The 219,179-nt window shown below is 27.1% G+C and overlaps 57 protein-coding genes across 59 annotated transcripts in view; 17 read left to right on the forward strand and 40 right to left on the reverse strand.

Annotated features, from left to right (window-relative positions):
• Positions 1-720: 720 nt before the first annotated feature.
• Positions 721-2,328, reverse strand: OCT59_013636 (uncharacterized protein). 2 transcript variants are annotated; one of them, XM_025314675.2, is made up of 4 exons: positions 1,706-2,328; positions 1,432-1,621; positions 1,119-1,366; positions 723-954 (listed from the first exon to the last, which is right to left on the reverse strand). In XM_025314675.2, the coding sequence occupies exons 1-4, from the start codon at positions 2,291-2,293 to the stop codon at positions 919-921; spliced, it is 1,062 nt and encodes a 353-aa protein (XP_025184694.1). In that variant the 5' UTR covers positions 2,294-2,328; the 3' UTR covers positions 723-918. The 2 variants fall into 2 exon arrangements, with proteins under 2 accessions (XP_066001767.1, XP_025184694.1); XM_066141647.1 differs by having other exon boundaries at positions 721-954; positions 1,119-1,621.
• A 438-nt stretch (positions 2,329-2,766) lies between these two features.
• Positions 2,767-4,068, reverse strand: OCT59_013637 (uncharacterized protein; the record flags this gene model as incomplete). Its single annotated transcript, XM_025314674.2, has 4 exons — positions 2,767-2,799; positions 2,873-3,099; positions 3,180-3,381; positions 3,481-4,068. The coding sequence occupies 4 exons, from the start codon at positions 4,066-4,068 to the stop codon at positions 2,767-2,769; spliced, it is 1,050 nt and encodes a 349-aa protein (XP_025184693.2).
• Positions 4,069-5,410: 1,342 nt separating this feature from the next.
• OCT59_013638 (uncharacterized protein) lies at positions 5,411-6,369 on the reverse strand (the record flags this gene model as incomplete). Its single annotated transcript, XM_025330101.2, has 4 exons — positions 5,411-5,449; positions 5,523-5,788; positions 5,858-6,065; positions 6,139-6,369. The coding sequence occupies 4 exons, from the start codon at positions 6,367-6,369 to the stop codon at positions 5,411-5,413; spliced, it is 744 nt and encodes a 247-aa protein (XP_025184692.2).
• Positions 6,370-6,583: 214 nt separating this feature from the next.
• On the reverse strand, positions 6,584-7,890 carry OCT59_013639 (uncharacterized protein; the record flags this gene model as incomplete). Its single annotated transcript, XM_066141648.1, has 4 exons — positions 6,584-6,622; positions 6,693-6,955; positions 7,019-7,226; positions 7,312-7,890. The coding sequence occupies 4 exons, from the start codon at positions 7,888-7,890 to the stop codon at positions 6,584-6,586; spliced, it is 1,089 nt and encodes a 362-aa protein (XP_066001768.1).
• A 5,225-nt stretch (positions 7,891-13,115) lies between these two features.
• OCT59_013640 (uncharacterized protein) lies at positions 13,116-14,361 on the reverse strand (the record flags this gene model as incomplete). The annotated part of the gene is made up of 4 exons (XM_066141649.1): positions 13,116-13,142; positions 13,212-13,444; positions 13,513-13,705; positions 13,783-14,361. 4 exons carry the CDS (start codon positions 14,359-14,361, stop codon positions 13,116-13,118), a joined length of 1,032 nt encoding a protein of 343 aa, XP_066001769.1.
• Positions 14,362-16,746: 2,385 nt separating this feature from the next.
• OCT59_013641 (uncharacterized protein) lies at positions 16,747-18,133 on the reverse strand (the record flags this gene model as incomplete). Its single annotated transcript, XM_025324735.2, has 4 exons — positions 16,747-16,887; positions 16,956-17,221; positions 17,292-17,484; positions 17,558-18,133. 4 exons carry the CDS (start codon positions 18,131-18,133, stop codon positions 16,858-16,860), a joined length of 1,065 nt encoding a protein of 354 aa, XP_025184690.1. The 3' UTR covers positions 16,747-16,857.
• Positions 18,134-19,478: 1,345 nt separating this feature from the next.
• Positions 19,479-20,784, reverse strand: OCT59_013642 (uncharacterized protein; the record flags this gene model as incomplete). The annotated part of the gene is made up of 4 exons (XM_025330100.2): positions 19,479-19,517; positions 19,586-19,833; positions 19,898-20,114; positions 20,179-20,784. 4 exons carry the CDS (start codon positions 20,782-20,784, stop codon positions 19,479-19,481), a joined length of 1,110 nt encoding a protein of 369 aa, XP_025184689.1.
• A 2,677-nt stretch (positions 20,785-23,461) lies between these two features.
• OCT59_013643 (uncharacterized protein) lies at positions 23,462-24,750 on the reverse strand (the record flags this gene model as incomplete). The annotated part of the gene is made up of 4 exons (XM_025324734.1): positions 23,462-23,500; positions 23,567-23,829; positions 23,898-24,099; positions 24,172-24,750. The coding sequence occupies 4 exons, from the start codon at positions 24,748-24,750 to the stop codon at positions 23,462-23,464; spliced, it is 1,083 nt and encodes a 360-aa protein (XP_025184688.1).
• Positions 24,751-26,409: 1,659 nt separating this feature from the next.
• Positions 26,410-27,752, reverse strand: OCT59_013644 (uncharacterized protein; the record flags this gene model as incomplete). The annotated part of the gene is made up of 4 exons (XM_066141651.1): positions 26,410-26,538; positions 26,610-26,839; positions 26,908-27,091; positions 27,162-27,752. 4 exons carry the CDS (start codon positions 27,750-27,752, stop codon positions 26,500-26,502), a joined length of 1,044 nt encoding a protein of 347 aa, XP_066001770.1. The 3' UTR covers positions 26,410-26,499.
• A 1,450-nt stretch (positions 27,753-29,202) lies between these two features.
• On the reverse strand, positions 29,203-30,459 carry OCT59_013645 (uncharacterized protein; the record flags this gene model as incomplete). The annotated part of the gene is made up of 4 exons (XM_066141652.1): positions 29,203-29,241; positions 29,307-29,539; positions 29,606-29,798; positions 29,872-30,459. 4 exons carry the CDS (start codon positions 30,457-30,459, stop codon positions 29,203-29,205), a joined length of 1,053 nt encoding a protein of 350 aa, XP_066001771.1.
• A 1,548-nt stretch (positions 30,460-32,007) lies between these two features.
• Positions 32,008-35,195, forward strand: OCT59_013646 (uncharacterized protein; the record flags this gene model as incomplete). The annotated part of the gene is made up of 4 exons (XM_025331627.2): positions 32,008-33,327; positions 33,400-33,599; positions 33,660-33,726; positions 33,807-35,195. The coding sequence occupies exons 1-4, from the start codon at positions 32,146-32,148 to the stop codon at positions 35,193-35,195; spliced, it is 2,838 nt and encodes a 945-aa protein (XP_025184684.1). The 5' UTR covers positions 32,008-32,145.
• A 301-nt stretch (positions 35,196-35,496) lies between these two features.
• OCT59_013647 (uncharacterized protein) lies at positions 35,497-37,763 on the forward strand. The gene is made up of 7 exons (XM_025314671.2): positions 35,497-35,848; positions 35,933-35,944; positions 36,033-36,063; positions 36,130-36,375; positions 36,453-36,652; positions 36,721-37,448; positions 37,531-37,763. Exons 1-7 carry the CDS (start codon positions 35,537-35,539, stop codon positions 37,673-37,675), a joined length of 1,674 nt encoding a protein of 557 aa, XP_025184683.1. The 5' UTR covers positions 35,497-35,536; the 3' UTR covers positions 37,676-37,763.
• A 1,486-nt stretch (positions 37,764-39,249) lies between these two features.
• On the forward strand, positions 39,250-40,406 carry OCT59_013648 (uncharacterized protein). The gene is made up of 5 exons (XM_025314670.2): positions 39,250-39,560; positions 39,642-39,734; positions 39,808-39,880; positions 39,959-39,990; positions 40,074-40,406. Exons 1-5 carry the CDS (start codon positions 39,470-39,472, stop codon positions 40,343-40,345), a joined length of 561 nt encoding a protein of 186 aa, XP_025184681.1. The 5' UTR covers positions 39,250-39,469; the 3' UTR covers positions 40,346-40,406.
• Positions 40,407-40,673: 267 nt separating this feature from the next.
• Positions 40,674-42,307, forward strand: OCT59_013649 (uncharacterized protein). Its single transcript, XM_025314669.2, has 6 exons — positions 40,674-40,890; positions 40,972-41,035; positions 41,111-41,139; positions 41,233-41,299; positions 41,397-41,428; positions 41,518-42,307. Exons 1-6 carry the CDS (start codon positions 40,782-40,784, stop codon positions 42,009-42,011), a joined length of 795 nt encoding a protein of 264 aa, XP_025184680.2. The 5' UTR covers positions 40,674-40,781; the 3' UTR covers positions 42,012-42,307.
• Positions 42,308-43,206: 899 nt separating this feature from the next.
• On the forward strand, positions 43,207-44,234 carry OCT59_013650 (uncharacterized protein; the record flags this gene model as incomplete). The annotated part of the gene is made up of 3 exons (XM_025309091.2): positions 43,207-43,409; positions 43,503-43,849; positions 43,924-44,234. The coding sequence occupies 3 exons, from the start codon at positions 43,207-43,209 to the stop codon at positions 44,232-44,234; spliced, it is 861 nt and encodes a 286-aa protein (XP_025184679.2).
• A 339-nt stretch (positions 44,235-44,573) lies between these two features.
• On the reverse strand, positions 44,574-45,597 carry OCT59_013651 (uncharacterized protein). The gene is made up of 3 exons (XM_025314668.2): positions 45,265-45,597; positions 45,109-45,181; positions 44,574-44,990 (listed from the first exon to the last, which is right to left on the reverse strand). The coding sequence occupies exons 1-3, from the start codon at positions 45,505-45,507 to the stop codon at positions 44,656-44,658; spliced, it is 651 nt and encodes a 216-aa protein (XP_025184678.1). The 5' UTR covers positions 45,508-45,597; the 3' UTR covers positions 44,574-44,655.
• Positions 45,598-48,648: 3,051 nt separating this feature from the next.
• Positions 48,649-56,638, forward strand: OCT59_013652 (uncharacterized protein; the record flags this gene model as incomplete). The annotated part of the gene is made up of 26 exons (XM_025314667.2): positions 48,649-49,432; positions 49,570-49,674; positions 49,756-49,887; positions 49,982-50,239; positions 50,307-50,618; positions 50,700-50,974; positions 51,050-51,366; positions 51,428-51,545; positions 51,617-51,730; positions 51,822-52,256; positions 52,334-52,582; positions 52,655-52,740; positions 52,814-53,127; positions 53,202-53,236; positions 53,317-53,450; positions 53,516-53,657; positions 53,731-53,827; positions 53,886-54,016; positions 54,108-54,287; positions 54,364-54,446; positions 54,543-54,664; positions 54,737-54,920; positions 55,047-55,169; positions 55,243-55,386; positions 55,493-56,129; positions 56,213-56,638. 26 exons carry the CDS (start codon positions 48,649-48,651, stop codon positions 56,636-56,638), a joined length of 5,937 nt encoding a protein of 1,978 aa, XP_025184677.2.
• Positions 56,639-56,824: 186 nt separating this feature from the next.
• Positions 56,825-58,938, reverse strand: OCT59_013653 (uncharacterized protein). The gene is made up of 8 exons (XM_025324732.2): positions 58,763-58,938; positions 58,639-58,688; positions 58,441-58,556; positions 58,285-58,365; positions 58,084-58,217; positions 57,778-57,988; positions 57,588-57,707; positions 56,825-57,512 (listed from the first exon to the last, which is right to left on the reverse strand). Exons 1-8 carry the CDS (start codon positions 58,910-58,912, stop codon positions 57,046-57,048), a joined length of 1,329 nt encoding a protein of 442 aa, XP_025184676.1. The 5' UTR covers positions 58,913-58,938; the 3' UTR covers positions 56,825-57,045.
• A 799-nt stretch (positions 58,939-59,737) lies between these two features.
• OCT59_013654 (uncharacterized protein) lies at positions 59,738-63,542 on the reverse strand (the record flags this gene model as incomplete). The annotated part of the gene is made up of 8 exons (XM_066141654.1): positions 59,738-61,305; positions 61,376-61,710; positions 61,791-61,942; positions 62,037-62,116; positions 62,190-62,361; positions 62,441-62,899; positions 62,977-63,063; positions 63,144-63,542. The coding sequence occupies 8 exons, from the start codon at positions 63,540-63,542 to the stop codon at positions 59,738-59,740; spliced, it is 3,252 nt and encodes a 1,083-aa protein (XP_066001772.1).
• Positions 63,543-63,948: 406 nt separating this feature from the next.
• Positions 63,949-66,049, reverse strand: OCT59_013655 (uncharacterized protein; the record flags this gene model as incomplete). Its single annotated transcript, XM_025314664.2, has 8 exons — positions 63,949-64,404; positions 64,490-64,550; positions 64,632-64,657; positions 64,746-64,878; positions 64,950-65,375; positions 65,465-65,536; positions 65,620-65,850; positions 66,011-66,049. The coding sequence occupies 8 exons, from the start codon at positions 66,047-66,049 to the stop codon at positions 64,301-64,303; spliced, it is 1,092 nt and encodes a 363-aa protein (XP_025184673.1). The 3' UTR covers positions 63,949-64,300.
• A 2,580-nt stretch (positions 66,050-68,629) lies between these two features.
• OCT59_013656 (uncharacterized protein) lies at positions 68,630-74,817 on the forward strand (the record flags this gene model as incomplete). The annotated part of the gene is made up of 15 exons (XM_066141655.1): positions 68,630-69,197; positions 69,276-69,415; positions 69,485-69,527; positions 69,647-69,753; positions 69,824-72,433; positions 72,509-72,616; positions 72,687-72,887; positions 72,970-73,045; positions 73,721-73,763; positions 73,847-73,932; positions 74,076-74,092; positions 74,163-74,173; positions 74,255-74,362; positions 74,613-74,654; positions 74,754-74,817. The coding sequence occupies exons 1-15, from the start codon at positions 68,813-68,815 to the stop codon at positions 74,815-74,817; spliced, it is 4,041 nt and encodes a 1,346-aa protein (XP_066001773.1). The 5' UTR covers positions 68,630-68,812.
• A 1,816-nt stretch (positions 74,818-76,633) lies between these two features.
• Positions 76,634-77,524, forward strand: OCT59_013657 (uncharacterized protein; the record flags this gene model as incomplete). Its single annotated transcript, XM_025333977.2, has 5 exons — positions 76,634-76,706; positions 76,828-76,895; positions 76,975-77,019; positions 77,230-77,276; positions 77,389-77,524. The coding sequence occupies 5 exons, from the start codon at positions 76,634-76,636 to the stop codon at positions 77,522-77,524; spliced, it is 369 nt and encodes a 122-aa protein (XP_025184670.2).
• A 314-nt stretch (positions 77,525-77,838) lies between these two features.
• OCT59_013658 (uncharacterized protein) lies at positions 77,839-78,105 on the reverse strand (the record flags this gene model as incomplete). The annotated part of the gene is made up of 1 exon (XM_025324731.2): positions 77,839-78,105. The coding sequence occupies one exon, from the start codon at positions 78,103-78,105 to the stop codon at positions 77,839-77,841; it is 267 nt and encodes an 88-aa protein (XP_025184669.2).
• Positions 78,106-79,916: 1,811 nt separating this feature from the next.
• OCT59_013659 (uncharacterized protein) lies at positions 79,917-81,043 on the reverse strand (the record flags this gene model as incomplete). Its single annotated transcript, XM_025314662.2, has 5 exons — positions 79,917-80,389; positions 80,481-80,509; positions 80,607-80,735; positions 80,823-80,868; positions 80,959-81,043. 5 exons carry the CDS (start codon positions 81,041-81,043, stop codon positions 79,917-79,919), a joined length of 762 nt encoding a protein of 253 aa, XP_025184668.1.
• Positions 81,044-84,841: 3,798 nt separating this feature from the next.
• Positions 84,842-85,063, reverse strand: OCT59_013660 (uncharacterized protein; the record flags this gene model as incomplete). Its single annotated transcript, XM_066141656.1, has 1 exon — positions 84,842-85,063. One exon carries the CDS (start codon positions 85,061-85,063, stop codon positions 84,842-84,844), a length of 222 nt encoding a protein of 73 aa, XP_066001774.1.
• A 1,916-nt stretch (positions 85,064-86,979) lies between these two features.
• OCT59_013661 (uncharacterized protein) lies at positions 86,980-87,412 on the forward strand (the record flags this gene model as incomplete). The annotated part of the gene is made up of 2 exons (XM_066141657.1): positions 86,980-87,160; positions 87,327-87,412. 2 exons carry the CDS (start codon positions 86,980-86,982, stop codon positions 87,410-87,412), a joined length of 267 nt encoding a protein of 88 aa, XP_066001775.1.
• A 3,439-nt stretch (positions 87,413-90,851) lies between these two features.
• On the reverse strand, positions 90,852-92,132 carry OCT59_013662 (uncharacterized protein; the record flags this gene model as incomplete). Its single annotated transcript, XM_025310221.1, has 4 exons — positions 90,852-90,899; positions 90,964-91,199; positions 91,275-91,479; positions 91,548-92,132. 4 exons carry the CDS (start codon positions 92,130-92,132, stop codon positions 90,852-90,854), a joined length of 1,074 nt encoding a protein of 357 aa, XP_025184666.1.
• Positions 92,133-93,417: 1,285 nt separating this feature from the next.
• OCT59_013663 (uncharacterized protein) lies at positions 93,418-93,864 on the forward strand (the record flags this gene model as incomplete). Its single annotated transcript, XM_066141659.1, has 3 exons — positions 93,418-93,499; positions 93,600-93,632; positions 93,692-93,864. 3 exons carry the CDS (start codon positions 93,418-93,420, stop codon positions 93,862-93,864), a joined length of 288 nt encoding a protein of 95 aa, XP_066001776.1.
• Positions 93,865-98,446: 4,582 nt separating this feature from the next.
• OCT59_013664 (uncharacterized protein) lies at positions 98,447-99,090 on the reverse strand (the record flags this gene model as incomplete). The annotated part of the gene is made up of 3 exons (XM_025331626.2): positions 98,447-98,877; positions 98,950-98,985; positions 99,057-99,090. The coding sequence occupies 3 exons, from the start codon at positions 99,088-99,090 to the stop codon at positions 98,447-98,449; spliced, it is 501 nt and encodes a 166-aa protein (XP_025184665.2).
• A 1,823-nt stretch (positions 99,091-100,913) lies between these two features.
• On the reverse strand, positions 100,914-102,373 carry OCT59_013665 (uncharacterized protein). Its single transcript, XM_025314661.2, has 4 exons — positions 101,783-102,373; positions 101,515-101,707; positions 101,197-101,444; positions 100,914-101,116 (listed from the first exon to the last, which is right to left on the reverse strand). The coding sequence occupies exons 1-4, from the start codon at positions 102,365-102,367 to the stop codon at positions 101,084-101,086; spliced, it is 1,059 nt and encodes a 352-aa protein (XP_025184664.1). The 5' UTR covers positions 102,368-102,373; the 3' UTR covers positions 100,914-101,083.
• A 986-nt stretch (positions 102,374-103,359) lies between these two features.
• Positions 103,360-104,774, reverse strand: OCT59_013666 (uncharacterized protein; the record flags this gene model as incomplete). Its single annotated transcript, XM_025329524.2, has 4 exons — positions 103,360-103,533; positions 103,614-103,855; positions 103,930-104,122; positions 104,196-104,774. The coding sequence occupies 4 exons, from the start codon at positions 104,772-104,774 to the stop codon at positions 103,477-103,479; spliced, it is 1,071 nt and encodes a 356-aa protein (XP_025184663.1). The 3' UTR covers positions 103,360-103,476.
• Positions 104,775-111,065: 6,291 nt separating this feature from the next.
• OCT59_013667 (uncharacterized protein) lies at positions 111,066-111,460 on the reverse strand (the record flags this gene model as incomplete). Its single annotated transcript, XM_066141660.1, has 2 exons — positions 111,066-111,271; positions 111,439-111,460. 2 exons carry the CDS (start codon positions 111,458-111,460, stop codon positions 111,066-111,068), a joined length of 228 nt encoding a protein of 75 aa, XP_066001777.1.
• A 1,228-nt stretch (positions 111,461-112,688) lies between these two features.
• Positions 112,689-114,144, reverse strand: OCT59_013668 (uncharacterized protein; the record flags this gene model as incomplete). Its single annotated transcript, XM_025314660.2, has 4 exons — positions 112,689-112,884; positions 112,963-113,234; positions 113,313-113,484; positions 113,554-114,144. 4 exons carry the CDS (start codon positions 114,142-114,144, stop codon positions 112,837-112,839), a joined length of 1,083 nt encoding a protein of 360 aa, XP_025184662.2. The 3' UTR covers positions 112,689-112,836.
• A 527-nt stretch (positions 114,145-114,671) lies between these two features.
• On the reverse strand, positions 114,672-116,117 carry OCT59_013669 (uncharacterized protein). Its single transcript, XM_025324729.2, has 4 exons — positions 115,499-116,117; positions 115,225-115,417; positions 114,894-115,153; positions 114,672-114,821 (listed from the first exon to the last, which is right to left on the reverse strand). Exons 1-4 carry the CDS (start codon positions 116,075-116,077, stop codon positions 114,765-114,767), a joined length of 1,089 nt encoding a protein of 362 aa, XP_025184661.1. The 5' UTR covers positions 116,078-116,117; the 3' UTR covers positions 114,672-114,764.
• A 1,235-nt stretch (positions 116,118-117,352) lies between these two features.
• OCT59_013670 (uncharacterized protein) lies at positions 117,353-118,637 on the reverse strand (the record flags this gene model as incomplete). The annotated part of the gene is made up of 4 exons (XM_025314659.2): positions 117,353-117,409; positions 117,481-117,731; positions 117,802-117,982; positions 118,059-118,637. The coding sequence occupies 4 exons, from the start codon at positions 118,635-118,637 to the stop codon at positions 117,353-117,355; spliced, it is 1,068 nt and encodes a 355-aa protein (XP_025184660.1).
• Positions 118,638-120,491: 1,854 nt separating this feature from the next.
• OCT59_013671 (uncharacterized protein) lies at positions 120,492-121,772 on the reverse strand (the record flags this gene model as incomplete). The annotated part of the gene is made up of 4 exons (XM_066141661.1): positions 120,492-120,539; positions 120,618-120,880; positions 120,948-121,119; positions 121,194-121,772. The coding sequence occupies 4 exons, from the start codon at positions 121,770-121,772 to the stop codon at positions 120,492-120,494; spliced, it is 1,062 nt and encodes a 353-aa protein (XP_066001778.1).
• A 1,901-nt stretch (positions 121,773-123,673) lies between these two features.
• OCT59_013672 (uncharacterized protein) lies at positions 123,674-124,950 on the reverse strand (the record flags this gene model as incomplete). The annotated part of the gene is made up of 4 exons (XM_025314658.2): positions 123,674-123,721; positions 123,800-124,050; positions 124,122-124,299; positions 124,372-124,950. The coding sequence occupies 4 exons, from the start codon at positions 124,948-124,950 to the stop codon at positions 123,674-123,676; spliced, it is 1,056 nt and encodes a 351-aa protein (XP_025184659.1).
• Positions 124,951-129,812: 4,862 nt separating this feature from the next.
• Positions 129,813-131,232, reverse strand: OCT59_013673 (uncharacterized protein). The gene is made up of 4 exons (XM_025314657.2): positions 130,644-131,232; positions 130,373-130,571; positions 130,030-130,304; positions 129,813-129,956 (listed from the first exon to the last, which is right to left on the reverse strand). The coding sequence occupies exons 1-4, from the start codon at positions 131,226-131,228 to the stop codon at positions 129,906-129,908; spliced, it is 1,110 nt and encodes a 369-aa protein (XP_025184658.2). The 5' UTR covers positions 131,229-131,232; the 3' UTR covers positions 129,813-129,905.
• A 5,120-nt stretch (positions 131,233-136,352) lies between these two features.
• On the reverse strand, positions 136,353-137,645 carry OCT59_013674 (uncharacterized protein; the record flags this gene model as incomplete). The annotated part of the gene is made up of 4 exons (XM_066141663.1): positions 136,353-136,409; positions 136,475-136,713; positions 136,780-136,975; positions 137,058-137,645. The coding sequence occupies 4 exons, from the start codon at positions 137,643-137,645 to the stop codon at positions 136,353-136,355; spliced, it is 1,080 nt and encodes a 359-aa protein (XP_066001779.1).
• A 1,371-nt stretch (positions 137,646-139,016) lies between these two features.
• On the reverse strand, positions 139,017-140,317 carry OCT59_013675 (uncharacterized protein; the record flags this gene model as incomplete). Its single annotated transcript, XM_066141664.1, has 4 exons — positions 139,017-139,064; positions 139,138-139,391; positions 139,461-139,650; positions 139,724-140,317. The coding sequence occupies 4 exons, from the start codon at positions 140,315-140,317 to the stop codon at positions 139,017-139,019; spliced, it is 1,086 nt and encodes a 361-aa protein (XP_066001780.1).
• Positions 140,318-144,609: 4,292 nt separating this feature from the next.
• Positions 144,610-145,839, reverse strand: OCT59_013676 (uncharacterized protein; the record flags this gene model as incomplete). Its single annotated transcript, XM_066141665.1, has 6 exons — positions 144,610-144,636; positions 144,713-144,972; positions 145,036-145,209; positions 145,306-145,347; positions 145,565-145,748; positions 145,813-145,839. 6 exons carry the CDS (start codon positions 145,837-145,839, stop codon positions 144,610-144,612), a joined length of 714 nt encoding a protein of 237 aa, XP_066001781.1.
• Positions 145,840-146,555: 716 nt separating this feature from the next.
• OCT59_013677 (uncharacterized protein) lies at positions 146,556-147,805 on the reverse strand (the record flags this gene model as incomplete). The annotated part of the gene is made up of 3 exons (XM_025314655.2): positions 146,556-146,830; positions 146,911-147,139; positions 147,221-147,805. 3 exons carry the CDS (start codon positions 147,803-147,805, stop codon positions 146,556-146,558), a joined length of 1,089 nt encoding a protein of 362 aa, XP_025184654.2.
• Positions 147,806-149,827: 2,022 nt separating this feature from the next.
• OCT59_013678 (uncharacterized protein) lies at positions 149,828-150,625 on the forward strand (the record flags this gene model as incomplete). Of its 2 annotated transcripts, none has more annotated exons than XM_025324728.1 (1): positions 149,828-150,625. In XM_025324728.1, one exon carries the CDS (start codon positions 149,828-149,830, stop codon positions 150,623-150,625), a length of 798 nt encoding a protein of 265 aa, XP_025184653.1. The 2 variants fall into 2 exon arrangements, with proteins under 2 accessions (XP_025184653.1, XP_066001782.1); XM_066141666.1 differs by having other exon boundaries at positions 150,344-150,625.
• A 3,494-nt stretch (positions 150,626-154,119) lies between these two features.
• On the reverse strand, positions 154,120-154,642 carry OCT59_013679 (uncharacterized protein; the record flags this gene model as incomplete). The annotated part of the gene is made up of 4 exons (XM_066141667.1): positions 154,120-154,124; positions 154,192-154,430; positions 154,515-154,527; positions 154,621-154,642. The coding sequence occupies 4 exons, from the start codon at positions 154,640-154,642 to the stop codon at positions 154,120-154,122; spliced, it is 279 nt and encodes a 92-aa protein (XP_066001783.1).
• A 3,591-nt stretch (positions 154,643-158,233) lies between these two features.
• OCT59_013680 (uncharacterized protein) lies at positions 158,234-159,528 on the forward strand (the record flags this gene model as incomplete). The annotated part of the gene is made up of 3 exons (XM_025310219.2): positions 158,234-158,275; positions 158,339-159,347; positions 159,410-159,528. 3 exons carry the CDS (start codon positions 158,234-158,236, stop codon positions 159,526-159,528), a joined length of 1,170 nt encoding a protein of 389 aa, XP_025184651.2.
• Positions 159,529-164,735: 5,207 nt separating this feature from the next.
• On the reverse strand, positions 164,736-166,250 carry OCT59_013681 (uncharacterized protein; the record flags this gene model as incomplete). Its single annotated transcript, XM_025314654.2, has 6 exons — positions 164,736-164,833; positions 164,923-165,181; positions 165,269-165,468; positions 165,536-165,588; positions 165,657-165,892; positions 165,966-166,250. The coding sequence occupies 6 exons, from the start codon at positions 166,248-166,250 to the stop codon at positions 164,736-164,738; spliced, it is 1,131 nt and encodes a 376-aa protein (XP_025184650.1).
• A 1,760-nt stretch (positions 166,251-168,010) lies between these two features.
• Positions 168,011-168,223, forward strand: OCT59_013682 (uncharacterized protein; the record flags this gene model as incomplete). Its single annotated transcript, XM_066141669.1, has 1 exon — positions 168,011-168,223. One exon carries the CDS (start codon positions 168,011-168,013, stop codon positions 168,221-168,223), a length of 213 nt encoding a protein of 70 aa, XP_066001784.1.
• A 5,574-nt stretch (positions 168,224-173,797) lies between these two features.
• Positions 173,798-174,240, forward strand: OCT59_013683 (uncharacterized protein; the record flags this gene model as incomplete). Its single annotated transcript, XM_066141670.1, has 2 exons — positions 173,798-173,896; positions 173,971-174,240. The coding sequence occupies 2 exons, from the start codon at positions 173,798-173,800 to the stop codon at positions 174,238-174,240; spliced, it is 369 nt and encodes a 122-aa protein (XP_066001785.1).
• A 3,026-nt stretch (positions 174,241-177,266) lies between these two features.
• On the reverse strand, positions 177,267-179,039 carry OCT59_013684 (uncharacterized protein). The gene has a single exon (XM_025314653.2). It carries the CDS (start codon positions 178,995-178,997, stop codon positions 177,408-177,410), a length of 1,590 nt encoding a protein of 529 aa, XP_025184649.1. The 5' UTR covers positions 178,998-179,039; the 3' UTR covers positions 177,267-177,407.
• Positions 179,040-185,882: 6,843 nt separating this feature from the next.
• Positions 185,883-186,809, reverse strand: OCT59_013685 (uncharacterized protein; the record flags this gene model as incomplete). Its single annotated transcript, XM_025331625.1, has 1 exon — positions 185,883-186,809. The coding sequence occupies one exon, from the start codon at positions 186,807-186,809 to the stop codon at positions 185,883-185,885; it is 927 nt and encodes a 308-aa protein (XP_025184648.1).
• A 498-nt stretch (positions 186,810-187,307) lies between these two features.
• On the forward strand, positions 187,308-189,371 carry OCT59_013686 (uncharacterized protein; the record flags this gene model as incomplete). The annotated part of the gene is made up of 4 exons (XM_025314652.2): positions 187,308-187,326; positions 187,460-187,927; positions 188,012-188,041; positions 188,143-189,371. 4 exons carry the CDS (start codon positions 187,308-187,310, stop codon positions 189,369-189,371), a joined length of 1,746 nt encoding a protein of 581 aa, XP_025184647.1.
• A 5,128-nt stretch (positions 189,372-194,499) lies between these two features.
• On the forward strand, positions 194,500-195,572 carry OCT59_013687 (uncharacterized protein; the record flags this gene model as incomplete). The annotated part of the gene is made up of 5 exons (XM_066141671.1): positions 194,500-194,598; positions 194,670-194,762; positions 194,831-194,915; positions 194,985-195,146; positions 195,214-195,572. 5 exons carry the CDS (start codon positions 194,500-194,502, stop codon positions 195,570-195,572), a joined length of 798 nt encoding a protein of 265 aa, XP_066001786.1.
• Positions 195,573-199,544: 3,972 nt separating this feature from the next.
• OCT59_013688 (uncharacterized protein) lies at positions 199,545-201,134 on the reverse strand (the record flags this gene model as incomplete). Its single annotated transcript, XM_066141672.1, has 1 exon — positions 199,545-201,134. The coding sequence occupies one exon, from the start codon at positions 201,132-201,134 to the stop codon at positions 199,545-199,547; it is 1,590 nt and encodes a 529-aa protein (XP_066001787.1).
• A 3,834-nt stretch (positions 201,135-204,968) lies between these two features.
• OCT59_013689 (uncharacterized protein) lies at positions 204,969-205,960 on the reverse strand (the record flags this gene model as incomplete). The annotated part of the gene is made up of 6 exons (XM_025314649.2): positions 204,969-205,222; positions 205,302-205,330; positions 205,414-205,483; positions 205,559-205,617; positions 205,694-205,787; positions 205,888-205,960. The coding sequence occupies 6 exons, from the start codon at positions 205,958-205,960 to the stop codon at positions 204,969-204,971; spliced, it is 579 nt and encodes a 192-aa protein (XP_025184640.1).
• Positions 205,961-207,880: 1,920 nt separating this feature from the next.
• OCT59_013690 (uncharacterized protein) lies at positions 207,881-209,477 on the reverse strand. The gene is made up of 6 exons (XM_025314648.2): positions 209,270-209,477; positions 209,063-209,189; positions 208,890-208,948; positions 208,749-208,809; positions 208,628-208,656; positions 207,881-208,539 (listed from the first exon to the last, which is right to left on the reverse strand). Exons 1-6 carry the CDS (start codon positions 209,337-209,339, stop codon positions 208,241-208,243), a joined length of 645 nt encoding a protein of 214 aa, XP_025184639.1. The 5' UTR covers positions 209,340-209,477; the 3' UTR covers positions 207,881-208,240.
• A 594-nt stretch (positions 209,478-210,071) lies between these two features.
• OCT59_013691 (uncharacterized protein) lies at positions 210,072-211,239 on the reverse strand. Its single transcript, XM_025314647.2, has 6 exons — positions 211,097-211,239; positions 210,918-211,014; positions 210,795-210,832; positions 210,641-210,710; positions 210,517-210,548; positions 210,072-210,429 (listed from the first exon to the last, which is right to left on the reverse strand). Exons 1-6 carry the CDS (start codon positions 211,155-211,157, stop codon positions 210,149-210,151), a joined length of 579 nt encoding a protein of 192 aa, XP_025184638.1. The 5' UTR covers positions 211,158-211,239; the 3' UTR covers positions 210,072-210,148.
• A 6,870-nt stretch (positions 211,240-218,109) lies between these two features.
• Positions 218,110-219,179, forward strand: part of OCT59_013692 (uncharacterized protein) — a gene marked incomplete at both ends in the record, with an annotated part of 1,278 nt that continues 208 nt past the window's right edge. The window contains 3 exons of the mRNA XM_066141674.1: positions 218,110-218,661; positions 218,745-218,805; positions 218,957-219,179. The exon at positions 218,957-219,179 is cut by the window's right edge and continues 208 nt beyond it. Of these exons, the coding sequence (XP_066001788.1) occupies positions 218,110-218,661; positions 218,745-218,805; positions 218,957-219,179 (836 nt within the window). The remainder of the gene's footprint in view (positions 218,662-218,744; positions 218,806-218,956) is intronic.

Genomic DNA, 219,179 nt, shown 5'->3' on the forward strand with positions numbered 1-219,179 from the left:
TACAAGAATAAGATACTAAAGATGTTTTATAATATGAGTTTTTACAAAAGAAAAAAATCGCTCTTATTTATAATAATGAAATCATTATCATAATCATTCGCCGATCAACGCAGACAAGACAATATTAAATCAAGGAGACGTGTTACATACATACATGTGTATCACATAAAATAATTCGGGGGATTTTTTATATATTATTTTAGTTTAGTCAATATCTAATTTGAGATTTTTTCATTTAGCCGAAATTTATATATATCACAATAGCATTATCTTTGTTCTTTTGATTGATATTATCTTCGTTGTAATTATCATGCTAAATTAAGAATTTTAAAACTAATCTATAAATACTTCATTCTTTTGAAAGAACAAATACTACAGACTTACACGTAAATTAATAAGAACTTACAAAAAATAATAAGTATTCAACATCTCGATCCGGTTCACGGTCTGTACAGGACTCTTTATTTCCTAAAAATAAACAATAAAATATTCAAATATGAAAATATAGTCAGAACTCGACATAACGAACCCTCCGGTTCACTGAAAAAAATCGCTATATCGAAATTTATAAGTTCAATATAACGAATTTTATATGTTTATATATAAAAATCGCTTTATCGTGAAATTCATTATATCGACTGTATATATGAAGCTCACTGTTCACGACATTGCAACTTGATCGGTTAGTTAATTTTATCGACAGAAGTCATATAGTTCTTTTTATGTTGTTAATTTATTATAATTTATTCAATTCGATATTAATATATTCAATGATTAACAGAACAAGCGTACTAGAATAAATTTTTATAGATTATATACTAAATAATTTTCAATGAAATTTATCAATTCACCCTACGTAAAATAAATTCGTGTCCACCCTGTAAACTAGAGAGATTTTTCCATGCGGTCCAATTCAATTCAAATTTTAACTTCGTGAATAAGTTCGATACACCACTAAAAAAGAAAGATTAAAAAAATATTAATACTCATCATTTCGATTATTTTATATAATAAAGCGGAAATTCAAGTCTCTTATTTGACTCTCTTAAAGCAATATTCTAATGAGTGTACCTAAACATTAAACTTCAATAAAGATAAAATTAAATAAAGTTACTTACTTCATCATTTCCTCCTAATCTTTCATTATGACAAACTACCTCTTGAAAAGCATCGTTTCCAATAGTAAATTGAATATCATGACTACGTAAAAATTCAACTTGATCATCTTGAATATTACCATTGTTATCACATTTCTTAATACTAAGGTTAATAATATCATTTGAATTTAAATATCCTTGATGATTTTCTAATTTACTGTGCTTGACGTACCACATATTAACATTATAATTAGATTTTATACAAAATACTAAAATAATAAATATTAGTTATCAAAGTAAATAAATAAGATAAACAAAAATATTAGTTTATTACCTTCCGTGTGATTAGTTGATGGAGATTTATTACAAATATAATAATAACCACCCCAGTAATATATTCCAAGAAAAACATTGGATTTTGCGTGTTGTAGGGTTATTGGAGTATCAGTACAAGTTGCTATTTCTTTACTAAATTGAATCTTCCACCAAGAATCTGGATCAGGTTCTAAGCTTTGTACAGAAATCTAAATTGTTTAAAATATTAAATTTACATATATTAAAATTTATTAAAAAAACAATTTTTTGAAGCGTGCAAAATAAAAATATACCAGTTGATTTTTGCTACCAGTCTCGTAATTTAAACCTTCAAATGTACCTAAATATTTTCCTGTAGCGACATGTTTTAACGCTACAATAGATCCATTTCTAATTAAATTTGATTCTTCTAAAACAATATTTTCAAATTCTCTGACTAATTCGTTGATAGAATTTATATTTTTCATTCTCTTATAAAATTCATTTGAAATATAATCAAAATGATTGCTCGGAAGTGATTTATAAAGGTATTTCTTTTGTTCTTCAATATCATTAATTTCTCCATTATAACATAATTTACGAAAAGTTGAAATGAATTTTGAAGTATCACCACCTTTTCTTTCAGGAATATATTTTAATGATAATAATTTTCTTTTATTTGTATTCTTAAATATTATAAAAGAAATATCTTCTTTAAGTGCATTACGAAGCTTTTCATAATTATCAATTCCAGTTGGTAATTTTATTATAGGATCTATTAATGACACAGCAGTATTAAAATATTCTATACCGTATCTGGCTTTCCAAAAAGAATCGTATTTTTGAATATCATTTATCCATTCGTCTGGATGAATATTTCCATCATATTTTGGAAAATCCATTTTTTTCTTCGACGAACAATAACCGCAAAAATGATAGAACAATAACCGCTAAAATCGCATTCATTTATATACCCAATTTGTAAATCTCATGCCAATTTTGGACAAATTTCATATGACAGATTAATTGTATATCAGATATGTATGTAAACGTGATTACTGTATTGGAATAAATATTTATCATATTTATCGCCACGTGACAGTCGTGACATCCCGATAACTATACATCACATCATATATCTCGTTTAGTACGTTAGTACGATAAAGATTCAAATTATGTCTAAAATGATCTATTCATCTTAGACTAAAAAAGCGTTGTTATGACTTGTAAAACATGTAACCTGATTCAATTATTAATAAATATCTCAACTTCAACAAATAATACATAAAATATTATATTATAAATAACAATTTAAAAAGTGTATTAATATCTCTAAATCAAATAAATATTTTATGTACATATACCGAAAAAAAATTTAACTTCCTCCGTGAATAAGTTCAATGCACCACTAAATGGAAAGAAAAGATTTTAAATATTTATGCGAACCTCAATTAAAACAAAAATCAAATAAAATCACTCACTTCTTCATTTCTTCCCAATCTATCACTAAGACAAACCACTTCTTGAAAAGTATAATTCCCTATAGAACAATGTATATCATGACTAGATAAAAATTCTTCTTTGTCATTAATAACTTTCGTTTTCTTAATGCTAAGATTAATGGTATCATTTGATTTTAAAGATCCATCATAATTTTCGAATTTGCTATGCCTAAATATCCAATCTTTATCATTTCCATTACAACTTACTAAAAATAATAATAATAATAAATTAACATTAATTATTTTAATTACTCTTATAGATAGATATATATATAAAGGATATTACCTTCCGTATATTTAGTACAAGGAGACCTGAGATAATAATAATTATGAGGATAATGAGTATTTCGATTAAAACTTAATCCAAGAAACATTTCAGATTTGATATGTTGTAAATTTATAGGAGTATCAGGATAAGTGGCTAATTCCTTATCAAATTTAATTTTCCATAAAGAATTTGGAACAGGTTCTGTACTTCCTACAAAAACCTATTAATATAAAATTTTTAATTAAATATTTAAATATTCCCGTCATTTTTTTTTAAAAAAAATAAAATAATAAATAAAAAAGATATTAAAATATCAAACCATTTGAGACTTGCTTCCAGTTATATAACTTAAATTTTTAATTGAACTTAAATATTTTCCTGTTGCAACATGTTTTAATGCTACAATAGATTCATTCCTAATTAAATTTGATTCTTCAAAAACAATATCTTCAAATCTTTTAACTAATTCATTTATTGAATCTACATCTTTCATTTTTTTATAAAATTCATTTGAAATATAATCAAAATGATTATTAGGAAGTGTTTTATAAAGATATTTTTTTTGTTCTTCTATATCATCAATTTCTGCATTATAACATAATTTACGAAATGTTGAAACGAATTTTGAAGTATCACCACCATTTCTTTCAAGGTTATATTTTAATGATTGTAATTTTCTTTTATTTGTATTCTTAAATATTGTAAAAGAAATATCTTCTTTAAGCGCATTACGAAGTTCTTCTCCGGTAAAAATATCATCTGGAAGTTTAATAGTAGCATCCACTAATGATATGGCAATATCCAAATATCCTAAACCATATTTAGCCCTCCAATAATAATCAAATTTTTGAATATTACATATCCATTCGTCTGGGTGAATATTTCCCTCATATCTTGGAAGATCCATTTTCTTTTTTTTTTTAAAAAAAAAACAAATATGATTATTCTTTTAAAGAAAAATAAATATTGTACTTTATTTATATATATTAAAAAATTTTTATAAACTACGGCAAAATCGGCAAAAATATTATTTTCTATTTTGTTTTATAAATTACAAATAATAAATTTTTTTTTTTTACGAATTTTTTTAAAAAAAATAAAAATAAATAAAAAAATAAATAAGTGTACAAGTGTAAGTGACCTTCATGTATATGCCAAATATATAAAAGTCACAATTAAACCCAACATGATGATCGGATTCTACATATTAATTTAGTTTAGTGGCTTAAATAGGTTTAAACATTTACGAGTTAATAAAAAAAAACAATGCTGCGCCTTCAATAACAGCAAAAATAGAGATGTTATTGTCAACAAATAAAAAATAAATATGCTTATCAATTGTAAACTTCATAATAATTTATTTAAGTCTCTGGTTCCTCAAATGATAGAATAGGAAACAAGCAATTTTCAAAATGAGAGTCAAAATCATGGATATTTTAATAATAACTGTGCCACAATAAAGTCAGCTTTATTTACTTTATTTGGGAGATTTTCCCGTGAATGCTTGGTGAGTGATAATAAAAATACAATGGTGAAATTTATACTAAATTCCAAAAAATAAATTTGGTCTTGAGTTTTTTTTAAAAAAAAAATTTATAATTACTTATTGTCATTTCATAAAAAAAACTAAATTTTTGGGTTTCGCAAACATTCGTAATTTCTGCGTCATTCGATATTCGATGATAGACTATTAAATATGAATTTACCATAAAGATTCTTCTTTTATTATATATAAATAAACGAATAAAAGATAATTAACTATATAGAAATAATTCTTTTTTTATAATAAACATATATTAATTTTTTCGTGTAAATAAGACTATATTGATACTGTATTAAGCTTCGATTTCCCTTCAAGACGTGAAGGTTGCTCATAATTGGTTATAAATGGGAAGTGAGCTATAAGATTTTTTTTCTTTGAAAGTTGTGAACTAATTATTTAAGTTTGAATGCTATTATGAGTTCGGCTCCGACATAAATTATCGTGAAAATTTGCATGAAATATTTGAAGTTCACGTCATGAAATTTGTGTTAGCGTAATAAATATACTAAATGAAAAGTTTAAAATAAATTATTCATAAATTTATTCAAAATTTGATATTATACAAATTCGATGTTCAAAGAATCCCTAATTAACTTTGTATAAATCATTCATATAACAATAATAACGATAGCGATTCTTTTATTTAATTCACTTATATAGCAAAATAAGAAAATACAAATTCGACTGATAATTGTTTTATGCCAGCTCAGAAAATTTTAACCTCGTGAATAAGTTCAATGCACCACTAAATAAACAAAAAAAAAAAGATTTAATATTTGTACTAACATAAATAAAATAAAATAAAAAAAATTGCTCACTTCATCATTTCCTCCCAATCTTTCATCATGACAAACAACCTCTTGAAAAGTATCGTTTCCAATAGCAAATTGGATATCATGACTACGTAAAAATTCAACTTGATTATCTTGAAACCTACCGTCGTTTATATTACATTTCGTAATACTAAGGTTAACAATATCATTTGACTTTAAATATCCTTGATGATCTACGACTTTACTATAGTTAAACTTCCAATTATTAAGCCAATATCCATTACGATAATCATTGGAATTATCACAACTCACTATATAAATAATAAATATTAATTTATAATTGTAAACAAACAAAATAAATAAAAATACCAGTTTATTACCTTCTGTGTGATTATTTGATGGAGATTTGCTATAACAAAAACCATAATAACCATAATCATTAATATATCCATGATTTATTCCAAGAAACATATTATTTGTTTTAACATGTTGTAGAGTTATAAAAGTATCAGTGTAAGTAGCTAACTCACTGCCAAAACTAATTTTCCATAAAGAATTTGGATCAGGCTCTGAACTTCCTACAAAAACCTAGTAATTGAATTATAAATTATATTAAAATTAATTAAAAAAATTTTTTGAAGTTGCGACATAAAAAATATACCAATTGAGACTTGCTTCCGGTCGTATAACGTAAATTCGAAATTGAACTTAAATATTTTCCTGTAGCGATATGTTTTAACGCTACAATGGATTCCTTTCTAATTAAATTTGATTCTTCTAAAACGATATCTTCAAATTCTTTAGCTAATTCGTTAATTGAATTTACATTTTTCATTCTCTTATAAAATTCATTTGAAATATAATCAAAATGATTAGTTATAGGGTTAGTCATTTTATGTCAAGCTCTAAGTATTTTAAACTAATTATGTAAATTTTTGTAAATTTTAAATAATTAATAAAATGCGTTACTATTAAAAAAAAAAAAAAAAAAAAAATTAAATCACGTTATAAAAGTATAATACTAAAATTAATTTCATATTTGTAGAAATTGCCTTTTTAAAGGATATTTAAACAACTTATAGGAAAATACATATCAGAAACGTTGCTTAGAAAATTTTTACTTCGTGAATAAGTTCAATACACCACTAAAGGGAAAGAAAAGATTTGATATTTTATACGAATCTAAATAAAATAAAATCAAATAAAATTACTTACTTCATCATTTCCTCCTAATCTTTCATTATGACAAACAACTTCTTGAAAAGTATCATTTTCAACAGTAAATTGAATATCGTGACTACGTAAAAATTCATATTGACCATTTTGAATATAATTACCATTAACATCACATACTCTCATAATATTAAGATTAATAATATCATTTGATTTTAAATATCCTTGATAATTTTTTAATTTACTATGATTAAATTTCCAATTTCCATTCCAGTAGTATCCATCATTACCACTTCTGCAGCTCACTAAAAATAATAAATATTAATATTATCTTTTTAAATATATACAAAAATATATTAATTTATTACCTTCTGTATGATTAGTTGACGGAGACTTGTAATAATCACGAATACTTCTACCGCTAATATTGTCATAATAACAATAAAGTATTCCAAGAAATGTATCGGATTTGACATGTCGCAACCTTATAGAATTATCTGTATAAGCAGCTAATTCGCCACTAAATTCAATTTTCCATAAAGAATTTGGAATAGGCTCTGAACTTCCTATAAAAACCTAATTTGTTTATTTATAACATTAATTATATACAGTAAAAATCGATTTTTTTAAAAAAAACTGATGTTACAATTATAAAACTTACTAATTGGGACCTGCTTCCGGTTATATAACATAAATTTTTAACAGAACTTAAATATTTTCCTGTGGCAACATGTTTTAAAGCTACAATAGATCCATTTCTAATTAAATTCGATTCTTCTAAAACAATTTCTTCAAATCTTTTAATTAATTCATTAATTGAATTTACATTCTTCATTTTCTCATAAAATTCATTTGAAATATAATCAAAATGATTATTTGGGAGTGATTTATAAAGAAACTTTTTTTGTTCTTCAACATCATTAATCTCAGCGTTATAACATAATTTACGAAAGTTTGAAATAAAATTTGATGTATTACCACCTTTTCTTTCAGGGTTATATTTTAATGATTGTAATATTCTTTTATTCGTATTCTTAAATACTGTAAAAGAAATATCTTCTTTAAGTGCATTACGAAGTTTTTCAATATTATCAATTCCAGTTGGTAATTTAATAGTAGAATCTACTAATGATATAACAATATCAATATTTATTAAGTTTTGTTTTATATTAAAATAAGTTTGAAGATCATTTATCCATTCGTCTGGATGAATATTTCCATTATATTTTGGGAGATCCATTTTTTTAAAATGGTCGAAAAGAATGGCGAGTTTTTTTTTGAGAATTTCGTTTATTTATATTTAGAACCTAAATCTACTGACATGTGACAATGATGTAATCAGTGTCACATTAACGTTAAAGTCATAATGTTCATATGACAGATCAATCTTATCATCAAATATTAACTATAAAAAATAAAAAAAAAAAGTTTTAAAGTTGCAATATAAAAAACTATAACGGTCTTCCATTTGCATGACATAAATTTTTAAATGAACTTGAACTAATGTTAAAATAAATGACATAGAATTAAAAAAGAATTATCTTTATAATAATCTTTTTGATTGTAAGTTTGAAGGTCGTTATATTTTGAAAATCTTTTTTTTAAGGCAGATGGAAAATTTTTATAGGTAATCGATCACATCAATTTTGCCTAATACGGCTAAATTTACTTCAATTTTTTTATGTGTTATATAACTTCGTGGACTTTCCCACATCACCATAAAAAAGCTCGGGCACGTGATTATAGTGAAATATATATGTTCTGGTTTGGAATTTGGGTTATGTTTAGGAGATATTATTGGTTGAATATCACGTGGCTGAGCTTTATTATCACCCCTATAAAAATTTTATCCGTTGTTTCTGTAAAAACTCCGTGCCTTTAACGGAAAATGTAAATAATTCGATAAATTCCATGATATAAGGTTATTAATTCCAGAAATATGAGCCTTTTACGGAAAAAAAGATGGAACATTAGAAATCTATTATTAGTCATAACTATAAGCTATTATTTCATTATTATCAATCATTATAAAAGATATTGGTGTAACTATAAACACAATATGATTAAAAAAAATGTGTAACTATCTATGTATGAGTAATAATGAAAAATATAGAAAGATCATATAAAATCAATATGAGTCATATTTATTAATTTTTTGTAAGATTTTTTGTTTTCTTTTTTTGGTAAAAAAAAAAAATTGACATTATATGAATTTTTATTATTATTTCTAAATTAAGCTACATTCTTGTGATATCAATGCATAATTATTAAAAGATGGAATATCAATAAAGATGATGCAATATTATTCATGCATGCAAAGACAGTTTTTTTTTTTATTTAAAGACCTGCAATTTGCAATTTACTTTTTCCAATTTACTTTTCCAATTTACTTTTTCTTCAAACCAATATCAATATTTTTTTGCAATTTATTTTTCAAATCCAATATTTTTTACAATTTATTTTTCAATTTACCAAAATTATTTTTTTGCACAATATTTTTTGTAATTTATTTTTTTTTTTGTGATTCATTTTTTTGAAAATCCAACATTTTTTGCAATTTTTGGAAAATTAATATCTATACCTTGGATATCATTATTGCTTCTTCTTCATACTTTTTTGGTCTAAGAAACTGGGCTGGATTTAAAGAAAAAGGTGTGTATTTTTTATTTTGCAAACTTAGGGGGCTTAGGACTTTAGGCATCAGTGGTATCCTGAAGGACCATGACAGTAGGGACCATATATTAGGTAGCATGGTATTATCTTTCTGTAACAGTGGTATCCTGAAGGACCATGACAGTAGGGACCACTTAGGTAGCATGGTATCATTTTGTGACAGTAAGAACCACTTGGATAGATTGGTATAATTTCTTTCTTTCTGAGGTGTCCTAAGTTTGACTTAAGTTTGTAGTTGGTAAAGGTCTGTTGGTTCTAATATGAAGAATCAGCTATGTACCTTCCTTTATCCTAAATAAAATGTTCACACTACTAACTAATATCTTATATTCTTAGGTGTCATACATCATGTGATGTAATATAACTATTACACCAATTATTAACCATCGAATTGCGAAAATTAATCAAAATTTTGAATCAAATTGCATTACAAGGATTATCAAACTACATGTATTAAGCGTTTATTTTTTAATAAATTATAATAGAATATTAATTATCAATTAAGTTGAATATTGGATAAACACGTATTTTTGTTTGTATTTTTAAAATTAATTTACTCATAGTAATAAATGGATTCACAAATATAAGAGCTCGCAGTAGCGTTTCATATTTAAAATGCCACATACAAAATCAGAAATGATAATATTTTCAATCTTGGTTAAAGAAATAATATTCGAAAGTATGAAAATTATAGGAATTTCAATAATTGATGTGTAGTATACTATAAGTAATTATTATATTTGACTATAATTTCATAAATACAATCGATATTAAATTATATTAAACTATATTTGCTGATATTGATTAGCTAATTAAATTATTAATCGCATTAGTAAGTATATAATTTCTATTAATATCACTTTCATATTTTGATGGAAATTGCCTTTTTAGAACAACTTAAAGGTAAAACATTTATCAGAAACGTTGCTTAGAAAATTTTAACTTCGTGAATAAGTTCAAAACCATTTTCTCCTATTCTTGATTATGACGAACAACTTCTTAAAAAGTATCGTTTTCAATAGTAAATTGAATATCATGACTACGTAAAAATTCACCTTTTCTTAATACTAAGATTAATAATATCATCAGACTTTAATGATTTTCTAATTTACTATCCAACCTCTCCATCAATTAACATTTTTGTAACTCACTAAAAAACTAACTAATATACAAAAATATATTTAATTTTATATTACCTTTTGTATGAATAGTTGACGGAAAATTGTAATTTGTAATAATCACGAATATATATACTGTCAATATTGTCATAATGATAATAAAATATTAATTTACATTCTTCATTTTCTCAATAAAATTCATTTGGAATATAATCAAAATGATTACTCAGGAGTGATTTATAAATTTATTTCGAGGTGAAAAGATTCTTCACGTCCACTTGATTCGCATATGTAACATCTTATTATCACTACATGCTATCTTTTTCCGAAAATTTTAATAATTTAATGCAAAATGTTCCCTCTTTTGATCTTTATATGTGGTAAATTAAGAAGCTGCAAATTATATAAAAGGGTAAAGGATTAGTTAGTAAATCCTTTATTCGACTTGTACAAGTAAGTGAAACTTTCTGTGAAATATTGTAGTAAATTAAATATTTGGGTCCTGTTAAATAATGAGCTTAGTTACCTCCAACTCTTAAATAACAGGCCAGTTCATAACCGTTTGATCAACATTTTTGCGCAAATATACAACGAAAAAATTTTTCATCAGATCAATTCAGCAGTTATATTTTTTATAGAGTTTATGTAATTTCTATAAATTATATTTACTATGTAAAGTTTATACAGATATAAAATTATTATATATGATATATAGTCAAATCAATATTTACGCAAATATTTTATGTAAAGCTATGCAGAGATAGAATTATTTAAAAATAAATTGATGTAGTTAAATAATAATTATATAAATATATAATTTAATCCATATTATATATAAAATTTCTATATACTGTAAATTTGTGTAAGTTTAAGAATATTAATAAAATTTGTATTAACCAAAATATATTTTATAATAAAATTACTTTACAATCATGAATACAGTATAAATAATATGAAATCACATAACTACAAATCTTTTTAATCTAAATAAAAGATTCAAAACGAAAAGATCCATCAAAATTAAAATCAAATAAGAAGGAATAAAAAATTAAAAATTTTAATTGCTACAGGCATAAAATACTTTACAATTATACGAAAGGAGAATTTATCCTAGACTCCAGGTTATTACCCTAGACCCATGTATAAAAAGTATCTGACACGTGATAGTTCGATTTATAAATTCCTCCCATATTATCAAGTCATGTCATAATAACATATTAGTAATAAGATCAATCTTGTAAGTTACTAATTTTTTATTAAATTGAGAATCTGGATCAGGCTTTAGATTTCCTATAAAAACCCAAGTTTTCTCAAAAAATAACCAAAAAAAATTTCCAGCTGCGTAACGTAAATTTTTGACGTGTTATAATGCTAAAATAATGACATAGAAGAATAAAGAAATATATTTTGTAAATCACTTCCGAATAATCATTTTAGTTATATCTCAAGTGAATTTTATGAGAAAATGAAGAGTGTAAACTTAATTAGTAAATTAATCAAAAAATTCGAAGAAATTATTTTAGGAAATTCAAATTTAATTAAAATAATCTATTGTTAGAAAGATTATCACTATTTTTCAGAACTGTTCTACTGTAACAGTGTAACTGCAATAAAATAAAATATGATTCGTTACCACCTTTTTTTTGGGAATATATTTCAATGTTTGCAACATTTTTGTATTCTTGAAGAAATATATTCTTTAATTGCTTGTAATTATCAATTCCCGATTGAAAGTTTGATGGTGAAGCTCACTAATAATGTAGGATTATTTATATTTGTCAATTTGTGATTAATATTAAAATAAAAATCATTCATCTATTCGTATCTTCATCATAATTTGGAAGATCCATTTTTTTATCTAAATAGGAAAATTCGTTCAAAAAATAAAAAAAAACGAGTTTTTATAATTGATATAAAAATTGTCATCAATTTTGCCTAATACGAAATTTACTTCGAACGACTCGCTTATAAAAAAGGATGATCTTCATTAGGCAACTATTGTAGAGCAAACGTTTGATATTTTTGAATTATGTTTTGATCAAATTATGAGAATGATAGATAAAACTCAACGTCCAAACTATCAGAAAACCCAACAAATGCAAGTTCTAGAAAAATCAGAAACGAGATGATTTCAATTTAAAATCAAGTAGTGCCAAAAATCAAAATATTACGGCACTATTACACCACACCGTCACAGTGTACTAGTGTCGAATCGAATTGAATTATACTACATTATGATTTATGATTTATGACAGTTTACGATAATTTGATGTGGATTAAGAATGATATATAACGTGTAATATGATATTTTATTATATATAATAAATATTGTTTAAATGCAATATAAGAGCGCTACGCTATATATGTAAAATACATAAAAAAGTCAGAAATAATATTCTCAACTTTAGCCTAGAGAAATAATAATGTGAATATCAATAATTGATGCGTAGTCTACTATAAGTAATTATAATTGACTATAATTTCATAAGTAAACGTAAACTTGTATATTAATAGTGAACCATGTATCGCAGATAATGTTATCTTAAAATTTTGTCATAATTAAACATTAAATTTTCGATCTTAACGTACTTTCATATTTGTGAAAATTGCCTTTTAAAGATATATATTATTCATTTGAACAACTTAAAGGCAAAATATGTATCGGAAACGTTGCTTAGAAACGAATTAGTTCAATGCACCACTAAAAGGAAAGTAAAGATTTAATATTTTATACGAACCCAATAAAGATAAAACAAATAAAATTACATACTTCATCATTCCCTCCTAATCTTTCATTATGACAAGCAACTTCTTGAAAAGAATCGTTTCCAATAGTAAATTGAATATCATGGCTACGTAAAAATTCAACTCGACCATCTTGAGTACGATAAATACTAAGATTAATAGTATCATTTGATTTTAAATATCCTTGATGATTTTTTAATTTACTATGATTAAATTTCCAATTTCTAGTAAAATAACCTTCGTTGCCACGACAGCCCACTAAAAAAATAATATTAATATCTGATATTATCTCAGTTTACAATAAAAATATATTTTAAATTTATTACCTTCTGTATAATTATTTAACGGAGATTTGCAATAATCATATCCATAGCTATTATAAACACAATATATTCCCAGAAATCTCTCAGATTTAACATGTTGTAGCATCATAGAATTATCTGTATAAGTGGCTAATTCATCATCGAATATTGCTTTCCATAAAGAATTTGGAACAGGCTCTGGGCTTCCCGCAAAAACCTTTATATCATATTAGAATTATATAAAATCGATTAAAAAAAAAAAAAATTTTGAAGTTACAATTATAAAACACATACTAATTGAAACTTGCTTCCAGTTGTATAACATAAATTTTTAATAGAACTTAAATATTTCCCTGTTGCAACATGTTTTAAAGCTACAATAGATCCCTTTCTAATTAAATTTGATTCTTCTAAAACAAGTTCTTCAAATCTTTTAATTAGCTCATCAATTGAATTTAAATTCTTCATTTTCTCAAAAAATTCGTTTGAAACATAATCAAAATAGTCATTCGGGAGCGATTTATATAGATATTTCTTTTGTTCTTCTACATCATTAATCTCGGCGTTATAACATAATTTACGAAAGGTTAAAATAAAATTTGATGTATCACCACCCTTTCTTTCAGGATTATATTTTAATGATTGTAACTTTCTTTTATTCGTGTTCTTAAAAATTGTAAAGGAAATATCTTCTTTAAGTGCATTACGAAGTTTTTCAATATTATTAATTCCAGTTGGAAGTTTAATAGTGGAATCTACTAAGGATATTATAGCAAAATTAATAAAACCATTTTGTTTTATACTAAAATAAGCTTGAATATCATTTATCCATTCGTCCGGATGAATATTTCCATTATATTTTTGGAGGTCCATTTTTTTTTAATGGTGAATTAAGCGAATCTCACTTATTTATATAGAAATCTTTACACCAATATTTCTTAATTCGTCAAATTTATCATTTTCATGTGACAATGATGTAATAATATGATCGGTTACATTATATTAGTCTACTTCAGCCAACCAAAATTTGCGATTAAAGTTCAATTTTGAGCAGATGATTGATTGATCGTGATAAACTATTAACCAACCAATTAGTTAGTGTTTTGTTGTTTTTGTTTATTTCCGTCAGTATGTTTTATCTACTCGATCAAAACGACCTACGTTTTTGGTGGTTCACGTTGAACGGTCAGTTGATCATTCTACAGTTAAAATTTATTGGTCATAATTTTCAGTGTAACCGATCAAAAATCACGATCAATAAATTCTGAAGTAGACTATTATTAAATTAACCCATTTTATCACGTTGGTTCGTTCCATAATCATAATAACATATTATAATGAGATCTAATCTTGTAAGTTACTAATTAAATTGAATTTTTCTATTTTGATTTTCCATAAATAATACCAAGTTTGCTCAAAAAACAACCAAAAAATTTTATATAAATTATACTACTTTCTTCCGGTTGCGTAAATTTTTGACGTGTTATAATACTAAAATAAATGATATAGATGAACAAAACAACCATTGAATCATTGAATATCAACTCCCTATAGTATCTCAAGTGAATTTTATGGGAAATGAAGAGTAGTGTATAAATTAAATCTAATTAGAAATGAATCTCTTGTAGCATTAGAAGGTTAAAATAAAACATAATGCGTTACCACCTTTTTTTTTATATTCTTAAAGAAATATCTTTAATTATTCATAATCACCAATTCTCGGTTAGAAGTTTTGATGGTAGAATCTACTAATGATGTAACATTATTTACATTTATTAATTTGTAATCGTCTATTCGTCCAAATGAGTATTTCAATTTTGTCCATTATGGCAAATTTACTCCAATTTTTGTATGTGACAGGAGATATCATTCTGAAAAATCTGGTAGCCGGATCTTAATCCTCCACCAAACATAATAAAAGAATTGTTACACACATGATCCGGATGATTATTTGATTATTTTCGGTAATTATAAACTTTTTATTGATCTGACCGATCCTTCTTATTTTTATTTTTATTTTCTAAAAAATTGTTGACGTGTCATATGACTCATATCAACTACAAAATAAGGTTTGTAAAGGATTAATAATAATTTTTATTCTCTCTATTACATCTCAAGACTAAAGAATTAAATAATAAGCCAAAATATCATCTATGGTTAAAAAATATTCGCCCAAATTATAAATTATTGGAAAATGATATTAGAGTACTAAAAAATCGCCAAACTACAAAGAACTTGGAGAGATTTGAATAAAGATGGTCATCGGTCCTACAGGTCCTACTCGGTCCCAGGACTTGTAGGACCGGACCGCGGTCTTTCATTTTTTCTTGGCGCAGTAGGACCGGTCCTGAGACTGACCTGGTCTTTGTATCGGTCTTTATATATAATTTATTAAATGCATATTGAAACTTCTAGAAAAGACTGTCTCCCTGCCTCCAAGGAAAAAAAGAAAATTAACGTTAATAAAGTATAATAAATCCGTCTTTATACATGTTATTTGCTTATAATATACGTCTGGAATGGTTCCTATAAATTTATACAATTAATGTTCATTTATAAAGGAAGACTGTTCCTAGTAAAGTAATAGAAAAATTTTTTATTTGAAAAAAGAAAAAAGACTGATCGGTCTTAAAAAGACTGCAGTCCTTAAAAAGACCGTCGGTCTTATTGTACGTGTTACAGGATCGAAAGACCGCGGTCCTACATCAAGACGGACCGGTCCGTCTTTTTAAGGTGCAGGACCGCGAGACCGTGGTCTTTAGGACCGATGACCATCTTTAGATTTGAACCATAATACAATGTATTGGGAATATTATTGTGGCATGTTTAATGGTATTTGTAAAGTATCAAAATAATTTAAGAACAAAATCTACCAACAATTATAATATTGACAAATAAAATACGCAATCTATTAGCAAAAGAGAAAGTAAAATATAGTACCTTGGTAGTTTATTATAATAAATTAAAAATGCATAAAATAAGTTTTTTTTTTAAACATTTATTTTGCCGATGATACATACAAATTGTTTTGCGATCGAAATATCCGTATCATGTGCACAGGTCATGTGCAACCCAGAAACAAATCCAGGCTACTATTTTTTTCATGGTCACATGCTTATAAATATAATACAAGTGTTTGCTGATATTAAATTTTATATTGCAGATAATGTTATATTTTTTTGATCTAACCAAACATTAAATTTCACTGTTAAACGTACTTTTTGTTAACTAATAAATTATTAATCGCATCCGTAAGTATATAATCTCAAAATTTTAAATTTTATTAATATTATCAGTTCATATTTGTAGAAATTGCCTTTTTTGAATAATTTAAAGATAAATATGTATCGGAAGCGTTGCTTAGAAAATTTAACTTTCATGAATAAGTTCAATACACCACTAAATGGAAAGAAAAGATTTAATATTTATACGAAACTAAATAAAATAAATCAAACAAAATCACTTACTTCATCATTTCCTCCTAATCTTTCATTATGACAAACAACTTCTTGAAAAGCATCGTTCCCAATAGTAAATTGAATATCATGACTACGTAAAACTTCAACTTGTCCGTGGCGAATAGTATAACTACGGTTATCATAGGATTTCTTAATATTAAGATTAATAATATCATTTGATTTTAAATATCCTTGATGATTTTTTAATTTACTAAATTTACTATGATTAAATTTCCAATTTCTAGTAAAATAACGATCGTTACCGTAACAGCTCACTAAAAAAAATAATATTAATATCTGGTATTATCTTAATTTACAAATAAAAACATATTTTAAATTTATTACCTTCCGTATAATTATTTAACGGAGATTTGCAATAATCATATCCATAGCCAGTGTTAACACAATACATACCAAGAAATATCTCAGATTTAACATGTTGTAGCACGATAGAATTATCTGTATAAGCAGCTAATTCGTCACCAAATTCAATTTTCCATAAAGAATTTGGAATAGGCTCTGAGCTTCCTACAAAAACCTTTAAATTATGTTAAAATTATATTAAAATCGATTAAAGAAATTTTTTTGAAGTTGCGATGTAAAAATTATACCAATTGTTTCCGACTTCCAGTTGTATAACATAAATTTTTAGTGGAACTTAAATATTTTCCTGTTGCAACATGTTTTAAAGCTACAATAGATCCATCTCTAATTAAATTCGATTCTTCTAAAACAAGTTCTTCAAATCTTTTAATTAATTCATCAATTGAATTTACATTCTTCATTTTCTCAAAAAATTCGTTTGAAACATACTTAAAATAGTTATCCGGAAGCGAATTATAAAGATATCTCGTTTGTTCTTTTACATCATTAATCTCGGCGTTATAACATAATTTACAAAAAGTTGAAATAAAATATGAAGTATCACCACCTTTTCTTTCAGGATTATATTTTAACGATTGTAATTTTCTTTTATTTGTATTCTTAAATATTGTAAAGAAAATATTTTCTTTAAGTGCATTACGAAGTTTTTCAATATTATCAATTCCAGTTGGAAGTTTAATAATGGAATCTACTAAGGATATAGCAAAATTAACATTTATCTTTTGTTTTATACTAAAATAAGCTTGAAGATCGTTTATCCATTCGTCTGGATGAATATTTCCATTATATTTTTGGAGTTCCATTTTTTTTTTAAAATGGTCAAAAGAATGCAATTTAAGGAATCTCACTTATTTATATATTTTTTTCATGTGACAATGATGTAACAATATGATCGGTGTTACATTATTATGAAGCGCCGTACTACCCGGGATTTTTGATCAGTACGGCGCTTCATACATAAATAAATAACATACATTATATTATTAAATTAACCCACTTTGTCTCCAATAATCGCATTCTCACCGACAGACGTTTCGCCGACAGGGTTATTTTGCAGATAAATGTTTCGCCGACAATAATACATCTCGACAATTAGAGTTGGGTTAGCAAGTTAGGTAAGGAAATTAGGGTTAAGGTTAGGGTTAGGATAATATTAGGATAAGATTTCAAAACTGTCAGTGAAATGATTGTTGGTGAAATGAACTAGTTCCCACTTTTTTTCAGAATTACATCTCAATGTTTGCAACATTTTTGTATATATCTCCTTTTAAGTGCACATAATCATCAACTCCCGTTTGGAAGTTTTATTAATTAGCATCATTTATATTTGTAAGTTGTATTTAATACTAAAATAGAAAAATCGTTCATCTATTCGTCTTAATGAGTATTTCCAACTATTTTGGAGGATCCATTGATTTTAACTAGTAAATGGTAAGTTCGCTCAGAAAAAAACCGAATTTTTTACAAGTAATCGATATTAAAACTGTTATATCAATTTTACCTGTTATGACAAATTTATTTATAGCTACTGTACGTGACAGGGTTGAATACTGGCTGAATTAAAATCAAGTTCGGCAGTGTAAAATAACTAGTATTACGCCAATTACACCACCATATTTCGAATTGCCGAATTGTTAAATTGTAAAATCAAATTGCTTTACGACAATTCGATGGTGTACTAATTCATTTCGACATGGCTATTTGGATCAAGAATGGTATAATGTAAAACGCGTCATAAATTTTATTACATATAATAAATATTGCTTGAATACAGTAAAAGTCTTGCGGGCGCTACATATGTAAAATACATATAAAAGTCAGAAATGACATTCTCAACTTTAGCCTAGAGAAATAATATTTTTGAGAATATCAATAACTGACGCGTATTCACTATAAGTAATTATATTGACTATAATTTCATAAGTAATATATTATAATAAATATAAATAATATTGAACTATGTATTGCGGACAATGTTGTCTTGAATTTTTTGTTATAATTAAACATTAAATTTTCGGTCTTAACGTACTTTGTTATATAATGTCGAAATTCATTATCAATTTCATATTTGTGGAAAGTGCCTTTTTTAAAAGATATGTACTATCCATTTGAACAACTTAAAGGCAAAATATGTATCGGAAACGTTGCTTAGAAAATTTTAACTTCGTGAATAAGTTCAATACACCACTAAAGGGAAAGAAAAGATTTAATACTCATATGAATCTAAATAAATAAAATCAAATAAAATTACTTACTTCATCATTTCCTCCTAATCTTTCATTATGACAAACAACTTCTTGGAAAACATCGTTCCCAATAGTAAATTGAATATCATGACTACGTAAAAATTCAACTTCATTGTTAGCATAAATTTTCTTAATATTAAGATTAATAATATCATTTGATTTTAAAAACCCTTGATGATTTTCTAATTTACTATGATTAAACATCCAATCTCCGTTCCAATATCTATGACTGTGATCAGTGTTATTATAACAACTCACTAAAAATAACAAATATTAATATTAACTAATAAATAAAAGTAAAAGTATATTTTAATTTATTACCTTCTGTATAATTGGTTGACGGAGATTTGGAATATTCTCCAATATAGTAACGACTGGTATTGTCATAATAATAATAATATATTCCAAGAAATTTATGAGACAAGACATGTTGTAACTTTATAGAATTATTCGCATAAGTAGCCAATTCATTACCAAATTCAATTTTCCATAAAGAATTTGGAACTGGCTCTGAACTTCCTACAAAAAGCTTTATATCCTATTAAAATTATATTAAAATCGATTAAAGAAATTTTTTTGAAGTTGCGATGTAAAAATTATACCAATTGTTTCCGACTTCCAGTTGTATAACATAAATTTTTAATGGAACTTAAATATTTTCCTGTTGCAACATGTTTTAAAGCTACAACAGATCCATTTCTAATTAAATTCGATTCTTCTAAAACAATTTCTTCAAATCTTTTAACTAATTCATTAATCGAATTTACATTCTTCATTTTCTCAAAAAATTCATTTGAAACATAGTAATTGAAATGATTATTAGGAAGTGATTTATAAAGAAATTTTTTTTGTTCTTCTATATCATTAATCTCAGCGTTATAACATAATTTACGAAAAGTTGAAATAAAATTTGAAGTATCACCACCTTTTCTTTCAGGATTATATTTTAATGATTGTAATTTTCTTTTATTTGTATTCTTAAATACCGTAAAGGTAATATCTTCTTTAAGTGCATTACGAAGTTTTTCAATATTATCAATTCCAGTTGGAAGTTTAATGGTGGAATCTACTAAGGATATAACAATATTTATATTAACAGCATTTATATTTATCAAGTCTTGTAAGTTTTGTTTTATATTAAAATAAGTTTGAAGATCGCTTATCCATTCGTCTGGATGAATATTTCCATTATATTTTTGAGGGTCCATTTTTTTAAACGGTCAAAAGAAAGCAATTTAGGGGATCTCACTTATTTATATAGAAATTGTTATACCAACATTTCTTAATTCGTCAAATTCTACCATTTTTTCATGTGACAATGATGTAACAAATATATAATCGGTGTTACATTATAATTAAGTTTATCTCGTTGATTTGGAGATTTCCCATAATCATAATATCATATAAAAATCTTGTAATGAGATCAATCTTGTAAGTTACTAATTCTTTAAACTTTCCATAAAGAATCTAGATCTTTTAGATTCCTTATAAAACCCAAGTTTGCTCAAAAAATAACAAAAAAAAAAATTTGGAGTTGCAGTATATAAATTATACCACTTGAGACAGTTGCATAACAAATTTTTAACGTGATGTAATGCTGAAATAAATGATATAGAAGAATAAAAGAAAATCACTTCCGAATAATCATTTTGATTACTTTATATCTCAAGTGTATTTTATGGAAAAATGAAGAATGTAAATTCAATTGGTGAATTAATCAAAAGAGTCAGAAAAAATTATTTTAGGAGATTCGAATTTAATTAGAAATGGATCTCTTGTAGGATTAGAAAGTTTAAAATAAAATATGATGCGTTACCGCCTTTTTTCCAGGATTATATTTAAATGTTTATAAACATTTTTGTAATCTTAAAGAAATACCTTCTTTAATTGCAATCATCAATTCCGTCCCGGTTGGAAGTTTGATGGCGGAACCTACCAATTATGTAGCATTATTTATATTTATTAAGTTGTATTTAATATTAAAAATACATCTACCAAATTCGTCTGCATGAGTATTTCCACCATATTTTGGAAGATCATCCTTTTTTTTTAACCGAGTTCGTTCAAAAAAATGCGAGTTTTTATAAGTAATTGGTGTAAATTTATCATCAATTTTACTTAATATGGTAAATTCAATTTTTTTAAAACTACTGTACGATTACAGGAAGTTGAATTAAATTCAAGTGGTGCCATATTACGGTGGTGTAAAATAATTATTACACCAATTACACCACCATAATGTCATGGTCACATACCGTCGGTACATTCGGTAAAGTTTAGAATAAGATAAAAACTATATTATTAGATTCGGAACACTGGTCCGAGCACAGTGGTGTAGTTTTTATTTTATTCGAATCTTATCGAGTTTCTCTCGACATGAAGTAAAAATGATGAGTGTCCCGTATATTATGAAATCAGCTGTAATACTAAATCAATTGTTAATTTTTAAAATCAAATCGCACAGCATTGGTGACATTACATTATGACAATTCATTTCGACATATTATATATAATAAATATTGCTTAAATACATTGCAGAAACTTAATTTCCTTAATATGCAGTAACTGCGTATTTACAATATTCTCACTATGTAGTTACTATTACACTATGTAGTTACTGTATGACTACGATGCAGTTACAATACAGTTACTGCATATTAAGGAAAACAGGTTTCTGTAATGTACAATAAAGGGCTCGCACTCAGTATTTTAAAAAAAGAATAGAAAATATGCAAACTAATACAAAACATAAGACGCGAACATCCCTTATATCTTTTATAAAAAAACACATCCTACGATAAATCTCGTTACAATTAAAAAATTTTGGTATAAAAAAATTCATTATAATGCGATTCATTTTATATATATAGTAATTTATACAGTTTATTTCGTTTGTAAAATATATATAAAGTTAGAAATGATATTCTCAACTTTAGAGAAATAATATTTTTGAGAGTATCAATAATTGACGCGTGGTCTACTATAATTAATTGGTGATCCGCGAGTTAAGTAGCGAAAACGATAATAAAATTCGACGGAAATTTATTAATTAAAAGCCGCATTTCCGATGTGGAGTTGTTCATGAATTTCTCTAGCCAAATGTTTAAATAACGCCATTTTGCTTTAATGAAATGGTTTTCCACAGTTTTCCCACCAATCTCATGCAAAAAAACCATAATGTGACGTTCGAAAAAAGTCCAATTTCTAAGAGATCTGAGATTCGAAAGACAAAAACTAGTTTTATCATACCATATCACTTGTATAATGAGTGCGAAAAAGTCTTGAATTTGTCAGGTTAGAAGTTATTACAGCATAGTTTACTAATAAAATATATCAAAAATAAAGCAAATATGCATGAAAGTTTAGTGAAATATAAAAAAATTTCCATAATTTGTACTTTTAAACCCTTAGTTTATCTAATAACATAGTAAATGCCGCGTGCTTCCAAGGTAAACTTCGTCAAAAAAAAGTTTTACGCTTGGTAGCTTTGAAAAATAAAAGTGAGACATTTACTTTATTGTTTGTGCTATTTTTAGTAAACTATGCTTATAGTTTTTGTTACATCAGAAATCATTAAAGTCAGCGTATTACGACAAATTAGTATATGATCTGCGTCAAATTTTATATGTAATTTCTCTAGTTGACTCGCGGATCGTCAATTAATTATAATTTACTATAACTTAAGTAAAATTATAATACAATAAATATAGTAATATAGTTAATATTGAACTATGTATTGCGGATAATATTATCCTAAATTTTTTGTTATAATTGAACATTAAATTTTCGGTCTTAACGTACTTTCGTTACATAATCCCAATTTCAATTTCATATTTGTGGAAACTATTCATTTGAAAAAGGCAAAATATGTATCGGAAACGTTGCTTAGATAATTTTAACTTCGTGAATAAGTTCAATGCACCACTAAAAGGAAAGAAAAGATTTAATATTTTATACGAATCTAAATAAAATAAAATAAAATAAAATTACTTCGTCGTTTCCTCCTAATCTTTCATTATGACAAACAACTTCTTGAAAAGTATCGTTCCCAATAGTAAATTGAATATCATGACTACGCAAAAATTCAACTTGTCCGTTTTGAATAATATTACCATAGTTAACGAGATAGGATTTCCTAATACTAAGATTAATAACATCGTTTGATTTTAAATATCCTTGATGATTATCTAATTTACTATGATTAAATTTCCAATCCAAAATCCTATAACTTATATTTTTATCGTAACAACTCACTAAAAATTTTAAATATTAATATTAATATTACCATACTAATAAATAAAAATATATTTTAATCTATTACCTTCTGTATGATCAGTTGACGGAGATTTGGAATAATCATAAATCCAATTACCGTTGTCATTATAATAATAGCATATTCCAATTAATCTCTCAGATTTAACGTGTTGTAGCTTTATAGAATTATTTGCATAAGTAGCTAATTCGTCACCAAATTCAATTTTCCATAAAGAATTTGGAATATGCTCTGAGCTTCCTACAAAAACCTTTAAATTATGTTAAAATTATATTAAAATCGATTAAAGAATTTTTTTGAAGTTGTGATGTAAAAACTATACCAATTGGTTCCGACTTCCAGTTGTATAACATAAATTTTTAATGGAACTTAAATATTTTCCTGTAGCAACATGTTTTAAAGCTACAATAGATCCATTTCTAATTAAATTCGATTCTTCTAAAACAATTTCTTCAAATCTTTCAATTAACTCATTATTCGAATTTACATCCTTCATTTTCTCAAAAAATTCATTTGAGACATAATCAAAATGATTATTAGGAAGTGATTTAAAAAGATATTTTTTTTGTTCTTCTATATCATTAATCTCAGCGTTATAACAAAATTTACGAAAGGTTGATATAAAATTTGAAGTATCACCACCCTTTCTTTCAGGATTATATTTTAATGATTGTAATATTCTTTTATTAGTATTCTTAAATACTGTAAAGGAAATATCTTCTTTGAGTGCATCACGAAGTTTTTCAATATTATCAATTCCAGTTGGTAATTTAATAGTGGAATCTACTAAGGATATAACAATATTTATATCTATTGAGTCTTTTTTAATACTAAAATAAGTTTGAAGATCATTTATCCATTCGTTTGGATGAATATTTCCATTATATTTTGGGAGATCCATTTTTTTATAATGGCCAAAAAGAATGTGAGTTTTTTTGGGGGAATTTCGCTTATTTATATTTAGAAATTGTTATTATCAAATTCTACTGGCATGTGACAATGATGTAAAAATAAATAATCAATAGTACATATGGGCGTATCCACATGGAAGAGTCATTATACGTTAAAGTTCTACATGTCATAATTGTCATATGATATATCAATCTTAAATTGAACTTTCTATATCATCCTACCAAAACCTAAGTTGTTCAAAAATATTAACTGTATAAAAAATAAAACAATTAACAAAAAAAAACATTTTTTAAAGTTGCAATGTAAAAAATTATAACGGTCTTCCATTTGCATGATATGAATAAAAAAAGAATTATCTTTATAGTAATCATTTTAATTGTAAGTTTGAAGGTCGTTTATATTTTGAAAATCCTTTTTTTAAGGCAAATGGAAAATTTTTATAGGTAATAATCGATCACATCAATTTTGCCTAATACGAAAAAATTTACTTCAATTTCGTGTTATATAGCTTCGCAAAAAAAGCTCGGACACGTGATTATGGTGAAATATTTGTTGGAGACATGTCACGTAGCCGAGCTTTTTACTGGTCCGATAGGCCTAGTCGTGTTTTAAATACTAGTTTCATAAATTACTTCTGACTTTAGTATATAGAGTTCTTGTAATTTTACTGTATTTTGGTTATTTAGAAATAAAAAATTTTTAAAAAAAATATCACGGTGATGTAATACAACGTCCGAGAAGCAGAAAAGGAAGTAAGGCCTCACGATCTAAGATCTTAGCGGAAATTTTAGAAGCGTTACGTAAATAAGTTTAATTTTCCCCACTGGGGTTTTTATTTTATTTCAGAATATGTTTTTTTTTTATTTTAGCTCTTCGATGATCGAAGAAAAAAAAATGATCAACGAAATTTTTTTTTTACAAGTTACAATTAAACTTTAACAGTAAGAGTACCACAGGAGTGATGTATTTTTTCCTTTTACTTTTTAGTTTGTTAAGTCCGTCTGTGGAGTTGCTTCGCACACCTTATTTTTACCACCAAGGAAGCATCGCCATTTCGTGATTTATTTGTCAGTTTTATCAGAATTACTTTTGTCTTATTTGTATAGACTTTTATGTACTTCCCACCGTCAAATTGTTTGCCTTGTTAATAAAAATAAAAATTAGAATAAACTGTGATGTGATACAACTATTACACCAATTATTAACCATCAAATTGCGAAAATTAACCAAAATCTTGAAATCAAATCGCATTACAAGGATTATCAAACTACCGTGATGCAATTGACGAAATGTCTATTCTATGTATTACGCGTAATAAATTTTACTATATAAAACAAATACAGTATATGATTAAATTAGTTAAATACAAATATAAGAGCTCGCAAAGAGCGTTGCATATTTAAGATGTCACATACAAAAGTCAAAAATGATATTCTTAACCTCAATTAAAGAAATAATATTCGAAAGTATGAAAATTATGGGAATTTCAATAATTGACGCGTACTATAAGTAATTATTATATTTGACTATAATTTCATAAATGCAATCGATATTAAATTATATTAAACTATATTTGCTGATACTAACGTACAGTATTTTTGTTAGCTAATGAAATTATTAATCGCATCTGTAAGTATATAATTTCAAAATTTTAAATTTTATTAATATCACTTTCATATTTGATGGAAATTGCCTTTTTAGAACAACTTAAAGGTAAAACATATATCGGAAACGTTGCTTAGAAAATTTTAACTTCGTGAATAAGTTCAATGCACCACTAAAAGGAAAGAAAAATTTAATATTTTTTATACGAATCTAAATAAAATAAAATCAAATAAAATTACTTACTTCATCATTTCCTCCTAATCTTTCATTATGGCAAACAACTTCTTGAAAAGTATCGTTCCCAATAGTAAATTGAATATCATGACTACGTAAAAATTCAACTTGGCCATCTGATTTATTAATACTAAGATTAATAATATCATTTGATTTTAAATACCCTTGATGATTTTTTAATTTACTATGATTAAATTTCCAATTTTTAGTAAAATAACTTTCGTTACCACGACAGCCCACTAAAAAAATAATATTAATATCTGATATTAACTCAATTTACAACAAAAATATATTTTAAATTTATTACCTTCTGTATAATTATTTAACGGAGATTTGTAATAATCACGTCTATAGTTAAAATATATTCCAAGAAATTTCTCAGATTCAACGTGTCGTAACTTTATAGAATTATCCGTATAATTAGCTAATTCATCACTAAATTCAATACTCCATAAAGAATTTGGAATAGGCTCCGAGCTTCCTACAAAAACCTTTAAATTATGTTAAAATTATATTAGAATCAATTAAAAAAAAAATTCGGAATTACAATATTAAACATACCAATTGTTTCTGACTTCCAGTTGTATAACATAAATTTTTAATGGAACTTAAATATTTTCCTGTAGCAACATGTTTTAAAGCTACAATAGATCCATTTCTAATTAAATTCGATTCTTCTAAAACAATTTCTTCAAATCTTTTAATTAATTCATTAATCGAATTTACATTCTTCATTTTCTCATAAAATTCATTTGATATATAATCAAAATGATTATTAGGAAGTGATTTATAAAGATATCTTTTTTGTTCTTCTATATTATTAATCTCAGCGTTATAACATAATTTACGAAAGGTTGAAATAAAATATGAAGTATCACCACCTTTTCTTTCAGGATCATATTTTAATGATTGTAATTTTCTTTTATTCGTATTCTTAAATACTGTAAAAGAAATGTCTTCTTTAAGTGCATTACGAAGTTTTTCAATATTATCAATTCCAGTTGGAAGTTTAATAGTAGAATCTACTAATGATATAATATTTACATTAACGTTATTTATATTTATCAAGTTTTGTTTTATATTATAATAAGCTTGAAGGTCATTTATCCATTCGTCTGGATGAATATTTCCATTATATTTTGGGTGATTCATTTTTTTAAAATGGTCAAAAAGAATGCGAGTTTTTTTTTGGGAATTTCGCTTATTTATATAGTTTAGAAATTGTTATACCATATACCAATATCGTCAATTTTTTCACATGACAATGATGTAACAATATATAATCGGTGTTACATTATATTGTAAATTAACAAATTTATCGGAGATTTCCCCATAATCATAACAACATATAAAAAATCTGGATCAGGCCTATAAAAACCTAAGTTTTCTCAAAAATAACTAAAGCTGCAGTATATAAATTATACCACTTGAGACAGTTGCATACTTGCATAACAAATTTAACGTGTTATAATGCTGAAATAAATGATATAGAAGAATAAAAGAAAGATCACTTCCGAATAATCATTTTGATTACTGTATATCTCAAGTTATTTTATGGGAAAATTAAGAATGTAAATTCAATTAGCGAATTAATCAAAAAATTCGAATTTCTATTTTAGGGGATTCGAATTTAATTTAGAAATGAATCTCTTGTAAGATTAGAAAGGTTAAAATAAAATATGATGAGTTACCACCTTTTTTTCAGGATTATTTTTAAGTGTTTGTAACATTTTTGCATTCTTAGAGGAAATATTTTCTTAATTGCTCGTAATCATCAATTCCACCCCGGTTGCAAAACCTACTAATCATGTGGCATTATTATATTTATTAAGTTGTATTTAATATTAAAATACATCTATTCGTCCGAATGAATATTTTTTTAACTCAATGGGTAAGTTTATTCAAAAAAAAGCGTATAAAAATTGACATCAAATTTGCCTAATATGGTAAACTCAATTTTTTTATAACTACTGTACGATACAAAGAGTTGAATTAAATTCAAGTGATGCCAAAAATCAAATTATTATGGCGGTGTAAATAACTATTACACCAATTACACCACGTACCATAATGTCGAATGGCCGAATTACCGAATTGAATCACATTACCTTAATGCTAAATCAATTGTTAATTTTTAAAATCAAATCGCACAGCATTATGACATTATGACATTACATTATGACAATTCAATGGTGTAATTCGACATATTATATATAATAAATATTGCTTAAATACAATAAAAGGGCTCGCAGGGGGCGCTACATACAGTATATAAAATACATATAAAAGTTAGAAATGATATTCTCAACTTTAGAGAAATAATATTTTTGAGAGTATCACAATAATTGACGCGTGGTCTACTATAATTAATTATAATTTCATAAATAAAATTATAATACAATAAATATAGTCAATATTGAACTATGTATGTTATCCTAAATTTTTGTTATAATTGAACATTAAATTATCGGTCTTAACGTACTTTCGTTACATAATCCCAAAATTTCATTAATTTCAATTTCATATTTGTGGAAAGTGCATGTTTAAAAGATACTATATACTATTCATTTGAAAAAGGCAAGATATGTATCGGAAACGTTACTTAGAAAATTTTAACTTCGTGAATAAGTTCGATGCACCACTAAAAGGAAAGAAAAGATTTAATATTTTATACGAATCTAAATAAAATAAAATAAAATTACTTGCTTCGTCATTTCCTCCTAATCTTTCATTATGACAAACAACTTCTTGAAAAGTATCGTTCCCAATAGTAAATTGAATATCATGACTACGTAAAAATTCAACTTTGTTATTATCATATCTTTTCTCAATATTAAGATTAATAATATCATTTGATTTTAAATATCCTTGATGATTTTTTAATTTACTATGATTAAATTTCCAATCTCCATTCAAATATCCATCGTTGCTGCAGCTCACTAAAATAATAAATATTAATATTATCTTATATATAACAATATACAAAAATATATTTAATTTATTACCTTCTGTATGATTAGTTGACGGAGATTTGCAATAATCATATCCATAGCGAATCTGTATACAATATATTCCAAGTAATCTCTCAGATTTAACGTGTTGTAGCTTTATAGAATTATTTGCATAAGTAGCTAATTCGCCACCAAATTCAATTTTCCATAAAGAATTTGGAACTGGTTCTGAGCTTCCTACAAAAAGCTTTATTTCATATTAAAATTATATTAAAATCGATTAAAAAAAAAAAAAATTGGAGCTATAATATAAAACATACTATTTGAGTCTTGCTTCCAGTTGTATAACATAAATTATTAATAGAACTTAAATATTTTCCTGTGGCAATATGTTTTAAAGCTACAACAGACCCATTTCTAATTAAATTCGATTCTTCTAAAACAATTTCTTCAAATCTTTTAATTAACTCATTAATCGAATTTACATTCTTCATTTTCTCATAAAATTCATTTGATATATAATCAAAATGATTATTAGGAAGTGATTTATAAAGATATCTTTTTTGTTCTTCAATATCATTAATCTCAGCGTTATAACATAATTTACGAAAGGTTGAAATAAAATATGAAGTATCACCACCTTTTCTTTCAGGATTATATTTTAATGATTGTAATTTTCTTTTATTCGTATTCTTAAATACTGTAAAAGAAATATCTTCTTTGAGTGCATTACGAAGTTTTTCAATATTATCAATTCCAGTTGGTAATTTAATAATGGAATCTATTAATGATAGTGCAATATATACAATATATTCTTCACTTTTGCCCTGACGAACACAAAAATATTTTTGAGCATCGTCCAACCATTCATCTGGATGTTTACTTCCATCATATTTTGGAAAATCCATTTTTTTTAATAACAGTTAAAGGAAGAAAAAAAAAATGATTTTTTTTAGGTTTTTTTTCATTCATATTGACAATCATACCGGTTTTAACAAGATTTATCGTTCATTTACTAGTCTAAATTAGACTACATACATAAATAGCATTTAAAATGGAATATAATAAACATCACCAACAATTAAATAACTTGATTAAAAATGTCAAAGGAAGAATTGAAAGAAAAAAATATATTATTATATGTTTAACCAAGAAAGACATCATACATTTGATTTATATCAGATTTTTAGGAACCATATAAAATAATGAACTTCACAAAGTTTACGGAATCAAATTTCTTTTTATTCATATAAAATAATACAGGCTGGATTTATATCCATTAGAGTAAATGTTTCGATAATCATCGATCGTAAATTTACAAGACTACTTATTAGTGATTCTTTACTATCTTTCTTGAGGTTAAATCCAGTGACATAATAATATATATATGACTCAGTCAGCAAAAAATACAATATAAAAAAAAATCGGTATTTTTTATATAAAAGTGTAATAATTTAAATAATTTACGACTTTACGTGATAAAAACTTTACTAATACTATTATTTATTTATTAGAACATTTCATCCTACGATTTTTCTATAACTAAAGATTTATATTAAAAAATCGGGAAAGTACAACGTAGTCTTTAAATGCGTAAAAACATGAAAATAATAAGAACAGTAAAAAAAAAAATGAAATAAATTTGGATACGGAAACATTCCTCTAGGTTAAATGTACATTGTACAGCATGATAAATCTATTGACCGCAGTAAATTGATTATATGCATAAATTTTATATTATTATAAAATATATGACAAAAAAAATTACATAATAGACATTAAAATTAAAATGAAAGGGATGCACAAAAAAAATGTTATTCTTTATTTTGCAACTCGGACTTTCCATCTTTCTTTCCAGGAAAAGATTTAACGCTTTGCCCTTTAAATTTTGCATCATTACGCAATGACGCGTTTATCTTATACAAAGAATTAGATTTCCAAATTTAGGATGTACCGGATTGTACCCTGTGCAGCAACATTTGACAAGGATGTTAAAAAAGAAAAAGTGATTTCCAATCCTTCCAATCTCTCTTTTATTACATTGAAAATAATTTTTTGAGGAGAAACATAAACTAACCAAATTAACAACTTATTGGTGTGTTTAAGATTAATTATTAATAATTTATTTTATCATAAATCATGCAATTTATCCATTTTCCTATTATCTATTTTCATTACCCCGAAATTTTCCCTTTTAGGTAAATGCAAAATGTCTAGTCTTTGTATCCTTGTGACACTTTTTATTTGTATAATTGGTGTTAATCGTAACTTTTTTATAAACCAATGACATAAACAATATATCACTCGGCATAAAAATTAAACCATATAAATCGTCCTTATTGAAAAGTATCTCTTTTTTTCTAAAAAAAAAATTATAAATATTCTCTGAATTTTATTGAATTTTATTGGAATGTTTTATCAAGATCTACTTAATAAAAATTCCTTTTTTTTTTTTATTTCGTAAATAAACATTAATATAAAAAAAATTATTATTATTATTATTATTATTATTTTATTATTATTATTATAATTATTATTATTATTATTTTATTGTATATATGTTTATATATATATATTTATATTGACAATTTAACATGATGGCTCATGAATATTATCATAAAGATAAATTTCGTTTAAATGCAAAACCTAAAATAAGTAAATTGATCTTGACAGAAAAACAACGAAATCAATTAAATTATTTATTCACTTTATCCGATTTACCTGGTAAAGAAATTTTTACTACAGAAATTTGGAGTGAATCAATTGATGATCAAAAAAATGCAAGAAATTTTTTAATTTATCAAGGACTTCCTGTTGATTTGGATGACCCAACAAATTCTACACATAGAGAACATAAAGATCCTACGAATAGGTGGAAAATACGTTGGAGTGATAAAAAAAATGGTGCTACCCTTTATCAATGTAGTTGTGGTTCTGATATGCAAGCTGCTAGTAAGACCCCTGTACAAAAACAAAGACCTATTAGACAATTATATGAATTTGATGGTTGTTTGGCTTTTTTAAGATTAGAAATTGATGTTGATAAAAAAATTTTTAGAAGAGCTCATGGTTATTTGAATCATTCAGAAGCATGTCATCGTGCATTACCAAAGAAAAATTATCCTATATTATCAATTAATATTAATATTAGAGATATGACTGAATTATTAGTAAGAACTTATGCTTCAACTAATGATATTTTATCACTTAATTTACAATTTATAAAGGATCAATTGGGTGGAAGATTAGTTTTAAGAAATAAATTAAAATGTAAAGATGAACATTTCTTGATAACTGCTTTTGATATAAAAGATGCTAGGCGTTGGATCAAAAATCATCCTCAACCTCAATGGAATGTTAATGTTGAACGATCCGTACATCATAATTTACAAGAATTATTTGGTCCAAATTCTTCCGATGTAGAATTAAGAGACGCAATTATTTATTATAAACCAAGAGATCATCATTATGATTATACATTTTTAATATTAGCAACAGAAGAACAACGTTTACAAGCATGGAAATATGGTCATCAAAATTATATAATATTAAATGGAACTTTTCAAACTGATAACAAAAAATTACAAATGTATGTTTTAATGGTTATAGATGAATACAAAAGAGGTGTACCAATTGGATACCTTTTATTTTTAAGACCTGGTAATACTGATTTAATAGGAGCTTCAAATCATGAATATGGAATATTGAGACATTTATTGGAAATGTATAAAAATAAATTAAGTCATGAAACTGGTGATAATTTATTTAACCCAAAGGTAATAAATTATAATGAACGTTCAATCATTTGATAATAAAATAATATTATATATATTAAATTATTTTATCAGGTTGCGATAATTGATTTTGGTTTTAAGGAACGTCTTGCGTGTTCTGAAGTCTGGTCTTCTATATATCTCGTGTATTCTCCTTTTCAAGTATATCAATGCTGGATGAATAAAATAAATCAATTGTTAGGAACTGATGGGGATAATGAAATTATGAGTTATCGTCAAAAAATTAAAAAAGAACTAATTGATATGATAGACGAGTAAGTAATATGTTATTGTATATATATTTGGACTGTAATTAATTGTTGTTCTTTTCGTAGATTACAAAAATACGCGAATGAAAATGAAATTCGTTCTAAAATTAAATCAATGGAAAAAATCATAAAGGTAATAAAAATTAAAAATTATATCTCTTTATTTATATATATATTGAAAAAAAAAAAATTAATAATATTTTGAAATTATAGAATAATTATGATGAAATTCTTAGAAAGAATTTAAATGTAAAAATTTTAGCGTTATATGATGGACAATTAGAATTCATTAATTATTTACAAAAAGATTGGGTAAATGAATTGATGCATATGTGGACTTTTTATGGAAGAAAAAATGCGGCAAATATATTAAGAATTGATGTTGACTCTATTCCATGGACCCCAGAATGCTTGGAAGGTTTCAGAAGACAATTTAATCCAAAACGTATACTAAGATTTCAGCGAAAAGGTCACGTCTTACGATTAGATGTTTTGGCTATCATGTTAGTAAAATGTATTACACCTATTTGTAATATTCAACGTGATCTTTGGAATAATATACATGATATATTGAAAAATAAAAAATCAATATTAGAAGAATTAGCCGAAGATGAAGAATTTGCAGAAGGTACTACAAGAGCTTTATTAGATAATCATATTAACACCATTGCATTTGAAGATTTTGATCCACGAAAAAAGGAGGAAGCAAATTTGTTAAAAATTAAATTTATCGAATTTAATGGACATTATCTTTTTGTTAGAGTTCAATGTAATGTAATAAATCCTGAATATGTTCCAGATAAAGAAAATATGGACTATTATATGGTTTGTCTTACTCCATTCATAAGTTGTCATTGTTTTAATTTCCTATTTCGTGGAGGTGCTTGCTCTCATATACGAGCATCCATCAATATCGTTAATTGGATGCGACTACAACCAAAAGATCTTACTTTTTTTGATAATTTGGAACATTGGGAAATGCCTTTTATTCAATTAAATTCACGTCAAGAAGCATTCAAAAAGTTACATGACCAGAAATTTAAGAAACATAGAAAAGTATTTCCTTTACAAAATTATTCTATGGAAAATATGGACGATGAGAGTGATTCAGATAGTGAAATTGAGGATAATGTAGATTTTTTTGATCCTTATGTAAATATGCCAACGAGACTTGATAAATGGTCATTTGGAGTGGGAACAAATTCAATTTCAAGTTCAACATTAACCGAAGGATCTTTGGTACAAAATTCGATCGTTATCGGCGAATCAAGTTCAACACAGCAACCTTCATCTTTTACAAATTCTTTAATGGGTTCAACAATAAGAGATAAAGTGACTCAATCTTGGAATAATGAATTATCATTTGCTACAAATAGGTTGATAGCTAACATGAATGATTTAGTAACGGTCTTTGAGAAACTTACTCAAAATCAAGTAAACATTCCTGACAGTGTATCCGAAGAGTTGAAAATTCTTGACAAAGAGTTAAATACACGATTGAATACGTTGGTAAATTGTGATAAATCAAAAGAATTAATGATGACTTTGTGGCAAATGAGACAAAAACTTGATTCTATTACAAATAGTAGACTTAATATATAAAAAATGACGCGTGAAATATTTATTAGGGACATTTAGTGTTTTTTTTTAATTCTGATGTAAATTAAATATATGATAAATTAATATGATAAATATTTATGGTATGATATTTCTTAATTAATTTAAGCTACTACAGAAAAGGGTTTTCCCTAAATTTCTGCGCCTCGATTTTATGGTACCAATCATAAATGGAAATTGTACTGTACAATGCATAAATAAAGAATCCAAAACTTGCATAAATTATCCTTTTTTGGCATTTTATTTCTTGTATTAAATATAAAAATGTTGCATTTTTATCATTTTTATAAAAATTTTCTTTATTCTTTTTTTTTTTAAATTAGAAAATGAATTCTAAAAAAAATTTTCGTTCGTCTGAAGAAAATATACGAATTTCGGAGGAGGAACGAGAACGTTTTCTTGTACCATCAAGTCCAGATAATATTATTACTAAAAGGAATTCTTTTTCGGATGATGATGATAATGCGGATATTATAATACGTGAAGAAAATGATGATATTGATTCTAATTTATTGGCAGATATTGAAATTGTAAAAGATCAATACGAAGAATTGGATAATATTATTTCAAGCATCGGAATGGGAAATTTTCAAAAACGATTATTGGTACTTTGTGGATTTGGTTGGTTATCAGATGCTGTATGTGTTTCAATTTTTAGATTCTTTATTGTTAAATTGCCTTTGTAAGATTTACTGATTTTAAAATTATATCTTTTTTTTTAGTTGTGGATGATGGTACATTAATATTTAGGATTTAGTGCGTTATTTATATATTGTTTCTTTAATGTTTTACTTTCAAATTCAAATATTTAATAATTTTCAGTGCGTAGCAATAATATTACCTCGAGTTCAAGGTATTTAATTATTTTAATTTTAATAAAGTCTAACGCTTCCTCAATATCTACTCACAACCTTTTTAGTTCACTTTCAAGTACCAAATTCAATTATTGGATTACTTTCAAGTTCACAATATTTTGGAATGATGTTTGGAGCCGTGTTTTGGGGAATAATTTCAGATACATATGGACGCAAACAGGCGTTCAGCTGGACACTAGGATTGTCCGTATTTTTTGGTTATATTGCAAGTCTTTCTCAAAGCTTTGAACAATTATGTTTTCTATTTTTCATGTTAGGATTTGGTGTTGGAGGAAATTTACCAGTAGATGGTATGTTATATTAAAGGATTTACGTAAAAAAAAAATTTATTTATTAAAAAATCTTATTTTATTTACCGACTGATTAGGAGCGATATTTTTGGAATTTGTACCAAAAGAGAATCAATATCTTCTTACTTTGTTATCAGTTTTCTTTGAATTTGGAGCTGCATTCACAGCTTTAGTTGGATATTTAATTTTACCTTCATATAGTTGTTTTAAAGAAGGTTGTGATGTTTATAAAGAAAATAATGGTTGGAGATACGTAATAATGATTCTTGGAACTTGCGTAGGTTATATATTTATTAATTAATAATATTAATAGATGAATCTAACCAAATTATCTTTTTTTTTTAGACGTTAATTATGTTGATCATCAGAATTCTTTTCTTTAGACTTTTAGAATCACCTAAATTTTTATTATCACATAATCGAAAACAAGAAGCAATTTTTGTATTTCAAGAAATTGCAAGAATTAATGGAAATGAAATTGAAATTCATCTTGATAATTTATCATCACCTAAACATTCAAACGTATCACCAGAATCAAATAGAAATTTCAATAAATCTAGCATTCTTTCAACACAAAAATTTAGTTCATTATTTAATGATTTGAAATATTTATTTAAGAAGCAATGGATAACAACAACAATGATTGTATGGAGTATGTGGGGAGTAATATCATTTGGAAGTGTAATGTTTAATCTTTATCTTCCTAAATATCTTGAAACTGTGAGTAAAGAAGAAAATAAAGAACATAGTGAAGGTGGCGAAGCTATTAGGAAAGGGTTGAAGGGTTTTATGATTTTTTCAATATGGGGAGCTCCGGGTGCTATAATTGCATCATATTTAATTGAAACGATTTTAGGTAGAAAAGGTGCAATGATTATAGCGGCAACCGGAGTTTCTTTATCAACATTTTTATTTGCGAATTTTCATCATCATTATAGTGTAGTTCTATTTTCAATGATTATTGGTATTTTAAAATCTGTTAATTGGTCCGTAATTTATTGTTATACTCCTGAAGTTTTTGAGACTAAAATAAGGGGAACTGCTTGTGGAATCTCTTCTGTTTTTGCTAGAATGTAAGTATAAATATCAGATTCTACAGAAAAAAAGTATTTAAATATATATTAACTTTAATTATCATCATTTTAATTTTTATAGTACCGGTATGATTTCGCCTATTATTACCGGAACTTTAATTTCTCTGAGTGTTTCTGCACCATTATATGTAACCTCATTTGTTTTTGGTATATTGGCAATTTTAGTATTTATGTTACCAATAGAAACAAGAGGAAGGCAGGCATAACGTTTATTTGTTTATAATAATGAAAATTTTATAGAGATTGTTATTAATTAAAGCTATAGATTCTTTTTTTTTACGTCGATAGATCGAAAAAAAAAAGATTTACTTATATAATATAATCCTTAATCAACTCAACGAGATGATTTACTTGTATACATAAAAATGATACATTTAATTACACAAATTAGGAAAGGATTTTTTTTTTTAAAAAAAAAGTCCGCAGTATTCGACATTATTCCGGACGGGCTTATAAAAAAAATAAATAAAATTAACGTGTCATATAAATTTATTTTATATGTGGCGAAACTTCAGTTGAAAAAAAAATAAAAAAGAATTAACGATGCCAAATCATAATACACATCATCAAAAAAAAAAACTTCAAACGAATCATCAATGAAACAAATATAATATGTGTGTATATATAATAAGCATAATGAAATAATTGACTACTTTTACTCGAGTTCTTTCTTCTTTTCTTTAATTACCCTAGAATTCTTTACAAATCATGAAAGATTTAAAAAAATTTTATCGTACAATAATCGATAATTGGACGCCTTTTTGTCTAATACAGTGCATATTATTCATTACCTGTCCAATTCTCGGTAAAATTGGAAATATTAATTTTTTAAAAAATATTATAAAGATATTATTAAATTATTTAACTCATTTTAAACTATAGAATATACAAAGATCATATTATATTATGAATATAAACTTCCACTTGAATACACGATTGAATTCTTGTAAGTGGTGTTCTCATAATATAATAATAATAAAAATAATTTATTTATTTAAATTTATAAATTATATATTAGGTATCTTTTCCTTATAATTTTTCAATTAGGTAAGGAATTTGACAGATATAACATTCATGTCACTTAAATTACTTAATATATATTTTTACTTTTTAAATAGTTTTGATAACAAGTTCTCTTTTCTGTTGCTGCTGCATTCCAGATGTAGCGTTAACAAATTTCTTTCTAAGGTATTTAGAATCACTTTTTTAATAATTTATTGATTGCAATATGTGTATATATATACATGTATATAAATATTTCTGTTATTTAGTATCTCAGCGATCTTGTGGATAATTATTCCAAGTAAGAATTAACGTATCTATAAAATCACTATTTTTTCTTAAAAAAGATATTTTTAACGTATATATATATATATACACATACATATACACAATTTAACAACTCAATTTTTTTTTATCCTTCACAAAAAAATGTAATAATTAAATAGTTATTTATTCAGTAAAAACAGTTCATGATTTAGGTGAAATCCCATTTTTTTGTCCTTCAAATTACGATTATAAATTCTCTCGACTTCGTTTTATATGTCAAATAAGAACATCAAATTTCATTTTGATGTGGATAGCTTCAATTTCTGTTCTATTTTCATGGATATATTCATTAATTTCTGAAATATTTCGTGATGTCCATGTCAATGATGATGTCGATTTTGAGTCTAATAATGATGATAATTGAATGGTAAAAAAAAAAAATTGTAGTGTTTTTTTTTATAGAATTGTATTATAGAATGTCCTTAAATTTTGACGAATAACATTTTTTTTTTTTTGATAAGCGCTTTTTATCAGTTTTTTTTTTCTGGTTATTATAATTCACGTGATAAACACGCAGTAAAAGAAGTAAAAGTAAAAGGAGATCATGGCTTATATTACACGTATCTTTTAATAGTGTGGCATTTTACGAATCGTTTACGTTTCAACTTTCCAAAAAGTTATTCTAAAAAACGAATGCTTTATAGAAAGGAGTTTTTGAAAAACAAAAAAAAATGGATTACACTCCAACAATTTTTTATGCATGTTGTACGAGTTGTTTATACTTAGTCCAGGTCCCTACAGTCATCCTTTGTACACTTTTTGGTAATTAGATTATCTAGATATCTAATAACAAATAATGTTTTATCGCAATAACTTATACATACATTTTTTTTTAAAAAACAGAAATCATGAAAATTAATTTGTTTCATAAACATAAACTTCCTCTTAACGAACCTATTGAATATATTTATCTTGCTCTAGTTATCTTTACACTTGGTAAAGTACAAAAATATATATATATGTATATATGCGTTATTTTTTTTATCTAATCGATTTTAATCATCGTTAGTTTCAACTGCATTGACTGTATACATTCAAAATTGTTTTGATAATTGGCAAAAAGTAGTAAAATGGATAAACAGGTTAGTCATTAAACATTTAATGTATTTCTTGAACTTTTCGTTATCAATATTTAATATTTGTTATTTCTAATAACAAAGAATCTCATCATTATTATGGGTGTTAATTCCAGGCAAGTTTTTCATTAATTTCATCCTTATAAAAAGTGTTATATATCAGATTCCTAATTACGCATTTACACCACTTTTATAAAAGTTTTATATACATCTTTTACGATTAATGAATTGAGTCCAATTCCTTTTTCTTGTCCAAAAGATTATTCTTATCCTAATCCTTCAAAAAGTTATTATAATGCTTGTTTGATTAGATTTTTAAATTTAATGCTTATGTGGATAATGTTTTTGACTACATTCTTTTTTACTGTGCTTGCTCTTATTCCTGAACGTAAGATTAATGATTTGTTTGGTGTCAAATCGAACATAAAAAATGATGACGAGAGAAAAGAAAGTGACGTGTATGACGTGTAGTTTACTGTATTTTTATTAGATTTAAATAAAATAAACTAAAATTTTAACAATTGTGATTGTCAAAAAATTGTCAAACAGGGGTAATATAAAACAGTAAAACGGGCATGATAAACAGCCCAATATTATCTGATACATCATTGATATATAGTAATCAAGTATAGTATAGTGTTACAACCGTAGTCACACTATACACACTATAACATGCATTATCTATCAGGTAAGGATAGGTAAGACAAATACGAGTACCAATACCTATTGTGGTAATATACTGATTTTGGCGTGATCAATCAATCTTAAATCGGAAGTTTAATTACAAAAGAGATCATCAAATTAATATTCTTAACTAAAACTTTTTATTGTTTACTCTTAAGTTTTATATTACTCATCAATCTTTATGATCCTTTTTCACCTTTTTTCCTAAAGAAAAAAAAATTACATGTATAATAAAATGGCTTTAAAAGATATTTTAGCTTGTCCCATCATATGTAGTATTTTTTGTTTAATGTTTGCTGAACTTCCTTTAATTTTTATTTGTCCTATTCTAGGTACAAAGAAACTTTTTTTTTTATTTTATTTTGTTTTATTTGATCTTTATTTATTAAATTTGTTGCTCCTTTTTTTTATAGAAATACAAAAATTAAGATTATTTGATGAGTATAGTATCCCTTATAGTAAATATATTGAATATACGTAAGTATTTTAAATTAAAAAAAGCTTGACTTCATTCTTCTAATAATAATAACGAAAGTATACTCAATATTTTAGATATTTATCTCTTACTTTATTTCAACTTTGTGAGTTATATATATTAAGGGTTCATTTAATACAATTTTTTGGATTGATACGATTGATACTAAATTAAAATTTTATTTTTTATATTATTATAGTATTAGCGTTCCTCATTTTTTGTTGTTGCTGCTATTTTGCTAGAGAAGATTTGAGCAAGGAATTTATGTATGAAAAAAAAAGAAAAATATGATTAAGATTTATTTTTTTTAAAAAAAATAAAACATTGACATAATATATTTTTTTCCTATTTTTATTTATTTAGTTTAACGACAGTATTATGGTTAGTTATTCCAAGTAAGTTTACTACTATTTATATGTTCCTCTTTCTCTTTTTTTTAAAAAAAGATTTTCAAATCTAATACCTTTTCGTTTATTTTTAACAGTCATTTATACGATCTTTACAATAAATGAGTTAGGTGATATTCCATTTTATTGTCCAACAAATTATGATTATGGGGAACCAGGATTACGATATGTTTGCCAAACTCGGTTAGCGAATTTAATTTGTATGTGGGTCATGTTCATGGGAATACTCTTGACTGGTATTACAATGATCATTCCAAAAGAAATTTTAATTGATATATTTAATGATGATGGCGACGAAGAATATCAAGCATTTAATAGCGGAGGAGGTAATCGTGATGGATATCAAAGTGTTAAACAGAATGATCTTAATTATAAACAAATTCAAATCGTTCGACAAGATGAAACAGATGGATCTTCAAGTAATGGAATAGATGGAATGGGAAGAAACGAAAGTGAACCTTCTAAACATGATAAACCTAAAGGAAAAGAGGAAACCTTTGGATTTAATAATGATGATTTACAAAAATTTATTGATCCTGACGATAATGATAAATTAAAACATATTGTTTGATTATAGATAAAAAAAAAGTGTTATGTAATATTATTTACACATTTTATTTATATATTATTCATATTATTTTATAGCATTTTTTTTTTTTTAGTTTTTTTTCTTTCGGGATTTTTTTTTTATAACCTAAAAAAGTTTCATACACATATATTGAGAAATATAATAAAATTAGATTTCATTCATTATTATTATTTTACTCATAAAAAAAAAAAATAATTAAATCATTATAATATAGGAAATTGTATTATTTTATTTACAATATATAAGAAAATGTAATAAATCATTATTCTTTGAACTACATTCGAGTCGAATAATTTTTTTGAAATTTGTATATATATAATTATAATTTAAGATTATTTAGATTATTTATAATGCTCATAATGTAAATTATTTTAATTATTTTGATAATCCGAGTTACCAAGTGATTCAGATGTTTCAGATATTCGATTTTTTTTTTTTTAACGCATATGATCAAATATAAAATTCAATGATGGTACATAATATGATAAAATGAAGATTGTTAGCGTTCGATTCCGGTATAATTAAAAGATTCCTGGTTTGGAAGAAAGATCGATCAAAGTTTATTTATCGAGAATTCATTATAATAATCGTGAAACAAAAAATTCATTCCCTGCTATTATTAGAATAGAGACAAATTCCGATTTCCCGTTCTTCCCGACTGATTTATAATGATAACTTTAATGGTAATGATCTTTTTATTTTTAATTATTTGTTTATTTACAGACTTAAATAGATATGAATTTTTTTTAAAAAAAAAATGCGATATTCGATTTTCACAATTAGTAATTTTTAAATGAAAAGAATTGGATTTAATCGACAATGATTTTCGTATGAATACCTAAAGTCAAATTCAAAAATAAAATAAGATTCACGAAAATCCACGAAAATCTATAAATTAAAATTGACATAAAAAAGGAAAAGAATAAATTAATATCAACCATTATTTTAGGTTTTATATATAAAAATAATGATTTTAAGTTTTATATATAAAAATTCATTTTTCATGTCATTGACTAAAAATTTCAAAAAAAAAAATCATTACGACTTTTGTAATAGATAAAAATCCTAACATACATGGCTTGCTTTTTAGTCTATTACCTTAAAATTCAAACCGACCAAAAGCCTTAAATATATACTCATTTTTTTTTTTTAAAAAAAAAATAATAATAATAATAAAATGAAATTATTAAAATCAACCATACCAAAGCTTAGCATTTTTCATATTTTTCGTAGTAGTACCAAAAGATTATTAAATCTAGATGAATTAGAAATAGATAGATTACAATATTCTCATGATGTGTATCGAACGATATTTGATGGAAATTTTTCTTCTCCCGTAACTGAATGTTTACAAAAAGGTGCTAAAGTTTTAGACTTCAGGTACATGGCCTATTAATGACCTATTAATGTGTTCTTTTATATTTTTTTTCCTTAATTTGTCTCAATCTAATTGTATTTTGATTTTTTTTAAAGATGTGGCCCGGGAACTTGGGCTTGTGAAATGTCAAGCGACTTCAAAAATTCCATATTCTATGGAGTAGAATCAATATCATGTTTTCCATTACAAAAACCTTTAAACGTTGAATTTATTAAATCAAAAACGTTAAATGATAAAATACCTTTTGAAAATAATTTTTTTGATTTTATATTTGTACATTCCGCTATACTATGGTATTCTAGTTCTCAATGGAAAGAAATTATTATACCTGAATTAATTCGTATACTTAAACCTGGTGGTTACTTGGAAATTATGGAAGCTGAAATAAAATTATATGGTGAAGGTCCTGAAACTCCCATATTGACCAAACATATCGAAAAATGTATGTACATCAATATTATCTTTTTTTTTTTTTGATTAAATTTGTGAATATTAATTTCTTCTTTTTCTGTATAGTTCGTGCATCATTGAGATCTCATAAAGTAAATCCTTACTTGGTATTGGAATTACCAAAGATATTAAATTCAACGAATCAAGTGAAGGATATTCAAAAAGATATACGTAAATGTCCAGTTGGTGTTTGGGATTATAAATTAGGTAACTGGGGTGCAGAATTAGTTATTTCTTTAATTTTAAGAACCTTAATAACTAAAAAATCAATAAGAAAAAAAGATTATGAAGATATAGCTAAAAAAATGATGATTGAGGTAAATAAGGTTGAATCTTATTTTTGCAAACATAGGATATGGGCAAAGAAAGTAGGCTAAAAAAAAAATATCTAATAATTCTAATTATAAAGCTTAATAATAATAATATTAATATTTTATTCTAATTTATATAATAATGTTTAAACAATTTAATTATTTATATCTTAAACCAGGGGGATATTTAAATTCTCTCTAATAACCTACTCTAATAAATTAGCAATATTATATAAAGGTGACAAATAGGATTAAAGGTGAAGGATATGATAAATAGATGAAGAGATATCCCCCGGTGCAACTATCTATTTTATTTTATAATTTATCTATGGTGAATAAAATTAATTTATAGTAATTTGAATTAATTTAAAATTCAGATTTCCGAACACCGTTATTATTGAATTTGCTGTATCACAGATATATTTCTTATTTATTAAAAAGCAAGTGACCGGAATTTAATTTCTTTGGAGAGTTAGATGCTAAGTATTTATTCAAAGGAATTACCGTAAGATATTCTCGAATTACGTTCCTGCAAATTACTAAACAAATCCCAGAAAGTTAACCACCACTCATTGAGAAATCCACCCGGAACATCCAATGGTAATGGTATACTAGGAAGTTCATTATTTGAAAACGCATTAAAAGGTGGTAATAGAGTTGTATCAGTTGAAGTTGACTTCATGAATTCATTAGAACAATGATAATTATGTCTGGTGGCATCGCCTGTTGTTGTATCGTCTTCTACGTGTTCTTCTACATCCTTGAAATTTGTATCTTTCCGAATTTCTTCATTATTTTCTTTCTGAGATTCTCCCGTACTCACTGTAAGTTCAAAATTCTTTTGTTACTTTTTAACAATCTTCAAACTTACAAATCCTTGTATTTTTAAAAAAATTTGATTTAAAAAATTATTTTATTGACATCATTTTTACTATGTCACCTTCAATATGCTCTTCATTTTCTTCTTTCTTATTTCCATCATCATCGTTAGCATGTTCTCCTTTATTTCCCCTCTTCATAAATTTCATTATTAGATGAACTTTTTTTTGTACATCTTTTACTTTTTACAACATCACTATATACTTGATAAACTTACGTGATGCATTTGGACTTTTTTCTTTCTTTCTTTTATGACTTCATTTTCTTGTTTTTTTGTTATAATTTCATTTCTAATTACATTAATTAACCATTCAGGAGGCCAATTATCAAGGCCAACTTCTTCGAAATATGTTCTAGCTGTATCAGTACATCCAGATTTTCTCAAATAATCATAAACGAACGCTTCAAGTAATCGTTTGGCTCTTTTACGAAATTCTTCAGAGCTTATTGGTTGTGCCATCTTTAATTTATACTATATAAAAAGAAATAAAATGGATAAAAAAAAAGCTATAAATTATGAAAGAAAAAAAAAATTTTTTTTCAGATCGATGGTAAGTTTATTTCAAGTTTTTACTCCATTTATACATACATTTATAAAAGTATTTCGTCATACTATACTAACTGCGGTCAATTTAGTCTAGTCAAGTTTACAAACAAATTATATGTAAACGCGTGCACGAATGTTACACAAGTTCCGACACGACAACCTACAACTAGATCGGCGGATCGACCGGATCGTTACCTACAAAAACAAAACCCGTGTTTCTATAACTATTACAATCACAGATAATAGAAAAATGATCAGAAAAGGACTTACCGCTTTGATTATGAGGTAGAAACAGACTCATGATTAAAAGAATGCAAGTTGAAAGGAAGCTTTGAGGAATTGTTTCATATATACTGTATATATATATATATATATATATATATATATTGCTCTTGGTTTCGTTATCAGAATCATACTTTTTTATCAGATGTTAATCCATCGTTGAAGTTATCTAAATGGTAAGATCCGGATAAAATATTTTGATCTATTACAATTGATAGTGGATAAAGCATCTCTGTGGCTATCTTCATATTTTATGAAGCATAATAAATAATAATTATAAACTTTTTCGGAACTTACAATAATATTGAGAACTTCGTTTGACGGAAAAGTGAGATGGAATCATGATATTCACTAAATATTTTGAATTTACTTTCAGTGAAAATAAGAACTTAACATTCACTCAACTTTATATCATTTACAATTCAAATTCTGATATTTTGAAAGATGTAAAAGCCAAAATAATGTTCATTACCAAGTTGTTAGGACTTAGGACGATTTGTAATTATAATTATTTAATTTACTTTGTCATTATATCTCTCGTGTATTATTCTTTTTTGAGGAATATCAAGTTAAAAACAGTTACAATAAAATGTAGATTTAATAATATTGAAATTTGCAACGTTAATTCACCTTCTTTTATTATGTAATATATAGAGAGGAACAAAAACATGATTTTTAATACACAATTTTTTCTATCCTAGTAAAATGAATATAACAACTAAGTATAAAATTTCCCAACTATTTGTAGTTATTTCCAATAACATATTATGTAGTATTTTGAATGTAGTCAGGGTCAAACAATTACTAGTTTCTCCTAATTGTATGGTCTTGTAAGCGTAACAGCGTAACACATATTATTCGACATTTTCCCTTCGCCTCCTTATTTATTGAAAAAGTTACAAAATATTGTTTTTTTATCTAAAAGTAATAATTTTTATTTAAAAGAATAAGCAATATATATATATTTCCTTGTTTAAATACCCTCTTATGCCTCTTTGATTCTGCTGCTTAAACTCTATCGTAATTTTTCAAAACTTTTTAAATCTTCCCCCTCAATCACTGAATAAGTGTTTATTAAATAAACAATTAAGTTGAAATGACTTATTTAATTTATAACGGCTATACAGGTTAAAAGATCTAGTTTAGCTCATTTATTACTAAGCTATTTTAAAAAATAAATTTGTATTATATCATTAGAATCTAATTTACTATTTTATCTTATATTGCATTTAACTATAAATTGATAATGAGCGTGTATTAATAATGATATTATATATAACACAAATAATTTGTATATTCACCCTATATTTATCATTAGATCATTTTTAAAAATTTACTCAGCTAGGATTGGGTTCAGTCTTTTACCATGGACGAGGATCAGATCAGCCTTAATTTACTTAATAAATGCTTTAAATGAAGTTTGTACCAACGTTAGTGACAATTACTTTATACGTGTACAAAAATAGACATATTTTTATCGATTACCGATCCTTTTTTAGCATATCATTCTTATTTATGGGCGGTGTGATATATTCTTCGGTGAAATTTAAGGCATTAATTCATAGATGAAGCATACGTTCATCTTTACTAAAACTCGACCAAATAAATTTTATGAAATGATATTTAAATCGGCTAATTAATATCAGATTGCATTTCAAAGACTTTTTTGGGAAGTTAATACAGCCGAGGATTTTCTAGAGTATGAGAAAAAAAGAAATATAGATTGTTACAAATTTTACTGTAAATGGACAAGTATAAACATTGATTATCTGATCTATAATAGAAATGAATAGCCTATTTAATTAATCGGAATTAACAAAATTAAACATGGTATATAGTTTTTCTTGTCATTTATATGGACTTAGCAGGGGGTATTAATTATGGGAGATGCGCCGTATCCATTTCAAGAATTATGGAGAAAAGCAAGGAAGGATTACTCTTTAATCTCCTTGTAGGATAGTCACATTAAGAAAATAATGCTGATGAAACAAAAAAAGTTATTATAGAAAGTTAGAAAGTGAATAATCTGAATTTTTTTTTTAGTAAAGGAACCAAATTATTATGTAATTTACGGTACGACCGGTTCTAGAACTCGTTTAGTTCGTACAATCTCATTAATATCGTTAAGTTGATTAGATTTTTGAGCACTTTAATTTAGCATGCGAAAAGGTTAGATTAATGTTTTATTTGCATAAATTACTTCCAAAAGTACAAGTTTGATCATTATTTTTTCTTGTTTAAATTTCTGTATCACGTGATTAAATAGATCAAGAACGCGTCTACCTTCCCTGACTACTCCTGTTAAGTCCTGTATGCGATATTGATAAACTTGGAGCAATTAACATATTGAACATATAATTTTATCTTCAATCTATTTAATGTGATCTATTGTTACCTGTTATGATTTGAAAAATTGACAAAAAGTTTGTGGTCTCCGTGAAAATCGTACACTATTAATAATTAACTCCCTGGATTGTCTTAATACTAGATATAATTACTTCTCAAAGTTCCCTGGGAAACGTTTTCAGGAAATCTGGTCGCACGTTTTACTACAGATTTTCACCATGTATCTTGATTTATCATATTTTGAAGTGTATGCTATTGTGCTTTATTAATCAGATAGGAATCTAAAATTTTTCCGTGTAACCGTGTAAAATATCGTGAATTCATGTTCATGATTTGTATTAATTCATGTGACACAGCAGAAATTAAACCTGATTACCACAAAAATAGGTAAGTGACACGACCGTTTTCTAACAAAATAACAAACGGATGGATCCTGACGAAATAATTAATAGTAATAGCGATAATGTTAAGGAAAGTTCTACAAATAATGAACAGCGGGAACGATCTAAAGTACAAAAAACAGTGTCTCTTGCTAGAAAACGAAGAGGTACTCACAGTAATGGAGATGGCTCCAGTAGTTCAACAAAACAGACATTCGCCACTGCTATAAATCAAATCTTACATAGACGTGCTTCGGTTTCTTCACAAAGACCAAAGGATTTAATAGCTGAAATAAATACAAATAGATTAGAAACTACTAATAATATACAAAACGCTTCTCCTCCAAGTCCAGTTGCCGTTAATGCTCCAATTAAACAGCAGCCTCAAAATCAACCTTCTCAAAATCAATCCTCGCATTCAACACAACAACCACCTTTTCAGCGATTATTACGAAAGAAAAGTATACGTACTTCTAATAACGGACAGTATTCTCCGGTTTCCCCCTCGCAGTCCTCTCCTTTATCGCCAACAGTTGAAGAAGACTTTAGTGATAGTTTGTCTGATATTGATTCAAATAATAATTTAAATAACAAGCGAATGCAACATGGGACAAATTCTTCTTCAAATCATTCAGTTAATTCTAGTGCTTCGTCAATTTCTTCTCCAAGAAAACAATTTCTATTTGAGATTAGTAGTAGAGAACAAAAATTATTAATATCATCTCAAACATCTCAAACAAAAGATGAAAAGTTATTAAAAAAAGCAAAGATATTTTTAGATGCAAAGCAAAGGCCAAAAGCTAGGATCGCATCATTATGGAGTTTTACAGGTAAGTTTATTTTTTAAATTTATATGTATTAAAATATGAAAATATTTCAAATTTCTAATAATAAATTGTTTTTTTTATTTTTTATTTCCGGATTTTTCAATTTATTTTGTTCAAAAAAATTATCTTTCATGTGTAAGATTTCACAAGTGAATTTGATCAGGCTCAGTTTTTTCAACAAAATGCTGAAGATGTATTCGATGTAATTTATAAATCATTTATGAATCAAGTGGATAAAATAAAACGTGAGAATTTAAAATTTTGTTTTCAACAATTAATTCGAATAAATAAATTAAAAAAGTATTGATCTTATAATTTATAAACAGAGAAAACAGATCGTCCGTCGTCATTTACATCAAAGGAATTTTTGAATTTAAATAAGATCTTACTTTTATTACGTAAAATATTTTTATTTATACCTGACAGAATAAGGCTTGGATGGCAAAAAAAACAAATAGGTATATAGGTTTTATTTTTTTCTATAAAAGAAATTTTTATTCAATTTTTTTGGTTATAATATATTTACATTTGAATTATTTTTAATACAATAAGCCAATATATTATCAATTTTGCTCGATCATGGAAATCATCCCCGAGTTCGAATACAAGGATTTCAACTTTTGATATTATGGTTAAATGATCAAACAATGGAATTAGACGAATGCCTACATTTATATTCAAATGCTATTTCGTTAGATATATTTTTTTTCGATCAAATAAAAAGTATGGATGAAAAAACGTATCATACAAAAGACAAAGGATGGAGAAAAAGTTATATTCCTCTTGCTCTAGGCCAAGAATTAATTCGAGGTAAGAAGAATACAGAATGAGAATTTTTTTTTTTTTTTTAAAAAAAAATAACCCCTTTTTTTACCAGGTGATCCTCGAGGAGCTTTATTTCCCAATCCACATCAACCAACATTTACTGATGCGGTAAATTTAATTCAAATAGATTTAGGCAGTATAGTTAGATTAGCACATGTAGCAGCTGGATCAATACCACCATCAGAAAATTATGAATTTCCTGCAATAGAAAGTATTGAACCTGATAACGGTATTGCTATAGGAATGGGAATTGACGCAGCATTTGCTTCTGCCAAATTTCATTTTGAATTAATTAAAAAGCAATATCTTGTAAAACTTTTTCCTCAATGCGCCAAATTTCTTGGATTGTTACCTGAAGATCAAGGTATTCAAATTTTATCACTTTCATTTTAAATTATATTTTTAATATACTAATTTTCTGTTAAAAAAAAAACACCTATTAAAGAATATGGTTTTCAAAGATGTCCACCGACAATTTTGAGAGCTTTAATTACATTCTTCATACATCATTGCCTCGATAACTATAGTGCATCGGATACAATTTCTTCATATCCTTCACCTGCAACACCTATTTTAAAGTCCATAGTGTTGGCTCCAGAGAATCGTGAATTTGCACATGAAATAGTAAGGCAGTCATTAATGTTGCCAGCTGGTAGTCCACTTTATAAAGATATCGTTAGAGGTGCAGTTCATATAGTAGGAGTATGGATTCTAAGTGGGGTTAGTTTTTAATTAGAGTTTTAGATTAAGTAATTCCCACTTTCTATCAAACTCATAAAATTCTTTAATTTGTAGGAAGAAGAAAGACCAGCCTTTTTACGTAAATCTCATCAAAATTTGCCTCTTTCATCCCCTTCGACAAGTCAAAGTGATGTATCCACAACTCCAAATCTGACGCCGACATCAGCTATGTCTTATTCAGATGCAAATATTTATCTTAGAAGATATATAAAGTTACTAAATCTCGTGTTCGATGATCATTCATTCCTAACTATTGATGGAGGAATGACAAATATTGAGGTGGAGGCACAAGTTTCTATTTATAGAGATGTTTTGTCCTTATATCGTTCGATGACGACTGAAAGTTCTATTGAATTGGAGTTAGGAACTTGGTACGCGTTGAATTTATAATTATATCTTTTTATGTTAAATATTGACTTTTTTGTATATTAGGGAAACTTTACTGAGGTCACTTTTAGATGTTCAGAGAAAGATTATGAATCAAAGTGACAAGTATGCTTCAATACCTTCTGTAATGTTGGCTGATGATTTGGCCGATTATTTGATTGAAGTAAGTGAAAAATTCTTAATAATATCAATTAATAACAATAAGTATATTCAATTTTTTTTTTATTATTTAAGACTACATTATACGCGTTTACTCGGTCAGAATTTCAAGATCCAGAGTTATGGAATAAATTGGCAATTCAACTGAGTTTTAGTGTAAGATGGTATCAAACAATTTCACAGTGGACTGTAAGTATCTAATACTTTTTTCCTATACTATTTAATTATTTTTAGTCATGCAAATTCAATCTATAAATTCAATCAAATTCTTCTTTTTTAGAAAATCATGTTGCGTTTGACAAAGATTCTTTCAAAGCATGTTTATCAAGTAGATCTTAATCAAGTAGAGTTACAACGACGTCTTTTAGAATTTTCAACATTGGAACGCCATCAACATCGTCGAAAACCTTCCAAGAATCGTGCAAAACAATTTTCATTAAAACATAAATCTTCAGGCAGCACTTCTTCACGTGAAGATTTCGATTTATCATCGCCAGGGTCATCTAAGAACTTTATTGAGCATGGTAAACCCGGAAGACGAACTTTGAGCATGCATTCAGATACGAACCAGTTTGATACAAAATTGTTAGGTGTTGGAAATCATGGACCTACTGCTTCCTCTTTGCATTCTGGTAGCATTTCGTCAGATGAAGACGAAAATGATGATGATGATGATTTTTTTGACGCTCGTAGTGACATTGGTAATGAAGCCAAGGTAATATTTTCTTTGATTATTTTGCTATGGCTATTTGAAATCTTGTTTCGCAAAATTAAATTTTTTTTTTTAATTAGTCAAACCGAACCTCGGCCGTATTTTTCACTCAACCGAATTTCAGTAACGAAAAACTATCAATGTCTTTGGCTAATTTTAGAAGTCCAGAATTTGTTCATCTTGATGTATTATCATGGACTGCTGAAAGTTCATTATTAGTATGGAAAAGCATGCTTTATTCTTTGGGTAATTTGAATTGTATTCAAATTATTCCATATCACACTGATGCTATCAAGTGTTTAATAGATATGTTAGATATGTTTGAATTGGTAATTTTTATATCATTTTTTGGTCCTTTTTTGAATTTTACTTATTGATAAATATTTATGTGATATTAATAGGTTTGCTATAATCAATTTGGGAATGTTCCTCTTCCTCCGATTTATGAATTTGCTCCTTGGCTTCTCGAAGCTTGCAACTTGCCACTGTAAGTCTCTCACATTCGCGCATTTTAATTTTTTTTAAAAAAAATTGTATCCATTATTTTTTTTTTTTTGTAGAGCCTTTGCACCCGGGCGAGCATTAGCATATGGTGGACTTTGCAAAATTATGTCTCGTCGGCATCATGAATCTAACAAATCTTATCCTGATTTCTATCGTACTATGATGAAGGGGCTAACTGATTCTGATAGAACTATAACTTATGCAATAATAAATAATTCCACAAAGCTATTTTCTCAAGGTCTTCCAGGAATTAATATTCTTTATCGTCCTTTTATTGAATCAATAAGAAATTTATTATCTGAACATGATTCGAAGAGGATTCCTGATTCTACAAGACAAAATGCTATCACCGTACTTTGTTCACTCATACGTAAGTAAATCTGTAAAAATTCCTATTCCGCAAAAAATTTAAATAACTTAAACAATTCAATTTGGATGAACCAGGTTTCGGTATGTTGGATAGTCAAAAATGTGCTGAGGTAAGTGTGAAATGAAAAATCAATGTTTATTATTTGGTTAACTGTTATTTAATAACTGATCGTCACTTTTTGAACTTTAGGAAAGATTAATGTTGAAAGAAGCATTGATCAACTCATTGTCGACAGAAGATTCGATAAAAAATCATGACATGCATAATATGTTGTTGTACGGCATTTGTACACTTGCATTTGATGAACTTACTGCAATAATTTGGTTGGTATTTGTCTATTTCCCGTATTTTTATACAATTACATCCATAAACTAATCAATATTTGTAGGCCACATAAGACTGTCGTTAAAGAATGTTTTCGAACAATGTTGGATCAGTTATATTGGAGTCAATTGTCAGTAGTTTCAGCAGCCGCAGATTGCTTAGTTGCATTTGCACAAAATTTTTCAATGTGGTCCGATAATGAAGAGGTAACTATTTTTTTTATCTGATTTGGAATTGGTTTCTTAATTATAATACAACTTGTGTATTATCATTTTATAGATATATATCATGGTTCTCCAAGATGTTTTTGCTAATTTAATTGGAGCTCTGGATGAACATATTACGATACAAAAAGCAACTGTGAGAAATGGAAGAGGTATATTTATACTAAATTTGATTAGAAAGGACAATACTAACTTCTTTTTTAAATTTAGGATTCATAATAGCCAAGCTGTTTTATTGTCTACTTGAGTGGTTGATGGTGATTCCTTCATCCATTTTCACAGACACTGATTTATGTCAGCTAGTTCTTGATGTGATCGACTTGGCATTTGAAGATCGTGGAGTATGAGAAAAATTATACCTTAAAAGTTTATTTGTTTATTTTAATTTGTATTTATTATTGAGTTTGAATTTCTTGTTTTATTTTCTATTAGGCGGAATCACTAAATTATTACAAGAAAGTGTATCCTGCTCCATTTAGAAATCGAGGAAAGAAAACAAAATTGAGATTCAAAAAATCGGCGCGCAGAATTTCATTAGGAATAAATTTCAGTAGCGAAACTTATGTTCAAATTGGCATTGAAAATGATATTGAGGATGAAAATTTTGTTAAGGTATATTAATATCATAATATCATATTTATTATTCTTTTGAATAGTTATATTAAATGAATTATTTTATTATTTATAGGAAGTTGCTGAGTGTGTATTATTGCATTTGACACATCATTTTGACAATTTTGCTCCTTTTTATGGTCCTGCAACAATAAACAGGTTTGTAATTTGGATTATTCGATAATTCAGAATCAGGAAAAAACCATGAAATTAATTGTTAATACTTTGATACTTTAAACAAATTCTTTCATACAGCACTTTAACTGGCCCAATAGGATCCGACACTAAAGATGATGAATGTGCCGAACATTACCAATATTTTTCTTTTAATGATAGGACTATTATCACTGTGATTGAAATGCCAGATGAAAGTTCAAGTATGTACAATTCTTTTATATTCATAATTTGGAAGGATTCTTATCTAAAATATATTCCGAATCTTTGTTTAGGATCGCGTTTGATAATTCGTGATATGACTGGCCGTTATACTTGGGATACTAAGTTGTTTTACAAAGGATATTTTGTTCCTAATTCAAAACAAAGTAGTGACTCGGAACATTCTGAAATTACAAAATGTATGACATTGAGACCTAATATCAAAGTTGAACCAACATCATCGAAATCAAAATTATCGTACGTTTTATTAATCTTGTTTTTTTATTTGTATTGCCTTTTTTTTTAACAATCATTTAAATTAACAATTAATACCACGTCCTTTGTACTTATATATATATATATATATTGTATTTACTAATATAGAAATTCAAAGACAAAATCACGTAATCGAACAAGTAATTTTTACAAAGATAAAAATGGAATACCTGTTTGGGCCGAAAATTGTAATAACGAACAATCTGATATGTTGAGTAATTTGTTATATTAGTAAGTATGGGAATTTATTTTTCAAAATAATTTTGTCCTTTAACGAAATTAATGTAAACATTGTTATTTAAAGCGTGAGCGAGAACACATCGTTATCAGAGACTTTATTAGATTCATCGGAAACGATAACAGATGGCTTCCAGACTGAATTTGAGGAAGAATTGGATAGGCACATTCAGGAAGAAATACTTTATGTTAATTCTACAGACAGTCAAGCGTAAGTTATAAGCCTTATTATTGAATCGAATAATGTTTTATTATTGTACAGGTTTTTTTCGAACCGATAAATATAATTAATTAATTATAATTTTTTTATTTTTTAGATCATCTTGGTACGAAAATATTATGTCGCTACGAAATAACATGAACCAAGTGACCGAAAATAAAAGTAATAGAAATAATAGAAATAAAATTTCCGAACAACTTTCAAGAAATCCATTGTATTCAAGGTCTACGTCACATTTATCACTTGGTGCAGACTTTTCATTATCAAAAGCATTTTTACCAGTTATACCTCCAGAAGCTGAAAAACCACTGGAACCTTATCAGCAATGTCGATTATTCTTAAGTCATATTGGATGGTTAAATCCTGATACATTTAAAGATGGATCAATAAGTATGCTTGATAAAGGTCCAGCATTATACCGAGATATCCGATTACTTGATAAAAAATATTCACGTGAATGTATAAAGGTTGCTTTATTATATGTTGGATCAGGACAAGAAGATGAACAGTCTATTTTACATAACACGAATGGAAGTAATGAATATGACGAATTCGTTACAAGTCTTGGGTGGGAAATTGATTTAGCCACTCATCCAGGATATCTTGGTGGACTAGAAAGAAATTCCACAAATGGAACAACTTCAATTTATTATTGTAATTCAACTTTGGAAATAATATTTCATGATGTAACAAGAATGCCAACAGATCCTACAGATTTAAAACAACTTCGAAAGGTATTATAAAGTGTCTTTAATTGTTATTTTAAAAGTACTTTGTTAGTTAATTTTATCAATAATTTTTTTTTTCTTTTAATTAGAAACGGCACATAGGAAATGATCATGTGCATATAATATGGAATGAACATTATAGGGAATATCGAAAATCTACAATAGGAGGAGATTTTGGTAACGTTCAAATAATCATATCACCATTATCTACGAATACCGGTAGCCAAAATATAGAGTTATACAATGTAGAAGTTTATCGGGATAATAAAATCCCGCCATTTGGGCCTTTATTAAATGGCATGGTGGTTACAAAAAATTTATTAGGGCCATTAGTGAGAATGACTGCCATAAATGCATTTCGTGCAAGCATTAATACAACTTATCAGCATCCTTATTTGCAGAGATCATCAGATATTAATATGATAATGAGTAAATATAAAAAGAGTTCAAAAAATAATAATTCTTATGAAAGTTTTATTAGTAAAAATTTTTTTACTAATGATTTACCTATATAGATTTTCTTTTTCCATGTTAGATTATTTTATTTATTTAATCTTTTTACTAACAAAATTCAAAATTAATATAATTTTCTCTTAATTTTTTAATTTCTCTCATTTAGTTTAGTATTCTTTATATTTTAATCCTAATATTTTACAAATAATATCAGTAATTTTGAATATTTTAAAGATTTTGTAATATCTAGACAGCAAAGGAAACTCGTAAAATTTGAACTTTTTATTATTACTAGAAATAGTTATTACATTTAATAATTACATTAAATTCTAATCTTAATACAAAATTTAAATAAAATAAAATACAATCCTACAATTTATAATTGAAATTCAATTAAATGTTCATTTTTTACTATATCACGGTATTAATTTCTACTTATATATGTTCCATTTTTTTTTTGCTAAATATTTTATAATTCATCTTTTTTATGTTCCTTTTTCTCATCGTCTTTATTTAAAGTAACATTAAAATTGTATCCATAACTTTTTACTTTACCCTTAACTACATCTTTTAAAAACTTTTCAATACCTTCTTCGTCAAATGGTCCAAGGTAGGGTTTATATACCTTTCTATTTGGATTTAATACCATTAAAGCTGGAAAAACGTCTGCCAACTTAAAATCCTGAATTAATTTTTTTGAACCGCGATCTATAGAATTAAACCATAAAAATCGTAAATAAATCGAATTTCCGAATTCTTGGTGAAGTTTTTCTTTAACCGTTTTTAATATTTGAATATTTGATTCGTGTTCTTTAATGGATTCTTCAAATTCTGATTCCAGTGGTAAAAATGTAAAAATGCACAGTCCTGTTGGCTTTGACAAACATTCTTTATCAAATATTTCCTGTGAATTTGCGTTTATTATTTCAGGATTGTCTATAAAAAAAAAAATTTAAAATCAGTTTTAGATTTGATTCAAGCTTTTCCTAAACGAATAAAAAATAGAATTACATGGTTCAATTTCTATTTCAGGCTCTTTCTTTTTCTCCTTTTTCTCTTCAGAATAAGGTTTTGTTTTGGGCAAAGCAAATTTATTTAAAAACTTGGCCAAGTTGTCGTAATTAAATTTCTCTAAATAATCAAAATATTTAATATTAATATATATTTACAACATAAAAAAAAAAAATTTAACATATTTTACCTGCTGTGTATTCTGTGGATTCACCGGTCTGTTTATCAATTGCGATTAATGTTGGAAATTTTTTTATATTAAATCTTTCAATAACTTCAGATTCTTTTTGTCTAACTTCTCCTAAAAGTAAACGGTTATGAAATTCTACTGATAATGCTTTATATAAATGGGTCGTTTTTTCTTTATTTGTGAACAATATAATTTTTGATAATGTTTTATTCTAATAAATAATTAAATAAATTAAAATTAGTACGTTATAATTGATTCTTTAAAAACAGAATTTTCTATATATAAAATATGGTTAACGGTACATACATCTTTGGCTAAGAATTCATCCATAGTCAACGTTTTCTTTGTCGGGTTTTTATCGGAAATTGGCTGTACAAAGGAAGGTATTTCAGAAAGTGCAAATTCTACAATCGCTTTTACTGTTCTTGCTCCATTATAATCTAAAGAAATTTAAATGCTAATATTAATATATATTATTTTATTTATTTTATTTATTTATTTGCGTACCTTTGGGTTTTTTAAGGAATGAACCGGGATTCTTTTTATCTGGTACTGCTTGACTTGGGAACAATTTTATCGTTGGAAATCCTAAAACAATATATATATATATATTTTATTCAAATAGGTAAATAAATGAAATAAATGAAGCATCGTTTAATTTACCTTTAACATCGTAAGCAGAACAAACATTTCGATTTGATTGATCATCACAATCTATAGCTGCCACTTTTACGAGACCTTTAAGATTCTCCGCAGCTTTCTTATATTCTGGTGCAAGGCTGTAATAAAAAATCAAAAAATTTCACGTTAACTTAATTTGCTTAACAATAGAAATTAAAGTACTTTTCATAAATACTATACTTTTTACAGTGTCCACACCAAGGCGCGAAAAATTCCACTAAAACAACTTGCTAAAATTACATATAAATAAATAAAACACGTTAAATTGGACAATTTAGAACAAACAATATATGTATATATTTACCTCTGTTAATAAAACTTCGTCGCGAAAGTTTTTTTCTGTTACTAATGTAACTGGACCGTTTGGGTCATATAATGCCAGAATACATGGTAAACTAACAAATAATAATAAAAAAGTTACAGTTAAAAGCGTTTTCATTGAGTAATGTATCATTTTTAATCAATATTTACTAAAAATTAGGATTTGTAAAGAAAAAGGCGAATGAATATCTAACATAATTTTATACTTTTTTCGCCTTGTTTCGTGGCATATTTTAATTGGATGAAAATAAAAAAATTTATATGATAACCACGATTAACGCGTTTTGTCCACTTGTCAAATTCTCATTTCAAGCTTTTTGTCACGTTGAACAAAAGACTCATTTTTCATGTTTTTTTTCATGTAGAAAAACAATTTTTTTCCGTAGAAACGCAGTGGGATAACATGACGATCGCAAAAATAGGCGGAAATAAAATAGATTCTCTTAGAACTCGAACTTAATTAGTTTGAGAAAGTTATAACTTTGCGTGGGGCTTAGCGAGATATTGCTTAGATGTTAGTCTCCCAATTTACTTAATTCATATTGTTTTCAATACTCAACTCTCCTATTTTCACAATTTTCTTAAATTATAATCCTAATATTTCTATTTCTCATAATATAATTAATATTACTAATTCGCGAGCATAGTAGGGATAATTATACTTAAATGCGCGATTTATAAATCTGGATTTGCCCGAAATATATAAAATATTATACATAAGCTGCAGAAATTTATTTTATCTACTTCAATAAATTATACAAATAAATAATTTAAATAAATGTATGACGAATTGAATTTTACAAAAAATTTTTTTTTTTCTATTTTACTTATAATAATTTTAGAGAAAGGATTTAAATAAATAAATTGAAAAAAAAGTCTGGATTTAAATAAATGTAAAAAAGTCTTGATTTAAATAAATAAATAAATTGTAAAAAAGTCTTTCAAAAGAAAGGTTAACCTATTTGTTCTCTATAGAAATTCCTAAACCATCTTCATTTTCATTCTCATTTAAACCGTCTGATAGTCCACTACCATCTATTAAAGGTGAATTTCCAAGATGATTATTATTCTCATTATGTAATACGTGCCAAAATCCATCATCTGTGATATCATCTAAAGAAGTTTCAGATAAAAAATCTGATGGAGGCGTTAACAATGTATTTACTCCAGAATTTAATAATGACGAAGAGTTAATATTATCATCATGATTATTATTGGATTGATTCCATTCAGATGGAGGTGTCCAAGCCAAATTATTGTTATCATTATTGGAATTTAAAATATTTTTATTATCAATCTGATCATAAAATTGCTCTGGCGACATCATGATTGTATGTTTTAAATCAAATTCCTCATGTGGTAAAAGTGGTGACTGTTGCAATGGTGTGCTATGTTGTTGATCTTGTACTTGTGGCGAGTGATATTGTTGTGGGAGAAGTTGTGGTGAATTATACTGCGATGAATCTTGTAAATGTGGAGAACCAAAATGGTTCAACTGAGAAGAATTGCCATAGTCTTCTGGTTGTAACTGAGGTGATTGTTGATAAGGAGAATTATAATCTTGAGGATTAAGCTGTGGTGAAAGATTAAGTGGCGTATAAAAATCTGAAGCATGAAGTTGTGGAGATTGTTGAGATTGTTGAGATTGTTGAGGTGGTGAATGATAAGGTGAATTAAATTGTTGTGGTTGTAATTGAGGTGATTGTTGTAGAGGTGTGTGATATTGTGAACCTCCACCAAATTGTTTATGATCAAATTGTTCTGGTTCTTCAACAAGTACACCATCTAATGTCACTCGAGGTAAATTAAAATTTTGATCTGATGGTTGCGAAAATGCTGAAAAATCAAAACTTTTGTCCGTTTTAAATATAAAATTAAGATCATCCATATTTTGACTTGAATTCATATAATCATACCCCGAATTTAATCTAACACCTTTCATATAAATTGAAGAATTACTACTCATACTCATTGCTCTTGAATAACTTGATGTTTTCCTTCTGGGCATAAAAGGTCCGCCAGATTGTTTCCTGGCAATCAAACTATATTGTCTTCTCAAATTTCTATCATCATCGGCAATGAAAACTTCCCATTCTCTTGGAATAATTACTTCACCATTTATCTTATTTCGAGGAGTTGGAATTCCTAACCATTCTGTTAAACCTTCATTCATTCCTTCCTCACCATCAACTCTACCACGATCATAACCTTTAGAAACTATGGCGATTCTATTTTTTAAAAGTTCAAGTCGCTTAAGCATTTCCCCAGCTTTTTTATTTTCAGAATATTTTGCTTGCCAAGAAAATACTCGCTTTGCTGGATTAATTGCAAATGGACCATATACCGCAAAAGCAAAAAAGTCTGGGTGTTTTTCTAGTAATATTTCAAGGCAATGAACTATAATCGTAGCAGATTGTATACAAATTGTGTGCGAATTTGATGCAGTTATATCACATTCCTCTGGAGGGTTTAAATATTTGCTATGTAAAAGAATCAAAATTGCATAGTAAAAGATATATAAATCACCTAAAAAGAAAATATACATAATTTATATTAATAATTACCAAAATAAATTGATTTAAAATTGTAAGCTAACCTCCAATTCCATTTAATAAGACTCCATTTGAATCTTTATTAATTTCATTAAACCTTAACCATTCTGGTAAGGAATGGAACCAACTTGCAAGTGCGGCATCTAAGACTCTAAATTTATTTTCATCTTCTTGCATTAAAAATCTTTGTCTTGACGCTGCATGCACATACTTGCGTACTCTTGCACAGATCCTACTAAGATTAATTAAATGAATATAAGCTATTTCAAGTCTAGTCTTTTCATCCATTGGATATAGATTTGATGGCATATCAGGCACATCAACATCACAATCTGACTCATCAATCATATTAGGACGTCCATATGTGGCCGAAACAAAGCTAAAATAAGAAAAAATTAAAATTAAAAATTAATGTATATATAAATAACGCTTTTTTTAATAAAGATAAGAATGCTTTACTTTTCAGAAATAAAACACATCCAAAATGCTTCATTTCTTGATTGTAACACTTCTTTATGTATCTTAATCTTTGAATTCTTGAGCTTGCGATGTAAACCAAGTTCAAATAACATTTTTGTTGCAATACCGCTGTACATCCAACTTGCTCCGATCTATATTTTAATACGGTTGTTGTGAAAGGATACGGAGTATATAATTCGGGACGATCATCATGTGCGTCCTTAAAAATAATGAAAAATCAAATACCTGTTTATTGTGACGTCCCAGTATAATTATAGACATCACAGTAAGAGCGTGTGGCTGTGTACAATATTCGTAAAGCAAAGCTTGTGAAGCAATAAAAAATATTAATTTTGGAATAACTAAGCCGATTTTTTTTTTAAAAAAAAAAATAATTACATTCGGCCCTAAGAAAATATATTCTTCCATCTCTCTTGTTTGGATCTTCATGAAAAGGTGAAGCCGTAAAAAAAATACAATTCAACAAGAGCAAATGTTGCGGTTTATTAAAGTCTCGAACAGAATTCCACACAGTCTGTTGTTTTAATGCGGGAAAATATCGATGAACATGCTAAAAAAGGAAGAAAGAAAAAAATTCATAAGTTAATACTCAATACTTATTTCAATTTTAATTTTAATTAAATAAATACCTTAAAATATAAATCTATCAACTCTTCAATAGTATCTTCATTTGGTAAAATTTTTAATGAATTATCGACTTGTGATAAATCCGGTTGCATCTGAGGTATGATCAACTCTCCATCATTTCCTCCTTCAAACATTAGTAATGAACCTTCTCCAATATATCTGGTTGATTCATAAAGTTTTAAATTCTCGACGTCAGAAGCAAGCTCATCCATAATTGTATCATCAAAGCTCATTCCTTGATCTGTGTATTGTATCTGTTGATTTTGTTGTTGATTTTGTTGTTGATTTTGTTGTTGATTTTGTTGATTTTGTTGATATTGTTGATTTTGTTGGGTTTGTTGAGTTTGTTGCGATTGAATTGGTTGAATTAGCTCAGTTGATTGATTTTGATATAAATTTTGTTGTTGCTCCTGTGTAAATGTGGAATAATCGACATAATTTGAAAAATATGTAGGATCGTACTATCGACGAATTTAAAAATATTAAATTAATGATGGATTATTATTTTAAAGTAGAGCAAAGATAACTAAACGCATACTTGACATTGTTCAACATTCCTCTGAATTGATGATGCAACATTTGAAGAATTTTGCAAAACTTCGGATGTAATTAATGATGTTGCATCCTATTTATTTTTAAAAAAAAAGATTAATTATTATTTTTTTTTTAAAAAAAATAAATAAATAAAAAAGCAGAATAACATACAAAACTATTGTAATCATTAGCATTCGTTGTTGAAGTCATTGGCATCGATAATATTCCAGTAATATTATTATCATTAATTTCACCGAAACCTCTTGAAGCCATCGATAAATAACCCGATTCTTCATATAATTGTCCAAATTGTATATTTTGTAAATTATTTAATTGGGTTTGAAGAAAATTAAAATCAGATTGTGACCTAAAACCACCACTCTGTTTTTCTCTTATTGACTCTGTAAGAGCCGCATAAGTATAACTACATTTTCGATTAGTTTTTTTACAAGTTCCACATTCTGGTCGCTCTTTATCACATTTAACTTTACGGTTTTTACAAACGTCACAGGTTGATACTAGTTTGACCCGTTTTGGGTTTGTCAAAGGACGTAAATAAGTCGTTGCCATAACCTTTTTTATATTTTATACTACAAAACAAAAATTCGACAGTTTGTCATATTTGACATTCAACTAGTATTAAGTATTTATAGTTTTTTCTTCATTTCTGAATTCATATAAAATGATTTACACGATCGATTTCCAATTAAAGAATAATGTGTATTATAATACAAGTAACCGAGAAAAAGTATTCATGAATAAGGAAATCGATTGACAAAATAAGTTTTTTAATGATTACCAAAAGTGGTTGCACAAAAGGAAATAATCTTTTTGGGTAAAATAAGATTTATTTACTAAACAGTCAGAAAACTCTTCGGGCATTGGGTTTTCATGGCATAAAACTTATTCAATATTTCTTAATTAGAGATTTAGAAATACAAATTAAGAAATTCGTGATATACATACATACAGTAAATCAGTTGATCGAAGACCGATATCACCTCTGATCAAGTGATCAACGCCAAAAACATTTTTTATTTTTTTTATTTTATTAATTTTTCATCGAACATCAAATTATAATTATATATGTATTTCGATTAAATAGAAAATTATAAGTTAAAAAAGAATGTCTATATTATTATTACATATATATGAAATATATATTTTGTAGCACATCTTGATCGTGTCCTTTGCATTTCTCAAAGATATATCCAAAAGTGGTTCTTAGAACTTCTAAGAACTCAACGTTGTGGATGATAGATTTAACACGTGACGATGATAAATTTGACGAGGTTTAATAAAAATATCGACCTTCGAGTTTTTTTTTTTTAATCTTCAATTGTAAATCTTTTTCCACCATTACCACTTACTTGAGTACTGCTACCAATTTCAGGATCATTATTAGTATTAACTGCCTTTTTGTTTTTGCTAACTATAAAATTATAAGAACAAGTATTAATGAAAAAGAATTTTAAAGTTTTTAAAGTGAACATTCAACAAAAGTGAATTCAACTCACGAACTGTTTTTAAGCCTTTATCAAAATTTCTGTATACAAGTATGGCATATACCCATGTTGCCTGTATTAAAATTAAATATTATAAATAAAATATACAATAATTTAAAGACAATAGTGATTGTAATAGTAATAATAATAATACCGTGCATAATATAATAGAAACGCTCACTGAAAAGTTAAAATAAAAAATAATTAATTGATATTTTTCAATGTATTAAAACTCAAAATTTTATAAAGGAATGTTAATATTACTTACAGAAAACGATAAAGAAATACCAACTATTACTAACTGTACTTGTAGCACTCTTTAAAATCATTATAAAGTCGATAATAGTAACCGTTGATAGTATTATGTAAATTTTCATTCCTGTTTTCCATTCTTTTTGTAACTAAGGAAAATAGGTCATTGTTATTTTCTTTCTCTCCTTAGAAGAAAAACTTTTTTAAAAAAAGAACTTACAGATCGATATGCGAGAACTTCCAAGAAAAATATCATAATTGTTACACCTAAATGAAAGTAGTAAAGACTTCTTGAAAGTGTAAAAGTAAATTGAATTTTTCCTATTCCTTTATCCTCACTAAAGGCAAAGAATACTTCAATGGAGACGAGTAATAAGAAGAATAAATCAAGTTTCAATAACATCACAAAGAGAAGCATGGTCTTGTATAATTTTTGCATTTTAATATCTGCACCAATTTTCTTATAAATATTCCACCCAAATTGTTGATATAATTTGAAACTAATTAAAGACATAATTAATGCAAATATAATTAAAGTTACTACTAATGGAAAATCAACTCTGAAAAATTCTTTTTGAATTTCAGCCACGGCTCCACATGCGCTTTTTAAATCATTTGCCCATTTATATATTTCAACGATTTGAACCTAAAAAATTATCATAACTATTAAAAAAATTCTCTTTTTTTTTTAAAAAAAAAAGTAAAATAAATAAAACAAAATATTGAAAAATTTACAATGCCATAAAGTGCACACAAGAAGTTTATGACGGTAAGTGTAATAATTTGAATCGTGTTTTGTTTGATAACCTAAAAACATTAAAAATTATTAAATATTTAAAAGTAAATAAAATAAATAAATAATATAATGATAATAATAATAATAAATTTACCGCATTGAGGCAAAACCAAAGTTGAAATAATTGAAAAATCATGAAAATAACATTTTCTTGTATGATAAGTAACATACGATCTTTTGATGGTCTAGCGCAGTCATTTTCTATGCCACTAACTATTTCTCGAAATTTTGTATTTCTAACAAGTACTCGACTTTCTAATGCAACTACCGCAAGTAATTGTAATATGGATGTTAGAATGAAAAGTCTTGTCCAATTTGACTTGAACTATATTATATCCATTTATCGAGGAAGAAAAATAAAGAAAAAATTTGATTTGTTAACAAAAAAAAAACCTCGACTTTTAACCGAGTCTAAATTCCGTGGAATCTTTGCAATATATACATGTAATAAATATGTACTGTATATATGTATGCCAATTGCATACCTTTGTTCTAGCCCATTCTGATATGGTCGATATAGTCATAATCGCAAACGTTTTAAAAAAAAATGAAAAATGAAATTTTTTTTTTTTTTTTGAAAACAAGAGAAAAATATGTTCAGCTTCTCAATCAAGAATAATTTTATTATTATTTACAATTATGCCCAAAATGTTGTAACCGTTACCGTGTTATTTGTGATATGTAGTACTCAGTATATTTTAGTAATTTATATAAGATTTATTTTTTATTTTATTTTAATTTCTTTAAATAATCGAGGTAATTTTTTAAGATGAAAAAGCAAAAAAAATTTTTTTGTAGCATTTTTAAGTATTATATAATTTTATCAAAAACACTTTCGCAGTCAACCATGTGATTTACCAAACGTCCATATGCTCCCATACTCTAACGCAATAAAGTTATGTAGAAGTGTGTACGACAACATAATATACAAATGAAAGAACCAAAATAATTACAATAGGTGTTATAAGTGTTTCAAAATTTCTGAGCCCACATTTGGATTGGATAACTAATTCCGACTTCAGAATAATTCGTATAAATTACTTTAATAGTATTATTCTTTGAATGTTTAGTATCGGAATTCAATGAACAAAAATCCTTTGTCATGATCATTTTTGAGGTAACACGCAACGCTTTAAATGAATTACTGAATTAGATGTTTGTAGATGACGACAATGAGTTATGCATTATACTGCATTAATTAAAAAAAAAAAACTTCTTTCTTCCAAATATGGTCAGACTTTTTTGCTGGAAAAAAAATTTTTTCTTAGCCGATAACCAATCAAAATTTTTTTTTCATTTAAAAAAAATCGAAAGGTTAAACAAACATTTATTGTTAGAAATCTCGGCAAATTGGGCGCCTGATTAAGATTAGATTACCTGGTTAACAAATGAGAAATTGAGAATACAATCTTGCATACTGTTATTAATATGGAAATTATCTGCTTTTGGAGTTTATTTTTATATTCTTCGTTTGCTATATTAGTTATAACAATGAGCCTTGCTGTGACGTAAATCACTTAAATCATATGATGTTTGTAATTTATATAAAGAATAAATTCTTTTTATACCAGTACAACATCTTCTTGCATTATATTCAATCTAAGGAAATTGTAAATTTTCAATTAAATTACCTAATTCTACACATTGGTTCCGTAGCATCACTTGAAAGAGGGAGTTGCGTACAAAAATACGACCGAAAAAGTGATACAGACATACAGCATAATTAATTTGTAGTAACAACCGTCATCAATTTTCAAATTTTTGGGAATAAAAACTTCTAATTAGAAATCAAAGTACAATTTGGTATTTATATCTAAAATCTTCAAATCAAACGGAAATAATGAAGATAGAAAAGTCTAAATAAAAAAAAAGGTCAATCATTAGTAATAAACGGTTTCAAAGTTGTGAATGAAAACTTATCCATCACAAGCAGGATATTGTCAAATTTTTTCGTGAATTATAAAAAAGTTTTTCCAAAATTCTTATTATTGATCATACCAATGGAGATCCACTTAAGATCCACTAATTCTGAAGATCAAATTTTATTAAAAGCTAATGCTCAGTTTTTGTAAAGTATAATTTGAATAACATTAAAAAATTCCACCAGCTTTCGCTCACCGAGTTCCATTAAGCAAAAAGTATTGGTGCACTAACCAAAATCTAAACTATCAGTCCCCTCTATAATCTTATGTATAAATTTGTAATTATACAAAGTATTGGAATACCATTTTTAACTCTCATTTCTTTTTACTCTAATTAGTTTATAAATATATATACCCTATTGTATTCAGTATTATATTCTCAAGTATTTGTATCCCCAAGTAATGTATTCTCCAAGTATCCCCAAATATTCTCGCAATTGACGCAGTAGTGAATTCGTGTGAAATTATTTAACGAATGAAAACCAAACAAATACTGTTTTTTTAACCAAATTTCTAATTATAGGAGCCCCTTAAGAGAGAAATAATCAATTATTTCAAATTCTCTGTGGTATTTAATAATCAAATCTAATATTTCTTGAAGGAATGACTATATAAAAATTTTTACTTCATGAATAATTATTGTAGTTCCTTCTATGGCTTTTACCTGACTGTTATGGGATGGGTGCTTATTTTCTTTTTAGTATTGGTTTGGTAATGTTTACTCTTATCAATGTTATGTATATTCTATTATTTTCCATAATTTAGTTCCTTGGTTATTTCAAAACAACAAGGATAAAAGTGTTTAAGAAGGTTCTTTAAAATTTAAAAGTTCAATTAATTCTCTTTGCTCAATTTTAAACTTAAACCCGAAAAAGAATAAGCGTAAAACAACAAAAAATAACATACATATTAAGAGCATATTGTTGATTGTAAAACTAGCCTCCACGAGTTTAACTCCAAAAAAATACAAATACGCGTCAAAATTAGACAGTAGCAAGTTTAAATAAGAAAAAAAATTTAATGTGGCTTAATTATCAAATTTGGAGGCTTAAAATCAAATGATTCGCAAAGCCATATGCCAAGAACCGTATCATTTCTACCTATAATAAGAATTGTAACATTAAAAAGCAGGTTCAAATTTATACTCAGTAACACAAAAAATAATCCTAGTATGGATTGATGGAAAATATTCTGACCCGCCTGACTCGCGGGAAATTTATAAATTCTCGATTCCTTATTTATAACAAACGAAGAATATTTTTTACAACTGCAAATCATACTATTCAACCTAATTACTTTTATTTAAGACATACCATTATAGTTTCTTTGTCACGTTTTGCTTTAAATAATAGTTTAGATAATATAATGTTTTCTAATTTTAAGGATCGAATTAATAACGGTTTACATAATATGAAAGAAAAACAACTTAATAATGGTGTCGATAATGTAGATGAAGAAAATATAGAAGTTATACCTTCAAGTAGTAATAATAGTAGTAATAGCTCCATTGGTGGACTTTTTCCTTCAGTACGTCGTTCTTTACAATCTACTAGGCTACAAAATTCTTCTTCTTCGATAAAAAGTGAAGATAGTAGTAGTAGAGTGGACGTTACTTTATTTGGGAGCGAAGACGACACAGAAATAATTGAAGGTTTTTCAAATGAGAAAGAAAAAGAAGAAACGGAGAATCTTTCGGAAGAAATAAAAGAAAAATTAGTAAAACTAAAAAAATATGAGACAAAATTTCCAGGTGAGGATTTTTAAATCTTTTATCCGGTGATGAAAATGAGAGGATTGAACATTAACAATAAAATATTGTTTTTTTTAGAAATCTTAAGATTATATAAGAAACTCTTAAATGAAAAAAAAGCAATTGAAACTGTATTAAGAGAGAACACACATCTAGATGGACTTTCCGATGTGGAATCATTTGAAGCACATTTAAGAAACTTAAATATTAAGAATGAAGTATATATCATTATTTTAATTATTATTTTTGGAAATTTTTGGTATTTAATAAATTTTTTTTTTTCTTAGATGTCTATGGAAGAAATTAAAAGATTAACCCAAATTCAAGATGGTAAATAAAAATGATCTAGGATGTATTTATTATATTAAAGAAAGGAATATTGCAAAAAAAAAAAATTTTTTTGATCTTAATGAATACTCCTTATATACAAATAATTTTTTTTTTTGTAGAATCCAAAAAACAAATTGAAGAAATTAAGGAAGCTCATAATATGCAATCTAAATCACAGACAGATTTAATTGAGAATTTACAAGAGAAATTTAAAGAACAAGAGAAGGTTCGCTTTTAAATTCTTCACTTATTTTTAATTTTCAATATTTTATTTTACCGATATTTATAATTTATAGGAAGTTGTAGAGTTGCGTAAGCAATTATTAGAAAAATCTTCTCCACCATCTACATTACAAGAAATTAATAATCACAAAGATGATATAACGAATTTAGATAAACCTTCAGAAAATGAAAATGAAAATTCTTTAGATGAAGTTGCTATAGAAGCATTGTCACCTCCTTCATCAATAGATTCACAAACATTAAAAAATGTTGAAGAGATTAATTCCATAAGATCACAGTATGAAACAAAAATAGTTTCTTTACAAAAACAATTGGATGATATTAAACCAACAAATTCTTCGTTAAATTTAAAAATTGAAGAATTAAATAATGAATTAAGTAATTTTCATAAGAAAGTAGAAAATCTTGAATCATCAAATTTAGAATTAAAAAGAAAACTTGAAGATTCATCTAATAATTTAAATGAAAGTATTAAAAAATTGGATTTGTATAATCAAAAAATACAGGAATTAGAATCTGATAAGTCTCTATTAAAAGAAAATGAAACAAAATTATCTAATGAAATTTCTCAATTATGTGAAAAGATTGAAACTTTAACAAATACTCAAATAAATAATGAAAAAAATTTAAGAATAGAATTTGAACAAAAAATAACTCAACTTAAAAATAATTCTTCAGCTAAAAAATCAAGTTTAGAAAAAACGATTGAAGAACTAAATAAAGAAAATGAAAATGTTAGAAAAGAATTAGAACAACATCATATGGCGTTAAATACAAAAATTAAGGAATTCGAAGAAGAAAAAGATTTGATAACAAAACAATTTGATAAAAAATTAGATGATGCAAAAATTGCAAAAGAAAAGGCTCTTAATGATGCTATTGCCGAAAATGAAGCATTAGATATTGAAGCATGGGAAACAGAAAGGCATCAATTGGAAGCACAGATAAAATTATTGCAACAAGAGATTGAACAATTGAAACAAGAAAATGTCCCTTCAAGTAAACCTTCCTCTCCTCCAACAGGAATTATTCAAGAACGTGATGCTTTACAAATTCAAGTTGAAGAGATGCGTTCGGCTCTTTCCTCATTAACACAAAATAATAATGTAGATGAGAACCAACCCGATAAAGCACCTATAGAATCAGATTCTGTGACAGAAGAGATTCATGAATTGAAAAATGAATTAAATACTGTTAGGAAACAAGTTGATGAACAGCAAACAAAAATTCAAGAATCAGAAGAACAAATCACTACGCTCAAAAATAATGTTAGCGAAAAAGATGAACAATTAAGCACAGTTCGATCACAATTGGATTCAACAAAGGAATCAATCGTAAAACTTGAACAAACGATAAATGAGTATCGTGATAAAGTCTCCGAAATTGAAAAGGCTAAAGATAATTTACAAAAAAATTTAGATTCTATAATTATAGAGCGAGATAATTTATTGAAGGAGCGGGACGAGCTCAAATTGACACACGTTGAAATAAACAAACAAAATGATTCGTTGAAATCTGATTTAACTAGCACTCGGGGAAAACTCACAGAACTAGAGAACCAAATTGGAGAATTAATGAAAGAACGTGATGATCTCAATTCATCTAAAAAAGATTTAATCAAAGATTTAGAAATTGTTCAAAAGAAAGCAAATGATTCCCGCGCCAGAATGGATGATGAAATGGAAGCGTTGAGAAATAAACTAGCAGCTACTGAAAAGAATTATGCTTTACTTGAATCTGATGTTTCTAGACTTCATGTAGCTAAAACGGATGCTCTCGAAAAATTATCCGACGTTGAATCTAGGTTAAAATCCTTAACACAACGTGAGCGAGAACTTCAAGAATCATTCAATGAAGCGAAATCGACGGTTCAAAAACGTGATAATGAACTTGATAATTTGAAAAAGCAGCAAGCAGACGATGAAGAAAAGCGCAAACAATCTTTAAATTTACTTAAGAAGACACAACAAAAAATCAACACTTTAGAAAAAGAGAAGAAAGACCTAAGTGAAGAGGTTGAACGTCTTCAAGATACTGCTCGAACAGCTGAACAAAGTGCTAATAAAGAATTAACTGCAAAATCAACACAAATTTCACAACTTGAAGCTCTTAACGAAAAATTAACTGCAGAAAAAGAAGGATTATTTGATCAACTACAAATGAAGGAAGCAGAATTTGAATCTTCACAGTCTTTAATGGAAAATTCACAACATCGTTCTACTGAACTTACTCATCAATTAAAAGAAATTGAAGAGAAATCTTTAGCTTTAGAAGAAGAATTAACCTTATTAAACCGACTTTATAAAGAGAAGAGTCGTGAAAATGAAGCATTAACCATTAGAGTTGAGGAGTTAGATAAAGGAACCACGGAAAGAGTTGACTCTTTGAGGAAGCAAGTTGAAACTCATAAGCAAGTGAAAGAAAAGGCAGAATTTGAATTAAGAGAAGTAAAACGGACAATTGATGATCGAATACAAGAAATGGTTAATAAATTAAGTGTAAAGGATCAAGAGGTAAAAAGGCTTGAAACAAAGTTGGAGGAAAAAGACAATTCTATTAAGTTAGTTAAAGAAGAAAATCAATCGCTTAAGCAACAAATGTTAGATATTGAAGCAAAGATGAATAAGCTAAACGCTGAAGTCGCAAATGCGGACGAAAAATCTGTAAGGAAAACTTTAATTTATTTATAAACTGAACTGATTCATAAGAACAGTTATATTAAGTATTTATTTTTTTAGGCCAATTACCATGAATTAGAACATTCAAAAGAAAGAATTAAAGAAGAATACGAGAAAATGTTAGAAGAATCTCGTTTACGTGAAAGCACTTTTAGAACAATGAATAAGGTATGTAATAAAATTACTTAAAATTAATTCTTTCTCTAATACTAAATATTACCATTTTATTTTCTATTAGACTTTACAGGAAGAAGTTCGAAAACTTCAAAAGATGGTGGATCGAAGTGCACCAAACTCACCGCAACCTATATCTCCTGGTTATTCACGAAATCCATTAACTCCAACTTCATCGATTATTAATAATCCAATGGATGATGATACGAGAATACTTTATATCAGAGATGTTGTATTGAAATTTTTGGAATATAAGGATCGTAGAGTAAGTATTATTATAAGAACTATATGTATTTTTTAATTAATGATATTATCATTATAATTAATTAAATTTATATTATTATTAGAAATTTTTACTTCCAGTTTTAACGACGGTACTTCAAATGTCGGACAAAGAGAAAACAAAACTTGAATCAATGTATGGTAAATGATTTGTTAACAAATCCAAATCATAACTAATTTATTCAAATATTACTATTACATCCTTTATGTACAGTATAATAATTTCAGAGTAATTCAAATTTAAACAAAAGATTAATTCATTTAATTTTCACTTGTAATAGTGCATTTTTAATGCTAATTTAGACAAATTAATTTAATAAACAAAATTTTATAATTGATTCATTTTAATAATAACGAAATTACTTCATAATTCACCCACCGCCAAGAGAAAGTTTTTCGATTGATTAATAAAAAGCATCAAGCCGTATAATGTTGATAAATGAATAGATTGCACATTTGATGTGCAATAAAATCGCTTATTATGGCAGCACAAGATTTGCACGTGATCTTTAAAAATTATAGAAATTTTGTTAGGTACAGTATCTGGTACAGTAGCTTTTGGTTAATTAGAAGCTTTGAAGTCTTAGTGGGACTTCTTGGCTTTAATTTTTCCATTTAAGTGAAGTGATCTTAGGGCGACTTAGTTATCAGTTTATTTTATGTACTACTTTTGATTCTTGTATAAAGTTCCTATGTAGTCTTTGCTGATGCTGTTTTCACTTTAGTAATAAAAATAAAAATAAACTTTGGTTAATTAGAAATAATCCGCCATTATGTAGAATAGTCATTAAAGAAAGCCTTACGTTTCGAATTTAGTAGCTAATCAAAACTTAACCATTGGCGGGCATAGCTTACATAGGTCTGAAACGTCTAATGTTTCTAGTTTCTACTATCCGTGTTAAAAAACTTTAATTGTTCAAGACGCTTTTCGACAAACTGCAGTGAAGAGAAAATCGAGCCGTCACTACCAATAAACAAAGCCATCTTTCTTATAATAGTTAGACACCCCGCTTACGTTATTATCATGGGTAAGTGGCTTATATCTTGTGTCTTGACTAAAATTATTTTGTTATTTGATATATGTCAATATGCAAGCGATTTTCTAAACATGATGATTCAATATTTTGCAATTAGGTTCAGAGGCATAAGTTTGATATCTTCGTCTTTTTAGGCGTATATTTACGTACAGTATGTATACATTAATCAAAATTTATATTAAATATATCAGTTTGTTTACAGTATATATAATTTATTATAGTATACAAGCGGGTATATTTCCGGGTATAATACTCGAGTACTGTAGAGCAGGTGCATTTCTTAATCAAAATTGGAAGCAACTCTCCAGTTCAGATTGGGTAGTGGTTATTTTTTTGAATCTGTTACAATTAGCTTTTCTCCGATCACAGATGAAGTGGACTATATGAGCAAGTTAATATTTCTTGATGTTGTACTCAGCGAGTAAAGATCTTTCTATACGATTGTGGAATCTCAAGACCATGAAGACTGTCACCATCTTTGTCGGAATGCGAGAGAATGCGGCCATCGTGGTGAAGGTTCCGTTAATGGGCTCTTTATACTCTGATGTTAAAATAAAAGGACCAAATCTTTTATAATAATTTATAGATTGGAACTAATGAAACAAATCTTTAGTCAAATAACTGGTTAGATTTCTACATATTTCAATTTCTTACGATTCATTATATATAAGATGCAAAAATTCAAATTTTGAAAATATAAGACAAACTAAGAGGTATTAATTTATCTTTTTATTGATTTGAAGATATTGCGTTCCTTTTCGGTAAAATTTTTCATATTAAAATTGTTTATATTAAATATTGACTTATAATAGGAGATTATGGGCGTCAAAATACTCAAGAGTCAAGAGTCAAGAATTTACGAGATGTCTGTTATGAGCCAAAGCATTTGTCGATTTTACGACGACGATACTTCAGTAAATGTTGATTATCAGTATAAAGTATTTCTTACTTTTTAGTAGAAAATATTTGTTCTGAATGCGAGGAGTTAAAAACAAAAGCTATAATATATAACCTGAATTATTGTTGGCTCATATAATTATTATTAGGGTAGCCTTTAACAAATTCATGCAAAAACAATCATTTAATAAAACCATGGAAAAACTGTAGATTCTATAGTAAACTTAGATTAGTATTATTAGGGTTAGGGTTAGGATCAGGATTAGGGTTAGGATTATTTTTTAATGGATTAGTTAATTAAACCCGAAGAGCATGGTGATAAATAATTATTTGCCACATGAATAGCAGAACCTATATATATATTATTTTAATAATTAAAACTTAATATCGCATGATTCAAAACTTGGTAAATCACAGGTCTTGAATATTAAGAATTCTTGTTAATTACAACGAAAAATGTATATCCCGTTGAAAAGATAACTAATTTAGTATTAAGGAAATTATATGGGAAAAATAAGGAAATTGTAGAGTCCTTGGGCATCTCCAGTAATATTAGCTGGAAAGAAGAGTGATTTTGTATCGATAAGTATGAGATATAATGATTCCTGTTTTGAAAAAAAAAATAAAATACGAACTTGAAAAGAGAACTAGTTTAATCATTGTTTAAGTCAAAATTAAATTTCTTGTGAATTTGTATGTTTTTAGTAATTAATATTAATATTTAAATAAAAATACTTTGTTGTTTTGAGTATAAAGATTTTTGAGTATAAAGATTGTATTATTGTTATTGTAAAATATATCATTCCATAATATTAACCATGTTTTAGCGCGACTAAAAATAATTTGTATATTTATTATTCCATGATGTGATAATGGAACGGTCAAAGACTTGAATCTCTGCTAAATTACGTTAGACTTAAAAAAAAATTAAGCAAATTTAGTAGAGAGTTTAGATCCTCTAGTGATCGCATTTTTTGATTACAAAGTTACACCTGAAAATTAGGAACAAGCTATCAGAACTGACAGATCTCTTATTACAGTATTTTCGCGAAATAAAATATTTTTACGCTTACAATATTTCCTCAACTTGAAGTTGTTGAAGAAAATACAGGTCAAAATCAAGACGCTCGAGGAACAATAACTTTATGTTAGGGTTATCACACTGCTCTATAATTGGAGCTAAGCATATCAACAGCCTCCTTAGGAGTAATAACTTGAATTTCTCCTCAATGTCGTGATACTTTGGTTTTAAGCTCGGGAATTCTCAGCAGCAGTATCTGATCCAACTCCTAGATTCGATGCTGACTCCTGCTAAGTTTCATATTCTCAACAATCTCGGATTGCATATTAGTATAATAATTTTATACAAGAATGGAGACAATTCAAAAGTTCGACGACACAGATTGAAATTGCATTTTCTATAATAATGTCTGCAGTTTTTCGTTTGTACACATTATCTCCGATCCGGTTTCATTTATCCCACAGTTACCTTAGTAAAGCCCCGCAGAAAATTTATGCTAGTAAGGTCCTCAAAAAATCTGTACTAAAAATGGTCATTGACTGAAAAAAAATCTCTTATTTGCGTAATGAGAATGTCTTATTCGGAATCTTCGACTCTAATATTAAATATTTTCGCCAACATTTCTTCATACTATGATACTATGATATGTTAAGTGAGTCATATTATGAAAAAATCACGAGAATAGCATCAAAAATGACTAATAATATACTTAGTCACGGTATAAGTAAGTATATATAACTCTTCAGTTTCGATTTTTTATCATTAAAAAGAATCATGCTTAGACACACACAAAGAATTTTACCCACGGTTAGACAATCGATTAGAAAATGTTCTACAATTAGTAGTAGTAAGGGATAATAGTGTTATAGTAAATTTTTATTAAGGATATAAATAACATAAATTTTTTTTAATAAAATAAAAATTAGATATAAACTCGAATGAAACATTTCGAAATTTTTTATTTATAGGTGTTGGTGTTCTTTATGGGCTCAGTACATGGCAGGCAGACTATACTTCAAACAGACCAATTCATGAGGTATAAGAAAGAATATTTAATGATTATTTACCTAATTAAATGCAGAATTACTAAATTTAAGCATTTTCATTTAAACTAGAAACTTGAAGAACTTGATGAAAAGATCTCTAAACTCGAAGAGAAGGTATATTAAAAGTAGATCTCTAAATTCATCAGTTATATTAAAAGTTTTTCTTAAAAATTTCAGAAATAAACGAAAGCAGACCAGTCGAAAAAAAAAATAAGGGATAAAATTGAACGTACCTTCTAATATGCGCAAATATGCGCAAGAAACGTTAAAATTCAACAAAATTTTTTCATTTCTTAATTTGCTAAAATTATTTTAAAATTGTAGAATAAAAATAAAGCTTTATTTTTCATTAAACTTGCATATACTCTTATGTGAGTATAGTAGATTTTTGAATCCATAATCTTGATAATTTCTATTAGTTAAAATAAAACGTAAATATGAAATTTTTTTTAAAAAAAATTAGTAACGCGTTTATTTATTCAGGAATCCTTCTTCATCAAGAGAGAATCCCATAAATCTCAAAACACTTAGAAAACAGATTAAAAATAATCTGCCCTCTATAACTAAAGTATTCGCACAAAGGTTTAAAAACTACGCTACTAAACAATACAAACTGTAGAAAAGTCAAATAAATATCTTACACGAATCTTCACTCAGAAAAAAAAAACAAAAAAGAAAAACTAAACTAATACTCAAGATAAGACCTACATTACATATCTGATATAATATGATAATATAAAGAAAATACGATCATTCCCACCAATGAGCACTTGTAATAATAATCTATATATTGAATCTAATTATTAATATGGAAGTTTTCATAAAATTAATATAAAGGCCAACGTCAAAATATTAATATTTCTAACTTCTATTAATCTTCTTCTTTCTTCACCAATTTTTCTTGAAAATTTTGATTTTACATGAGCGCAGCCTTCAGAGTCCAGAATTAGAATTTGTTAAAATTAATTCATCAAAAATTCCTTGTATACCAGAACCTTGAAGTGGAAATTCATTAAAAAGATAATTTAATGTTTTCATTGATACCCAAGTATTTAAATTAAAAGTTCCATTTAATAATTTAATAGCATCATGATGATAATTTGTTATTATATGAAATGTTGTTGATTGTGCTTTATTCTCACCTACATTTATTAAAGGATAATCTGTCGCTAAATAAATATTAAATGAATCAAAATCCATTTTTAATTCATGGGCATTTTTGGTTTTGTGATTTCCATTCTCCAATGAATTGCGATAAAAGGTCTTAATTGATCTGAAGCATGATTCGTTGATGATTTGCATAAGGTAATTTTTTTAGCACTTCCTTTTGATGGAAATAAAGGTACTGGAAGTAAATGTCTAATTAATAAAACTTCTTCTTTAACATTTAATAATTTCATTAAATTATCAATCATTAAAATATTATTAGAATATTTTCTCCAAACATCTTTTGGACCTAAATTAATTGTTGTCTTATTATTAATTATAAAATCATCATTATTATTAAATTGATCTAAACATTCTTTTTTTTAATTCTAAATGATTGGTATTAAGTATTAAAGGATTTCCTACTTGTTTTATATATTTATGAATTGTAATTGGTTTATTATAACGTTCTTTAGTCCAATTAAGAAAATCTTGTTGTGTAATTAACATTTGGAAACATTTTTTTTTAATTTCATTAACATTATAATAAAAGATTGAAAGGAAAATTTATTTACAAGAACTTAATCTAGAATGTTGTACGTTAACCAAAATTATGGTACGATTTAATAATTTTCAGCTAATTGTATAAAATGAATAAAAATGAAAATTTGCTGAAAGTTTCTTGTTCTGGTACATGATAAGCGAATAAGAATTTACATTCTTCATTATTAAAGCGGCCGTTAAACCTCCACTTAGATGTATTATTATTAATTCCACAATATTTTTTGATTGATTTCATTATCAATTAATTTTAAAGATTTTGAATTTATTTCATTTATTATTATTTTTTCATTAAAATGAATTAAATAAATAGATAATATTCCATAAAAAGGTGATTAATATGAAAAATTTTTATGAATTTTATGAATTTTATGAATTTTTTCATTCTTTTTTTTTTAAGAAAATCGAGAAAAAAATGAAAAATTATGAAAAATTATGAATCAAAGAAATCAAAAACTTTTCCTTTATTAAATAAAATAATAACATTTTAGTTTTTTGATTCATGTTTAATTATTTTATTACTTTTTTACCTAATTTACCTAGTTAATATTTAAATATTTAAATTATAATACTACGTAACAAATTTTCATTATTTCATTGAAAATTACTTATTTGGCCAAACAAAAAATTTTAAATAATTTCTATAAATGTGAATTAAAAATGAATTCAATATTTTAAATTAATTTTTAAATTTGGTTCTTTTTGACCTGTCACAGAGAATACAGTTACATAGTTTTTATATGTTATTTATATTAATTAAAAATCAAACCAGTAAATATAAAGATTTAGATAAACAGTCGTCACACATAACGATTATGTGGCGCGTTTAAAAGTAATGTACTACAGATAACTCGGTGAAAAGTAATTCATGAAATCTTTCTTGATTTTAAATATCTTTTTAAACAAATCGAAAAGAATATGCATTTTTATTTAAAGAAATAAAATTGAAATTTATGAAATGTGCACATGAAATAATATAAAATTCCAAACAAGAAAAATAAAAAAAATAAATTCAAAATGGTTATAAAAATAATATTGAAAGTGATAATAATAGTAAATTAAAAAGAAGAATCACTTTTTATGAAAATACTATTGATTGCAATTGATTGGTTGATTGATTAATATATTTACTAATTTACTAAAGTTATTGTTAAATAATAAAATGTTCGTTTGCACACTTTTTCACAGCTAAAATATACTGTATATGAGGTATATATATGAGGTTATTATATAATCTATTCAATTAATTAATTAATTATACACATATTAAAAATAATAATAAAAAAAAAACCATCATAAATATTTTAAACCTCAGATACATCTTTATCATGAAGGTAAATACTAGTTTTAGAAGTGTTAGCGTGATGTGTAAAACCATGTAAATTATTTGATGAAGCATTATGAGAACTAGTAGGTGAAACATTTCCACTTGCACCACCTCTAGATACATTTGTTGTAGAATTATTTTTTTGAGCCGTAAAGAATAAAGCTGGTTGACCATCTGCCAAGACACCCTTTTGCACAACATAAGTTTCAGGTTTATGTATTACGATTGGAGGCTCAACGAATTTAGTTGATTTGGCTTCAATTGGACGTTTACGCCATTTCATTATTGATACATATGAAGAAATTACATAAGTAGCTGCAACTATCCAACTTAATGACATACTTGAAATGAATAATTGACAACGTGTTGTGCGAGCGTAATAATTTATATCTTGTGGATAATCACATACTATTTTTGTTCCGGTAAATTCTGATGAAATATTTATTAATGCTGAAAAAGAAAAGGAAGAAAAAGTTAGTTTAATAAATTAATTATACATGATTTCTTTTTTTTTAAAAAAAAATTATTTTAAAGGACTTACATATAATAAACCATAAGTGCGCTAAAAATCTATAAAATGAAAAATAATTTAAATTAAACAATTTTAGTAAAAAAAAAAATAATATAATTTATAAGAAATTTATGAAACTTTTAAGTTTTAACATACAAATCGCTATAAATTTCACTCAAGTATGGTCCGGTTATCCATCGATATGAGAAACTCGTTAAATAATATAACAACAATATATAAGTAATAAAAATTATTAGCCAATAATATGACGCGTTTCCATGTGATCTAAAAAAAAAAATGACAACCACGTGATTAACAACTTTCTTATAAAAATTAAAATATATTTACGAATTAAAATATTAAAATACTTACGGTTCTTCATAGTACCATGGTTTAAAACCTTGTATTTGTGCAAATTCTAAAAATAAAAATTTTAACAATTTAATATAAATTATCTGTTATATAAATTGATTAATATACTATTAACTTTTCACCCTTCATTACTTACCTAAACTAAAAATTGCTGTTAGCAATAATATTTGAAATAGTCTCAAAAACAGTGATGTTGGTTTTTTTAATATAAAACTCGTCATTTTATTATTAGATACAGATTTTCTAATTTTTTGTTTAATATACGTTCTTATCTTTGTTTCGTACGTTTACTTAAAAGATTTTTTTTTTTAAAATAATAATAAATTACGTTAACGATTAAAATATATATATTTCTTCGAATAATTTGATAAAATTGATTTAAAACGAATAAATTTTCTTCTTTAAAAAAATCGAAATTCTGGAACTAGAAATAGCCGCAAGTAATAAGTAAACTGAATCCAGTTAAGGATAGTTTTATTTTTTCTTAAGAGCTTTCTTTGTAAGTTTAGGAGGGTACAATACGGCCAATATAGCTCCAAAACTTGGATCATATTTTGCTGACTTGAGGTGTATTTATATTTTTTTTTATTTTTTATAAATGATTGTTTTTTGATTCGTACACAATAATGGTGCGTGTAAAATACTATACTATAAACAGTAAAAGAATATGTAACGCAATTAAAAATTACATATTTAGTCAAAGAAGAAAATGCAATTTGAAACCCGTTAAAATTTTCGAATATATATATTATATATATATTAAAATAACAACGTCATTCATTTAATCTAAATAAAGATAAAAGAAAATGATTTGTTAAATAATATTTTTATTTTTAATGAACAAATAAACAGATAATTTTAAAAAATATGTAAGCTCATGTTTCAGTGGAATCAATCAAACCATGTTGTTTTCCAAATCAATAATTTAGTGTATTTATTGTAAGTTTAGATAAAGAATTAACTGCGTAAAACCAACAAATAATTTTTTAAATTAAACATTGCTTCTAATTACATTGAATTTTCCGAATCACAAAGTCCGATTGCTCATTTGTATGCAAGTACAAAGTTAATTATTATCGATATTTATTAGTCTAGATAACCTTTTTGTTGTTAGTATTACTTTTATTTATATCTTAGTTCATGCAGTTTACTCTTGTTAATTCGTACAACAAATTGTGTAACATTAAATTTGTCCCTTTTTGGTTTAATTCTTTATTTTTTTTTCTTACACAAAGAAATTTTAAAAGTGATTTTAAAACATGTTTTAGTAAAAAAGCATCTTTCAAATCTTTCAAATCCGAAAAAAATCTGGTTTTATTGTCCACACAAAGTAAAAAAAATTTTTGGTTATATATTTTTGAATGTGAGGGTTTGAGTATAAATTCCGATTAATCAGATGATGAAATAATACATGCCGTGTTACGTGGCATTTTGAATTAGCCGTCGTAAGATGTTCGGACCGATTTTATTGATACTATATTAACGATCAAATCATATTTGATAGATTTCATATGATTTATAAAAAGTTAATAAATCGGGTTAGTATAAACAAGCCATATAAAATTTTTTTTTAAAAATTTTTTTTTAAAAAAAATTATTTTCTAGATAAAGTATTGACCTACACGGCAACTCGCGAGTAGCATGGTCAAATCGTATAATCTTTTTTTTTCTTTATTAAATCACATGATTGATAAACTAAGTAATATATCTAAATCTAGTAATAACTATTTGCCGGACGAACAGATCAACTTTTTATAATTAACCGAGGATATTTTAATTTACCTTCAAATAAGATAAAATGACAAAGGATATATTAATTTATGCAAAAATATTATTACATCTAGATAAAGCTTAAGTTAGATATTACATCTTTGATAAAGCTTAAGTAGCTTAAGTAGTAATTTACGTCGCTTACCACTAGGACATGCAGTGTTCATCATATAGATAAAGCTTAAGTAGTAACCCTAATAAGTTATATTACACGGCGTTTATGTTACTTGTGTCACATTATGTAACCCTAAGCTCTTATAAGGCGTAGTTATATTATACTTATTATACTTTGAGAACGGAATAATTTTTTGGGGGTGGAATTACTTATCAATGAAAAAAATGAGTTTCTTTGAAAGAATTGACGTAAATGTTAAGGGGCTGAACATTCCTATCTAAATGATTTATTATTATTATTTTTTTTTTAGAGAAAAAAAAAAATTTCCAATTCTATTCTATATTCAGGCTTCTTATTGGATCTGACAATTTCTTTTATAAAATGTAAATTTGGAAGAATTCAATGATTTCTTAAAAATTATTGTAACATTACAAATGAATTTCTTATAATAAATAAATAAAAAATAAAAAATTTCTTTTTAGAATTAAATTTGTACACAAATTTTATATTTATTTATTTATCTTTTTAATGTTTGTTGATCATAATGTACAACAATGTGGTAATTTTTTTTTATATGAATGTTTATTTTGTATGATAACTCAATTTAGTAAAAAAAAATTATGGTCAGAAATTTGTTTTTTTTAATAATAATGAAATAAATTTAGAATTTGAATGACGTAATACTAAGTTCTAACTTCTAACCCCCCTTTTTTCTAAAATGTTTCTTTTAATGGAAGATTCATATTATGAATTTCGATAAATTATAATAAGTTTTCTTTCTTTCTTATCATAAAAGATTTTCAAGCTATTTTCATATGATTATAGTGACATTAAAAAATACTACATTGCTAATATTACTTAACGTGTACAATCAGCAGAAAACGTAGAAAACGTTGAAAAAACGCCCTTCTAACCAGCAAATAATGTCGATTTAACTTTAATCATTTTTAGTGTTGTGATTGCATTATATTATTGTAAATCCAAAAAAATTTGTATAAGTATTATCTAATATTTTAACGTTTTTTACATAATACAAATCTGTATGGTTTGGTTTAAATCTACCGATGCAATATTTTGAACCACAGCATACAGCTTAATTAAATCAGTTCAAATTAAAAAGGTTTAATAATCCTATATTGGAACTCCACCGATAAAAAATATATCTGATATGGATGTAATTTAAAAAGGTTATATTGCTTTAAAAGTAAATTAAGGGTTAACTTGTTCCCATAAATTATTTAATCTAAGATAAAGATGCAAGAATAGAATTTTAAATTTAAAGTTCAAACTGAAAAACTTAAATCTTGATTTTAAGTGATAAGTCTAAAGTGTTACTCGTTTATTTTATATTAACGTTGACGGAAATAATTGTATTTGCATGTGATACATGTTCAAAATCAAAGGCGAATCTTCAGTCAACGCTTTAATATCATAAGCATGCATGTGAGTTAAACTATCCATACTGTATGATTAAATTTGATTGATTTTTTATACCTTTGCGCCAAATTTCTCTCATGATGCTTGGAAGATGTTTAAGATTTCCAATTTAGGGTTATGATACATTTCAATCGAGATCCATTTCACCGAAACTCATTTCGCCGAAGCCATTTCGCCGAAGGGGTGTTTCACCGAAGGGACGTTTCATCGAGAGGACGTTTCGGTGAAACGGACTTCGGCGAAAAGTTCGGATACCATGAATTTGAACTATACTTCATAAATACTTTGACAAGATGATCCTATTGTGCAGATGAGCGGGTCGAACTTTAGAATCTTTAAGAGAAAATACAATTACAATTTCAGCCAGAATTACAATGGAAAGACTGATAATATAACAGATTTTAGATAATTAGATTTTGATCCAATTGTTTTTGTAGATATCCGGACTTTTCGTTATTTAATTGCAAAATTAATGAATTTTCCTCTTAACGCTGACAAACTAATTAATTAATCATATTAATCATGTGAAGTATTTATGATCCATTAGCACATACTGTTCTTTTAGTTACTAATTTGCTTTAAGATAAAAATTATTTATTTTATACAGAATCTTAATTAATGAGAATAAAATTAAATAAAAATAAATTGAAAATTATATTTCTTATTGTAAATAAAAATAATAAAAATACAATATTCATTAGGTATTGCTAAACATCACCAGTGGTGATGGAATTTGACTGTCTGGTGACAACAAATCTTGTACGAATTCGGTAGCTAAAGCTCGTTCGTTCGCATCATTTATAGTTGGTGGGGTGGTCTCTACGTTTGTCTCTATCTCCGGACAAAAGATGGTCGGAGTATTGGCAATGGTTTCTCTCTCATATGATGATTCCAAATTTTCGGAAAACCTGTTATCCATTGTTAGGATGTTAACAGTTTCTGATACATAAGCAGTATCGGAGATGCTGTCCTGGTTAGCTGATTCACGCTGCTTGCCTTAATAAATAAATAAGTAATAGTTTACCATTCAACTATACGGTAACCCTTTCAACTCCAAGAAGTTGGTGTCCCTATAATAAAAGAAAATAGAAATGTTAGAAAACGTTTCTTAAAAATAAATTAAAAAAAAAATAACACTCCACTTTACCTCGACATGATAAAGTCCAAGTCCGGCGTCCTACAAAAAAGAAAGGTATCTAAAAAAATTTCGGTTTAAAAATCGAAAAAGAATGATAAAAGGTTTCGGTTCGGTGATTTCGGTCATTAGGAATACTGCGGTGACCAATAGAAATTGATGCTACTAAATGAACAATATTTTTATTCCGAACAATAACATGGCTTATTTGTATAAGCATACTTAATATATTTGAACTATTATTATATAATAACAGTATAATTAATTATAGGCTGCGCCGTAAAAATCATGACTCATAGCAAGCTTTTTCATGAGTCATAACTTATATTTATTCTAGAAAATTTACAATGACTCATTACACTACCACACTACCAATATAGTTCTGATTAAATATATCAATATTCATGACTCACAGCAAGCTTTTTCAATAATTGTTGTCGCGTCGCGTAACAATTTTTACTTTTACGCGAAAATTTTTGCACAAACTTTTACATCATAAGATCATAAGATACAAACTCAGTCACAGTTACTAATAACAATAAGAGAAAAGTCTATATTGTTATCTTGTACAACTAAAAATATTATAAAAAGACCCATTCTTTATTAAACTTTCGCAATAATTTTTTTATCCCTTTCGCTAATTTTTTTATCCCTTTCGCTACTTTTACCTTTTACGCGAAAATTTTTGCACAAACTTTTACATCATAAGATCATAAGATACAAACTCAGTCACAGTTACTAATAACAATAAGAGAAAAGTCTATATTGTTATCTTGTACAACTAAAAATATTATAAAAAGACCCATTCTTTTATTAAACTTTCGCAATAATTTTTTTATCCCTTTCGCTACTTTTACCTTTTACGCGAAAATTTTTGCACAAACTTTTATATCATACATCATAAGATCATAAGATAAAATCGCAATAATATTTTTTTATCCCTTTCGCAATAATTTTTTTATCCCTTTCGTATTTTTTTTATCCCTTTCGCAATAATTTTTTTATCCCTTTCGTATTTTTTTTATCCCTTTCGCAATAATTTTTTTATCCCTTTCGTATTTTTTATCCCTTCTCTAAACTTTCACAATAATTACCCCCGGCTACTCCCACACTCCCACTCCCACTCAACCCACACGAAGAAAAAAGTGAGAGACGAGAAGTGAGAGGTACGTTGAACCGTTTTCGTAAAGCTAAAGAGTGGCAATGCGTTACCCTCGTTTCTGGTGAAGGTGAACAAGTGGATGCAATGATCAAGGAAGTTACGGCAACCTTGTGAGCTGGCAGGTCTAACTATGATGACTCTGTTAACTGACGGACCTGGCTGAGATACGAATAAGATCTTCTCAGTGTTGAGGTCTACTATTCCGCAATGAGGAATAGTTATGCATCTTCCTCAACTTTGACATCATGCAATTGATTTGTTCTCATTGAGGACTTTTGGATTCAGAGAACTGGAAGCGCTTCGTGGCCACAGTTTTACTGTGAACGTCCTTCTCTGTTTTCAGAATTTCTGGATGATAACATATCATCTGTGTGTCCAGGAGAGATGTCAGTGAAAGAACACAATAACCTAAAGCTGTGTTTTTGTAAGTTCTTTCAAACAGATACTCGTAGCTATACCTTTTATTGTGCAGTTTTCAGGAACGGACGGTGAAAATATCGACACTAATATATAGGAAGAAGATTCGTACTGCTTCGTTATGTTACCTGATACTTTAGAAGGATACTGCCTCACGTCACCTTACCAGATGGCAGTACGAAATTCTGAAGTAGAGTATTTAGCAAAAGCTAACTCTCTTTTACTTTTATTTCTACAGCAAATTTTTCGTGCTTCTACCACTTCTCCTGTATTTAAAGTGATAAAGGTGAAAGTAGAACAAGGTAAGAGACCTGTTCCTTACTGATAACACACGCGTCATCTCAAGATACCAAATCATTATAATTTAATGGTTAAATTATAATGAGGGTGCCGCAAAATCTTCTCTTACTTCCGGCTCTTACCATAATTTTTGGTTGAAAATTTCGTTCTATTCTCTATTCTGCTTAGAAAAATCACCAAGTCACCAAATGTTAATCAATTTTCCAATGCTTCCTACCCAAAGAAAGATTGAAAAAGAGAAAAGTCATAAGTAATAACCAGGAAAATCCAAGTTAAAACTGCGAAGAGATGTCTGCTTGGTGTCTTTTCCCTACTCAAGCAAGAAAATGAAAATTTTACTAGTCCAAAACTAATGACAACTAGTCAATCTTTTTTCAAAACTCAAAAATATACTTTTAGTGTTTTTCGTAAGCTTAAAAAATAAAAGGAAAGAAGCTACTTCAAATAAAGGATAAAAAATGTATGTCTTCAAGAGTATATAAGTGGAAAGGAGACGCAGATGCTGCAGGAATATTTAAACGTGACGCAAGTGCGCCAGTTTGTGAACGTGAAGCGGATGCAGGAAGGTGGAAAAGTGACGCAGATGCAAGAAACGTAACGCGGATGCAGGTCATTCTGTAAAAAGTTAAACGTGCGGTGATATTTTTCTTTATTATGGTAAAGTTTTCAACTGCGCAACTTAGATAATTGTTCCCTTATAAGGATGCCATAGAATTATTTGTTTTTTAGTAATTTTTAATTTTTATTTTTGTTTTTCGTTACAATTTTTAAAAATTATGGCAATTCAGTTTCTTTATCATAATTAATCATTTACATACTATTTACATTTTAATTAATTTTCATGATCCTTATTTGAAATTTGAGATATACGAAAAACGTGAAACATGTATACAAAAAAAAAGATTATTTTTCAAAAATATGTAGGCTTCGTTGAGTAATCCATGTTCTAAGAATAAGAATCAGCAATCGTATGAACTGATCCAAAACTTAGTGAAAATTTATAATAAACGCAAATATTAATAAAACAGTTATTTGTTGCACTGTGAAATTAGCCTTTTATACATAGAGGGGCCTAAATAAATAAATAAAAAAATAAAAAAAATTCACAGAATTTCTAATTCCTCTAATTCATGATGCAATTTTTCAACCGTACCATAAAGTTTCACAAACTTGTCAATTGTCATATTGTTATACAACCCGTTAGCATACTTCAGAAAATAAATATTTCACTCGTACATCAAGATTCATAAGAATATCAGATTTCGGTCTAAGCAGACGCATTAAAAACAAAAACAATATTTCATAGGTCTTGATGACAATAACTTGGAGATAATTAAATAATCGATAATGATCTATAAATAGAAATAAAGAAGAGGTCAGATGTCATTTGTTAATTGATTTTAAATCAATTTTCATGTTTTCAATATCTTTAATTTTTTCTATTGAAGTTTTATCTTCACACATCATTACCTATATTTTTAAAATTTTCAATTCTCGCTTTAATATTATCATCATCATATTTCCAAATTGAAAATTCATCATAATTTCTTTCCCTAAAAATACGTTGCATAAATACTCAATCATCGTAAATAGCACCTTCATCTCTTTTTTTTTATTCAGATTTTTGTGAGTTTATAATTTTTAATGTTATATTCTTATCATTTTTAGAAAATAAACCTCCAAGGTTTATAGACATGACTGACAAATTTTTTTATAAAAAAAAAAAAATTTTGTCCGTTAACAACTTTTATGTATTACATGTATTACGTATTAAAAGCGTTTTTTATGCTATATACCATTCTTCAAAATTTTTAGGTTGGCCAAGATGATAAATATATATTGGTTCAGCTTCAGGATTCGAAAAATGAATGTGATGTAATGCTTCACTATGAAATTTGCTCGATATTTTAATAATTCTTCATATAATCCACTAAAAAGATAAGCAATCAAGTTAAAGAGAATATTAAATACCAAATTGTCAAAACAGAAAAGCTTACCTCATATAAGCAATCAACATATTTTGTAAAACGATTACAAGGAATATACTAGCAATAACAGTATATAAATCAACAGCCCAAAAATCAAATTCATCCCTTCTGAACCCCAATTATCACTAATCCAAAAATATGTAACCATTATTGCTCTAGAAAAAGTTTTAAATGAATGTAGAATCAAAATCTGACTTAAATTTAATATCGTGTTTCATTTTATCATTATTTTTAGACAAAATTCTTGAGCCTAAATAGCATGTTCATTTAATATTTGGATATTAATGTCCAATAGTTATTTGGACCTATAATATTATCAGAATCTTGATACCATCTCATCTCATCAATCTTCCGAAAGTTTTATGCATGATTTAAACAATTGAATCTAAATATAATATTAATTGAATGTTTTCACCAAAAATGAAATTACTTAATAGAATTATGAAGTTATATTAAGTGATTTATTGATTGGATCGGACAGTTTTTTAAAAAATATAACATTCCTTGAACGTCATGACTGCGTAAAAATTCAACTGTACTTAATTATAATTTATTACCTAATGTATAATTAGTTGAAGGAGTCTTATAATAGTTACAATTGCCATAATATACTTCAAGAAACTTTTTAGATTTGATAGAAACTGTGTAAGTAGATAATTCTTAATTTTCCATAAAAAAAATTTGGATCGGGTACTGGACATAAATGCAAAAATTCGAAATTTTTTAAAATATTAATTATACGTTCATATTATTAAAAAGTTACAATATAAAAGATTATATAGTGTTCCCGGTGGTATAACATAAATTTTCAACTGAGCTTAAAATATTTTCCTATAGAAAAATGGTTGAAGGCCACAATAGATTCATTTGTAGTCAAATTTGATTCATTAGTTGAGTTTACATTTTTCACTATTGTATAATTCATTAGAAATGATTTACTAAGACATTTCATTTGTTCTTTTTTTTGCATTATAAAATAATCGATATAAGAAAATTGAGCAATGATGGGGATGTTCTATTAGTGATTGAACAGATTGCACAACTTAACTAATACAAATTTTGTATTTCCTTTTCCTTTAACTGTAATCACTCCCTTTCACCACTTCAATTTTTACATCCACCATAACAATGTTGCGATGTACAAGAGAGGCTTGTCGTTGGGACATTTTAAATGTAATTGTGGTATTTAAATACTCTTGAAAGAAATATGCTCTTTAAGTGCTTTGCAAAGATTTTAAAAACTATCGATTGGGAGTAAAATACTAATAAAGCAAAGATTCATTCCAAAGATTCATTCGTACAATCGTACTATGTTCACCACCAAAAATTTTAAGCTTCCAAGATTATCCATTAATATTTTTGAAAAATCTATTTTTTTTATAAAATTATGTGAAAGTTAGAAAAGAATATAAAATTGAAATTAAAAAAAAAGTACAAGAATTATCTACCATCACTGCTAAATAACAAGTTTATTATGTCATGATAAGCGTTACATACTATTAGTCTGTTCAATAATTAACTTATTAAGTCACGGTGTTTAAAAGTTTGAGAAATAAATTAAAGATAATTATCATTTCTGATAATAATATGATATCACATAAAGTTGAAATCTTTGATCCATCCATTAATCTATTATATAATCCAGTTACCAAATTTATAAATGAATCAATTTTCTTAACAGTTAATTGATTATAAAATAATTTAATCACATATCTACAGTCCAAACATGTTGTTTAATAAGTTCAATACACCACTGGAAAAGAAAAGAAAAATTTAATAATTTAAATAATAAAGTTATATAAAATAAGTTTACTTACGTCATCATCATTTCCTAATCTTTCATTATGGCAAATAACTTCTTGAAAAGTATCATCTCCAATAGTAAATTGAACATCACGACTACGTAGGAATTCAACTAAACTACTTTGAGTAGATTTTTTAACGCTAAGATTAATAATATCATTTGACATTAAATAACCTTGTTCTAATTTACTATGATATAATTTCCAATCCTCAAACCAATATTTATCATCCTTAGGATTATTACAACTCACTGAAATTAATAAATATAATAATTAATTATAGAATTAATAAACAAGATGAAGCAAAATATAACTTAATTTATTACCTTCTGTATGATTTGTTGAGGGAGATAAATGATAATCATCAACATATCTACCATTATTATCATATTCATAATAATATATTCCAAGAAATTTATTGGATTTGACGTGTTGTAACTTTATAGGAGTATCAGCATAAGAGGCTAATTCTTTGTCAAATTTAATTTTCCATAATGAATTTGGATTAGGTACTGGACTTCCTGCAAAAGTCTAATAAAAGTTCTAAATAATTAATTAAAAGTATATTATTTAAAAAATTATAATATAAAAAATTATACCAATTGACTTGTGCTTCCAGTTGTATAACGTAAATCATTAATTGAACTTAAATAATTTCCTGTAGAAACATGTTTTAATGCTACAATAGATTCACTTTTAATCATTATTGATTCTTCTGCAACAATATTTTCAAATTCTCCAATTAATTCATTAGTTGAATTTACATATTTCACTCTTTCATAAAATTCTTCTGAAAAATATTCATTCATTGGAAGTGATTTATTAAGATATTTCTTTTGTTCTTCTATATCATTAATTTCTGCATTATAACATAATTTACGAAAAGTAGAAATGAATTTTGAAGTATCGCCAGAACTACTTTCAGGTATATATTTTAATGATTGTAACTTTCTTTTATTGGTATTCTTAAATATTGTAAAAGAAATATCTTCTCTAAGTGCTTTACGTAGTTTACCAAAACTATCGATTCCTGGTGGAAGTGATATTGAAGAATCTATTAATAATATAGCAATCTCTAAATGTTCATTATATTTATTACTAATATTCTTAAGTCTCAAATATTTTTGAATATCGTTTATCCATTCATTTGGATTAACATTTCCATCATACTTTGGAAAATCCATTTTTTAAGATAATGTAAAAATTAGAAAGAAAATATAAAAAGCAAACTTGGTGGTTACACGATTTATATTATTAATTATTAAATTTATTTTTCTGATCTTCGTCATGCTTAAATCAAGACCAGATTAACCACTCATTTACGATTCGGAATTACATAATACTTAATGTAACTACCCAAAAAGGAAGGATCTACATTCTCTATTATATAAAGGATATGATAGAAATTAAACTTACTACTATAAATAGTAAAAATATGGAAAGGTGATTTGCAATTCTCTGCGCTGGTTTATACTTTGTTGATATCTCGTTGATATACTTTCGGTCAATTAGATCAATCAAGACCCGCAATAAGTTATAAGGTATAAGATATTGGAGATATTGGTAGCTAGTTCTTTATTAGAATTTTTTGGGTAAATAGTAAATCAGCGTAGTATGATTGTCTAAATATGATCGGCATAATTACCATACTTATCGCTATCATACTAACGTAATATAGTGACATAATGGGTTGTGGCTTAAATATTACATACAATACTATAGACGCGTAAAATTGTATTGTATTATATAAGAGGCTGCCGGAAGAATGTGAGAATTTATTAATAAATTTTATAAAAAATAATTATTATAAAAAATTTTTTTTTTTTTGCAATTATTTTAGATTCAATATTCTTTAGGAGTGGAGACCAAAGTTCAACTCAAAGTAGTCCAGATCGACCACGTAAACATTGCGAATTTGTTGAACCAAAAATATAATCTAAGCGACTAAGCCATAGTGCAGATTCTGAATACTGGAAAGAAATTTGTAATAATGAACAGGCCGAAACAGCAGAAAGTCAAAGAACTATACGTATGTATAAATTTATAATCCTTTTTTAAAAATAAATTACTTTAACTGATTTATTTGTATTTAGACTTTATCCTGTGAAGCATAGAATCTCATAGAAATGGATTCCATGTTCTGGAAAACCTAAACTGATCATGGCTTAAGATATTCATGGCAGTGCTATAATGGTAAATTTTAATTTTTTAAATAAACAAGCTTAAAGTTTAAAGGGATAATAACCGTATTCTTCAATATAATAGGAGAACAAAACTCATTAAAACATTGTACAATAATTGCTTCACGAAGTTCTCACTAGAAATTATGTGTAAATATGTTAATATGTTTATCGTTTGAGATTATTTACTATTTATTTCAATTATTTTATTTTAATTAATTTTTTTTAAAAATTATTATTTTTTTTTTTAGAAAAACACGTATTAAATATATAAATATATATATATACAATGATGGTCATATTGTTCGACAAATTAGTGAAAAAATGCGGTGTACTTTTTACACCTTTAGTTCCACATTATTACAACAATAGTAATTATTTGCAAGGGTGTGTATAACCATTCACCACCTCCTCCTGAAAGAACTGCTAATGGATCTTCAGACGCTTAATAAAAAAATGAAATTGAACAAGATAATTCTGTGCAAGCTGGATCTATTACTTCTGGTAAAAATTTTTCAAATGCATTTATTTAATTTTTAGTTCTAAAAGACAATCAAATTTAGGAAAATTATTGAAAGCCACAGAGATTTTATCAGATATTCATATGTCAGTAAACAATATTGGTCGATTACGATATCTTGTTGGAAAAATGAGAATATTTATCCACTTGGCCAAGGAATACTTAGGTGTTATTCATTGTGTTCAAACAAACCATGATCTCAAAATTAATTCATGAACTCGAGCCAATCCAAATTGATTTATCATTCAAAAGAGTTAAAGGCAATATAAATGAATTTGAAGTCAATTCTTATAGTCCTAAGCATAAATTAAGTTCTTATTTTTTATTTTTATTTTTTTAATTACAAAATCTTATTTTTATAGTAATATTTATAACAATTATATAGTTCTACATTATGTACGAGTATATACCAATGTTACTACAGCTACAAACTTTTTGTCAATGTTTAACAGGGCAATCAGTTAAATTTAAACACATAGATGAAGAAGGTTTAGGTGTATCATGGAGATTTAGATGCTGCACAGGCAAAAGGATTAGGGATTTTTTTGTACAGTAAATCTCAGATATGGATTGGGAAACTCATCTAACTTATATTTTTAAATCATGTATTATTTATTTTAAATGACAAGATTCTAAAATTAGAAACTTCTCTCTCTCTCTCTCTCTTTTATCATTAAAAACAAGTGCTGTAAGAACTAGCTAAACCTAATAAAAAAAATTATTATTAATTAAGAAAAGATGTATTAGCTGTTAAAAAGCGTGACAAAATTTTTTTTTTGAATACATCGTGACTAATAATAAAATGGACTCCCAATTTCATTAATTTCATTCTAAAAGTATGCTTACCCATTTAAACGCATTCTGCTACATATTAGTGAAAGCTCGAATAAACGTATGAGTAAATTTAAAAAAATCTAAAAATCTATGATGGTCATTTTTCGTTCGTGATCATCATCTAATCCGCAAGAATTAACAAATTAAACCAGAAATACTTTAGTAGTTTCAAATAAAGAAGCTCGTGTTTATTATAAAGCATTTAAATAATATGGCTATTGAAAATTTCTTTTCGCCATGTGTTTCTGCTTTTGTCCAGATCTCGATATAAATATTCTTTTCTTGAATATTGGACATTTGAAGAATTTTCCGTGTCAGAAACGAATTTTTTTTTTTGCTGTTATTATTTTACGTATAGGCTTTGGCAAAACTTTTAAAACTTTGGTAGTAGCTTTGATAAGAGCTGCCATGATTTAGATGAGATCCTTTACCGCTATGATATTCTGTGTATAATATTAATTTTATTTTTTTTTTAATTAAAGAGTTTACAATTTTTCAGTACTTATAATATAATTTTTACTGGAACTTTTTCGGCTTATAATCAATTTCTTTTTACAACAAGAATTTTATAGCCTTTTGATGAGGTTGAAAATTTTGATTATAGTATCAATTAAACAACAAATATTTTATTTTCTGGAAGTATCTTAAAATGTGTGATACATCAACTGATTCACCAAAATATACCAAAATATACAAAAAATCACGAACTCAAATGCTAATCATGGAATTGCCCAATTTATTGAAATTCAGGAGAATTAAAATATTTTGGATGGAAGAATAATATAGATGACGATGAATTTATATATGACCTTGACGGGAAAATTTTTATTGTTATGAATCTTACTTATTATTAAAATTTTATTGTTATGAAGTAAGTTGATAATTTAAAGAGTTCTTATTTATTCAATTTATGGAAATTGTCCTTTAATTAAATATTAATTTAAACAATTTTATTTTCGTCATCAAAGGAACATTTCAATCGTTTCATTGAATATTAATACTTTGTCAAATACATCAATATATAAAAGGAGAATATGAGAAAATATTGGAAAATGGGAAATAAATATTATCTTCAACAAATTTAAGAGGATTAGATTTTTTGATACTATTAAATTTTCTTTAGAAAATTTGAAAATATTTTTTGGGTTGGCCCGCTTCTGATCTTACTTATGGGAATAATATACAAATCTTATCAATAAATATAAAAATGATGGTGTGCGTGATTTATATTTTTATAGTAATTAATTATAAATTGACAGTAAACAAAAAATTTTATTATTATAAGTTTTGTATAGCAGGATAAGTTCGATTTAATAAATTCAAAAAATTGTTAAAGATAAAAGTAAAAATATAATTCATACTTTATTTTACTGATTAAATCTTTATATTTTTCTTGATTTAATACTTTGTAGCATAATTTAAACAAAGGCCTTTAAAATATTGTGCAAAAAAATCTCATCCAGAATTTATTTTTTTTATAAAAAAAAAAAATTCTCAGATTTTAAGATTTCCAAACTTTCTTGTTAGATTAAACCCAAAAATTTAAAAATACATTAGAAGACTCGAGTACTCTAAGCAAGCTTTGTAGAAAAGACAGATTCAAGCCCCCATGCCTACTATCAACTGACATTAACGATATATCGTGAGTGATCAAACTCGTGCAGAGGTACTGTCACATTGATAATAAGACATGAGACCCACCACCAAAGGGAAGGGCCCCACATACAGAAGTCTGCGACATAGCTTGAGAAATCATTTCTATCATTGTTCTCATTTAAGGTAACCAAACTTCTAGAAGAGGAGGATAACCGAAGCACTCTAGGTGCACAAATCCCTTATACATCCCAGCTTAGTCATTTCCACTTACCAAAATACATTTAAGTCAGTAGAAATCTTCCAAGACTTTTGCAGAAAAGATAAGAACAAAAGTCTTATATCATATGTATTAAATATAAGTTCAAAACAGTTATAATAACTATTAAAAGAAAATGATAGATGATTAAATATATCGGACAGTAGTTGTAAAATAAAAAAAACACGCGATAGGTGACAAAGTAACGCGAAAATATTTAATTACGAGAGTTATGTTGTAATAAGCGTTGGTGGAGGGCGGTTGTTTAAAGATGCTAGAAAAATGTTGATGTTTGGATATTAAAGAAAAAGATAAATGTTAAAGATAATATTTAAAGATAATAATAAATATTAAAAGGAGAAAAAACTTTCGAAAACTAAATATTAAAAGGAGAAATAGACTTTCGAAAACTAAATATTAAAAGGAGAAATAAGCCTTCGAGTTTCGAAAACTAAATATTAGAAGGAGAAATAAGTTTTCGAGTTTCGAAAACTGAGAAATAAACTTTCGAAAAACTAAAAAGTCTGAAAAAAGCGTTTTTATAGATAATTTTACTGTGAGTCATTGTGATTACTATGATGTAAGATTGTTTACGCGCCATATCCATTACGCGTATGTTAATGTTATTTAAGCTTATATAGTTTATATAATAATGTGTGTTACCTGAGTTTTTGGTTCCCGGTAGTTTCCTAGTTCATAATCATTCGTAAATATAATTTAGAGGACGTAAAATTGATGAATAAGCATGGAAGTTATGGATACTGAAAATATATTTGGAGTATCTTATTCACGACATGATAATGGAGAAATGCAAAGAAATTAATCTATATATTGTTTTGTTAACACTAATCTTATTTACTATTAGGGACACTAAATGGTAAAATCAAGGAAATTTTTATTAATCTAACGAATACAAAAAATTACAAAGAAAAGCACAATCTTCTTGAAGCAAAATCTTAAAATCGAAAATAGGTATACTGAGAATTTTAACTTTGAAATGGATGAAACCAGAAAAGCTCTTGTGAAGCTGAAGCTCTTGAATTACTTACCCAAAAAGGAAGGCTATAGGATTATTTTAAAATTAGTAAAAGATAAGGTAAATAATATTGTATATGTAATTATTATCAATAAAGTACACGCGTTCTTTGATAAGAATTTATATGATTAACGTAAAAAATGTGATCATATGTACATGCGATTTTTAGTAATGAAACGCCCGCTGCGACTCCGCCGCCGCTGATTAGTAAAAGATAATATTATTATATTCAGTATACTGTATATATTAGTCCATATATATATATAAGCTAGTTGACTTACAAATTTTTCAAAACGCAATGGTATGATCATCTATATTAGTAAATTTCGAATTTGAATTTGTTTCATCAATTGATTTATAAAGATATTTCTTTTATTCTTTATTTTATTAATTTTGGCGCTATGACATAACTTGAAAAAGTCTGAAATTAATTTTTGAAGTTATCACTGCTTTTAGGAAATTTTCTATCTTCAATTTAGTCAATTGAATGTAAACAGTATCTTATCGGCAACCTCATTATCACGGTGGCTTCGCCATGATATCAATGGCATCAATGGCATTATAAATCAACAATTACACAATACGAACTGTTTTAAAATTTATAAATTTATCTATATAAGTTAATATTGTTAATATTTATTTTCTATATTTTTCTTTTTTTTATCTTCATTATTTATATCATTACTGTTTATCTTTATCAAAACTATTATTTTTATTATCCTTAACATTTGTAGAATTATCAGTAATAGTATTACCAGTACTTTCTATAAAATAAGAAAACAATTAATACTTTCATACCTTTTTCATTATTAGTTAATTTCTGCAACATTAAGGAAAGAATTCGGAATTATTCTATTTTAAAAATAAACTTACGCGCTTTATTTGAGAATAATGCAATAATTAATTAATTATGCAAAGAAAAAATTACAGCATTACAAAAGTTTGATCTTTTTTTTTTTAGTATTTTGTAATAACGATGCTTATTATGATTTATTAATGATTATTTATATGAAAAGGTAGTATACTATCTAATGAATGGTATATTATCTCAGCTGCAATTGTTATTGGGGTAAAAACTAATCATTTTTTCCAACCCTTTTTATAGCAACATTAGTTACAGCACTTTTTGAAACACTTGTATCAGCATTTTGACCAGGTCCATCTCTTAGGAATTTACATTCTCCGTAACCTAATTCTTCAACTTCCCAAGAATTGTGGTCGGAACCCAAAAATACTATACACGTATCACTTGTATAATCTTTATCAATAGTATAATAATAATAAGTATCTTGTCGGGCACGAAAATTAATTCGATATGGTGTAGTACTATCTAAAGTTTGCAAAGTTATAACGTCATTTTTCGGAACTACTCCTGAATCGCCATTTTGGGGCATATGACCTCCACAATAGAAATTAATATATCCATTAGGATCATTTAGACCATTAGGTATAAGGGTTATGAAATGTTGATTCAAATCTTCCATCCAAAGACTACAAATATCATAGTCTGTAAAAAAAAAAAGATCAATTAATATACATTTTTTTATAAATTTAATAATTAAATTTAAGACTTTCTTACTATTTCCGAAGAGTGGCAAGATTAGAACCTCGTATGCTATTATATATCAAATAAATAAATTAAATTGTTATAATGAATCGATTTAATATATATTTAAAAAACATTACCTTCAGTGCCTGGTACAAAAGGTGTGATACCCATTAGACAAAAGATAATGGTAAGAATGAAAAAAGTTAGATGTTGCATGATGGAAATTGCTATTGATATATTAATGATGTCTTCAAGATGTAATAACAATTTATCTCAAGCCCCATTGAGAAAGGTATGTGTATATATATACAATTTTTTAGTGAAAAAGAAATCATAGATATACTTTTTTCATTTTCATACTAAATCTATTGAAAATGAAGAATTGAAAGATGCATGAATCTTTGCTTCATTCTTAGTGTGAAAATGGTATATCTCAATTAAATAACAATAACTAATAACTCCATAAAAATGAGCCTTTTCGCGGATCCATTCACGGAAAATGTAAATAAATAATTCGATAAATTCTGTAAGGTTATTATTAATTCCGGAAGTATGAGTCTTTTACGAAAAAAAGATGGAATATAAAAAACGGATCGACTTTTTTTACATAATGGAAGGTACATCTTACCACAAATGAAAATAAACCTATTTAGCGATAGTATGTTTTTTGAAGTGGTGATCATTCTGCATGACCTTCCTTATTTATTCACTCTTTCGCATATTTTCTTCTTTTTGGGAATGCACCATGTGAACTTCGTAGTTTAATATTATTAATATTATTATACTATAGCTATTTAGCTTTTAGCTATTGCTATAGCTATAGCTATAGCTATAGTTATAGATGTTGTTATTGCAATATTGCTTATTTTGATATCATTAGAATAAAATTACAAAATATTCGTTTTTGTGCCACTTTTACTACATGTATTTAATTTTATTGATCTTTATTGAAGAAATAAAGTTTCAAATATATTTCTTTTTCGTTAAAAAATTAAAAAACGTGTAGATGATTATGCAGATCTTGTGATAATCAATTAAAAAAGTGTTAGACGAAAATTTTTTTCATAAAATTTTTTTTACATTTTTTTTTATTTGTAAGATTAAATATTTGATATTACATAATTACAAATTATATAAAAGGATTTACTCAATTTGGTTATGTGATACTAATATAGATTTATAAATTACGTGATACAATTTTAATTTTTTTTCATAAATACTTTAGCAGAATAGCGTTTATTAAGGTACGGAGTAACCCCGCGTGTAACAAAAAAAAAAATTTGTCCGTAACGCCATGATGATCGCACCAAATTACAAAAATATAATTCAAATATTTGTTATATAGCCCAAGTAAAATAGCTTATTCGAATGGTAAATTAATTTTTTTATAATTAAGCTTATAATAATAATTTTTTTAGATTAAAACTTTTTGTAGCTAATTAGAATTAATATGTATTTCTTTGCATAAAGTGCAATAGATAGTCAAAAAAAATTTTTTTAATTTATACTTTTCTATTGGTCTTGATAACATTTGAGAAATTTTCAATGACTTTGTATCCATTCTAAATTCACAAATTTCACTTTATATTTTTTCTTCAAAAATCAACACTTGTAGTTAATTTTTTCAAGAAGTAAAAAAGAATTATGACCATGAAAGATGTCACAATGTAGCCCTGATATTCGAGTTTATTTTGCATTTTAAATGATAAGAATTGGACTTATTTTGAGCGAACTACACATATTTTTGTAATTTGAATAATTTTTTTCGCTTTTTTACTATATACCGAAATTGAAGTAACTATACCATAATATAGATCTTGGTTATAGGTTTATTATTCAATTTACGCAAAGAAAATCAGATTTATTTTGAGCGTATAATATATATGCATTTTTATTACATGAATGATATTCAAGTTTTTTTTATTACACACTGTATGACTTAAAGAATCCATTATTTCACAATTCCTATTTTCTTGCATAAAAGGAAAATATTTAAACTATTGTTTTCAAAGAGTTACATACTGCAATTTTATTATTTTATTTAATAAGGAATTTGTAAGCATTTTAGTTTAATAAATAAATAATGAAGAACTTATAAATACTAAACTAATAAAAAATAACTAATTGATTAATCAGTATGACCCAAATGCATTGTTCAAATTGTTCAAGCACATTGTTCAATAAGTTCAATACACCACTAAAAATAATAAAAGACAGTTAATAATTATAAATGATAAGAAATAAATCAAATAAGATAAATAAAATTTATTTACTTACATCATCATTTGCTCCTAGTCTTTCATTATGGCAAACAATTTCTTGAAAATTATCATTCCCAATAGTAAATCGAACATCATGACAACGCAAAAATTCCACACTACCAATATGAGTAGTACGACCACTACGGTCAACTGATTTCTTAATGCTAAGATAAATAATATCATTTGATTTTAAATAACTTTCATGATTTTCTTCTGATTTACTATAATTAAATTTCCATTCACTTGCATTTCCACCACAATTTACTAAAAATAATAATAAATGAAAATATTAATTATTTTGTTACTTCGTGAAGTATATTTTAATGATTATTACCTTCCGTAGAGCCAAATGTTGGAGATTTTTGATAAGAATACGAATTTCCAGATCCATACCAACTTATTCCAAGTAACTTATTTGATTTTGTGTGTTGTAAAGTTATAGAAGTATCAGTGTAAGTAGCCAATTCTTTATTAAATTGAATTTTCCATAAAGAATTTGGTCCAGGATCCGAACCTCTTACAAAAACCTAAAAAAAATGGTTTGTCATTAGTTCTGTAAAATATGACCAAATATTCGTATATATATAAAAAAATCATAATACCAATTGAAGTTTGCTTCCAGTTTTATAACATAAATTTTCAACTGAACTTAAATATTTTCCTGTAGCAACATGTCTTAAAGCTACAATAGAATCATTTGTAATTAAATTTGATTCATAAACAACAAAATCTTCAAATTCTTTAATTAATTCGTTTAACGAATTTATATTTTTCATTTTCTGGTGAAATTCATTTGAAATAGAATCAAAATGGTTCATTGGAAGCGATTTATAAAAATAAATTTTTTGTTCTTCTATATCATTAATTTCAGCGTTATAACATAATTTGAGAAAATTTGAAATAAACTTTGAAGTATCTCCACCTCTACTTTCAGGTATATACTTTAATAATTGTAATTTTCTTTTATTTGTATTCTTAAATACCGTAAAAGAAATATTTTCTTTTAATGCATTACGAAGTTCTTCAATATCGCTAATTTCAGTTGGAAGTTTGATAGTGGGATCTATTAAAGATATGACAATATTCAAAAATTCTTCATATTCAACTTTCCAAATGTAATGATATTTTCGAATATCATTTATCCATTCATCTGGATGTATATTTCCATCATATTTTGGAATATCCATTTTTTTTTTTTATAAAAATAATGCTGTGGCTGGGTAGAAGCACTCCGGTAATAATTTTTCCGAAATCCCAATATTTATTTATATTTAAACCAGCTAGCCGAAAAAGATACCGATCCTCACACAAAATTTGATCTTACCAAATTCAGAAGTTGCATGTTCGTTTACTTAACTTATAGTGATATGATGGACGAACTGAATAAAATTAAAAAAATTTTTTTTGCAATCTTCAATAAACTGGAAAAATATAGCTGGAATTTGACCTAAAATTGATTATTCGATATATCGATATAGTACCGAATTTTTGAGCAATTACCGAATTAACGGACGAGTCCTACTCAGTCATTATTCCGTTAAATGGTTAGGCTGTCGTGAAACTTCTAAAAGAGACTAACTGCTAAATAATAATATTCGATAATAAAAGTTAATCAAAAAAATAAAAATAAAAATAAAAATAAACAAATAAAATAAAAAAAAAGACAAAATAAAATAAACGGTTAAATAACATAAATTTTAATTGAATTAAATTTTGTGGAAATATTGAATCAAATTTTCGTTTTTTATAAATTTCTTTTGATAAATAACTATTCATCTAAGGTGATGGTAACATAATTTGAAGTATCTCCCATACATAATGGTGTAGTTAGAGAAAAACGAAGCCGAATTCCTGATTGCTGATTCCGGACCCGGTTTAATCGCAAAAAGTCCCTTGGAATTCCACGACGATCTACGCCTGAGCCGGGTCCGGATCACGTTGTAGCTAATTATTTTTTCGGCCAACTACACCTAATTCCAGTTGCAAGTTTTTGGGAGCCGGAACGTAAAATTACACTCGGAATTTAAATTTATATTCAACGGCCAAAAAACATTATCAATTTTCAACATTTCGCTTGCCAATTTTTATGCACCTGCTGCGCTTAATAATTAAAAATAATTTTTAAAAGTTGAATAAGTTTATTTTATTGCAAAATAATATTGCGTGAATATATATTTTAAATGTTTAAATTTTAAATTTTAATAATTTATTACAAATTGAAGAATTTGAAAATGAGACATATTTACTAATTATAACTAAAAATATAACCAACCAATGAATTAATACTCAAAATTGTTTAAGACTGTAAATTATCTATGGTCCAATTATGTTGTTTAATAAGCTCAATACACCACTAAAAGAAAAAGAAAGGATTAATTATTTATTGTGTATTAAACGAAAGAAACAAAGACTATATAAAACCAATTTACTTACTTCATCGTTTTCTTCTAAACTTTCATTATGACAAATAACTTCTTGAAAGGTATCATTCCCAACAGTAAATGGAATATCATGACTACGTAAAAATTCAACTTTGTTATTATCATAACGTTTCTCAATACTAAGATTAATAATATCATTTGATTTTAAATATCCTTGATGATCTTCTAATTCACTATCATTAAATTTCCAACTGTCATCCCAACAATTATCGCTAGAATAATCGCAACAACCCACTAAAAAATGAAAATTAATATTATTTTAATTAAAGATTTAATAAAATAAAGTAATATATATTTTTAATTATTACCTTCTGTAAGATTAGTTGAAGGAGATTTATAATAATCAAGTAAGATATAACGATCATAATGTATTCCAAGAAATTTATTACCAGATTTGATGTGCTGAAACTTTATTGAAGTATTGTTGTAAGTAGCTAATTCTTTATCAAATACAATTTTCCATAAAGAATTTGGTCCAGGTACTTGACTTCCTACAAAAATCTAAGAAACAATATATTATATGTTAGTTCTATTAAAATATAATTTAGATATTCGTAAAAAAAAATCATAATACCAATTGATTATAACTCCCAGTTGTATACATTAAATTTTCAGCCGAAATTAAATATTTTCCTGTAGCAACATGTTTTATTGCTACAATAGATCCATTTTTAATTAAATTTGATTCTTCAACAACAATCTTTTCAAATTCTTTAATTAATTCATTTTTTGAATTCACATCTTTCATTTTTTTATAAAATTCGGTTGAAAAATAATAACTCATTGGAAGTGATTTACAAAGATATTTTTTTTGTTCTTCTACATCATCAATTTCTGCATTATAACATAATTTGAAAAATTTTGAAATAAATTTTGAAGTATCACCACCTCTACTTTCAGGAATATATTTTAATAATTGCAATTTTCTTTTATTTGTATTCCTAAACACCGCAAAAGAAATGTTTCCTTTTAATGCATTACGAAGTTCTTCAATATTACTAATTTTTGCTGGGAGTTTGATAGTGGGGTCTATTAATAATATAGCAGTTTTTAATATATTAAAATCATTCAAATTATGAATATGTCGAAATTTTTGAATGTCGTTTATCCATTCGTCTGGATGTATATTTCCATCATATTTTGGGAAATACATTTTTTTTTATCCGAAAGTACAAAAAGTGAGAAACTCTTTGGTAATGAAAATCGCGAATTTAAAGAAAAAATAACGATTTTCAAACAAGTTTAATGTGATACGAAACATTTTAAATTTTGTGGAAGGATACTAAGCTAAAAAAAACTAATTCGTGAATAATTAATAAACAAATGAAATAACGTTATACCAAAATTTTCTATCCACCGAGGGCGTGAGCCGTTTAAAAGGATAAACTTTTTAAAAAATAAATTGTATTTTATTAGATTTTTGACTATTTTTCAACAATTCCATTTCAGGCAAAGTGATCGCTAATACAAATATATCATACGTAATACAAACTTTTTTGATTAAATTCGTTATGTACCCAATAGATTCTTTTAACTTTTAATTATCATTAAAAAGTAAACAGTTCATTTTAACATTTTCCAGGGAAGATTCACATGAATTATTAGTAATATTTAATAAACAAAATATCATGTGGTATAAAATTATATTTTTCAGTAATTTATTAAATATAAAGAATTTGAATAAGATATAATTAAATATCAACACGGTTAAGTAATTAGTATATAAATTCAATACACCACGCATCATTTGTTACGCATATAAAATACATCTATCTAAAAAATTTTTTCGATTTATTTGTAAAAACTATCTATTATATATATTATATATATTTCCAAGGTATCGCCTTCTCTTTCTTTTTATTCTTTCTATTTTTTCCCCCTTAAAATCTTCCTCCATATCACGCTTTTTATCTTCATTTCAACCTTTTGTAGTTTGGATAAGCGTGATGCACAGAATCCCGAAACCATTATTATTTTTTTCCAGAGGATACCTTGTTTCCATAACTGATGAATCGGATACGAAACCGTAAGTTCTTCGGACGTTACTTTTTTGGTATTTGTGTAATGACATGGGGGTATATTAAATTACACATCAATATAATTTAGGGGCTCGTATTATGTGAAGCCCCTCTAGTAGATCTGTCACGTAAATCACATGATAATGTTTAAATCATGTGATGTTTTGGTTTACATCGTTATGAAAGTATTACGTATAATAATTTATAAATATAATTTTTTATTATCTTGTTTATTAAAGAATATATTTAAAAATTAATTGGACTTTATTAAAAACTTTTAAATCTCATTGTACACACTTTTTATTATTCTCAATAAAATGTATTTCTAGTCTTATCCTTTCATTGTCCTGGTGGTGTTCATATTCTTCTATTTAACAGACCATTTTTCTCAATAAAATTAGCCGTAATATTTTCTAGCCATTTTTTCTTTGAGACAAATTAGCAGGATTGTCTAAATAATAATGAGCCTAAGACAAAGAAAATTATTTATTATACAGTAATATTTTAGTTAATCAGTTAAAAACAAATCTTTTACTTCGTCTACTTATAAGTTGCTTATCAGAACGAACTGTTTTTTCCGTATTCAAATTAATATCCATTTTTATGTACATCGTTCGTTTTGATAATTTTGTACGCTTTCCACTTGCATTTCTCCTTTATCGAAAGTGCAAAAAAGAAAAAACTCTTCGGCAAAATCACGAATAAAATAAGAAAACGGTTTCAAACAAGATTTTAATGTGATACGAACCTTTTAAAATTTTTTGGACGGATACTATGCTAAAAAAAATTAATTTGTGAATAATTATTAATAAACAAATGAAATAAGATATCGAAATAGTGGAGTTAACGGATGATTTCTGTCTATCGAGGGCGTGAGCCGTTTAAAAGGAAAAATAAATTGATTTTATTTCGGTAAACAAATTCATTGCGGACAAACCTTAAAAAAGTGGTCGCTAAAAAACTTTTTTTTTTTTATCTTTTTTTAATAAGGTTAATGCATTATTAAACTAGGATGTTAAAGAGGTAAAACATCAATGCCCACAAGTAGACGCAATTGTATGATAATACGAATGTACTCTTTTGAAGATTTATGAAACTCATATCTAACTACTTAATAGGCGGATAGGTATCAATATATTGCCCCCAAGGTTTTATGTCATTTTCAGTAAAACACCTTCAAGCTCACCTTTCAGCAAATATTAACTCAGAAAATTCAGATCTTGTCAACATCTATTTCCTACATCTGAGATGTGCAATTTTTTGACATTAACAATAATTGTATCTACATAACGTTTATGTTTAATTAATTATTGTTCGGTTTACCTCAGATAAAATAATAGAGGTTCCTCCATTTCAAAGATATTTCTGTAAAGCGTAATTTGATTATTTTGCATATTTAGCTTTTAAATCAGAATTTTCAAAAGATTTTTTTTTAAGCTTTTTTTTTTGTTAAATTCTTTCATTTATTCTATTTAAAAATTTATTAATTTCTTTTTTTAGTGTTATCTACATTTCAAAATCTTTACAAAAAATTGTTTATCTTGTAAACTAAAATATATGTCTATTCTATTAGATATATTAGAAGAGTCAAAATATAGAACTGTGATTTTCATACTATTTTATACAATTGATTCTTTTTTTTTAATAATAATGTTGCAAATACAATATTCCTCTTTTACCTCAAATTCAACCAGCATTATGAAAATTTACCAAACTATAATCCTAATACTAATACATTCCATTATCATAATAGTTAACAAAATCAACTACATGATCCCGAACCCGATTTAAAACCCTCTTTAAATAATTACAACTATCATACCTATTATATGTACACCAAATTAATTGACCTATGACATTGATGGATCAACTTAACAGAATCATGCACATGGCCACATGAACAACCAAAATTATTATCATCACAGTAATGGATCAATCCCTAGAGGCACGGCCACAATCGGATACGTAACAATTTAAACGCCTAGACCAGTCAAGGTATCCGTACCAACATCCCTTCAGAGTAAGTATAAGCAAACTTCATAACCTACAAATAGATTTTATCAAAAGTTAGTGAAAAATGTCATTGCTGTATCGGTTGTTGAGTGCCTATGCTGGTCCTAAAGGTGGCGGCTACCTATGTACCAAAAAGCTAAGTAGGCATGTCATCATCATAAGCACAAACCAGGGATCAACTGGAAACTCAAATCGATACACCACTTGAATGCACCTACTAGACACTTCTTACATCATAAAGGAATACCTACCAATACTAGATCCTCTAACATGATTGATATAATATCCAAAAAGTAGGGTAAATAAAATAGAAAAGAATAAATAAATAATAGAGAAAAGAAAGAAAAAGAAAAAGAAAAATCAAAAAGAGAAAAATAAAATAAGGAAATAAATACCAGTGAAATGATGTTATTACAGGACACTTGAGTTTGTGAAATATCAGCATAATCAGACATTATTATGAAAACAGTTGATTGTTGACTTCATAACCTACAAAATAGATTTTATCAAAAGTTAGTGAAAAATGCCATTACTGTATCGGTTGTTGAGTGCCTATGCTGGTCCTAAAGGTGGCGGCTACCTATGTACCAAAAAGCTAAGTAGGCATGTCATCATCATAAGCACAAACCAGGGATCAACTGGAAACTCAAATCGATACACCACTTGAATGCACCTACTAGACACTTCTTACATCATAAAGGAATACCTACCAATACTAGATCCTCTAACATGATTGATATAATATCCAAAAAGTAGGGTAAATAAAATAGAAAAGAATAAATAAGTAATAGAGAAAAGAAAGAAAAAGAAAAATCAAAAAGAGAAAAATAAAATAAAGAAATAAATACCAGTGAAATGATGTTATTACAGGACACTTGAGTTTGTGAAATATCAGAATAATCAGACATTATTATGAAAACAGTCGATTGTTGACTTCATAACCTACAAAATAGATTTTATCAAAAGTTAGTGAAAAATGTCATTACTGTATCGGTTGTTGAGTGCCTATGCTGGTCCTAAAAGGTGGCGGCTACCTATGTACCAAAAAGCTAAGTAGGCATGTCATCATCATAAGCACAAACCAGGGATCAACTGGAAACTCAAATCGATACACCACTTGAATGCACCTACTAGACACTTCTTACATCATAAAGGAATACCTACCAATACTAGATCCTCTAACATGATTGATATGATATCCAAAAAGTAGGGTAAATAAAATAGAAAAGAATAAATAAGTAATAGAGAAAAGAAAGAAAAAGAAAAATCAAAAAGAGAAAAATAAAATAAAGAAATAAATACCAGTGAAATGATGTTATTACAGGACACTTGAGTTTGTGAAATATCAGAATAATCAGACATTATTATGAAAACAGTCGATTGTTGACTTCATAACCTACAAAATAGATTTTATCAAAAGTTAGTGAAAAATGTCATTACTGTATCGGTTGTTGAGTGCCTATGCTGGTCCTAAAAGGTGGCGGCTACCTATGTACCAAAAAGCTAAGTAGGCATGTCATCATCATAAGCACAAACCAGGGATCAACTGGAAACTCAAATCGATACACCACTTGAATGCACCTACTAGACACTTCTTACATCATAAAGGAATACCTACCAATACTAGATCCTCTAACATGATTGATATAATATCCAAAAAGTAGGGTAAATAAAATAGAAAAGAATAAATAAGTAATAGAGAAAAGAAAGAAAAAGAAAAATCAAAAAGAGAAAAATAAAATAAAGAAATAAATACCAGTGAAATGATGTTATTACAGAACACTTGAATCCACCTAAGCCGTCGTACTATTTTCAATTATGGTACGAATGAATTATATTTTTTCGGTTATGTTTGTAAGGTTAATGATGTTCGTTTATTTCTGACATTTTAACAGACTTCATAACCTACAAAATAGATTTTATCAAAAGTTAGTGAAAAATGTCATTACTGTATCGGTTGTTGAGTGCCTATGCTGGTCCTGAAAGGTGGCGGCTACCTATGTACCAAAAAGCTAAGTAGGCATGTCATCATTATAAGCACAAACCAGGGATCAACTGGAAACTCAAATCGATACACCACTTGAATGCACCTACTAGACACTTCTTACATCATAAAGGAATACCTACCAGCACTAGATCCTCTAATATGGTTGACGTAATATCCAAAAAGTAGGAAAAAAAAATAAATATAAAAAAATGAGTAAATAAAATAAAAAAGAATAAATTAGTAATGGAGAAAAGAAAGAAAAGAAAAAGCAAAAAGAGAAAACTAAAATAAAGAAATAAATACCAGTGAAATGATATTATTTCGCAACAGTTGAATTTGGGAGATATCAGACGTTATTACAGAAACGGTTTTGAGATATTTGATAATACCTGGATATTTATATTTGCATGAAAAAAAAAGTATTTATTAGTATTTGCATGATATGAAAAAATAAGTATTATTTGCGCGTGAAAAAAAAGTATATAGGTGAGTTACCTTTTTCCCGAAGGATGGAGGAATAGGAATGATGGAGGAGAGATGTATATTAAAAAAAAAATTTTTTTTTTGTACAATCTTTGTACTGTATATGAATCATAAAAAGTATAAATTTGTAATGATTGTTCAACAATATTAAAGCAAAAAAGACATACAATACGCACGGTTAATACAATTTCAACATAAGAATGACTCATGATTATATTGGATGAATTGGATGAGTCATGTTTGTCTTCATTTACTAACACAAGCCACCGATTTTATTGAGTATATCATAATCATTATTACTGTATATACATAAATTAAATACACTAGTAATACAGTGTATGATTACTACGTCCAATTAATCGGCTATGTAAATAAGATTTGATAGAAAAAAATGATGTTTTTGTTAAAAGCAAGATTCGGGTTCCGGCAAATGGCACGAGATTTGTGATGTATTGAATTTATATCCTAATTACTTAACCATGTTGCCAACAAGAATGGTGTCTACTACGAAGTACGAAGACGGTAGTCAACTATAACTACTGAAACAAAATCTCTTTTTTCCACAATTAAAAAAAAAAGAATAAAAGTTTTTTTCAACACGCTTTAAAAACAACTCTCTTGCAAATTTTGCATCGTATCGTGCAATGATTAGTACATTAACATTTAACAGACCCAAAGAATAATATGGATTCATTATTCACTAGTATTTGCTCCTCAGCGCGCAGCGAAATCGTTGTACGGTAAAAAAGCAAATATTTATAAATACCAGTTTTACCAATTTCTACTGATCATCAATTTTCCCGTATTCATTCTCTAATTCAGCTTCATATACTCACCCATTCTTCTTTACTACTTTGGATAGAGTCATTGAAGTCAATACTCAGTCGTTCTGGTGATCTCTCGTCCAGCAAATTCTATCTGAATCTGTCAATAGTATCTATGACTACATCTTCTGGGGATAACATTCAGTTAAAATCGGTTCTGTCTTCTCTTCCTTTTCCGCTTTACTATTATTCATATCAGCTGTCTTATCATTCGTGGAAGTTTGATCTTGCAACTTCGTTCCATCTTTTAAACGATTTGTAACATGTGTATGTAAAATCCCTTTCCAGTATGAACAATCCAGCTGTTTTCCTGTCCTTCTGGTATCTTTATAGACCTCTCTACATTTTCTTAATTACTCTTCATCCTTTAAAGCTCGCCAAAAATACAAGTTGCTTAACTCAAATTGATATCCATTTTTATGTACATCGTTTTGATAATTTTGTACGCTTTCCACTTGCATTTCTCCTTTATTCCTTTAAGATTTAACTCACCATCAAATCTTAAAATTATCATCATGAAAACTCAGTAAATTAATATCCACTCTTATTATAGTTTGATATTTTTGTTGCTTCTTAATTCGAATTCGTTTATATAAATGACATAAAGTATCGTTTTTGAATATCACGACTACGTAAAAATCTAACCTAACCTACTAAAGATATAGACCATTTAAATTATTAACGCTAAGATTAATTTGATGATTTTCTAATTTACTACGATTAATTTCCCAGCTTCCAACATAAAAATTTTGCAAATACAAATCACTATAAAAAAATAAACCAATAATTTCATTTTAAGGTAATAAAAAGGTTAATATCATAGTAAATGTTTAGTTACCTTCTATATTACTTGATGATGGAGATAAATTATAACTAGGTGCGAAATCTCTTGTATAAGAAATCTTAAGTGGTTTACCAGTACGTGTAATAGCAAATTTCGGTGTAAGAAGCTAATTCCTTTATTTAGATTAAAAATCTAATGATCCACAAAAACTTAAATTGTTATTCTTTTAAAGTTTACAATAAAAGATGTACTATACTACAATGCGGGTTTGGTTTTACCGACAACCATAATATCGACAGTCTACAATTCCAACACCAAAATCCCGATAAACCCAACCGATAGACACAAATCCTGACAGTTAAAATTCTTGACGGCCAAAATCCCAAAGTTTTTTTTTAAAAAAAAAATTATATAAATTTTATAAATTTTAATAATTTTAAAATACGGCAGCGCAGTATCAGGTCTTAATTTATCCAATATAAGTTAATGCAAATTAACTAACGTTACTATATTATAATGTATTGTACTTATGGCTTTAATTTTCCCGGAACACCGCTTAATTCGGCAAGTGGATTTACCACAACCCGTCTCCCGTTGTGAAGCAACGGGCAATTATTATATATGGCAAATTGGCACTATTACATAAATTAATATTTGATGAAAGAATATCGTACTATTTAATATATAGAATCTAAACGTGACAGTGAATCGATTTTATAAATAATCAGCAAAGCAATATGAAAAGATGAAAAACTAATTTTCATATATTAAGTCCAAGCGACATGCAAACCTCCCCCTAAATTCTAAGAAACTACTAACAGAATAGATAAAACGTTAAAAGGAAATCTTTCATATAAAATTCTTGAATTTTCTGCGCTACCAATAGTAATAATAAATGTTAAAATGTTAGATTTTTCTATTTAATTAATAACAAAACTTTACACATTTTCAATCAATTAAAAGGTAAAAAGTTTGTTCTTTTTTTATTGAATGATTCAAAAAAAATATGTAATTGATTCTTAAACAAAAATATACGCTATTGTATTAGTAATTTAACAATAATATAAATATATAAATAACAACTGATGAAAAACCAATTAATTAGTTTAATCATCTATGGTCCAAATGTATTGTTTTATAAGCTCAATACACCACTAAAAGATCAAAAGACAATATTATTTATAAAATTCTAAATGATGAGAAATTAAATCAAATAAAATTTATTTACTTACTTCATCATTTCCTCCTAAACTTTCATTATGACAAAAAACTTCTTGAAAATTATCATCACCAATAGTAAATCGAACATCATGACTATATAAGAATTCAACTTGACTGTGTTGAGTATAATGACCCCTATCATTGGTTGTTTTTTTAATGCTAAGATGAATAATATCATTTGACTTTAAATAACCTTGATGATTTTCAAATTTATTGTGATTAAATTTCCAATTCTCGACCCAATGAACACGAGTGCTATCGTAACTGATATTATTACAACTCACTAAAATAATAAATATAAATATATTACATATATTACTGCGATTTAAGAAGCAACATAAAATAAATTTTAATTTATTACCTTCTGTATGATTACTTGACGGAGATTTGTATCCAGAATATGTTCCAAGAAATTTATTTTTTGATTTGACGTGTTGTAATTTTATAGAAGTACTGGCGTAAGTAGCTAATTCTTTATCAAATTTAATTTTCCATAAAGAATTTAAACCAGGTTCTAGACTTCCTACAAAAACCTAAAAAAAAAAATATATTAATACTATTAGTAAAATATCAGAAATTCAGAATACACAAAATTATAATACCGTTTGGTGTCCGCTTCCAGTCCTATAATGTAAATCTTCAACTGAATTTAAATATTTTCCTGTAGCAACATGTTTTAAAGCTACAATAGAATCGTTTGTAATTAAATTTGATTCATAAACAACAAAATCTTCGAATTCTTTAACTAATTCGTTAAGTGAAGTTACATTTTTCATTTTCTCATAAAATTCATTTGAAATAGAATCGAAATGTTTCATTGGAAGTGATTTATAAAGATAATTTTTTTGTTCTTCTATATCATTAATTTCAGCGTTATAACATAATTTGAGAAAATCTGAAATAAATTTAGAAGTATCACCGCCTCTACTTTCAGGAATATATTTTAATGATTGTAATTTTCTTTTATTGGTATTTTTAAAAATCGTAAAAAAAATATCTTCTCTAAGTGCATTACGAAGTTTCTCAAGATTATCAATACCAGTTGGAAGTGATATAGTAGTGCTTACTAATGATATAGCAATTTCCAAATGATCATCGCTCGTATAATCTTTATTTATAAGTCTCAAATATTTTTGAATATCGTTAATCCATTCGTCTGGATGAATATTTCCATTATATTTCGGAAAATCCATTTTTTTTTTAAAAAAAAAAAAAAAAAAGTGGTACAAAGTAGATAGAAACACTTTGGGTAATGATTTTCCGAAATACGATATTTTTTATATTTTTTGAAATAGCTAGCCAAAAAAATACCGATTCTCACACAAAGATTTTCATCTCGCATCTATCATGTGATACGAAAGAACTTTAGATAAAAAAAATTATTCGTGGTAATAAATAATAGAAATTTTTTTTTTTCCCGATTAAGATAGTAGAATTCACTAATAATATTACATCCAACAAAGAAAATACAATTTCGCATAAATTTGTAATATTTTCGTAGATCACTTATCTTGTGAATATTCTAATCGTATTTTATTTTATCAAATTTTTGAAGATTCAAAATTTTATGCTTTCTTGCAAAACAACTACGCCATTTTCGTATCTGGTTAATAACTTATAAAAATTATTTCACGTACCGAAGAAATTCAATATTGTGAGATTATTTTCGCAATTTTATTATAACATAAATAACATTGAACAAATATAATATTTAAACAAATTAAAGGTTAAAAGCTTATTTTAATTGAATAAATGATACTATACAAGTTACAACTAACAAACAACCAACCAAATAAATTGATAATCAAATTATTCAATCAGTTAAAACATCTATGGTCCAAACATATTGTTTTATAAGCTCAATACACCACTAAAAAAAAGAAATAAAAGTTAAAATATTATAAATTTTAATAAAAATAAAGTAAAAATAAAATTTACTTACTTCATCATTTCCTCCCAATCTTTCATTATGACAAACAACTTCTTGAAAAGTATCGTTTCCAATAGTAAATTGAATATCATGACTACGTAAAAATTCGACTGGTCCATTTGGAGTATAATTACCTCCATTATCGTACAATTTCTTAACGCTAATATTAATAATATCATTTGATTTTAAATATCCTTGATGATTTTCTAATTTACAATGATTAAATTTCCAATTATCACTACAATATCCATGGTTAAGATTGTTACAACTCACTAAAATAATAAGTATAAATATTACTTTAGGTTTAATAAACAAAATGGGTAAACATATTTTAATTTGTTACCTTCTGTGTGGTTAGTTGAAGGAGATTTACAATAACAACAACGGTTATAACCGTCATAGTATATTCCAAGAAATTTATTACTAGATTTGACGTGTTGTAACTTTATCGAAGTATTGTTGTAAGCAGCTAATTCTTTACCAAATTTAATTTTCCATAAAGAATTTGAATCAGGTACTGGACTTCCTGCAAAAACCTAAGAAATAAAATATTATATATATGTTAGTTCTATAAATTATAACTAAATATTCGCATATACAAAAAACTATTATAATACCAATTGAGTACAACTTCCAGTTGTATAATTTAAATTTTCAGCTGAACTTAAATATTTTCCTGTAGCAATATGCTTTAAAGCTACAATAGATTCATCTTTAATCAAATTCGATTCTTCAACAACAATATCTTCAAATTCTTTAATTAATTCATTAATTGAATTCACATTTTTCATTTTTTTATAAAATTCGTTTGAAAAAAAACTCCTCATTGGAAGTGATTCGCAAAGATAATTCTTTTGTTGTTCTATATCATTAATTTCAGCATTATAACATAATTTGAGAAAATTTGAAATAAATTTTGAAGTATCACCACCTCTACTTTCAGGGATATATTTTAATAATTGCAATTTTCTTTTATTTGTATTCTTAAACACCGCAAAAGAAATATTATCTTTTAATGCATTGCGAAGTTCTTCAATATTACTAATTTCAGCTGGGAGTTTGATAGTGGGATCAACTAATGATATAGCAATTTTTAAAAATTCTTTATAATCAAGTTTCCAAATGTAGCGAAATTTTTGAATATCATTTATCCATTCATCTGGATGTATATTTCCATTATATTTTGGAATATCCATTTTTTTTTTTTATAAAATGGCAGTTTGTGGGTAGAAGCACTTCGGTAATAATTTTCCCGAAATTCAATATTTATATTTTAAACCAGCTAGCCAAAAAAATACCGATTCACCAAACAAGATTTTGATCTTGACAAATTCAGAAGTTGCATGCGTTTATCACATTTTTTAACATTATAAGCTTATTGTGTTACGAACCGTTTAAAAATTGATGGACGAAACTAACTATTAAAACTTTAATTCGTGAATAATTATAAATTAAAAAAAAATTTCTTTGCTCCAATTAAGTGATCTTTAAAAATAAAATAAAATAAAAATAATGGGTATTTTTTAAACTTTTTAGCAAAATTTATTTGTCTTTACTTTTTAATATGGCAATTTATAAATTCAGCTCGTTTACTTCAATGTATGTAAAAAAAAATATTTACCAAAAATATTTTCTAAGAAATCATCGGATTTGATTATTATAAAGTTTCACCGTAAGTGGGAAGTAATTTTTTACCAATTTAATTTTCGTAAAAAATTTGGAACTAATACTGGACTTCCTACAAAGCCTAAATTATTTAAAAAAATTTTTTTTTTATATTGTTATATCTACTTCCAGTTATATAACATAAATTTTAACTGAACCGAATATTTGTAATTCTCATTTTTTATTTTTTATAAATTTCATTTAATACATAACCATTCATCGGAAGTGCTTTACAATCCCAGGATTGTAACATAATTTGAAGTAACACTATTACTTTCGTGAATATATTTATATTTTAATGATTCGGTATTTTTTAAATATCGTAAATAAAAATATCTAGTTTCTCAAACTATTATTAATTTCGGTTGGAACTGAAATAAATAGTAGAATCCACTAAAAATATTATATCCTCCAAAGCCGCATTAGCTTCGTACTGTAAATCTTCTTTCTTTATATATCAAGAATGAAATTTTATAGTATAAAAATTTTAAAGAGAACATAAAATTACACTCGGGTTTAATTTCGAATTTATATTGAGCAGCATAAAAAATAATACGGTTTTCAACCTTTCGCTTGCCAATTTTTGCCGCGCCTAGCAATTAGAAATATATTAAGTTAAATATGTTTCATTAAAAGTGATCGTATAAGTTTGTTTGATCGCTTCTGCGAAATAACTTTGCGTAAATACAAATTTTAACGAAGATCTCCATAATTTATTACAAGCTGAAGAATTCGAAGATAAAACATATTCTAATATAACTAAAAATATACCCAACCAATGAATTACGGTAATAATCAAAATTTATTTAATAATGTAAAGTATCTATGGTCCAAATATGTTGTTTAATAAGTTCAATACGCCACTAAAAAAAAGGATTAATTATTAAATCTTAAATGATAAGAAATGAGGTTAAATAACAATCAATTTACTTACTTCATCATTTCCTCCTAATCTTTCATTATGACAAACAACTTCTTGAAAGGTATCATTTCCAATAGTAAATTGAATATCATGACTACGTAGAAATTCAACTCTATTATTAACATGCGATTTCTCAATACTAAGGTTAATAATATCATTTGATTTTAAATATCCTTGGTGATTTTCTAATTTACTATAATTAAATTTCCAATTTTCATACCAATAGCAACTAATACTAAAATTACTGATATTATTACAACTAACTGAAATAATAAATATAAATATTACTTTAGGGTTAATGAAAAAAATAAACTCAAATATTTTATTTTTTACCTTCTGTATGATTATTTGATGGAGATTTTCTCCAACAATTATAATCATAATTTGTTCCGAGAAATTTATTACTAGATTTGATGTGTTGTAATTTTATCGAAGTATTGTTGGTAGCTAATTCTTCACCAAATTTAATTTTCCATAAAGAATTTGAACCAGGTACTGGACTTCCTGCAAAAACCTAAGAAACAAAATATTATATATGTTAGTTCTGTAAATTATAACTAAATATTCGCATATACAAAAAACTATAATACCAATTGAGTACGACTTCCAGTTGTGTAACATAAAGTTTCAGCTGAATTTAAATATTTTCCTGTAGCAACATGTTTTAAAGCTACAACAGAATCATTTTTAATTAAATTTGATTCTTCAGCAATAATATCTTCAAATTCTTTAATTAATTCATTAATTGAATTTACATTTTTCATTTTTTTATAAAATTCGATTGCAAAATAATTACTCGTTGGAAGCGATTTATAAAGATAATTCTTTTGTTCTTCTATGTCATTAATTTCAGCGTTATAACATAATTTAAGAAAATTTGAAATAAATTTTGAAGTGTCACCGCCTCTACTTTCAGGAATATATTTTAATGATTGTAATTTTCTTTTGTTTGTATTCTTAAATACTGTAAAAGAAATATTTTCTTTTAATGCATTACGAAGTTCTTCAATATCACGAATTTCAGTTGGGAGTTTAATAGTGGGATCAACTAATGATATAGCAGTATTTAAAAACCCTCCATAATTTTTTTCCCACATGTAACTATATTTCTGAATATCAAGTATCCATTCATCCGGATGAATATTTCCATTATATTTTGAAATATCCATATTTTTTTTACAATAGCGTGAAAGTGGAGAGAGTCTACCGGCTTTAATTTCCCCGAAGTTCAAGTTATATGTTTTGGCATCGCCACTTACCAAATTCAGAAAATGTATTATCACAATTACATAACATCCAATCTCTACTAGACCAAAATTGATTTTGATCGCCATAAAGTAAATTTTGATATGATAGCAATAAACGCACACTTCATGAAACATAAAGTGTATTTTCGTAATAATTAACAATTAACCAACGAATTGGATCTGACGTCAAAAAACAGAATCACTAATCTTAATTTTTAAGCGATAAGAAATGAGATCAAATAAATTTAATTTCTCCTATTATTTCATTATGACAAATAATTTTTTGAAAAGTATTATTTCCAGCAGAAATAAAATTAATTTGACTATTTGAAGATAAACCTTATTACAGTTTTTTTTTAATGCTAAGATAATTTGACTTTAAATATCCTTGATGATTTCTAATTTACATACTTTCATTTCATTAAGAACGATTTCTAACATATGCAACTAAAATAATAAAAACAATTATTGGATGGGAAGGTAACATATCAGTCACTCCCGATATTTTTACAACCCTAATATATTATTACCTTAGATTAATAATCAAAATAAATTTTAATTTACTATTTTCTAATGATAGTAAATAGATATATCGACGATTTGTGCCATATTTTTAAAGTGATGTTCACAATACTATGAACCTGAATGGTTTGAATTTTTTGGATTATAAAAATTAACAAATGTAGTGTATAAATTTATATTGAACAGCTAAAAAAAAATAATACCGATTTTCAATTTTACGCTTATTAAATTCAGCATTTTTTTTGAACTGTTGCGTCATAATCGTATTTCTGAAGTTGGCATAATTAAAATAATTCAAGTTCATTATTTCTCTAACCCATACCCTGTAAAAAAGTCGATCTGTTTTTTATATTCCGTCTTTTTTTCCGTAAAAGGCTTACTATATCTACGGAATTAATAACCTTATATCACGGAATTTATCGAATCATTTACATTTTCCGTGAATGTTTACAGAAATAACGGATAAAATTTTTTATAGGGATGCTATAATCATAAAAATAAATTTCCATCAAATTTTTTCCATTAGGCGACACAATGTTAAAAAATTGGTTCTCGTTTCATGGATTTAAAATTTTGAAGTCGGCGGTCGGTATTTTTATTTAAAAATTTTGTATATTTGTAAGGTAAAAATGGTAGTCCCAAATTTTAAAAAAATTTTTAACTTTTTTTTTTTCTTTAAATAACCTGCTAATTATTAATATTAACAAAATTTTTTCTGTAAACTGAATTTTCTTAAAACTAGGTCAGCGGTTATGAGAGTCAATTTTTTAATGTTGTATCGCCTTATCAAAATCTAAACTCTTTTACCATGATTCTGTTGCAATTCCAAGGCACACTATTAAATATATTTCAGAATATCTTTTCACGGGTATTTTGATATAGATGTTTGATGAGGTACTATGTCTGATAACTATTAACCATCATTTTCGTTTACACTAATAATTCTCAAGACCAGGACTCTACGCAGGCTAACGAAGTCACTATTCAACAATTTTATGGGTCATAGTGAGCTTTTTGGTAAGTGGTTTTATAATTCTGTAAAATATAAGCGTGAAATTGTTTTATTGTGATTATAAACTCAAATCATATGTTAGTATTTACCTCGCATTAAATAATCTTTGTATGAATATAACTTGATTTATTTTTAATTCAAATTACTATCCAACCAATTGAGTAAATTTTAAGTTTAGCATAATTTATTGAAGTTGAAGAACTTGAATATGAAACTAACAAATGATTAATAATCAAAATTATTTAATCGTCTATAGTCCAAATATGTTGTTTAATAAGCTCAATACACCACTAAAAAAAAAATGAGGATTAATTGATAAATCTTAGTAAATGATAAAAAATGAGGTTAAATAACATAAATCTACTCACTTCATCATTTCCTCCTAATCTTTCATTATGACAAACAATTTCTTGAAAAGTATCGTTTCCAATAGTAAATTGAATATCATGACTACGTAAAAATTCAACTTTGTTATTATAAAAACTGTTCTCAATACTAAGATTAATAATATCATTTGATTTTAAATATCCTTGATGATTTTCTAATTTACTATTATTAAATTTCCAATTTTCATCCCAATAGTTACTAATATAGCCAACATTAATGATATTACTAGTACTATTACAACTCACTAAATAATAAATTAAATATATTACTGCGATTTAAGAAGCAATATAAAACAAATTTTAATTTATTACCTTCTGTGTGATAAGTTGATGGAGATTTGCAGCAGCCATAAATTCCAAGAAATTTATTATTTGATTTGATGTGTTGTAACTTTATCGAAGTATTGTTGTAAGTAGCTAATTTTTTACCAAATTTAATTTTCCATAAAGAATTTGGATCAGGTACTAGGCTTCCTGCAAAAACCTAAGGAACAATATATCATATGTTAGTTCTGTAAAATATAACTAAATATTCGTATATACGAAAAATCATAATACCAATTGAAATTTGTTTCCAGTTGTATAACATAAATTTTCAGCTGAACTTAAATATTTTCCTGTGGCAATATGTTTTAAAGCTACAATAGATTCATCTTTAATCAAATTCGATTCTTTAACAATAATATCTTCGAATTCTTTAATTAATTCATTAACTGAATTTACATCTTTCATTTTTTTATAAAATTCGCTCGAAAAATAATTATTCATTGGAAGTGATTTATAAAGATAATTTTTTTGTTCTTCTATATCATTAATTTCAGCGTTATAACATAATTTGAGAAAATTTGAAATAAATTTTGAAGTATCACCGCCTCTACTTTCAGGAATATACTTTAATGACTGTAATTTTCTTTTATTTGTATTTTTAAAAACTGTAAAAGAAATATTTTCTTTTAATGCATTACAAAGTTCTTCAATATCACGAATTTCAGTTGAGAGTTTGATAGTGGGATCTACTAATGATATAGCAGTATTTAAAAACCCTCCATAATTTTTTCCCCACATGTAATTATATTTCTGAATATCATGTATCCATTCATCTGGATGAATATTTCCATTATATTTTGGAATATCCATATTTTTTTTTACAATAGCGTGAAAGTGGAGAGAGTCTACCGGCTTTAATTTTCCCCGAAGTTCAAGTTTTATTATTTGGCATCGCCACTTACCAAATTCAGAAAATGTATTATCACAATTACATAACATCCAATCTCTACTAGACCAAAATTGATTTTGATCGCCATAAAGTAACTTTGATAGCAATAAAGAAAAATTTTTTAATTAAAGTGTTAAGTTTTCGCCGTCTCTTTACACACATCATGAAGAAAAAAAGTGTATTATTGTAATCTGAAAAATAATAATTAATAAACAACCAACTAATTAGTTGCCTTATAAAGTATACAGTCAAAAAAAAGAATTATTAATTTTAATTCTTAAGTGATAAGAGATGAGAACCTGTTACTTCATTTATGACAAACAATTTCTTGAAATGTATTATTTCCATTAGTAAAATTAATTTGACTACTTGGAGATAAACCTTTATATTAGGAAATGGCCAGAAATGACGTCATTTCTGGCCATTCCCTTTTCAATGCTAATATAATTCGACTTTGATGATTTCTAATTTATTATTATGATTAAATTACTTTCATACGATGTCTAGCATATTGCAACTAAAATAATAAAAACAATTATCGGATGGGAGTAATATATCAGTCACTCCGTAGAGGTGGTGACCGATATTTTTACCTCATCCAATAGTATATTATTACCTTAGATTTAATAATCAGAATAAATTTTTAATTTATTATTTTCTAATGATAGTAAATAGATATATCGACGATTTGCGTCAGATGTCAATCGTACTATTTTTTAAAGTTATGTTCACAATACTATGAATCTGAATGGTTTGAATTTTTTGGAATATAAAAATTAACAAATGTAGTGTATAAATTTATATTGAACAGCTAAAAAAAAAATAATACCGATTTTCAATTTTACGCTTATTAAATTCAGCAAATTTTTTTTGAACTGTTGCGTCATAATCGTATTTCTGAATTTCTGAAGTTGGCATAATTAAAATAATTCAAGTTCATTATTTCTCTAACCCATACCCTGTAAAAAAAGTCGATCTGTTTTTTATATTCCGTCTTTTTTTCCGTAAAAGGCTTACTATATCTACGGAATTAATAACCTTATATCACGGAATTTATCGAATCATTTACATTTTCCGTGAATGTTTACAGAAATAACGGATAAAATTTTTTATAGGGATGCTATAATCATAAAAATAAATTTCCATCAAATTTTTTTCATTAGGCGACACAATGTTAAACAATTGGTTCTCGTTTCATGGATTTAAAATTTTGAAGTCGGCGGTTATTTTTATTTAAAAATTTTGTATATTTGTAAGGTAAAAATGGTAGTCCCAAATTTTAAAAAAATTTTTAACTTTTTTTTTTCTTTAAATAACCTGCTAATTATTAATATTAACAAATTTTTTCTAGGTCGGCGATTATGAGAGTCAATTTTTTAATGCTGTGTCGCCTTATACAAAATCTAAACTCTTTTACCATGATTCTGTTGCAATTCTAAGGCACACTATTAAATATATTTCAGAATATCTTTTCATGGATATTTTGATATAGATGTTTGATGAGGTACTATGTCTGATAACTATTAACCATCATTTTCGTTTACACTAATAATTCTCAAGACCAGCTTTTTGGTAAGTGGTTTTATAATTCTGTAAAATATAAGCGTGAAATTGTTTTATTGTGATTATAAACTCAAATCATATGTTAGTATTTACCTCACATTAAATAATCTTTGTATGAATATAACTTGATTTATTTTTAAATACAAATTACTATCCAACCAATTGAATAAATTTTAAGTTTAGCATAATTTATAGGAGTTGAAGAACTTGAATATGAAACTAACAAATAACTAATAAATGAATTAATAATCAAAATTATTTAATCGTCTATAGTCCAAACATGTTGTTTAATAAGCTCAATGCACCACTAAAAAAAAGATGAGGATTAATTGATAAATCTCAGTAAATGATAAAAAATGAGGTTAAATAAAATAAATCTACTCACTTCATCATTTCCTCCTAATCTTTCATTATGACAAACAACTTCTTGAAAGGTATCATTCCCAATAGTAAATTGAATATCATGACTACGTAAAAATTCAACTTTATTATTATTATAGTATTTCTCAATACTAAGGTTAATAATATCATTTGATTCTAAATATCCTTGATGATTTTCCAATTTACCATGATTAAATTTCCAATTCTCGACCCAATAATTACGGTTACTAACATAATTTATATCATTACAACTCACTAAAAAAATAAGTATAAACATTACTTTAGGTTTAATAAACAAAATGAGCAAACGTATTTTAATTTGTTACCTTCAGTATGGTTATTTGATGGAGATCTAAAATAATCATAATAATATATTCCAAGAAATTTATTACTAGATTTGACGTGTTGTAACTTTATAAAAGTATTGTTGTAAGTAGCTAATTCTTTACCAAATTCAATTTTCCATAAAGAATTTGGATCAGGTACTGGGCTTCCTGCAAAAATCTAAGGAACATTATATGATATTAGTTCCGTAAAATATAACTAAATATTCGGATATATAAAAAATCATAATACCAATTGAAATTTGCTTCCAGTTGTATAATGTAAATTTTCAGTTGAACTTAAATATTTTCCTGTAGCAATATGCTTTAAAGCTATAATAGATTCATCTTTAATCAAATTCGATTCTGTAACAGTAATCTCTTCAAATTCTTTAATTAATTCATTAACTGAATTTACATTTTTCGTTTTTTTATAAAATTCGCTCGAAAAGTAATTATTCATCGGAAGTGATTTGTAAAGATAATTCTTTTGTTCTTCTATATCATTAATTTCAGCATTATAACATAATTTGAGAAAATTTGAAATAAATTTTGAAGTATCACCACCTCTATTTTCAGGAATATATTTCAATGATTGTAATTTTTTTTTGTTTGTATTCTTAAATACTGTAAAAGTAATATTTTCTTTTAATAAACTACGAAGTTCTTCAATATCACAAATATCATCAGGGAGTTTGATAATGGGATCTACTAATGATATAGCAGTTTCTAAAAACCCTCCACAATTTTTGTACCACATGTAATTATATTTCTGAATATCGTGTATCCATTCATCTGGATGAATATTTCCATCATATTTAGGAAAATCCATATTTTTTTTACAACAGTGTGAAAGTGGAGAGTCTACCGGCTTTAATTTTCCCCGAAGTTCAAGTTATATCGTTTTGGCATCGCCACTTACCAAATTCAGAAAATGTACATCACAATTACGTAACATCTACTAGACCAAAATTGATTTTGATCTCCATATCTCCATAAAGTCCATGGCAAATGACCCTGAATGACGTTCGAATAATGTCAGGTTTGAGTAGGGATGGGCAAAATGCGGAAATTTCATTTTATCACGCGCATGATGCGCATGATGCGCATCATGCGCATCATGCACATGATACACATAGTACTGTTATACAGAAAAAAAAAATACGATTTCTTTACAAAAAAATAAAATTTTTTATTATTTATTTTACTGAATTATTAACAAGATACATCAGAGTCATCAGCTTCATTATCATTAAAACTCTCTTCGTTTTCACTACTACTATTTACATCATCATAATCACTTTCTTCATTTTCGCCTGAACTTTGAATTTCGTCATCTACAACTCCCCCGTCTAACGAAGTATTTTTATCAAACCCGTTTGTAAACCCTTTCCATTCTGGCGTTTCTCGTGGCATTTGTAATCTATAATTGCTATAAATATACACTAATTTAAAGACACGATCAGCTCTCAACCGGTTTCGTTTTTTATCATGAATGTATGCAAATGCTGACCAATTTCTTTCAGACGCAGCAGATGATGTTGGAATAGATAAAACCTTTTTTGCTACTTGAGTAAGTTCAGGTGCAGAATCACTAAAATTTCCACTCCACCAAGTTATAGGATCAACATTATCAGAAGTTTCCCAAGCAAGTTTATTCGCAAAAACTCCAGTTTTTCTCCTATAATTCAAGATTTGTGTCCAAATAATTACTGCATTATCCGAATAATATTTTTGGATAAACTGCGAAATTCTATCCATTGAATTAGAAGTAAGATGGCAACCATGGAATGATGGATCAAGCAGATGCGCAACTTCCATAACAGGGTGGTAAATACTTTCCCACCTTTTTTTGATAATATTTTTAATACTCGTATTATTTCCGTTTATATCAAAAACATAAACTTGAGAAATTAAATTTGATTAGTAATAATTTAGATTATATTTACCAAAGAAAAAAATGATATTTTACCTGATGATTCTAATTGATTGTAATACCAATCTAATACTTTAGATAAAAAAGGTGTATCCGATTCAAACATAGAAATTCCAATAACAAGTTCGTTGAGAACTTTGAGTAAATTATCAACATCTTTCCAAAACCCATCATTTAATACAATACTTCTCATATCATCATCAATTCTAACAGTTTGATTACGTGATAATTCTGTTACCGTTAATTCAATAGCAAGCTGATTTACTTGAAGTGAATTAAGGCAAATAGCTGATGATCCCCAACGTGTTTTTACAGGTAATTTAAGTGAAATTTGCTTATCATAACTGGATCTTTGATATCGTTTCAGAACTGCAGCTGGAATTTGATGTGATTTGAAATATTTAACGATTTTCTTTCCATTTTTTATAGTACTATCCGCCCAAGGGAGTTTCATAATATCACCAATTAGAAGATTTAAGGAATGAGCTACACAGCCAAGGAAAACTATGTTTGGATATTTAATAGCCAAAAGTTTCCATGCTTTCTTCATTGAAGATGCGTTATCAGTAATAATTGCTGAAAGTTTGGAATGATCAATCTGTGATATAACTTTATCAATGTCGGCTGCAATATTTTCTCCTGTTTGTTTGATTTCACCAGTTTGATGAGCAGAGAAAAATACTGGTCTTGGCGTGGTAATTAAATAATTTGTCCAATGTTCTTGCAACATATTTGACCTAAAAATATTTATACAAGATATTTATAATGAATATATAAATAATAGTTAAAAAAAATATATCACCTACCATCCATCAGAAATCAAACAAATATAATCAGTTGATTTAATCAAATTATTTATTTCATCTTTTGTATCCTCATATACCGTGTCAAGTAATGTTGTTGATAAAGCTTTTCGTGAGGGCAATTTAAAACAAGGACGAAGTTTTTGAAAAAGAATTTTAATTGGTTCTAGTTCAGATAATGATAAGAATAATCCACATCGGTAAACTGCTTGTGCAAATAATAGTTCAGCTTCATTTTGTTCTGCTGAAGTTATTTTGTCAACAAAATTATTTATTGATTTTTGCGGTTGTTTCTTAATAGTAACAATATTATTTTGCTCTGTTGGTAAATGGGAATTAATACGTTGTTTTGCACTAAGTTTAAAATCTGGCCCAAAAAATCCTTGGAGAACTGTTATACTTGCACTTGAACAGGTTTTTAAATGTGCAATACATTTGTTAGCAGCAGCATTTAGTTCATGATTACAGTATTTGCATTGTGCACGGGCTTGCCGAAAACCAGCCACATGTCCAAGTTTATTAAAGTGAGCCCAAATAGGGCTAGTTGGAGGCATTTTTGAACTGATTGAACGAAGAAAAAAATTTTTTTTTGTGAAAGATCTAATGTAATACAAATTTATTATAAATTCCATTTTTGTTAATTTATAATTTTGGCCGGAGTTAGGGTGTAAAGTTTACCAGAATTACAACTTATAATTTATTACAAAATTTATCATGCGCATAATGCGCATTATGCGCAATGCATAATAGCAACACATAATGCGCATGGCACATCTCTAGGTTTGAGTCATTTAAAATTAATTCAGGCCAAATTTATGATGCCGGCCGGAATTACAATTTTATTGAAACATCATGATGTAATTTTTAAATGAGTCATTTGTCAGAAATGAAAATAACACGTGACCAGTCGTTTGAGCTCCGGCCATCTAGCAATAAAGAAAAATTTTTAATTAGAATGTTGAGTTTTTCGCCGTCTCTTTACACTTCATGAAGACAAAAAGGTATTTCCGCAAATATTGTAATCTGAAAAATTTTATTTTATTTTTATTTTTATTATATAGACGAGTACTGAGGAGATACAAAACAAGCAGACGCTATACTAATTAAAAGATAGACTATACTACATCTAGAAGTAACTACCTAACCCGTTAGCGTTACAAAGTAACGAGTCGTCCCGCCTTTTATTCCTCAAGGGACCATTAGGCGTAACCGGCCCGTCATGACGAACCAACAACAGCAAGAGACCGTAACCCTAAATTTAAAAAGGAAGATATTTTAAATGGACATAAAATTGTTCAAAATTATCAATACTAGATATACTGTATGTGGGATATATAAATGACCATAATGGGATGTAATCCGAAAAATAATACAAATAACCAACCCTATAAAAAATTTTGATCACGTGTCTGAGTTTCTTCGGAATAAACTAGAAAAATGATAGAGCAACGAATTAGTTGATTTAAAGTATCTATGGTAAAAAAAAAAAGAATTACTAATCTTAATTCTTAAGCGATAAGAAATGAGGTCAAATAAATTTAATTTCTCCTATTATTTCATTATAACAAACAATTTCTTGAAAAGTATTTTTCCATTAAATAAATTTAACGTCATGACTAAATAAAATTGATTTGACTATTTGAAGATAAACCTTATTAACAATTTTTTTATTAATGCTAAGATAATTTGACTTTAAATATTCTTGATGATTTCTAATTTATTGTTATGATTAAATTACTTTCATTCCGATAAGAACGATTTCTAGCATATTGCAACTAAAATAATAAAAACAATCATTGAATGGAGGGGTAACATACCAGTCACCCCTAAGGTGTGACTGATATTTTTACCTCATCCAATAACCATAGTATATTATTACCTTAGATTTAAAATTTAATTTACTATTTCTGATGATAGTAGGTGACGATTTGTACTGTATTTTTAAAGTGATAGTGATGTTCACAATACTATGATTCTATGAACCTGAATGTTTTGAATTTTTAGAATTATAGATTACTAACGCGAATATGTCACATGATCTATTATATAAATATAACTATTATCCATTAATAATTCTCAGTTAGTTCAGTGGTTATCCTATCAACGGTAATACAAATTATACAATATACACGATTTTTAAATAAAATCCTATTTATTATTATTTAAGTAAAATAATCATTTAAAAGAAAACTCTTAAAATTCTTAAATTTGGATTTTGAAATATTTAATTAACGATAAATAGGGTTCATCTCGTAATACAAAATGTATTGCGAACCAACTTGTTCTTATGGATAATAAATAATTAAAGGTGATTCAAACGTTTTATAGCAGATTTATTCTTTAAAATTCTGAATTCATATTTTTTTTTTGTTAATATTTGCTTCTTCTAAAGATCTTATACAGGTTCGACAAAATTCATGTCAAGTAAAGTAATTTAAACTCTGAATGTTTAACAGCTAAAAAAAATAATACCGATTTTCAATTTTCGCTTGTTGAATTCAGCAAATTTTTTTTTGAACTGTTGCGCCATAATCGGATTCCTGAAATAGGCATAATTAAAATATTTCATAATCTAATCACAAAAATAAATTTCCTTCAAATTTTTTGTTATACAAAATCTAAATTCTTTTTCCATTCTGCTGCAATTCTAAGAATTCTAAGGCACATAAATAATATTTCGGATGAATATCTTTTCATGGGTATTTTGATATAGAAGTTGATAAGGTATGTCTGATATGTCAGGTCCCTTCGCAGGGTACGAAGTCAAACACTTTTATGGGTTTTAGTGAGCCTTTTGGTAAGTGGTTTTTATAATTCTATAAGATATATTATTGTGATTATAGACCTCAAAGAATATGTTGTTCACGGCACATGAGATAATCTTTGTATGAATATAACTTAATTTATTTTATTTATAAATATAAATTACAATCCAAACAATTGAATAAATTTTAATTCTTTTCAAAGTTAAGCATAATTTATTAAAGTTGACTGAAGAACTTGAATACGAAACTAACAAATAACTAACAAATGAGTTAATAATCAAAATTATTTAGTATCTATGGTCCAAATATGTTGTTTAATAAGCTCAATACACCACTAAGAAGAGATGAGGATTAATTTTTAAATCTTAAATGACAAAAGATGAAGTTAAATAAATATTTCTACTCACTTCATCATTTCCTCCTAATCTTTCATTATGACAAACAACTTCTTGAAAAGTATCGTTTCCAATAGTAAATTTAATATCATGACTACGTAAAAATTCGACTGGTCCATTTGGAGTATAATCACCTCTATCATCGTACAATTTCTTAACGCTAATATTAATAATATCATTTGATTTTAAATATCCTTGGCGACTTTCTAATTTACTATCATTAAATTTCCAATTATCATTCCAATATTTACTAGAATTACTGATATGATTAGTACTATTACAACTCACTAAATAATAAATATAAATATATTACTGCGATTTAAAAAGTAACATAAAATAAAATTTAATTTATTACCTTCTGTGTAGTTATTTGAAGGAGATTTATAGTAACCATAATAACCTTTATAACCGCCATAGTATATTCCAAGAAATTTATTACTAGATTTGATGTGTTGTAACTTTATCGAAGTATTGTTGTAAGTAGCTAATTCTTTACCAAATTTAATTTTCCATAAAGAATTTGGATCAGGTACTGCTGGACTTCCTGCAAAAATCTAAGGAACATTATATGATGTTAATTCTGTAAAATATAACTAAATATTCATATATATAATAAATCATAATACCAATTGAAATTTGCTTCCAGTCCTATAATGTAAATTTTCAAATGAACTTAAATATTTTCCTGTAGCAATATGCTTTAAAGCTACAATAGATTCATCTTTAATCAAATTCGATTCTTTAACAATAATATCTTCAAATTCTTTAATTAATTCATTAACTGAATTTACATCTTTCATTTTTTTATAAAATTCGCTCGAAAAATAATTATTCATTGGAAGTGACTTATACAAATAATTCCTTTGTTCTTCTATATCATTAATTTCAGCGTTATAACATAATTTGAGAAAATTTGAAATAAATTTTGAAGTATCACCACCTTTACTTTCAGGAATATATTTTAATAATTGTAATTTTCTTTTATTTGTACTCTTAAAAACTGTAAAAGAAATATCTTCTTTAAGTGCATTGCGAAGTTTCTCAATAGTATCGATTTCGGTTGGAAGTGATATATTAGTATCTACTAATGTTTTAGCAATTTCCAAATAATCGTTAATCGAATAATTATTATTTTTAAGTTTCAAATATTTTTGAATATCGTTAACCCATTCATCTGGATGAATATTTCCATTATATTTTGGCAGGTCCATTTCTTTTTTTTTTATAAAATGGTGCAGAAGTGCAGGTCTATAGATAGAAGCACTTCGGTAATAATTTTCCGAATTTCAGAATTTATATTAAGGCAGCTACTAGCCAAAAAAATACCGATCCTCAAACAAGATTATAATCTTACCAAATTCAGAAGTTGCATGCATCCATCTATTCCATCTATGAGGGACAGTTTTTTTTACTAGCCTGATCTCTATTTGTCACTACTGCATTATATGTCACCTGTACTACCACGTTTAAAGTACTATTTATATTGTGACAGGGTAGTGTGGTAAGATTCCCCAACTTATAGTGACACGAACCATAAAAATTAATGAACGAAGCTAACTTAAAAAAGTTAATTCGTGAATATTAAATTTTTTGGGCGATATTGACCTAGAATTGGTTATTCGATATATCGATATACCGAAGTACTATTCATTGAGTTCAGTCGTTAAATGGTTAAGGCGCTAGGCTACGTGAACCGTTAAAAGGGCAAACCTCTAATAATATTCGATATTAATAACATTACTTACCGTATAGCACTGACTAGAAGTCACCCTCTCAGCGTAACTTTTTTTTTTTGATTAAAACCCGGGTACAATTCAATTTTTTAAATAAAGATAAATTGATATAGACCGGGAATTTTATCATTAGTAATCATTTTTGGTTAACCGATATTTTATGGATATTGTACGAATGTATGGTGCTGTATTTACTGGTTACCAATGTAATAAATTTTATCATACACAATACATATCTATACTAGGGAACGGTAACCGTTGGGAATCCGGAGCGAAAAGCGAAATTATTAACCTTAATTAAACTTAATTAAACACAGGTAATTCGAATAAAAATAATATAGACCAGTCCTCATACCGGTCTGCATATGATAAATGATTTTTATATTAAATTTAAAGCTAAAAAAATTTTTTTATTTGCAAAAAAAAAAGAAAAAAGACAGATCATATATAAAAAAAAAATATCAAATAAACAATTTTTGTTCTATTTTTATCACATGATGTAACCGAAAGAACCAATACGAATGGATGGCCATCGACTCATACAGTGAGCGGGCGGACAACGGGATATTTGTGAAACCGACACAAATAGTATATAGTCCTTCGCTTCGCTCCGGACTAATTATCTCTTAAAATATAACCTCAATATAATATCCCCTCTCACCTAATATACTCAGCATTTTATAAAATACTCACGAGTATTATTTAATTTTTTAAATCGGTTAAATTGATTTAGACCCGGGTATTTTAGGCAGTGCTATACGATATACGACATTAAAATTTTTGGTAAAATTTTATTTATAATTCTCATCATGAAATTATAAAATTCAGCCTTATATTATAAGTTAAATGTTAGTGATGCCGATTTAATTTTGGCAGAATTATAATTAAAGCAAAAAACGAAATAGGTTTAACTTGTTAAATCACTAAGATCTGAGTAATGTATTTTAATAAAATGTAAGGAATCTAATGTAGCTGTAGAAATTCGATGGCAAATAAATCACTTACTAATTTGATATGGTTAAATATATTACTCATATCAGTCATATGAATAATTACTTATGCAAAAAATATTACTCTTGACATGTAACACATATAATCTTAATGTGGTTTTGTTGTGAGTATATAACATAAATAATATAAGTATTTCCCCAATACCTTAGCTTATAGGTCTGCCTCTCTTCTCTTTTCTTTTTTTTAGGTCTTCTTTTATTTTTCGATCAAATAATCTTGAACATGGTTAAATAATTCTTTGATAAGTAACTCATCAGATGAAATTAATAAACTAAAGATATCTTCACTTATTCTTACTCCTTTCCTCTTTCCCTTTCAGTTCCCTTCTCCTCCTGATTAATGTTGCTGCACCTCAACGTTGGTGATTAGACGACAACAAATCTTTAAAAGACTTGACTAAGTCGACAACAAATATTAACGATTTGTTCACTTTATAACTATAAATTAAAAATTAATTTTTATTTAATTTCTCATCTATAATTATTATTTTAATTATTCAATTTTTAATTTTCGCAAATGTATTAATTTCTACAGATAGTATTAATAATGTCAAAATTAAATAGTGATAGTTTTTATGTAATTACTTAAATTAAAAGGTAATGTTGTGTTTTTGCTACTTGGAAATCATACATAAATAATTTATTACAAGAAATTTCTTATTTAAAAATTTTTGTATTTAACATTATTCTATAATAAAAACAAAGTCGGCATCACAATAAAAATCATATTTACAAAAAGAAATTTACTGAATTTAATATGTTGTTAAGAAATTTCACTGTAAAGCGCTAGATAAACTTAATTTCCGTAAAGAGTTGTATCAAATACTCATTAAATTATTTAAAGAAATTATTTTAATTGTAATAACGATACGAAAAATATGCCAATTGACAATTTTCAATGAACTTAAAGATATTTATTTACTTTATAGCTAGTACTATAGATTCATTTTTATCAAATTCGATTCATTAGTAAACAATATCTTCAAATTATTTAATTAATTGAATCCACATTTTCATTTTGTATAAATTCCATTTGATAAATAATTATCCATCGGAATGGTTTATAATTTTCAGCATTGTAACATAATTTAAAGTACACCTTTCACTTACTTCAGAAATTTATTTTAATTATCGTAATTTCTTTTATCTATATTTTAAATATCAGTAATAAATCTTCACTACATTATTCTCTCAAGCTATTAACTTCACTTGAAGGAACTGAAGTGAGATAATAATAATGTTATATCTCCCAAAGAAAGTATAATTTGTATAAGTCTGTAATATTTCAGTATATCATTTATCCATTCATCTGGTGAATATTTAATATATTTCAATCCCATTTTAGAACCATTTTTATAAAGAATGAAATTTGAATTTCTTTTAAACATTTTATGCAATTTCCAAAATGATTTATTGCTTATCTTTATAAAATATTTAGAACCATTAATGGAAAAATATATATCTAGCTTGCCTAAAAGAACTGGTTGCCTGCTCACCAACAGAAACGCACTGTCAATGAACATCTGTCAAGGAGCATTTGACAGAGTAGAGTTGGTGATGGGGCCAGTCAGCACAGATAAGTGAAATAACTAAATCAACTTTCCATATAAATTTTCTTTCCTCCGTGATTTCAAGTAAGCTAAATGAGTATTCTCCGACAGTATCTAGTTCTTAATTGCTGAGTCATTCTCGATCGGAATTCTGAAAATTTTATAAGAGAAGGTTTTACCACACTCTTCCAGAAAGCTACAAACCGGGTTATTGTGCTATGAAAATAAAAGCGGCTGCATTTTTTTTTACTAGACACCACAGTGCTCGAGAAGAAGTTGTATAGAGACGAGAAAAGAATAATTTGTAAGTGGAAGTACTTTTTAATTTTATTTATACGTGAAAAGTTATCGATCAAGGGCGTAACGACGTGACGTAATAATGTTGTCCACAACATGGTCACATTTTTTTCATTTAATTTGATTATTACGTCCGACTACTAATCAGTAGAAAGTACTTAAACTTAATGCTTGGCTGCCGTTCTTATTTGTGAAGGTAACCATATTAATATGTTTTGGCCACAGCCAACAGTTTTAACGAGCTTTTTTATTTTTTATATACTATAATTCGTAATTATATCAAAACGTTTATTTAATTACCATATTAAATTTATAATCACATCTAATTTGGTTAGTATAGAGAAAAAATTCAACGAAAAACATGCAATTTGTTCTGAATGATTTATATGTTCGTCGATGATAAGTGAACATTTATATGCAAGTAAAATAATTTAATGTAATTCTATCTAACTATGTTCCCTAATTATATTTCTTAATGATATTTCTTTTATAAAGGCAAGAGTTTATTCAATTAACAATTGTGTTGAGTCTACCTTTGATTCTGCTATAGTAAGCAAAAATACTAACGCTAATTCAAACGCAAATCCATCATGATGCAAGAAAAAATATGGATATAAGTAGTAGGTGTAATTGCATAAAATACATTGTAATTTCTTTGTTACTGTCACAACGATATTCTTTATGTCACCTTGGATTTTAGAGGTAATTTTCTTTTCCAAAACTAGTTGTAAATCTCTTAGGTTTACGATAAGTGTTGCGAGCCAGAGAGCCTACAAGAAAGAACATGCAGCATCTCAGAGCTGCTTTATCAAATTAAGAGTCAATTTACTGTTAGGTGGGCATTTTACAATGTTTCACTGTTTCAAGATAACACAATTACTTCTAAGTAAATGCTCCCAAGTTGTTACCTGCTACTCGTTATTTTTGTTTTACATATTTCTTAGGATCGGTTAGTATTATTAAAGTTATTATTGCTAAAACTGATCGAGACGACATTTTGTAGATTGGGTATGGACCCGAATTTTTTTTTTACTTAATAAGAAGGAAAACACAGATAATTAAATTAGTTTTGGAATTTATGAGGAATAGAATAATTTCACTACAAATTGTATCATAATAAAATAAGCAATTTAAGCATGGTTCCTTGGTCAGTTTATTGATGACTCGACCCTCAAATAATTTAAAAGCTAAGCTGAACGCCCAAGATTTAAACAAATAGTGCTAGAGCTTTTGTTCGAATAAATTAAGACATTTATATTTTACCTTATGTAAAAGATATTTTTTTCAAAAAAAAAATTATTTATTATATTTAATAATTCTGCGTATAATAAAGTTAGTATTTTTTCTGAGTACGAATTACTAATATCGATAAATTTTTATTAGTATGTGAAGTTATAAATATGGTACATCAATTATCTAAAGCACAAGTCTTCCTTAACTTTTCGCGTACTCTTACGATCATAATGAGATCAAAACTACCGGTTATTCACTTGTGCAAGAAATACAAAGCTAAACTTATTCTGGAATATTTCGTTGGAAGGACATATCTCAAGACTAAGTCGCATCATGATTGTTTAATGGATATCACCTATGTACTGTAATTATTAATGATGTCAAAAGAAGTGAATAAATTTATCATTGTAAAATTTCAAAAAAAAAATGAGAGAAATTAAATAAGAACTTATAACGAAATTAAAATATTTAGAGTAAAATTTTATTACAAATAAATTAATAATAAAAATTATTTAATCGTGCAAAGTATCTATCGTCCAAATATGTTGTTTAATAAGTTCAATACACCACTAAAAAAAAGATGAGGATTAATTTTAAAATCTTGAATGATAAAAAAATAAATATTTCTACTCACTTCATCATTTCCTCCTAATCTTTCATCATGACAAACAACTTCTTGAAATGTATCGTTTCCAATAGTAAATTGAATATCATGACTACGTAGAAATTCTACTTTATTATCACCACACGATTTCTCAATACTGATATTACTAATATCATTTGATTTTAAATATCCTTGGCGATTCTCTAATTTACTATCATTAAATTTCCAATTCTCATACCAATATGCATGGTTAAGATTGTTACAACTCACTAAAATAATAAGCATAAATATTACTTTAGGTTTAATAAAATAAAATATTTATTTTAATTTATTACCTTCTGTGTGGTTAGTTGAAGGAGATTTATAATAATCATAATATCTTTCATAAGCGCCATAGTATATTCCAAGAAATTTATTACTAGATTTGACGTGTTGTAACTTTATCGAAGTATTGTTATAAGTAGCTAATTCTTTATCAAATTTAATTTTCCATAAAGAATTTGGATCAGGTACTGGACTTCCTACAAAAACCTAAGAAACAATATATTAAATATATGTTAGCTCTGTAAAATATAACTAACTAAATATTCGGTTACATAAAAAATCATAATACCAATTGAAATTTGCTTCCAGTTGTATAACGTAAATTTTCATCTGAACTTAAATATTTTCCTGTAGCAACATGCTTTAATGCTACGATAGATTCATTTTTAATTAAATTTGATTCTTCAAAAACAATGTCTTCGAACTCTCTAATTAATTCATTAATTGAATTCGCATTTTTCGTTTTATTATAAAATTCATTCGAAAAATAATTATTCATTGGAAGTGATTTATAAAGATAATTCTTTTGTTCTTCTATATCAATAATTTCAGCATTATAACATAATTTGAGAAAATATGAAATAAATTTTGAAGTATCACCACCTTTACTTTCAGGAATATATTTTAATGATTGTAATTTTCTTTTATTTGTATTTTTAAATATTGTAAAAGAAATATCTTCTTTAAGTGCATTACGAAGTTTCTCAATACTATCAATTCCAGTTGGAAGTGAGATATTAGAATCGACCAATGATAAGGCAACTTTCACACAATCTTCCCAACGAGTTTGTCTAATTTTAAAATATTCTAAATAATTTTGAAAGTCTTTTATCCATTCATCTGGATGAACATTTCCATTATATTTTGGAAAATCCATTTTTTATCAATAATGGGAGAGAAACTTTTCGGTAATAATTTCTCCCGAAAATCACAATAATATAAAAAAAATACCGGTTTTCAAACAAGGTTTAATGTAATCCTCAGGTGACGATTACTACGTCCGTATTTTTTAAGGTTATTTAGGACCCAGAAATATATACAGGGGTAGGGTACACAGATGCGTCGCCATCATAGTGAAATTAGACAAAGTTTTGATTTGCGTACAATCTAAAAAATTTTCATCCATAGTTAGGTCATCAAGATTGCGTATTTTTTATCAAAATTTTTATATGTAAAAATTAGTTTGCGTATTTTTGGCCTAAATTTGGATAATCTTATATATTTATTGTACGTTAACCGCATTGTAATATTTAGTATTAATTGAAAGAAATTTCTAAAGGTTAAAAAGTGAAATTATAGAAAAATATTATTGAAAAAATGGTAAATTAGAATAAATTCTATTTTTTCACATTAGTATTTGGTTTTATAAATGATATAGAAGCCATGATAAAATAATTAATAACTTAATGTCTGAAATTTTATTTGCGTATTTTTGCAGGATTTTCAATATCAGGTGTCAATTATGCGTACTACTCATATAAAAAGTCTCTGCGTAGTAAAAAAAATTTTCGCCACCTGGCCCTTATATAGGATTATAGATTAACAAATGTTGGCGTATAAATTTACAGTTAACAGCTAAAAAATACTACCAATTTTCAATTTTTTACTTGACAAATTCAGTAAATTTTTTTCCATTTCCGCGCCATAATCGTATTTTATAAAATTGAATAATTAAAAATAATTACGTTCATTATTTTTATTTTAATAACTTAACAATATCATAATCACAAAAATAAATTTACTTCAAATTTCGTTATACAAAATCTAAATTCTTTTCCCATTCTGCTGCAATTCTAGGGCAAACTGTTAAATAATATTTCAGAAGAATATCTTTTCATGGGTTTTTTTTTGAAATAATGTTGATGAAGCAATTGAAGCATGTCCGATATGACTAGTATGAACCATCATTTTCGACGATACTAATAATTTCAAGGTCAGGACTCTTCGCAAGCTAACGAAGCCACTATTTCAACATTTCTATGATCATTTTGTGAGCATTTTGGTAAGCGGTTTTTATAATCCTATAAAATATAAGCGTGAAATTGTTTAATTGTGATTATAAACCTCAAATCATATGTTATTTACGTACCTCACATGAGATAATCCTTGTATGAATATAACTTGATCTATTTTATTTTAAATATAAATTACAATCAATAAATTTTAATTCTTTTCAAAATTTAGTATAATTTATTAAAGTTGAAGAATTTAAATATGAAACTATTAAAAATCAAATTATTTAATCGTGTTAAGTATCTATGGTCCAAATATGTTGTTTAATAAGTTCAATACACCACTAAAAAAAGAAATAAAAGTTAAAATATTATAAATTTTAATAAAAATAAAGTATAAAAATTAAATTTACTTACTTCATCATTTCCTCCCAATCTTTCATTATGACAAACAACTTCTTGAAATGTATCGTTTCCAATAGTAAATTGAATATCATGACTACGTAGAAATTCTAAATTATTACTAACATACGATTTCTTAATACTAAGATTGATAATATCATTTGATTTTAAATATCCTTGGCGATTCTCTAATTTACTATCATTAAATTTCCAATTTTCATTCCAATATTGTTGATGGTTACTGATATGACTAGTACTATTACAACTCACTAAATAATAAACATAAATATATTACTGCGATTTAAGAAGCAATATAAAACAAATTTTTAATTTATTACCTTCTGTGTGGTTAGTTGAAGGAGATTTATAATAACAACCGTCATAAATGCTATAGTATATTCCAAGAAATTTATTACTAGATTTAACGTGTTGTAACCTTATCGAAGTATTGTTGTAAGTAGCTAATTCTTTACCAAATTTAATTTTCCATAAAGAATTTGAATCAGGTACTGGACTCCCTGCAAAAATCTAAGGAACAATTTATTATTTGTTAGTTCTGTAAAATATAACTAAATATTCGTATACATAAAAATTATAATACCAATTGAAATTTGCTTCCAGTTGTATAATAAAAATTTTCAGTTGAACTTAAATATTTTCCCGTACCAACATGTTTTAAGGCTACAATAGAATAATTTTTAATTAAATTTGACTCTTCAACAGCAATATCTTCAAATTTTTTAATTAATTCGTTTAACGAATTTACATTTTTCATTTTAGTATAAAATTCGTTTGAAAAATATTCATTCATTGGAAGTGATTTACAAAGATAATTCTTTTGTTCTTCTATATCATTAATTTCAGCATTATAACATAATTTGAGGAAATTTGAAATAAATTTTGAAGTATCTCCACCTCTACTTTCAGGGATATATTTTAATGATTGTAATTTTCTTTTATTTGTATTTTTAAATAATGTAAAAGAAATATCCTCTTTAAGTGCATTACGAACTTTAACAATACTATCAATTTCAGTTGGAAGTAAGATATTAGAATCCACCAATGATAAAGCAAACTTCGCACGAGTGTATTCAGAAAGAGAATCCTTAATTGGTCTATAATATTCTAAGTAATTTTGAAGGTCTTTTATCCATTCATCTGGATGAGCATTTCCATTATATTTTGGAAAATCCATTTTTTTGTCGATAATGGAAGAGAAACTTTACGGTAATAATTTCCCGAAAATCACAATTATATAAAAAAAAAAAATACCGGTTTTCAAACAAGGTTTTAATGTGATACAAGCCATTTAAAATTTTGTGGAACTAAGATAAAAAAATTTAATCGATATACCATAAATTTGAATTAATGGAATTAACGGATGATTTTCATGAGAACTGTTTAAAAGGATAAAAAAGATCAAATTACATTTTATTTTCGATAATTGACATATTTTCAACAAATTCATTGCAGCAAACTTAGCAAACTTAAAAAGTCAAATAATATAAACTTTTTAATTAAAATGTTATGCATTCAATAGATTCTTTAACTTTTAATTATACTAGTTATAAAATTTAACTTTTTAATAAGGTTAATGCATCGTTAAAAGGTAAACAATTCATTTTAATATTGAGGAAACTTAACCTAGACCCGGTCCAGGTTAATTAACCGGGTACAGGTTAAGATCGCCCTCCAATATTTTCCTAGTAAAATTCACATAATCAATAATGAAATTTTATTATCTTCTAATGATAGTATGACGATTTGCGTCAGATGCCCATATTTTTAAGGGACTTTAGGAGTTTAGGATTATATACACATCCCTATAAAAAAAATTCCGGAAAAAACTCCGATAAATGATCATTTTTCTAGTTTTCATTCCGAATAAACTCAGACACGTGATCATTTTTCTGAAAATTTTTTATAGGGCATCTGCCAAAGTATCCGGACAGCACTTTTTCAAGGAGGTTAAATCAGGATATTAACTCATCATAGAAAGATGAATCAAAGCCCATTTAAGTCGCCGTAATGAGACGTATCGAATGGCGGTGAAATCATGTCTAGAATCGATAGATAAGTTATTCTCAAAGTCTCTAAATAAAATGCCAATAAATTTTCGTTAGAGACGTGAAATACCACCATTCAATTTCTCTTAATGACGATTCCAATGAGCTTTGATTCATCTTTCTATGATCATTGGATCATGATGAGTTATCATGATTTAACCTCCTTGAAAAATGTCGTCCGGAAGAAAATGCAATTCATAGAGATTTGTATTCTAGAAATAAATTGTTAATGATATATTAGTTGTTCGTATACTAAGTGATTTTGGATTTTATGGACCAGCTGATAAATCATTAAATTTAGTAAGAATGTATGGAGAACTTCCTTATATTTCACTGAAGTTATTTCTGGAAAAGGAATTTCTTTTGTATCCGATATTTATAGTATTGGCATACTTAATGTGGGAAATTTCATCTGGACAACCACCATTTATTAATAAACATAATTATGAAATAGGACCAAAAATAACCAGGAACTCCTACAATGTTGGATGCAGATCGAAAAAGGAGACTTGATATTTGTAATTTTGTAATCTTTCTGGTAAAATGTAAGAATATATGATTGCCAAAATGAAAATAATGAACAGATAAATTCCATTACACATAAATAATTATCAATTAAATTCTTTTTAAGAACTTTAGTTGGGAATTTTGTCAGTCTTTTAAAGATTTACCTGAATGTAACGAAAGGACAAAAGGTAAATATTAGTATATTACTATTTTCTATATCAGATATGATATTTTTATTTTTTATTTAACAGAATAACAAGAGGATAATCATTATTCGTTTAAAAATTTTTATATACTTATATTTGTATATATAATATGCAACTTAGCTTTGATTTATAAGAGGATAAATTGATAATTATTTGGCATGATCAAACCTTAATACATTGATCTTTGAATTTCTAAAATATGTAATATAAATAGCCAATATTTAATTATATAGATAATACATCATGTCCACATAATTCCATATGGATTAATTCAGAAATATGTGGAATTCCATACATTCCCATATATCCTACGTGAATCTACGTAGAATTTTTGTGGATCTACGTCGAAAATACTGTGTTTCGTCACGGGATATTTGGAAAAGATTTCTCAAAAGTCAGAAACGAATTCGTACCGACTTATAATCAATTTATTTTAAAAAATACACGTTATACGTATAATATCAATTGGTTTATCTTTATTTTTAATCATTAAGTTAATAATAACGTAATATTTATCTTAAGTAGAAATTTATGTCCCAAATCTTCAAACGAAAATATTTTCGATGATAACTGTATTCGAGTCATGTGCCACGCAGTAGCAACAATTGACAGCCAATCATTCAACATCCACCTGTCTTTGGTTTGAGTATTGTTATACATGACCCGATATGATTTTTTTTACTCAAATTCGTTTGTTCGATTTTTGTGTGTTACTGTTTGATAATTCTTTCAAAATAAATAAATAATTAGTAAGATATTTTAGAATTTGCAGTATCAATAAAAGCTGTAATAGTCGTTATAATTCAATTATGCGAATTACTAACATTTTTTATTATACTAAAAATACATCAAATAGTTTAGACATAAAAACAGTAATGCATAAACTATTTGATTTGACAACAAAATTATTTAAAAAAAATTATCCTAAGACTATTTTTAATGTTTACATGAAGAAATAAGTACTCTATTCTTAGTGATTGAAATAATCCTAAAATATTGCTAAAAATATAATATATTATTTTAAATAATTTAAAATCCGTCTACATTTAAACAAAATAAAAAATTGTTATTATAAAAAATCTATAATAAATTTCAAAACATACGTTTAGAATGTTAGTTAGTTACGTATTAGGATATCATTTATTGTGAAACATAAAAATATAATTATACCGACCTTCAGTTGCATTTTTTGGTTCAGGAAGATTTTTAAATTGATAAACTTTACCTGTAAATAACCTTCTCGCACTTGTATTATTAATAATGTAACTTTTTCGAATAATTTTTTAAATATATTTTTATTTCATTTGATTCATTTTGATAATTTAACCCATTCATTTCTTCTATTTTATCAAATCTTTTTGTTGGACCAGAATCCTCTATCAACTTACAGGAACGTCACGCAATCTTATGAGATAAAATACAAAAAAGAGGAATTATTTTGTAGATGGTTTACAGCCGAATTAGGACTTGCAGATATAAAAGAAAGATGTACATTTCTTCAGATCAATGGTAAATTGTAGTATTAGCAAATTTTCATAAGAAGAAAAAATGGCAAACTCGGTATGGAGCTAGAAGGCTCGGATAATAAAACCGAATCATAAAGCTGTCAAAGAAGTCGATAGCAAAGAAACGCTACCAATTTCAGATGAGCAATTAGCTGAGTGGGGTCTTTCACGAAAAGAATGAGAAGCAAATAGGGAAAATTTATTAGAGAAAAAAATTAATGAATTTAACACCTTGAACGCGGTTTTGAGTCAAGACTTTCAAAAAGATCAAGTTAATAAAGACTTAAAGAAGCGCGTTAATGATGGGGATGATAGAGGATTGAGAAAATTTTCAAAAAAAACGTTTAAATTAGATAAATATATTAAATAGTTTTTTTTTTTAGGTAGATTAATTTGTTAAATTTATTTGTTTTTACAAGTACAAATCGTTTAAAAAAGAAATATGTTTAAAATTGTTTAATATAGTAAAGAACATTTTCAAATATTTTTATCTACCATAATCTCTCAATCATTACGATATATATATATATATCCGATATTCCATAGGATCATGTAAAGCAAAATTTTATAGTTATCCGATAGTATTTTATATGACATTTATTTCATTATTATTTATACACGCAATAAAATTATATTTATATACATTATCAATTCTATAAGCTAATTAATGAAAGAAAGAAACTAGGTGATAAGATTATACTTTGTTAGACTATTAATAAACTATTTATACATGATCATTGAGGCCTCTCGGATATAAAATTTATCCGATAGAAAATGATTACATTATTTTTACTTATTACGGGAAAATGATTGGCTGAATAAGCCACTTCGTGGCTTATTTTCAGCCAATCATTTACCCTCCATAAGTAAAAATAATGTTATTCACTCTTTTCCATCGGATAATAATATAATATATACTGTATTGAAACAAAAATCAAGAAAGAAAGGACAAATGGAGAAGATGAAATGATATCATACGAATGCTATGCTCTTATTTAGCAACTCATCCTGAAAGATGGAGGTAAGAGACTATTCCTTACTGATAAGATGTTATTGCGTACCCGCCCGGTCCTTAGCCGGTCTTTGGAATATTTGAAAATGTAGCAACGTTAGATTGAGGACAAATAAACAATAAGATTCTGTAAAAACATTTTTTTACCCGGCCTTTCAATATTTTATCCGTTATTTAATCGTGCAAAGTATCTATGGTTCAGTATGTTGTTTAATAAGCTCAATACACCACAAAAAAAAGATGATGATTAATTTTTAAATCTTGAATGATAAAAAAATAAATATTTCTACTCACTTCATCGTTTCCTCCTAATCTTTCATTATGACAAACAACTTCTTGATAAGTGTTATTCCCAATAGTAAATTGAATATCATGACTACGTAGAAATTCAACTTGTCCGTTTTTAATGTAACGACAATACCTATCATAGAATTTCTTAATGCTAATATTGATAATATCATTTGATTTTAAATATCCTTGATAATTTTCTAATTTACTATGATTAAAATTCCAATACGTATGCCAATGAGAATAACAATTATTACAACTACTCACTAAAATAATAATAAATACAATAGTACTTTGGATTCAAGAAAAAATAAATTTTTAATCTATACCTTCTGTGTAATTAGTTGACGGAGAGGTACATCTACTATCTATTCCAAGAAAATTATTACTAGTAGGTTTGACGTGTTGAAATCTTATAGAAGTATCGGCGTACGTAATCAATTCATTACCAAATTTAATTTTCCATAAAGAATTTGGATCAGGTTCTGGACCCCTACAAAAACCTAAGAAACAATACATTAAATATTAATATACACAAAAAAATCGTAATACCAATTGTTTCGGACTTCCAGTTATATAACGTAAATTTTCATATGAACCATCTGAACTTAAATATTTTCCTGTAGCAACATGTTTTAATGCTACAATAGATTCATTTTAATTAAATTTGATTCTTCAAAATTGATTCATTAATTGAATTCGTATTTTTCATTTTTTTATAAAATTCATTCGAAAAATAACTATTCATTGGAAGTGATTTACAAAGTTAATTCTTTTGTTCTTCTATATCATTAATTTCAGCATTATAACATAATTTGAGAAAATTTGAAATAAATTTTGAAGTATCACCACCCATACTTTCAGGAATATAATTTAATGATTGTAGTTTTCTTTTATTTGTATTTTTAAATATTGTAAAAGAAATATCTTCTTTAAGTGCTTTACGAAGTTTAACAATACTATCAATTTCAGTTGGAAGTAAGATATTAGAATCCACCAATGATAAAGCAAACTTCGCACGAGTGAGTTTCAAATTAGAATCCTTAATTGGTTTATAAAATTCCAAAATAATTTTGAAGGTCTTTTATCCATTCATCTGGATGAACATTTCCATTATATTTTGGAAAATCCATTTTTTTATCGATAATGAGAGAGAAACTTTTCGGTAATAATTTCTCCGAAGATCACAATTATAAAAAAAAAATACTAATGTGATACGAGCCATTTACGGAACTAAGATTAAAAAAAACTAGTTCGAATATAAACCATAAAATAACGTATCGATATACCAAATTTTTGAATTAAAATTAACGGAATGAACTGTTTAAATGGATAAACTTTAGTTTGCCCCATATATATATAAATTTTTAACGTCATTAATACATCATGGTGATCGACCAATGAAATTATTGATATCGAAACAAAATAATCATCCATTTGGTATAAAATTATATTTATTGGTAATTAAATATAAAAAATTCGAATCAAGCTCTATATAAATAAAATTTGATTAAATATCAACATGGATTTTTTTTTGGTTCAATATTATAACAAAGTTTCCGGAAAGTTCTTTCGGAAATACAGTATTATTTGTATTATTAGATATTGTAAAAATTTTTAAAGTACATTAAAAGTTTAAAAACTTTAATTTCAGCGCCGAATCTACAAATGATATAGCGAAATCAGCGTAAAATCTTTATATGTAGGCGTAAAAAGTATTTACTTTAAAAATATCGTTTAAATTTATAAAATATTGGACCGATTTTATTTTTATCAAATTGTTAACATATAATAGCTCATATAGTAATATATATAAGGTCGCACAAATTTATATCCTAATCACAAAACTTTAACTATTGAAATTTTTATCAAGTTCAATACACCATTCATCATTTTCCCCCACTGTTTCATTATGACAGACGACTTCCTGAAAAGTATCATTTTCAATAGTGAATTGAATATCATGACTACGTAAAAACCTAACTGGACCTTTATATAAACCATTTAAATTATTAAGGCTGAGATTAATAGTATCATTTGATTTTAAATAACCTTGATGATTTTCTAATTTACTATGACTAATTTCCCAGTTTCCATCATAACAATTTTGTAAATTACAACTCACTATAAAAAAAAAGCAAATCATTGGTATTACCCTTTTTATTACCTTAAAAAAAGAAACTATATAGTATATATTTAATTACCTTCTAAATTACTTGATGATGGAGATAAATTATATCTAGGTGGATTATTGCCATCGAAATCTCTTGTAAAAGGAACCCCAAGTGGTCTACTAGTAACTTTATGATGTAACAAGTAATTACTAGTTTCGGTATAAGAAGCTAATACCTTGTTATTATTTTTATTATTTAAATTAAAAAATCTAATATTCCACAAAGCATTTGGATCAAGATTCGAATTTCCTGCAAAAACCTAAATTGTTCGTTTAAAAAAGAAATGTTTAAAAATTATTCTTTTATTTGAAGATTACGATAAAAGATGTACTGTAATTACCAATTGATTCTTGCCTCTAGTCGTATAATTTAAATCTAAAACGGATGTTAAATATTTTCCTGTAGGAACATGTTTTAAAGTTACAGTAGATTCATGTTTAATCAGATTTGCTTCGTCCGTAATAATCTCTTCAAATTCTTTAATTAATTCATTCATTGAATTAACATTTTCCATTCTCTTAAGAAATTCTGTTAAAAAATAAGTATAATTATTATCAGCTGGAAGTGATTTATAAAGATATTTCTTTTGTTCTTCTATATCATTAATTTCTGCGTTATAACATAATTTACGAAATTTTAAAATAAATTTTGAATTTTTGTCATCTTTTTTAGGATTATATTTTAATGATTGTAATTTTCTCTTATTAGTAATTTTAAATACTTTGAAAGAGACATCTTCTTTAAGTGCATTACGAAGATTTTCAATATCATTAATTTCAGTTGGAAGTTTGATGGTAGGATCTATTAATGATATAGCAGTATTTAAAAATCCTCCATAATTATTTTTCCAAATATTATTATATTTTTGAATATCTTTTATCCATTCATCTGGATGAATATTTCCATCGTATTTTGGAAACCCCATTTTTCTTTTTTTACGAAAATTTTTTTTTTTTTAAAAAAATTTATCATAATATAAATGGTTTTTTTATACGCCATAAAATTATGTAATTTTCTCATGATGTCATGTTATCTAAGTGTCGAAATTACGCGATAATATTACCCCCTATTGGTGAAACGTTAATAATATGATTCAAAAGGAAATTTACATTAAAATATAGTATTTACGCTGCGTGCTAATAAATATTGCACATGTTTTGCATAATATGAACTAATGAACTAAACCATAAACCATATATTCTTTTAGAGTGTTCGGGTGGCTCCTCCCTACGGAAGGATCCGCCATGGGTTAGTTATGTTCGATCAACCAAGGTGACATCGTCACGTTGTGGCGGTTTGACTCGCGGTTTTAAGGAATTGTGTCTTTGTAATTTGTACCGTGGCTTCGTTCACGTTGAAATTAAAAATAAAAATAAAAATAAAATATATTCTTTTAGAGTATGTTAATCGCACAAAACATAAAATTTATCATTCGTCGTTATTATTTATTTCGTCTCTTAGATTGGTGATCGGGATCAGATTGATGCTGCGGTCCTACGGTAAACGTGATTTTTTATTTTTATATTATTTTTTCGTTCTTTCACCTCTTGGGTTTGGATCGGCGATATAATCATCTTTATATGATCTTTTTAATTGAATCAGTATATTTTTTTAAAAGAACATGATAATATTATGTAAGATCCAATATAAAACAAAAATTTTATTGATTGATTTTAGACGAATTGGAATACTTTTTATAAATATTTATGATCATTAAATTTTTATTTTATTAAGACATACTCACTTTTTAAAATACACAAAAATTACTGAATGAGAAATAGGGTTGGTTTAGTTAGTGAATAGGTTTTTTTTATGCGCATTAATAATTATATGAAAGAATTTATGTGAAATTTACATGTACCCAACATGGGTTTTATGTGAATCTGATTTATGTGTATATATAAATTTGTAAAAATATTTTTCTATAATTATTTATACAGTATAAAAACTGATTTTCACAACGAATGTTCGCGGTATAAAACCAAATTCATTTTAAAAGACAAATCATCCCGAGAAAATATATCATTAGTATTACAGTCATCTGTGCTTTATGGTAATCTGACATTAATTACTTGAAGTAACGTTTCGAGTTCCAGGAGTAATAAATTAATGAAGTCACGTGCACACGATCATGACTTAACTAAAAATTTGTCGTTAAAAAAACCCGTAAAGAAAAATATTTATTTTTTTTTAAGCAAATTATAAAAGAGTTTTTTTAACAGAAAAAAAATATTTTTTTAAAAAAAGATATAAGACAATGGAGGGGAGAAGGAATGAAGAGAAAAATGAAGGAAAGAAATGGGAGAAAATGAAAGGCAAAGAGCGAAAGGGAAGATTTTCGTTGGAAAAAAAAGTTTAAAAGTTAAAAATAGTTTATAATATCACGTGTATCACATGATTTCCCCATGCAGGATAATAGATCGCTGGCGGATTTTTTAACTGCATGGTAACAAATCACGGGTTTCTGCAAAGTAATCGTACTGTTGGACAGTAAATAATGCATTTTCCTTCATTTAATTGGGTAATAATTTCTCCAATAGTTTTTTCCTTGGTACTTTTATTTAGGATTCATTTTCATTGTAAGTTCTGGACGTGGGCAAGGCCGGATGTTACTTCGTAAACTTTTACTTTGTTAAGAAGGTATTTATATTTAAAAAAAAAAAATTATTTTTTCATAGAAAATATTATTTAAATTCACACCCAATTTCCTATCCAAGAATGTCAAAGAAATTTTCCTTTTTATTCTATAGAGAAATTTTACTTTGCATGTCAGTGATACTATTGCATGTGCTTGACAGTGCATAAAAATTTTCATTTCAAAATCCAAATTTAGTGTTAAAATAATTTTTTTTTTTTAAATATAAATATCTTCTTAAACTCCTTTTAAAAGCAAATATAAGTTTCTTCACATATATTATTATTTTCTTTTTTTCATTTATTATTCCCAATGGAAGGGTGTACCATTATAAATAATTCTTATTTGGTAGGACCAGGAATAAGAATTGCAGTCTACATTCAGAGCATACTAGGATTTATTAAAATATTTACGAAAGAACATAAGGCTACATCAGCAAATCTCGGGGCATTAACATCCTTCTGTTTGGTAGTAGCTGCTTTAGCCAGTCACGCAAATTATGTATTATTATTAGAAGTATCTCAATTTGTAACGTTATTGACGTTGGCACCATTGATGTTTCCACTTATTCCATTTAGTTTAGATAGTTCTAAAGTTATTCATGTATTGTACTTGATAGTTTATTTAATGGGAGCATGTTATAACATGTGGTTATGGATAGTGCTTAAATGGAGATTGCCCAAAGAAGAATGCGGAGACAAAGTGAAATTTTTTTTTTTTACTGCCCCAGTTGATCCAGCTGACACTTTTCGAATCCTTGCAATAGAAGGACACTTTATTGCATTAGTATATTTATTCATTTTTTTATTTTTATTATCCTGCTCGAAAATGTCTTCATGGCTTAAATATGCTGATAATGCATCGCAATTTCTTAATTTAATACAATTTAAAGGAAATGAAGGAATCATTAGCAAAAATCGTTATCGTATTTTTATATTTTATTCAATTGTGGCATTTCCAATAGCAGTACTTACAATAGCTTCAACTGAACTATCAGTACAGAAAAGTCCGATTTCTGAAATTTGGAGATGGGGGGTTGTACAAATATTGGCTATGGTATTTGCTATGATAGATTTGTTGATTACATTTATTTATGTTATAAAAAATTGAAGTTTTATAAAGAGAAAACTTAACCTATACCGGGGGGTTTAGGCTTCTTATTCTAGACCTGGGAGGTCAGATCTCCTTATCTTAGACCTTGTGGCGCAGCTGATCACATTTGTTTATAAATAAAGTAATAAACGCTACGCTCACTCTCTTTCTTTTATATTATTTTTTTTTTACACAAATTATTTTTCTTTTTTTATATTAAATATTTTTTTATTACCATTATTTTCATAATAGTGTATATTAGAACAACAAAAAAATCTTTATCAAAAATTTTAAATAAAGTGTTGTTTCTTTGAGTTTTGGATTAAATTATTATGTATTGTTTGAAACTTCTTTCAACTAAATTTTGTGATTTTAATGGTATAATTTTAGCACTTTGATTAAATTAATTATAAAATTGTTTGAATTCAAATATTTGATAAATATTTCTAATATTTGGTTTAGTTTATTTTTTTGTCATAAAATATTCCAAGAAAAATGCTCATACTTCGTATCACATTGTGAAATATTTCTATAATAAAAAAATTAATTTAAAAATCTTGAAAATTTTCTATAAATGTTACGAGCGTATTAGCGTATTTTCTAAGATAAAAATGTTATGCGCGTATTAATATATATTATAAGAAAATATTTATGAAATTTTTCTAAGACGATTGTTACAGTACATCGTGAAAAATTTTCTAAGATAAATGTTATGCAAGATTTCGGTGGCTGATTAAACCAATCATATTTAAGGGGGTCTAGGATAAGAATCCTGAACTGAGGGTCTAGGATAAGGACGCTCTTTTATAAACTCAAACTGTTGCACAGTTGAGACATTAAATGGAATCTTAATCTTGTAAATAAAAATATCGTGCTATATTATTATTTTTTCTAATTAAAAATATCTGGCTTGATGGTTAATTTGGTTAATTTGCGCATTTTAATAACCGATCAAAATTCCTGTCAATCACTATATCTATATCTTCGGGTGATTGCGATTTAAGAAATGGTATTACGTAGTTTTGCCAATAATCAATTTCCAATATATAACATATATTCTGTGAATTAATACTAAAAAATCCTCCCGTATTGCTATATTGCTTAGATAAATTATTTTTCCTTATGAATTTCTTCCTAACGGGGCAGAAGATACCAATTCGAATTTCCAGATAATAATGAAATTGGTAAAGTATGATCAATTTCTGTAAAAATTGGAAGATGCTTGATAACTACGATGAGTTCTTGATAGAAACTTCAGTTACTGTTCCAATAACATAAGGTCCAACTTCTAATAGGGGTTACCGCCAAAATTCAGAAAAATCATATGATCGCGAACCACATGATTTTATTACCAACATAAAATGATTTATTAGTGTAAAAAACAAAATTATTTCAAAAAAACTAGGTTAATATTGTACAATATTTATTATTAAGGAAAAATCTTTGTAAGATATAACACCATTTCAGGTGCCTTTAAATTTCTGTAGCTTCTGTTGTTAAAGTAAAAAAGGAATTTTGAGAAACTTCTTTTGCTGGGATGTGACCAACTAATTTCTGCTTCACATGTACTTATTTAAAGATTATTGTAAAAATTCAAATAAATTTTAACCGAAAGATAAGTGATCTAGGAATTCGACATCTTTGTTCATGTCGTTTCACCTCGCTATTCATACGTCGAAATAATTTGAGCAATGCAAAGTTTTTTGTCGGAATAAATGATTTAAAAATATCCATTTGGGATCAAAGGATGAACATTAGATACATTTGCATCTATAATATTATATACTAAAAAATTTTGTTAATTTAAAAAGACAAAATTTAAAATAACAGTTTACAATACGGGAATTGCTCTCTGGGACTTCGATCACGTGACAGATTTACTTTTGATTGGCACATGAGCGCGTCATGTCATTTTCAGTATAGGTTCGTTTCCTCGATCTTTTCGGTCTCAAGGTATTTTTTATTTCATTATTTTTAGGTCCTTTAGTCCTTCCGGTTCTGCAATTAATGTTCAGTTGGTTTTCACTTTACGTTTCGTCTCAATTTTGTTTCTGTTTCATATTTCAGTTTCAATAATTTTATTTCATTTTTTTTTAGATAGTTAGTTCTTTCGGTTCTACAATTAATAAAGGTATGTTTTTTTATTTTATTTTTTATTTTTTTTATTTCGTTTCTATCTTATATTTCGTTCCTTACTAACCAATTTTTTTTACTTTATGGTTTTATTTTTTTTACTTGGTTTCCCAACCTCCTATCATGATCATTTTTCTCTTTTTCTCTCCTGTTTACTTCCCATCATTTCCTTTTGCCTCTCTCATCACTCCTCTTCGTCTCCCATCAACTCCTCTTCGTCTTCCCATCACTTCTTATCGTCTCCCATCGCTCCTTTTCGTCTTCCATCACTTCTTTTCACTTCTTTTCGTCTCTCATCACTCCTTATCGTCTCCCATCACTCCTCTTCATCTTTCCATCATTCCTCTTCATTTTCCCATCACTTCTTTTCGTCTCCAATCACTCATTTTCGTCTCCCATCACTTCTTTCGTCTTCCATCACTCCTCTTCATCTTCCTATCACTTCTTTTCGTCTCCCATCACCCCTTTTTGCCTTCCATCGCTCCTCTTCGTCTCCCTTTTGTCTCTCATCACTCCTTATCATCTTCCATCACTCCTCTTCATCTTCCCATCACTCCTTTTCATCTCTTATCATGTCCTATTTCTCCTTTTTGTTTCCTATTACTTCTCATTACTCTTTTTTGTCTTCTATTACTTTCCATTACTCCATTGTTTCATTCTTTTTATTAGCATCTTTCTTCTTGATCATTGTAATTTACTTATCTTTTTATTTATTGTTTTTTTTATTTGTATCACTTCATTAAAAATAAATCCGGTGATTTTTTTCTTTAAAATCGTAAATGGGTGACTTAAATTTTAATATTTGCAAATAAAAAAATAAAAATAAAATTTCATTAAATAAGATTATTATTTTGAATAAATATGTTTGCAAAAAATTTTTTTTAAATAACCGATCAAAAGTTAAAAAATCAGCCATCAGCCGATTTACAATATATTGTACATCATGTGACATATTTGAAAAAAAAAACCATGACGGTTAGCAATTCCCTTACAATACTATTAAATATACCTTTAATTCCAGCAGTTATTGGAATAGCTGTAAGTCTTTTACATCCTTCCCAATGATCTTTTCGTTTATTTACACGATTTTCTAGAATTAATTGTAAATTCAGTAATTAACTGGTGATTGTTAGAAATTCTTTTTGAATGTCATGAGAAAGCACAAGATTTCAGAACATAGAAATCCTTCAGGTGTGAAGAATGTCAAATTTCTTTGAGGAATTGGTTTCTGATTAAGAATATATTGTAAATCAGAAAATTGAATTTGTCATTTTATTCTCCTCTGTAATTTCTTTATAATTATCAGATTCATCCAACAAGAGGCAGAAAACTTCAAATGCAGCAGTCCCTATATTTTCAGAATTTATTTGTATTTCAACTTATTCTAATATAAATATTAGCAATTTTAGTAAAATTTAATAAAGATTTAGGATAACAAATTATTTTCATACCCAAATTTTGATCTTGATCATCTTCATTATCAATTATTTCTGAAGCATTTGTATTATTATCTAAAGAAGTTTCATTGTAAGAAATCTGCTGCTGAATTGAATTTGAAGTACAATTATTAATCTCAAGATAATTTGCCAATGCTTTTGCTTCATCATATCCAATTCGAATCGCTTCTTTAATGTCATCATCTGATGGCCAAGTATGTAAACATTCAATAGTTTCATTAGAAATCAAAGTCCTATCAATATCAATTACATGGCCCAAAATAATTAATAATGTAAATTTTCAATTAAACTATATTTTAATTGATATAAATTTTTACCTGCAGCTAATGTCTGATCTCTTGATATATCAATTAATCCAGCACATAGTATCTTATCTAGATATAAATCGAATAATATAAGTATCAGGATTTGAATCTTGAGTACAAAACAGGCGAGTTGGTGGCATTATTATAATGTAAAAAACAAAAAAAACTGATAAATAATATGATTATCAACATTCTTCAACTGAATGGTGTAAAGTTATAAGTCAGTAGCACCTTCTTTCAATTCATAGAAATAAATATATCCAATAAAAATAACTAAAAATAAAGTTCTTTTGAAGAAGCTGCATACCATTCATTACTTTCAATCCTATATTTATTTATTAGATTTGGAATTCTGATTACAAAATTAGAGTCAGTGATTGTAAATCTCTGCATTTACCTATTATGAAAAAGAAGAAATTATCAATAATGTGCAAATTTTTATTTAATGGTAAAGAAGACATAGCTAATTCCTTCTCTAGAATTAGCAGACTTTACCAATAACAAAGTTAAGATTTTGCTTGAGATGGTTATCAAGTGAATAAGTAATTAAAAAAATAAAAATAAAAATAAAACAAAAATACAATAAAATAAAATAAAAAAATTAAAACAAAAAGCAGGTAATTCTCAGTTACCCACCACCACCATTCACCAACCCAAGCAAACACTCACTTTGCAAAATAAAAAAAAAACACACCTTTTTTAAAGTCTCCTGAACCACTTTCACTCATCTAGATTACGAAATTGGAGTCAGTGATTGTAAATCTCTGCATTTACCTATTATGAAAAAGAAGAAATTATTAATAATGTGCAAATTTTTATTTAATGGTAAAGAAGACATAGCTAATTCCTTCTCTAGAATTAGCAGACTTTACCAATAACAAAGTTAAGATGTTGCTTGAGATGGTTATCAAGTGAATAAGTAATTAAAAAAATAAAAATAAAAATAAAACAAAAATACAATAAAATAAAAAAATTAAAACAAAAAGCAGGTAATTCTCAGTTACCCACCACCACCGTTCACCAACCCAAGCAAACACTTACTTTGCAAAATAAAAAAAAACACACCTTTTTTAAAGTCTTTTGAACCACTTTCACTCATCTAGAATACGAAATTGGAGTCAATGATTGTAAATCTCTGCATTTACCTATTATGAAAAAAAAGAAATTATTAATAATGTGCAAATTTTTATTTAATGGTAAAGAAGACATAGCTAATTCCTTCTCTAGAATTAGCAGACTTTACCAATAACAAAGTTAAGATATTGCTTGAGTTGATTATCAAGTGAATAAGTAATTAAAAAAAAATAAAAATAAAACAAAAATACAATAAAATAAAAAAAATTAAAACACAAAGCAGGTAATTCTCAGTTACCCACCACCACCATTCACTAACCCAAGCAAACACTCACTTTGCAAAATAAAAAAAAAACACACCTTTTTTGAAGTCTCCTGAACCACTTTCACTCATCTAGAATACGAAATTGGAGTCAGTGATTGTAAATTTCTGCATTTACCTATTATGAAAAAGAAGAAATTATTAATAATGTGCAAAATTTTATTTAATGGTAAAGAAGACATAGCTAATTCCTTCTCTAGAATTAGCAGACTTTACCAATAACAAAGTTGGGATGTCTGCTTGAGTTGGTTATCAAGTGAATAAGTAATTAAAAACAGAAAAAATAACAAAGAAACAAAAAATAAAAATAAATAAGAAGAATTAAAACACAAAGCAGGTAATTCTCAGTTACCCACCACCACCGTTCACCAACCCAAGCAAACACTCACTCTGCAAAATAAAAATCACACCTCTTTTAAAGTCTCCTGAACCACTTTGCACTCATCTAGAAAACTGGTAATTCTCCATTCTCGTCTGTTGTCTAGTGTTAAGGCTAGTAACACAAAGAAGATGTATACTCAGTTCACCAAAACTCCTGCTTGGTGAGTTCGTCCTAATGGGAATTCTATGATTACAGGGATTCTAACTCTATTAATTTTACTCTTGAAGAATTTTAGAGAGGGTTTTTTTTACTGTAGTATTTATTTTATTTTATTTTTTTTTAGAGAAAACGGATGGTATATATATATGTTGAGGGTATATATATATATTTGTAAAAATCACATAAGGTATATATTGTTGTTGAGAGTAAAAAAAATCCGTGACTCGCGAGTCGCGACTAAACATGACTAATATTGATCGTCGCTCATGTGATTCTACTTTAGCCGCAATTGATGATGTGGCGGAGCTTGTATTTAATACTTTGGCGCTATCGAAAATCTATCGATATTATCGATATTAATACACTAATACTGTATAAATAAAATTATAAAACGCGTAAACATATAGTCGCCATATTAAATTCAAATTTAAATATATCAGGAATGGATTGGCGTAATTTTATGTCCGACATTCCGACATGATTAATTATTTTAAATAATTTTATTGTATTTTTGTATTAAGAAGATTTTTGCATGATGTTACAAATCTACTTATTGTGACATATGCCTGCTGACTTTAATGTTTTTATTGTATGTATGTGCTGCATCGCAAAAAATTTTCCCCGTTTTTATCATATAGTGCTCATAACATGATTATCATGAGATATATATTAACTTTTCGGCTATATTAGTACAGTATAGTTTTCCACCAAAAAATCAGGATAACACTTTCTCACAAGAGCGAGCGGTACATGGCTATAAGGATCGTCCTATGATGTCTTCTTAGCGGGAGTGTGCCCTCCTGTGCTGGCACTGTCCTACTATCTGTGCCATAACCTGTTGCGATACCTGTTCTACTGCTTGTGGATATTTAAGAGTTTGAGACGTCACTATATTTCATTTTTAATAGAGTGACGAAGTTGATTAAGTTGTGTTGAGTAGTGCGAGTGCAAGTGATAAGACGGTAATAATGGAGTACTCGGATTCAACTTACTGAAACTTTTTTTATGATCTTATCATACAAGTTTTAACATATTCCTGCAATCTTGTCGCATTTTTGTTCATTCAGAATTACAGTATTTATATTTATATCATTTTTTTATTGGAATTTATTGTTTCTTCAGATTTTGATTAAAAAAAAAATTTTATGTTACAATAACATAATGTAACGTAAAGAATAAATTTTATAAATTACGGTAATTTTACATCCCTAGTTATATCTCATCAATAAAGTTTGCCCACATCGGGCATAGGATTTTTTAAGCCGTCAAAGAAATTTTCAGATACATGAACTATTTTAGTTATAAAAGACACCGGATCAGAATTTTGTGTCGCAGTCATTATATATTATTATTTATAATCTTGAGTAAAATTTACATATTGATCTATTTCGATTATCAAGATGTCATTGCTACGGAACTTAAGAAGTGAAACCATTAAATTTTTTTTTACTCTGTGCTCAGAAGCCTTGCCTATAAAAAGCGTACTAATATCATTACTGATATCATCAAATTTTTTTACTGCGTGTTAAGTTAATTGATTCAAATTATTTGATTGTAATTATAAATTTTTTCTCACTCTTCTTACTGATGAAACTAACGAAATATTTCTCTTTTCTTAATGTAAAAAAACTAACGAAATATTTTATAACAACATTTAACAACATTTTTATGATCCTAGGAAAAAAAAGTAAGTAGCACAGGACGCCCAGCAACCGATTTGCTAGTGTTGTGCCACTAACCTGTTTTTACACCAATAATAAGTTTTTCTACATGGCTGAGAAACCCTCCCAAAAAATGGATGAGACAACTCGTGAAGGATTTTCTAAAACCATGGAGGTAATTTAAATAGACAGTTTTAGGGAGAAAAAAATTCGTTTTTAACCAACCTATTCTATACAGTACTCTACCAATCAATGTCAAGAAAGTCAATGGAAAGAAAGTAAGGGAAGTGACAACCGAGGGAAGACTAGTAACAGTTGGTCCTTACCCGCCGATTCGCGTTCACACAAGCTCAGACGCACTTTGTTTACTATGGAGTTTCTACATAAAGCTTCCAACCAGGAGAGCAACACTCGAGAAGCAAAGGAACTTTCTCATTCGGAAGGTGGGAGTTTTAAAGAGGCAGTTCATGATGATGGAAAGAAGAAAGAAGTACCGTCCACGTATGATAAGTATTACATACACAACACAAAACAACAAAATAGGGAGATTCATGACCGGAGTCTCGGTTTGTTTAACACCAGCAAAACCATCAGTACTCACGTCATCAATGTTGGAGGAAATGAGAGAGATGGTTTCAGAATCGAAGGCGAAAGATATGAAAATAATGAAAGGGGTAAATACTGTCCTAACGCAACAAGAATCAGAAGCTTGCACGTGGCCCTGGGGGAATTGCGCAGAATTAGTGCCGTGGGAAGCACTACAGGGACTGAACGGGAACCATGTCGATTTGTACACCCTCACTTTCACGTTAGAACAGGCGGAAGTACGGAACCCGTGCATAAAATGCCAGAGGGTTGCGGACTCAATGAATCTTGTAGGTGCGGCGGCGATTCACCAATGGTAATTGAAGTCATTGCAAACGAATGTGAACGTAATGTTTTTGCATCCTATATTAACCATGGGGACTGCGATGTATTAAATATTAATTGCATTAAACCGGGATCAAGTCTTGAAGATTATGTTGAAGAAGTTCAAGAGTATGGCTTCAATCACATAATACTCATTGGAGAGCGTGAGCATGGAATAATTTTCCTAGATTGCTATGGTCGTCTTTTTACATTAGATACAATGACTGGCGTATTGTGGCCACTTGGAGATAATTTCGAAGAGGCAGTTAAGAAGCCATGGACTGGCGAATTGGCGTGGAGTGTTGATGAAGCTGGGACTATTTTTGAAGTCGAGTATTGTATGTATGCAAATATTGATTGTTTTTACCGTGATTTTATGTAACTTTCTTCTCTCTTACAGATGGCGCTATTCGTGGAGATAAAGAAGATCAAAAACCTCTGAAAATCGAAGAAACCCGTAAGAAACCCAAAACTAACAAAGGAAAAAAGAAGAAAAATAAAAAGAGCATACTTTTTTGATTCTTCAGTGTTTTTCATTCTATTTTCACCCTTTTTAGTCATAATTGCAGTTTTACGATTTGTTTTAAAATTTTCTTTAATTCTAAGTAATTGCTTAAATGGATGAATATAATGTATAATAAATATATAAATAATTATGTATTGCAATAATTTTATCTTGAAATATGAAGAGTAACTGTCATAGGCAATAAAACACTTATTACTCCATTTTATCATATACTTTTAAATGTGTGTAATTATAAAATTGTCAACGCATTTTTGATAATCTAAATTACTTAGCGGTCTTTTGCATGAATAAAATTACTGATATGTAACATGTGCCTTTAATCGAAAATGTAGTTATGCTGAATTTTATTCAAAATTTTCTCGGGTTTTTTTTGAGGATTTTTTGGAACGCTATAATGATAAGATTCTAGGTTACAAAAGCATCATTAATTAATTAATTATTTATTTATTTATTTATTGTTAGGACTGGCCGTAATATAAAATACGGAAAGACCTTTACATATTAGATATGAAAAATTAGTCTACTATTTGATAAAATATGAAACCCCCTATAATTGAGCAGCTTCCAGCGGGATCTATTTTGAATCTTAGGCTATGGCCGTCCAGACCTATCCAACAAGGAAATATTAAAAGAAGAAAAATAAAAACCCAAATCCAAACCCAAAATACTAAGAAAATTCTATATTATCTAAAATTAAATTCATAAATATACTATCTGGAGGTAAATAACTAATCCATGATCCACTATGTAAATAATTAGATGTTAAAAGATATATATAACCCCTTAGATCCTCAGGCATAAGATACAAGAAAGATCATTTGAAGAAGTACCGGTAGGATAATCATTAGATAAGGTAGTCCTTTGTGGCGTTATGATAGTGTCCTGAGGTGTTGAACATTTGCGTTTACGCTTCCGGTGGTAACGTTTTTTGTAAAAGTGTTTCTTGTTTTTCGTGATATAAGTTGAGCGTTCCCACGTTTTTAAAAAGTGTGAAGGAGCCAAAAAGGTCGCGTAATATGATTAAAAGAAGGCCATAAAGTCTTTACATATTGATAAAAAACATTTGGGAGCAAAGGTTTTAATTAAGTTGATAAGTTCTTGAGGAATAACTTGATGGAAGTCATGGAATTATGAGTAAGCTGGATATGAGGAAGAAGTGACATGGCTAAATAAATTAGAATTATTAATAAAAGTTGGCACATTTGAAAGTACAGGTGTTGTGACTTGTGCTAAAAGTAAATTAATCAAATAGTGCTTTGCTTTGCGAGACGTTCGTTAAAATCTTGAAGATGAGCAGGACAAAATCCAGGGCGAGTATTTAAATATTCTACAGTAGAACAGAAGGAACAAACTATTTGTTGTACATGGTATAATTCCGGGTAGTTGCGTTGTTGAATGTCGCCAGCAGTCAGCAAATTATGTGATTTTGAAACCTGTAACGCGATCGTTCAATTCATTACAAGTGATGTTATCATTATTGTGTTTCATCCATTGTTCGGTATATGACCAATTGATAGGGTAGGTGCGTGACAGATCGAATTATTGGATTTGTTGCTTAAAAAATCTATAAAGGTTGCAGCTTGAGTAGCGTGTTTTGTCCATTTCCTGAGGTCGGTCCAAATGATTAAAAGTTGGAATGAGAATATTATCCGGAATACGTTTTGGATTAATAAAATTGGAGGTAAGTGCTTCTTTAACTAAAATGCCCGCAGTGTCGTCGTCTGAATGTCCTTTACCTTTAATTAACGTGATGGTGAGTGACTTGACGGAAACAAATGCTTGATTAGCGCCAAAGGAAATAATTTTTGACTTACGACATTTTCCTAACGAAAAAAGGAATTGAAAACCTTATTATGTGTGTATGAAATTTTGGGAATCAGTATGAATAGTAATAGAAGCTTCGTTCGAACAATTAATGTTATTAAAATTGCCATTGTTTCAGCCCGGGTAGAAGATGGTAAGAAGGCAGTGCTTCCTTTAAAGGTAGATATATGAGGATCGGGCTCGCGGCTCGTCCCGACCTGAAAATAAAATATTGCGTGTCTTAAGTTGTGAATAAAATATTGCGTGGCTTCACTAGCTTGGAGTGTGAAATAAATAGACCTACGATTCACAACTCGAAGGGGGGGATAATAACTGAAAACGTGGTGTGAACTACGTTCAGTATAAAATACAGGAGTTTTTGCGCCATCTAGAAAATCCATATATATTTCTTTTCCGTGAATGTCTTACAACATAACAACTTTATGTTGTTTCCATCTCAGCCACGCTTCTTATCGATAATTGTAGTATTGGAAATACGTAAATAAAATGAGAACGAACAAAAAACATTACTGCGATATTATAAGTAGTCACCTTTTTTACTTTTTTGTGAGATCACATGAGAGATAATAAAAACAAAAATTATTAGAGGTGATATACATCGGGTATAAATATTTCTCAGGTCACCAAATATTAATGTTGATTTGCGACTTCTTGATCTGGAGAAGAAGAACATACAAGAAATGAAACCAGGAAATATTTAGTCTGTTCGAAAATACCTAATACGATAATACCAAGTTGAAAATATAGTATATGAGAATATATTAGCAACAGTTCTAGATTATTCCCTTAACATGGAAAACGCAATTACCTTTGATTATAAGATAAATGATGTTTGTTATCTTAACTGGAACACGTTGAATAGACTTTTATCATGGAATGTTGTATTTTGTAGATTATTCACGAATATCTGCATATAATAACACCTAAAGCCTGATTTCGTTCGTTGTAGACTATCCGGATGAACTAGATATTCCTATGCATACTACAACGGAGATCAACAATAACCCAGAAATTAATGATACTCCCGATATCACGTTAGAAATGAAGGTTACAAAACAATTCTGTAGCGAAAAACAAACCGTGTTCTCTACACCAAGTAGTGGTGCCTACCGTCATTAAGGACCAAAATTGTTCGATTAGTTTCGTACAACGGCAGGTTTGTAGTTGAATAGGTAATCTTTTTTGGTAATGATTTTCTCCGTTTTCTCCCACATACTATGTAATAATCGATAAACAGCTATTATTGTAGAGACCGACCCACACCCTTACGTGCATGATTTATTAAATCATTGCTACCGATTGGTATGCAATAAGGTAAAATTTATTTATTAGTAATAAAATTATATTTTTCCCAAGTTTAAAATATAAAAAAAGAAAATTTCAGGAAAGAAAGGAATTTCTAAGTTATGTTAAACAAAACTAGAATTACAAGAATTGCAAAGGTATTTATCAATTTCTTCTTTTCCAAAACTTCTGTACCTCAAAACAGAATATTTATCACGTCACGAAGTTTGTATGTTAATTGAAAATTCTCATGGAAATATTAAAAATATTAATATAAGGAATGATCATAACTTTGGATATACTAAAAGATTATATAAATCCATTGCTATAAATTGTTCAAAGATTGAAAGTTTGAGTATTTTAATATTCAATTTAAAAAATTTAGGTGATATAAAACAAATTTTCTTAAATTGTACATATAGCTGATATAGAAGATGAAGAAGATAGTTGTGATGAAATATTATATATTCTAGAAACGCATGTTCACTTTATATATATATATATATGATATCTAACAAAAATAGCCCCTTTGTCACGAACAAAGGAAAAAGGAGGTCCGATTATTTTCGCAAACAAGGAAAGAGGAACAATAATAATAACCCTTTGTACTGTTTGTAAGAGATATCGTCGCACAACTTTCCCGTCTATCATTAGCCGCAGTACCGCAGTAATGACAAACTACTATTAATACGAGGCCCATCAAAAATGGAACTGCTACGCCTTTTAATTTCCAGAAGCCGTTTGGCTCAGCCTGTTTGACTAAACTATTAAAGTGGAATCCTAAAGGTAAGAAAAATAAAAAAAATTCATCCTACTAACTATTATTTATTTTCTTTCACTAAAAAGTGCATTGTTTACACAAATGTTGGAATGATTGCGAAACCTCAATATTGAATTATTAATTAGTTGTTTAAAATTTAATTTAATTTTTCCACACGTAAATGTTGCCAGGTATGGAGGTGTGTATAGGGATTACCGCTGTATTGTAAAAAGCTAAAGGAGTATAAGGCTGCTACTTGATAATATCAAGCATAATATCAAGCGACGTGAGTTTTCTTTTTTTATAGGTCTTTAGGTTCTTACAGTTTTACAATTAAGGTACATCCTTTTTTTTCTTGCCTTTGCTTTTTAATTTGTTCTTTACTGACTCTCTATGCTGTTCTTTAACTCCTTCCTTTTCAACATTATGAGACGCGTTTTACTCTTAACTTCACAGGTTTTGTTATTATTTGTTCTTTAACTCACTTGTTTAGGTTCTTGTTTTCATTATTCTTTACTAACTATATTTTCTTTACTTTATGCACGTGACATTTCTTAAAAGTGTGATCACGATCATAACGAACTCGCTTTATAACGAAATTTCCAACACGTGACATTTAACTACATCAAATATCCCTTGTTATAACAACCCTATAAAAAACAAATGTCCGGAAAATATCATCAAAATGTCCGGAAAATATCCAGAAAACATTTGATATGTCTGGAAATTGTCCGGTTTTTTGACACAAACATGATGCTTAAAATTTTGATGTGTCCAGAATTTGTTCAGAATATGTCTAGTATAGGTATTCAGGATGTATTCCGGACATAGAAAGGTGGACAAATTCCGGACATAGTAAAATTCAGACAATTTGAACCATACAACTTCTGGACATAACAAAATTCCGAACAAATTCTGGATACTAGTTTCTAAAAAAGGATAAATAAATTTTACAAAAAAATGTAAGAAACTGACATTCATTGTCATACTAATTAAATTTGCTGAGCAGGCAAAAATACTATATTAGGTACGTATTTATGCGGTGATCATCGCGACAGTCGTCATTTTTCAGTTTCAAATAAATTAAGTGGCGTAGAGTCTTAGTTTGGCTTGTATTGAAAATGTTTAGTTCTTCAAACAAAAATCTTCTTCTTGTTAAATACATTTATTACATGTAAATCTATATAAATTTTATTGTTTTTTTTTATTTTCTTGATCGATTTATAAGCATCGTTTTTTTTTCAATTTACAAAAAAAAAAATAGGTCAATAATAACTTATATTGTTATTTGTTATAAATAATTAAATAAAATTATGATGTTTCTATTTTTTTTTAAATAATCAACACATCTAGGTCTGTGAGACTTAAGGATTCTCTCTTTATAAATTTTTTTTCAGATTTGAATTCTTTGGGTGTTGGTTCATATCTTACTATTAAAATTATAAGATAAATGACTTATTAGTAAAAAATAAATATTATTGATTAAATCAATAATAATTAATAGATATAATTTACTTACGATAAAATCCAATATATTTCCCAAAATTTTTCTGACACCTGAGAGAATTCAAAGTTGATAAAATCAATATTATCCAAGATATTATTGACATAATAAGAAATGTATTAAAGAAATGATCATATCTAAGACAATATTGTAATGTTTTACGTCGATTATACCGAATATAACAAAAATCAATTGTTCCAAAATATAACAACATGGCTTGAAGAATATTTCCAATGTAAACAACAAACATTAACAATATTGATTCATCCCTGACCTGGTAAAACATTAAAAAAAAAATAATTAAAAAATATTTTTATGATAAAATTATCAATTATTAAATATTATATTATATTATACTTACGCCCTTCAACATAAAAAATGTATAAAATAAAGTGAAAATATCTAATGGAACAATAAAACTAATAATCCCAATTCTACGTATATTATATCCTAATATACCAAAACCCCAAATTACAATTGTATAAAAAATTACCCACAAACCTAACATCATTATCTTTGCGTGGAATATTGGAAATTGTAGTTGATACACGGAATCCATACCTAAATAAAAAATAATATTAAATATTAGGTTTTGGTATATAGAATTTTCTTTTTTTTTTTTACTTACTTATTATTTCTTTAGCTTCTGAGTGAGGATATTTATGTCTCATAGGCCATACTCTAATTAATTATAAAAATTTTATATGAAATACTATACTAATAAAACATAGAGTATTAATATAGATTACCTTTTTCTCCAAAGATAATGTAACATCACACAATAAAACACTGTAAACATAACTAAAAAAGCAAGTAGAAGACTTCCTGATGTATAAAATATATTGTCTTTTGGAAAGTAGCATGATTTTGCTGGTAATTCAGCACAAGAATTACTTTGAGTACGAAATAGTGACCCACCCATGATGACGGGAAATGTATGAACAATAATAAATGCAATTCCATGAGGTATTGTCTTGCTATAAAACTATAAAGAAAAATGTTAATAAATCTAGATAATTACAACTGATTAGCAAATTTACAAGTAAGATGATATATACCATTGTTATTCCAGATATTATTGGGAAAAAGATCAGTGGAATAGCTATATAATTACTGTAAAAGGTTCCCGTTGAAATTAAATATGTGATAAATAAAATTGTATATCCGATCATATCAATTAAAAACATATAAAGGAATATTTTCTCTATATATTTAAGTTTTTTATAAAAACTTCGAAGTACACTTTGGAGAGAATCTTCTATTATATCATCGCTTTGGAGAGAATCTTCTATTCTATTGTTATTTTGGAATGAATTTTCCGCTTTTTTACAAAGATGTGTCATTTTTTTAATATTGTGAAATGTAAATTGTAAATATTATCAAAATATTTTTTTTTTTGATGAGCGTTGAATTTTTTTTATGCTGGTAATTTATGGCCTATATATGTAATTTTGACAAAGAATGTTTTTTCTAATTGTATATTTCGTTTCTTTGTAAATTTCGATACAAAGACGTCACATCATACTGTGCCATTTCTGTGGGAAAATTAAAAGAGGAACGAATATATGAGATAAACAAACAAAGGTAATTAATTATATTATGTCATCACTCATCATAATTTTTTATTTAATAAAAAAAAAATGCCATTTATCCTGCAACTAGCCGCACTTCAAACCTACAGTTTCAGAAAATCGTTTTATTTTCGTTAGAGAAAAGAATTTTCTTCAATGTATAATTTAAATGAAAAGGAACCATCCGGACGGGTGAAATTCAATCAGATTAAACTTTGTATGGGCAATCAATAAATTATTGAACTTATGCAGAATGCACACCGATCATCAAATTAATTATTTATGTTACAAATAAACAGTATAGATACATCAAGTTGATCAAGTTGGTAACACTCGTAATTTATTTCGAGTTTCATCTCAATTTATCTCTTATACGCCAATAAAATTAATAATTGAACTATTAGTACTTAACATTAAATACAAATATAACTTTGTGATTTTCATATTAAAAGGTTTCGAAAAAGTGATCAGCAGCATTTAAATTAGATAAAATGACAATTTAAAAATTGCGCACTGCTGTGTGGTGTTAATTTATAAAGAAAAGAAAGCAAAGAAACATATAATTACATATAATGAACATAATTTTAACTTGCACTCGATAAAAAATTATATAATTGCTAAAAATACGACACTCATAAAAAACTTTTGATATAAAAATACATTTCATAATATTGAATAAATTGAATAATAGAACAATTAGCTTACCGTACAGTGCTGCCCACTCAGTCTGACAGTGATGGCAAATGGCCAGGTCATTTGGCCATTTTGAAATCGATCTTCGAATGACCTAGTCATTTGATCATTTGAGTCATTTATATATAATGCCTTATAATTCAGGTCAAACTTATGATGCCGGCCAGAATTAAAAAATTTATAATCACATGAAATGTTTTTATTTATTCCTGTTGATGTACCATCATAACCATATTTTGGGTCGCGTTTAACTCACCGACAATTACTTCACCGACAATCATTTCACCGACAAACGTTTCACCGACATATATATAAAATTAAATATAAAAATTTTATAAATATTTTTACATATATCTTTATATGAAATGGGGAATTTTTTTGTTAATAACACGTATTTCTTTGTCAGATTTTATAAAATACAAAAAAAACTACTACTATAGATTTCCTTAGGTGAATAGCACATACTTTACATACTTTTCACAATAGTTTATTTGTTTTAATAAATGTATTAATGTTTTGTATGATCAAAACTAAAAAGTTTAAATATATATATATATATACATAATAAAATTTATAATAACATATATAAAAAAATAAACTGAAAATACAATAGATATAACTATATGTTATTTTATCAACTAACCCGTCTAAGATGGAAATAAGTATCAATACTTATTAGATCTAAACTAAATAGTATCTAAATAAAAAGTTTTTATAATAAAATATCTCATATTTAATATGTGATTATCGGTGAAAAGTTTGTCGGTGAAATGAACCAGACCCGTGTATGTACTAGAGCGAGTTTTTTCTCATTATGGGTCTTTATTTAGGAAAACAAGATGTCTACCAGTAAGGAGAACCAAAAGCCTTTTTTCGATTACGTTGCTTCCAAAGAACTCAAGTTATTGAAGGTCGATATTTCCCTCGAAGAAGGGATGATTCACTTGAGAGCCAGAAAATGCTTAAGTGTAGTTTTTAATGTTGTTGACTCAGATAAGGGTAAATTCTGTGCTAAGCACAAACAACCGGAAATGATTGATACTTTTTTATAATGATTATAAAATTTTATTTATGATAGTAAATTTTAACACTAATGGACAATGAATTTATAATAATAATTATAATAATTACAAAAATAAAAATAAATTAAAATAAAATAAATAAAACAAAAATATCGGTACCATTTAGTTTCTACTTGACATAACCGTAGTAGTGTACATCTTGACTTTGACAAGATCTACGAGCGGATACGTTTATACAACTCCAATATATTGAAATCCAAATATCAAACCAAGTTCCTTTTGTAGGTGTTGGTAAATCAAATTCCTTTTGGAATGTGTATTGCACAGGTATATTTTCGCAACTGCTACAACTACAACCATTAACCCATTGAGGTTTATCAAAAAATTTATGGTCACCGCCATTATATTATCAACGTGCATACTAAAGTGGCCTATTGCTGATACTCCCAAACTGTCATGCATATCAGGAGATTGAATTGTCATGTTAAGTATAGAATTTGGTAACAAATTGGCATCTATAACCTGAGCACCACATTCTAAAAAAAAAATTGTCACTTTTTTTACCAGAAGAATTATGAACAATAGTAAATTAGAAGATTAACATACTATAATTTGAACTATTATTACACCCGCTACCAGCAGGATGACAACCATGAATTTTTTTAATGAAAAAAAAAAACATGTATTTTTTATTCATGACGAATTATGATTTTAATAATTCAAATGGTTATGTGTGTACATTATTTATATTTCTTCCCAAAAATATCTTTTCTTATAAAGGAATAATGCGTGTGACGTTCTTGGAAACAGATCATTGTACGGTTCACACATGGTTAGTATGTACGATTTAAATAATTCCTAATAAAGCGCATTGGTGATGACCTTTTTTTTGTTTTTATCACATGAAGTGAACGGGGTGATTTTATTCTTATCCACATAATTACACGACGAAAAAGGAATTCGAAATAATGCAAATTAGTTCGCCAAAAATCACGTGCTTTATTTTATTTGAAGTATTATCATAATTAGCCAGTAGATCCTGCTTCTATTGGTTGGAAGTGTATCACGGTTATCATATGACACAGCATGTATCGGCGTCTCGGCGAGTACGTATCAAACTTTTTGTATTGTTTTTTCTCATGTAATAATTTCCCCCTTTTATTTATTATTAATTTATTATCCCCTTAAACTGCATGTGGTAAATTTTGCCAAGAAACTGCCCATGGTATTCAATTGATCAGCAGTTTCATACTTTCATACAAACGGATTCATAAATCTGCAAATATACGGTTTGTATCACCTTAATTAAAGATGCCAGGATTTATCGATTTATTATTTAATGATGAATGATCGTACTGATCATTTCTGTTGACTGAAATTATGGGTCTGGTACTAAATCCTGACGATACTATGAATGCCGATCATTTCTATTGACTGAAATTATCTTAGTTTTATTACCAAAATTTAAAGGATATTTAAAAAAAGCTATTATAAAATTATCTATAATATTCTAATTTCACATGATATTGACAATTTTATTACAAACCCGACGCTCACAATCCCGACAAATCATAATCCCGAAACTTCAGAATCCCGTAACCACATTATTCCCGACATTCATTATTCCGTCATTATCCACAAAATCCCGTCAATCAGAATCAAGCTACAAACCCAATATTGTTGGTAAAATGATTGTCGGTGAAATGAACCAGTATAGATTAGGTGTTTACAAATTATATAACAAAAACATTGTCATTTTTTTCTATCAAATCTTGTATCCATAGCCGATTAATTGGACGTAATCGTATAAGTTCCACTGTATTACACACACACACACATATATACTGTGTTAAATTTAAGTATATACAGTAATAATGATTACGATATATTCGGTGGCTTGTGTTAAATGAAGACATAACATGACTAATCCAATATAATCATAAGTCATCTTATGTTGAATTTTCCGATTAACCGTACGTATTGTATGTCTGTATGTCTTTTTGCTTTAATATTGTTGAGTAAACGATTACAAATTTATACTTTTTATGATTCATATAAGCTTATACAAAAAAAAATATATTTACAGTTCTTTTTCTTTTTTTTAATATAACTCACCTTTTCACGCAACCAAATACTTTTTTTTCACGCGTAAATAATACTTATTTTTTCATGTCATGCAAATAAATACTTTTTTTTTATGCAATAATATCTAGGTATTATCAAATATCTAAAATCCGTTTCTGTAATAACGTCTGATATTTCAAAGCTTCAACCATTTCCGTAATAACATCTGATATCTCAAAAATTCAACTGTTCCATAATAACATCATTTCACTGGTATTTATTTCTTTATTTTATTTTTCTCTTTTTTTATTTACTCATTTTTTTATATTTATTTTTTCCTACTTATTGGATATTACGTCAATCATATTAGAGGATCTGGTACCGGTAGGTATTCTTTATGATGTAAGAAGTGTCTAGTAGGTGCATTCAAGTGGTGTATCGATTTGAGTTTCCAGTTGATCCCTGGTTTGTGCCTATGATGATGACATGCCTACTTAGCTTTTTGGTACATAGGTAGCCACCTTTCAGGACCAGCATAGGCACTCAACAACCGATACAGTAATGACATTTTTCACTAACTTTTGATAAAATCTATTTTGTAGGTTATAACTTCAACTGTTTCCATTGTAATGTCTGATATCTTAAAAATTCAACTGTTCTCTAATAACATCATTCACTGGTATTATAATTTTTCTCTTTTTGCTTTTTGCTTTTTTTTTCTCTTTATTTGTTTATTTTATTGCTTTTTTATTCTTTTTTATTTTATTTAAATAACTCATTTTTTTTATATTTATTTCTTTCCCAATTTTGAATATTACATCAATCATTATTAGAGGATCTAGTATTGGTAGGTATTCCTTTATGATGTAAGAAGTGTCTAGTAGGTGCATTCAAGTGGTGTATCGATTTGAGTTTCCAGTTGATCCCTGGTTTGTGCCTATGATGATGACATGCCTACTTAGCTTTTTGGTACATAGGTAGCCACTTTTCAGGACCAGCATAGGCACTCAACAACCGATACAGCAATGACATTTTTCACTAACTTTTGATAAAATCTATTTTGTAGGTTATGAAGTTTGCTTATACTTACTCTGAAGGGATGTTGGTACAGATACCTTGACTGGTCTAGGCGTGGCCGTGCCTCTAGGGATTGATCCATTACTGTGATGATAATAATTTTGGTTGTTTATGTGGCCATGTGCATGATTCTGCTAAGTTGATCCATCAATGTCATAGGTCATTAATTTGGTGTACATATAATAGGTATGATAGTTGTAATTATTTGAAGAGGGTTTTAAGTTTGGTTTGGGATCATGTAGTTGAATTTGTTAACTATTATGATAATGGATGTATGGTAAATTTCCATAATGCTGGTTGAATGAGAGAAACATTGTATATGCAACATTATTATTAAAAAAAAATCAATTGTATAAAATAGTGTGGATATTACAATGTCATATTTGACTCTTCTAAAATATCTAATAGAATAGATAGTCATATGTCCATTGATAGATACACCAAGCTCAATGCAATTTAATTTTTTATTTGTCAAATTACTTAAAACTGTTGTAAATACGCTCTTCGTCATAATTAAATTTTAAAATTGCTAAATTTTAATGTCTAAGAACGAACAATCGCGGTTATATTTATACTTGTTATTTCAAAAAAGCATGGCTTGACTAATATCATTGATTTTAATTCTATAATTCACGTTAATGTTATTTTCAATTGATTAAATTTATTAATTAAATAATATCTCTAATAATGTATTGTTTTACGAGTAACGTATTGTGTAATATAATTAATGTAATTTCGTGAATACATGGCTTTGCATTAGTAATAAACATTGTCGAATTATCTAATTACTTTAACATAAGTATACCAACGTGAACCTTAAGTACTAAGTAAAAAATTATTTACAATGAAAAAAATACAACTAATTAGATAATAATTAACTAATTAAAATTTAATTATAAGGAGATTATAATAAAGCTGGTATTACCACCCGGAAATGACTTGTAATTCTGATCACACCTATTTGAGATAATCATATGTTTATAAATAATTTGAGTTACGAATCATTGATTAATCTATTTCAATTATTAGTTAATTGAATTGTCTTATCATCTTGTCTGGTATCTGTTTCCACATTATCTGATTCTGTAATATTTGTATTATTAGAATCTATATTATCTGCAATTTCATCTAATTCTATACTATCATTAGCTTGAATTTTTGGTTCGTTTTCATTTCTCTCAATGGTATTCCTAAAGTCAAGTCTTGTAAATCAAGTTCTATCCTTTCTACTTCTTCAGTTATATTGGTCATTTTAGTACTTCTTTTATTCTTTCTAGTTCTGACCTTGCTTTTTCCCATATCTGAACTTTCTCTCAGTTATTAGTTACTGCGCAAAAGGTCGTATGAATTATGACAAAGTGAAGAACGCGTTATTAAAGGTGAAAAGAACGCGTTGTAATTTAGTCCCTTTTTGTACTTCAGATTATTAGTAACGCAATTGCATCAAATGCATCAGGGATGAAAGATCGATATCTAAATCAATTCATGTAATTTGTAATCATCTTGTAATCATCTTAAATGTTCAGCATAGACAGTCTACAATTCTGACACCAAAATCCCGATAAACCCAAATCCCGATTGAAATAAAATCCTGATAGTCACAAATCCCGACAGTTAAAATTCTTGACGGTCAAAATCCCAAAGTTTTTTTTTAAAAAAAGAAATAAATTTTATAAATTTTTATAAATTTCCAATTAAACATATAATTTTAAAAATACGGCGGCGCAGTATCGGGTCTTAATTTATCCAATATAATTAAAACATAATTTAAATTATTTGATAAGTATTAATGCAAAATAAGTAAATTATACAATTTTAAACAAGTGACATTTGCCTTAGAGTAGATGGTACATTCAGTATCTGACTATCTCAAAGTGTGGCTTATACATGTGACAAGAATATAAATAAGTTCATTTCATACATAGCCATCAAAGAAAGCTTAGACATGTGAGTTTTGAGCATGTGATTTTGTTATATACGACACAGTTGTGGTAACCCGTGTATTAAGCTTTCTTTTCGCGGAATTCTATTTTGAAGGATGCCTATTACAATAGCTACAAATCTTTGAATTTACATGTTATTATGGACTTAAGACATGAAAGCCTCAAACCCTTTACTCTTTCTCCAAACTAAAATTTGCTTATTATAATTGTACTCTTTCTTCAAACTAATATTTGCTTATTAATTGTTTACGGATTTTTACATTTATTTACCTGATACACAAACTTATAACAAGTAAAAATTAAACTGTCTACTACCGCTGATAGTTACAGTGAAAATTTTAATGATTTGAAGGAAAGAACCTCAGTCATTAATAAACGTTTAAAGACTGAAAATGAAGAATATAAGAAGCTTACACAAAGAATAATAGTCAACACTTGTAATAGTGGTGCTGAAAGCATTCAAGATTTAGACACTAACTTCGGCCGAATATCTGAAATTATAGAAGATCAGAATAAAGTAATGGTCGATACTCATGAACTTACTAAAAAAGTAATAGATTCATTAAAGAGTAAAGAAATTTACTGTTTAAGAGATTGGATCAGAAAATTTTTTATTCAAGTAAAAGGAAAGTATAATGCACCGAATAACGACGTGCGTGGTTGGGCGAGGTTATTGGTGCTTTTGATGTAAAGGCGGCTTCTGGAAAGGTAAATTTTAGAAGCCAAGATGAAGAATATATTTCGCAGTTAAAAATAACCTTGGATGAAGTTCAAATGTCAATTTATGATTTCGAGAAGTTGTATAAAATGAAAAATGAAAGTAACGTTGAATTTCAAGATCAAGAAAATACTTTGGCAGAAGCAAGAGAGCGATTTGAAAAGATGCAATTTTCCAACAAAATGAAGCATTACGAAGAACCATTAAAAAAACTCTTTGAGGCATTAAAAATGTGGTATCGTTGATTACTGTAATTTCACACTTTCATAAAAAAAAATTATGCAAGAAGGCTTAAATGCAATATCGTACAATTCCTAAGTAATCCTCCTTTTACAGTAAATTAAAAACATACATTTCCTGTCTGGTTGAATATTTTATTATTTATATTGGCAACGTACATTTAGCAAATAGGTATGTTCTTATATACGAAAAAATTTATCAGCTTGTATTTTATGAATATGTAATGAATTCTCTGCAATAAAAAAATACCAAAGATAGTAATAATTTTCAAGTTATTGGTTTTACAGACTTTTACTAACTTCTAATGCTATGCAGATGTGTATGATAACGCAAAATTGATTTTTACCAGTGTTAGTTAAAAATAAATACACGAGTTACATGATAAAGTTACTATGTTTCAACTAATTAGCCTATCTATTCCTCCGCAAGATTGCTCAATGACTTTACCTTTTTCATTCCCTCGATTCCTCTCACTTTGCAAAGTTTCTACTGGCCTTTGTGCCAGTTAATATGACCAAGAATTTTTTTCCGCCATGTCCTTCATATCCACATCTTCATACACAACAACAACTTGAACAATGGTTTCCTTTTACTGTCTAGCGTACATTCCATGAACCATTTTTCCACATCTGTCACAATTCCTCATACTTCACAATTCCTCATACCTTGTACTCGCGTTTGCAGATAGTAAAGACAATCTGAACGGCGACTGTGCAAATTTTCATCTTTTTTTTAGGCAGTAACTTCGATCGTGACGTTTTGTCCTGGTCTTTCATAACCTAAAATTTCGTCAGCATGGAATCCAAATAAAAGGATCACACGTGCGCGTGAACAATTGTCAAGAAAAAAATTCATAAATACAATGATTGACAAATTTTTTATGAGTGTTAAGGCACATGTCTATCCTAATTATATATTTTTGCTCGCTTTCCATCAACCAATGATGATTTCTGCTAATCAAAAACTCACTTAATTTGCCCGAATAATTTCTTGATAGGTCATTGCGGGATAGATGAGTAGGACCTTCCCATCACCATTATCACTCCCATCTCCAATACCACTTTGAGCTTTTGTTATTACACAGTCGATACCTGAAATTGGAATATCAAATAAAAGAGTTAGTAATAATCACATTGATTTTAATCAAGTAGGTCACATTTTTCGAATTTGTTTTACAAACATAAATGTTCTAGGCTTTTTTTTTTCAATGACTGTCGAAACTAAAATACTTTTTTTACTAGTGTACCCGTTTGGAAGTGCGTAGAATTATTCATGCGGTGGGGGATGTACAACTGTTAGTAATTCTGGCAATGAATGTGATATTAAAGACGGTGATGGATATCAGGTCAGGGGAGATCAGTACACATTTACTATTAGCTCTACGTATTTCTTCAGGGCCGGCACTATGTAATTCTGGTCGGCATTATCCACAAATGGAAGCGATCTACATATTTTGGCTCATTCTAAGCAAATAACCAGGACCTTTCTATGTATAGCTCGAGGTCGATATGATGACGAAATCGGACAAATCTTGATTTTAATGTCGCTAATTGCCAGAACCCAACAGATTCGAGCACTAGATGTTGCTTTTGATGGATTTGATGGTAGAAGTGGTAGATATGATAGTTGAGGTGGTGGTGGTAGCTAGAGATGGTAGTGGAATTTGGAGGTGAAGAAGATGATGGATGTGGTGGTGATGATGGACGCGATGGGTGCGGATGTGATTGATGTATATTATTTTAGAAATAAAAATCTCTTATCATGTTATTGCTAAATCGTTCTTTGCTGAATGGCAACCTTTTTGATTTAACAGGCAGAGAATTACCAAATAAAATATTTATTATATATCATGGCCTACTCGCATCATATTATGGTTTTTGTATTGAACCCTATTCTACGATCCGATTTATATGATGATATCAACTGCTTACCGTTTCTAAGATCCAAATTTGACGATTTGATTTTCGATTTCGATTAATCGAGTCTGAATCGAATAAAATACGGACAATTCCTGTAAAAAAAAAATGTCCGGAAATTGTAGCTAAAAATATCCGGAAAATGTCAGTGTGTCCGGAAAACGTCCAGAAAATTGTAATATTCCGGACACTTTCTGGATGCTGGGTCTGAACCCTCCTAGACATTTTCTGGACATTTTCTGGAAAATGGAAATTTTCCAACATCCGGAATATTGCAATATTCCGGACATATTCCAGACAAATAAACATTTTCCGGACGTTTTTAGCTACAATTTCCGGACATTCTTTTTTTATAGGGAATCATGTGATGTTACTCCATCATCCTCTTATTTTATACATCGTAATTTTCCTAAAGGAAATTTTTGTGTCAAGTTATTGTAATTTGACCTAAGTTTCATATCTGGTAATATCTCGCCAAGAACTTAATAATAGAAATAGCAAAATTATTTTGCTGCTAAATATTTATTGAGATTCGATTTTAATTCGATTTTGGTAGGAATTTATTCCAATCCTGAAGCCAAACTGAGTGGAAATAAACCGCTTTATTAAGGATTTTTTGTAAAGCATATTAACAAAGATCGTGAAGTCATACAGTGGGTTTCACTTTTTTAAGAACGAAGCATGAATCCAAATGTCTCTTTGATGTGATGAATACGTTCAGCTGTGCCAATTACCTATGAATTCAATAACACTTATCAGAAACAAAGGTTTTGGGAAGATGGAGGGCAGTGGAGGGCAGGGCGCCCAAAAGATATTGAGGAGTTGGTATGTGGATGAATCACGTGATCAAGTGAAAGAGGCCATAATGATTATTCTGGATCTTTTATTTTATTCCATTAGTCTTTATTAATTTCATTTAATTATTTATGATTTAAACAAATAAACGATGAGATCAACAACTATTGAACGTTTCCTCATAAAACCATTATAATATAATTGTAAGGCAATTTTTACGGTGGGTTATATAGCTGCTTTCATTAATTTAATACTTAACTGAATTTTATAATAAATAATGATAATTATCGCCATTGAAGAGTATTAAAAATACGCTTTTTAACGTGATCATTATCCGGATATTATTATTATATTATGGAATGTCTGAAATTTCTAGAATTATTGTTTTTCCGTCTATCAAAATATTAAAGTACTAATCAACCATTATTATAAATTATAAAATACATTTTTGTTGTTTTAATTTATTGTATTTTTGTCGTCAATTTTAAATGTCCCTCTTCTAATTTGACATCACATTCCACCTCTTTAATTCTCATTGCTTGATCTGATAAACTTTTTGAACAAGCATCATCCATATGATGCTCCTTAAATAAGGCTTGGTAAAGCAGTCTCTGTGGTGTACAAATGAATTCAACAAGTATCCAGATAGTATCATTTTGCAGAGAAAACACACATACACAGGAAAAGATGAATAGTGGGAATGTGATGACAATGGCATAAATCAAAACAGCTGAAAGTGGAGCAAAAGTTTGTTCCTTAATCACTTCAAGCACATAACCATACCCTTCCCCATCTCCTTCCCCATCTCCTTCCCCATTTGCTTGTACTGCACCACTACTAAATCCGGCAATTGTCGCTTGAGCCCATTGTTGTGCAAATGCATTGGCAAATAACGTGCTATTACCAGTACTATGTGCTACATCTTCAACATCATCTACCGTTCTCCTAAGCAATTCACCTTCCGATGATGCAACACCAAGGGCAAATTGTTGCGAAGTTGTCAAATTTCCTAATGGTAATGATTTTAACGATCCAAGAGTGACAACATTTTCAGTTATTGAGGTTAAGATTTGGCAGTGTAGCAAGATTGAATGGCCACCATGAACTTCGCCTACGAACTCAGAATCATATTCTATACGTTCAGTATTATATCGTATAGTGACAATTGCATGTATAGGATTTAATGCTATGTATAAGTTATCAATCGGTTCAAAAACGTCACTAGTAACATTTACATCGGATAGTACAGTTTGTGTATTCCCTGAGGCGTACCACAGTGACTCAGGGCAAGAATAATTTGTCATAGCACCATATCTGGCTTTTAAATTGCATAATGTACTGACTGGTTCACAGAAAGGTTTTAATAAGATACCAGATCCTGAATATGCATAGCTTGTATTTAAAGGCGGAGCTTGCAAAAGGTAAACACCATCATCATTATTCCAAATCTGAAATGTATCACTCGTATTTCGATATATTTTCAATGCTTTACCTGGATTGCTCAGTCCACGTTTATTTCTAAAACAAGTAGTAATGTATGAAAAGGAACAATTTTTTGCTATATCTAATGATCTCGCACTTGGGATCATTAATCCTGGCAGTTGTTGAGACCTTCCAACAGCGGTTATATGGAGATACAAATCAGCTAGTGATACCGTATATTGCCAAACCAGGACTGAGGCAATAACGATAGCAAGTTTACGAGTTTTACCAGAATTAAAGCAGGCTTTTAAAGTACACAATGGACTAAGAGTTATAGATGCTTCTATTAATTGACTAATCATTGCACCAGACCCGTTCAGCGTTGGTATTTTGTTTAAGACAAGCATTCCTGTTAAAATAGCCGGCATCATGAAACATGCAATAAAAGATATTACTTTTGTGGTCACTGTTACAGCCGTCAAGAACAAACCAACACGCAAGTCCCACATGACATCGAGTCCCGTTATTTTGCCCCACATTCCTACAAAGACCAACAATATAAATATCAAGACGGAAGTAACCCAACCGATGATGATACCTTGAAATATTGACGAACTAAAATATTTCATAACTTTAGAGTTCTTTTAAGCCACGTTATTTTGATTTAATACTGAGAACAAACAATACTTCTAGTCTGAAATATATAAAAAAATTAAATCAGACTACTTATAGTTAGCGTATCGAGAAAACGAAATGCAAGTATTTGAAAAAAATTTTTTGTACACAAACTGCCATACGTTTTGCAGGAAATAAACAATAATTAACCTAAATCATCACTCTGCATTGCCTTCAAATTAATAGAGCTTAACCATCTTGATCTCGTAGTTAGGTCAATTATATTTTGAAATTTTTACTTCTTAAGCTTAGCGATATATATAGTATATATTTCAGGTCTACTTTATTATTCGGTCAATTCTCTCTCTTCCTGAAATAATCAAATAATCTTTAAAATCAAGACGCAAAGTAACAATTTATCTCCTGTACTAGCTTAGCTTATGTTTACATAATAATTTAGCCAGTACGACAGTTTCATGTCGAACAAGCTTTAAGAATTTCCATTTCAAGTGTATTGTCGTAAGTTGCCGACCATCGAACCAATCAAACAAATAATAACTGAAAATATGGTTTTAGAATTTAAAATTGAAAGAAACCAAATAAAGAAAAGAAAGGGTTATAATTTTTTTAAGGAGGTACGTTCTGAAAATTATTCAGCAATCGAATTTCGAATAAATCGATTACGTAACAATATGAAGTCAACTATTAGACCATATTTTGCCGATCATAAGTCGATATATTTTTTTTTTTACTTCATTGAAAATTTCATATATCAAAATATTACTGAAAATCTTATTTTATACCAAATTTTAATTATATAGATTTTTATCCAAATCAAATCATTATTGGCCAACTTTCACAAATAACAACCTTTTAATTATTGAATAAAAACCTGTATTATGAGCGCAAATATTGTATTATTTTTTTCATAGATTGCAAAGAATATCTATGCAAAGTTGCCATCTTCTGTCATCAATTTTTTAGTGCGATTATTTGATTTTATCACATAATATATAATTCTCCAATTGAAAATTCCAAATTTTTATAAATTTATTTTATTTAACCTTTATATATAAATTTTTCTTCAACCATTATAATTATGAGTAATTTAAGTTAATTATTGAGCGTTAAATGATCGGCAAATAAAATCCGAAAACCATGTACCTCAGGTATCCTTGAATATATTACAAGGTGAATATTGTACTTACAGTACAAGGTTTTTAAAATACCAAGATTGCCTAGATATATTTCCGAATTATACCTTCTACAGTGAGACTCAAAAGTCTTCCATCATAAAATTATCTTTTAATTTGCCTCATTTATAGTAAATCTTGCGTAAATCACTCTTGAGCATAGCTATAAAAAAGTAATTTATAACTGAATAATCTATTTATTATTAAACAAGTCACCCTTCTATCGATATTCTTTAAAAAAGATCATAGTTAACAAACAATTTACTATAAAATTACAAAACATGATGTGGAAGATTATTATTTTGCAAATAAGTGATAAAAGCAATAAATTTTAAGATTTTCAAAATTTTCTTGTTAGATCAAGCCTAAGGTAATCTAAAAAATAAATATATGGTAAAATTATATTAGAAGACTCGAGTACTCTAAGTAAGCTTTGTAGAAAAGACAGATTCAAGCCCCCATGCCTACTATCAACTGACATTAACGATATATCGTGAGTGATCAAACTCGTGCAGAGGTACTGTCACATTGATAATAAGACATGAGACCCACCACCAAAGGGAAGGGCCCCACATACAGAAGTCTGCGACATAGCTTGAGAAATTATTTTTCTATCATTTTTCTCATTTAAGGTAACCAGACTTCTAGAAGAGGAGGATAACCGAAGCACTCTAGGTGCACAAATCCCTTATACATCCCAGCTTAGTCATTTCCACTTACCATAATAAACAAAAAAGCCCAATAAAATCTTCTAAACTTTTGCAGAAAGGATTAGAATGAAAGTGTGATAACAACAACGAATTTTAAGAAGATTTCCAAAATTTTCTTGTTAGATATTAGTAATCTAAAAAATAAAATATATGGTAAAAATATATTAGAAGACTCGAGTACTCTAAGCAAGCTTTGTAGAAAAGACAGATTCAAGCCCCCATGCCTACTATCAACTGACATTAACGATATATCGTGAGTGATCAAACTCGTGCAGAGGTACTGTCACATTGATAATAAGACATGAGACCCACCACCAAAGGGAAGGGCCCCACATACAGAAGTCTGCGACATAGCTTGAGAAATTATTTTCTCATTTAAGGTAACCAAACTTCTAGAAGAGGAGGATAACCGAAGCACTCTAGGTGCACAAATCCCTTATACATCCCAGCTTAGTCATTTCCACTTACCATAATAAACAAAAAAGCCCAATAAAAATCTTCTAAAACTTTCGCAGAAAGGATAAGAATGAAAGTGTGATAACAACAACAAATTTTAAAAAGATTTCCAAAATTTTCTTGTTAGATATTACCTAAGGTAATCTAAAAAGTAAAATATATGGTAAAAATATATTAGAAGACTCGAGTACTCTAAGTAAGCTTTGTAGAAAAGACAGATTCAAGCCCCCATGCCTACTATCAACTGACATTAACGATATATCGTGAGTGATCAAACTCGTGCAGAGGTACTGTCACATTGATAATAAGACATGAGACCCACCACCAAAGGGAAGGGCCCCACATACAGAAGTCTGCGACATAGCTTGAGAAATTATTTTCTCATTTAAGGTAACCAAACTTCTAGAAGAGGAGGATAACCGAAGCACTCTAGGTGCACAAATCCCTTATACATCCCAGCTTAGTCATTTCCACTTACCAAAATACATTTAAGTCAGTAGAAATCTTCCAAGACTTTTGCAGAAAGGATAAGAACGAAAGTCTTATACTGTATGTATTAAATATAAGTTTAAGAAAATGATAAAGGAATAAATATATTAGACAGTAGTTGTAAAATAAAAAAACACGCGATAGGTGACAAAGCAACGCGAAAAATACTTAATTATGAGAGTTATGCTGTAACAAGCGTTGGTGGAAGGCGGTTGTTTAAAGGTGCTAGAAAATGTTGATATTTGGATATTAAAGAAAAAGAGAAATAGCAAATATTGAAATAATATTTAAAGGTAATAATAAATATTAAAGGGAGAAAAAAAAAATTTTTTTGGTTTATTAAAGGGAGAAAAAAAATTTTCGAAAACTAAAAGTAAAAGGAGAAAAAAATTTTTCAAAAACTAAAAAGTCTAACTTATAATAAAATCATATACTATGAGTCATTGTGATTAGTATGATGTAAGATTGTTTACGCGCCATATCCCATTACGCGTATGTGTATTAGCTCTATTAGCTCCAGCAATCCAGCTTATATAATAATGTGTGTAACCCACCATTAATCTTTATTTTTTTTCATAATCATTCGTAAATATAATTAGTATATACTCAATTTTTTTATTAAACACTTTTCTTTAGCGGGTTATAAATAATAGCGAAAAATATCTCGCCCTGCCTTTTTGTGATCTCTCGAGTTGAGGTTGTTAAAATGTTTTATGTGCGATTAGCTTTATATAGAACGCTGGTTTTATTATTAGAATGACAGTTAGTAACTTCATCCAAAAATTCTTAGATCTAAGGGTTATGGTATCAATTCTTTAATGTTATGAGATATTATTTACACATACTAATAATCCTAGAATATTTTGATAACTTAATAAATATATTATCAAAATCGAACCCGCTAAAAATGAAAGAAACCCCAAATATCAAAAACGAGAATTATGAAGGGATGTTGTATATATATTAATCCCGTCGCACAAATCATAATTTTTCGCACGTGATTATCTATAAATCTTACTAATAAATTAATGATTAGCATCATGAACACACGTTGAAATAATTATGGAGGCGCTTATACAAATTAGTGACGCCTAATCGTACGTGACAGGAAATCATCTTTTTTCATAATCAATAATGCACATATCAAATGATTCTCTTCTGAAGTTCTCAATTTAATTTTAAATATTACTATTGTATCTTCTCTTGAAGAATCTGAAAAAACATTTGAAACATTGGGGCAATAAGAAGAACCAAAAATTAAAGATATTTTATTATTATTTATTTTCCTATTATTTTATTAGCTTTTATTACTTTATTAATCAAATTCTTGTATATGAATTCGTTATTATTCCCAACCATATATCCTTGCTTCTTTAAATTTAAATTTAAATGCATCAAAAATAAATCCTGAAATATGAGCAAGAAGTGTATATAATAATAAGCAAGGAAATTCAGAAAGAAATTTAAGTTGAGCATATTAGCACTTAATGAGTAGCGCTTGGACCCTTGAAAAGGGTGACAATCTAAGCAAATTAAATATTAAAGAAGGATATTATTACAATGAATAATATACAGTATTATGGTTGCTAATAATAATGTGTGATTTATAAGAATCTAAAAATTTATATGCTTAACCTTATGAACTTATTCATTTATTGATGAGAAAGAACGTATTAAATATGAATATGGCAATATGGAGCAAATGTTCTCTTGCCATCTAAATATTTTAAATCATTGATTTCGTTATAGGTTTTCTATATATAATTAAGCCATTTGAATCTATGAAAAATATAAGACCTATGAATGGTATATCTGACCCATAACTTTTTAATTTTGATTTAGAGCTTGCTTGAAAAAAAAATCAATCACAAGGCAAGGCACAAATTAAAATTTTCATTTAATATACTTCCGAAATTTAAACAAGAATTCAATTCTTTTACCTTTTTCTTGTAAAAAAATGTTTGTAACAGCCAAGGGAAAAGATAAAAGAAAGTTGTTGTATTTATTAGAACATGCAAATATAGTACAAGAAGGGGAGGCGAAGTTGTTGAAATTCAGAAAATATTCGTCGTAACAAATATAATAATTTATCCTGTACGAGCTTAGCTTTATTTATACACAATAACAAGTTTCTGTTAACAAAAAAAATGATGATTTTTATTCATTGGCAAACAACTCTATCACGATCTGATCCAGAAAGACTAACATATCCCTACTTTGAAGTTACCTGCTTCCACATCAGGATCCGCGACATTTTTACACTCATGTAGTATCGCTCCTAACCCGAGTTTTTATGAGCTTATAGCTACACCAAATATGAAGCTTATCAAAGACATACTGTATACTGAAATTAATAGTATGTATTTTCATTTCGTTTAACATAAAATGTAAAGAGATTGAGTTCAATAGTTATGACAAGGTTTATTCTACATTTCTTTGAATATTTATTATAAGAAATCTCAATAAAACTCTTTTATATATGGGGCATGGAGGTGTAATTAATTATTCCAGGTGGGTTGGCTGTAGTAATGTACCAGAAATAATGTATATAGTACAATAAGTTACATTATACAGTATAGCAGGCTACGTTATACAAGTTATATATTAGTGATTTTTATAACAAAATTTAAATTTTATTATTATAAACGTTAGTTTACAATAAAATATCGGTATATGCCCTATAATAAATTTTACCTTTAGAAAATTGATCACATGTCGGAGTTATTTCGCTGGAATAACCAGATAAATGATCATTTATCGGAGTTTGTCCCAGAAATTTTTATAGGGATGTAGATCTCTAATTTTCTAACATTTTTTTATTAAGGGAAAAATTATACTAATGTACGAAATATATGAAAAATTGTACAAAATTCATATCGTACAATATACGACCTTCAAGTATCATTCATTATATTCAGTAGTAATGTATAAGAGCATTGGTACGAATATTTATTAGCTCGCACATTGAATTTTCACGTATTGGTAAAATACATTAAGTATTAGCCGAATTGGTACCATAATATGTAAATGGATTTAATTAAATAATTTCTCGGGTGTATGCGGATACATGGATGACTCATGAGTTTGGATTGATCAATTTTGGTTTGTAATTGAATTCTATAAATAAATGAATGTATATCGAATTTTTAAGATTTTTATAATTTTTTTTTATGACTATGGTATCACCACGAAATAAATCACGCTTTAATACAACTTAATTCTATCTGATTAAAAATTTTTAATTGTCGAAATCCTATTATAAAAGTTATTTTGTTCATTAATAATCAATTTTAAAAATATGTTCATCAATTATTTGATTGACTTCGTATTTTTGTCAATCGACCCGAATAATGAGAGTTCAATGTAAAATAAATTTGGCGCCATTTTACTGCAAATCCCTCGTGTAACATTTAAGTTTAGTTATAATTTCCAAAATAACATAACAGATAACAATATTTTCCAAGTTTTAGAATAGGTTTAACCCTTATCAAGAAATTTAATAATGATTTGAAACAAATATATCAGTCACCAATTAAAAAAAATGTTACAATACTTAAATTGATCAACGATGATGATTTTTGCTAAAAGTACTTTTTCATCAATTCTTAATTCATTTGATTTAATATTTTCAATAATAAGAGCATTTTAGTAATACAAGAAATACGTAAGAAGGATGAATCGATTCTTGGAAAAAGATAATAGTGATATTTTTGTTATTTGTATTACTCTTATATGTTATTTGATTTATTAGAAAGCTCTGACTAATACACAATAGAGATCAGCAATCGGAATTGAAATAGCGTAATGCATAATAAATAACGAAAAATGATAAAAAAGATAATCAGTACGACAAACATACGAAATGCACGTACGATACATACGATACAGTTGTAGGATCTTGACTATATGATATGTATGATATGAATATTTGATATATATGATATCGCTATATCAGATATGATATGATATGATTATATGATGCCAAAAATTTGAGAAAGAGAAATTGAGAAATCAAGAAAAATTTATTTTATTTACTCCCACAAACAATGCATTACATTTTTTGAACGTCAATAATATTTAAGGAAATATCATTTTCTTCTTTTTTATGATCTACTACATGTAATTCTATTACAAAATTTTTACTTTTTTCATTATCATCATTATGAAGATTTAATAATAAATCTTTACATTGATCAAGATTATTTAATCTATAACGTAATATTGAATCAGGTTTTGCTCTTTCTAAATATAAAGACATTTCAACTATAGTAATAGATAAATAACATTTTATCCATAAAACAGAAGGACCTGATATCATAACAAAAATAATTGAACACATAAATTCAACAAAAAAACGAAGATGAGCAAGTCCATTACTCTTATTCTCATTATCCATATTCTCATTTTTAGTTTCATTATAAAAAATGATGAAACCAAGATAAACCAAGAATAAAATTATACTTGGTATAATTATAAAAAGTCCATTTATAAAATCAACATAATCTTTACGTATAGCGATACCCAAAAATATCAAATTTATAATAAATAATGTTAAAGGAATTAATTTTTTTTTAATCCACTTTTCCATTTTGTTTACTTCCTTCTTATTATTTCTTAATAAAAATTTATTAAAATGATCACTTTCTTTTAATATAATAAGATAATTTATAATATAAATTGGTTCAATAAATATAAAATAAATCCAAAAAAATGGATCATGATTATAATGAAAATAACAAAAATAAGTGAAAAATATTGTTAATCCCATATCAGCCATTGCTAATATGATGAATGAACAAAATAAATAATTATTCATTCCATGATTTAAGGATAAATATATGATAAGAGGTATCATAAACCCTGTAGCCGCATCAAAAACGGCTTCAATGTTGTTGCTTCCATCATCTTTAAGAGCAAACGTTGATGGTATAAATAAGAGAAGTATTGAGAGATAAAGAAATTTAAATTTGAAGTTCATATTTTGATATATAATAATTTTTGTTAAAACTTAAAAAAGGGGGAGAGAAATGAATGTTCGAAAATGTCCAAGATAACGCAACTTTTTATTTGTGATAATGTATATTATTTGTAGTTTACAATTTACCTAATTTAGAAGTAATCAAATTTCCTTTTGCAGTATATTACATTACGAAATACACAGGAAATATTAACATGTAAATTGCATACATATTTTACATATTTTACTTATCAAATTAGAAAATGATAAACATTATAATTTTGCTGATTATGAAACAAAGAGATTAAAATAACGCTCTGAGTTTAATAAGTACTATATTTAGAAATTTGCAACAATATACTGTACAATGTCCTGAAAAAATCCTTTTAAAGTGACAAAATTTATCCACCGTTAATTTCGTGTTTCTTTTTTTTTTTAAAAAAAAAATAGATTAATAAATTATCTGTTATATACAAATATTATATAATATAAAACTATTTATTAAATCTATTGTAAAATATGTCTGAAATTATTGAAGGTAAATTAAGAATTATTATAAAAAGTTGTAAGAAAAAAGTTTGACTTAATTAATCTTAATCTTAATCAATCTTAATCACATTCTATCTTTGTATTCTATCTTCTTTGCGTTCTATCTTTGTGTTCTAAAAAAGAGGCAATCAATTCTGAAGATAAAAAGGTTGATTTTTCAGATGATGAAATTCTAATGGATCATAGAATTGAAGATTTATTTTATGGTCATCATCCAGGTTTATCTCTTGGTCGAGCAACTTCTATTTTTCGTTCACGTGGTCAATTGGCATATTTTCTTTACATTAATCGTGTCACCAAATATTTATTTGTCGCTATATATATGGATTGGACCATATTATTTAGACATCCTGTCAACTTTTTTCTTTTGGTTATATTTTTTGCGACTTCTATTAGTTTATTATTCGTGGCAGGAATTTTTATTCCGATTTATACATTTTATCGTTATTGCACTAAATCTGAACGTGAACCTGTTATTAACGTTTGGGGGAAAATAGCGAAGATTCCGCCTCCCAATCGTAATTTAATAAATGATTTAATGGAAGGAATGAAATTATTAGGAAATAATACAAAAAGAACAATTATCAAAGGTATGACTTTACCGTATATGCATTATTGTTTGTATATTTTACCGTTATTGTCTTATTGACTTTTTCATTTTTTATTTTTTAAAGATGAAAAGAAAATTGGAGCATTAGGTGAAAGTAATTATAAAATTTTAATTTATACTGTATAATTTATATATAATCAAATTTTTTTTTCACGTACTTATTTAAAATTTTTTCTTTTTTTTTCTTTTAAAAAGGAGAAAATTTAAAAAGAGTTAGTAAACTCAAGTCATTACTTTTTTTCTCTACTTTGGTTTATAAACGTGAATCAAAAATCACTTATAAAATTCAAGGATGTGTTAGAAAATTAAAAAGTAAATTAAAATATGACGATATCGGGGATCAAAAAGTTTATAAAAGGGTTTATAAAAAATTATGCGATTGTGAAAAGAAAGAAAATGAAAGGGACAACAACAATGACAACAACAACAACAACAACGATAATTATAATGATGATAATATTTACACATTTGAAGATATAGAACATAAAATTCGTGATATGATTGGTAAAGATGAAAAAAAAATCAAAGAACAAATAAAAGAATTTGATCTTAATTTTACTTCAATCTCCGAATTAAATACTGATGATGGTGGATCATTTTGTGGAATGTTCTGGTCTGATAAAGAAAATTTTATTATTATAGCTTTTAAAGGGACAACTCCAACTAATTTTGCTGAATGGTTAGGTAATCTTACATTTCAATGTGTGGATGCTAGAAATTATCTTTTTGGTCAAGTTCATAGAGGATTTTATAATTATTTATTTCCACTAGATGAAGAAAGTGCTGGTAAAAATTATCCTTGTCAAAAAATTATTGAATCAATTAATTGTAAAGCTACAACTCTTAAAAATATGAATGGTAGAAAAGTAAATTTATGGATAACTGGTCATTCTCTTGGTGGAGCACTTGCAACTTTATTCTATGCAAGATTATTAAATATTAATTATACTCATGAATCTTGGGAACTTCAAGGTGCTATTACATTTGCAAGTCCTGCTGTTGGTGATATTAATTTTTCTACACAACTTGCTGCTTTAATAAATGATCCTAGAAATTTGGCAAAACCATTATGGCGTATAGTATTAAATGATGATATTGTACCAAAAATGCCATATAGAGCTTGTAATAAAAGAATGAGGAAATATGGTTATCATTATAATGTATTAATGAATTACGCTCAAGTTGGTGATAAAGTTACATTTTATGGTAATGATCATGATCCAACTTCTATCAAAGAATTCTTTAGTAATGAAAGTGATAAAGATGATAATATTGGTGAACATGTGAATCGTCTTAAATCTTATTGTAAAAATTATTGTAAAAAAAAGAAGAGTAAACCTTTAGGTATTTTTAGGCATCGTCATGGTTCAAATAGTTATTTTAAAGCTTTAATTGATTATGAGAAGAAGATTGGCAAAAAATAATGAAGTTGGGAAGTTCATCTAATTAAAACGTATAGACTATAAGGTTCTAGGGAGCTTGTTTGGTTTGCACCTTACCACCGGGGCAGTATAGTATTATCTTTACATATCACGTGATTAAACATACATCATGTGTTCATTATCTTACTTATCCTACTTATATTTTTATCCTATTTTATCCCATTTATCCAAAAATAAAATACTTTATTTTAAGAAACTCTTTTTGACCTCTTTTTTTTTTGGTAAAAAATGATCGTAAAATTCATGAATTGAATATAAAAATATATTTGTTTAATTAAATATAATTATTCAAAACACGGGAAAAGACGTAATTGTAAAAACAATTAGCCATTGACCGCTCATGTCTGATTGGTACTTTGAGAGGCAAATCTATATATGAAAGTGAAACCATTGCATGTACTCTTACTTCTTTTTTGTTACTGTTTTTCATTTTTTTTTATTATATATCAATTATGCATGTCAGAATTGTCAGACATAATATTTTACTTATTTGTTAAACAAATATGATATTAATATTTTTTTATAAGCTGAACATTACTTTCTTTAAAAATTATTAATTGTTAAATTTAGAATTGAAGATATAATAAGAGAAGTTTTAAATGATTATTATTATTTTGCTTTTTATGTATTAATTAAATTGCCTATTTATATAATACTGTAATCATCCTTCTTCCTTAGCATGAGCCATTCAGTAGCAATTCTGGTTCTGGTACATTGATTTGTATATTTTCTTTCTTTGCTTATACTTTATAAAAACAAATTAATTAGTTTTTTTAGATATTATTTTTCATGAAAATAAAATCAACAAGTTGCTCTTTGAAATTATTATTGCGTTAGAAATCAATATGTTCATCTTTCATGTGTGACGTTCCCTCAATTGCGGGTGAGTTTAACGTTGGAAGGCGAATTTGTTGTACTCAGAAAATATCCTTCCCTGTAAAAAATACATTCCAGAATATTTCCGTTATATATCCATAATTATGCTCGTAAATCCGTAAATGTTCAGTGTGCCGCAACTGTTGAGAAAATAATCCGTGATTTTATTTGTAGAAATGGATTTTAAACGGATCCAAAATTTCATTATTAAATAACTAAAAATTTATCAAGCAATTTTTTACATAATTAACGAAAAATGGAATTTAAACGGATTTAAGATTACATATTATTAAATAACTGTCAACCTACTTATTACAAATATATATTGAAAATATGTAAATTACAAACATATATATTATTACAAACACAATAAAATACGCAAATTTCATAAAAAATTATCGAAATTTAATCTGATTTTCTCGGTCAATAATGTAAAACTCATTGTTTGACATCTTAAGAAATCCGACATTTCTACAAATTGCACTTACATTAATTACTTCAAAAGCACCATGATCTCGAAACTTTAATGGCCCATGTCCAGAAGGATGAGGATTTCGTACCCATTGCACATATGCTAGCATAGACCAGTCACTGTTGTATTGATGCGAAAAAAAATATTGTACTTCTCCAAAGAATTCACGCTCTTCCAAAATAACAGGTGCATTTGGGCGATGTGCATTTCGGTCAACTAGAAGCTTCGCCTAAATAAAGAAAATTAGTAATATTAAAATATTAAAAGTATTAAAAATGATGATATATATACACATACAGCAATGCAGTAATTTGTGCGTGCCACATCACCCTTGCGATTTGACAATTTTGAATTAATTGTTAAATCATTTTTGGTTTGAAGTTTTCCATATTTTTGAATGGAATTTGTAATTAACTTAAATGAAATATATTAGAAGATTAAAGGTTCTTTTAGAATAAAATTTAAACAGTAGGAAATGTGCTTACTGAAAGTTGATTTGCATTTCTGTTTAATGCTGTCACATAATAGGCTCTTAAGCGCTGGATCTCAGTTCTATTCATGCAATATTTGCGTGATAGTGAATATAGCACTTCTTCAGCACCGTCAGTAGTAAAATAATTGTTTTCTGAGTAATTTAATGTTTTTTTTGAATTTTTACTAATGAGCCTTTGATATATATTAGGTTTATATTGAAGATGTGAAAACTGGGTCCACATTGTAATTTGATTTTGGAGGTTTGTATAAGGATGTTGTGTAGAACGAACCAAAGGCAATAGCATTCCACATAGCCTTTCCATGGGATACTGCCAGGTTGCCCATGCAGGCCCAGTATTATATATTGAATCAGCAATATGTAATAGATAATGGTAGGAAATGAGCGCTGCTGGAAGTCGTGCAGAATTATTCTGAATATATTCTCTATTAAATGTTAAATATATAATTTAATGTCAAAGTTACGGATAAATGGATATGAAAGCATACAGTACTTTTCATAATACGTGATAAATTCACAAAATAACCTTCTAATTTCTGTTAATTCTTCCATACTGATAATATGTTTAAGGCAAAGCTTTGTTGCATGTACGAATTTTGCCCATCCATTTAAATGCCTAAATAAATTTAGCAAAATCTATCTATTAAATAACATCAAAAAATAATGTGCTTTTATCACTTACAAATTAAAACATTACCTTTCTGGAAGATAGCTTTGTAAAAGTGGAAGTGAATATAATACCACCCAATTCATCCAGTCTTCTGCCTTAAATCCAGCTGAATGTTGCTGAATATTAATAGGTGGACGACCAAAATCAAATGGCATATTTTTTCGATTTTTTTCCATTGTTTTTCCTATTTCTGTCCAATCTTTATTAGGAATGATATAATTAGAATCAAAGTCTTGATCATCTTTGAAAAAAATGCCAGACCAATGCCGAAGCATTGCTGGTGCAACATTTTCAAACAACCCATGCATAATATCAACAGGAAAAGATACAGGAAATCTAATTGAGTTTAATTCAAATAAGATGCTGCGGCCATTTACCCCTGTAAATATAAACAAGTAAGAATTGTTTATATGAATTTGCTAAATGTATTTAAAATAAATGTACCTCGATCTTGTATTTCACGTTTACGTGATGATCCAGATGCATTTTTTACAACAGTAACATCACGTATATAATCTTCATGTGTTCTCAGCGGAAGGTTTTCAGAATTATACTGACATCCTGACATATTCATTGGAGGTTTAAGTGGAAAATATACATGTCGATTTCCTTGACAATATATTCCACGAATAGAGCAAAATCGGCATGCTTTATATGAATTATGTCCTGTTGTATACATCACTTTGGAAAGTGCTGGGATATCACCAGAAATACTTAAAATGTGTGCATGGAGTGTAAAGGTATTTTCTGTTAAACCATCAATACATTGAATACCTTCTGTATTGTTATTATGAAATAAAAATTAATATATTATATTAAATACATTATAATAAAAATAAGTATGCAAAACCTTGCAACTGCTTTAATTCATCGATTAGTGGCTGTAGAAAAGAGTTAAAGTTTTTTGGTGCTTTTGGTCCTGGAATAAGTGCAGAAACCATTAAATTTTCTCGCTTAACACGTATATTAGGTGGTAAGTTTGCATTTATAAAGAGTATAACCCAACAATCATCTCTTTTTTGACGAAAAATTTGATATCCATCAATTGATGCCATTAGAGCTATATCCCGACAGTCTGAAAAGAAACCAGATGTGGCTAAAGTTTTGTATTGAAGGCCATCAAATACATCACCTATCTGATTACCAAGAGTATATTCATAAGTAGAAGTATAATTATATCTGTAACGAAGAATTTCTGCACGAGTTTTATCTTTATATTGGGTCTGAAATGAATCAATAAGTGACCAATAAGCAGCTTTTTTTCGAGATATTTGAGATTCTTCATCAACTTTATAACGTGGCTCTTTACATTCTGGACAAATATTTTTGTTAATAAGCTCGCCTGTGAATGCCACACATGAATTTATACAACAATCTACAAGAGTTGGTTTTAATGACATAAAATTTCCAAGAAACTTTCGAAGTTTGTAAAGTGTAATTCCAGGAATTTCAAAAACTTTAAGAATTTCGTTAAATGCAGCTTCTGAAATATTGTGTTTATCTTTAATTTGAAGAAGCTGTAAACCTTTAATTAAGTTTTCTGAATAATTATTAGAATTTATGCAAAATTTAAAATAAATTCATAATGTTTATTTACTGTAGCCTACCAAAATCTTCACATTCAATATTTTCATTTCCTTCCCCATTATTATTATATTCTTCATCTTCATCTTCATTTTCGCCATTATTGTATTCATCAGTTTCACTATCATAAATGTGTTCTTCTTCAATATTATTATCATTCTCTTCTTCACTATCCACTATTTCAATCTGCTGATCATTTATATTATTCTCTTCATTGCTATAATCTTGATCTTCTAGAATATTATTATTAGGTGATAATGTCATTGGAATAGTTTGAGAAATAGAAGTAGCTAGGCATCGCTGTGATGCAGGTATATTTTCTGAGTTGATCCAAGTTTTTTTCTGTTTTGTCACATGTCTTGCACGAGTTGACTTACTAACTAATTTACCTAACCCACTTGTTTCTTGAAGACACCAAATACAAGTGCATAAAACAGCCATATTAAAAATGTATAAATTTTGACAAGATTTACTAGACTGTATAATATAATACTCAAATTTTTCATATTATTACCTTAGATCATATTTAAGCTTTTATATACTTTATTTGTGTCGATCAAATTTCAGAAACTTTATTAATTAAAACGCGTAAACGCGTAAATAAATTAAACTCGTATAAATCCACTATTTAAACTTTATAAATAAGCTCTTCAACTCTTTTTTCTTTAATTTTTTTCTATTTAATATTTCACGAAATTCTTTAAATTTACCATGTCCCAAAATAATATACAAATTGATAAACTTACTTGTGAGCAGCGTCAACAGTTCTTTCTTGCTCTATTTAATAATGAACCATCTCTCCTTAATGTACTAAATACTGAGCAACGACAGAAATTATATACAGCACTGATGACAATTGACCCCTCACTTAAATCTCTAAATGCACATAGCACTATATATGGGACTACAAATGAACAAGCATGTTTTAAATTATTTTTACAAATATTTCGTAATTGTTGTAATTGTTGTGTAGTAGTAATACATGTATTTGTTTCAGTTTCCAAAAGGATCAGCAATGAATCCAATCAAGATTCAGGAATTTAAACAAATTAAAAATGATTTTCAATGGCACGAACTTTTGAAGTTAGATAAAGATCAATATTTAAATTTTCGAGTAAATACAGTATATTATTACTTGTTTATTAGTAATGCACCAGTTGTCTGATTCAAATTAATTTATTACAGAATGATCTTCGAAATAGAGCAGCTTCCAGGCTTTCACGTGGTGAATCAGTATCTCGTCAGCAAAAAGGAAAAGTAGAAGAAGTTATTAGGGATGTAAGTATTTAATAATTAAATTTATATTTGCAGAAAGTAAATAAACTAAAAATTCATTATTATTGTAGTTTAAAGAAGCAAACCCAACATTTCCAGTCTCTGAGGCTGATTTTATCCTTCGAGAATGGCTTGCTTTATATTGTAATAGCATGGGTAAGTGTAAATTTGCCAAATTAAGTATAAACTTTATTTTTTTTTAAAAAAAAAAAATTTATTTTACAGTTGACCAGGCGAAAAAAAAGAAAATTGCCGAAGCAAAGAAGCATGGTCTTCCACCACCACCACCAAAAAGAAAAAATGTCCAACCTCCTAAAAAGCATAATAGTATGGATAATAATAGAACAACAACAACTGAAAGCTCACAAGATTCTGAGAGTACTTCAAGTAATTTATATAGTGTCTCACAGTTTTAGATCGATCGACAAGTACAATAATATTATTTTCAAAATAGGAGTTACTCCACCATCTTCTACTTCGTCTACTGATGCACCACTTGCAATAACTCCACAAGTTAACGCTCCTACTGCAACTGAAACAATGGTTTTCACTTTCTCTACCAATGAATCAAATGCTCCAGTTGTAACTAATATATCATCTACCTCCGAAGTCAATATTCCAGCTACAACTGAATTTGCTGTAGAAACTCCTGGTATTTTGGCAAGACATTTTATTTTCTCAACAAATTTATTGTACTCATGCATTATTCAATTTGCAGGTAAAAAAGGTAGAGGTAAAAGAAAAAAAGAAGTTTCCCAACAGAAACAAACATCAACTAGACAAACACGATCCAGCAAGAAATCTAAACAGTAGAGTTGGAGTTATACAATGTAACCATTGTTTGGTTAATAAATTAATAAGTAATTGGTATACTAAAGTATTAGTGTTTTAACCGAATTTTATCCATTTCATTATAATAGGTTTTCGGCGCTTTATCTGGATTTTATCCATCTGAAAAATTTTCAGTGCTTTATCCGAATTTTATCCATTAATTATTGTAATAAAATTTCAGCATTTTATCCGAATTTTATCCATTTTATTATTGTAATAAAATTTCAGCATTTTATCCGAATTTTATCCATTTTATTATTAAATAAAATTTCAGCATTTTATCCGTGTTTATCCATTTTATTAATAAGTAAATTTCCAGTGTTTTATCCGAATTTTATCCATTTTATTAATAAGTAAATTTCCAGTGTTTTATCCGAATTTTATCCATTTTATTATTAAGCAAATTTATTTTTTTTATCCGTTTTATTTTAATAAATTTTCAGTATTTTATCCATTTTACTAATTTAAATAATTCAGTAAAGTTTTAGTAATTTATCCGAAACTTATCCATTTATTAATCGATGAATTTTCAATTATTTATCAGTTTATCATCAGTTTATTATCAGTTTTATTAATTAAACGATTTTATTTTTTTAACAGTAAAGTTTCCATATTAATTCCGTGAATATGAGACCTTTATGGAAAAAAAACGGAAACTCTTGTTTATTAATGTAAACGGAATAAAAACGGAATTAAAAACGGAGTAATTTTTTTTACAGGGCTTCATCAAAAATAGCTGAGATTTAATATACTATTATCTTGAATTAGTTGGTCAATTACTTGCACCTATATCTTCATGATCCTAATATGCTGTCACTGCTTCATTATATGTAGAATAAAAAGAATATGTATAAAAATACAAAAATAATTATCATTATCTCCTGATCGGCACCATTTACACGATTATGCAAATGTAGTTATACCTACTGGGTAGCAAATTTTATATGTATTTATTTATCCGTTTCTAGCGTTTCTAGGAAATTTTGCAGTAAAAATTAACTATTGATTATACTATAATGGACTGATTTGAAAATTGAGTAATTCGGAAAGATTTGCATTTTCCAAATGAGATTACTAATAAATTAAAAGAAAGTTTTTCTCAATATTATTTTCAGGTGTAATAGTAATAGTTCCGAAGCTTTTTAAAATTTAATTATTTTTTTAAAATCTTTTAAAATGAGAAAAAAAAACAAGCGAAAGAAAAATAAGATTCAACAATAAATTATACTATATTATACTTACGATATACTATGAAACACTTACTATTGTGTAAATGGCAGGGGATAAGTAATACTTATATAATGTCTTGTTCCAATATCTCTCCCATGACATAACTGTATACGTTATTATTATTCATGTTATCTTAGTATAACTTGAGTTCTGATACCAATTTCTCCTGATTTCGTGCATCGCTACTTTTTTCTTATCCTTGACTCTTGCTGTGTTTGCAGATACATTTTCATTAATGATTTCACCTACATTCCTCCCTGAAGGTAAAATCCATTTTTTTGAATTGCTTGTAATAACCATGTCTTTCAATATAATACTTGTGAAAGTTTAAGGATATATATATACTTGTCAGGTATAGGTTGGATTGCCACAACCACTCAAATAACTATATGATTAGATATTAATCTTTGCAATACCATTATTGTTGATATACATTTCTATAACTTCTTTAACATATATGGATGTTACTTGATATCTGTCGATATAAATGTGCTTCTTGGCCTCGTCAGCCCATTGGAACTTTAAATAGATCTGAGCTTTGACTGGAAATGCACCGTTTTGGTGTGAAAGTGCTTCAAAATTGGCATTTTTTCATTTCTTAGAGACACATGATAAAGAATCTGGACGCCTAAACAACTGACCCCTAATATGCCATAACATCAAATGGTGCCCTCTAGGTAAAATTAATGTAAATGATGCAATTTAATATTCACTAACTCCAATTCCTCAAACTCCACACTGGTCTTACTGAGTTTTAGTTTTTGTTCCCAAAGTGCAATCCGCCTCTTCTCCAGTTCTATTTAAGAACTATTGTTTCTTCTGTTTGTTCTTATTGTTCTTGGAATTTCTGTTTAGTAACCTCTCTAAGTTCCATACCCTGACTTTAACGTATTCCATTTAGTTCTACATTGTGTTCTGGTGGGCCTGAAGAGGAGATGCCTACATCTTATATCACGCGCAATTTCATGCCATATATTCAATAGTATAACTAAAACGTTAAGTATAGTATAACTTTTTATAAATAAAGGAAGTATTGAATACATAAATAATTTATAGGTTTAGTAGAACTGTGGTTCAGTTCTGGGTTATTATAATCTAACATACACAATAACACTTTTTTTTGATGTGTAAGATTATTGATAAAAAACGGTGAAATTTTAAGCTTATGAGCACTAAGAAATAAAAATTTCACTGTTGAAAAAAGGAAAAAAATAAAATATGTTTGAACCTTATTAAATGATTTTTTTAACTAACAATGATTTTTTTAACAATTAACTTGAATGATTTTTTTCATATGATTTTTTTTAACAATTAAATTATATGATTTTTTCTAAATGATTTTTTTATTATAAATTATCCGATGGATATAGAACTATATACAAAGAATCCATTTAAAAATGTATGATTTTTTTTTAATTAATAATAAAAATACTTCAGTATATAAAATAAGTCATGCATTGTCTACTATTAATATAGCCTCTGGTGATACAAAAATAAAATTTTATTATCAAATAGTTAGTAATTAATAATAATAAAAAAAAAAATTCTTTAATCAATAAATACACTCGTTTGAATTTTCAGTACTAGTTGTTTATTTCTTATTTTCAAAGTGAATTAAGCTACAGTACAAATTACATAGACACTATAAATTAATTCCATCAAATTGTATGCACCGCCGGATGACGATGTCACCTTGGTTACCAGTACTAGTTGTTCATTCCTCGGTAGCTTTTTTTTATTATCGACCAATGATCAGCTGATTCAGCTCACGTGATAATTATTGAAACAGGTCCTAAATGAAAAAGCATTTTTTTATATTACAGTAAAAAAGTGTTTTTTTTTAATAAAAAAAACTAATTTTATTTTTTTTTAATAAAAAAAACTAATTTTATTTTTTTGAAAAAAAAAACAGCCTATATAATCGCAATTAATCACGACTTTTTTTTAATCAATTATAAATTTAAAATAAAATTATTAAATTATGCATAGATAAATATCGTCTAGAATAACAAGATCATATTGCGTACCATTAAAAAGTATTAATTATTACATATCCTTTTGTTCCTTTATCAATTAGAGAATAATAAAATATTAATAAAATATATGTATATATTATAGTAAACATTTAATTTACTATTTAATTGTTCATATTTAATATCAGGTAGACTACTAATATTTTTTACTTAAATATGATTAAAATGATCTATTTAAGCAAAACTTAATAATAATTTGGCTATTTCAAACTAAAGTTTCGTAATGAAACAACGTAATATTAAAATATAAAGTCTTATATGTTATTTGCTAAATCGTTTCCCGTAATGATTGGAGACGGAGTTGCTAAATAAATACACGTTTATTTGGCGAAATATTTCACAAAATCCATAAACTTATATAACATATTCGTCAAAGGACTAATAAAAAAAGGAAAGAAACCCCAACATTTTAATGAAAAAATTCCGATCTTGAATTTGCATTATACCGTATTCGCATTACATATATTAAAGTGAAAGAGCCATAAAATATGCTCTCAATAATTTTATATTTACAAAATTACATACGTTAATGATGTTTCATTATATTCCATGAACTTTTTTATTATATATTAAAATATATTTAAAAGGTTTAAAAATTTTCTAGAATTATATAATATAAATATTGATAATATTGTATATTCTTTCAAAAATATTAAGATATTATTTAACTACATCCAACTATTATTATAAATTACTCTGTTTTTGTCAACTTAAAATGTCCTTTTTCCAGCTTAATATTACATTCAACCTCTTTAATTCTCATTGCTTGATCTGATAAACTTTTTGAACAAGCATCATCCATATAATGTTCCCTAAATAAAGCTTGATAAAGTAGTCTCTGTGGTGTACAGATGAATTCAACAAGTATCCAGTTGGTATCATTTTTTAGAGAAAACAGACATATACAGGAAAAGATGAATAATGGGAATGTGATGACAATGGCATAAATCAAAACAGCTGAAAGTGGAGCAAAAGTTTGTTCCTTAACCACTTCAAGTACATAACCATACCCTTCTCCATTTCCTTCCCCATTTGCTTCCCCATTTGCTTGTACTGCACCACTACTAAATCCGGCAATTGTCGCTTGAGCCCATTGTTGTGCAAATGCGTTAGCAAATAATATGCTGTTTCCAGTATTATGTGCTATATCTTCAACGTCATCTATCGCTCGGCTTATCATTTTACCTTCTGATGATGCAACACCGAGGGCAAATTGTTGTGAATTTGTCAGATTTCCCAGTGGTGATGATTTTAACGATCCAAGGGTGACAACATATTCAACTGTTGAGGTTGTTAATTGACAATGTAATAAGATTGCAAGGAAACCATGAATTTCTTTTACAAATTCTGGATCGTATTCTGTCGTAGCTTCAATACCATAGCGTATAGTTACAATTGCATGTAGAGGATTTAATGTTGTAACTGTATTTGTAATCGGATCATTAATTTCACTTGTAACATTTACATCTGCTACTACAGCTTGTGTGTTTCCTGAGGCGTACCATAATGATTCTGGACAAGAATAATTTGTCATAGCACCATATCTCGCTTTTAAATTGCATATACTACTGATTGGTTCACAGGAAGGTTTTAATAAGATACCAGTTCCTGAATACGCATAACTTGTATTTGAAGGTGGAGCTTGCAAAAGATAAACTCCATCATTATTATTCCAAATTTGAAACGTATCACTCGTATTTCGATATATTTGTAATGCTTTACCTGGATTTGTCATTCCACGTTTAAATCTAGAACAAGTATCAGTGTGGGATAAGGAACAATTAGTTGCTATATCTAATGACCTCGCGCTTGGAACCATTAATCCAGGAAGTTGTTGAGACTTTCCGACAGCAGTTAAATGGAGATACAAATCAGATAATGATACTGTATATTGCCAAACTAAGACTGAGGCAATAACAATAGCGAGTGTACGAGTTTTACCTGAGTTAAAGCAGGCTTTTAAAGTACATAATGGACCACGAGTTATAGATGCTTCTATTAATTGACTAATCATTGCACCAGACCCGGTCAACACTGGTATTTTATTTAAGACAAGCATTCCTGCTAAAATAGCCGGCATCATGAAACATGCAATAAAAGATACTACTCTTGTAGTCACATTTACGACGGTTAAAAATAAACCAACACGCAAATTCCACACGACATCAAGTCCCATTATTTTGCTCCACATTCCCACAAAAATTGCAAATATCAATATCAAAGTGGAAGAAATCCAACCGAGAATGACACCTTGAAATATTGACGAACTTAAATATTTCATATTTTTTTTTCTTTCGTACGTTATAAAATCGGGATTTTTTGGTTGTCACGTTATCTGATAGAAAACTCTTAATTGAAAACAGTTAATGTATAAAGAATGGGAAACATGGAGTATTTGTAAAAAAATTTTTTTTTTGTACACAAGTTGTCATATGAAATAAAAAAATATAAATAACCTTTGTATCCCCCTAACACATAATATGTCTTATACATGTTTGTAATTAATTTTTTCTCGTGATTAGGTTAGTTAAAGGTTTAAAAATACTTTTTGAGTTTCATTTTTTTTTACTTCTTAAACTTAACGATATATATATATTATTACAGTTTCACTTTATTATTTGAATCAATTCTCTTTCTTTCCAATGAATAATTACAATATTTCGCGCACCTTTTATCTATACGATTTTCTTTAACAAAAGTAAAGTTAATAAACATAATTTATCTTGTACGAACTTACAATGTAATCAGTACGACAAGGTCATGTCGATCAAAATTTTTTTGTAGTCCATTTTAAGAAATGTGTGCGGATGCGTAAAAAGTTGCGTGCTTGAACACAAAATCAAACAAATCGAACATTTCTGCCATTTTAATAATGTTTTAAAACCAAACAAATAAAAAAATAGTTTAAGTGTTCAATTACAAAATAATCCAAATAAAGAAAAAAAATAAAGGATTATATTTTTTTTTAATATGATACGTTCTAAAAAAAAAAAATTATTTTAAGATCAATGAATATATAATGTACATATTTAATTAATTCTTTGAAATTTTATATAATGTAAATAAATAATTCTAATAATAGTTCTTAAAAAATATAATGTTTATATAATTTAATTTAAGGTAATAACCGAAAACAATGCAAAAAACAAAAAAACGAATAAAATTATGAAAATAACGGTAAATTTTTTTAATGATAAACAATATTTATAATCAATTATAATAAATAATTCAAGTAAATTGACTGGATTGTACAAGTAATACCCCAATATTTTCTAAACATTTTTGCGCAGTGATATGCATTAGAAGTTGGAAGCATATTTGGATTTCCCAAATCTTCCAATTCTAGTAATCTAGTACTACTTCCAATTATTGGAAGCCTTTCAATGCACATATGTATATTGAAAATTATTGAGAATAATAGAATTAGAATTGGAAGGAATTTGAAGGTCCAATTCCATAAAAAGTCATTGAAAGCTTTCAAATTGCATCATACTTTTGTCGAATGCTTTTTCTATATGTTTATGAAATCCAAGAATTCAATCGAGTTTCGAATCGATATTAATTGGTTGCATGTTAAACTCGTTCATTTTATAGGGGATCCTCCCGAAATCCCGGCAACCATAATCCCGATGTGATAAAATCTTGACACTCCTATTCCCGACTAAGACAATATCCCGAATGATTAAAATACTGAAAGAATTATATCCCGAATAGTCCAAAATCTGGAATTCAAAATTCCCGAAAGTTCAAGTTACTGATGAGTCAAAATCCCGACACGATAAAGAAAAGAATTTTTTTTCATGTAACCATTTATGTAATAATATCGTAGTGATTGCACAATTGTTAATAATTTGCATAATTTGCCAAGGAGTTATTATGTCAATTACTACTGCGTGATCTCACTATATATTATACTGTAACATGTAAGTCATAAATCAAAATTGCAATCTTTATCATTTAAATTGGAAAATTGGAAATAGTGCATATGTATTGTATATATGATTGTATTAATTGTCGCAAATTATATAATCAGTAGGAAATGATCTTCCTAGTAAACAAAAATCAAAGAGATACTCAAAATTATAATATTGTATCGGGATTTTGACTCATCAGTAACTTAAACTTTCAGGAAATTTAAATTCTGGATTTTAGACCATTCGGGATATGATACTTTCGGGATTTTGATCGTTCAGTATATTGTCTCTGTCAGGAATACGTGCCTCGGGATTTTATCATATCGGGATTGTGCTTGTCGGGATTTCGTGGTAAATTTATAGCAATCATGTGATATAAAGATCCGGTCAATTTTGTAGATCAAACACATGAACGAACGAAAATTTTTACATAATATTCCTTATAAACTCAATTAAATCTATTTAAGTCCGACCAATCAAGAAAAACAAGAAATAAAAACAATTCGCAGAAGTTCAGGTAATCCATATCGGCTGATTGGAAAAATCAAGCCAATTAATATTTAAGCTCAGTTGACTGAGTTGAGTATTTTATCAAAATTTTATCGGGTACGCTTGCTTAAGTTAACACGTTATAGTAATAATTAAATAACTAAAAATTAGACGAAAAACAAAGAACCCTAGCAATACGAATCATAAAATGGTATAACCGAATGAATGAAGTTGTAGCTTATCCTCATATTTTAATTCAATAAATGGGAAAGTCTCATAGGGATTCGATTCCATGTATAGCAGAGACTTCGTTCCCTATTAATTATTTATTTTTTTATGTCAAAATCGCCTAATAATAATATGACACATGTTAAAATCAAGTGATCATAAGTACAAGTGATCATAAGTATAAGTTACTGAATTTAATGTTGGAAAAAATGTCTCACATTTTAAAACAAACCAATATACTTTATGTAAGAAAGAGTAAAAAGTAGAGGGTAGTCAAGGCTCCTTAATTCAAGATTTTCTTTATGTTAATTTAATTTTATAAGAAAGCATATCTTTAGCTTTTCATTTTCTCAGTTTATTTCATTAATTAATTATCTCCCCTCCCCCGCCCGCAGCATGGTGTTCCTGGACCCCCGTATATTCAACTATCTCCAACGGCGCACGTCTGTTGAAAAGTGCGCTACGCAAGCTTTCCAAACAGACTTTTGGCATAAAATCGCAACGGGATAGTACTAGACATCACTAGACGCAATATCTTTTTGATTCCTTTCCCAGATAACATTTCGTCATTTTCGTGAACTTCTCCCACCTCTGAATTTTCGTCAATTTATGAAGATAAACGTTTGTATACCGCTCAATATTAAACATTTTATACAAGAATTAGTAAGTAGTAACATTACAATATATTATGCTACTCATCATCATAAACCGTCTTTCTATCGTACTATAAGCTTAATAAGGAGAGCTGGAAAAGATCCCCGCCAAAATTTTAATGTTCAGTACAATGTCTAGGACATGTCCTGTCCAATATCCCGTCCAATATCCCGTCCAAAAAATTGTTCAAGTTTATGATCATATCTCTGCCAATATTGATATGAAATTATTACTAATTGATTAGACGAATTAAATGGGATCAGAAGTTACTAATTTAAGATCACGTGATTTTAATGTCCGGACATTGTTGAAATCTTTGGACATGTCCTGGACTATCCCGTCCCAATGACAACGGGTCGGTTTAGGATATAAATAATTTTTAAAATTCCTTATTATTTATCATGAAACTTCATGTCATCATGAAGGAAAAGTATAATGAACATACATCATTCTGAGCGATCCCAACAAGCGCTTTTTTCATCTAAAAGACAGTATGCATCCTTCAAGTTAAGAAACAACATCCACTAAAACAAAAGGAGCGTTTGAAACGATGAAATTTCTTATTTATTGCATCATCAAATTAATAAATAATTATATTAGTTAATAGATAAAAATAATTAATGTTCTATTTTTTTATTAAAATATAATGCTAAATTTGGGGGATAAATTAATGATATTATCTACAATTATATCTATTAAACTATATTCAGATAATTAAAATTATTAGTAATTTTAGTTAAAATGATGTCATGTAATAAACCTAATCAAATTTGGAACTAGATCGTGTTTTCGAGATCATGACATCATTTACATCATTTACAACATTTACATCATACCACAGGATTATCTGGATTAGGATAAGAAACATTTTTATCATTTTGAGCATGAATTTTATCACGATGAGACCATAAATAAACTGAATGAATGGCTGTATGTAAGAATAATAAAGCCATGAACCAACCAATAGCCATACTCGCAAGATAAGCACGACATTCTGTTAGTCTACCAGGTAAATCTTTGAATTCTTCCTTTATATCACAATTTAGTGAACCATCAAAGTATATCGGATAAATATTTGTGAATCCTTTATAAAATAATTATAAAAATGTTTGTGATTTAACCCAAAAAAAAAAAAATCTAAAATTTAAGATTAATTTACTTACCGACTGCTAACCACAATAATAAAAAGAAGCTATAAATAGAAGATAATAAAAATAAGGTGTTAAGTGATATGCATAAAATGGTTACAGGCATAACTTGGATTGTAAAACATACATGTCGACAAAGATAACCTTTCGATATGGCCCAGTTTTCCATCGACGTGTAAAAGTAATCAGACTATACACTATAAATTGATTTTATTTATTATTATGTATTTATAAAAAGAAGAGATATAGAATTAATAAGATAAAATACTTACGAATATATATTAATGTAATTACAATGACTACATAATAAAAATATTTGATTCCATGTCTTCTAATAATAATAATAATAATTTAGAAATAAAAAACAAAAACATAAAATTTCTTTAGATTTTATTTCATTTATTTACTTGTAAAAACTTTCAAACCAATCTTTCCAGGTAGCAGATTCTTCGAATGATATAGCATCCTTATAACGTTTAAAGAATACTAATTGAGTTATTTCTATAATAATTATTTTCCAAGTGATAAAAAAAAGAATAAATGCTATATCCAAGTGATAAAAAAAAAGAATAAATGCTATATAATAATTTCTTATTAATACCTAAACCAATTATACATAATAAAGCCAAATATTGTGTAACTCTCAAACATAAGTAAAACCCTTTTTTAGTCATTTTTTTTTAAATTATCTCGCAAAGAAAAAATAAAAAGTTTCGATGGTTCTTTTTTTTTATCAAAAGGATTCGACCCATTTATATACTGAATATCATTCACGTAAGAAATGAAAAATTTTCATTAAAAAAATGAAAAAGAATTGGCAATATTAGTCGCCGTAACTATTTATAGTCATGGTTAGTTATATTGATACTTATTGTACTGTAGTTGAACACAATTTCTTAGCGTTATCATTACGCAAGTTTAACGTTCAATCCTAAAGAGGAGTCAAGTAGAAAATCGACGTCAATTAGTATTAAAAATTAAGGTAAAAATTGCAAATCATCTACTAATTATGAATGGATCATCTAATTCTTAGCCCAAAATCTTGCTTTTTTTGGTATTAACTGATAGTGTTATTTTTATATAAAGTTGATACTAAAATTAACTTATGATGCAATAGATTGTATTTTTGATTGTATTTTTTGTGTTTGAAAAGGGGCTTTGATTAAACGTTATTCATTTTTGGAAATATGAAACACTTGCAGATTATTTTCAAAATATTTGGAAAATTGAAAGTAAAAGTTGTTCCGATCGAAAGTTGAGATATTTCTTATTATGGCTTGATAATGACTTAATAATGTTCTTTTTATGCCGAAATTAATATGTCGGTAGTTAATGAATCACATGACTTTTCGAAATTTTGTATTCCTTTATTTTCCTCCATTTTCAAATTACTGAAAAATGGTTTTTTTTTAATATGATTCCAAATGTCCAAATGTTCAAATGTCCATTACAAAACTCAAATATCTAAATATCTTTTTTATTTTGTTTTTATTTTGAAAGAAATTTCTAATTCCCAATTATGGTATTTTAATTAATAGGAGGTTTACATATTTGATGAATTATAAATTTCGGTAAATTTATTTAAAGTTAGTATTACTGTTTACCCTTTTGATATACTACTTTTATTAACATACTGAAGCCACGTTATACTTGACACCGACATTTTTAATTACCGAGATTTTTAATTAAGTTTATTTTAGCCTTATTTAGTGTTTTACACCGAAGATTAACTCCGAATATTTAGATCACGTGATATTTTGGTTATGACATTGGTTTATTATTTCTTTTTAAAAAGAGCCTCAAAAGTCTCATTCTCATTATTATATGAACGAAGTTTCATGTTTCATATTAATAAATATTAATTTCTTTTAATTAGGAATGGTTACTTTGGATGATTATTTTTTCACTACGAGAGATTTGTACAAAGGAAGTAATATAGGTGAATATATTATAATAAAGAATTCTAATCATTTATACCGAAGTGTAGATGGATATAAAGAATTTTATTACAATTTACTTAATATAATCACATATTTAGTTTCAATTCCGAACTGTAGATGGATAAATCGTAAAGAATTTTATTATCGTTTATTCTAGTCATATATATACTGAACTTATAGATGGATATAAAGAATTTTATTACAATTTACTAATTACTTAATATAATCACATTTTTAGTTTCTATGCCGAACTTGTAGACGGATAAATCGTGAAAAATTTTATTATCGAGTCATATATTTTGTTTCAATGCGAATTTATAGATGGACAAATCGTAAAGAATTATTATCGTTTATTCTAGTCATATAATTAATTTCAATACCGAACTTATAGATGGATGTAAAGAATTTTATTACAATTTATTATAATCACATTTTTAGTTTCAATTTCGAACTGTAGATGGGATATAAAGAATTTTATTACAATTTACTAATTACTTATTATAATCACATATTTAGTTTCTATGCCGAACTGTAGACGGATATAAAGAATTTTATTACAATTTACTAATTACTTAATACAATCACATATTTAGTTTAATGCCGAACTTGTAGATGGATAAATCGTAAAGAATTTTATTATCGAGTCATATATTTAGTTTCTATGCCGAACTGTAGACGGATGTAAAGAATTTTATTACAATTTACTAATTACTTATTATAATCACATATTTAGCTTCTATGCCGAACTGTAGATGGATACATTGTTAAAAAATTTTATTACAATTTACAATAATTTATTCTAGTTTCAATTCCGAACTACCGAAACTACCGAAACTACCGAAACCGCCGAAATTACCGAAACTGGAAAACCACCGAAACTGCCAAAAACTGTAAAAACTGCCGAAAACTACCAGAAATTACCGAAACTGTCAGAAATTACCGAAACTTCCAGAAATTGTCAAAACTACCAAAATTTTCAAAACTAATTTACTTATTTATTTTATTGTTTTTTTTTTAAACATTCTCAACACTCCCATTATCATCATAATCATTATTAATTTTTGGTTCCTTTTTTTTATTCCTCCTAATACTCTTATTACTCTTCCTTTCAGTTTCTCTATCAGCTATTTCTTCCTTATGTATTCTTAAATACTTAAGTAATACATAAGTTGAAATTAACCAACTAATTGTCATAATTATACTAAAAAATTCGCTCGAGATAAACATTTTACACCTATAACCTTGAGGTCCCCAATTTGAATCATTACAATTTAAACTTGTTCCTGAGAATACTGGTTTTAAATTTGTAAGACCTGAAAAGATGATAGATATATCATATTATTACTACTATTATAATTATAATAATTTAATTGAAAAATTGAAAATATATAAAAAACTTACTGACTGTAAACCAAATTGCTAAATAAAAACTAAATAAATAAAATAAATAAAAATAAATTATTAAAAATATTAAAAAATCATGTACAAGTAAAAAGGTAATTTATAAATTATAATACTTTACAGTTCATAATATTTGTCTCTAAATAAAATTGGTGATTTATTAAACCTTTTCCAAAAGAATTCTATTCATAAATTAAAAAAAAAAAAGATTATGAATTTTTTAAAAATATATATATAACAAATTATAATAATAATGACTCACGTGGACCAAGCAAGGTTAATATTATTACAATGTAATAAAATATTTTAATTCCATGAACACTAAAATGATTGAAAAAAAAAATAATTAAAAAAAATAAATTAACTTTAACTAAAAAAAAAATACTTTAACTAAAATAAATATATATTTAACTAAAACTTTAATATTTCACTTACATATTCATATCTTCAAAATAGACGGACCATGAAACATTGCCATCCGAGCTCAACGGTGCCGAATTATTTACATTAGGAAATGAGAATTGTTCCCTATTAGCACGAAATGCCAATAGTTGAGCTATTTCTATTATTAGAACATAAACAAAATATATATATATAAATTTGCTAACTTTTTTTTTTAAAAAAAAAGAAAAAAAAATTTACCTAAACCGATTATTATCAATAAGATAATGAATTGAATATACCTTGTAATTGTTAATAATTTGTAAAACATTTTATTCTAAAAATTATTGATAAATTATTTAATTTTATCGTAAAAAAATGTAAAATTGTATTCTTATATAATTTTCCATAAATTATGAAACGGATTTCCCCGTATAATAAAATGATTTTTTTTTTTTAAAACAAACATGATTAACATGATTAACGAACGCCCTCTAAATAAAAAAGTAGTTACCGCAATCATTTTCCATGTAGTAAAAAAAAAAAGCTTAGTCCCTTTTTTTTACCTTCTAAGGTCATTGTTACGTCATTTTATAAATAACTTGCATAACAACCCTAAACTAATTTTAATTGGTCAGAAATTGTTACAAAACGACGGGATAAATTTGGCGGGAAGACGGAAGTACTACTGAAGTACGACTGCGTAAAAAATTCTACTCCTTTTGAAAATATCAATGACAAAAAATATATATAAATAATAATAATTTTATAATAATCGTAACGACAAGGTTTGATGATCAGAACTTTCGACATTTCCTTCATTTCCTTTTCTTGATTTTTCCCACACAAAGTTATTTATATATTTGAATGATTTCCTTTTTCATTTATATTTACTGTATATAATTAAATTCTTTCGAGTTAAAGTATTGTACGAGATAAGGAGATAAAGGTTTGTTTGTAATTGTGTAAACGCCAAATAATTAAAACATTCCAATTAAAAGTACTCTAATTGTTTTACGTTCCGAGATCGACAAATTCGTGTTTCTAGAAATTTATAATTAATTTATGACGCAAAATTCCAAACGTTAACAAGTTTAACCTCATTTTTATTAATTTTATACATATTGTCTCAAATTACAATTATATACTAGTATATTCAACTTTGTTATTATTATTTAATAACTTTGATTTTAATTTTTCAAAATAATCAAACCAAATTTCATCCCAATCTAATAAACAAGCCCAACCTAACCAAAATAGTATGATCGGATTTAATAAAGCTAACATAATATCCAAAAGTCTTAATTTACATAACGTGAATAATAAATTTGAAATGATTGGATTCTTTGCCGTGTTACATTTCCATGGAAATTTTGCTAATGGTTCCGCGTTAAATATTACCATCCTAATTGCCAAAGCGACTTTTTTTTTTTTTCAGGATAAAAATTAAATTTGTTAGTTTTGTAAGTTAAAATATAAATTTAAAAATGTATTAAAGATATATTTACAATAATAAAACGACCAAAGAATTGCTAGTATTCTACAAAGATCGTAATTTAATAAATTTTAGTAAATAATTTTAGTCAAACTTTAATTCTTTATTTATATATACACATATATATATATGCTTACAAATAATGAGCTCCTATTTCATCACCGTTCTGTCTTGTGCTCTTCCATCCAAATTTGACAAATGAGTGAGCTAGAAATCAATAAAGTATTTTAAAATATTTCCCATATGATCACAATAACTTCATAGTCATTAACTTCATAGTCAATAACTTACCTGAATAACATATCGCTCCTATAACTAAACAGAGGTATCTGAAATTTGATAGGATTTTATTAATAAAGTTTATTTATAGTTTGATAGTAATGTGCATAATTTCATTTTACTATTTTTACTTACAATACAGAACTATCATCATTGATTTTATTTATATTCTTTTGACTATATGCTGGTGATTCAACTTCAATCAAATCCAAAAGTGCGAATAATCTTATGTCTAAAATTCGATTAAAAATAACCAACGAATCAAAATTTATTTTCTAAAAATAATTCTTAAAATTGTAACCACATCAACTCACGTGTTATTCCGCACATTATAAGATAAATAATATATAAAACTCGAAGGAATAATACTATCATTTTTTTTTTTGCTTCGTATTTTTTTAAAAAAGAGATTTTTTTTTATCGAGTAAGAACAAAAAGTAAGAGTCACAAATTGCTTAGACCAAGAGCAGCGCCGCATTTATTTCTTTAAATTTCTTATAACGTTTCACAGTATGATGATAGTCGATTAACTTATTAGTATGCCGATGCCGATAACAAATTGTGATTTAAGCCACAATGAAATTATTAGGCAGCAGCAGGGTAAGAGCAGGTAAGTTAATAATTATAGTCAACTCTCTATTAATGCACCCCCCCCCCCCCTTGGGACCACATAAAATTATGCATTTAAAGAGGGAGTGCATTATACTTTATACACAGTGAAATCATTATGAATCATATAATTTTGGGACTGAACTAAAAGGTGCATGTGCGAAGGGTATATAATATAATGGGTGCATTTACGCATTTATAGAGAGTTGACTGTACTGACTATACTTCTTTTATTGATTAAAATAGTTTGTTAGCATCGTTATTATGTATTAGATATGTAATAATAAAAAAAAGCGTAAATTTTCAAAAGCCGTAAATTATAAAATCGACAATATAAAAAAATCTATGATCAAAAAAATATAATATGAAGAATTAATTAAATTTAAAATTAAAATTAAATTAATTGATATTTGATTTGATTTGATTAGAATAAATTGAGTATAGAAAAATTCTTTTAAATTTTTTTGCTTTATTTTTAGATTCAATTTCTTTTTTAGAATCAAAACAATATTCTAAACCAACCGATTTAATTTAAAGACCATGACGTTATTAATATTTTATTTCAGGTATCGTAGTATAGAAAACAGCTACTATTTTTTTCCTATTATGTATGGTTTGTGCTTTTAGTCTCTTGAATAAAAAAGGCATAACTTCTATGAAGCAGATTGAATGATCATCAAAACACTTGCCAATATATTAAAATATGATTTACCGTCAAGCACTGCATAAAATACCTCCCTTTTGGGCGTACCCTCACTTTAAAAGATCCGGGTATTCTACTAGATATAAAAATTACCTTAATTCTGGTTACAAGCTTAATTCTGGTCAACATTATACTGTACCCCTCATATAATACCCGGCATCTCATGAAATACCCGTGGGTATTATTCAATTTTTTTAAATCAAGTATTTTGGGATATTTCATGCAGTGCTAAACGGTAGATTTAGAATACCTAACCTAATCCTAATATTTTCCTAATCGTACTCTTAATGATAATAGAGTAGCGGCTCCTTACGAATTCGTGTCTCATTTATATTAAAAAATAAAAATTTCGTAATACTATATATTACATTTTAAAAAAATATTAATTACGCAATCTTTGATTACGTAGATCACGTAAAGGTTTTAATTCGCATTTGACCTTTATTCGTACTTTTTAACAACGTAAATTATGCCCTGTAAAAAATCTGATCCGTGTTTTATCTTTCCATGTTTTTTCCGTGAATGTATCATTTTCATGGAATTTATAGCCTTAAATCATGGAAATTTTCATCTCGCTAACACGGATATCCGTATCATTTTCACGGAATTTTTACGGAAGACACGGAGAAATAATGGAAATATTCGGATAAAAATTTTTTATAGGGATGTAAATACTGTAATTTTCATAAATAATTACGTAAAAATGTACTTTTTTTTTGATTTTTAATTAAAAAACATATCGTAAATTTATACATATAATATTAATTTTTTCATAAAATTATTTATGCGAAAATAAGAAATTTTTTTTTAAAAGAGGTTTGCTAACTTGTCCCCTGGGTTAAATATAAACCTGGGTTAAATCATCCGCCCTAAAAATTTATATTTTACGTGATTTTTTTTTGCCAATCATTTTTTTTTTTTAAAAAAAATTTCATAAAAATCATTTCATTATGGGAGCATTAATGATCAAGTTTTCTTACATTTTTGACAATTGTCTCTTACAGTCTTACATTTTGATTGTGACCATAATTTACATTTTTTTTTTTGGAAATTTGGGCAAAATTACGACTTTACTAAAACATACCATCATTGGTGCTCAACACCATAGTATGTGTTTTCACAAAATTATGGCCTAAATCAAAGAAGTTGCTCTAATTAAAATTACTCAGCATCCTCAAAACTGGTCAGAAAAAAGGTTTAATTAGTACTATTCTTATTTTTTTATGCTGCAAATATTGCAAAATAAAAAAAAATTGAAAAACTTAGAAAATATAAGTGAAATATATGCTACAGCATTAATTATTGTAATGTGAAATATAATTATTACATTATTAGTATCAATTTAACCAGATTATTTATAAAATTAACATTATTAAATTTTAATTTGTATACTGTATATTTGCATTAATAAATTCATTATTGTAACATTAAAATTTTAACTCATTAAAAAAAATCCTTAATTAATAATTTTTATTATATAACTTGATATAGTTTTGATTTACATAGTTAACAGCGCACCCCAATTATACGTGCACACACATTTAAATATTCGCAAAAAAAATTTTAATTCAATTTCAGAAAAACTTTAATTTCTCTTATTCGACATGAAAAGTTGACACAATAATTATCTCAATGATTTCTACTGAGCTACTTGATTTTATATCTAACATATTTACAGGAATTCACGACTCTATCACCTTTGATGGTATCAATATAATTGCAGTAGGAAATCTCGCTCAACTTCCCTCCATCACCGGCCAAACCGTCTTCCGTGCTACAAATTGAATCTATTTTATCTGTTATCCCTAAATCTCCTTAACATCAACATGATAACATGACATTCTACCAACTTTTAGAGAGGTACGGATAAACGATAAACAATATCTCCTCACAAATAAGAACACCAAACCACAATCAACACACTACCACCCACATCATCGGATTTAAAGAAACTACCTAATAAATCAACACATTACCATCCACATCACCGGATTTAAGAAAACTGCCTAATAAAATCAACCCACTTATCTATAACTTGCTTCCTATTCCCCCAACCAGTTCCTGCAACAAAACTTCTTTGTGCTCATTGTCCATAAGACCCAAGGATTGAAAGAAGATCACCCTGGCAACATTTTCTCCTCACGTCACCCTCGGTGAGTATTCCATGTGGGATAATGTCAGTATATCTCATCTCGATAGGTCAGCGTTTATAGTTGACCCTAACGCATACCATACTACCAACCTACACATAATGTGCAAGATATGGTCGTTAGAAGATAATAAAATCATTTGTGTATTTTATTTGATTTTATCGAATTTTATTATCTTGAGGTAAAAGAAAGAAAAGCAGAATTTCCTTTTATTAAGAATAAAAATTCACATCACTAACCCCTTGTACCACCACGAAACGGTGCTGCGCAGCTGCGGTAGGTAACTCCTGTCGATTATTTTTGATTTTTTTCTTAAAAAAAAAAACAATCATCATCATACTCAAGCTTTTCTATTAAATAATAATACACGAAAATGCTTTTAAACACAGCGAACTTGTACTTAAGCTTTCTATTAAATAATAATACATAAAAATACTTTTAAACACAGCAAGCTAATATACTCTTTCTAATTTCTATTCCCCCGTTAACGTGGAATACTTTCACGTATGCCTGTACAAGAATGGGCTTGCGACAAAAATCTTAAAGTATTATTGTGCAGACAAAGATATTGGAGAAGTTTTATGTAATATCAAGAAAGACCTAAAAATAATTTTCACGATTCTGTAAAACTCTAAATTTTAAAAAATTTGCAGGTACTGTATGTACAGATAGAGGCTGTGGGTAAATCGTGAAAGTATTGAACAGTACGATCCGGGAAAGTGCAATTCAAGTGAAAAAGCAATGTTTAAGATCTGTTGATTCTGAAGGAGGAGGAACCAATTACATGTCTTCCTTAAACAGTCATAAAACTTCACACTTTAATAATAGGTGATAGTGGACTTGTTCTAGATTGATGTGAGTAACTATGTGCAAACTTTCTTTGGTTACATTTTGATTAACTCACATCATCTTATTTATTTCATTTTTTTTAGAAGTGGAAGAGAAACGCTAAGAGAAATAAATGGACAAAACAAATGGCCAAAAATAAACTCAGTAATGAATCAACCACATTCAAAATCACCTTATAAAAAAAGAATTATACCGTTGCGATGTTGCACAAATTGTAAACGCATTGCTAACTTGGAATCAGATTTACGTACACAATCAACTAATAATCTAAATGGAATGAAATTTGTGAATGGCAAGACAGATATAATGCCATTGTTATAAATTACTTAAAGCTGAACGGCATCTTACTCAAGCTCGGCAGATCCTTTCAGAACTTTCTTCTAAAGCTAAAGCACTGAAGAAAATTTACCGGCTAGTTTTTAATCCTCACCGTTCGCCCATTCTATATATATTGTTCGTAATTTCGGTATAAATTATACCATGTATAAGTTAAACTTCGTATAAATTAAAGTATAAGTTATAAGGTACACCGTTACACCGCTGATCACTGGATATGAGTGAGGAGGAGTCGGAAGACTATAATACATACGAAGGTGCATGTTTTGGAAAGGTCACTTACTAATGACACTAATAATTTTATCATAATCTATGAATACAGTATTATTTTATATAGTTTTTTTTGGGCAAACTAAATCACATGATTCAATATTATTCAACGGGTTTGCCTAAAATTATCTTGATAGAAGTTACACAAACTCCCAATCTCGATATTTAAAGAGAAAAAAAGATTAAATAACAATGGTTCATTTGACGTCTGATTGGGAGTATAATACTGCAATAACTGCATAGTAATGCACTCTTACATTGTTCTCTACATGAAACTCATTGTAATTTTTTTCCATTAATGGATAATTAAATAAACGCCGAAATAGGCGAATTAGGATTAAAAATCTCATCAATTTATTTATTGCTAATTTCTTTGTTTCCGACTTTCCGCTCATTGATACAGTAGATGAATGCCATATGAAGTTTTTAGTTGCATCTTTGGCATAAAGCATGGAATCTTTAATGAACTAATAAACGCAGCAGCATTAACGTCATTTATATCATCATCATCCTCCTGTTATTCTACAATTAATTTGGTCTGTGCACAAATGAAATGTCACATCGTGTTGCGCACAAAAAATATCAATAATTAAAAAAAAAAAAATTAAAAAATTCCCAGAGTTTTTACAAATCTAGGTCAATTGTTTTGTTATGAGGTGATATTCTCATAACCAATATTTTTTAAACATGATTATTACCATATACAGTTTTATTAAAAATAATACAGTATAAAACGCCATCTAACCCTATTTATATAGTACCCAGGTATAACTGATATAATTATTTATGGGTAATCTAAGAAGGTAAATTCTTTATTCTGAAAATTTCAGGTCCTTGAATAAGACCCCTTAAAAACAATACAATGAAATTTGATAATCATTCAAGGGTTTCATAATAATTATTCTTAATTAACACCTGGTTTCTTATACATGGAATTTTATGATTATAAATTCGGGGAAGTATCAGGAAATAATGTCAATCAAACTATTAAAATATTAATGATTTACATTCATTAGGAAATGATCATTTTTTTTGCGGAGTTATGCGATATGAAACTTTAATCTTTTAAATTTGGCGGGAGAATAAATAAGTATTTATATATATATTCATATGATTTTTTTTATTGTTATGAAGAAAAAAAATATTTTTTATTTTTATTTTAAAATATAAATTTATTTTCTTTTTTTACTGTAAATGTACTGTAATGTGTTTTTTTTTTATAAGTGTGTCAAAATAAACATTTTTTAAATAAATCATTAAAGCATAATGACAAAATTCACAATGAATAATGGAAAAGTCAAAGATTTACGATCTCTTTGGTTGGTCGATTAGGGTAAACAAGGTTTATCTGTGTAATGAACAACAAGTTTTTTTTTTTTTTTCCACTAATTTAATACAATACAGCTTATAACGTATCGTCACACATTAACAATTTCCGGAAATTTATTAGATCAACGTAAAAAAATTACTTTTTTTATAAATAAATGATAAAAAAAAAAATTTTTTTCAACCTTTTTTAAAAAAAAATTTTTTTTTCTTGTTTTATAAAAAAAGGATGCAGATTTTTTGACAAAAAAAAATACATAGAGTAAAAATAAAAAGTAAAAATTGTTTGAAAATTACTTATATATATATATATTGTAAAAAACAATTTTTTTTTTTTTGCTTTTTTTTCATTGTTGTAAAAGAAACCCTTTGCGAAATTTTTTTTTTTTTTCGTCGATTTTTTTTTTATTTTTCCTACCCCAGAATCCCCAGAATCCCCAGAATCCCTTGAGAAAAAAATTCTCCCCTCATGCTTGTACTTGAAGTACTCTTAAAATTAAATTAATTTATTATTTTATTTAACTATCATCTTTTCTTTATTTGGCGAGTCCAAATAATAAAAATAAAATAAAATCAAAATAAAATAAAATAAAATAAAAAAAGATAAACCGATATTCATTAAAAAAAAAAATATTAACAAATATTGGTGGAAAAAAAAATTTATATTACATCATATATTAGAAAATTTAGATTGTTATAGAATTTTCTTTTTTTTCTTTTTATTCTTATTTTATTTTATTTTATTTTTTTTTTCATTTTGTTTATCGAGGTAGGAAAAAATATTTACAAATATATTTAAAAATATATTTAAAATTTTAAATATATTAAAATTTTTTAGATATTATACATATATACATTTGATTATAGAATATTTGGTTTTTTCTTTAAATACAATCCCATCAATTTTATTTATTACGACCATCATATTTTTTTCTTTACGACGAAAAAAAAAAATTTTTTCCGATATAAAAATTAGAAGACTCTTTAATTCCTTAGGTTTTCTTTTACATCCAAAAAAAATTATTTTGTAGTTTACTCGGTTTCTTTTTCTAATTCTTCTTCTTTCAAACGAATATATTTAATCATGTCTACTAAAGAGCAAAAACAACAAGAACAAACATCGACAATATCCACAACAGAAGAAATTCTAAATGAACAAAATGAGCAAAACGAAGACTATGACGATGAACAACACGAAGACAATGAACAATATGAAGACGATGAACAATATGAAGACGATGAACAACATGAAGACGATGAACAACATGAAGACGATGAACAACACGAAGATAATGAACAATACGATGACAATGAATACGAAGTCGATGAACAACATGAACAGCATGAACAACATGAAGTCGATGAACAAAATGTAGACAGTGAACAAGATGAAGATAACGAAGAACAACAAAGAGTACAATCCGATGACAATGAAGTACAAAATGTACAAGAAGAAGAAGCGCATCCTGATTTATATCAAACTGTGGCTTCTTCTTCAACTGCTGAATCATCAAATCACACCTTACGTGATGATAATGTGGATCATCCTCCTGTTATACCACGTCCTAATAAACAGACAACTGGTAGAATTTCAGATCGGTATACATTTTCATTTTCAGCTGATTTAATATCACAGGTATGAATTAGTGTTATAGACTAGTAAATAAATAAATATATATCTATATATATACTTATTTATTGGCTTTTTTTTTCTTATAGTTTGATAAATATCGAGCACATATGCGAGAAAGTATACGGCAGGAAATAGAAACAAAGGCAAGTATCTAAGGGGAATCATTCACTGTGTAAATATTTTACATGGAAATTACATGGAAATGACGCATCATGAGAATCATGAGAATCATGAGACGCCACATCCATGATTTAACATATAACCAAATCTAATATACTTTTTATACTTTTCCAGATAGTAGTAGAAGAACCTGAAAATACTGAAGAAGTATTTAGTGTACATCAAGTTCAGCATGAACCTGCAGGTTCCATGCATTCAAATACACAACATTCACGAGAACCGTCAATAAAAGATAGATCAACAAATAATACACCAAAATCTATACAAACAAGATCTTCAAGTAAAACGAATCGGTTTAAAAAATATTTTGGAATCTCATATTTACGTGAAAAGTTATCAAA

Source organism: Rhizophagus irregularis, chromosome 21 (assembly GCF_026210795.1).
Source record: "Rhizophagus irregularis chromosome 21, complete sequence".
In the NCBI taxonomy this organism is placed as follows: domain Eukaryota; kingdom Fungi; phylum Glomeromycota; class Glomeromycetes; order Glomerales; family Glomeraceae; genus Rhizophagus; species Rhizophagus irregularis.

Excerpts from the sequence above, each read along its gene's own strand:
- OCT59_013636 (XM_025314675.2), bottom strand. The coding sequence starts at position 2,293 with ATGGATTTTCCAAAATATGATGGAAATATTCATCCAGACGAATGGATA. Across the intron at positions 1,622-1,705 it reads CTGGTAGCAAAAATCAACTG|ATTTCTGTACAAAGCTTAGA; the intron begins GTATATTTTTAT and ends TAAACAATTTAG. Across the intron at positions 1,367-1,431 it reads ATCAACTAATCACACGGAAG|TATTTTGTATAAAATCTAAT; the intron begins GTAATAAACTAA and ends TTATTATTTTAG.
- OCT59_013647 (XM_025314671.2), top strand. The coding sequence starts at position 35,537 with ATGAATTCTAAAAAAAATTTTCGTTCGTCTGAAGAAAATATACGAATT. Across the intron at positions 36,376-36,452 it reads AGGAAATTTACCAGTAGATG|GAGCGATATTTTTGGAATTT; the intron begins GTATGTTATATT and ends CCGACTGATTAG. Across the intron at positions 36,653-36,720 it reads TAATGATTCTTGGAACTTGC|ACGTTAATTATGTTGATCAT; the intron begins GTAGGTTATATA and ends TTTTTTTTTTAG.
- OCT59_013648 (XM_025314670.2), top strand. The coding sequence starts at position 39,470 with ATGGATTACACTCCAACAATTTTTTATGCATGTTGTACGAGTTGTTTA. Across the intron at positions 39,881-39,958 it reads GTAGTAAAATGGATAAACAG|AATCTCATCATTATTATGGG; the intron begins GTTAGTCATTAA and ends CTAATAACAAAG. Across the intron at positions 39,991-40,073 it reads ATTATGGGTGTTAATTCCAG|TTTTATATACATCTTTTACG; the intron begins GCAAGTTTTTCA and ends CTTTTATAAAAG.
- OCT59_013649 (XM_025314669.2), top strand. The coding sequence starts at position 40,782 with ATGTATAATAAAATGGCTTTAAAAGATATTTTAGCTTGTCCCATCATA. Across the intron at positions 40,891-40,971 it reads TTTTATTTGTCCTATTCTAG|AAATACAAAAATTAAGATTA; the intron begins GTACAAAGAAAC and ends TTTTTTTTATAG. Across the intron at positions 41,140-41,232 it reads TCTTACTTTATTTCAACTTT|TATTAGCGTTCCTCATTTTT; the intron begins GTGAGTTATATA and ends ATATTATTATAG.
- OCT59_013651 (XM_025314668.2), bottom strand. The coding sequence starts at position 45,507 with ATGGCACAACCAATAAGCTCTGAAGAATTTCGTAAAAGAGCCAAACGA. Across the intron at positions 45,182-45,264 it reads AAAAAGTCCAAATGCATCAC|AGGGGAAATAAAGGAGAACA; the intron begins GTAAGTTTATCA and ends AAATTTATGAAG. Across the intron at positions 44,991-45,108 it reads AAATGAAGAGCATATTGAAG|TGAGTACGGGAGAATCTCAG; the intron begins GTGACATAGTAA and ends TTGAACTTACAG.
- OCT59_013653 (XM_025324732.2), bottom strand. The coding sequence starts at position 58,912 with ATGATACATTACTCAATGAAAACGCTTTTAACTGTAACTTTTTTATTA. Across the intron at positions 58,366-58,440 it reads TTCTGCTTACGATGTTAAAG|GATTTCCAACGATAAAATTG; the intron begins GTAAATTAAACG and ends ATATTGTTTTAG. Across the intron at positions 57,513-57,587 it reads TGAAATAGAAATTGAACCAT|ACAATCCTGAAATAATAAAC; the intron begins GTAATTCTATTT and ends TTTTTTTTATAG.
- OCT59_013665 (XM_025314661.2), bottom strand. The coding sequence starts at position 102,367 with ATGGATATTCCAAAATATGATGGAAATATACATCCAGATGAATGGATA. Across the intron at positions 101,708-101,782 it reads CTGGAAGCAAACTTCAATTG|GTTTTTGTAAGAGGTTCGGA; the intron begins GTATTATGATTT and ends CATTTTTTTTAG. Across the intron at positions 101,445-101,514 it reads AACATTTGGCTCTACGGAAG|TAAATTGTGGTGGAAATGCA; the intron begins GTAATAATCATT and ends TATTATTTTTAG.
- OCT59_013669 (XM_025324729.2), bottom strand. The coding sequence starts at position 116,077 with ATGGATATTCCAAAATATAATGGAAATATACATCCAGATGAATGGATA. Across the intron at positions 115,418-115,498 it reads CTGGAAGTTGTACTCAATTG|GTTTTTGCAGGAAGTCCAGT; the intron begins GTATTATAATAG and ends TTTATTTCTTAG. Across the intron at positions 114,822-114,893 it reads GATTGGGAGGAAATGATGAA|TGGTGTATTGAGCTTATAAA; the intron begins GTAAGTAAATTT and ends TCTTTTTTTTAG.
- OCT59_013673 (XM_025314657.2), bottom strand. The coding sequence starts at position 131,228 with ATGGACCTGCCAAAATATAATGGAAATATTCATCCAGATGAATGGGTT. Across the intron at positions 130,572-130,643 it reads CTGGAAGCAAATTTCAATTG|ATTTTTGCAGGAAGTCCAGC; the intron begins GTATTATGATTT and ends AATGTTCCTTAG. Across the intron at positions 129,957-130,029 it reads GATTAGGAGGAAATGATGAA|TGGTGTATTGAGCTTATTAA; the intron begins GTGAGTAGAAAT and ends ATCTCTTCTTAG.
- OCT59_013684 (XM_025314653.2), bottom strand. The coding sequence starts at position 178,997 with ATGAAATATTTTAGTTCGTCAATATTTCAAGGTATCATCATCGGTTGG.
- OCT59_013690 (XM_025314648.2), bottom strand. The coding sequence starts at position 209,339 with ATGTTTTACAAATTATTAACAATTACAAGGTATATTCAATTCATTATC. Across the intron at positions 209,190-209,269 it reads ATTGATAATAATCGGTTTAG|AAATAGCTCAACTATTGGCA; the intron begins GTAAATTTTTTT and ends TTCTAATAATAG. Across the intron at positions 208,657-208,748 it reads AGAGACAAATATTATGAACT|TTTTTATTTAGCAATTTGGT; the intron begins GTAAAGTATTAT and ends TTATTTATTTAG.
- OCT59_013691 (XM_025314647.2), bottom strand. The coding sequence starts at position 211,157 with ATGATAGTATTATTCCTTCGAGTTTTATATATTATTTATCTTATAATG. Across the intron at positions 211,015-211,096 it reads TATAATGTGCGGAATAACAC|ACATAAGATTATTCGCACTT; the intron begins GTGAGTTGATGT and ends ATCGAATTTTAG. Across the intron at positions 210,711-210,794 it reads AGGAGCGATATGTTATTCAG|CTCACTCATTTGTCAAATTT; the intron begins GTAAGTTATTGA and ends ATTGATTTCTAG.